Below are 288,358 nucleotides of genomic sequence, written 5' to 3' on the forward strand. Positions count from 1 at the left end.
ACATTTGACTGACACTTAACAAGTTATGCTTTAAACCATCTACATACATGACATTTCCAGCTTTAACCTTTTCTTTCAAGAAAACAGAGCCCTTACCTTTAATGACAGCTGGTGTGTCATTTCCAAATGAGACATTCTTTTCTTTTTCTAAAGCATTATATGAGTGAAGTTTCTCTTTATCACCTATCATGTGTTTGGAGCATCCGTTGTCGATGTACCAGTCCTTCTGCAAACAGAGCTATGCCACATCTTTCTGATTGAGATTCCTTCTATCTCTGTGTCTTGGAATTTGATGATGTTTACTCCTTTTGAAGCGTTGGTCGAAATTTGCTCCTGCATTCAGATTCTTCATGACCAAAATTGTTACAAATCGAGCATTCTATTTCATCTTCAAGAGGAGAAAAGTTATTATAAGAACTTTTCTTGGTTCCTGTTACACTCCTTTGATTTCGTGCTTCTCTAGTCATGATGGTTTTGTAAGAAACACATTGAACAGCCTTATGCCCAAAGTTATGGCATGAAAAACATTGCCCATTAAAGAAGTTTTTGTGATCATAGAATCTTTTGGCATTGTTTACCTGTTGGTTGAAGCTTCTACTGATATTCATCCTTGGAGTAAATTGAGTATGATTTACCTGATGAGTACTTTTAGGCCTTTGCTAACGATTGACATATTGTTCACTGGTCTTTGTTGCATCAAGATAGCTTCTGGTGGAGGCTGATGGCTTCTGTGATTGAGATGATTCTTCAGTATATCCAAGACCTATCTTTATAAGAGGAGAACGTTGAACTTTGATGATTTCATTTAAAGTTTCTGATCCTTTAGCAAATCTAAGATTAAGAGATTTTGTCTTCTCAAGTTCTTTTCTTAGACCCACAATTTCACATTCTAGATTTTCATTGTGTTTTTCTCTTTCAGTGAGTTGATGTGTCAACGTATCTATGATCATATTCTTTTCTTCTAAATAGATTTTGAGTTTTGTGATTTCTTCAAGAAAGTCTTCCTCTTCTAAGGCATCCAAAAAATCATCATTGTCATAGGCCATGAGAAGTCTATAATCTTGTTCAGTTTCATCTTCATCACTATTAAATAAACCATCCAATCTACATGCGTATAGTAACTCCTTCTATTGACAACTTGTTTTCTATTTCCTTTTGCATATTCCTTTCCCTTTTCATATTTATCTTTATGAAGACATTTGGCAGCATAATGGTCGACTCTACCACAAGCAAAGCATTTGAATGGTAGCTTACCTCTAAATCTTCTAGAACCCCATTGAAGCTTCTTGACAAAATTTACCTCATCTTCTTCTTCTGAAATGTATCATGGTTCATTGTGCTCTTCCTCTTCTTTTCCCTTTGTTGAAGCTTTAAAAGTGACTTCTCTCATATCTGATGGACCTCCTTTTCTCATTTCAAAGGCAGTTAGGATTCCATGGAGTTGAACCACAGTAATAGTTTGAAGATCCTGTTTTTCTTCTATGGCAGATACTTTTGACTCAAATTTAGAAGACAAAGATCTCAAAATTTTCTCAAGTAGCTTCCTTTATCTCTTCACCCAGATTCTTCATACAATTAACAATCTCATCTACACGTAAAAAGTAACTAGCAATACTTTCATCACTATGCATCTTAAGAGTTTCATACTGAATTCTAAGAGTTTGGAGCTTAGCATGTTTTACCTGGGAGTCTCCTTCGTAGCTCTGAATGATTTTGTCCCATATCTCTTTGGCTGTCTTGAGTTGCATGACTTTGACGAATTCTGATTTTGACAGACTTCCCAATAAAGTATTTACTGCTTTGGCATTGGTTTCGTATAACTTCTTACCTGCTGAATTTGTAGGTATTGCTGCTAGAAATTGATATCCTCCTTCCACAATTTCCCAAACATCGGCTCCAAGTGATAGGCCATGGTTCTTATTTTCCAATATACCAAGTTGTTCCCATTGAAAGTTGGTGCTCTGATAGATCCCATGCCTTCGTGATTGTTCATCATGAAAGACCTTCCTTCAAGCGATCAAGCTTCTTTTGAAGTACCTGCTCTGATACCAACTGTTGGAAATAATATTGAAAGGGGGTGAATCAGTGTTATAGTTCAATAATTTTTCATTTCCCAAACAGAGTTATATACGCTACTTCTATGAAGTGATCTTGCATGTACACGCTACTGTGATTAGAGAAACCAACGTATACCCAAAGAACTTATGATTTAGTCAATTTATCATGTGTTGATCTTTAATTTGTGCATCAGTAACTTGTTAAACAATCCAGTAAAAACATAATAATCCATCACACATAAGCAACACACATGAAGACCAAGATTTAAGGTGGAAACCCAATGCAGGAGAAAAACCGACTATTGTTGTCATCTTTGCCTTCTTTTAATATTAAGAAAATATGTTTACAATCTTGTACTGGTGTACACTCATACCAATACGCAAGCACCCACCTGCAGAAGGCTATAACCTTCTCTTGCTTTCTAGCTTCTACTGAAAGGGAGCTACAACCCCCTAGCTCTTGTACTAGCCAGTGCGTTTACTAGTACGTAGGCGCCGGCCTACAGAAGGCTACGACCTTCTCTCTTCCTCCAAGGACCATGTTTCATAAATTTTCAAACTAGGTGCTCCTAGTACACAACAATACAAATGAAGGCCTCGTTTCATCAAATTTTCATACTAGACCCATCAAAACTTTCAAACTGCATCAACCAATAATCAATTAATCTAAACAGTCAGATCACTGTCACCAGAACACTGTGCTAAACCCAGAAACCTGCATCATCATTCAGAACTAGTTGCAACCTCAAAAATCATGCATTCGAATGTATACACTACTTTACTAAACCCAACCTGCGTGTATACGCTACTTCCTTTAACCAAACCTGCATATACCTTCAAAACTACTGAAACATAAAACTTTTGAATCAAGTCTGTACCAACCAGCAATATATTGAACATCTACTATCAATTTACAGAGCTTTACACAGGCAGTAGCAGAGATAACCCTTCTCACTTAGACAATCAATCAATCAGACACCAAACTCCTTATGCATTCAGTTTTACATTCAGATCTAAGAAGACTTCATTGACAGACAACAGTAAAACAGTAGAACTGATCAGATAGATCAATCATTTCTGAAGAATAGGCTTTTCCTTTGTATACGCTACTTGGAAGAGTCGAACCTGCGTGTATACGCGCTTTTACCGAGGCGAACCAACGTATAGATATGAAAATATTAACTCACAACTTCGCTGTTATTTCAGACTTCAGACAAACCCAGATCATGACATTTAAAGAATAAAACAGGTGTACGCAATGAGATCTAGCCCAAAAAATATCAAATCATTCAATGACAAGTCATTTCAGGTTTCATGATCTTGATCCAACATTGAATTCAAGGTGCACAAAACATTTTAGATCAAATTACAAACATAGCCCTTGCAACATAAAATATACTTCAGATAAAAGTATTTCTGAGAAACCCTTTCACTCACCTTGGCCTTTTGATCTTCTCCTCCTTATATAGTTTTTGGCCTTTCTTAATACCTCGGACCAAAACCACTTAGGACTCGTGGTGTTCTTGGACGGGATCAAATAGTCATTACTCCGCTCAATATTGTGAGCTAATACCATGGTATTGACCCCTAGTATTCTTTACTCTTGAATTTCCTTGATTTTTCAACATGTACGCTCTTTTCTCTTTGTGAAAGTGTGTGTATACGTATACACTTCTTTTGTTCTGTGAACCAACGTGTATACGTTGTTTTGACTAAGGGGACCGGCGTATACATCTTAAGCTGCTTTACACCATCCTTTTCCTTCGACTTCTTCATTCTGATCAGTAGACCTTAGTTCCATCTTCCTGTTCTTCTATACTAATGCCATGTTTCCTCTGAATAGACCTGTTACACTGTGAGTTGCCTTTTTTCAAAACTGAACTGACTTGTGAGCAAATTGCCATCAAGGACAACACTTCTATCATAATGCCAACAATACTCTCAATCAAGGAAAGGAAGTTGTCGAAGGAAGTCTAAATGACCAAAATGAGAAAAGAGGTATGTACATGTTTAATAGATCAACTCATGTCATCATATAGTTGCAGACAATATAGCTAAATGCTCTACCTCGTGAGCATGATCATGCATGAAGGTAGATTCGCATATTGACAAGATGAAATCAACACAATATGTCTTCATATGGAATATGAGGTAGTTGACAAAGATGAAGGAACTATGAGTTCTTGGGAAGCAATATGTGAGGAAAGAAAGAAGAGATCGTGAAAGATGCAACTATGGTCACATAAGAAAATGGAGGTCAACATCTGATGACTAGAAGAATTGACCATGACATCTCCATAAGAGAAGACCATGATAAGGTCTTTAAAGAAAAGGAGACCCTTGACATATAAAGTCTTGGAGATGTGTTTATGAATGTGCAGGATGTTGCAGGCAAGCAAGATGTCATGATGAAAGGCCATCACAAAAGGTAATTGTGATTTGATATTCATTTTTTTTTTCTTTTTGAACATCTGGATGGGTTGATACAGGGCTACCAAAAGAGGGTTCTAGATATCACCTACAACTAGCACTCATGCGGTTGGATGGAAGATCTTAAAGGAAACATGACTTGGAAGAGGTAGCAGTACGAAGAAATGCCAGATGTGGACTAGAAGATCACTTTCTGATGAAGAAATGGATGACATCACTAATATGGTTCGTGAAGGAAAGTGATGGATGGTGGATGCCCTGCGACTGATGAAGGCTTCATAATGAAAAAGAATGAACTTCACGACATCAAAAGGAGGAGTCCCACAAGCCACTAAGAGTACCATGATCTCCACCTAGAGTTGGTGGAAGCAAGTCCCCGGTTAAGAGGGAGCTTGGGTACATTCCTTTTATAGGAATGGGAACATTCCTTCATAGGAATGGGTATGTCTTCCCTAGTTGAGAGGGAGAGATAGACACATCATTCTTGTCTTCACTGTGTGAAGAAAGAATGGAGGATTGGGTAAACATCTGGCATCCAATACTCTTTGAAGATGAGGTAGGGCATCCAAGATAAGAGTAGTCGTAGAGGACCGATATTCTTTGAGGACTGAGAATCCAAGATAAGAATAGTCATATAAAGACATCCCATGTGAACACCCAGGTGGGGTATGTGCCCTGAGAGACAATGATGATGGTGTTTGTCAGTGATTGGTCTTGTCGGCATTGTGCTCTAGACAGGTCAAAGTTGTAGAAGAATTTGCTGGAGATTGAAAGTGCAGGAGTTGCTGAGAAAAAAAGCTCGTCAAAGGACTTGGTCTTGAAAGGTCTTGGTCAAGGATCATAGATCTTGGAATTGATCAATTGAAGATTCTATAAGAAGAAGAATTATTGTGGGTTTTCCTCTCAAGTGGAGAGGTTTTGGCCTCAACTGATCGCCTACATCTTGTGTCCTAATGCCTCTTTGTTCTTTATGGTTTGGTAGTTGTTTGATGAAAAGAACATTATAATAATCAAGGCAAAGAAGAATCTAATCAATAATTAAAAAGGACTTCACAAGCAATTATCAAAGAGAAATCACCTATCCTAGCTGCATTAGATTTCTCTACAGTATTATGATTATACATAAAGGGCAATTATACAATAAAGGTGATAACTAAAATTGGTGTTGTTCATATGATAGTAAAATCAATTGTTCAACATCTACTACAATTATGACTATTATTCATTACAAGGCACAACAATTGCTCAAGCATAAAAGGAAATTCATGCTAAATCAACCGATTTGATTTTGAGTTTGGTGAAACTTTACATTCAAACATAACTTCAAACCTATTAACTTCTTACTTATTAGCTAACTCTGCTATCACCATGGTCTCATTTCTTTCCCCGGGGATAAAGAGGAATGTTAGTGGTAAAAAATCTCACTTGTTGCAAAGGAAAATTGTATGTTTACATGCCATTACAATGTAAGTTGCATCTGAAGAACGATGCTTTGTAAAGTTGAAAAGGTGATTGTTAACGTGAACATTAATTAACTATACAATTGTGTGTAGAAAATTGAAACAGTAAATTAAAACCTTGCAAAATCTATAATTGTACATAGAAAGTCGAAACAGTAAATTAAACAAGTAACGAAAAATTGCAAAACACAAATGCAGACGAGAATAATGAAATGATGTTGGCAAACAAAATCGAACAATGATCTGTTGATAATGCCATCCCTCAGGTTTCTAATCAATCCTACAAGATTCTTTGCAAATGGATTGCATCTTTGGTCTGCATCGTATACTTCCATGGAGACTTTTTGCATGTTTGAAAAAATAATAGAAATAAAATATGGTTTTCAAAACAAACACAAAGCAATTCTTCGTCTAATATAGCCTATATATTCTTTATTTCTAAGGTATTTACGATTCAGCACTCATCTCAAACAGATTTCTGATTTCATGCCAACAAAATTAACACAAGCCAAAAGCTGATAATAATTGAACTTCAAAGATGAAGATATTTATAGTAACCAAGCATCATTACTTCCTTGATCAATCCGTGTTTTGTATTACAATGGGGAATTATTTTTAGCATCCTCAGATGCCCAAAAACCTACCATGTTGTAAAAGACTACATTGCGAAGGGTACAGAAAATTTTGCACGCAGCATTAAAGTGACCTGTATTAATATTTTCATGGAGGACTTTTCAGTAGTAAATGCACGCTCCTGGCATAAGAGAAGTGGTATTCGTGAATGGGGAGGCACTTCACATCTACAGGTACGACCTACCACTGTTAGGAAACACCGAAACAGTGAACACTGATAACTGGATCACATAGAATGGTTCATGAGGATCTTTCATTGAGAACTCGGTTTGACAGAAATCCCCATCGGAAGTTTTGACAGATAACCATAGACAGTTATTCCAAAGATATCATCCATAAAACTAACTCTATTTCACATAGATTCTCAGAACCATTACGAAGCTTCACTCAATGCTTATATAAGAAGAATAAACAGTGCAATGCAGTACAGCAGATCTCAATCCTGTCGCCACCTGAACTGGCATTGATTATTGCAACACTTGTAGAAAGTCGACATTGGTTCATCAGCTGATCTTATCTGAATTTGCATGAAGAATGCTTTACCAAAACTGCATTTAGGGCATGTTGCTGCATACACAATAAATAAAAAATAAGCTAAAGAATGCAAGCTGCTAGAATAGATAAATCACTGTTGTAAGAAATGGGTACGTCTGAAACAACAAAAACATGGAGATGATGCCCACTTGGGTACACAGCATAATCTAGCAGGAAAGATGTTATTCGAGAAATGCAAATTAAACCTATGACCTATTTTTGTATGACAATGGGCTAAGATATAAAGAATCATAAACATTGAAAGCTGTATCTGACAAGCATTTTAATAGATGTTTGAAATTAACCTGAAATGAAATTCACTTGAATGTTCAGCTTGATTTGAAACAAAAGTGAATGGAGATACATAAGTTGCCGATTCCAGATATTTTCAGTTGGTTGGTCATGTCAAATATCTTGGAAAGGACTGCTCTAAAATAAAGAAGCATTTTCTGAAAAGTTAATAGATAAATGCACTCCGTGTACTCAATAATTCATAAGAGCTACTACATAGGTAACCCCAATGACACTCAGGTCCTTAATAGGAGAGAGTTAGTCAACGTGATTACAAGGCTGAGTTCCCATCACCACATACATAGACCTTTAGCATAAGGGTATTCGTTGTTCATTTATTAGAAATTTCCAAAGAATTGATACTGTGATGTTACTGCGAACTGACCACTTAAGCCTACTCATAATTGACCTAAACCCAGTACATATTTAGAATTCTACACACAAGCATAAATTTAAAACAGTTCTCTTAGGATCAGACAAAACAGGACCTTATTTACCTTGAGAGTAAAATAGAGAATATTTTTAAACAAGAGATGCTCCAAAGAAGACTACTTAACCATGGAAAGTACTTATAAAGACTACTAAAAGAATTAACAATTTCCATCTCAGATGATGCCTCGATACAAGATCCTAAAGCTTTGGAAAATTTCATCAATTTTGATAGCAAAAATCAAGCTTTTCAGCCTCCACAATTAAGCATATATTTAGTGTAAGAACTACTAAATACTATCAAATGGGTTTGACTAGCTACTAGTGTTCGAAGCCCCTTTACCTGCCTCTTGAGTAGAAAACCAAGTTGTACAAATCCCCAGCAGCATCTGCTAGTAGGCTTCAGTTTAAAAGAAACCTCATGCAAGATGTGTAGTGAATCCACTAGGTTAAATGAAATAAATAACCCCAAATTTGAAGACATTGGGCAATAGGGATAAAAAATATATATTCCTGCTTGTACCTTTAGTAGCAGATAACTGATATAATTGATTTCTTTTATTTTGGTCATCCATTCCCCTTTGACTGAAGAGAGTACGTAATGATCATCATTACAACTAGAAGACCTTCAGTTATTAAGGGATATATATTCTGTCAAAGTTACCCAGGATTCACACCTTGCCTCATCTACAAGAACCGTATTAGCATGGGACCCTCCTTAACAACAAACCCACATTATCGCAAAAGCCAATGTCATTGCATTAACATGTCACAATCCACACCCCCAAACGTTGTTGCTTCAATTTGGTCGGCCTGTAGGTGCACACAGAGTGACAATACTTTCAATGACTATTATATAGCTTGTAATGTCCAGAGAAAAGGTCACGCCACTTGAATCTCAGCACAGTTGCATCATGCCAAAATACAATCGCTCAATGCTGAAAAAAAATGTCATTGCTTAACTGCAAACAAGATTCACTGCACAGGAATTACATCACTAAATGGGCCACACATTCTCCTTGAATTCTTTCGGAAGCTCAAGCCCAGTGACAGTCTCAACCAGAGAATCTCAGCGAATAGGCTTAGCCAAACTAAAAGCAATGGAATTCACACAAAACCTTGCATGCTTATTGCTACATACCTATAGATTAGATCAGTTGTAACCTATGCTCTTTGCAGACCCACGTTGATTGTCAAGATTCGACTCACATCATGCTTATTACAGAACCTCCCTTTCAGGATTCCATTTAGGCCGCAGAAGATGGATCATTTAAATGACATCTGTGTGAAAAATCCTCAACCAGAACTCCTACTGCAGCAAACTGATGTTACTTCTCCTACTTGTTAATTCATACAAGTTATTTATTGTGTGCTACGATAAATACTGAAGTAGATACTACTGCAGCCTTCACTTAATTAAATTATATGCGGAAACAAGAGACTGAGCAAGAAAGAAAATACAACACAATTTAAACCGTTATTTTTGAACAAATGTCCCCAGAAAAACCCAATGCGGGAAAACCAGTGTAGCAGCTCCGACGGTTTATTATTATTAAGCAGTAGCAAATTCTGAATACATCTCTGAATACCTCGAGGGTTAATCAGTTACAGAGAGAGAAATATTGGCAGAAAGGTTTGTGAGATTACCTCACACAATCACTAAGAAAAATCCCGGCAGATCCAGACACTAGATGAGGTGCCTTTGATAGGCCCTATGTTGCCTCTGCGCAGTCCTCACACAGTCCCTGCGTCAACCCCTCTAGACATTGCGTCACCCAGCCAACTGATCGATTCGCTGCCGAAGTCACTGCTCTCAACCTCCCGGTCTCACACCCTGGTTCCCGGCTTTGAAACTGACTCTACCCAACAAAATTTCGAACTCTCTCTCACCCTTTGCACTACCTCTGTGTGGCCCTTCGTGGCCCTGCGTCAGCCTCTACGTGAGAGTTGCTGGATCACTCTCTGCCTCTCTTTGTTGATGATTCTCCGGCTAAGAAAATCTCTCTCTCTCTCTTTGGATGCTATCCCTGCTCCTCAACTACAAGAAATCTCCTCGATCAGAACTTCCTCCTGAGAACTTCTCACTTCAGAAATTCAATCTCTTGGTCTCTTGGTGTGTCTTTCAGAATCCAAATGACCCTCAAGCTCCCTTAAATAATCTTCTCGTTGACATTCAACAGCCCAAATTAAAAGCTAATCAATGGCTAAGATCATTTTAGCTTGATCCTCGTCTTCTTCTAGAACTTACACCCACAATTAGATTAATACCCATTAATATTTTTAATTTCCTAAGTTTAGACTTATGGTCCCATTAAAAAATATTAATTACTTTAAGAAAATTTTCTCTGAGTGGAATTTCCCAAAACGCTTTTGGGGTTCTTTGGAATACATGTGCCCAAGCCTCCCTACAAAATTTTAGTCCCTAGAGCACATCCGATGCTACCCCAAATCAACAATCTGAACGCAGCGCTAAGGTAACCAGACCTCAAACGCTTTACATGTGCCCTAGTCACAGTCTTCAAGGAGGACTGAAAGACATTAAAGGATCGCCTACAAGATTGTAAAAAGTGAGTCTATACATCTTTTATCAAGGATAAGACTGGCTGAAAATATTTCCTTCAGAACCTGCAAAAGAGAAGAAATTCCTAGTGAGACGCCATTTTCCCAAAAACAAACTCAACCCAAAGACATTTTCATAATAGAAGTTTTTCTCTTGGCCACGACGTTTGAGTTCGTGCTTCTGAAATTAAATACGAAACCCTAAGGCAAGTGAAACAATGAACCAAAAACTTCCTACCCACAGACATGCACGGAACTAGCAATGAAGACACAGTGATGTGTTATAGTCATCCGTGTCGGCTAAATATAATAGCTTACATACTTCAGATTTGAATTTCCCTTTGGACTGTAACACTTTGTTGCCTATGGATGACTATTTAGCACTGTAAGTGTCGAACTTCTTCTTAACTTTTAGACACCGAAAATCGTTTCAAAATTGCACCTACGTTCTTTTGTTGAAGGATTACAGATAAGATAAGATAATTATATTTATGTCCAACTAATGACCACAAAGTAGGTCAAAGGGACTATTGAGTACAATGATGTCCATACAATGCAGGAGAACCAAACGGTCTCCTACAAAAAATACAATGCATAAAAGGTACAATGTAGGAGAAAGTCGAGACCTTACACCAGATTGGTTTTGTCCATGATTGATGCAGAGTGAATCAAGTTTTCTCTCCTCTTTTCCAGAGAATTGTCTCTCTTTTACTCCATCTTGGGCTTGTCCTCACCTATGCTCTGATACCATGCTCAATTTAGGATGACATGTTCTTTGCTGATGTCAATCACTTCATTAGCCCATTATTAATTCCATTATTTCATTACGAATCATATATGCAAAAGACAAGCCAAGACAAGAGAACAAAGGAATTGGCTCAAGCCAGGGAAAAACCCCAAGATCGGGAAAACGCTTTATCGATTCTTCTTATTATTAATATCAAAAATTCAGCAGAGAGAGAGAGAGAGAGTACAATAGCATTGACTTGCCATTTGACGTTCTAGTAACAATGTCCTTAGACAGGAAGATGGCACAATCAATCCTCAGATTTGACAAAACATGCTTCACGAGCTGTTGTAATACTGATCACTGGTTAGGGTTTATTATTAACCTGCCATACCTTCTTTCCTCATTTCCAGACTTCCACAATCACTGCGGTGGGCCTCTAATCCTCTCTAATCTTATTCACGATCAATATAGATTGGCAATTAGCCCTTTTGCTTAACATTTATCTTCCTAACCAAGAGATATAAGCCTACAGCCTATTCTGCAACACAGAAATGCCTCTCGGCCTTGAGGTTCCAAGACATACAAGCTTGCGGCCTACCTGTGACACCATAGAAGGAAAGCGTTCTGCTGAAGGAGAGATCCAAACCCAGAAGACATGCCCAAACATTATCCAAAATAGCCCTAAACCCTATGGCCAACTACCTTCTATGAACATGGTCCTGAGGGAGATAGATTAAACCCAAACAACTCGTCCTCCTGCTTCTCCAAGCTGCAGCTTCCTCAGAGATATCACTCAAGAGATTTCCAATGTATGAAATGAGATTGGAGAATGCCCTTATATACAAATAGGCATGACGTTTTGTCCTTATGGAGGTGGAACCGACCTTGACATTTAGAGGCAAATTCAAATTTCAAATTTTCAATTTTTCCTGCCTTAATAAAATCATGACTTATAGAATTTCTTTTGAATAAATAAATATTTTTCCTTATCCAAATTTGGTGATTTATAGGTCGATTTTGGTCCTCTCGAAAAGATGAATTCAATGCAATAATCATTTCCAACAGATGAGTTGTCCAATAGAGGAATTTGGCCCTAGTTGCCAATTTTAACATGTTGCTCTTTCTTCCCATGGATAAGTCCCTTCTTTCCTGCATCGTCACATCAGGTGCAAAGTGCAAACCTAAGTTTACGAGCAGTTCTTCCCTTGTCTCAATTTCTACATTTCCACATTCCGCACGCAGAATACAAAATTTAGTCTTGTTTCTCTTTCTCCTCATGGCTAAGTCCCTACCCATCTACATCACCGCATCCAATGCAAAGTACGGAGACAAGTTCCTAAGTTGTTCTTCCCTTGTCTACATTTCTACATTTCCAAATGCAAAATGCAGAATGCGGAGTCTTATTTTTTCTTTCTGTTATATAAAAGTTAATTATTCCTATAACTATTAATTTAATTAAGGGAAAGGGAAAGGCACTTAAGGTTGTATTTAAGCCAAGGCCTCTCACACTGTAAATCATCCATTCAATCAAGTTATTAATAAAATATATACATTTTCTGTCTAATGTTGCATTTGTCGGCACCATTTGGTATCAGAGCGAGTTCGCTCCTCAGTCTCTGTTGATCTGCTGCCATCGGGTTCCTTTCGCTGCAGTTGTTCCCTTACTATCCCTGTATCCTTGTTCACATTCCATACCCTCGAGTTCATCGTCTTCATTTGTTTTGCCACTGCCTATCTGCCCTACCCAGCGTTCCCATTCCGACATACACCGAAATCTTCACCGTCTGTTGTTCTACTCGACTCCCAACATAACCGTTTCATGTCCCTCATTGTCCCTTCCCAACCACCCGACAGTCACTTTCGTATCATCCCTCTGTTGTGCGCTATTCCCTCCGCCTCCGCAGTGCTGCCACTCCCCGCACAATCCCGCCGTTGTTTTCTATTGAAGACCGACCAACCTTTTGTCACGTCTCCCTGCTGTCGGCAAACATTGATTCCCAACAATAATTGAATTATATGAATATAACTTGAATGATATATATATATATATATATATATAGATATTGAATTAATTTTTTGTCTAAAAAAATTATTTAAAAAAAAAAAGTCAATTTAACAAAACAAAACAAAAAAGTTACGCTAGATAAGTATACTCCACCTCACACCCGCTCAATGGCTTCATCAATGTCGATGGCCGATTTCAATAAAAGATTGTTAGACCTTGACACTAAGGTGACCGGACAAGGCGACAAAATTGAGGCACTGCAGGATACAACAAAGAGAATAGAGAGTCAGCTCGAGGAGAACAAGAATGAATTTAAAAAGGATCAGGCAGACCTTTCAGTTAAGGTGGATCAAGCGATGGTGATGTTGACTTGTATTTGTAACAATATGAAGATTACGCCCGATCAAATTCCCCAGAATAATGAGGTCGCTCAACATTTCAATTCTCCAGATTCGTCAAAATCATCAAACTCACACGAGAAACCCGAATCTCCAAAGACATCTTCCACTCTTAATCAAGAAAATAGTAACACGAATGTTCAAAATAGGCAGCTCTGGAATCCATACACCAATATGTCGTTTTCAAATCAACACCCTTTCTTTGCCCCGTCGATAGCTACATATCAACGAAGAGCAAAACTTGAGCTATCCAAATTTGACAGTAACGAAAAATGCAGCGTTGCTTGGTTCAATAAAGCAGAGGAATACTTCGAGATTTATGGTATTGACAATGATGACGAAAAGATCAGGCATGTTTCCATGCAAATGGAAGGCGAAGCATATAATTGGTATATGTGGTGGAAAAAGACGACACTTGCGATCAGTTGGAGGAAATTCAAAAATGTGGTCTTTAAAAGGTTCCAAGGTGTCAAGGAAGAAGAATTCTTCTCAGCACTCACCAGATTACAACAAAAGGGAGATGTGGACGAATACACTCAAGAATGGGAGACTTTAGCAACGCGAGTACCTAGATTATTAGAAACTTGTCTCATTCAATCGTATACTATGACTTAAACCCCATCTACAAGCAAAACTTGAGCTTCATGACATTACGTCGATAGAAGTAGCAAGCCAAAAAGCAAAAGTTACTGAAAAGAAAGTTTAAAAGATGATGTGGTCAAAGGTTGAAAGAGTATATTCGAGACGAAGATTTCCCCAGTTTGTGAACACAAATAGTACAAAAAATGTTCCACCACATCTTCATCAAGGAGACAAAACTAACGTGGAAATGCAAAGAATGAAAGAGGGCAAGTGCAAACATAGGTGTGCTAAAGGAAAAGAGACCAAGAACCTATATATATGTGAAGCAACTAATGATTCAGACAGTAATGAATCAGACGTAGAAGAAATCGAAGATTCCCTAAAATTCTCTCCAGAACTAGATGACAAGAGCATTCTGCGAGTATCATTATCGGTTATGACAGGTATATCACGACCCCAGATATTAAAATTAAAAGGCCATATCAAGAAGAACAATGTACTGGTTCTCATCGATACTAGTAGCACCCACAATTTTTTAGACTCAACCATGGTGAAGAGACTCAACATTTTCACATTTCCCATGCCCAACATGAAGGTTATGGTCGTTGACGGTACGAAAATTGAATAGGTAGGGAAATGCCATAAAGTCAAATTGCAAATTCAAGACTTTCAATTAGAATCGACGTTCTACATTGTACCATTAGGTGGAGTGGATGTAGTCTTAGGTATCCAATGGATACAAACCCTCAGTTCTTACTCTGCCAACCATCAAAAGCAATTTATAAAATTTAAATGGGAAGGGAAGAAATACAAATTATATGGGTTCCATCAACCTGAGAACCAAATTGTATCATCATCCCAGATGATGAAAATGATTTGAAAGGGAGCACCAGCCTATGTAGTACAGTGTCATCAATTAGAAATGTTAACTTCGAATCTGGTCAGCGAAGAAGCACTAGAAGTCCAAGAGTTGATTCAAAAGCACGGAAAAGTATTCCAAGACCTTCTGATGAAGGTGCCTCCTAAAAGTGAAATCGAGCATACAATAGAAGTCAAAGCATGATCAAATCCCATCAACATCAAACCGTATCGATATCCACATCATCAAAACACTGAAATTGGGAGATTAGTCCAAGATCTTCTAAAGTGTGGCATCATCACAAAAAGCAAAAGTCTGTATGCTTCTCCAATTGTATTAGTTTGAAAGAAAGATGGACCATTCAGATTAAATGTCGATTATCGAGGACTAAACAAAATAACAATTAAAAACAAGTTTCCAATTCCTTTTATTGATGAAATGTTGGATGAACTACATGGCACTAAATACTTCTCAAAATTGGACCTAAGGTCAGGATATTACCAAATCAAAATAAGATTGGAAGACGTAGCAAAAACTGCATTCCGAACACATGAAGGTCATTACGAGTTTAAAGTAATGCCTTTCGGTTTAACCAATGCACCAGCAACATTCCAAGCTACTATGAGTGAGCTATTCTGTCCATATCTAACGAAGTTTGTGTTAGTGTTCTTTGATGACATTTTAATTTACAATAAAACTTGGAAGGAACACCTACAACATTTGGAGAAAGTTCTTACTATGTTGGAACGACATCAACTCTATGCCAAGAAGTCAAAATGCACTTTTGGGAAGGAAGAAGTAGAATATCTCGGACATATAATATCCAGAGTAAAAGTAGATCCTAACAAGATCAAGGCTATAAGGGAACAGTCCAAACCAGTTAATATCTCCAAGCTAAGAGGATTCTTAGGGTTGACCAGGTATTATCGAAGATTTATTAAAAACTATGCCCATATAACCGCACCCCTATCAAACCTTCTAAAGAAGAACTCATTTTGATGGAATGATGAAGTAGAAAAATGTTTTGAAAACATGAAGGAAGTTAGGTCTAATTCCCCTGTATTGGCAACTCCAGACTTCTCAAAACCATTTGTAATTGAATGTGATGCCTTAGGTTTTGGCATAGGAGCAATACTAATGCAGGATGGTCACCGAATCACGTTTGAAAGCAGAAAGTTCAATAAGCACGAACGTCTCAGTTCTACACAAGGAAATGTTTGCTACTATGCACGCATTAGCCAAATGGAGACAATATCTCTTGGGATGTAAGCTCTTAATACGAACAGATCATAATAGTCTTCAGCATCTCCTCCAGTGGAAAACACTATCTACAGAACAACAAAAATGGATAGAAAAGATCGCTACCTTCGACATGGATATATTACATAAGAAAGGAAAGATAATGTAGTAGTTGATGCCTTGTCGAAGAAAGACAAAGAACCATCATTACTTGCAGTTTCAGTTGTTGTTCTCGAATGGCTTAATGAGATTCGAAGTGAATATGCAAAAGATCTGGAAACAAGTGTTATAATCAATAACTTGCCTCAGAATTCAAAATTTGAATGGAAGAACGATATTCTTTGGTACAAGGGAAGAATTTATCTAAATTCAAATTCCAAATTTAAAGACAAGATTCTCAAAGAGTCGCATGATTCACTGTCAGCCGAACATGTAGGATTCTTTAAAACCTATTATAATGCACATCAGCCATTTTTTTGGAAGGGAATGAGTAATGATATTCAAAAATATGTAGCAGAATGCGATAAATGCCAAAGGAATAAAAATGAAAATATTATGACACCCGAACTACTTCATCCCTTAAACATCTCGAATAAGAAATGGGAGGAAATATCAATGGATTTTATTGAAGGTCTACATGTGTCTGATGGTAAGGATAAAATTCTTGTAGTAGTCGACAAACTCACCAAGTATGCTCACTTTATTGCAATGAGGAAATCAAATTCAGCAAAAAAAATCGTTGAGGTATTTTGCAAAAATATTTACAAATTACATGGATTTCCCAAGGTCATTGTGAGCGACAGAGATGCCAAATTTAAGGGTAATTTTTGGAAGGAATTATTCAAACATATAGGAATCTACCTCAACATGAGTTCAGCTTACCATCTTCAAACGAATGGCCAAACAAAGGTTAAAAATAAATGTTTAGAAGCCTAATTACATTGTTATGCCTCAGACAAACAAAATAAGTGGGTTCAGTGGTTACATCTCGTTGAATGGTGGTACAATTCTACTTACCACACGTCAGCTAAAATGACTCCATTTTAAGCTCTGTATGGGTACGAACCTCCGAAATGGAAGGACTTTGCTATCGTCTAGACGAAACTACTAGTTGTTAAAAACCAATTAGAAGAAACCCAAAAAGTCGTCCAAACTCTAAAAGAAAATCTAAATAATGCAAGAAACCGTATGAAGTAGCAAGTTGACCGAAACAAAACAAAGAGAGAATTTGAAGTTGGAGAATGGGTATTTGTCAAACTCCAGCCATACAAGCAGTTGTCCTTAAAACAAAAAGGAAAAAAAAAATAGCACCAAGGTTTTATGGACCATACCAGATCAACAAAAAGATCAGCCAAGTCGCATACAGTTTAAGCCTTCCTGATAAAAGTCGTGTTCACAATGTCTTCCATGTATCCTGCCTCAAAAAGGCACTTGGTGAACATCAATCAACACAGACAACACTTCTGACTTTAGATGATGAAGGAAGGGTCTTTCCTTGCTAGATATGATACCTTCTGGCTCTAGAATAACCCTTCCTTCATCATCTAAAGTCGGAAGTTGCGATCACGAGTAATCAAAGAATACTTGATCAAGTGAAAGGACTTACCAAAAGAAGAAGCTTCTTGGGAGACTAAAGCGTTTCGTCAACAACATCTGTCATTATGTATGCTTTGAGGACAAAGCATCTTTTTGGGAGGAAGGCAATGTTATATAAAAAATAATTATTCCTGTAACTATTAGTTTAATTAAGGCAAAGAGCATGATCATGATCAAAGATCATGCCCATTCACCAAGAAGCACTTAAGTCTATATTTAAGTTAGGGCCTCTCAAATTGTAAATCATCCATTAAATCAAGTTATTAATAAAATATACACATTTTCTGTTTAATGTTGCATTTGTCTGCACCACTTTCCATGGTCGAGTCTTGTTGCATTCCACTGATTTTTGAGAGGAATGTGGAGTTTCTCATGCTCTCTTTTTCTTTGCAATCCCCCACCCTTTCGTATTGCCACTCTCCACATCCTGCATTCCAAAGAATCTTGTGCATGATGTGAAGACTCATGTTGCTCCCTTTCCTCCACATCCATCTTTCCACCTTACCACTCTCCACCTCCCGCAATCCAAAGAAGTTCAATGTGGAATGTGGAGATCCTCCTGCGACTCTCATTCCTTTGCATCCTTTAACTTTTGAGGTCTTGCATTCCGCTTATGCTTGTGCTTTCACATCCTCCATTCTCACCTCTCTCACTCCCGCATTCTACTTCAGCATTCTACTTCCACTTTCCATATCTAACTTGCGAATGTAGAGACGATCATCCTTTATGGTAGTTGCTTCCATGATATCCCAACTTACATCCAACTTGTGAGTGGCCAGCAACACTCCCTCATTGGCTAGTATGTCTTCCATTGTTTTGTGCTTTACATGGAGGGGAATGATTGGTGTGTTTTTTGCTTTACATGGTAGGCAATAATTGGTCAGATGAGTGAAATGTAATTGGCCATGACTTCCAGGCCTCAGAATAGTCTTCAGTTGTGAATGAGTTTGTCATCTTGGGTGTCATTCAACAATTGTCTGAATTCATTCACCACTGTGAGGGAGTCCCCTTCCAACATCAACATGTCATAATCATGAACTGAGGCAATGAGAAGTCCCTTTTCCAAATGTTGATGTTTTTGTAGTTTGCAGCATCGGGCAAACATTATCCCACGAGATCATGTTGATTTGACTAGGGGGAATGATACATTCACCTATTGGGCCATGTTGATCTGGCTAGGGGTGAATGGCTCGAGGCAGTCTTTCTCCCATTAGCCCTAGTGTCTGGCTCGAGGTGATTGGCACACGGTACTCACATTACCTGCTCTGAGATGGAGTGATCTATTTTTTATAGAGTGGGTTTGACTTGTTTATTTAATGGGGTCTTTACCCACTAATGGAATAAACAATTCTAGTCTAATGTTGAGTTGTAATGTAGGCTCAATAAGTGAAGGGGTTCCTTGTGATGAGGGACTTCTTAATGGGTCTCCACTCAACATTAGAGCTCTATATAAATAGACATGCATGTGAGGAGACACTCGTCAACATAGCAAGCTCATTCATCTTTTTCTAGTGGAGGATAAAATTGTTTATCATTCATTTTTTCTTCATCAGTCTATCTCTCTTGGAGGCCGCACATGTGAAGGGATTGACCGAGTTTGACTAGCATTCGTACAACCGCAATTTGACTAATTTTTTACCAAAGGCCGAATTGACTGCAAGGTGCATGTGCGAGTTCACCGCAGGTTGAGTTGACCACAATCCGCACGTGCGAGTTTGACTACAGGCCATAGTTTGACCAGCATTGACCAAGTTGACTTTTGACCACTGTTGACCAGCAACAACTTGACCAAGTTTGGCAGTTTATTTGACTTGTAATGTTGGCACCGCTTTCTAAACTAATTTTGATTTGTAAACCTTGCTGAAAAGACAATTTCTCCTCAAGAAAATATTGTTGGGTTTTCTCTCACATTAGGTTTCCCAAGTGAAAAAATATTGTGTTTATTGTGCATGGTTGTCTTTCTATGATCTTTATTGTTTCTGTTGCATTTACAATTGATATTTTCCCTATAATTATTCAATGATATCAATGGCTTAATAAATACTATTTGAAAATCATTAAGAAGTAATTATCAGATCATAAAATTGTATTCTATTGCACATGCTATAGAATTTCAACATGGTATCAAAGCTTTGTTGAAGATTAGCCATTGACTCTAGCCTCAAATTTCAGTATTCAACTTGTACAGATTTCAGATCTCTTGTCAAGATGGTGCCTAGTCTCAAAGTAGAAGACAAGTTGGATGGTACAAATTTCAAATTCTCCTTGTCTTGGATGAAAATGAGATTCAGAATTATGTGAAGGAAAATGTCTCAAAACTAGAAGGTGTTGAGGAGAAAGCCAAGCATAAGAAGAATGAAGCAAAGGCTAAGAGGATCTTGATAGATTCCATAAAGAACCATTTGATTCCACATGTTGTTGAGTTGAAGACTGCCACAGAAATGTATGATGCCTTGGTAGGATTGTTCAAGGGTAAGAACACTAGTAGGAAATTAGCCTTGATGCATCAGCGTCATTATATCATGATGTCTAGATCATATTCAATTGCCACTTATCTCATGAGAATCTCCCAGTTGAGAGATCAACTTAAATCCATTGGAGATACCATTGATGATGCAGAGCTTGTTGCAGTGACTCCTAATGGATTTCCTTCTTCATGGGATCCATTTGTACAGGGTATTTATGCACAAGCTGACCTACCAAAGTTTGATCAACTTTGTATTGATTGTGTCCAAAAGCAAGCCAGATTGTTGTCCAAGAACAACTTGCAGAGACCTCGAGATGAAGAAACCCAAGCCCTTGCAACTCATGCAAGGAAAGGAAAAGGAAGAAGAAACGTTGATAAGAAAAATACAAGTGGAAGATCAGCTCCAGTTCAAGATCAAAAGAAGAAGGATCTTTCAAAGATCAGATGCTTCAAATGTCATACATTTGGTCACTATGCCTCCCAGTGTCCTCAGAAGAAAAGGAAGGGAAAGCAACATGCATCAATAGTCGATGTTGATGATGATGATGAGCATCTACCATAGAAGAAGACAAAGGAATCTAAACTTGATGAGATTGCAGATGGACTTCAGAAAGAATATTTCTTTGTCTCTGCTCTTACAGGCACTATTACAAACAGTAGTGATATTTGTTTGGTAGACAGTGGTGCTTCTAGGCACATGACAGGAGTTGGGATAACATCGTTTCAGCTAGAGTTTGGAGATTCTCTACACATGAGAGATGTATTGTTTGTACCAGGATTGAAGAAGAACCAGCTCTCTATTTCAGTGTTGGAGGATAGATGTTACATAGTTGCATTTGTAGATGGTCAGGTCCTTTGTGTGACCTAAGGGCTCGAGTATTGACTCAACAAGAATGATTGGTGTTCGAGAGGGAGGATTGTACAGATTGTTAGGACATCCAACCCAAGCATTGGTACATGATAGTATCAGTTTATGTGAGTTATGGCATCAAAGATTTGCTCACTTGCATTACAAGGCTTTGCCAGCTTTGAGGAGGACAGTTATAGATCTTCCAGAGCTCCAAGCAGAGCATGAGGGCGTTTGTCGGGGTTATGAACTTGGCAAGAATTCCAAGGGATCTTTTCCGAGCAGTGATAGTAGGTCCTAGGGGATTTTGCATCTAGTACACTCAGATGTATGCAAACCGATGACAGTATCATCTTTGGGTGGTTTCTTGTACTATGTGACATTCATTGATGATTTCTCCCGGAAGACATGGATCTACTTCATGAAGACCAAGGATGAGGTCTTCAACAAGTTCCAAGAGTTCAGGGCTCAGGTAGAGAACTTGATAAGGAAGAAGATCAAGGGGTCAGATAATGTAGGAGATTATACTTCCAAGGACTTCAGTGATTTCTGCAAGGAGGTAGGGATCAAGAGAGATTTGATAGTTCCTTACAACCCTCAGCAGAATGGGGTTTCAAAAAGGAAGAATAGGTCCACTGTGGAGGTTGTTAAGGAGATGATTCATGATCAAGATTTATGCATGTTCTTATGGGCAGAGGCATCCAGCGCGGAAGTATATGTTTAGAACAGGAGTCCTCACCAGATATTGGAGCACAGGACACTTGAGGAGGCATTCGCGAGAGTGAAACCAGAGGTCAATCATTTGAGGATCTTTAGTTCTCCAGTATACATCCATGTGCCGAAGAGAAGAGGAAGAAGTTAGAACCTTCTAGGAAGAAGGGTTATTTTGTGGGGATATAGCAAGACTTCGAAGGCCTACAAGATCTACATTCCAGGACAACATCAGATTGAGGTTATTTGAGATGTTACTTTTGATGAGGAGGTAGCCTTCAAGAGGTCTAGAGAGTCTCATATAGAGACTGATAATGAGGAGCAAGGGGTTCCAAAGGATGTGGGTACAAATCCCTCTAGTTTTGTTGTTCATCCTTTAGACTATCTGGAGGAGTCAATAGAGCCAGTGGACCCGCCTAGAGATGTTGCTGAGAGCAAGAATAGGCCAGCATGGCTTCATGACACTTTGCAAGATGCAAATAGGCATGCAGCTCCCAGTGGTACTTTCAAGTGTTAGAAAATCTGGAGACTTGTAGATTATAACTTATTTTCCTTAACTTGATAATTACTTGTGATGTTAGATAGTATTTCTTTACTTCTTTAATTTTGTTCATCAAGCAATTACCAAAACAAGAAGATCACAAAGAGACAAAGTACACAAGATATAGGCTCCAAGCCAGGGCAAAACCCCTCCAAGGGGAAAACCCAAAAAAATGCTTCTCTTCGTCTTTAGAATATGCTTTACAAAGAGACTTCCAAGTCCCAAAGATCAAAAACCAACCAGCCCTCTAAGACCCAAGTCGGCCCCCAGCAAGATTTGTTTCAAAACAACTTCAAAACTGCAACACAGCGACTACAACTTCGACCCCAGCTACAAAATTTCGACCCTACAACTTCGACCCCCTACAACTGCTTTAGAATTTCGGCTTCTTGTAGTTGGCAACTTCACACACCCTAGCGAGATAGAGAGAAAGATAATCCTTGACCAACTTCGACTTTTGCTCCTCTTCTTCGTCCTCCAGCTACTCTTCTTCACCTTTGCTATTGCAGATCAAACTAACTTGAGATGAGTGTCCAAATGAGGTCAAGCTCCCTTCTATTTATAGCCTTTCTTGAGGGTCGAATGGCCCTCCCTTAGGCCGACTTGTCCTTGCTCTTGAGCCAACTTGAGTCCAAATGGGACTATAACACATGACCAATGTTATTCTTTATCCTAGAAAGACCTAGAAAGACCTAAAAGCATGAAGAACATGCTTTTGACTCAAACTTGAGTATGAAACCCATACTCCAAAATAAAATATTATTTCTCTTTCTTTCATTTTTCTTTCTTTATAAAGAATATACAATGTCATGATTACAATTACATCATAATGAAGACCGAACCTAGTTACAATTTCAACATCAATGAGAGAAGACAACCACAAAGGCACTGATGAGCCACATCATTAATTCTGAACCTTCCAATTATGAGGAGGTGGTAGGTGAGCAGTTTTGGAAGGATGCCATGATGGAGTATCATTCCATCATGAAGAATGATGTGTGCGAGATAGTTCCAAGACCAGAAGGAAATTCAGTAGTGACTTCCAAGTGGATCTATAAGATCAAGCATGTAGCAGATAGCAACATCGAGAAGTACAAAGCGAGGCTTGTGGCGAGTGGGTTCTCCTAGGGAGAGAGAGTGGACTAAGAGGAGACTTTTGCTTCATTCGCCAGGTACACTTCTATAAAAACTATTATTTCTCTTGCTTCAGATGGATGTAAAGACCACGTTCCTCAATGGTATGATTGAGGAGGAAGTGTACATAGAGCAACCTTAGGGCTTTCTGATACATGGGAAGGAGTCCCATGTTTGCAGATTGAAGACTTAGGGACTCAAGTAGAAACCCAGGGCATGGTATTCCAAGATTGATGGATACTTGATGAGTTTGGGCTTTGTTACCCACGATTTTGTGGGTGATATCCCTAGGAGAAAATTTTCTCCAAGATGGTCCTCAGTCGGCAGCCAGCAACCCCTTACAGCGACCAACTAGCTTGTAGTGCCATTTTTTCGCCACCTGAGCCAACCATGTGGTCCCTCACCCATCTGTCATGATCTTATGTTTGAAGGTGAGCCCCCCGAACCTAAAGGTATGCCTTGTCATTTGGTAATTGAGTATTGTAGTTTGATTATCATGGACACTTTTGGGCATGGATTAATGGGGGATTCGGCGGAAAGTGTGGGCTAGGTCTGTGCTTCTATCCCCTAGACCTCTTTTGGAGGTTACCCTTGGATCTTAGTCTCGTGGGATCTCTTTTACTGACCTTTGGTTTTACGGTGGTACTACATGGGAAACCCTGATTTTGGTTGCGTGGACCCACTCCCTCATCCACATACACTACTCTCCTTCCATTCATTACAGCCTCATTCATTATTCTTCCCACCTGGGTTCACATTTCCCCATTGCATCCACATAGGGTTGGCCTCGCCTTCCCCTTTCCCACACCTTAGGTCGGGCTTGAAATGACGCCCTGGAGGTTGATGCAGCTAAAAAGAAAACTAAAAGCATAATTGGCCACATTCAACAGGAAAATGTACCAAAAAATGCAAAACATGGTCAGGACAAACAAATTTAGCACGTGGGCAAAAGCCAAATGCATGAGCTCTACCCCATACCTATGGCCATCACCCTGGTTCCATAGGCCCTAGATGAGCCTCTTTTATCATTCAGGAACCCATGATTGTCCCAACGCTAGTGGGCAATGAACCGCCCTACCTTAAATGAGGTATTCACTGTTATATCTTACACATCATGCTCTTATCCTTTGAGCCCCGAGCAGTTAATCAAAGAAAAATCATAAAAGGCAAAAGGCATATAAAGAAGGGTGGAAAAATCAAGGTCGAGCACCTCAAGTACCATGATTGCTCCCTCCTATACATTATATACCCTTGTACCCTGATATGTGGCCCAGGATTGCCCCTTTCATTCTCCATTCCATTCACCTCTTTATCACATGACACCACCATTCAAAGGATGTACCTTGGACATACTATCCCCTCTAAAGGCAGAAACCACCAAATAAGGTAGTTGGTTAACCCCCTTTGGAGCTTGGAGACGTTAGCACATGCCAAAGCACTCTATGGAAAGGCATGACATTATGAAGTGTCCACTTACTTTCCATGGTTTGTAAGCTCTTTTACCCAATTACTTTAATGACTTGTTGCGTTGGAAGGCTAAGGAACGCATTGGATCTTATGCAAGATTGCAGATGGTTTCCATTTTGAGTTTGGTCTCCCTATACGGGGTCCTAACTCTCAAGAGGGCTACATTGGCACATGTAGGGTGTGTGTAGATAGCCATGGGCCTCCACAACAATAGACAACACTCCATGTATCCCTAGAGATGGTCAGAGATTGCTCGAGATTCACCTATTGGACAAGGAAGATGCACCTGGTTCATCATGCCCAACCGGCCCCATAGTTGTACCATGCACTTGGCAGATGACCCAGGACTTGTATGTTGATGTGGCATCACTTATATTATCATCTAAGCCCTTACAGATGGTCTACAGGCATCTTCGATCTACTTGGAGACCCATGAGGTTATTTGGGTGCCCCCACACCCACTGGGAGCACCACAGGTTTATTGTTTGGAGAACAAGGGCCACCCCCTTGCCCATCACTTTTGAGAGTCATATTCATCAGTGTGGCACTTATGGACTTCATCGGCCTCTTGGAGGGCCCAACGACATGTATTATTCATCATTTGACCTCTTGAGAGGCTTATTATTTTGTTTTTGAGCTAGTTTGGTGGGCTTGTCACCAAAAGTTAGTTGTTTTGCACTATATTTTATTTTAGGGGCTAATGTAGGCCTAATTAGGTAATTTGAACTCCTAAGAAGTGTATAAATAGGAGTGATGTGAGTTCATTTATCATCATCACTTGGATTGGATCATATCTTCTCGTGATATTTTCGCTATCTTTTGAGGATGACTTTTTGGATGAATGGATGAATTTCGATGTTTGGTTATTCCTCTTTGTCTTGGAGCTTCTATGATTGGCATATCTATGTGATTGGATATATTCTTCTTACATGTAACTACTATGTTAATGTTATTTTGATTCTTTATGTTGTTGCATTCATGATATTGGGATTTTCGCTATTCGAGGACTAATTTGTTGCTTTTCTTGGAACGAAATTGTGGAAATTAAATCTCTAAATAGTGTTGTATCATGATTGGGCCATGTTTGAATGAATGAATGTTCCTAGAGACATTCTTGTCTTTACAAGTCACCAAATATTGTTGAACGAAGTATAAATGACCTTGAAGCTACTTCCATTAAGCCCAACAAAGTTGTCTTTTAGGCCTCCTTGACAAGTGGAAATCAATCCAAACTCTAAATCTTCCATGACTCTATCTCTCCCAAAGGAAAAAAGGATTGGTCCTCCTTTGGTGATCACTTTAAATCTTATTTCTTTCACCTTCCTCCTCCTCTTCTAGGCCTAGCCTACATAGGTTACCTGGGGCGTCAATTATCTCACAATCTAGCCATCCAAATACTTTGATTTTTGGTCCACAAATGCGTAGGTGTGTACTAAAGAAGCCCTCCAAATTTCATGAGATTTCGACAGTGGGATCTTGAGATATTGCAAACCCTAGCTCGAAGACCAATTCTTGCCCTTCATTTCCCTTAGGCTAGAAACCTCATTGGGATACTTGCATTGCCTTTCATTGAAAATTCATTCCTTGGTCCCTTTCCCCTCCCTAATTAGGTCAAATATATAAGCAGTAGGTAAATCCTGCCCCCTTGACCTAACCTCAGGTCCACTTGGTCCCGTGTGGTCCCATGCACTATCAAGGTTAATTCTTCAAAAGATCACCTCGAACCCAAGTTTCCACAAGAATTCTAGGGCTTAGAGATCTCCTTTATAAGACACATACTCAAAACCTAACCCTTGAAATTCTCCCCAAGCCCTTCCTAGAGAGCCTTCCATCTTGTCTTCCAAGACAAGCAAGCGACAATCTTGAGCCTCTCTTGTGAATAGGCTTTTTGGATCACCCTTCATCCTATCGTTGATCTATCCATCTTTAAGATCCTTAGCATACCAAGTCTCCTCCCGTCGGTGAAAGTCCATAAAGAGTAGGGAGCTTTAGCTGAGGTGACAGTGGGCTATTGCTCCATCATTGCCCTTGACCTAGCAATTGTCCCTTTAGGGTTCCCTCTTAGGACCCATGCTAGTTTGAGCGGTAACATTTTTGACACTGTTGCCGGGGACAGGAGACGTGTGTTTCGTTCCTTGTACGACATATTGACATATCATTATTGGCAACTCCATTGGAAGAACGAAGCCCTTGTTCTTCATTGAACTTCAAAGTCAATACTTGTAGGGTGAAGCAAGCATTTGTTAAGGCAATTTATTTCACCCTGGCGACTCCCGTGATATCAATATATAAAGATCAATGGCTTCTAAAAATGTTCATAAGTGGTATCCTGCTTTGGATATCACATGGGTTCCAAGATACCCAAATGGCCTGGATTGGAAGCTTAAGCAAAATATGCCACAATTCAAGGGTGATCCATCCACAACAATGGACCACATAGAAAAACTTATGAAGCATGCTTCCGAAGTTAATGTGGTTCATCTAGACAACCTCATGGAGTTATTTATTGCTTCTATTGAATACAAGCATCGAGGTTGGCTCGACTTGTGTGAGCCTGAAAGCATTTCATTGTTTATTAAGTTGCTCAACAAATTCATAGAGTATAAGGGACCCAAATTCCAATCTAATGAAGTTGCTTGTAAAAACCTAGAGGAAGCCCTTCGAAGGGAAGGTCTCATTAGTGAAGATGAAGAAGTTGGAGATAACCTTGAAGATCTTAGTGATGAGCAGGAAGATGAGTCCTCATTAGGTCCACATAATGAACAAGAAAGCACAGGTGCTGGGAAGGATGAGTTTCTGGAAAGTGAAATTGAGACCAACCTTACCATTCTCAAGGATATTACTCTTGATGACTCCTCTTTTGAGAACCTTGACAAAGTTGATCCCATTAAGCCCCTTGGAAGATGACGTTGGAAATTACTTCCACATTTAAAAGGAGAAGTGAGAAATCATTGGTCCTCAATTTGACTGTGCTCCCATTTATGACACCGACAAGGAGGATGAGGCTGAGAGTGGTCCTCCTTTTCTCCCAGACATTATTTATAAGGACACATCCATCAATACCCTTGTGAACGAGAATTATCATTTTCCCTTGCATGAAAAGGAGCGGTTGGAGACGATTAACGCTCCTTTTTGGGAAGACCCTATCTTTGGCACCAACAATGATAGGATTGATAAGGCCCTTGTTCATACCTACCATCCTTATGATTCTGAGAGTATATTCAAATCACTTGAGCCTCTAGAGTTGGATTTTTAGGAAAAGGATCTCCTTAAGAGTTCACCTTCCCCTCTGCTCGTTTCTATTGTTCATCATCTTGTTTCTTCATTAAGTGATTCCCTTGCCCCTTGTCATACAATCTCAAGTGACCATGATCCCTTTCCCCCTTCCGAGTATAGTGTCGAGGAAGAACCCCTCATTGATTATACTTTACCTCCTTAGACACACCCTCAGGGTTTTGATCACTCCATGACCTCCCCTCTCCATTGTAACCATCACCTTGAGCAACCTATTTGTTGCACTCCTTATTTCCCTCACCCTTCGTTCCCCTCTCATCACAACCTTGTGGCATCTACAAAGCATAATATTATAAATAATGATTGTGATAGGGAGTTCTTGAGAGTGATCTTCCATTCCACCATTATGTACTTAGAGGGAAATCCCTGCACTTCTAGATTGACCTATTCTCCTTTGCTTAGGGTTTCCTTTTACCTCGAATGGAGATCACATTTTCCCACCTCCCACCCGCTTCATCCTCCATGTAGTTGTGTCCACATTCGCTTTGGGATTTGCTACATGAGTAATCATATAGGCAAGCATATTTATAGTGATTTGATGATATGTTGGTTGCACTGGCTTTATGATTACAGTTAGTATTAGTTTTGCACCATATGCATGTTAGAGTAGGATGCATTGCATGCTGATTTTTGCATTAGAACTAATGTCATATGATATTTCTCATAGTAGAGTAGTTGCATTTAGATTAAAATTTGCACATCTTATTATTTGTTGATTTTACGGCCTAACATTAAGCATGGGTGATCATAAGACACCGTACAAACATGTTGCCCTGTGGGTTTAGTATTTGATATGTGCAGGTAACAGGTCTACAGTAACCAAGAGATTGTTGGTGTTCTTGTAACCTCCCATTCGAGTAGCTTTGCCCACTTTCCGAGAGATCACGTCCCAGTTGGAGCCAGATGTTACCCACGATTTTGTGGGTGATATCCCTAGGAGAAAATTTTCTCCAAGATGGTCCTCAGTTGGCAATCAACAACCCCTTGCAGCCACCAACTAGCTCATTGTGCCATTTCTCCGCCACCTGAGCCAGCCATTGTGTCCCTCACCCACTTGTCATGATCGTATGTTTGAAGGTGGGCCTCCCGAACCTAAAGGTATGCCTTGTCATTTGGTAATTAAGTATTGTAGTTTGCTTATCATAGGCACTTTTGGGCATGGATTAATGGGGCGATTCCGCAGAAAGTGTGGGCTAGGTTTGTGCTTCTATCCCCTATACCTCTTTTGGATGTTACCCTTGGATCTTAGTCCCGTGGGATCTCTTTTACTGGCCTTTGGGATTTGCGGGGGGTACTACATGGGAAACCCTGATTTTGGTTGTGTGGTCCTACTCCCTCATCCACATACACTATTCCCTTTCCATTCATTATAGCCCCATTCATTATTCTTCCCACCTGGGTCCACGTAGGGTTGACCTCCACTTCCCCTTGCCCACACCTTGGGTCGGGCTTGAAACGATGCCCCAGAGGGTGATGCCGCTGAAAAGAAAAGTAAAAGCATAATTGGCCACATTCAACGGGAAAATGTACCACAAAATGCAAAAGATGGTCGAGACAAACACATTTACCACGTGGACAAAAGTCAAATGCATGAACTCTACCCCACACCCATGGCCATCACCCTGGTCCCATAGGCCCTAGATGAGCCTCCTTTATCATTCAGGAACCCATGATTGTCCCAGCCCCTGGTGGGCAATGAAACGCCCTACCTTAAGGGGGGTATTCACTGCTATATCTTACACATCATGCTCTTATCCTTTGAGCCTCGAGCAATTAATCAAAGAAAAATCAAAAGGCAAAAGGCATATAAAGAAGGGTGGAAAAGTCAAGGCCGAGGCACCTCATGTATCATGACTGCTCCCTCCTATACATTATATAACTAGGTGTCAGCATCCCTTCTTCTAGCTACCCTTGTACCCCGATATGTGGCCCAAGATTGCCCCTTTCATTCCCCATTCCATTCACCTCTTTATCACATGACACCACCATTCGAAGGATGTTCCTTGGACATACTATCCCCTCTAAAGGCATAAACCACCGAATAAGGTACTTGGTTAACCCCCTTTGGAGCTTGGAGACATTAGCACATGCCAAAGCCCACTATGGAAGGGCATGCCATTATGAAGTTTCCACATGTTTTCCATGGTTTGTAAGCTCTTCCTCGGACAAGGAAAGTTCACAATTCAGATCGTGAGGAGATTCGATATGATGGACTGTAAGTCCATGGCTACACCTATGGTGACAAATTTGAAGAAGTTGAGTGATTCCACTTCAGATTTAGATTTGGTGGATCCCATTATGTACAAGCAATTGATTTGATCCTTGATGTACTTGGCTAACACCAGGCCAGATATTTGCTTTGCAATGAGCACCCTGAGATAGTTTATGGTAGAGTTGAGGCATGTACATTGGGTTGCAGCAAAACATATGTTGAGGTACCTACGTTGTACAGTTGGATATGGTTTGAAATATGTCTTAGGTGGTGAAGTGAGGCTGCCGGGATATACTAATTCTAACTGGGTCGGGAGGGCAATCGACAGAAAGAGCACCTTTGGGTGCTACTTCAGCTTGGGATCAACTATGATATCCTGGATTAGTAGGAAGAAGAATTTTGTCAATAGTACAGTAGAAGTAGAGTATATCGCAACCAATGTAGCAAGTCAAGGAGCAGTGTGGCTTCAGAAGCTTCTTGCAGGACTATTTGATCAAGCCCCCAGAGACGACCTTCATATATTGTGATAATCAAAGTTGTGTCAAGCTTTCGTAGAATCCAGTATTTCATGACAGGTTGAAGCACATTGAGATAAATATCACTTCATCTGAAACATGGTTTAGAAGGGAGCAGTGAAGCTCCAGTACATATCCACAAATGAGCAGATTGCAGACATTCTCACCAAGCCTCTGTCTAGGGGGAAGTTTGTATACTTCAAATACAAGCTTAGCGTGATGCAAAATGTATCTCTCATTGAGAGGGAGTGTTGATGTTTCTACAGTTTGCAGCATCAAGCATACATTCTACCACGAGGTCATGCTAATTTGACTAGAGGGGAATGATACATTCACCCATGGGGCCATGCTGATTTGGCTAGGGGTGAATGGCCCAGGGCAATCTTTCTCCCATTAGCCCTGGTGTCTGGCTCGGGGAGATTAGCCCACGATACTCACATTGCCTACTTCAGGATGGAGTGATCTATTTTTTATAGAGCGGGTTTGATTTGTTTATTTAATGGGAATTTTACCCACCAGTGGAATAAACAATTCTAGTCTAATGTTGAGTTGTAATGTAGGCTCAATAAGTGAAGGGGTTCCTTGTGATGAGGGGCTTCTTAATGGGTCTCCACTCAACATTAGAGCTCTATATAAATAGACGTGCATGTGAGGAGACACTCATCAACATAGCAAGCTCATTCATCTTTTTCTAGTGGAGGAGAAATTCAGCTAAGGAGAAATTTGTTCATCTTTCATTTTTTCTTCATCATTCTATCTCTCTCTTGGAGGTTGCACGTGTGAAGGGTTTGACTGAGTTTGACTAACATCCATAGAACCGCACATGTGAGGATTTAACCAAGTTTGAATGCAATCCATAGAGCCACACATGCCACATAGTTTGAACAGCGTTGATCAAAATCTGTACAACCATAGTTTGACTGAGTTTTGACCACAAGCCACATGTGCGATTTGACCACAGGCCACATGTGCAAGTTTGACCATAGTCTGCAATTTTACCAGCGTTGACCAAGTTTACTTTTGACTAGCTTAACTAGCGTTCACTAGCAACATTTTAACCAAGTTTGACTTATAATGTTGGCACAGATTTCTGGACAAATTTTGATTTGTAAACCTTGTTGAAAAGACAATTTCTCCTCGAGAAAAGATTGTTAAGGTTTTGTCCAAGATTGGGTTTCCCCGCAAAAAATATATTGTGTCTATTGTGCATGGTTGTCTTTCTATGATCTTTAATGTTTCTACTACATTTATTTTTGATATTTTTTTGTGTAATTATTCAATGATATCAGTGGCATAAGAAATAATGTTTGAAAAATCAATAAGATATAATTATCAGATCAGAAAATTATATTCTATTGCATATGTATAGAATTTCAACACCAAATATGCCAACTTAACTGCATTATGGGTTTCAACCTGCAGGGTCCCAGTGAACACCTTAACAATATGACTAGAGGAGTCTTTGAAAGGTCGTCCTAATCAAAACCGGGTTTTATAAAGTACGATGTTGGGACAAACCATATGTTCAAGGATTTAGCTTGAAGAGTGAGGCATTAGTTTTCTTTGTAAACTTCCCATATTCAATGCTCGAAAGAGAGAGAATCCTTTACTCCTTGTCTAAGCATTCTTAGTTTCATGTGTCTATGACATGTAGTGTATGGTTTCTTTTGTGTTCTAGGAGATCTCAGTGCAAAGAACCTCCATTCCTCTTCGGTCCTCTTAGAATGTGTCGGTTACTTTCTTTTTTAGATTAGATTTAAGAAATGGGATAAATGCCACTTTTTTTATGATTTGCAAGATTAAATGTCTTCTTCTATGTATTTTCGGCATTTTCTATGACTTGGGCTTGCATTCCCACATTTTTATTTTTATTTTGTGTCAGGAGAAGTAGACCTGTCGCCTGTCACTGCGGAGACTTAGGATCAAGTTGGAGGGACTGCCCCTATACTTATGAGCCTGATGCAACTGCCCACGAGCATGCTAGACAGGTTAACTAAGTATCAAACCTGGGCAAGGCCCCAATATTGGTCAGCAATCTCTTTCCAGTGCGAGGCATTAGCCTAACCCAATGGGCTCTCTTGCACTCCCCCATTATATTCATATTGGTTGTATTCTTCAGTCCCATTAACCTACTTTTGTGGTCATTCCTTGGACATTAATAACATTAATCATATCTTATTTTATCTTATCATCTAGAAGTCACAACACATTTATCTTATATGAAGTTTGCTTGTTTGCAATAGTTGAATAGGTGTTGTATTAATTCTACCTCTTTCCCACATGACTCTATTCAAACCCCTTCATTGCAATTTATCCCAAGTTAGGACTTCTTGTCTAGCAAGAAGCTAGAGGAAGGTGGAGACTTTAGGCCATGTTACTGTGTCCCAAACCTGCTTCCAAATTTTATCCTTTTCCTATAAGATGTGCCCTACTTCCATTATGTAAGTTTCTTTGATTAATATGTTACCTCCTCCTATCTATCCCCATTTGAGCTTATCAAAACTATCCTTAAACCTAATCTTTCCTATCTTAAATTCTACCACTAGTAACTCTACTCCCTCTTGAGTAATTGTTGGGGGCCATGTATCACCTGGTTTCCAAGATATCCATCCAATGTGCTTTGTACCTCGTCTTTCCTCCTTGTATTAACTGACATTATGCTAGTTCAAAGTGTGCAATAGATTTCTAATATCTGAAAGATTTGGTTACTTGCATAGTGGAGGGGGCGGTTACAAAAAATCATCCAAAAGATAGCAGAGTTCCCATCTTTGGTTTCCTAGAAACACAAATTTACACTATAATTTTGTTTTTCCAAACATTGTTCCATATCAAAAAGCCTAGTTAAATCCACATCTATTCTTATCAAGTCATCTTCTTCAACATTCTTGCATATTTTTTGCACCGTATTTTACCTCATAGCTGTTCCCTCCTCTTGATCCACCTCCACCAAATCTTTGTTGCCAAGACCTTGTTAAGAATTTGAAGGTCAAACTCCTAAGCCTCCTATGCCTTTTGAAATACAACCTTTGTCCCAAGCCATGTGGGCCCATTTTCTCTCCTTTTTAAGGCTACCACAAAGAATGGATATTTGAAGACATTTTATGACATTTAGAATCTTGGGAAGAGTTGCTAGCACCAAGAAAAGGTTATAGAGGCATAAACTAAAGAACAAACTTAAGCAGAGCAAATCTACCAGGGAGATCTTGAGATTTAGGAGTTGAGTTTATGGTCAAGCTTGGAAAGGAGATCTTCTTGGGAGATATTTCTCAATGCCTTCTTAATGAAAGGAGTTATGAGGTATTTTGGGGAAGGATTCCTTTTTGAAAACAGAATATTCAAACTATGTTGCATTGGGTAGTTAAGGGAGTTTTGAAGGAGATAAGGGATTTATCCTAATTGAAAAGAGTTTTATGGGCTAATAGAAAGGTATCCAAGAGTGCTTTAAAGGACGTTGCCTATGTCAAAGGATGGCCCATAAGCATTGTGTCAATAAGAAATTAAAGGGGGGAAAGGAGCTCAAGGTCATTATGGAGGTTGAATCCCTTTAAACTTACAAAAGAAATGCCATGAATAATATGTCTACCTAGTCCCTCCATCATGAGAACATACAAAAGGGAGATAGGGGATCTTCTTGTTTAATGCCACAAGATGGGTTGAATTGTTGGGGGGAGGGCGAGGGAGGGGCAGAGGAACCATTAACAAGAACAAAGAAGGTAGCTAAGGAACAAACCTTTTGACTATCGATTAAAGCCAAAAGCCAATAGCATTTGAACCAGTGTTACTTGGGAGCGGGAGCGGGAGCGGGGAGCGGGAGCGGAAGCGGGAGCGGGAGCGACCATTTTCAGAAGCTCCCGGTTTGGGAGCGAATCCCGGAGCGATTTTTTAAAAATATATATATTTTTTATATTTTTTAATTTTTGATACATATATGTCAGCAAAAACATGTAGAATGATGAAATAGACATAAAAAACATAAAAAAACATAAATTGATCATTGAACCATATCACATCAATCATCTAGAAATTATAATCGTCATCAACCTTAGTAAAATAATAAATTAAAATAACATTCAATTCAATAACATTTATCATCATTGATCACCAAAGTAACAAGTTGTACTTGTAAGCCAAGTTTAACCATTACAAGAAGTAATATCGAAGATATTTCTAAGTCCTAACTTCTAACTGTTAACATGATATGAAATGTTAAAAATTTATAAAATGAAACATGAATAATGAGATGAAATGAAACAACTTTAGTCTTTCACAAAGCATCATATTCATAATTCACAATCATTACCAATGAGTTATAATTGCCAAGGCCCAACTTCAAACTTCAAATTTTCATTGTCACAGTGATATAATGTTTACAAAAAATATCATAATGTCATAATGATATGAAAGAGTCAAGAGTCAAGAGTCAAGGACTCAAAACTCAACACTGAACAGTTATGAAAACTAAAGTGACAAGTCTAATAGAAACTAAAAAAGACAAGTAAACTGTAAATCTACAAGTGGCCCTTGCCACGAGAGTCTCCAGGAGTATAAGTAGGTCTTGGCGGTCTTCTAGGAGTCTCCCGCCCAGACCGACGACCAGAACTAGAGCCTCCACGCGAGGGTGTCGATGGAGGTGGTGACAGCAATGGAACAAGACTCGGGCCCCGAGAACTGCTACTGGATGGTGGAGGTGGAGGTGGCATGGCTGCTGCAGCTGCTTCAGCTTCATCCCGTACAAGCTCATCTTCTAGTTCTTCCATATGTACAATGCCATCCTCTAAATTGTCGTCCTCAGGGTGATTGTCCCAAATTTTATATGTGGGATCTTCATTAGCCCGATCACAGTAATGGCTCAACAACCTCAAATTGTAGTGCACATAAACCAAGCTTTCTGCTCGATTTTCGTTGAGCCTGTTTCTTTTCACATTATGTATATAACTGTAGGTGCTCCAACACCTCTCTGCAGAAGAAGAATTTACAACCTGTGCAAGAACTTTCAATGCCAATTTTCGCAAAAGTCCGTCGCCGCCATATGTTTCCCACCATGTGAGAGAATCAAATTTATCTTTGTCGTCCATTGCATGGAAGTTACCATACAAACCACTGCCAGTGAAGTATCTGCCTATTTCAAGGCGCACAGCTGCACATTCCTCCCTGTCAGGCACCAACTTTTCTAATGCATCCAGATATCCTTTAGTTACCTCTCGATCTAAATGGGGTTTGGTCCTAACACCACCCCCTGCTGCAGGTTTGCCCAACCAAGAATCTGAGTAGTATTTTGGCGTAAGGATATACGCCAAGCAATGTAGTGGAAGGTTAAGCCTTTTCCACCGTTCACACACACAATCGTGAATCAGATTGTACAAGTCGGGATCTCTGTTATTAACAATGTCTTTTATTTCCCCCAACATGGTATCCATTTGCTCATACACCTCGCCAATCACTGGTTTGTCTGTATCTGCAAACCGAATCATGTTATAAATTGGCTTGGTGAAATCCAATACCTGTCTCACAGCTGTCCAAAACTGCCCATCAAGAGCGGCCTCCTCCACCGTTTCAAAACCTGCAATGTCAGCTACATTTGTAGCCCTTTCCTTTAACACCTGCCAATTTGGACTTGATACCATGCTAGCTAAACCCTCTCTTACCTTCAAAAGGCGCCTGAAGGTGAGGTAATAGCTACCAAATCTAGTCCTCGCAATCTTCAGCAACTCCAATCTCGAGTGACTGCGGAAAAGGCCATGGGTATTGCTATGATTTGTAATAAATTTTATCATTTTTTTTCCTCTCTTGTACAAATCCCCAATCCATTGGTATTGTTCATTTTTGTTTTTGACAATATCATGCAACAGAAGGTTCAATGTGTGAACCAAACATCCAGACCAAAATATGTTCGGGTATCTATCCTCAATAATTGCTCCCGCTGCCTTACAATTAGGAGCATTATCAGTGATGACTTGGATGACATTGTATGGGCCAATACGCTCAATTGTTTCAAGCAATGCTTCTGCAATGTTGATAGCGGTCTTGAACTTGTCTGAGTAATCATGTGCAGCGAGAAAAATGGGACCACTTCGGGACACAGCAAGAACACTTATCAATGGCTTGCCTTTTACATTTGTCCATCCATCAGATACAATGGACACCCCATTGTCAGTCCAAGAACTTGTCATTTTATTCAAAGAATGTGATATTTTTGCTTTTTCATGATCAAGGCCAACTGTTCTTGCCTTGTCATACCCAGGGCTCTTGTATCCTTTAGGGGCATCATTTATGGCAGAAACCATTTCGTGCCAATAAGGTGAGCGTAGAACATTGAATGGTATCCCATTTGCATAGAGGAACCTGTAAATTTTTGAATCCACATCATTCCTACACCCCTCATCAAGGAAATCTGATATGGTTCTACGGCGTAAAGATGATGACCCTGAGCCTCCATGTCCATATCCACTGCCTTGGGAGGATGCTGAAGGAGTTCTTTGTGAGCTTGGTTCAAAGAAACCCCTTGATCTTTTTGCTTTGTATTGGGCGTCCTCCTCTTCCTTTATGTATTTGGCTCTATCAACTGTTGACACCGCGTCGCAAGTTCTGATTCCTATTTGTTTCTCTCCATCCCATGCCCTTTTCCCGCAAAGGTGTCTTCTCAAACGGGTGTATGAGCCTGTGAAATCAGTGTTGCAATGGGGGCAATGAAATTTAGTGGTTCCACCCCCTCTCCCTGTTTCAGGCCTCTCAACATATTTCCACAATGGAGTTTGGTCTTGTTTAGTTTTTTGACCCTCATGTTCACCCTCCACATCCTCCTCACTGGGGTTTTCACCTATTTGACTTCCTCCGGCTTCTTCATCCACCTCTTCAGTTTCAGGCCCCCTCCGTTTCCTACTCTCCACCACCATAATAACCAGAAAGGGGACCAGGAAGAGGAAAATGCCAATAAAAATGCTCAGGTCCATCGTGTTTGATGTTGGTAGGGTTTGAGTCTTGAATCTGCAAATTAATTTAGTTTATTGGGATTAATTCATTTAATTTATTAATTTAATTTAAATTAATGATCTTTAAACTCAAACAGGTAAATGAAACTAACCAAATTAACTACCTAACCAGCTAAACTAACTAAATGATTAAGTTACTTACCTCTGCAAGCTTGCTCCTCGCTCCTTGGCACTTGCTCCTCGCTCCTCAGCTCTGGCTCCTTGCTCCTCAACTCTTGCTCCTTGCTCCTTTGCTCTCAAACTCAAGCTCAATCTCATTGAAATGATTTTGTTTTGGCCCATTGGGCTTATAAATTCAAAAAAATTAGTTTAATTTTTTGTTTTTTTCGGGTCCGCGGAATTTTTTTCCGCCGAATCGCTCCCGGAATTTTAAAATTCGCTCCCGGAGCGTTTTTTAATGCCCGGGAGCGATCAGGGAGCGATCGCTCCCCGATCGCTCCCGGGCATTAAAAAGCGCTCCGGGAGCGCGGGAGCGATCGCTCCCTGAAGCGCTCCCTCACAGACCAGGGAGCGCAAATTTTTTTACGGGAGCGCGCTCCCGAGCCGCTCCCGCCCGGAGCGCGCTTCGGGAGCGGGTTCGAAGGGGGGGGGGGGCCGCTCCCCCGCATCACTGATTTGAACTAAGAAGTCCCAATTTAAATAATCAAAAGCATTGGACATGTAAAGTTCAATAAGCATACCCGGTTTGTTGTTTGAATTCAAGGAGTGAATGGACTTGTGAGAAATTACAATGTCATCTAAAATATGGCACCCTTCAATATAGCCTTCTTGCCCAAGGCCATGACCAACTTCAACCTATTGGTCAAAGCCTTAGATATGATTTTATATATCACATTGCAAAGCGAGATTGGTCTAAATTTTTCTAGAGAATTAGCATTGCCTTCCTTAGATAGGAAAGTGAGGAAAGATGAGTTAAATGCTTGGAGGATTTATTGTGAAGCTCTTCACTCTTCCACCACTCTCCAAACATTTACTCCTACGACTACCCAATAGTTCTAAAATAAGTTTGTGGTGACCCCATTTAGGCTTGATGACTTTCCATGTACAAATTCCCCAATTGTTCTCTTAAATTCTTCTAAAGTGACTTCTCTCACAAGGCTTGCATTTTGTACTAGAGCTACCAAACATGCGATGTGGTTTAAGATAGAATTTATGGCTTGGTTCCCATTTAAGTCTAGCTCTGAAAGGAGCTATAGGTAACAAGCTTTGAGCTTCATTTCAATGTCCCCATGATTTTCTAATTTTTCTCCATTGCCACTTTGCACGGAAACAATATTATTGTGGCTTCTATGATTTCTCTTGAAATGTGGAAGAATCTGGTCTTTCTATCCCCCTCTTTGAGCCATCTAATTCTTGATTTTGTCCTCCATAGAATTTCTTCAAACCACTACCCATCTAATTCTGACTCCAAAAGGAGTTGGAGGTTATAAGCTCTAAGCTCCTTTTAAATGTTCCCATGATCTTCTAGTTTTTCTCCATTCGTACTTTGCAGGGAAACAATTTTATTGTGGTGTCTACGGTTGATCATTAAGTTGTGGAAGAATCTAGTGTTTTTGTCTCCCTTTCTGAGCCATTTGATTCTTAAATTTTGCCTCCAGAGAATTTCTTCTTGCTTCACCTTTAGTTTTGTTAACTTTTGAGGTTACTTTGAAAGTGTTTACACCATGCTTGAGGTACTTCATGAAATTTGGGTACAAGGTATACATTTAGCCCTTGGATGGTTCGAGATGGACTAGCACATGAGATAGCCCTTGACAGATTTGCACAATTGAGATAGTGTGCTTAAAGGGCGCTTGACCTCAGATGGTTTATTCCATTATACATTAAATTTTTCTTAACAATTTGGTGGTCACTCGTCATTGGGGCCCCGCGAAGGATCCACTTACTTAGAGAGCACCCTACTTAGGATGGGGAGTATTATGCAGTTGGAGAGCATTGAGCCCTAATTAGAAAGTGGCAACTTGGATTCCTATTTGGATAATTGGAGATGGCTTAGGGATGCCTGGTGCTTCAACACCTACTCCACCACCTAATGCTAACAGTTGTGCTCCATTTCCTGCATTGCTTCCCCATCCAATGTATGCCAACCTAAATTACAAGGTAAAATTCAACCTAACAAACTACTAATATCATTAATATTATTTATTATTGACATTAACATATTGTTATGTTTTACCTATTTATAGGGCATAATACAAGCCAACACTATTAAAAAATACTTCTTCCTAAAAGCATAATTGAAATGACAATTTCCTCAAACCAATAATAAGACATCATATGAATTACCTGAACTTTGACATCATTTAGTGATTTGAAATGGATTACGTATGGTTTCAAACGTTATAAAAAAATCAAGTTGGCTATGTAGATGGGCTAGAAAAGGCTAAGTTTGTTGGTTCAAAGGCCAAGAATCCATGCACAATAAATTAGAGCTATTGGTCCCAAATAGATCATTAACAGGCATAAATTATTTCCCTCATTAGAGAAATTTTAACGTAAAAAATACGGCCTTAGTCTTTCTTATTTTATTTTCGACTTATCTGTTGAACTAGGTTGTCATTGATGTCAATATGGCAATATTCTGGATACTAGAGGATGACATGAAGCCAAGGGGATGCAGAGCAGATTCATGAAGAGACAGGAGCAAAGGCCATCAGTATAGCCGAGCCATATATATATAGATCATATATATATATATATATATATATATATATATATACGGAAACAGACTTATATGCAAGGAGGTCTTTGAAAAACACTGCCAAGCCAGAGGAGTAGATGGAGACGAGAAGCCAGAGGAGCCACATTGGACATGACTAAAAGGAGCTGCAGGAGGAGCCACATTGGACATGACTAAAAGGAGCTGCAGGAGGAGCCACATACATATATACATATGCCAAAACAGGCATATCAGAGAGGAGCGGAAGGAACAAGAGGAGCCAAGAGGAGACGGACCGAGAAGAGCAGATGGACCAAGAGGAACCAAGAGGAGCCATATATATGTATATGTCACATATATATGCCAAAGAAGAGGAGCACACAGAGACCGATCAAAAGAGCATAGAGAAAGAGCGGAGGACACAGCCATCGGAGCAACAGAGGAGTAAACAGAGCTATCGGAGCCATAGAGGAAGCAAACAGAGTTATCAGGAGCCTATCGGGAGCAGAACAGCTATCGGAGAGCCATATCAGAGCAAGAGGAACGTTGCTTGTAACATAGCCATATATGCCGCAGATAATAGATATCGGGAGCATACACATATATCGGAGCAAGAGGAGCCATATCGAAGGAGTGTCAGAGCAGAGGAGCCATATCGAAGACAATACTTCATATATATATAGTTGTGTTTAAAGCCAAACTTTCATCAAAGCGGGAGAATACATAGGAGTCGTTTGATCTGCCAGATCAACGGTCCAGAAGAAATCGCAGAGGAGCAGAGAATCCTTATCACATCGGCGAAAGTCCCTTGGAGTCGTCGGAACTGTTTCAAGGTGCAAGCTCCGAAATCCGGAGCCGAAACTCTTATCAAGCAAAATAGAAAGCATATCGGGTCCGCGGAGGACTTGTATCATTTCAGAGGTAGCGATCAGCGAAATCGCCGAAGAACCCGGAGCCGAAATTAAGTTAGGAAGGAGTATAAGGAGGTGTCGGGTCCGCGTTCCTTGTCGGAGAACGGAGCAACAGTGCAGTGGACGCGATATGCAACTTAGCGCTGACCGTCCGATCTGAAGGAATAATAGACGGCAGAGATCTAATCGGCAATCGGCATATCGGAGCGATCGCGTCGGAAGGATCGGGGGAAGCGATATGTGACATCGCCGATAATTGGAGCCGAAATATTATAAAAACAAAGCCTAAAGGTGCGTCGGGTCCGCAAACCCTTTGTATTACAAAACTACTGATGCGAACCTGCCGAAAAGCCGGACCCGAAATCATTAAGAAGCAGAGTATAGAGGGCCGTCGGGTCCGCAGAACTATCGCATCGCAAGAGGCCGCGATAACCCTGACATCCTGGACCCGAAGTCATTTTAGGAAGGGATGTAATCGGCATATCGGGTCCGCAAGGGTGTCAGAGGTCGGAGTTAAGGGATTAATTGGGATCGCTGAAATCCGGACCCGCCGATAATTATAAAGGCGGGCGGATAAGATTTGAAATCCGCGAATGTTCATATTGAGCAGAATTACATGGGTTCTCGTGTATTAAAATATATGTGACCGCGGGGTTTTATAGTGTTGGCCATATATTTGTATATGTGCATTTCCGTGGGGCTTTAAAGCTTAGCCCGATAGTTAACACACGGTTGGGCGGTGGCTTCCGATGGGTGATTAAAAGCGCCGATAAAAAGGTGGCTCTGATTCTAAGTAAGTCCAAGGTTTATAGAAGGCACATAGCCTAAGGAAAGCTTTCAATAGACATAAAAGCGGTGATAAAAGGGTGGCCTCAATTCTTAAGTATGGAGGCAAAAATACTGTAAGGAACAGTCCCGATAGCTTGAGAAACCAAATCATGGTGATTATGATTATGATAAGGACATGGCTGTCCGTTAAAAAATGCCATCCCTGTGTATGCCCACAATCATTGGCAAAGCAGCGCTGTTACAAGTTTTTGAACTTGTGTTCTCTACGGATGACTCGATCCTTGCTCATTGATTCAACGTGTCCTGTGAAAATGAATGGACAGAGGAAGCTACAGCGACAAACAAGCCAACAAGTGAGGAAGCTGAAGCAGGCAAGAAGTAAGCCGAAGAGCCAGCAAGAAAGAGGAAACGAATGGACAAAGACAGGTATGCATAAAACAGTAAACAGAGGACTACATGGTGTGATGGTTGTTGAAAACAAACCAGAATATGAGGTGGCAGAAGCAACAGAGGTGGTGGAGCATTGTTTGAATTTGCTAGTGAACACTGTTGCGGCTGTTGAACACTGTTGGAGCTGTTGTGGGGATGAAGAACCAGAGTGTGAGGTAGTAAAAGCAGCGGAGGTTGTAGAGGCTGCAGAAGCAGCGGAGGTTATAGAGGCAACAGCAGCAGAAAAGGCTATTGGAGACTATGCGTGGGCAGTGTGCAGAGCTGTGAAGACTCATCCATAAGAAGACATGGTTGTCATTGATACTGTAGTTTGGAGACTACAGTGAAGCTATAAATAGACAGAACTCAGCAGAGAAGAGTTCTGAGAGCAGAAGGATTGGAGTCCTTGGGGTTGGAGCCTTAAAAGTGAGAAGGATGGGAGTCCTTGAGGCTGGTGCCTCAGAAGTGAGATTGGATTGGAGTCCTTGGGGTTAGTGCCTCAAAAGCAGGAAGGATTGAAGTCCTTGGGAGTTGGTGCTCTTAAGTCCAAGATTGGTGTCTTGGGAAAATAGAGTTGGTGCTCTGGAGGTTGGAACCTCACCAAAGTCCAAGTTGGAGCTTGGCAACCGATTGTGACCATCTATATATTGTATTTATTTTACTGCACAGTTATATTAATAAAAGCATTTATTCTTGCTGTTCATATTGTGTTATGAATATATATGTTTTAACTGGTAAAACAATAGTGGGAGAAAGAAATACTGATTCACCCCCCCTCTCAGTATTTCCAACAATATCTCCGATAAGTTTTATTCAAAATTCGAGTTTAAGCACTCTTAGAGTGTCAACAAGTAATTGTTACCCACCAAAAGTGGGTAACACCATAGGAGAAAAATTATCTCATGCCTTAGACAACTAGCCAGCCAACAGCCCTACATTTGCCCAGTGTATGATGAGATGCCACATTCCTCTGCCATTTGCACCGGTCAGACACGTTTGACCATCTAGCATTCCTCTTGAAGGAAGGTGGGTCACCACTCAGCAGGTATTTTAACAATTTTTCAATCATGTCATTTTACTTTATGTTTTGGGCATTCTAACATGGATTAAGGGGTGATCTGGATGATTGATTGATCTTGATTGTAAACTTGTGCTTTCATCTTACCAAGGGGGTTAATTTTTGAACCTAGACCAATGGGACCTCCTCTAAGGCCTTAGGGTTATAGGAGGAGCACTACTTGGGAAACTTGGATTGAAGTAGTGTATCCATAACCATTTCATCCTTACCACTCTTCACCATCTCCCTATTTCATGTCCATCCTTCGGGTTTGTTGTCAATGGTTCATTGGGATTGACAGTCCTCATATCCTCATCTTTGAGTCTAGGCTGAAAACTTTGCCCTGGAGGTTGAGGAAGCTAAAAGAAAGATAAAAGCATAAGATGGCCACAATGAAAGAAAAAGAAAAGTTAAAATGCAAAAGATGGTTGGGACATTATGTAATGTCCCTTTTAAATTAATTCCTTAACATGCCAATAACACTTGAAAAATTACCTAGGGACATTTCGTCAAACAGTTTGCAAGCATATGTTGTTACAACTTTTTTGCCGTAATGAGAACAAAGGAAAGACTTCACACAATACACCATAAAACAATTTGCAAAATGGGAACAACAGCCAAGTTTTTATTTAATAGGTGGTGGAATTTATACAATAATGCAATAGAAAACTTGAAAACTTGGCATATCTCAGCTGCAATTCTTTGGCAAATTCAGCCCTTCTTGCTGAGATGCACAGTTTCTGTAACTGGACCCTTCTAATGGACTCTGATCTTCGACACTTCTTCTCTGATGAGTGCCAATGAAGAACCTGAAGTGCTTCTCCCTCTTCACTAGCTAGGGCAGATGTTTCACCACCGAAACTAATTACCACCAGACCACCAAAACTGGAATCTCCACAGGGTTTCCCCTCACGCAATAAGCTACTAGAGCACTTGAAACAATTATCAAAAATTGATAACCGATCCCCTTCCAAAAGTGAGCTCCATTTATCTTTTATAACTTGATCGCAGAATACCATGGGCAGAATTCCATGAGTCATCATAATACCGTGGTTTTTCTCTTTTATAACCCTTTTTAAGCTAATTATTCATTTCACTTTTTAATGTTGTTTTTTTCCTCCAAGTGAAAATGAACAATTAAATTGATCTTCTTGGAAAGGGACATTACAGTCTTCCCTTCCCGAGATTGTTTGCCCTCAAGCAATCCAGAACTTACATATCAATACAAGGATCTCAAATATGTCTGTAGAATGCTCCAGCATATGATTGTTGTACCATCCTAACACAATCAAACCTGACATCATTGTCACACTCTGTCATACCGCAAGACAATCCACTATAATGTACACCATCCCTCATAAAAATTCCTAGATCCCAAGGCCACATTGGGAAATTGACATTCCCATAACCTGAAGACTCCATGTTCCCATATTTAAACTGAACGAGAAATTGTCCCAATGTAAGTGATCCACCTTGACTAGGTTCAATGACCAACTCTTGGAAGTCACTTATAGAAGACCATGCATCAAGTACAAAATATGGCTCTGATATTACAGTCCCCTCCAAAACACATCCAAATTACACCAAATCTTCAACATAAAGAAATATATACTCTACCGTCAAGAAGAGTAACCGTGCAAACTGTGCACTATCTTCCTCAAGTAGCAGCATAGCATACAAGAATATGTTCAACCTAAGACCTCCAAGAACATGCTTCTCAGAAATTTTGATTTGCACTCGTTCCCAACTATGCAAAAATGAATTGGAACCTTGAACAGGTCTGCTCAAAAAGCAATGTTCCAACATGCTAAACAGCTCTCTTGATTTAACAATACTTCGTGAAACAAGATACAGCATGACCAATATGAACCCTTAGAGCCTACAAGCCCAATACAACGAAGATATATTTTATATCTTGGAGTTCATGGCCTCCCAAAACCTTAAAAGCAATGTTCCAACATGCTAAACAGCTCTCTTGATTTAACAATACTTAGTGAAACGAGATACAGCATGACCAATATGCACCCTTAGAGCCTACAAGCCCAATCCAACGAGGATATATTTTATATCTGGGAGTTCGTGACTTCCCAAAACCTTAAAAGCAATGTCTGCCTCACTCGGCCCTGAAGGTGTTAGAATATATATAGCTTGTTATCACTGCTCAACAGCAATGCCACTTCTCTTTCACCAGTTTCTGTGAGATCACCACCTGGCAATGACTGAAGATCATGTTCCAATGCACTGACATGGATTGCTTTTTCATAATGTAATGGATCATAAGGAGACCCAAACAAGATGTTGTCACGAACTGTTGCATTGAAGATCCATGAGACTTGTGGAACATAGGCAACACTTCCCCTGACAACTACCTCCGTGTCTGCAACTGCAGGTATCTCTCCAAGTATTGTTGAGATCAAAGAAGTTTTACCCTGGCCCGTATTACCAACAACAGCAACAAGACTCCCAACCGGGATATCGAGATGAATGTTGGATAGTGTAGTTCTTTCTGCCTTTGTGTCCCAAGAAAAAGTTCCATTTTTAATTGATATAGCAGGTAGGCCTGACTGAATGGGTGGGTTTGGTTGCAATATTCTTTCTTCTGCCAAAAACAGATCCTCTAGTCTTTTCAAAGATACATTAGCATTAACAACCTGAGTTATCAAGTTTGGGAACATAAAGAGTGGAAATCTCAATACTGCAAACAAGGAAAGAGACGAAAAGGCTTTTGCAGGTGTCAATTCACCACCAAGCAAAGTATACAGCCAAAAAGCAAGCACGGTAACATCAATTGGAATACTATTCAGAATGAAGTTGTTGCACGATCCCAATAATTGTGCCTTCCTCAACCAGCTGAGCTCATCATTCCTAATAGTCTGGACCTTTGACCGAAAACTATTTTCCCATGCATAGCATTTGACCGTGTCCATTGCAGCCAGGATTTCATTCATGAGACCAACCCTCTTGTCTGTACGCTGTAATGCTTCCTTAGATAGTTTTTGCCTCCTACTAATGATAAATGTTTGTACTAGGAACATAAGCACCAATACTGATGCACCAAGCAGTGTTGTCATGCCAAGTTATTTATAGAGAAAAATCGCAACAACAATACGAAGAGGTGCTGACCAGAGGCCATGCACCTGTTGGCAAATTTGTTGGAGAGCTTCAGCATGTCGAGTCATCATGTTGGTTATTCTTCCAGAAGCAAATTTCTTGCGGCCTTCATGTATCAACCTCAATGTTTTCTGAAATACAGCAGCAACCAAGGTTGCCCTGATATGGAAACCAACACCCATAACATTCTGGAAGTATTGTGCTTCTGATAGTACACCAAGGAGCACTCCTAGAAAGATTAATGTTGCATACAAGTAGCCAATCCATGCAGGTTATCCACATTGCATTGACTCCAATAGAAGGCTTAAAACAATCGGACCACAAATCGTGAAGCATCATTTCCAATCTTGAATAAATCGCCAAACCAAAATCATCCTCCAAGACTACGATTCAATGCCCTTAAAAACCATGGTTTGGATGTGGTACTTTCTTCTTCCCAACATCGCTGGAAATTATTGTAAAGATTCTCAATCTGATCCCATGTATCAAGCTTCCAAAAATTTGACTCTGTAATAGACCTTTGATAGTCTAGCTTCATGAGGGGTGTCATCCATTCAAAAAAAAATTTGGAAAACAAATTCACATGTTGCTCAGGGAAAATCTTGTCCCCATCTGGAAGAGGTTCACACTCCACTGAAGTTGCAGTACAATCTAGAAATATGACTACATCAGCTTCCAATCCCTGCTCCACCAACACTTCTCTACGTTTGGAACCTTCCTCCTCTTCCCATGAAGCAGACCCAATTGAACCATCAGGCCTAACATAGAGAATGTAATTTCTTAGACCAAAAGATACTAATGACTTCTTCGATTCGCCAGACAAATCGAAAGCATCAAAGGTTCCCATTGAATCATCAATAATATCTCCATGTTTAAGACGAACCACTGCACCACCATCACAAAACCACTTCGAGTGATCATCACCATGAGAATGAGGTTTGGAATACTTACCAGGTTCTTCATTCAAACCCTTTTCAACATTTGCAGCACCTCGAGGATCTAAGGGCGGGGAATTCGACGGTGACGACACTAAATTGATCACAATGGCTCACTCTCAACCAAGTATCGTGAAATGATATGACAGCAGAGGGTCCAGAACGCAAAGGTCCTGGGCTGGGGGCATCCTGTGCCGCATAATTGCATGGTCCAGAATGCAAAGGTCCTGGGCTGGGAGCATCTTGTGCTGCATAATCACAAGTTTCCCGACCTACACCTACCTGATGGCATCTAGCAGCAACCACGCCCTCATGCCCATCCCTTTATTTCTCAGCTGTATGCAAATTCTTGGCCCCTCCTTTGCATAGTCTCCGCCATTATTGGCGGGCTTCGTGACTGTCCTTTGTTAACTTTTTTATGGATACGGTAGTATTGGATAGGTGTTCCAGTCTCAAATGATGCTAAGAGGCTAAGGAACATGAGATCTCCAAAACCCAGAAAAGGTTTCCGGGGATAAGCTTGGGAAACACTTTAATTAAATTAATTTGCCATAATTAAAATATTTCCTAAATCCTAAGTCTAACTTAAGAAAAATGGTGGATGTTCGAGATTGCTCTAGAGACTTCTATTGATGAAGTTTAATTGATCTTAATCATCAATAGAGATTTAATCGTGGTCGTTGAGACTCCAACGAGAGATTATAAGAGCAAGGCGAAGGGCTTTGAGATAGCATCAGTGTGATCATTGTGAGCAAGGCAGATCGAGCTACTTAGTTCCCAGTTTTCAGTGAGAGTGCAGTTCGATCCAGGGAAAGAGCATCAGAGAGAGGAGGCAGCAAAGGTAGCAGGATTCCGGAGAGTTTCCCAATGATTTTCTAGTGTCAAAGTGACATGAAAAGGGAGGCCAAATTATCTGTAGAGAGGGTCGCTATAGCAAGTGCGAGTAGCTAGAAACCCTAGTGCGAGTTGTCAAAAGAGGAACAGTTCAGTAGTCAAATGCCAAATTAGTGTCTGAAAAGCAGAGCGAATTCATTCTAGAGGTAGTGGGAGCCAAGATGACTCATCCAGAGTCAGATTCCAAGTTGTACAAAATTCCTTTCAGCGAGCAGTGCGCATTTCAGGTGGCCAATACAAGAAGTGTGAATAGGCCAAAGGAGGTTGAGTTGAATGCAGAGGTAGATATTTTATCTCCAGATGTTTTACCAGTGTATTGTCAAAGGATAGCCAGTTGGGCATCTAGTTGTAAATCTCTCAAATTGTTGCATAATAAAACAAACCCTCATCTGTTGCACCGTTTTTCCCTTCATGGTTTTTCCTGGGACAATTAGTTCAAATAACAGTGTCAATTTTATTGTGTTTGTGTGCATCTACTTCTTAGTTCCCATTTTATTTCTGCAACATATTTTTTTTTGTGAAGAATTGTAGTGTGGTATATTTGTTATTTTCCATTAATAATTTAACAAAACACAAATAAACTGATAAGTTAGGAGAATAATGCTCAATTGTTATTGTTCAAACTTCAAAGGAATTTTCACATGGTATCAGAGCATTGAAGATCAGATCAATGACTCAAAAGTGAAGGAAGCAGTTTGTGCAGTTTTGAGGGAGATCTGAAGCACCAGTTTCCAAATTTGTGCAGGTCAGCCATGCAGCGCGAATTGTTGGGCAGGAAAATCAATTTCCAATTCGGAGTGAAGGAAAAGTTCGATTTGCCTCAGAGCAATAGCAGCAGGCAATGAATTTGTCGGAGAGAGGGTTTCAGTGAGTAGATAAGTAAATTCGCAGAGTAGATCTGGGAGCAGAAATTTGCAGCAAGGGTTTGTAGTTGTAGAGATGCACAGGGAAGGAAGAGAAAAGAACACAAGATGAATTTCCAGTTTATTTCTTAGAGGGTTTCCATTTTTTCAGTTGCAGGAAAGGAGGTCGTGATTTCTAGCAGCAAAAGGTCGTATTAGACTTGTTAGTCCAGCCAGTACGAGTTTCAGGGCTAGTAGTGCGTGTGCTATATTCCGGAGAAGGACTTCCGAGTGGTAAAGCGAGTTACCTAGTAGAAGCAGCAGGGAGTGCGAATTCCGGGAAGGACATAGGAGACAAGAGCAGAAGTAGATTTGCACATTCTAAGGGGAGTGTGTGTAGCAGAGAGGAGGTCGAATTCTCAGAAGGAGGAGATTTCCAACATATAGTTCTCCAATGGTTTCGCAGAGATGGTCGCAGTAGGACTCAGAGATCAAGACAGACTTGACGGAGCCTCAAAATTTGGCGTCTAGAAGGCCAAGATGCAGTTCCTTTTGGATGAGCATGATCTGAAGGAGTTTGTGAAATCAGTTGCAGCCGAACTGACAAACCCTATCTGGTATCTTAATTACAAGAAAGATACGACCAAAGCAAAGAGGATGGTCCTAGACGAGGTTTAGGATCACATTGTCCCACATATTGCAGGCAAGAATACAACAAAGGAAATGTGGGAGGTCGTTGTGAAGCTATACCAAGATCCATCTAAGAATCGCAAAATGATTCTCAAGAAGAAGCTAAAGACAACAAAGATGCAAAAGAGTGAGAGCATCACTTCCTATCTCACCAGAATTCAAGGAGTCTGAGATGAACTTGTAGTCGTCGGAGACAAACCAACAGATAGTGAACAGGTGCAGACAACTCTAAACGGGTTTACCAAGGAATGGCAAACTTTCGTTCAAAGAATCACTAGACAAGATAAGCTACCAGATTGTGAATGCTTGTGGAGTGACTTCAATCAGGAAGAGATAAGGCTCAGTCTCGTAGATGGTGCTACTAGCATCAGTAGAAAGGGACCAAAGGAGGAGAAGGAAGAAGAAAACGTAGCCCTTGCAGGAAAGGGAAAGGTGAAGAAGGGTCCCAATCAGGGACAAGACTCAAAGGGAGAGAAGAAGGACATATCGAAGGTCAAGTGCTTCGAATGTGGTGAGTTTGGTCACTATGTCACCCAATGTCCAAAGAGGAAGAAGGACAAGAAGGGGCAGTAGACAGCAACTTCGACAGAGATTGATGAGTTGACCTCCAGATTGGAGGAATTCGCATTGATAACAGCAATACCTCCAGATGGAGGAGGAGCATGATACTCTCGTGGGAGGAGCAGCAAGGAGATCTAGATCGTAGTCTAAATGACGTGATTAGTAGATTAGATCCAGTTGTTGAACATTATTCACATGGATCATTACCTTTGCTACAGGAGCCCAGGTAGCAAAGTAGCAGGAGAATCACAATGTTAGCAAGGCGCAGTCAGTACTTGAGAGACAGTGTAGAGTTAGTTGCAATCAAAAGTTCAAGAGATAGTTGCAGTGACATGGTAGATCAGAGAGATCAAGTTTCCAATTGTAGTTCAAGAAAATTTGTGTGCAAGCGACGGTGTGAATTGGCCAGTCGCAAGTAGTAGGTACAGCTCCAACCAAAGAGAAACTCAATGAGAAGGTTTCCAACAAACGGAGGCAGTGCAAACTGGCTAGTTGTTGAGTGTAGGTGTAGTCTAGCCAGGGAGAGACTCCATGAGAGAGTTTCTAGCCCATGATATTTCCTAGTTCATATTCAGAGGGAGATCAAGATCTAGACTCATCATTGCAATGGTTGCAGTGACAGTGCAGTGATAACAGTAGCGCACAGGCATTGCAAATGCATCAACAGTATGAGCTCAGTAGATCGGGAGCGATCAATACACACAGTTGCAGTGGTTTCAGTAGTGCAAAGGCAGCGCAGGGGGCAGCAACAATGTGAGATCATAGTGATTTGGCTACAAATTGTTGCAGGTGAATCAAAGTATGTGTAGTAGCATGGTGGTCAATGTTTTCCAGATTGACTTCTTCACAATGATTTCCAGTGATAGGGAGTCAGATCAGTTGAGATGTGAAGAAAGGAGGTAGAACATATGTCAGACATCAGCAGCGTGAGATAATCCCGCTACAAGTTGTTCATTAGAACAAATGGGTATAGTGAGGAACACCTTCCTTGCTAAGAGGGAGTGTTAGTTTTTTGATGGCTATGGTAGCATCCGACAGGTGTTCTAGTCTCAGATGATGCTAAGAGGCTAAGGAACACGAGATCTCCAAAACCCATAAAAGGTTTCGCGAGATAGACTTGGGAAACACTTTAATTAAATTAATTTTCCATAATTAAAATATTTCTCAAGTCTAACTTAGGAAAAGTGGTAAATTAAAGTTAATTAATTAAGGATGTTTGAGATTGTTCTAGGGACTTCCATTGATGAAGTCTGATCGATCTTAGTCATTGATAGAGATTTAATCATGGTTGTTGAGACTCCAACAAGAGATTATAAGAGCAGGTCGAAGGGCTTGGAGATCGCATCAATGTGATCATTGTGAGCAAGGCAAATTGAGCTACCTACTTCACAGGTTTTAGTGAGGGTGCAATTCAAGCCAGAGAAAGAGCATTAGAGAGAGGCAACAGAGATTTGGGAGTAGCAGGATTCCAAAGAGTCTCCTAGTGATTTTCCAGTGTCAAAGTGACAAGAGAAGGGAGGTCATATTATTTGCAAAGAGGGTTGCTATAGCTAGTGCGAATAGCCAGAAACCCTAGTGCAAGTTGCCGAAAGAGGAACAGTTCCATAGTCAGATGTCGTACATCGGATTAGTGTCCGGAAGGCAAAGCAAATTAATTTCAGAGGCAATGGGAGGCAAGGCGGCTCATCCGGAGTTAGATTGTAGGCTATATGAAATTCCCATGGTAGAGAAGTCTCTTAGTGGTCATCAATACTATGTAACATTCATTGATGATCACTCTAGAAAGACTTAGATATACCTCGTCAAGTCTGAGGATGAAGTATTTGAGAAATTTCAAGAGTTCAAGGCAGAAGTGGAAAATTTGATAGAAAGGAAGATCAAAACTCTAAGATCAGATAATGGTGGAGAATATACTTCCAAAGAACTTGTGCGGGAATTAAGAGGGAGTTGACAGTTCCTTACAAAATGGTGTGGCTAAAAGGAAGATCCGATCAATTGAAGAATGTGTTAGAGCCATGCTACATGACCTAGAACTTCCCAAGTTCTTATGGGGAGAAGCATCTTTAACAACAGTATATATACAAAATCGAAGCTCCATTAGAATTCTTAATGACAAGACCCCGGAAGAAGCATTCACGGGAAAGAAGCCAAGTGTTGATCATCTCTAAATTTTTGGATGTCCCGTATACATTTACATTCCTAAGGACAAAAGGAAGAGGTTGGACCCAACAGGTATAGAAGGCATCTTTGTTGGATATAGCACTTCAACAAAAGTGTATAGAGTCTACATCAAGGAAGATCATCGTATTGAAGTAAGCAAAGATATCATCTTTGATGAAAATATTGTATACAAGAAATCCAAAGACATTCCCATTGCTTCTGATGTGGAAGAAGAACCAATCTTTCCAAATGAAGAAGCTTCAAGGCATGACAATACTCTAGAACCTACAACCAACCATGAAGAAATTGAAGGACCAAGTGAACTCGTGTAGCAAGTCATCATCCCAAAAACTCGAAAAAGACCAGCTTGGTTAAGGACAACTCTACAGGAAGCGAAAGGACATGCAACAACAAAAAGAACTTTCAGAGAAAGCAAGAAGCCTAAGAGGCATTCAAGTTATACAACTTACATGACTAAACTTATTGAAGCATAACCAACCACTTATGAGAAGGCAGTCAAACATCAAGAATGGAAGAATGCAATGCAGGAAGAATACCAGTCTATAATGAAGAATGATGTTTGGGAAATTGTTCCTAGACCTAAAGACAAATCAATTGTAACTTCCAAATGGGTATACAAAATCAAGCATGCAGTTTATGGAAGCATTGACAAGTATACAACCATTAAATCTCTTATCTCTCTTGCTACTACTATGGGATGGAACATTCATCAAATGGACATAAAAACAACGTTTCTGAATGAAACAATTGATGAAGAAGTTTACATTGAGCAACCCCAGGGATTCGAAGTTCATGATAAGGAGATACACGTTTGCAGGTTGAAGAAGGATCTATATGGCTTGAAGCAAGCACCAAGAGCATGGTATGCCAGGATGGATGCATATCTACTAAGACTTGGCTTCATCAAAAGTTTTGCAGACCCTAATATCTACATTAAGGTGGTAAAGTATGAACCTGTGATCATAATACTCTATGTGGATGACTTATTAGTTTCAAGTATGGAACGGCGTATTCAAGAATGCAAGAAGTAGTTGGCAATCGAATTTGATATGAAGGACCTTGAGCTAATGCATTACTACTTGGGGCTAAAAGTATGGCATAAACCTGGTGAGATCTTTCTTGGTCAAGGGAAATATGTGAAAAAGATATTGCAGAAGTTTGGTATGATGGACAGTAAACCGATGACAACTTCGATGATCACTAATTTGAAGAAGTTGAGAAGTTCAAATTCAAGTCTTGTTGATCCCACTTCCTACCTACAATTGATTAGCTCCTTGATGTACCTTGTGAACACATGGCCAGGCATATGTTTTGCAATGAACATTCTTAGTCAATTCTAGATGGAGCCTAGGCATGATTATTCGATAGAAGCTAAACATATTTTGAGATATCTTCATGGGACTATACATCACTGTCTAAGATATGTTGGTAGTGAGATACAGTTATTAGGCTATACAGATTCAGATTGGGAAGACAGTGAGGCAAATGGAAGAAGCACTACTAGTGGATGTTTTAGTTTGGGATCCTTTATAATCTCATGGATGAGCAAGAAACAAGATTCAGTTGCATTGAGTAGTGTTGAAGTTGAATATATAGCAGCAAGTGAAGTTGGTAGAGAAGTTGTTTGGCTCAAAAAGCTACTTTCAGATTTGTTTAAAGGACCATTGGCCCCTACCGTTATACATTGTGACAACCAAAGTTGCATAAGATTGATAGAGGACCCAGTTTTTCATGCTAGGACAAAGCATCTCAAAATTAAGTACCACTATATTCGAAGCTTGTTACAAGATGGGGTCGTGAAGCTACATTACATCTCCACAAACGAACAAGTAGTTGATATATTGATGAAGTCTCTTCCAAATAAGAAGCTTGAGTATTTGAGAGACAAGCTTGGACTTGTAGACATCTCCTCCCTAGTTGAGAGGGGACAATGAGGGACACTGTATTCTCGATGTGTCATGCAACAGGCCAGGACTAACAGTTGTAAGTCTAGTGAGATACAGTTATTAGGTTATACAAATTCAAATTGGGGAGACAGTGAGGCAAATTGAAGAAGCACTGGTGGATGTTTTAGTTTGGGATCCTCTATAATCTCATGAATGAGCAGGAAACAAGATTCAGTTGCATAGAGTAGTGTTGAAGTTGAATATATAGCAGCGAGTGAAGTTGGTAGAGAAGTTGTTTGGCTCAAAAAGCTACTTTCAGATTTGTTTAAAGGACCACTGGACCCTAGCCCATTTCATGCACCTTCATAGCATTTATTGCCCAAACAGGGCATGATGTCATGCTAGAGGAGAGTTTCAACCCATACATGTGGGCTTTTGTGGCATATTTTTGTTATTGTAAGCTATTGGGTTAGCTTGTAACCCACTTTTTTGATGCATACACAAAATTAAACTTGTCATAGGGCTTCTAGGGTAATAATTGTGAGTGGTAAACCTCATATATATTGAGGATCACTCTCTTGTTATTTTTCATCATCACACTTGGATTTCGACCTCTTCTTGAGAGCTTGACTTAGCTTTTTTTTAACTCGCTACTTGTGAAGAAGTAATTTTTATGGTGCTCTTGCTATTGGAGATTGGCTTATTGTTAAATTTAGATAACAATGGTATGTTCTATGCTTAGCACAATTACTTCAATGTACTTTAAGCAGCCTAATGACAATTTTCCAAATTAGTTTCCAATAGCAATCACAATAACCATAAATCACATTGACAGTAACTGTAGATAGAACATAAAATAAAATGCAGAAGACAAACCAAGACAAAAGGACCCCAGATTTGACGGATACCAGGGAAAAACCCCAATGTGGTGAAAACCCTTTGATCAATTCTTCTAATTATTATATCAAATGTTCAGTAGAGAGAGAGTGAGTACAAAAGTCAAAATTGGCTTGCCAAATCAAAGTCAAAACAGCCCTATCAAATCTGCAGTCAAACTCAGCCCTAATCAGGAAGTCAAAGATGGTCAACACTGTTGTCAAACTTGCCTCTTTGAGCTCAGTCAAACTCAGCCTTCCTTGTTGGTCAAAGTAAGCCCAAAAAAGCCCTTCAAAGTCCAGTCAAATTCGATCAAAGGAGAGAGAAAGTATGTTGTTATTTTCTATGGTCAAAGTTACAGTGAACCCTAAAGTCAACGTTGGTCAAAGTGCCAAAATTTTCTCGATTTTTGTTCCAAGTAATGCGGCCTAGAGAAACAAAAATAATCCTCCAAAAATCACAATCAAAACTTGTCCAAGAGTCCCTGGTCAATGCTAGTCAAACTTGGTCAACTCCTGAAATTTTTGGCCCTCTAATTTTGTCCAGAAATTCAACCTCCTTGCCACACATGTGAGAGAGAGAGAATGCCCAATAGTTGTACGAACCAATGAGAAGAGAGAGAAGAATGTGTGAGTGATGATGATGCTAAATGAGGTGAGAGGTCACATGTATTTATATAAGTCGTTGAGGGTGAAGTGACACGTCCATTAGGCTTCATGAGCCTACATGATGATGTGGCTGACCTGAACAATTTGCACATGAGAGGGAATAAATTAAAAAACACGCTTCTGCTTGTCCACATTAGATTACCTTTATATCAATTTTGGTCCTCTCAAAAAGAGGAATTTAATGCAATCATCATCCCCATCAAATGAGTTGTCCCAAGGTGGAATTTGGCCCTAGTTGCCAATTTTAATAGTCCCTCTCAACTAGGGAGAATTCCACCTGCCAATCCATTCATCATTGTCGATCATCATGCCATCCTAATGTCATGAACCATCTCTGAATCTCATCTCATCTCTTCTCTGTTGAACACTAATATGAATAATGAAGAAGAATCGATTGAGAGTGAGTCACAAGACCTTACCACTCTCCACTAACAAAAGTCAGTCCACAAGTAGAACCTCAATCAGACTTGATCCCAAATCAAGTTGTTGAACACCATGCATCCTAGACATAGGGAGTACAATAGTTACGATGCGTTCATCGGTAGTGCTATGGTCCCTATCCACTTTTCCCAATTCATTGGCCAGATGAGAGGTACATCCCATGAGTCCCAAACTACATGGGTAGGATGTATGTTGGGGCATCAGCAAGAGAAGGTGAACCACTCATCCTGCTCATATGCCATAGGAGATGGTGAACCACTCATCCTATTCATATGTCATCAATGGTAGGGGAAGTGAACCACTCACCCTACACACATGTCATCAATCATAGGGGATGGTGAACCACTCACCCTACACACATGTAATCAATCGTAGGGGAAGGTGAACCACTCACCCTATGGTTGCTCATAGCTCCATGAAGTACCCCAAGCCCCAAGGAGCTCCTAGAGCTCAGTGTCCAACTCAAGCGTGACCCTCATGGGAGGCTCTTTCCACGACCCCAAGTCTCTCTCGGAAGGCTAAGAATTTGACCTTCCCTAAGGGCTTAGTGAGGATGTCTGCGACCTAATCATCAGTCCTAATGTGTTGAAGTTGTATTGCTCCCCATTGTACCATATCTCGGATAAAGTGGTACCTCATCTCAATGTGCTTGGAGCGGTCGTGGAACACGGGATTCTCTGAAAGGTGAATCCCACTCTGGTTGTCGCAGAAGATCGCGATGGTATCCAGCACGTGCTCAAATAGCTCACTGAAGAGCTTCTTCAACCAAACAGTTTCACAACGGCCATACTAGCTACAATGTATTCGGCCTCGGCGATGCTTAAAACAACCGATTTCTACTTCCTAGCCATCCATGAAATCGAAGTAGACCCTAATGAGAAGCAACATCCTGATGTGCTCTTTCGATCCACCACACTGCCGGCCCAGTCAGCATCAGAATATCCATGTAGCCTCAAATTCTCGGCAGTGTATCTCAATTAGTGTTTTTAAAACCAGTCGGTCCTAACAGGTAACCAGTCAAACCGGCCAATCAGCAAGGCCACCGGTTGGAACCGGCAGAAAAACCTGGTCAGGAAGGTGCTTTGGCCAATTTTTGGCCCTAACCGGCCGGTTTAGGACGGAACCGACCGGTTTGTAGTCAAACCGATCGGTTTCATCCTAAACTAGTCGGTTACCTGCCATGCCAGCCTCCAACATCTACAAACCGGCCGGTTCCATCCTAAACCGGTCAGTTACCTGCCATGCCGGCCTCCACATTTGGTATTGCTGGTTTGTTTGTGGGGATCCTATCTCTGACATGGATATTGAGAGTTTAATAGAGAAATATGTAATTGGCATACTCAATTACTCCAATTCCAATCAGCGTCGAAGACCATCTCATGAAGCACAGAGAAAGCATTGTAGGGTCTATCTTTGTTGATCTTAGAGAGCCAAACATGGTGGAGGCAGGTGAACCATTTTTCATTATTAATGAACAACCATATCTTAAATTCATCAGGGTGATTTAGTGCAAGATAACGGGGTTTTCTATGGCAATAAAATTGCATAAATTTTCCTGTCCTTAATATCATCAGCTCTTGACCAATTTATGCATAAAAATTCAGCTAGAAGATGTCTTTGGGGCTGCAATTTGTTTGGACAATAGTGTTTTCAATCAATGATTCATTTCAGAAATTGCAACATATTGGAAGAGGGCAGCAAACCCTGAATCATGAGCTGGTCTATTATTTCAGATCTGATTTTTTGTGTAATACTTCATATGCATGTTTGGTAGATGGCAACAAAGAAGGCTATTGTAGATTTTTGTTGGAGTCACCTACTAAACGTGTCTTGCTTGAGGGTGTGATAAATGATGGTAGCGAAGGCATAGGGCAACGTTTGGAGCATGTAGATTAAGTGGTCAGTTCGGAATTTTACATGTCTCAATCAGGTCAGTTCCTATGAAATTTTATGAGATGTTGTGGTCAACTTTGGTTTCTATCTAGTGTTGAGTTTTAGGCTCTGTTCACAAGCTGGCAAGCTATAAAATATCAGTAGGGATATTCTATAGCTATGGATTTTATTCCTTTTCATTTCATACTTTTGAATCTGGTATGCTTGGATATATTAGTAGGGACTTCTGTTTGGAATCTGCATTCTTGCATTTGAGAATAACCCTTCGTTGTGTCTCTTGGTTGGATCAATAAGAAATATGATGCATGTATGCCCTTGGCTAAATATATCAAAGAAAAGTATGGTGTGCTAGATGATTGGAAGCTTGGAAATGAATTGTATGAGGATGGCCAACATTCTCTCTCATCACTTGAACCATATATGCATGAGATTTCAGATCCAAGGAAGAAAAGTGTGACGAAGGCCTTGTTGTAGCACCCCATGTTTCTATTAAATAGTATGCATGTCATCATGTCTCATATGAAGCACATTGTGATGATGAGATACACTTGCATGAAGGCAAGGGTTTGGTAAGTCATATTCCAAGTTTCTGAATTTAGTAATAATTCTTTTGATGATTTGGAGAGGATATATTTTGTAGAAGAACCCTGAAGATGAAAACCTTTGAGGTGTTATCGTTCCCTCATGTAATGAAGAGCATGACGGCCAAGAGGATGAGGATTTTGACACTTTTTTTTACTGTAAGGCATAGATGGCATTTGTATTACTGGTTTGTTTGTGGAGATCCTATCTCTGACATGGATATTGAGAGTTTAATAGAGAAATGTCTAATTGGCATACTCAATTACTCCAATTCCAATCAGCGTCAAAGACCATCTCATGAAGCACAGAGAAAGCATTGTAGGGTCTATCTTTGATGATCTCAGAGAGCCAAACATGGTGGAGGCAAGTGAACCATTTTTCATTATTAATGAACAACCATATCTTTTCATCATGGTGATTCAATGCAAGATAAAGGGTTTTTTTATGGCAATAAAATTGCAAACCAAACAAATTGTTTATTTGAGTCATTGCTTATATATTTTACTATTTTGTAAATGATATGTATTGCACTCAGTGCCATTTTGATATATTCACCTTTACATGGTATATAAATGAGCAAACTTTGCATATTTTGTCTCTATTGGCTTGGAATCATGGTTTTAAATCTTAAAAATAGTTTTGTTTCATTAAAAATTAATTATTTAATGTATTTTTCTAAAACCAGTTCGTTTAGACCTAACCAGTCCCAGTTCGACCGGTTCCGGTCGATAAACCGGTTCATTAGGTGGACTGGTCCGGTCACCGTTCCGGTTTTAAAAACATTGATCTCAATCCATAGTTGATTGTGCCATGGCGATATCTCAAGAGATTCTTAGCAGCAATCCAATGTGTGTGATTAGGCTCGACAATAAATTGACTCAATGTATTCACAGCGAAGCACATGTCCGGGCGAGAGTTTACCAAGAACATCAGGGCCCCCACATCTTGTCTATACTCAGAAGGGTTTGCAAATTCGGGCCTAGCAACACTTCCACCTAGCTTCTTGAAGTTGAATTCCATCGGAATAGACACGGACTTGCAATCCACCATCCCACATCTCTCAAGCAGCTTCACAATGTATTTTCCTTAAGAAAGGAAAATATCACATGGATTTTGCCAAACCTGTGACCATCTTCCTTATCCCAAGCAAGGCTTTGTAATGTAAGTGGGCAAACTTTCGGTGCCATAGCTCAAATTGAAGTGAAGCATTGCAAGTCAAGGCTCCCAAAGGAATTCCTCCAAATTGATAGAGACCATCAACCCTAAATCCAAGTGTGAATGCATCTTTAGGGTTTCTTTTCCAAATACGTACCTTTCCATCAATGAATGCTACCTTGAAACCTTCATCTTCCATCGCAAAAATAGACACCAGGTTCTTCTTCACATTGGGCACATACAAGAATTATTGTAGGCAACCAAATGCTTTTGAATAGAGTCGACTAAAATTTTCTTCGCTTTGACCTCACCTTTTCTATACTTCGACTTAGCAACAGTTGGTGCATTTGAAGGAGGTTCCACCACTTTTCCCTGGACACAGTCCAATACTTCATGCTCCTCCAAAGTTAGGTCCAAATCCATCTTCCTTGCATGATAGTCAGATTTGTCATTGAGCTTGTCCTCAGTCTTGAAGTAAGATGAAGAAGCCATCAAAACTTGATCAATAACTCTTTCTTGGTGATTGCATTTCTCTCTCTTGCTTGGGCTTTCTCTTCACCTAGGCTCTAATACCATGTTAAATTTAGATAACAATGGTATGTTCTATGCTTAGCACAATTACTTCAATGTACTTTAAGCAGCCCAATGACAATTTTCCAAATTAGTTTCCAATAGCAATCACATTGACAGTAATTCTAGATAGAACATAAAATAAAATGCAAATGTTAAGCCAAGACAAGAGGACACCAGATTTGGCATAAGCCAGGGAAAAACCCCAATGTGAGGAAAACCCTTTGACCAATTCTTATTATTATACAAAATGTTCAGCAGAGAGAGAGAGAGTACAAAACTCAAAATTGACTTGCCAAATCAAAGTCAAAACAGCCCTGTCAAATCTGCAGTAAAACTCAACCCTACTCAGAAAGTCAAAGATGGTCAAAGCAATTGTCAAACTTGCCTCCTTGAGCTCGGTCAACCTCAGCCAAACTCGACCTTCCTTGTTGGTCAAAGTCAACCCAAAACAGTCCTTCAAAGTCCAATCAAATTTGGTCAAAGGAGAGAGAAAGTATACTATAATTTTCTATTATCAAAGTTGCAATCAACCTTGAAGTCATTATTAGTCAAAGTGCCCATATTTTCTCGATTTCTGTGCTCAGTAATGCAGCCTAGAGAAACATAATCCTCCAAAAATCACAGTCAAAACTGGTAAAAGAGTCTCTGGTCAACCCCTTAAATTTTTGGCCCTGTAATTTTGTCCAGAAATTCGACCTCCTTGCCACACGTTAGAGAGAGAATGCCCAATAGTTGTATGAACCAATGAGAGGAGAGAGAAGAATGTGTGAGTGAAGATCATGCCAAATGAGGTGAGAGGTCACTTGTATTTTTATGTCGCTGAGGGTGAAGTGACACGTCCATTGGGCTTCATGAGCCTACATGATGATGTGGCCGACCTGAACAATTTGCACATGAGAGGGAATAAATTCAAAAACACATTTATGCTTGTCCAAATTAGATGATCGTTATATCAATTTTGTTCCTCTCGAAAAGAGGAATTTAATGCAATCATCATCCCCATCAAATGAGTTTTCCCAAGGTGGAATTTGGCCTTAGTTTCCAATTTTAACACTTATGTCTTGAAGATGTCTTTTTGGGATTGAAATAAGGTTTTTTCATGGAAGAATTGTAAGTTTGTTGCATATTTTTAATTTTTTTACATGTAATTAATTATTGTTAGGGCTTTTCAATGCTCCATGTCTAAATGCAAATTGTTTATTAAAAATCTTGAATAATTTTTGCATGTTGAATGTTTCTACCCTGAAATCCATATGAGGCCTCCTAGTGAGCTTACCCTATTTTGTTTCTCCCCTCACAAAAAAGATAGTTAGGATTTATATGACTAAAAACAAGAGTATCCCCTCTTACAGCAAGAATTTATCCATTATCTCTTGAAGTAGCAGTAATGATTCCATCATCCAAGTAGGCTTACGCACTAGCAACCTTGATGTTGATCAAAAACTTTGAAAAACCTAATATCTCCCTTCTTTTCTATTTTCTCGGCATTTCAACGCAAGCCACTAGAGCATTTAGGTAGGGTCGAATTCATTTAGGGCTATTGTGGATGGACGTTTGAGGTAATAAAACCTAAGTTTTTTCTTGCTAATCCTTGTATCTCAAAATCTAGCCTTTTCCATGGAGCATTTAGGTAGGGTCGAATTCATTTAGGGCTATTGTGGATGGACGTTTGAGGTAATAAAACCTAAGTTTTTTCTTGCTAATCCTTGTATCTCAAAATCTAGCCTTTTCCATGGTGAAACTTACCGTAGGAGGGTTGATGTCATCCTTCTCTAAGTATTTTTGTGCCTTAGAAATCCTAACCTTAACTAGGGCTTCAACTTGAGGCTTAATTTGAGGGTTTACTTTATTCCTTTGTTGATCCTATCTTTAGTAAACCCTTTCTTTGTCTTATATATGCCTAGGAACTCCTTTGTTGCTACATATCAATAAACCATAGGTCATATGTGTCTTTGCTAGTCTAGGTGTGTGATGTGATATCCCTTGTCTAGAGGTGCATCTACCATAGAACATTTTCAACGAAAATTTCTACATTTATTAACAACAATATTAGGCTCGTTGTAGAATGCAATTTGCATCCGTGTACACCCTAATAACCTAAATCTGTCCCATAAATCTTATATGCCCAATTTGGATTTCAGCACTTGCCTTCCTTTCAACCACCTTCAAAAAATATAAAATCCATCATTTCTTTCCCACTTTGCAAATCTGGAATTTACTGCTGAAATAATAAGAAATCAGACTTGCCCCAAGTCTATGAGAGCTTCCCGATTCATTACCATTTGCTAGACTTAGTTTTCCTTAGGGATTCCTCCTTGTGCCAAATGGTAGTCAGCCCAAGGTGACAATGCATAGTATTTTAATCTTTAGCCCTAAGGTTTCACCTCTAGCTAGGAATTTGCCACCCAAGGTGAGGATATGGGAGGTCACAAAAAGTATTGTATTTTTTTTCAAGCCAGCACATGGTGAGACCAACATTATCTGCATTACAACATCTCTCTCATATTGCGTTGTAGAAGCACTTATCCATACAATAAATCAAATGGCTATAAAGCTTGACACAAATTGCACCAAATTATGCAAAAATAAAATGCATTACAAAAAAATAGCGACACTTAAAAAGGTGTCAAAATAACCAATATATGCCCTTCAAAAAATACAAAAATGAGGAATGTTACCCACCAAAATGGGTAAACCCCATAAAAGAAACTATTCCTCCTATCTTGGGCAGTTAGCTAGCCAGTAGCCCTAGACATTAGCTTACTAATGATGATATGCCAGTTCCTCCACCATTTGCACCAGTCATACACCTTTCACCATCCAACATTCCTCATGGATGAAGGTGGGCTTCCACTCAACACGTACTTGCATCATTTTGCAACCAGGTGCGTTTACATAATGTTTTGGGAATTTAGTATGGATAAAAGGGTGACCTGGATGATTGATTGGTCTTGACTATAAACTTATTCTCTCACCTTTCCAGGGGGGTTAATCTTTGACCCTAGTATGTTGGGACCTCCCCTAATGCCTTAGGGTTATAAGAGGGACACTACTTGGAAGGCCTGGAATGAAGTAGCATGTCCATTCTCCCTTTTTACCATGCTTAACATATTCCATATCACATTTTTATCCTTTGATATTATCTCAATTCTTCGGGTTAACATCCATTGGCTCATGGGATTTGGCACTCTCTTATCCACATCCTTGAGTAGGGTCGAAAAACATTGCCCTGGAGGTTGATGCAGCTAAAAGAATGAAAAATCATAAGATGCCCCAATGAAAGAAAAGGAAAAGTTAAAATACAAAAGATAGTTGGGCCATGAGTTAGCACATGCGCAAAAGTCTAGCATGAGCTCAACCTTCCTCATTATCCATCACCCAATTTCTGAGCACTTGATGCTCCATCCAGCAAAAGGAACCGTTCCATGTCCCAACCTTCATGAATGATAAATTGCCTCATCTTAAGGGGTAAAATAAATGATATATCATAAAGAACAAGCTTTTTATCCCTTAGCTATGCACCTAAATACAAATCATTATCAAAAGTAAGTAAAAGGCACACCAAAGGGGTGGATAAGGCAAGCCAAGGTAACTCGTGCCTCCACGACTTGCTCCCCCCATTACATCTAGACACTCAGGAGGTGGACTCCCATTAGTTGGTCCCCTGACCATGGCACTTGGCCATTAAGTTCTTCCCCTTCATTGCCACTTACTTACACCAACACTTACCGATTGAAGGGTTGACGTTGGAAATGCCACCTCCCCTTGCGGGATGGAAGCACCTAATTGTTAAATTTCTAATACCAGACAGATTTATTTTCTCACATCAATTTAATTTATCCCCAATTTATTATTTATGTACCCAAATAATAAATAAATGACCGAAAAATAAAATCATTGTTATCTTTAACTTTTAGAATTAAAAATGCACAGTGGAAATAAACTAGAGAGATCAATCACACATTGCAAAATTAATTAACCCACACAATTCTTCGTCATTTCATTATCTGGAAAATCTAGGTTTTTCAACCCAAAGAGATACAAAGAAAAATACAATCTAGAATCTGCAACTCTCATAATGAAATCGGCCCTAGTAAATTAACCTCAAGGAAATATGTCTCCAAATGAAATCGCTCTGAAGAAATCAGCCTCCAACAATCAAATCAGCGCCCTTCAACAACTTGATTTGCACCCTTCCACTAATGCGCACTAGAAAAACCCCAACACTCCAGCAACTTGGCATCCTTCAAACAAACATGATCTCCTTCCCGCAACTCAGTCTCGCAATCTCCTTCAACTCGGCCCTCCTGCATTTGCTCAAACCCACTCCCACTTCTTCCTTCTCTGCACACAGCTCACTGAGCCACTCACACTGCAAAGAAAATCATTCTCTCTCGTGATTTTTCACTCACACATTTGTGCTCTTCGTTGTGTCTTCACCTCCATCGCTAGCCTCCATTTTAATCTTCGTTGAGTCCAAATCCCTAACCCCAATCTCCCCTCTAGAAACATCTTGAATCTTCCTTCTAAAAACATTTTGAAGATCTATTTCTGAGTCAACAATAATTACTAGACGATAGTCCACAATAATTAATTGACTTTAATTATTCTACTTTTCCGACGTTAAACCAAGGAAAGAAGACATAAATCATTAGAAGAGGCAAATAATGTCTTCCACATGCTAAGACACCAAGCAATTGTAGAAGACCTTTTGATGCTACTCACATCAACAATACCTCCTAACAAGGAAGGGATTCTCCACCACCCCCAACTTATCTCGGTACTTCACAAACTTTCCCTTCACTATAGGCTTCGTGAGAACATCTACCACCTGCTCCTTTGTACAAATGTACTGCAATCTCACAGCACCCCTTTGGACCCTGACTCTGATGAAGTGACATCTAATCTCCATATTCTTGGACCAATCATGAAACATGGGATCCTCAAGGAGTTTAATGCAACTTTGATTATCACATTGTATAATCGTTGGCCCCATCTGTAAATCAAATAATCCTACAAGCATCTTGTGAAGCCACGCTGCCTCAAAACTTGTCATACTCACCGCCATGTACTCTGCCTCTGCTAAACTAAGAGCCACTAATTGTTGCTTCCTGTTGAACCATGAGATCATTAGTTGATCCCAAGTTGCAACATCTAAATGTAGACTTTCTCTCTACCACACTCCCTGCCCAATCAAAATTTGTATACCTTTGCAACTCCACTCCAACTCTAACATACCTCAATCCAAAGTCTATTACCCCACGTAGGTATCTCAGCATATGCTTCACTGCCACCCAATGAACCTGTCTCGGCTCCACCGTGAACTCGTTCTGTGTGTTCACAGCAAAACATATATCCATCCCAATGTTGACTAGATACATCAAGGAACCTATCAGGTGCCTATACAGTGTGGGATCCACTAGTTCACCTTCAGAAGCGCTCAACTTCTTTAGGTTAGTGATCATAGGTGTAGACATGGGCCTGCACTCCTCCATCCTGAATCTTCTCGAGGTCTCCATTGCATACTTGCCTTGTCGAAGGAAATTCTCTCTTGGCTGCTACCACACCTCCAATCCCAAAAGTAATGCATCAAGTCGATGTCCTTCATGTCGAATTTTGAAGCAAGATCCCCCTTGCACATCCCTATGATCTTCTTTGACCCTATCAAGAGATTGTCCAAATACAATACCAAGATGAGTGGTTCACCCTCAACAAGTACAAAGTACAAGTTAGGATCTGCCTCACTCTTGGTGAAGCCCAAACCAAGAAGATATCCATCGATGCTTGCATACCTTGCACGCGGAGCCTACTTATGCCCGTAAAGGTTCTGCTTCAACCTGCATACATGGGAATCTCTCCCATGCACCTCAAAACCCTGATGCTACTCAATATGCACCTCTTCTTCAATCACTTCGTTGAAGAAAGTTGTCTTCACATCCATCTGATGTATCTTCCAACCCATATTTGAAACAATGGACAAAACTGCTCTAACATATGCATATCTAGCGATGGGTGTGAATGTCTCCTCATAGTCCACTCCCTACTTCTAGGAGAGCCCTCTCGCCACGAACCTCATGTTGTACTTCTCGATACTTCCATCAACTGCATGTTTTATCTTACAGACCCGCCAAGAAGTGACCATAGGCTTCCCCTCCAGTCCCAACACTATATCCAAAACATTATTTGCTCATGATGGAGATATACTCTTTTATCATGGCATCTCTTCTATCTTCTGGGAGAACCCTCTCACCACGAACCTCGCTTTAGACTTCTCGTTACTTCCATTAGTTGCATATTTGATCTTGTAGATCCACTAAGAAGTGACCACAGATTTCCCCTCCAGTCTCGGCACTATATGCCAAACATTATTTGCTCATGATGGAGCTATACTCTTCTATCATAGCATATCTCCAGACCTTCTCACATATAGCCTCCTCAAAAGTAGATGGCTCAGATTCACTAACGTTACTCGATATTGTCAAATAACTGGAATATCTAGTCGATGGTCTGCTCTACCTGAAAGTGTTGCTAGGAGCTTGCACATGCTCGTTAGCATCCCTCAATGTTTGTTCACCCTATCTCGGCCTCCTCATGGTAGGACTCAAAGGAATACCTAACTCATCCTCTGAATTTGTTTGTTGTGTTCTTGTTGTTGTTGTTGGTCCGTGCTCAGCCTTAGGAGCCTCTTGCTCCTTCTCCTCTACCACTACTGGCTCTCGCTCATGAGATCTCCTAAGGGTCTTATCCTCATCAAATCTGACATCCCAACTCAAGATCACCTTTCTTTGTCCTGGAATGTAGACTTGATAGGCCTTTGAGACCTCACTGTAGCCAACAAACACACCCCTCTCAGATAAGGGCTCTAGCTTAGTCCTCTTCTTTGTAGGCACATGGGCATAAACTAGACTACCGAATAAGCACAAGTGAATCACATCCAGTTTCACTTCTGTAAACAGCTCCTCAAGAGTAATGTCCTCCAACACCCTATGAGGATTCCTGTTATGCACATACATAGATGTATTGCAGGCCTTTGCCCACAAAAACATAGGAAACTCCTGATCATAAATCATTGCCTTTGCTGCCTCCATGATGGTCCTATTTTTCCTCTCGACAACCCCATTTTGCTGAGGGTTGCAGGGTACTGTGAGCTCCTTCTTGATTCATGCCTGCTTGCAAAAGTCTCAAAACTTGTTGGAGGTATACTCGTCCTTATTATCTAATCTCAGCACCTTAATCTTCCTTCTTGTCAAGTTCTCCACAAGAGCCTTGAACTCTTGAAACCAATTTAAGACCTCATCCTTAGTCTTCAGGAAGTAGATCCAAGTCTTCCTGTAATAATCATCTATGAATGTCGCAAAATATAAAGACCCTGTGATCGATGTCACAGACATAGGATCAAATATATCAGAATGCACCAAATCTAGCACACCCTTAGACTTGGTATCACTATGAGGATACGCATTCTTGGCCTACTTGCCAAGCACACACCCTTTACACTCCATCCAGTTCTACCTAGATCTCTGGAAAACCAGTAACCATTCTTTACACCCATCGAAAGAGCTTTGTAGTGTAGGTATCCCATCCTCTTATGCCAAATCCCACTCTGACTATCACTCTCATGGATGAGAGCCTTCACCAGTTGTCCTCTCAACATATAGGTATCTCCCTCCCTCCCACTGATCACCTGCTTCTTGCTAAAATCGGTCCCCTTCAGCCCAACAACCACTTCACCTCTCGTATTCCCAGTACCGTCGACTGCGTACTTAGCCTTGTGACCAAGTTCCACATTTACATCTCTAGTCCCCCTGGTCATGCTAATAAAGAAGTCCCGTGATCCCGTCATGTGACGAGATGCTCCACTATCCACGAACTAGCCACCTCTCATGACGATCTAGAAAGGCAAGATACTAGGGCAAAGTTTTTATCGAAATTCTAAGCCATCTTCGTTGTCATTCAGTTAATGAATTTTCTCAAATCTCCTTCTAGGTGAAATCATCCAATAACCAGCTCCAACTAGGAAGTTATTGACGAGGAAGAATCCCGTCCACAAAAGTGGACCACTGCTTCACGCACCCAATCAAAGCAACTTTGATGAGCTCTGAATCATGCACAATTTCCCCCAAAAGCTGCAAGTTCATCACAAGCTTGTTGGACCCTTGTGAGATAGGAAGTCATGGTCTCAGATCTGCCCATTTTAATGTTGTTTAACTTTTCCCATAGCACCATTTTTCTGTTCTCGTTTCTACTCTGATAAAGACTGGTTAGAGCTACCCACATTTGTCTATCGGTGTCCTTCCCTGATATGTGAGGAATTATATGATCCCTCACACCATCCAAAATTATGCAGCTCACTTTCATATCCTTGGTTCTATGTTTTGCTCCTTGTACCGGATTTGAAGGAACCTGCACATCTTTGCTTACTAAATCAGAAAGATCATTCATATTCGGAATCTAGGTAATTCACTCCTCCTAGGGGCTGAAATTTGAAACCCCATCCAACTTGTCTTCATATCTCAAACTAGTTAATGATGCCCTCTTCGCAAATAAGCCACGACCACAAAACCTAACTGCAAAATTTTTAGAAATAATTTTGTTGCTGCAAAGAGAAAAAAAAATTGTTGCAAACCCTCGTGATCTCAAATCTCTCTTTCAAAGTCTTCTAGATTGCTTTGATACCATGTTAAATTTCTAATACCAGACAGATTTATTTTCTCACGGCAATTTAATTTATCCCTAGTTTATTATTTATTTACCCAAATAATAACTGAATCACCGAAAAGAGAGGAAGACAGGTCGTAGACCCCTAGAGGTTTACTACTAGCTACGTGTTAGACAGCCTACTCGGTTCCTCTGGGATACAAAAAAAAGAATCACCGAAAAATAAAATCATTGGTATGTTTAAAAATATGCAATGGAAATAAACCAAAGAGATCAATCACAAATTGCTCACAAACAATTCTTCATCAGTTCATTATTTGCGAAATTTGGGTTTTTCGACCCATAGAGATACAAGGAAAAATACAATGTGGAACCAGCAACTCGGCTCCCTCAGAATGAATTCGGCTTAGGTAAATCGGCCTTAAGGAAATCTTCCTGCAAATGAAAACACTTCGAAGAAATCAGCCTCCAACAATCAAATTTGCACCCTCTAGCAACTCAATTTGCGCCCTACCACTAATGGCGCTCTAGAACCCCAGTGCTCTAGTAACTCAGCCTCCTACAAACAAACACGATCTGCTTTTAGCAACTTAGCCCTGCAATCTCCTCCAACTCAGCCCTCTTGGATTCGCTCAAACCCACCCGCACTCTTCTCTCTCTGCGCACTACTCACTAAGCTACTCGCACTACAAAGAAAATCACTCTCTCGTGATGACTCACTCACACACTTGTGCTCTTCGTTTTGTCTTCACCTCCATCACTAGCCTCCATTTATAATCTTTAGTCAAAATCCCTAACCCCAATCTCCCCTATAAAAACATATTGAATCTTCCTTCTAGAAACATCTTGAAGATCAACGGTAGAAATTATTTCTAAGTTACTTAAATAATTAAATTATTTATCCTTAGAAAATAACCCAATAGTCCACAATAATATATTGACTTTAATTATTATACTTTTCCTAAGTTAAACTTAGGAAAGAAGACATAAATCACTAGAAGAGGCAAACAATGTCTTCCACATGCTAAGAAACCAAGCAATTGTAGAAGACTTGTTAATTTTAGGTATGTTCTATGCTTACAGCAAATTTACATCAATTTTCCATATTAGCTCAATATCAATTCCAGATTAGCAATCACATTTAGCATGATAGTAAAATGCAGATAGAACATAAACATAAATCGCAAAAAACAAGCCAAGACAAGAGGACACAAGATGTGGCGCCAGCCAGGGACAAACCCCAATGTGGGGAAACCCTTGATCAATTCTTCTTATGTTCTTCAATAGTTCAGCAGAGAGAGAGAGATAGTACATATACATTAGAATTCAACATTTTGACTTTCCAAGATAAGAGCAGAGATCTTCTCTATGAAGATGACACATGAGGTAGCAGATATGAACCACGCTACACCCATCATTGTGTTGCACCCATCACTGTGTTGCACCCATCATACCATGTCCATCATCACTGTGTTGCACCATGCTACATCCATCATCACTGTGTTGCACCTCATCACTATGATGCACTCATCATCACCATGTTGCACCCAACAGTGTGTTGCATCAACCATGCTGCATCCAACAGTGTGTTGCATTCATTATCACCATGTTGCACTCAACAGTGTGTTGCATTCATTATCACCATGCTACACTCATCATTACGTTGCACCCAACATACTTATGTTGCACTTCATTACACTATGTTTCACTTATCAGTATGCTACCCTATGTTGCACCTCATTACACTATGTTGCACTTATCATTATGCTGCACCTCATTACACTATGTTGCACTTATCATTATGCTGCACTATGCATACTGCAATACATCCCACAGTCCATCTGGCCTTCATACAGTCCTTCAATGAACGTAGCATTATAGGATTGCTTACTACACTAGCTGTCTGACTTGATAATGCAGCCCTTAGACAACCCTTGAAAACCCTTGCTACTAGTTACGGCCTGTGGCCTAGCTCAGCAGCAAGATAAGCATATGGACAACAAACAACATTATCACTAGCTATCAATACTTATAGATTTACATATGCTATTCAGCTTTTCAACATCTAACAGCGACTTCATTACTTGCCTAAAGCATACAATATAAGACCCCTCTTGCTGCTGCGTCTAAGGTCTCTTGACTGCGGATTAAGGGCTAGATAAACAACAGCTAGGGCAACTCTGTAGCTACGAATTAGGGCCTATATTGGCTGAGTATAAAACTCCTCTTAGCTATGTATTAGGGCCACCTTAGGACAACGAATATGGAGCTCCTTCCTTGACAGCGAAGAGCCCTCATGCTTATCTACGGCTAGGGTATAGGACTGCGTCTAACTGTGTGAGAAGAGGACTAAATCTAGGGCTCTTTTGGAGCATTATATGGCAACGTATAAAGGCTTCCTTAAAGCTTCTCCTTACTGCATAGAAGGTTCTCCTTTAGGACAGCGTAGAGACCTTCCTTGGACTCCTCCATGACCGAGTTAAGTGCTGTCCTCCATGACAGCATTAAGGTTACTTCATTGACTGTGTTAGGACTTTCATATTAGGGAAACGTAGAGCCTATCTTCATAACTATGTTAGGCCTTCATCTCCATGCTAGCATTAGGAGCTAAGGCATCTTCTTCTTAGGGCAGTGTATTCTCTTAAGATCTCTCCTCCCGCCAAAACCTAAAGACAGGTGGAGAGGAAGAGATCACAAGAGGTGTGTGTCTAAATGACTTGAAGGCCACCTCTATTTATACTAAAACATTGAGGATAGATGGGGGTAATTTGGTTGCTGGTTGACCTTGACAAATTGTCAAGTAACATAAATAAATTCATATCTCCATGAATACATGTCGGAATCGGATGATCTTTAGATCAATCCTACACCTCTTGACGAGAGGAATCCAAGAAAAATATCAGCTGCCATAAATAAGAAGACCCACATGGAGTTTGGCCCTAGTTGCCAATTTTAACACTCCCTCTCAACTAGGGAGAACTCCATCTACTAATCCATCTGCCAGATTGTACTATCTCTGCAATCAGTTCCCTGCACTGCTCTGCTCTGCTGAACTATGAAGAAGAACAAGTGATCAAGAATGTATCATACCATCCTCTATTGACCCGAAGTCAGTCCCATATAAAAGAGAGTGTCTTATACCACTCTTACTGACCTGAAGTCAATTCCAATAAAGAGAGTGTCATACCACTCTTAGTTATCCGAAATCAGTTCCAAATAAAGAGAGTGTATCATACCTCTTACTGATCTGAAATCAATTCCAAAAGAGAGTGAGTTATATCACTCTTACTGACCCGAAGTCAGTTCCAATTGATCCCAGATCAATATCATCCTCGCATAGGGAGTACAATAGTAACACGATGCATCCATCGGTACTACTATGGTCCCTATCCTCATTTCCCTACTCATTGGCCAGATGAGAAGTACTTCCTATGAGTCCCAAACTGCATGGGCAGGATGTCTCAGCAGGAGAAGGATGAACCACTCATTCTGCCTAGATGTCGCCAGGGGTATCCCAGGGGAAGGCTGAACCACTCACCCTGTACACAACAAATCACTAGGGGAAGGTTGAACCACTCACCCTATCACTGTGTCTTAGCAGGACAAGGATGTACCACTCATCCTGCCTACATAGCAAACCACTAGGGGAAGGCTGAACCACTCACCCTATGGTTGCTCATCGCTCCAAGATGTACCCCCAAGCCCCCCAGAGCTCCCAAAGCTCAATGTCTATATCATACAGGACCCTTAGGAGAGAGTCTCTCCACGACTCCTAGTCGTTCTCGGAAAGTCAAGAATTTGACCTTTCCCAAGGGCCTCAACAGAATATCGGCGACCTGCACATCAGTCCCAATGCGATGGAGCCTTCTTGCTCCTCGATGTACCATATCCCAAATAAAGTGGTACTTGATGTCTATATGCTTGGAGCAATCATAGAACACGGGATTCCTCAATAATCGAATCCCCCTCTGGTTTTCACAGAAGATCACATGATATCCAACACGTGTTCAAACAGCTCACTGAAGAGCTTCACACGAGGCCATACTTGCAGCTATCTATTCGACCTCAGCAATGCTCAAAGCAATCGATTCCTGCTTCCTGCTCATCTAGGATATCGAAGCAAAATCCAAAGAGAACCAACACCCATAAGTTCTCTTGCGATCCTCCACACTGTCTACCCAATCAACATCGAAATAACCATGCAGCTTCACATTTCCAGCAGTGTATCTCAATCCATGAGAGATTGTGCCCTAAAGATATCTCAAATGATTCTTGGCACCAATCTAGTGAGGCTCAACCATATATGAGCTCAACACGCTAACTGCAAAACATATATGCAGACGAGAGTTCACCAAGAACATCAATGCTAGTATGAGTTTATGAAACTCAGAGGCATTTCCCAAATCAGGTCCGGCATCACTACTGCATAACTTCTTAAAGTTGGGCTTCATCGAGGTAGTCACGAGCTTGCAGTTCACCATTCCAAATCCGGAATCCAACTCCCTCTTACTTTTGTAAATGAGAGGGTCTATACCTGCCAGAAAGAGATCGTCCACATAAGGTACTAGTATGAGAGGTCTATCATCCACAACCTTAAAGCAATGGTTTGGATCGGCTTCACTCCTAGTGAATCTCAGCTTCATCAGATAGTTGTCAATCCTCTCATACCAATATCGGGGTGCTTGCTTTCAATCATAGAGAGCTCTCCTTCACCTGCATACATGAGATTCTCGATCACGAATCTCAAACCCTCGGGTTGTTCCAAATCTGTGGACTTGCTACATGAGGGAAATGGTCCCCTTGTAAGTTTTCCTTTGGTACATCTCGGACATGTACCTCCATGGTCTTCTTGAGTTCAGTGATCCCTGTCACCATCTTACTCACATCGAGTAAGGTCCCATAATGAGCAGACCTCCGGTGCTATAGAAGAGATGTGTCAACTGACATGGTCCCCATTGGACTTATGTCTTCCATTGCCGAAATGGACACCAGGTTCTTCTTGAGATCAAGTACATATACCCTGATCCAATTGAAGTGTAACATTCCCTACACCCTTTACGAGATAGGTGGCATCGTCTCCAAGAATAATCTCCATGATTGTTTCCTTCTCTATCAAATTAGAGAGTGCTTCCTTGTGTCTGGTGAAGTGCCTTGAACCACCATTATCAATATTTATTGAAGAGTCGGCCATTTCCCTGATGACCTACATTCCTTTTTCCTTTGCCATTGTACCTGTCATTCCTTCGATCATTGAAGATGTTGCTGCAATGATTGTTATCATCATCAAGTGATGTGTCCTTTCTATTCGAACACTCCTTCGCATAATGGCCAAACTTAAGCAAGGCATCTGCCTTTCCTTCCACCCTTAGTGTATTTGTTCTTTGTAGCTGGTGCATTTTCTGAAGGCTTCGGGATTTTACCCTTTACGTAATCCAGCACTTCTTTCTCTTCCAATGTCAAATTCAGAGACATCTTCCATCCATGGCCGAAACTTGTCTTTAGTCGGAAAGAGGGATGAGGAACCCATTGAACCTTTGACCTTGTCCAACTGTCTTCGGTGATTGCTCTTTCACTCTTGCTTGGGCTTTGTCTTCACCTCACCTCTGATACCATGTTAATTTTAGGTATGTTCTATGCTTAGAGCAAATTTACTTCAATTTTCCATATTAGCTCAATATCAATTCCAGATTAGCAATCACATTTAGCATGATAGTAAAATGCAAATAGAACATAAACATAAATCGCAGAAAACAAGCCAAGACAAGAGGACACAAGATGTGGCGCCAGCCAGGGACAAACCCCAATGTGGGGAAACCCTTGATCAATTCTTCTTATGTTCTTCAATAGTTCAGCAGAGAGAGAGATAGTACATATACATCAAAAGTCAACATTTTGACTTGTCAAGGTAAGAGCAGAGATCTTCTCTAAGAAGATGACACATGAGGTAGCAAATCTGAACCATGTTATACCCATCACTGTGTTGCACCCATCACTATGCTGCACCCATCATACCATGTCCATCATCACTGTGTTGCACCATGCTGCATTCATCATCTTGTGTTGCACGTCATCACTATGTTGCACTCATCATCACCATGTTGCACCCAACAATGTGCTGCATCAACCATGTTGCATCCAACAGTGTGTTGCATTCATTATCACCATGTTGCACTCAACAGTGTGTTGCATTCATTATCACCATATTGAATCCATCATGTTGCACTTATCATTATGCTGAACCCAGCATACTTATGTTGCACTTCATTACACTATGTTGCACTTATCATTATGTTGCACTTATCATTATGCTGCACTATGCATACTGCAATACATCCCACAGCCCATCTGGCCTTCATACAGTCCTTCTATGAACGCAGCATTATAGGACTGCTTACTACACTAGCTGTCTGACTTGATAATGCAGCCCTTAAACAACCCTTGAAAACCTTTGCTGCTAGCTATGGCCTGTGGCCTAGCTTAGCAGCAAGATAAGCGTATGAACAACGAACAACATTATCACTAGTTGTCAAACTTATAGATTTACATATGCTATTCAGCGTTTCAACATATACCAGCGGCTTCATTACTTGACCAAAGCATACAATATAAGACCCCTTCTTGCTGTTGCGTCTAAGGTCTCTTGACTGCGGATTAAGGGCTAGATAAACAACAGCTAGGGTAGCTCTGTAGCTACAGATTAGGGCCTTCATTTAGGGTCTATATTGGCTGAGTATAAAACTCCTCTTAGCTACGTATTAGGACCACATTAGGACAGCGAATATGGAGCTCCTTCCTTGACAGCGAAAAGCCCTCATTCTTATCTACGGCTAGGGTATAGGACAGCATCTAACTGTGTGAGAAGAGGACTACATCTAGGGCTCTTTTGGAGCATTATATGACAACGTATAAAGGCTTCCTTAAAGCTTCTCCTTGCTGCATAGAAGGTTCTCCTTTAGGACAGCGTAGAGACCTTCCTTAGACTCCTCCATGACCATGTTAAGGGCTGCCTTCCATGACAGCGTTAAGGTTACTTCATTCACTGCATTAGGACTTTCATATTAGGGCAGCGTAGAGCATATCTTCATAACTGTGTTAGGCCTTCATCTCCATGCCAGCGCTAGGAGCTAGGGCATCTTCTTCTTAGGGCAGCGTATTCTCTTAAGATCCCTCCTCCCACCAAAACCCAAAGGCAAGTGGAGAGGAAGAGATCACAAAAGGTGTGTCTAAATGACTTGAAGGCCACCTCTATTTATACTAAAACGTTGAGGATAGATGGGGGTAATTTGGTTGTTGGCCGACATTGACAAATTGTCAAATAACATGAATAAATTCATATCTCCATGAATACAAGTCGGAATCGAATAATCTTTAAACCAATCCTACACCTCTCGACAAGAGGAATCCAAGAAAAATATCAGCTACCATAAATAAGAAGACCCACATGGAGTTTGGCCCTAGTTTCCAATTTTAACAAGACCTTTCAATGCTACTCACATCAACACTAATAGGGTTGACTACTTAACCACCCCTATAAAGGTAAGGAACACTTTGACGAGACTTGGTCTAGATAAATATTTGAAGGTGATCCCAATTTAAAGTATTAATGTGCCCATAAAACTTAGGTATAGTCCACTTAGATGCATTTATGGTCTTAGTCTCTAATGAATGGTTGATTTCACTTGAGTTTGAGTTGGTTTTCCAGGTGATCCAGAGCAGCAGAGGCCTTGAGGGCACCTACTCCACATGATGCCTAGGAAATACATTACATTTCAAAGAGCGGGATCACTTAGCAGATGCAACTTTGCCCACTTTTGATAAAGTGTTGGGCTTTTTGATGACTTGAGCAATTGATATACATCCTTGAGCACCCACAAGAGCTAGAACGTTGAGCTTCTCTTGCTTAGCATGGAGGATTCTTGACAATGAACTAGTGGACCCAGCATGACCCTAGGGTAGCCTTCACACTACGTGATGAGCATGCACTAATCCAAGGCCCAGATGAGGATGGTCATCCTTAGGATAATTGAGGAGGGCTTGCTGCACCTAATGGAGCCCCAATGTTGGAATTTGGACTCTTGGAGCTGGTTTGAGGCTTGATTTGAGGAGTCTCCTCAAACGGAGAATCGTCATGATGCTTGGAGACAATTTCAGCCTTGCCTTTCCCTTGATGGAGCACTCAGACCCCTAAAAGGGCATGACGTCACCACTCTTTTAAGCTTACAGCTCACGTGTATGGGCTCATTTTGGCATATCTTGTTGTTAAGATAATGAGTTGGCTTGTAACCCAATTTTACTTTTTTTCCACTCAAAAATCAAACTTGTGTAGCGATTTTAGTCATAAATTAGTAGAGGTAGACCTAATATAAATAGAGGATCACCTCTCTCATTGTTTCATCATCACTTGTGTGGAATTCGGCCTCTCTTAGAGAACTCAGCCTAGCTTTTGTACTTCGCTACTTTGTCAGGATGTGATCTTATGTGGATTTTGGTTATTGGAGACTAATGCTTGTTGTGGAGACGTCATTTTGGGATTGAAAGAAGGCATGTTCTTGGATACATTGAGAGTACTTTTTGCTGAAAATTATTTATGGTTATTACAAGTAAATGAAATATTGCTAGGGATTTTATATTTCATGTCTAAATACTTATGTTTATATGAAATGCTTGGTAATTTTTGCATGCTTTAATCTTGTATTCATGATCTCCCTAGAAAACCTCTTAGAAAGCATTTTCTTAGTGAATTTCTCCCCTCATAAAGTGATAGTTAGGTTTAGAAATTGAAAACCTAGGGTTTTTCCCCCTTACTCTCATCGAGGGTTTTGTATTTCCATTGTCAAAGTCCCAAAGACTCCCTCACCCAAGTAGATAGAAGGCACTGGCAACCATCTTGGTGATCAAAACTCTAAAATTATACCTTTTTCCTCTCCTCCTAGAATTTTGGTGCTTCAAGGAAAGTTGTTAGGATTAGGGTCTTAAGTCAAATTCAACTAGGGCTTTTGCATTGAGCTGATTTGGGATCCTTTCACCTTGTTTGGCCTTATAATATCAAAATCTATCAATTTGCATGGTAAAAAGTGTCTCTCTAGGGATGAGGTCATCAACCCTAGCCAATTCTGGTACATATAAACCCTAATTTTGTATAAGAGCTTCAACATAGGGTCATTTTAAGGTTTGTTTTCCATTGGTTCATTATATCTTGCAAACAAACCTTTTCTCCTTCACTTGTATGCCTAGGTGTACCATTGTCAAGCTACATCTTGAACCCTATGCTACAAGCCCTATCTCATAGGCTTTTTCATTGGTACGCTACACATTATTGCAAAGAATTGAACCTTGTTCCTAGTCTAAAGTACCTTAGTCTAGTCTCTCAAAGTGTCACCTTGATCCTATTAACCTAGAATACCATTTAAATGACCTATACTGGGAAGCCTCTTGCGTGGTAAAATTCCACCAAGAGCAGGAGGTGGAGTGTTGAGTTGACAGTAGCATCCACCTCAAAGATGTGTCTTAGTCTAGCTTTTGTCTTGTGAGGCCTCTCTCAAGACCTAGATTTTGAGGAAACATTTATGGCGTCGTTGTCGGGGAGGATTTGAGTCAACCTCCTCGTCATTTGAAAAATGACCTTCCATATCCTTTGAAGAGAATATTTAAAACAAAAAATTGCTTCTTTTTTGGCGACCCGTGAAAGAAACCCTATAAAATACCCTGATAGTTCTTTTGACGATACCATACCTCCAAGAAAGAAGAAAAATATTCGCAAAGCAATTGGCGCAACCATATTTCCCTTGCTTCAAAAGATCCCTATGGTTAGAAGCCTCTTCATGGATAACACTACCCCTAACACAATGAACATGTGAAAATTTCGCTACTGAACTTCTATTGCACTTGTTGCACCAAATTTGTCAAAAGTTCCAAGGAAGCGGAAGTACCAATTTTTTCAAAATAATCGGATCGCATATCAGCAGTCCATGTGTCATGGTTATCCCATTCTGCAAGTTATGTAATGTAAATGATCTTAGTAAAACCTTGAGTCTATGTAACAACCTAGGTAAGCCTATAATTTTGATGACGAATTTCATCCTAGGAGGTTTTTTAACCTCCCTGATTACCTATGTTTCTAAACACGGCTAATCAAAAGAGTTTTTTCCCTCCAACTTAAACCCCAAAGCTAGGGTGAAATTTATTGTCAAATTATTAGGTGAGTCCTAATGTTTTTAGTCGAATCTAATGTAAAAGTGGTTTGGGAATAATTTAAGCTAGTTGGCTTAATTATTTTATTACAAATCACTTGGTTTACTAGATCATATTGTGTCGCAGATGGGTTATGTGTCTTGAGGGTCTAAGCCAAATGTGTATTCCCTCTTTGAGTCTTGTAAATGTAAAATCTTATGTATTAGAGGGTCGGAAAAATATTAAATCCCCTCATGTGTAAATTAATTAATTTTTCTGGCAAAATAAAATTAAATCCTAAGCCAGAAAATTAATTAATTAGAGTCAAATTTAAATTGTCTTAGGAAAATAAATTCTCCAAATGGAAAATTTCGTGGGTTCTAAAAGATTCAATTTTTAAAGGTCCTCCACCAAGGGAATATTGCATATTTCAAGAAAATTTAGACCCTTGGACCTCAATGGTTAAGTCAAAGTCAATTTTTTGAGGAAATTAGCTCAAAATAATTAGCTTTGAGCTAATTAAAATGGATTTAAATGATAAATTCGAAAATTCCTCAAAAGTAAAGAATCAAGGGCCAAGATTAAAAGATCTTGAAGTGTTTATCAACAGTCAAGATTATTTTGACAAGGATCGAAGAAACTAGCTGATATTTTTCCATTTGAAGGATCTATCTATAAATTAGAGAGTCATTTGAGTCTCTAGCATCTGGATCTCTGGCTAGAAAATTTCTGTTGAAGCAGCTTTATAACTATTGTCCCACTGGGAACTATTTTTTCAATCATAATAAAGACTTCGGGGTGCAATTCAAGGTGTTATTGCTTATTGATTTGTGGTATGTGCCTACTACGGGCATCTCTATGTTGTGCTAAATATTGGTAAAATTTGCTTTTCATTAGATGGAGATAGAACCATACTATTGATAGTTTTGGGCTAATCTTAGGTGGTTTCATTCTCCATGTGATCTAACAAATTATTTTGAGATAAATTCATAGTGCTTGCAGGTACTTCAGTCATTGGCCTCCAAGTTCACAAACTTGGGCAAGAATCACTATTGCTTGGATTCCAAACATTTATATGGTGGATTAAATCTTTACTAAGGCTATAGTATACATTGGGGTTTCTAAAGTCTTTTTAGCCATTCTTCAAAGGAAAAAACTCCATAAAAATATTTTTCTCAAAAATTTAAAATTTTTTTAAAACCCTTGTATTTTGTAGATCTTGTGAATAATTTTGTAGATCTAATTTGTAAAAAAAAAAATCTAACTCGGGTTTTGGGGATTTAGTATTTTCATATATATTTGGGGCTTTGAATTTTTGTACAGTATTTAGGGTTTTGGGGTTTTGAAATTTAATTTTATATTTTTTATATTGGTTATTTGGGTTTCTATTCTAACTTTGTTTCAAGATTGAGGAAGAAATTGGCATTGGAGACCTAAAAAACCCTAGACGTCTAGGGTTTTCAGGATATTTTTGCAGGTTTCTTATTTTCAAATCGGGGAAAAAACTCATTTTCTGAAGGCCCTAGCTCTTACCCAACCTAAAAGCCTAGTGTTTGGGATCTATTTTGCAAGCATGAAAAAAGCCTCAAAAACCCTAGACATCTAGGGTTTTCAGGATATTTTTGCGAGTTTCTTATTTTCAAATCGGGGAAAAAACTCATTTTCTAAAGGCCCTAGCCCTTACCCAACCTAAAAGCCTAGTGTTTGGGATCTATTTTGCAAGCATGAAGAAAGCCATAAGCCCTACAAGGGCTAAAGGTTTCTTCAAAGGATTGGCATTTTATCTCTAACAATTTGTTTTGCAGCAATTTTGGCTCAAATCTTGTGTTTTCAGGTGCCAAGTACATTGAAGAAATTTTGGCAAATTTGGGCAAGTAATCATCAAGGCCTTGGGCCTAAGGTTTGACCTCTAAAACCTAGTTTTATCTATGATTTATTACAACAATCAAATCAATAACAATTAAGCCCTAAAATTACATTCTACATGGTCAAAATTGTTTAAAATTGCAAAATCTTCATTTTCATAAATTTTGGCCACTTGGGCATCCTAGATCTAGCCTAGATCTAACTTTTATGCTTGCTGGAATTTACTACATAACTGAAGTTTTCAGATCTGAAATTTCTGAAGCATACACTTAATAAGGGTCTAAAACTTGAAATTTTCAGTTTCCGGTAAATTTTTCTATTTCTAGGCAATTTTGGCATTGATTGTAACTACACTAACTTGTTGATCTGCCAATTATTCAATACTGTAGTAAATAGATCAGATCTGGAATTTTCTGAATCACGCTTTTTAAAAACCCTAAAAATTGATTTTTTCAAGTTGGGTGAATTTTACTATTTTTGGGTATATTGTGCATTGTTTCTGACATCTCTAGTTTGCTGATCTGTGGGTCAATTTACTGCTATAATAACTTATTATAGGTCTGAAATCTTACTGAATACATCTTCATAAAGTAAGCTAGACACATAAATTTACTTCTGTTGGTCATTGAAAAGTTTTATACTTCAAATGTTGGGCAAATTTTATAGTTTAGAGTGATTTGTCTATTGTTGTCATAGCATTAATAAGCGCTGAAAATTTCTGAAGTACTATTGTTGATTTAACAGTTGAAATCTAACACTTGTGTGGTTTACTCTAAGTTCGTAAAATTTCCAAAACTTGGCACGTAAAGCACTCCTACATTTAAGCTCTAGATTCGATCTTGTGATAATTGGAATCTAATTGGCATCTGTCTTTGGTAATCACTCTAAATCTTGGCATCTAAGTTTTCATTTGGCTATCTTGAATGGTGATTAGTTTATCTTAAAGTGGTATAGAACATTGTTGAAAAATTGGCAATTTACATATTGTGAGAATTTATTGAAGTTTTGCACTGGTGTCTCTAAAGCAATTTATCTTGTTCAAGATTGACATCTCATCATTGTTAAGTACTCTCACTATAAGCTAATTCACACTAAGTACTTAAGTAACATAAACAATCTTAATTCAAGATAATCTCACTCATAATCTCTTGCATAAGCATCCTAGATCTAGCTTGCATTAAAACTTACCTCCTAGCATAAGCTAGGTTGATAGAAATCTAGGGCAACCCTTCTCACCTAGCTTGAGGGGCTTGACAACTCTTCGGTGGTTAACACGATGACCTTGCAGTTGTCAAAGCCACAGTCTCTGCAGCGCAGAAAGCATCCAGTGATAGAAGCACAACAGAAGGTATTGTTAATCACGCCCTACCCTGCTTCCTATTGGCCTCCTTCCCACAACCTACCTTGGAGCCCAGCTTCAAAATAGTTAAGGGAAGGTCATACTTAGACTAGGCATATAATTAAAATAAGCCAAGACCATTGCATCTCACATAGATCCCAGAGCTTGCACATCATATAGGATAGTTAATCATTCAAGCAGCAGGTATCCATTTGGTCACTTGGTTGCAAATTACCATAAGCAAGAATTGTGACTCCATTAACTAACTGGTCTCATACTTAAAATCTGATCTAATCATTAATCTCGCTAAATTTAACCATGTAACTAGGCCACTCATCCGTGTCTCCCAAACAAGTTGGTTTCCAACTTGTTTTCCTTCACTTCATTCCATAGGGACTACCCCCGATAGCCTGTTGTTGAGAGATAGCTAGAACGGAGTAGGCGCGGATTAGAGTGACAACCCCCGCCCTGAGCAGTTGTCGTGGTGTTTGTACAATCTGAGAGACAACAACACCAACTAGAATTTATTCTTCTAATTGTTAATTAATTTAATAATTTATTTGATGTGGCAAATACTGAATATATCACACTGCAACCTTCACAAATAAACTTGCGGAAAATAATAGCGTTGGAAAATGAGAAATATACTAGCACACACACATCAAAAATGACACAATTATTTTTGGACAAATGTTCCCAGAAAAACCCAACTTGGGAAAACTAGTGCAGCAACTGAGGGTTTCATATTATTCAGCACTAGTGAAATTCTTAGTACAATTTGGATGCTGAGCACTGGCAATGGTGCAGATAAATTATTAATTTTTCTCACCCCCACAAGCAATCCTAGCTCAATCAAACTGGCCCTCCAACTGCCTCTGCGCAAGCCCTACATCAACTGTGCGCAGGCCTAAAATTCACTAGCTTGGAACTGCCTTTGATCCAATTTTGACTGACTGTTGCTGGTCTGCAATCCTCTAGCTTAGCCCTCTGGAAATTCTTCCGGCCACTAGCACCTGAAACAACCCTACCTCTAGCTGAATCGAATTGCCTATAGAGGTTTTTGTGCAGCCCCTACATCAACCTCACTGTGGCCCTTTTTGCCTCTCTGCAATGTACTTCACCGGATCTGGAAAAATTCCTCCAACTCACTGTCTCTGCTTCCTTCTGAAGCTCAAACTCTTCCAACAATTGCTAGCTCTCTAGAAAAATCGAACTCTCCAAGGAAATCGAACTCCACAAGTGTGTTCTCCATCTACCCATCAACTTCTTCTTATAATCCTTTGTTGGACCTCCAACGGCCAAGATTAAAACTTAATCAAGGGCCCATATTAATTCTATGTCGATTCATGTGAGTTTCTAGATGATTCACACCTTATCTCAATTAATTTTGATTAATTGGCCACTTTTCCTAAGTTTAGAGTTAGGAAATAATTAAAAATATGCTAAGTCTTAAGAACAAGAACCGGGTACTGGTATTAGAGGATAAGTTGAAATCCATCAAGATGATAAAGGGTGAAAGCGTGACCTCATATCTGACGAGATTGTCTCAGTCAAAGATGAGCTTGCTGCCATCGGTGTGTCTACCTCAGATGGAGATATGGTAAGGATTGCCTTGAAAGGGTTCACCGAGGATTGGAAGCCCTTCATCAAAGGGATCGTTGCTAGGGAGAAGCTGTCAGACTGGGATAGGCTGTGGGATGAATTCATTTAGGAAGAGTTGTGAGACGAGGATCTTCATCCAAAGAAGAAGGCTTCAGATGATGACATGGCACTTGCATCACGAATGAAGGGTAAGCAAAAGAAGGACTTGAGTAAAGTCAAGTGTTTCAACTATGGTGAGATGGGTCATTATTCGTCGAGATGTCCAATGAAGAAGAAGGGAGATGACGAGAAGAGGAAAGGAAAGCAGGTCGTCAGTGTTGCCACTTCAGCTGAGATAGATGATCTCTCCAGGAGATTGGAAGAGGAGGACTTTGCTATGATTTCTCATTTCTCGTAGGGTACTATCAATGAGGATGGATGGTATATGGACAGTGGTGCGACGAAGCATATGATAGGGTCACAGGAGGTTTTTGAGACTCTAGTTGAATGGGACTCAAAGTTGCACATGGTGTTGGGTGACAAGAGTTAGTTGGAGATCCAAGGATTGGGAGTTGTGCCATTCAAGATGGAGACAGGATGTGTGATGCGGGTCCAGGATGTATTGTTTGTACCAGGACTCAGATATAGCGTGATTTCCATCTCGATGATCGAGAGGAAAGGGTTTGAGGTCTTGTTCCAGGATGGGAAGGCAAGACTCAAGCCCAGAGGCTCTAAGTCTGATGGGATTCTACTTGGAGTTAGAGAGCATGGTCTCTACAGGTTGACGGGCAAGCCTATGGATCATGGCAAGAAGCAAGTGGGGCCGGTACAGGTTCCAGAGAAGCAGGAGCAGGTGCAAGTGCAGATGCAAGCTTCAAAGGAGTAGGTACAAGTTCCTAAGAAGAAGGTACAACTGCCCGAGAAGGTATAGGTTCCAGAGACTCAAAAAGAGTCTAGTTCGAGAGGGAGCTTGCAGATCTAGAGGGAGACTCTGCAATCCAAGAAGAGTGCATGGTCAGTGGGGAGCAAGGGTGCTCCTACAACTACCAAGAAGGAATCATGGAGATAGTGGAAGATGTTATAGGATAAGAAGAAGAAGCAGAGTGCTTCCAGTAGTGACAGCGACACTTCCAAGAAGGGCGTAGTTCACCGTATAGGGATTGCTACGATTGTGAGCGCCAGGAGTTGGGCAAGTGTTGCAAGCAGTGATGATGATGACGAGAGACTTCCTAATCTTGGAAGTACCTCCCTCGCTAAGAGGGAGTGTTGATTTGTGTAGCTTGGGAGGTACTCCAAGCCCTAGGGTTCAGGGTTTTGAGGGAAAAGCACCACAAGGGTCACTTGTGGGCTTGGAACCCAAGTATGGGGTTTTGCACCCAATCGTGTTTGGGGCAATTCCATAGGCACATTTCTATATGTGATGCCATGAGACAATAGAGGGCAGAAAGGAGAATCCAACGCTTTCCGAGTTGTAGAAGTGGAGAAATAAATTTTTGAAGTTGACAAATTAATTATTGGTTTTCAAGTCATGTAAGCTTGATGTAAATTATTCCAATAGAAGGGTCTCTTCACTAATTCGTTCGAGCCCCTCTTTAGGCTATAAATAGAGGGTGAATTGGATTCATTTGAATCATCCAAGTGTGCAACATATCCTCCAAGACAAGAACTCGGTGGAGAGAGAGAGCTCTGGTCTAGACGCGGCAAAGGAGGAGTTTTGGACAGCGTGAGGAGAAGGGTCTGAGGTCTGTACTGGAGACCAAGTAAGCAAAGGTACAGGGGTTTGTCTTTGGGCTAAACATTGTTGTCTCAAGGGTCAAGTAAGCTTGTTGTTGGGCCGAGTAGAGGAGTAGCAATATGTTGTTCTTTTAGTGATTGTTTGGGCACATTTTGGAGGAGGTCGAAAGCTATAGCAAGTTGTTGTGCTAGGCCACAGGCCATAGCACACAGCTGGAGGTTGTGTTAAGGGTGTCAAGGGGTGGACAGTTCCTTAAGGAGGCAGCGTGGGTGTGGAGGAGCCTCCCCAAGGTGAACCACAGCCCTTAAAGGGCTTGTTTGCTGACTGTGTGGTGGGTTAAGCGTTGTTGTACATGCCCTAACCAGAATTGCAAGAGTAACAGTTCAAACAGTGGTGACAACAGTGTTTTTGTGGAGGATTGTTGGGTCAAAGTGTTGACTAGAATTGGATTGTGACATTGCAGCCTGTTGGTGCCATGTGGAGGATCTTCCGAGGAGGTGAAGAGTCTTCCTAGGAGCATAATTGACAGTGACGTGTTTGGGTACAATTGATCTGATTGGAGGGCAGTGTGTTGGCTACCCAAAGTAGCCCTAGAGTAGCATACAAGAAGGATGTTGTTTGGTGCATGATTGGGTGAAGTTTCCAGCCTAAAGAGCAACACTTTGATGGACGAAAGTGACTGCTAGATTGGCAGATTGGAGCTTGGGAATTAGGCCTACCCAGAGAGCAGTTTGATGAGCTCGTGTACTTGCAACAGAAGTGACATGCAGCATTGTTAGGTGGCAGCCCTCCGTGAGTCTCGATGTGTTGTCCTTTGAAGGATTGAGGAGCAGCTAGTGATCAGTACGAGAGCAAAGGACCGGCAGGACAAGATATGACATCAAAGCTGCAACAAAGTTTGTCATTGTATCTTGTATACCATAGACTATTTCATTATTCAGATTTGGTTTAAGATAACGAAAATTGGTGATTGTACATATTGTAAAATTTTGTTAAAACCCGTGTATATTTGTGCATATGTGATTTACTGCTTTATATTTCCAATGTGCAAAGTAGTTTATGGTTGAGATTCTTGGTTTGGTAGCGTCAATGATTTTAAGACTCTAACCTAGACCCAAGGTTGTGGAAATTCAACAGGGCATGCCATGATCCAAGGCCCAGATGAGGATGATCATCCTTAGGATGATTGAGTAGGGTTTATTGCACCTAATGGAGCCCCAATGCTAGAGAGAGAAGACACCATGTTTCCTATTTGGCACCCATGGAGATAAAATGTGGCACCCACAACTGGATTTTGGACCTTTGGAGCTACTTTGAGGCTTGATTTGAAGAGTTCCCTCAAACGGTGGATGATCATAATGCTTAGGTACACTTTTAGCCTTGCCTTTGTCTTGATGGAGCACTTGGAACCCTAAAAGGGCATGATGTCATCACTCTTTTAGGCTTACGGCTCACATATCCGGGCTAATTTTGGCATATCTTGTTGTTAAGCTAATGGGTTGCCTTGTAACCCAATTTTACTTTTTGTCCACTCAAAAATCAAACATGTTTAGGGGCTTTTAATGATAAAGTAGTAGAGGTAGACCTCATATAAACAAAGGATCAGCTCTTTCATTGTTTCATCATCACTTGTTTGAAATTTGGCCTCTCTTAGATAACTCAGTGTAGCTTTTGTACTTCACTACTTTGTGGGGATGTGATCTTATGGAGATTTTGACTATTGGAGATTAATGTTTGTTGTGGGGATGTCATTTTGGGATTGTAAGAAGACATGTTCTTGGACACATTGTGGGTACTTTTCATTGAATATCATTTATCGTTATTGCATGTAATGGAATATTGCTAGGGTTTCTATGTTTCTTGTCTAAATGCCTATGTTTATATGAAATGTTTGGTAATATTTGCATGCTTTAATCTTGTATCCTTGAACTCCCTATAAAACCTCCTAGAGAGCATTATTCTAGTGAGTTTCTTCTCTCATAAAGTGATAGCTAGGATTAGCAAGTGAAAACCTACGGTTTTGCCCCTTACTCCCTCAAGGGTATCATATTTCCAACGCCAAAGTCCCTAAGTATCCATCACCGAAGTAGATAGAAGGCACTTTCAACCATCTTGGTGATCCAAAGCTCTAAAATTATACCTTTTTTCCTCTACTCCTAGAATCACTTCAAGGAAAGTCGTTAGTGTTAGGGTTTCAAACCAAATTCAACTAGGGCTTGAGCATTGAGTTGATTTGGGATCCTTTCACCTTGCTTGGCCTTATAATATCAAAATATAGCAATTTGCATGATTTAAATTGTCTCTCTACCACCGACATCATCGCAATTATAGGGCTTATAAAACCCTAATTTTGCATAAGAGTTTCAACTTAGGGTCATTTGAAGGTTTTCTTCTCCACTAGTTGATTATATCTTGCTTATAAACCTTTTGTCCTTCACTTGTATGCCTAGATGTACCATTGTCAAGCTACACCTTGAAACCCTAGGCTACAAGCCTTATCTCATAGGATTTTTCATTGGTACGCTACTCATTATTGCAAAGAGTTGAGCCTTGTTCCTAGTCTGGAGTACCTTGGCCTAGCCTCTAAAAGTGTCACCTTGATCCTATTAACTTATAATACCCTTTAGGTGACCTACACTAGGAAGCCTCCCGTGTGGTGAAATTCCACTAAAGAGCAGGAGGTGTAGAGTGTTGGAAATAGTGTTGTCATTGATGACAACCAATGTCATTGATGTCAAAGGGGATGTCTAAGGAAGCAACAGTGTCATTCATGAATCCAAGGAAGCAGTGTGTTCGTTCAATCCCTTGCATACCTTCATCACATAAAGCCAAAATGACCTGAAGTTTATTGAGTTTTTCTCAAATTCATGATGCCCAAATGAATCTATGAATGGTATGGTTAGATAGCCCTCTCCAAGGCCATTCCCACAATATATTACACTTCGAAAAACTCCTCCCGGAAGAGAAGTTATGATCATATGATGTTAGCAGTGATAATGGAGACCAAAAACACCAAATTTGTTAAAGATCGCGCATGTTGAGGGCAGATCCAAACATTGGCAACCAATGCATTGAAAATGATCAAGAAAATGACAAAATAGCATTGAAAGAGTACTTACATGTAAGAAAAAGTACATCCAATCATCATTATATGCCAATAGTGAAGCTCCAAGACAAAAATGAAGAGATCCAAACATCAAAATTCATCCATTCATCCAATTTTGTCCCCCAAAAGAATAGCGAAAATCTCACAAGAGAGAATGATCCAATCCAAGTGATGATGATCAAAATGATTCATCACACTTGTATTTATACACTTCCTAATGAATTTGATTTAGCTAATTAGGCCTAATTTAGCCCCTAAAATAAAATAATGCGCATAACAACAAAACTTTTGGTGACAAGCCCACCAAATAGCTCAATAATGTAAAGATATGCCTCTCAAGAGGGTCAAATGATCAACAAAATGAATCGTTGGGCCTATGAGGAGGTCTAATGAAGTCCAAGGGGTGTCATAATGAAGGAATGGACTCCAAACATAGTGGACAATGGGTTGACCCCTTGTTATCCAATCAAAAACCTTTGGTGCTCCCAAGTGGGTGTGGGGCCACAAGGACATCCTCATGGGTCTCCAAATGGATCAAATATGCCTGTAGACCATTTGTAAGGTTTGGAGTAATGACATAAGCCCTCCCTCTGCATCAAGAGATATCCTGGAACATTTGCCAAGTGTATGGTGCAATTGTGGAGTCGGTTGGGCATGGTGGACCAAGTGCATCATCCTCATCCAAAAGGTGGAACACGAGCAATCAATGAACATTTTTGGGGATCTATGAAGTAATATCTACTACGGTGGAGGCTCATGGCTCTCAACACTCACCCTACAAGTGTCAATGTGGCCCTCTGGAGGGCTAGGACCCCGTATAGGGAGACCAAGCCCTAAATGAAGACCCACCTGCAATCTTGCATAAGATCCAATGCGTCCCCTTGCCCTCCAATACAACAAATCATTAGAATAATCAAGTAATAATGCTTACAAATCATGGGATCAATGGGGCACTTCATGGTGGCATGCCCTTCCATAGTGGGCTTTGGCATGTACAAGTGTCTCCAAGCTCAATAAGGGGTTAACCAAGGACCCTATTAGGTGGTTTCAACCTCTAAAGGGGGTGGCATGTCCATAGTACATCCTTTAAGAGGTAGGTGGCAAGTGATATAATAATGGAATGGAGTGGGGGATCAAGGGAATCATCCAGACCACATGTCAAGGTGCATGGGTAGCTATAATAAGGGAAGCCCACACTTGGGTATATGAGTGTAAGAGGGAGCAAATCATGGTACATGAGTTACCCCAGCCTTTGTTTTTCCACCCTTCTTCATATGCCTTTTGTCTTTTATTGATTTTTCTTCATAACTGCTCGAGGCTCCAAGGGATGGAGAGCATGATGTGTAATATATAGCAATAGATACCCCCTTCAGGTGGGGCAGTTCATCGCCCACCAGGGGTTGGAACAATCATGGGTTCCTTACTGATGGATGGGGCTCATCTAGGACCCATAGGAACCAGGGTGATGGCCATGAATAAGGAGTAGAGCTCATGTTTGGCTTTTGCCCACGTGCTAAATTTGTATGTCATAGCCATCTTTTGCATTTTGTGGTACATTTCTTATTGAAATGGCCAAATTATGCTTTTTACTTTCTTTTTAGCTACATCAACCTCCAGGGCATCGTTCCAAGCCCGACCTAAGGTGTGGACAAGGGGAGGGGGAGGCTAACCCTATGTGGACCTAGTGGACACATGTGGACCCAGATGGGAAAAGAGATGAATGGGGCTCAAATAAGTGGAGAGGGAGTAATGTAGGTGGTATCGAGAACCGAGACCACGCAACCAAAATCAGGATTTCCCATGTAGTGCCAACCCTAAAGCTAATGGCTAGTAAAGGCGATCCCACAGGAATAGGATATAAGGGTAACCACAAAATCGAGAAATGGAGACAAAAATACAAACCTAACCCACTCTTTCTGCCGAATTCCCCCAACAATTCATGCCCAAAAGTGCCCATGACAAGCAAGGAAAACTACTCAACTATACCAATGAAAAGACATAACCTTGGGGTCGGGAGGCCCACCTTCAAACATACATTCATAACAGATGGAAGAGGGACCACATGGCTAGCTCAGGTGGCGAAGAAAATGGCACATCGAGCTATCTGGGGGTTGCAAGGGGTTGTTGGATGTCAGCTGAGGACCATACAGGAGAAAAAAATTCTCCCATATACGCTACCCACAAGTGGTGGGTAACAGACCCAAAGGGCCATAGAGTATGAGAAAATGGACAAGGTCAATATGAAGGACAATCATATGGTTTAAATCTCCAAGCTTGTTGGCATGAATGTTGGCCCCAGGGCAACTCGCAAGTGTCTCAAGTCCACGTGAACTAATATATATACACGACCGTGGATTCCAATTGAAACACACCCAACACTCATGACATAAAACATTTGGTTCTATGATTGGCATGGTTAGTTTGTTGTTCTTGTTGGTGAATGATCTCGGTTTCCACCCCTGAGAAAGGTTTCAGTTGTCAAACATGTTTCTCAATGCTTCGTGACTCCTCGTTTGTGGAATTCTCACAAGTCTGCGATTTCGATACACACTGTTGGCAGGTTGGTTCCAGTAACCCCTTTTCTTAGTTGATCCATCCCACATGCAAATATGGAACAGTTGATGTGTTGATCTAAATGAGTAACACGAGTAGCAGAGTGGGCATGTCGTGTGGTTTGTATGCGGTAGGTCAACGAATCTTGGTCTAATATATACACCAAATTTTTTGTTTTACATGGTTATTGGCCTGCTAATTTGTACATTCTATCGAACCCTTACAAGACATTCTATCGGACCTTTAAATAGCCATTTTGTATAATGCACACAGAAATTGTCAATCTGTCGAACATTTAAAATTTATATGGTTTTGTATGGTTTTTTGGAATTATTTTAAAGCCCAATTGAATTCTAAAAAAGGGGAAAATGATCATAATTTTATTGTGATCTTCCTGAGAGGTATGAAAAGCCATGAAGATATATTTTGGGATGCATGGAGGCTATATTTTACATGTTTTGATGTTCCAATGGTTTATAAGCAAGTTTTAGGGTTTATGAGCAGATTGTACATTCCTATCCAAATCGGGATCTGGAAAAGGTGCCATGGTACCAAATTAATGAACAAGTTGTTATGTTAAATGGGTTATGAACAGGTTATGACAGCATTGTGACAACAGCAACATGATCAGTTTTTGAAGACCTGTATTGTTTGTGGTGCATGTGGTGCATGTGGATCCAGTCTAAAATATTGTGAAAAGTGGTCCACACCAGGTTGAAGAAGGAGGTGGGTGTTTCCACCGAGGTTGGTGCCTCAATCAGGTTGAAGCCTACAGCAAGTCAAAGCTTGCACATTTTCGAAGTTAGTGCCTCAATCAGGTTGTAGCTTATTGCAAATGGGCGCTTGCACATTTTGGGGGTTGGTGCCTCCAAATTTGCTTTTGGGGGTTGGTGCCTCCAGTAGGTCGGTGCTTGCAAATCTATGTAATCAAATTGAAGAAGACAAAAAGAATTTATGGTTTTCTCCCGCAAGGGTTTCCACATAAAAGTTGGTGTTCTCATGTGTTGATATGATAATGGTTTCTTGATGCAAAATTTCATTTATTGTTATGATGCACATTATTTTCTAATGCACTGTTACATAGTCAATTATTGATTAAATGTTTTGAAATGATGAATTAGCTACTATATTGATTCCCCCCCCCCTCAGTGTGATCTTTGGTCTAACAGAGTGCTCAGGTGGTAGTGGCATCCACCTCATTGTTGTGTTAGTCTAGCTTTTTTCTTGTGAGGCCTTTCACAACACCGACTAGATTTTAAGTCAACAAGGAGTAGAGGGGGGATTTCAAAAAAAAAGAAACAACCAACACCAAACAACGAAATCTTTGAAAACCAAATAGTCAAGTACATAGAACACAAAAAAGTGAACATTGCAAGACATTGCACTAAAAAACAAACTCAAAATGAGGGATTTATGCCCATTTGAAAACCACCTTTAGAAATTGAAATGCCAACAAAGGGTTATCCTCTAAATGATAACAAACATAGCACACTAATTAAGTAAGTTACATGGCATTGTTGTGATGGGAGGTGACATGGCATAGGAGTCTAAAAGGCAAGCAAATGTGGCACGTTGGTAGTATTACACATGTGAAACGGTGGCATGGCAACCTAGCATGAAAACATATGGTTGAGGTTGATGTGGCAAGAATGTCGACATGCCCGAAGACTATGATGCAACATGGCAGGGGACATTGCAAGGATGTTGATGTGTCACTCTCTAATGATGTGACGTGAATCTATTGTGTCTATATGGTATTTGCATGTCAGTGGACTAAGGTAAGGTCATCCCAAGTGGAGACATGGCAAGGGGATGTAGCAAGAGGTTTGATGCATTTCCCATATGCTAGAAGGCATTGCCACATGGTGGTCAACATGAGGGGTTTGCATGTCTTGGTATGGTCTCCAAAGTGAAAAAGGCAGGAAGCATAGTCACAAGGAGAGCTCGCGAAGAAAGGGGTGCCCACATGTGGAAGGGGACCATTACCTTGATGGGGGCAATGACATAGTCTCCAAGGCTAAAAGCACAAAGGTGGAAGACATAGCTATTGCTGATTAGTTGGTGTGAAAGGCACCATGGATCATGCTAATGTGGTGATAGTGGCAAGCCAGAAGCTTGCAAAAAAAAAAAGAAACATCAAGGCCAAGGAGGAGCCATCCATTAGAAAAAGGAGATGTCACACAAAAATAGGAGTTGCAAGCTAGAAAAATGAGACACCAACCATAAAAGGAGGGCAACCAGCTCACACAACAAGAGAAGCTCACATCCAAATGCATAAGAAAGTCATCTAAAATGGTGCCCAATGTGGAGGCTAAGGAAAAAATGGCTTGAGCCATGATTTGTAGCATCAAGAAAGGAGGCTGAGGCTAGGGTGAGCCACAACGCAAAGAACAAAAGGGAGCATAGCCTCCTACAAGCAATCACAACCACCAAGATCTCAACCACACAGTCTCAATGGCTGGAAGAACAAACATGGCTCCAGCCACATAAAAAGGAAAGTGTAGCACAGATGGCTCCTAGGCCAAGGCACAAACTTGGTCTCCTACAAATCAAAACCATGAACACTTGTCCCACCTAAAAAACACCAGAAAACTATGCAAACCAAGGTAGTGTTGCTAAAAAAACAAGAGGTGTTTCCGGAAAATGAAAGACAGTAGTCATAATTTTCTTACCCTAGCAAACCAACAATTAGTTCCAAGCATATTTATGTCTACTAAATAAAAGCACCAACTAGGGTATTAACCAAAAAAATTCAACAAAAAGCAAATTTACCAATCTCAATTGCAAAAATGACACACAGATTTTGCCCAATCATAGTTCTTCATTAAATTCATTACTTAGGCTCCCTTCCTGGGAAAATGGCCCAAATGAGGAATTACATACAACACCGGATATGATTCAACTGATAAAACCCTCCTTGGTTGATCTAGATCTCCTTGTTGCCCCTTCCTCGAACCCAACACCTCACTGAGATGCCTCTCCCAATCATATGTTGTTGTATGGTGTGCCATCTCCCTCTCCCTGACCTTGCTTTTATAACTTACATTGAGCTAATCTCGAACCCTAATCTCCAAAGTGATTGATAGCCGAGATTAGATCACACCTCATTTGAGATCAAGGGCTGAGATTAAAACATATTCACTAAAGTTACTTTAGCTCAATAAGCCAACATAATACTCGTGTTTTTCCTAGTCTAACTTAGGCTAAGTTACAAAAACAACATGCTCACACTAGAGCAAGTACCTAAGGAGACTGTGGGTGACTTTCTTATGCCTAGACAATTAGGCCTGTGCAAAAGTACTTGCCTAAGCTACAAACTTCAACAAAGGAAAGCGTAGCACAAGCTGGCTCCCAGGCCGAGGCACAAAACTTGGTCCCCCACAAATGAAAACCATGGACAGTTGTCCCACCTAAAAACACTAGAAAACCATGCAAACCAAGGTAGTGTTGCTAAAAAAAAATGTGTTGCCAGAAAAAGCAAGACAATTGTCATAAATTAATAAAAGCTTCATAAACCAAAGTCAATACCCCTTTGACAATGGATGGAAATGGAAAACTAGAAGAAAATCTATATAACTAAGGCAAATGAAGGCCTTTTTCAATGAAGTGAAAGGCAAGTCTAGCTAAAAGGACTACTTTGAATGCAACAAAGGTCAAAATTCCTCCATGACGCACAAATTTTGCCGAAATGAAACAACATTGAATCTTCATGAGTTGATAACAAAAGCTGATTTCAAAACCAAAAGAAAGAATCTGAAGCTGCTCAACTACTCAACATAACCGCCAAGTCTGCTCATATTAAAAACAAATAGGTCTCTGGAATGCACTCAAAAGGTATTCATATTTGTTGCAAGCTATCTCGACCTTCAAACAAAACAGGAGTCAAACTCCCAAGCACTCCAATGCCATTTTGGGAAATCCACAAGTGAACAATCATAAAATGAACATCACAAAGAAGTCATTCACATAGATCAAAGATCAAGACACCAAGATTTATGTCATAAAAAACTAAAAGAGGAAAACATCCATAGAGCAACAAAAAATTGTATTGCTACTCAAGAAGGTTCCAATATTATGAATATCAAGAAATAGGACTGTCAGATGGCCTATGCGCCAGATAGAATGATGACCATTAGATAGCTCAAGGACAAAATCACATTAACAAAGCACACAAAAAAAGAAACACACTAGACACACACATGACTAGTTAACTAGACCTAGTTGGTCTTAAATCATCCCCTTCTGTCTAACATCTTAACAAGGAACAACGTTTACTGTAACCGAAAATAGAACTGCCATGTAGCAGAGAATCAGCTATTTAGAGAAGCGACAAAGCAAATTGAAGGCATCTTTTACCCTTTGGAAGCAAGAAATTAGGGATCTGCAAGTGAAACTAGTGCATGAGGAAAAGCATAGAAGAAGCACCTCATGATGCGGCCCTCTAATTCACATTGTAAATATTTCTATTTTGAAATAGAAGAGAGATTTTGTTCACTTTCATGTCTGCTAGCATAGGAAAGCAGTGTTATTTTATTGCTTCCAACAGGCGTGTAGGTGTTGCATGATTTTTTTCTATTACTCTGAGTTGCATACAGTTTTGTCATGTTCACAGCAACATTATATTTTTTCAAGTATGTTGTTCCTTTTTTCTAAGCCCTACCTATGGCATGATTTAGTGCAGAGTTGGTTACCACAGTATGTTTGACCTTCTACCACATACAAGTTAACATTGGATCATCATATGATATATTATTCATCAACTACTCCATGGACATTCCCATTACTGTAATTTGTCCTGGTCTGTCCCAAGCCATTACATCAAAGGCACCAGTGTCTACCTCTATGAAATGGATAAACTATTCTCAGAGTTTGAAACATCACAATCTAAAAAGTAAAGCTCATGTTGACCAGTAGACTGTCAATGAAAGCACAGAAAATTTTCAGTTGGGTTATTCCTAGCAAATATTGGTCTTTCCATAACATCTTGAGAAAAGGTAATTTCTCCTTTGTAATGGTTTCAAGCAAGTCAGTTGTTCTTATGGTCTCCATGAACAATTTCTCAGTGTATGCCTAGGTCACCATGTTCGACGAACAAAATGCTTGAAATTTGAAGTTCGCCAAACTTTAACGCCTGCCAAACTTACTTGTTTTTGTTCGTTAAACATCAAGGCGAATGTGAACACGAACCCCCAGCCAAACTCGAACATGAATTTGAATACTAACAAAATTAAAAAAAAATAGCGTTAAAATCGATTAAGTTCGGCTTCATGTTCGGGTAAATCTCCGCAGTTGGTAATTTAAAAAAAAAAAGGCAAACCTAAATCTACACTGCAGTCCGCACACTCGCAGCTTCCACTCTCGACCACAGCCATACAATGACAGCAAATGCGCTTAAGCAAGTTGATTTGCAACTGTATTCATGGAAAACACAAACGCAAACAGCCTACAACATTGGCCCTCTGTACAGAAAAAGTAAACATCATACACCATTTATCAATTAGATTGATCGATTGGGCTCTCTTTTCCTAACCACTGTTATGCAATCATGTTTTGTTTTTTACAAAGATCACGCCAAAACAATAATTACACAAAAATCGCAACAACCAACATTACTGACAAGCAGCCAAGCCCAACAAATAAACAAACACAGGAAAAACCAAGTTAGGTGGGAAATATATGAAACCGCTAGCTGTATATAAAAATATATTGGACCAATTGGTGAAGATGTGGATGTGTACAGTCTTCAACGATTCAAAGAATGGTGACGGCTCACAAATAATAAAAAGGCGGGGAGATAGTTTACACCTTTGGGTATAACAAAGTAGTGGCGTGAGCTCAGTGCACTATTTTTATTCAATGCACTGTTTACTCACATATGGCGTTCTTGGTTTTACTACTAGCTGGTCTGCTGAAAATGAATTCTTCATTTTCAAACTTAAATCCGAATTTTATCACCAAAATTTTAAGTGTCAAACTTTATGTGAACTTCAAGGTCGCCGAACAAGAACGCAGTGACTTAGGTGTATGCCAAGTCTCTTTGTTTAATGAAGGCTGCATGTGGCATTTCTGCTTTATTATGCTAAATTTTGTTTTGGCAAACTTCTGGCAATGGAATCATGCAAAAGAAATGTCATCCATGTTTCCTGACTACAAAGCAACCTCCATGACTATTAGAAGAAGACAGTCCCACTGGCTGAACATACTTTCTCAACTCATGCATAGATAGCAAGTTGGTGAGAGCTAGATTGCTGAATAGTCTCTTTGGCACATGTCATGGGTGCAGCACATTTTAGTGCTACACAAACACAAACATATGCAGATATAGATATCAGGGAAGAGTGGAGATATGTGGAGTCGGAATACTCAGCCCCCTCTGATGAAGTGTTCACCATTTTGAGGGCTCATATCTGCCATGTTTTATCCTTCAATAGTTTCATTATTAAATACTGAGCAGTAACAATATCATGCTCCATTGATTGTATCACTAAAGGCGAAAGACTGCAAGTACTTTCTTCATGGACCAAGAATGGCTATAGGTTATGTATCAAAATCCTTCCTACTCGTCATGTACACATAACGATGCTTTATATTTTGAACCAGCCATAGTGAAGTAATGCAATTCTCAAAGGTGATTTAAATGGTGGATGATACGCTCAACTCTGGTGGTTGTTTTTTTGTAAATTCAGAGTCTTGATTGGCTGACAATTCTGTTAGCAGAGGGTGCTATCTTCTATCTTTCAGCGCATAACATTTATTTGAAGTGGCATTTTCTCTCTTTCCTCTAATCTTGTTGGCTCTTTATTCTCATTCTTTTTTACCAAGTTTGACTTGTCTAGGGTGCCTAGACTGTAAGTTAGCCTTTTCTGTGTCAAGGTAGTGGTGCCTTCCCTTCTCACTTCTGGTTTCCAGCATTTACTTCACTCGTGACTTAATTGAGAAACCATGGGCACTGTGAAATCATGGTATTTTCATAAATATGTCCATTGCATTACCAAAATATTTTCAAGGCAGCATTGATCCTTATACATTGTCTTCAATTATCCAGATACTGCAAGCACATATCACATGAGAAAGCATGCCAAGCTTATAACTCACATACCTTCTGTACGGTCAACATTTTTCCACGCCTCCTCTCCACCAAATACATCATCTACCTCCTTTTGTTTCAGCTGAAGTTTCTTGCTAATCTAAAAGCTCAAGTCACATTCACAAAAGAAAATTTGTTTCAATGTCCTAATATAGTTTACATAACAACGGATGTCCAAGATAAGAAAGCTAGACTGATTTAATGATTCATACCTTGCGTTCAATTGGAAATATATACGGGCAAGTTGGACAGAAAAAACGCAAGCTCTGACTCATATACGGATGCTCAATTTGTAGCAAGTTTCCACATGTGGGGCAGAATTCCATGGCTATTCTGCAATAAATAGATTAATGACACTTCAGAGTCCAAATTATGAAATGAAGGAAATGAAAAAATGCAACCAGACATGCAGCAGATTTCAATGGGTTCACAGCATAAACTAGATAAACGACACTTGATGATAATGAATGAAAGTTTAAGTAGATCAAATACACATAAATCATGACTGCAATTCTGTTTGATGGTTACTTTGAGTCAAGTTTAAGATGCATCCTACATATATTTCCCTTGAGTCCTTTAAAAGTACAAACTCGTAAATTATAATAAGTAAACTCAGATTGTTAACAAGTTTGGAGAAAAGATAGAACAAATGACCACAAAACTAGATCAATAAGACTGAAAGAGTACATCCAATACAAATATATAGTGGGAGTGCCTACACAACTCCTATAGCTACGCTATCAGCAACATGAAAAGATCTAAGAACCTAGCTAAAAGAAAGATATGCTGAATGAATACATAAGGGAAGTCACATCCAAAACGTGTCAAGGTGTGTTGAAAGTGGACAAGAAACCAAGGCCAAAAATGGGCGGAGAGAAGAATGCTCCTCATCAATCATCATGAAGGTGCTGAAGCACTATCTGAAAACACCATCTGGAGAGTACCTAGCACTGAGGGGGCCTCCATTGTGCTATCTTGGGAGGGATCCTAGAGGTAGCCTTAGATCAAGAAGGTCCGTCACTCCTAACAATCAACACCAATCGAAAGAACATTCACATGGCTGACTTGTTGCTTGACGAAACCAAGAGAGGATCACTATGTGTGGAGGGAATCTAGTTATGGCTTTGGGCCCTCCTAGAGCTGCTTTGTTTGTTGATCCAGTGAACTATATCCTAAGGTTGGGAGTGAGAGATCCTAAGAAGTATAGTAGAAGTAAGGTTGGGAAGACATTTGGGCTTCACAAATCTAATATCTAAAGAGGCTTGGACCTTTTCATGTCCCTCATTGCCTTGAGTTGACAAGACAATAGGGAAGAAAGAGGTGATATGGATAATGAAAGAACATCTATGATATGGATAATGAAAAAATGTACAGAAGTAACTACTAGAATCTTAGTAAAGCAAGTAAAACTTCCCCCTAATCTCATAAAAAGTAGGACATCTGAAATGATGTGTTCCTTTGACTAGGTCTCATGTAGGCAGCAAAGTTGGCAAATCCTATCCAAACAAGGGAGATGGTGATCAATCTCAACCCAAAGCCATTGAGAGCCAACCCAAAACCAAACCTAGTGGGATCGTGAGGGCATGCATTTGGTATTGTTTCTATGTACTCAAGTTTGGCAATAAGGTTGTCTCTCTACTGCAAAATGTGCTCAAAATAGAAAGACATCTTAAGGCCAATACCCTCAAGAGGTGAAACTCAAGTGCCCTTAATATACTACTTATAGATGTGTCCTTTGAGAACACTATTCAAGACTTGTTTAGACAATAGGAGATGGCCTAGAGCATTTAAAGAGTTACCTAAACTCAAGTGCCCTTAATATACTACTTATAAGTTATAGATGCGTCCATTGAGAACACTATTCAAGACTTGTTTAGAAAATAGGAGATGGCCTAGAGCATTTAAAGAGTTACCTAAAAGGGGGGAGACAATCAAGATAGATGGCCACTTACTGAAGCAAATTGGATGCTTTAGAAAATCAACAACTAACCCACTCATAGGGGACTCTAGTGGTAAGGATCTTTGGAAGAGTATACAGCGAGGTAAGGGTATTGATCCTTACCCAAAGCAAAGCACCAATATTTTGGACGTTGTGAAGGAAAGAGATAAGGATGAACATGGCCACGAGGCACAAAGGGTGTGCCCTGAAGTCCCTTTGGATGATGCACTAAGTGTTAGTTTGTGTAGCTCGGACAGGTGTTTTAGTCTCAAGTGGTGTCAATGAGGCTAAGATCACAAGTGGATTAATTATATCCAAGCTGTAATGTCCCTTCCTAAATTATTTTGGAACAGGATTAATTTCTATATTTTGGGGCCGATTTTGGAGGTGATGGGGCCCATTCGATTTTTATTAGGAGATTAGACTTAGGAGAAGTTATTTTGTTGTGGTTAAATTACACATGGGGGCCACCCACACTAGGGAAAGACGCACTTCCTAGTTCGGTTTGCATGAAGGTGGTTAAGTTTTGCATGTAGGTGGTTAAGTGAGGGCCCACGATGGAGGTAAAATTGGAGGGAAAAGTGCTCCACGAAATCTATATAAGGAAGGTAGCTCTCCTCATTTCATTCATCTTATTGGAGTATATCGATTTCTCTTTGGTTGCTCGAGCTACTTAGCCGAGTCACTGGCTGTTTAGCACGAGTTCTTTAGGCGAAGAGCTCACCCTTTCTTCAGGGGAATTCGAGTGCCACCCTAGGAAGGTTTTTCTTCATTTCTTCAGGGGGAGGATCTCATTGTGATTTCCAGAAATTGCATTCATCTCTGGGTGGTGCGTACTACTGGAGGGCGCAGTGAAGAGGAGGTTGATTTTGCTTGTGGTGTTTTGCAATGGATTTTGGGTGAGAGATTTTCTGGAGAGGAGGCATCGGAGGATTGTTGGCATTTGGGAGAATTTTGGAGGTGGAGGAGTGTGCTACCTTGCAGGGTGACTTTCGCACTTCCTGGGCCAGCGCAAAGGCAGCATTGGGTGCTCACGTGGAGGGTAGAGTATCAATATTTGAGGCTGAACTTCACCATGGAGGTTAAGGGAAATATTTGGAGAGGTGATTGTTGCATTTTTGAAGCTTGGAGGAGGATTTCGTTGGTGTTCCTTGTAGGCCGTATTCCTTGAGCAGTTTGGAGGGCGTAGGGCCTATTGGAGGCCGAATTTGGAAGGTCAAAATCCGGCCAAACCATTTCTGGGTTTTTCTGGGTTTTTGACAAGGATCCCAAATATAAAGTTTCAGAATTTTTTGAGCAACAGAAGTGGGGTTTCCAGCCGTATCTTTGCAGCAGACAGTGTAGAATTGTTGGGGATTGCACAGTGCCTTTGGGGGTCGATTTTGGGAGGTCAAAATCGGGCCAAACCATTTATGGGTTTTTGTGGGTTTTGGTCAAGGAGCTTGGGGTTGAATTTGTAGCATTTTCCAAGCAGCGGAAGTGGATTTTCTTACAGTTCCTTTCCATCCAACAGTGTAGTTTTCTGGGCAGCACAGAGCATTAGAGGAGCATAAATTTTCCAGTACTTGATATCATTGTCTCATCACCTGGATTCTGTCATGCTTTCCATTGAGGCAAGCCCAGGTGCATTCATCCATACTATTTTACTGCTCCATTGATTAATAAAATGGCTCAGTTGGTTCTACTTCTAGAGTTTTTATGAGCATGTGTTGTTTGTTAAAATTTTCTGTGTTGAGAATCGTTTTTTCTTTGCATATCACTATTTTTCCTATTTCAAGACATTACACAAGCCCAGTTTATTTTATAAAGAGAATATCTTAATTAGATTTATTAACCAGTTTTAATTATTTTCCTAAGTATAACTTAGGGAAATGAGTTAATTAATCAGTATTAATTGAGACAAGTCAATTTCTCTCTAGTGACTTCTAGAAAAGTGACTTGATAGGGTCAAGATGATCTTAGCCATTGATTGTGATTAGATCGTGGTCGTTGATTCGTCAACAAGAGATTATAAGAGGAAATTGATGGGGCTCTTGGAGACACAATTCGAGTGAGCAAGGGATGCGCAATGATAGCTTGGGAGGCACCAATAGCAGGGTTTTAGCAGGAGAAATTGAGGATAGATTTACCGATGAAATTCTTCTCAGTGATTCCAATTGTCTGAGAGACAAAAGGAGGTTGAATTCTTCTGCAAAAGGGAGGTTGAATTTACCATTGTGAATTGCCTATTTGCCAGTGTGATTTGTCGAAGGATCAATTTCTGTTGCCAGAGCGATTTATTGGAGGTAGTGCAAATAGGTTGAGCAAATTGTTGGAGGCAAATAAACTTGCAGGATCGATTATCCAAAGGTAGAGCGAATTGCCAAAAAGGCCAGTGGGCAATGCGAGTTCACAGAGGCAATGTGAGTTGCTCAGTAGAGGCCGATTTGATTTGCAAAGGTTTGATTTGGTCAGCGATAGTGAAGAGAAAATTTGTCGGAGCTTTTCTAGTGGCAGGCAAGCAGTTTATGTACATTCTCAATTTGTTGAAGAATTAATAATATAAACCCTCATCTGCAGAATTGGTTTTCCCCATCTTGGGGTTTTTCCAAGGACAATTTGTCAAAAAATATTGGTATCATTTTAAGTGTGATATTTTCTTAGTTCCTATGGTTTATTAATTGGTGAAATTTGCAGTTGTGTTTTTATTTAGTATTTGTAGTAAATTTACTAGGACAAATAATATGTTAAAAGACAAGTGAATAATTACCAGATTAACTACAATAGAATTTTCACACTAAGGGACCACCCACTTCTAATGATTGATACATTGTAGCATAAGTGTCTATATTCTCTCCATTCAAGACTAGTTAGCCTAAAGCAAACTAGGTCCCTAGACCTCATAGCCATAGAGGACCATGGATCTAATGATAGTGTCGAAGATTTTCATTCTTAGACTTGATATCCTCGAAGTGACTCAAGAAACACACTCTCAAGAATATCAAGGAAGCCACATCCCTTTATAATTCGAGGTGGGGAAGCCTGTCTCGAGCTAAACTAAGGCTCTAAGCGTTTAACCCCCAAATATGTGTCTATCATGCTGATCTTGATCTCTTCTCCTTGTCAGTAGATTGGTAGGTGGAGAGAGTGCACTTTGATGCATTGAAGGTCATAACCTTAGTCTTAGGTTAATTGTCCACTTTCAAATATCACAAAAAGCTAAATAGGGCATCAAGTTATCTTTGCAAAACATTTTAAGAGCTTCACCCTTGAGAGACAATAAATTCATATTTGTGGACTAGCTTTTATTGACTAGAGAGATTAATACCTTTGAATTTAAGATAGATAAGATAATAAATTAAGTTGGCCCATGAACAAAACAGGAGGCCTTCGTACACCAAAGTTGGGATATATTGCCTTGAGGTTTGAAGTTCAACAAGTAAAAAAATGGTGGTATTCTAAAATTTGGAAAGTTAGGTCTCCAAAGAAAACAATATTGCACATGTCATGCATTGAACAATAGAATTCTGACTTGGGAATTGTTGTAGAAGAGACAAACTCAGGGCCTTAGATTCTGCATTTTGTGCATGGATAATGAAGAAACTATTACCCATCTTGCAATTTCCTGTCCTTACACTTTAAAAGTTTGGAAGGACATCTCACGTTGGTTAAAACTAGAAGATCCGCAGGTTGGCATTAATATCGAATCATGTTTACATGGGTGGTTTCTTAGATTGGACTTAGAAAAGTTAAAGGGCTATTCCATTTCTTGTCCTTTGGGGACATATGGTTAGCCCATAATGACCAATTATTTAAGGTTGACAGGTTCCAACTTTCCAGGTCTCATCTCGGTTTGTGTCTATAATCCAGATTTTGAAGGTAGACACTAAGGTCAAATTGCCTATTCAAGTAGGTGAGCTTTTTACTGACAAGAAAACTACTTGGGGGTATTTTGATGGTACTTGTCAAGGGACCAAGAATATTTGTGGACTAGGTGGATTTTTACATGTATTTGAAAATCATTACTTTAGATTCAAGGCAAATCTAGGTAGTGGATCATGTTACCCACCAAAGTGGATTTACCCCTAGGAGAAAAAACTTCTCCTCATTTGACAGCCAATAACACAATGATTGTCTTCAATTAGATTTATGTCAAAGCTCTCCACCCATTCCTTTGATCAATGCTCTTGCTTATCTAGCATTCTTCTGGAAGGAAGGTGAGTCATCTACCAACAAGTACTCTAACCATTTTAGCAATCATGTGATTTCATTATGAATCAAGGGGCAAGTTGGATGATTGACCGCTCTTGATTGTATCCTTGTTCCCACACTTCACCTGGGAGGTTAGCCTTTGACCCCAATCCAATGGGGCCTTATGGTTTAAGAGGGGCACTAATTGGGGGGCAGGGCACATTGATATAGTGTGTCCATGGTAATCCATACTTACAACTTTCCATCCTTCCCTATTATTCATCTCCATCAACAGGTTGATTGTAATTACTCATTGTTGTTGAAAAATGTGTAACTAGGTTCAGCCTTCATAAATATGAAATGTACTTTTGATTCTTGTATTTTGTAAAATGAAAGAAAAATTACTATTGTTATTTTTAGAGCATGGGTTTCATGCTCAAGGTCTTTTAATTTAGAGGTCAAGCACCCATTGAGTGCTTCTAGGGTTTTTCCTAGGTCAAGAAGTCAAAAGAGTCATTGTCATAAGTTGAAGACCCCTTCAGGCACATTGTAATTTGTAAAAAAATTATTTTTGTATTTAAAAGTGTCAAAATACCCTTCAAGACCAAGTCGGCCTAGCAGCTAAGAAGTCAGCCTATTTTGAGGAGCCACGTCCACCTTAAGAAGCCTATATAAAGGAAGGAACTCGACCTCCTTGGGACACATTCACTTCTCACTCATACAAGCAAAGGAGAAGCACAAGAAGGCTAGCAAAGAAGGAGGACGACGAAGAAAAGAAGTTTCTAGGCTAATTCTCTCTCACACATGCAAAGAAGGAAGGCTAGGGTTTGCTACTTCAAGGTCGAAATTCTCTATTTGCTGGAAGAGGATCAAAGTTGTTGGAAGAAGGGCCTAATAGGTCACCTACTAGCCCTAGACAAGGAAGCAAGGCAAGCAAAGTTGTTGGGAGGCCTTGGAAGGCTAAATTTCGCTCACATGTGTGGATGCAATAGCAGTTGCAGGGGGCGAAAATTTCAGACCTGCAATAGAGGCCGGAATTTTGAAGCTGGGGGTCAAAGTTGTGTTGCTGGAAGAGATTTGAATGGGTTTGACTCGGACAAAGGAAGCACATCAATTGGAGAGATCAGACTTGGTCTTGGAAGGGTATTAGTCTTGGTCTAGAGGTCTTGGAATTTCTCAATTGAAGAATCTATAAGAAGAGAAGAGATTTACAGGTTTTCCTCTCAAGTGGAGAGGTTTTGACCCTGGCTTGCAGCCTATATCCTGTGTTCTTGTGTACTATTGTTCTTCTTGTTTTGATAATTGTTTGATAATAAGAACAAACATAATAATAAGAAAAGAAGCTAATAACTAAGAAAAAGTAAAAAAGATATCACAAGCAGTTATCATAGATAGAGAAAGCATCCCAACTACTGCCCTATAGATTTCTCAACAATTGTGATTGGCACCCTATATCCTCATCCTTGAGTGAAGGCCCAAAAACTTGGCCTCGAACATTGATGCAGCTAAAAGAACAATAAAAGCATATAAACCCACAATAGAAAGAAACTGTAAAATACAAAAGATGGTTGGGACTTATTTAGCATGCAGGCAAAAGCATGGCATGATCTCTACGTCGCTCATCAACCATCACCCAATTCCTCAAGCATTTAATGCTTCATCAAAAATAAAGGAACTCTTGAATGTCCCAATCCCGATGAGCGAGAAACTGCAACATATTTAAGGGGCGTTGGAAAAGAACAAAGCAAACTTTGTCTTCTAAGCTATGCACCAAAGAATGATAAATCATTAAAGTAAAAAGTGCACTAGAGAGGTGGAAAAAACAAGACATGGAAAGGGGAACTCATGCCTCCATGATTGCTCCTTCCTTGCATCATTACACTCAAGATGTTGGACCTCCATTTGTTGGTCTCATGGTTGTGGCATCTCCCTTGAAGTCTTTCCCACTACATGACTACACTATTACATACACCCATGGATTGATGGGTCTACCTACGACATGTCACTCCCCTTGGGGACTAGAAACACCTAATAGGGTTGTTGACCTAATCATCCCTAACATAAGTGAGGTAACTTGTTTACAGATCTTGAGCTAGTTAGACATTTGAAGGTAAGTCTTGTGTGAAGTATTTTTGTGCTCCTAGCATTAAATATGGTCCACTATAATGCTTTAATGGTTTTATGTCCGTAATGATGTTGATCTCACTTGATCTTGAGAGGCTTGTTCTGGTGGTATCACACATGCAACAGAGATCCCTTGACGGATGGCTTGACTCCTTTCCATCACATTCCAGAGGATGCTTTGCCCTGTTTTGATAGCATATGTGACCTTGTGGCCCCAATGTTGCCCCTCCAAAGATGAGTGTTGGGCCTTGAACAAATCCCACATGGTTCCACACCTCTTTATGTACCTCCAAATGTTGAAATGTTGACCCAAAAAGCACGGGAATTGGCTTGATTGATGATGTGTCAAGATGGACCCAAGATGCCCCTAAGCTAGCCTTGACCCTTTTTTATGAACGTTGCCTTATTCAAGAGCCCAAATGAGGATGGATGTCAACGAGATGACTTGGGAGGGTAGCACACTATGACTTGATGCCAACACTTGTCATAGATGATGCCAACACTTGCCATAGATGATGCCACATCATCTCTACATGCCCTATGAGGGTGGCATAAGCCTCTTTGTGGATGACATCATAGTGGAGGAGGTGCCTTTTGGAGATGTACCCATACACTTTGATGATTTCTTGGTGTGAAGAGCACTCAATGTACCATTTCATCACTTGCTTGAGGAAGATTGATCATTCTTGGAGGATGACATCATGGTCAAGAGTCTTATTTCCCACCCATGTGGGTTATTTTGGCATTTCTACTATATTTTTGAGCTACTACACTATGACTTGATGCCAACCCTTTCCATAGATGATGCCAACACTTGCCATAAACGATGTCATGTCATCTCTATGTGCCCTATGAGGGCGGTGTAAGCCTCTTTGTGGATGACATCATGGTGGAGGAGGTGCCTTTTGGAGATGTACCTACACTTTGATGATTTCTTGGTGTGAGGAGCACTCAATGTACCATTTCATCACTTGCTTGAGGAAGATTGACCATTCTTGGAGGATGACATCATGGTCAACAGTCTTATTTCCTACCCGTGTGGGTTATTTTGGCATTTTTACTATATTTTTGAGCTATCTCAAGGCCAGCTTGTAACTTTTGACCTAGTTGAAAGCTTAAAGGAAACTTTTAAGTGATTTTCTTGTAAAATTATGGAAAAGTGACCTGGTTACCCTCATATAAATAGAAAGGAGTCACTCTCCATTATTCACCATCATCTTTCATCACACTTCTCTTCCCTAAGAAGTGCGCACTAGCTATTTGTCTTCTTCTACTTAAATGCAATGTGATTTTTATGGAGCAAATTGTCTTGTGAGGGAGATTTTTTCACAAGGAGACTTCTTTGGGATTCATTGAAGTGATTCTTGTGAAATGGTGCAAGTTTCATGCTAATTTTCTTTCATTTTACATGCTATATTATGTGAATTAGGGTTTTACTTGTATGCCATATCAAAAGTTGCAAAATCTTCGTTGGAATTTTATTTTTTCATGGCATGTAAAACTTGCCTGCTAGATTCCTTCAAGAGAACTTTATTATATGCATCTCTTGAACTTAAAATCTCCCACAATAAGTAGTTGTTAGGGTTTCAAAGTAGATATTTTCATTCACTCACCATCTTCATCAAGGCCCTCTTCATAGATCGTGTCCTAAATGACTCCATTCGCAATTAGATCAAGGCACTAGTCTAGTAGGTTGTCATCAAAATCTTAATTTCTCTATTTTTCTCTCTTTCTTGGTAACTAGGGTGAGGGCCTATGTTGCACGAAACTTCTAGGAACCCGACATTTCGGGTTGTACCTATACCCAAAACTCTGAAACTTGGCCGAAACTCGACCATCATGTAATCATCTATGAGAGTTAATATATACTTGTTTTTCCTTCTAAATTGTCATCTATGGGTATTATTCCCTTTTTTCTTGCAAGATAATGTGTTATTCACTTATATATCTATATATATATATATAGACCTATATGACGTGTCAGCTAACGTTTCCATTTTTGGGAGGTGACGTTTCTAAACGTACCCGTTTTGGAAACTCTGAAACGTTTCAACGTTTCGTGCAACTTAGGTGAGGGTTAAGTTAAATTTGCATTTTCAGCAATTTTATATTTATGTGTTATTGCCCTAGTAAAGTGATTGCGTTTACTTGAAAAAGGTAAAATCTAGCATTAATTGCATGTTAAAACCCTAAAGTCCTCGAGGAATTAGCCCCCATATCTTGCTCAGACTGTGACCAGCGATCCTAGAACCTCAGCCCATCACATTATTACTCAGTCAAAGAAGGGTATGACTTCCTCATCAAATAGTTCCAGCATCCAACTCAAAATAAGCTACTCAAAATAAGCTAAGGAAGGCGATTTAGCATGGCAATGGGATGCCAAAAGTCAATATCTTTTGTTGAACTCTAGTTCAGCAAAAGACCCTCACTGTTGACAACCTTAAAAAACGAAACATACATGGCCCTTCCTGGTGCCCTCTGTGTATATCCTCAGAAGAAAATATCATGCACATGTTCAAGTTTTGCTCCTTCTCTCTAGCAATGTGGCAGGCAACCTATGTGAATGCCTCTCACATAGAATCTATACCTGAAGATTGGAATGAAATGTTTGCAAATTGGAAAAGTAGATCTCCATGGTCAAGAAAATCATCCAGTCGTAATTAGATGCTAAACAACTTTACCCAAATACATTTGTTGGGGAATTTGGCTTGCTAGAAATGCCATAATCTTCATAAAATTTGTAACTTTGTTAGGCAAAATCCTGAGAACTTTCAAAGATGACGAGCAAATCAATATCAATACTCTTTGTTTTTTGACAGGGCCTCTAAAGGAAATCTGGGGTTAGCAGGAGCAGGACGGGTGATTTACTGCCCCAAGCAAAAAATTGAGGTTAATTATGCATGGGAATTGGGAGTGTACACTAATAATCAAGCAGAATTTCTAGAAATAGCCATCGAAAAAGGAATCAAAAACATTTTGATTTTTGGAGACTCTCTAATCGTGATTCGACAAATGTTGGTGGCAAAGGAGCAGCAAACTAGCAGTTCTTTGACCATCAAGCATTTAGTACTAGTGGTTTCTTTATTCGTTGTCTAACAGCAATACCGATTTGATAACCCTGACCTAACCCAATGATTGTGAATCTTTCAACAAGCTACTAAGGAGAATTAACAATGAGGTGACGAACAGTAGGTATTGCTAGCCGACATTTATGCTATAATCTCAACTCTCGAGCTCCTTCTCCCTCACACTCTCAGTGGATTGGCTCTTCCAGGTGGCTCGTGGATCTCGTCCTAGAGCGCTTGGAGTTCACGATCTTGAGGATAACAACTAGGCCCTTGGCCAAGCAAAGAAAGGGACATTTAATAAGCAACATTCCATCAATCTTTGGTAACATTCACTCATAGTGACAAGATCTCTCAAAGCGGACAGATCCAGTTGAATTGGAAGTGCATTTAAGAAGTGAAAGGATGGTGCACACAAGCATAGATGGACATGACAGGGTAGGTTGTATTTGCGCTTGAACCTTGGAGAATTAGTTTAAATTGCCAATCTGGGGCCACAATTAAAGCAAAACAACAAGACAAGGTTAAGTTGGCCCATAGAATTGGAGATTGTGCCCAGGCAATAGTCTCGCTTAATCTTGCAATGTAGAACTCAGGTTTGTCATTGGAATTTGAAAGTGACAGAACCTGTGAACATCAATCATGTTCTAGATAGGGTGAATGTGGCAATTGAAGGACTGCTCAGTGCTTTCCACCAGCAGAATGAATCAGTGGAAAGGGATCACAACGCTCTTCAGTTGGCAACCAACACAAAGTTGGAACTTATGCAGCTCAAGCTAGAACATTTCCAGCATGAAATTCGATCCCAAGTGGCAGTGATTCACTGTAAGCTCACAGAATTGGAGGAAAATATTTCTGCAAAGATCAAGTTAGCTTCAGAAGAAGGCCAAGCTAGCGAAGTAGCTAAGAAGAAAAAAGAAAAGCGAGTCAAGAATCATAGCAATCAAGCTGAATTAAGTTTCAAGGTTAGAAATTTCAGCATGTTGCCTCTCTATCATATGTTTTGAATGCTATGTAAATTTTCTCTGTTCTTAGGGATATTTTTCAGAATCTATAGTAGACGTCTCTTTAGAATAGTAGGCAAAAGGTGTCATAATCAAAGAATCCAATTTTTTTGGATTTTGAATGTGAACCTATTAAGAAGATAGATGAATTATGTATGTGTACTGGCCCGAAATCCAGACCTCTCTTTTAATAGAAAATCACTACCCGTTATTTAAAAAAAAAACCTTTAAGTAGGGATGACATCATCTTATTTACTACTATTTTATGCCTATTTCAACGATAACAACATTGTTTGCCCTAAACCTCATCTACCTCCTTGATAGCCTTGCTCCTTTGTTGATCCATGCTTGATAGGCTATCTTCTAGAGGTACTATATGCCATTGTCTGCAATAAATATGCATAACATACAACGGCTCTCCTTTAAAATATAGAAGTCTTAAGGAAGCATACTTGAACTTTAGGCAACTCTTATCTTAGCCTTTCAAGGCTCTGTCGGTACCCTTCCTTCAATCATTGAGCCTTGTATCACCATTGAGCCCTCCTTAGTCGAATACCTTTTTAGTGATCTTTATAGGGAAGCCTCCCATGTGGGCTTAATTTCATCCATTAAAAAGTTGGGCAGAAGCCACTAACAGTGGTGGTTGATCTCTTGTTGCAATAAGACCTAGGTTGCCCAATGGGGCTTTGCACTAGGCCTACCAGATTTTGTGGTAACAAGTCCAACAACTATGATGAATTAATGGCCATCAGGTCATCATTAATTTGGTTTTAGCCAATGGTATACAAAGACTATAGGTATCTAGGGACTCTTTCCAAGTAATTAAGTGGAAGAATCAAGAATAATTAATACACAATGTGAACCTTCAAAGTATGGCTTTACAGTTATAGGATAATTTTCACATTTTGAAATGGTTATTTATACTCATGTATACAGGGAACTAAACATTGTAGCAGACACTTTGGCCAAGCAAGAGATACAACAAGATCCTTGAGTTGTGTAGTTGGAAGAATCAATTGATGGGTCTCCTCTAAGGACCAAACAGGCCGCCTTATTTATATTTGCTACATGATTATATGCATCTGATTCAGGACTTATCTGATTTTGATGTTGTATTTTATGGATGATTATAATTTGTTAGTTTAATGTTGAACTTTCTATGTGGAATAAGCAGAATACGAGTATTTTTTGAAAATTTATGATCCTTTGGGACAACTAATCTTATGAGCATTTTGTATTATAAGCAAAGGTGATGTACTATGTGCTTCAGCACATGAAGAATGTGTTTTGTATTCTCCTTTTGACTAAACAGTACAAGCAGTGGCCAATAAACAATGGGAGTGTCTAGAACACTACTATATAATATTAGAAAAATTCAAAAATATATTAATGTCCAATGGATGACCAAAAAGGTAGGTCAAGGGAACTAGAGAAAAGAGTACAATCAGCAATAAGCACCACAAGCAATGTTATCAAGACCAGAACCGGCCAAGACTCTAACTTGGATAGTACTAGAACCAACCGTAAAACAAGTCAGCTAAAAAATACAAAGAATATGTGAATTTCAATTAAACACGCGCACTCTCACATACACACACACACATGAATGCACCTAAATGTAAATCCAAACCACTGGACAATAATAATGCAAATTTTGAACATAGATAGCATATATGATATAAGGGTGAAAATAACAAAATGGCAACGAGTACAATACATATCTAAGACAAAATACAATAAAAATTAGGACTTTAAATGGCCTCCAAATTTCAAAAAATATCACACTACAACAAATCATTACATGTTGATGTCATCAAGATCATCCCCTATGCTCTAGTCCTAATCATCACCCTCAACATCATTCTTTGGACTTGACCCTCTTGGGATATCAATACTAAGATCACACTCCACAATCGATTCTTGGGCTTTTTTTGTTGGGGGGGTGTTGTGTTCATTATATAAGCTTTGGTTAAGGTTTGAGAGGGGGTCCATTTTTAGTTTTTTGTTTTCAAAATTTTTGAACAAAATGGGACTCATTTAGGTAGACAGCTCAAGCCAATTTTGACAGATTCACTTTTCTTTTTGGTGAATCACTTCAAACCAATTAATCTTGGTCTGGTTCAACACTTTTAATAACAGTGCCTACAGGAGTGTCTAAAGCTACTCTAAAGGCATAAATAGGCTAAAGTAATTGATACAAAAAAATGCATGAAAGAATATGATCAAGTAACGTTGGAAAAAATAAAGAAAAGGAGGAGGGATGAGAACAAGGACCCCTGAGAAGCAACGATTACAAAGTCAATGACATCATCTGAAAAATTTGGAGAGGATATAAGGGGGTTGTTGAGAAATCACTAAGGTAGCAAATTAGGGTTGATTTCTCTTATTTGATAATTGCTTGTGAATATGTGTTGGCTTCTTATTACTTTTATTATGTTCTCTTCATCAAACAATTACCAAAACATAAACCATGAAGATCATAAAATACAATGAACACAAGATATAGGCTCCAAGTCAGGGCAAAACCCCATAAGGGGGAAAACCCAACCAACTTCTCTTCTTATAGAATCAGATCAAAGTGAGAAATCCAAGACCCAAAAACCAAGACCAAGACTTCCCACAAGACCCAAGTCAACCCTCCTTCAAACCTTCCTCAACCAAGTCAAATCCAACCAATTCAACGATAGTCAAAGCTCTTTAAATATGGTCAAAATGTAATTTTTAGCCCCTGCAATTTTCAGCCCTTGCAACTCTCTAAAATTTTGCACGTGTGACAGAAATTAGGGCAGAAAATTCGCACATGTGGCAGAATTCTCTCTCCTTTGACCTTAGCTCTCTCTCTTTTGACTTTAGCTCTTCTTCTCTTGTCTTTCGCTGGTTTTCTCGCTTCTTGGCACAGAAAATGAAGTTGTTGATGATAATCCAAATGAGGTCAAGTTGCATTGTATTTATACACATCCAGGAGATCGAATAGGTCCCTTCCAGGGCTGACTTGGTCTTGTGGGGACAAAATTGACTATTTTGACTCATAAAATTCTTTTCCCCCTTTCAAAAGTCCAAATAGGACTAGACTCGAGTACAATAGATTTACTCATGACAAATTTTTCTTTTGACTCAATAAACCCTAGAAGCATGAAGAACATGCTTGACTAATAATAATAATAATTTCTCTTTCTTCTTTTGCTTTTACATAAAATATACAATGACACAAGTACAATGATAATTATGAAGACTCAACCTAGTTACATTTTCCAACAGGGGTCAAGTTGTAAGAACTCGGGTGGAGGTTGTTTATCCACTGAAATGTTGGACATTGGATAAACTAGCGCTCCCCGTGTGCTTCACGACATGTGTTGAACCGCCTCTCGTGGATCCATTAACTCTGGCAATGCATTCGTTTACTAACACCTACAGATTTTGGTGTGATGGCATTCGTGATTCCAACAAGTGGTATCAGAGCCAAAGGTCTCGAGTTTGAATCACACTCAGCTCGCGTTGGGGGGGGATTGTTGGACATTGGATAAACCAGTGCTCCCCATGTGTTTTGTGGCATGTGCTTAACCGCCTCTCGTGGATTCGTTAACTCTAGAGATGCGTCCGTTTACTAACACCTGCGGGTTTTGGTGTAACAGCAATCATGATTCCAACATGAAACTCCCCTAACACTCAATCATCCAAAAGAATCCAGAAATGGGACATTGACGGGCAACGCTCTATCTGGGACGAGTCTAGCTTTGAGCTAGGATGTATATTGGCTTGGTGAGATTTTAATTGAGAGATGTTATGTGTGTGAAGCCTTAGAGAAGCCATCATTGGAAACAATTGTTCGTTGTCGATTCGATTTATAGGAAATGTGGGGTCTCACTAATCTAAGCGTTGATGCCATTGGGATTTTGCACATAGTTTATGGTGATCTTCCATCAATATTAGGGTGGGAAGATGGCAGGAATCAATCTGACAAGGTTTGTCTTAGATGAAACCTATAGAATCTACCTTGGAGATCTAGTACCTCCTTTGGGAACAAAACTAAATACCTCTTGTTTCAGGTATCTAAAAGAGAGTAGTAAGAAATCCCCTTGACTCACTAGACCAATGTTATCAAAACCAACCGTTCACTGAATCAGTAGACCCCCCGAACCAGGAACTAATCAAAACCAAACTGAACTGACAAAAAAACAAACCAAAAAATCGGTCGACCACATAAAATATTCAAATTTTAAAGAAAAACATATATATTTATGTCCATCCATATTAAAACAAACCATGTATACACAAAAATGCAAAAGTTATTGTTTATATAGCATGTAATTGTGCCTATAACCAAAATAGCACTAAGTGCAATCCATCTCTAAACCAAAAATCCATCAACAAACAAGCTTTGGATGGCCTCTAGCATCCAAAAAAAATCATGCCACAACAAATGCCTACATATCATCAAAATCATCGCCCATATTGGGATCTCCATGATCAATATCGCCCTCAAAGCATAAAATAAGTTTAAAAAAAGCTTAAACATGTCAAGTCAAGATTTTGTTTGAGTGATGGGTACATTTTTACCATGATCATGACACAGGAGTTCAATGATTGATGCCACTAACATCAAATTACATGGAGGGCTTGGTGCTCTTGATCAAATGTTAGTTCCATACCCTTGTACATGATAAAATCCAACAAAAATGTTGCAGTCCAATGGAAACATTATTAGATTTTGAGTGGGATCTAAAATTCTACTTTCTCTATATGAAATCCAATGAACTTGGAACCACTCTCAAACATCCTAAAATAATTAATGGTGAGGTTAACAATTTAATTACATAGCAATTATAGGGCCCCAGGCTTGAATATTTGGCTACCTACTCAAAAAGTTTTTTTTTTTTTTGAGTTTGGAACGTCCTTGGTTGCATTATATGGAACCAGTTGGTACGGTACCCAACCATCCTTTTCCAATTCCAAGCCTTGAACCAAAACCGGTTTGGGGGTCAAACCAGTCGAACCGACCGGTTCCGATCCAGTTCCAATAACAGTGGACTGGACAGAGTCTAAACAATAGAACATCCACCTTATCTCATAACATATCAAGCACCAAAAGACACTAACTCGATGTCCTATAGATGACAAACCTGACAGATACTCTCAAACCTCAAAATGTGGTGGTCAGTCTCAACTCAAAGATGATGCAAACAAACTCTGACTTGGCTTACAGCAACGTTGAGGTTGTGCATTCAATGTTTTCAAGTATATGACAAGTACATCCCTCAATTGCATGAAGTCCTCCAAACAGAAAGCCATCGTAGGACCAAGGACCTTGGAAGGGGCTATTCAAATGACTACCTATAATGTCCTCTCTCATCACCATGTTCAAATCTTATTGGAGGACAAGAGGTGTACAGGAGAAACAAGAGAATACCAAAAGGGGAAGATGCTCCATAGAAACATTGACAAACTAAAGGAGCAAATAAATTTCAAAGAACCAACATTGTTACCATCAAACGGAATCATCTGCAAAAGCAGACATGATCTCCTCTGAGTAGCAAAGCACTAGGAAGGAATAATGATCTCACTCTAGAACTAAAATGTTATCAAAATACATGAGATATAAATGACCATAAAATAAAAATAATTGACCATTACCAAGATTTGTGAATGTGTTATCAAATGGATGAACTCTTTGTGAGTTATTATATTGCTCGTCACACAAATTTTTATTTGGGGTAGCATCGGATGTGCTCTAGCCACGAAAATTGGTGGAGAGGCTAAAGCACATGAGATCTCCAAGAGCCAGAAATGGTTTCGACAGATTCTAAATAGTTTGGGAGATATTAAAATAATTAATATTTTTAATGGAGTTCCTAAGTCTAAACTTAGGAAAATAAAATATTAATGGGTATTAATATAAAACTGTGTTAGAAGGGTCCAAAAGTCATGGATCAAGCCAAATCTAATCTTAGTCATTGATTAGAGATATAATCTCGACCATTGATGGACCAACGAGAAAAGTATAAGAGAAGGCTTGAGGGTCAGTTGCAGAACACACCGAGAGAGATCAAGAACTCGATTTTCTAGGGCAGGGTTTGCTGAGGAAATTGAGTGAAGTGATCTAAGTTGCAGCTGAGGGGCAATGAATACATAGCAAAGAGGCAGAGTTGGTACCGGGAGAATCAGTGTAGAAGCCGGGAGAGGTTGACGCAGAAACAGCTAGAGGCCACGCAGAGGCAGCCAGAGGCCGACGCTGGACCAAAGAGGCTGACGCTGGACCAGAGAGGCTGACGCTGGGCCAAAGAGGCTGACGCAGAGCCTAGAGGCAGCGCTGGGAGATTTTTCATGGGACAAACTGGGAGCTAGAGAGTCGGATAGGGTGACGCAGTCCCCTATCAGAGTGACACAGAGCAACACTAGTTGCATTGTTGTTGTGGGATTGTTCATCTAGTAATTTAGCCGGAATATCTATCTCCAACTGAGAGGTACTACTTCCGAGGGCATTCTCTGTTGGGTGAGCCATTTCTAGCACCCAGGTTGTATTCTGAAACTACATAATAATAAAACCCTCTTAATAGTTGCACCGGTTTTCCCACATTGGGTTTTTCTGGGGACAGTAGTCCAAAAACAACGGTGTCACTTGTGTGCTTGTTAACTTTCATTTGATGATTTGTATGTGTTGATATTGTACTTGTATTTATTTTCAGTATTTACATGGTAAATAACTTGTTAAGTAATTGAACAAGTAGGAAGAAATAAATCAGATAACATAGGAAGAATTTATAATGGGTTAAACATAGAAATTCCAACATGGTATCAAAGCACAGTTGCAGATCACAGGATAATTGAAGGCATCAACTGAGCAGAGCAGCAGCAGCAGAAACAATTGTCCCGAGTGACAGAAGTTGTTCCTAGCAGAAAGCAACAAGGAAGGGGTGACGCAGAGAGCCTGCGTCATCAGTTCGAGCCAGGAGGAGGATCAGTGCTAAGGCAGAGAGGAGCAAACCTGACCTACGCAGTGCCCGATCATCTTTCTCAGTCAGGAAGGATCAACACTGTGGCCAAGAGGTGCAAATTGTGCCGGTGTCGGGATTGCGCAGAGCCTAGAGGCTCTAACCTTCAGATTGCTAAGGCATAGGAGGCTATGGGTAAGTTGCGGAGCGAAGCTGGTGGGGTACTGTGGTCAAAACAGTACCTAACAGGGCAAGACCAAGGAGGAGGGAGTTGCTGCCGAGGATTTCTAGCCAAGAAATCCAGATCAGTGGTGCAGCTGCACAAACGATCGAAGTGGGGCATCTCGACATTGGCAAAGGGATTTCCAGAAGGGAAATCGAGGCTCAAAGGGAGTCAAACCGAGAACTTCCAGACAGGAATTTGAGAGACTCAGCAGGAGTCAATCAGAGGACTTCCAGGAGGGAAGTAGAGAGACTCGAAAGAGTCGAAAGAGGAGCAGCGAAATGGCAGTGAATGGGCTAAGAGATCAGGATAGACTGGACGAAGCTTCGAACTTCGTAGTCTGGAAGGCTAGGATCTTGTCCATTCTAGACAGGTATCGCATCAAACACTTCGCCTTGAAAACGATAGCTATCCCAATTGACCCCGCTAAAAATGAGAAGTACAAGGAGGCAATGGCCAGGGCTCAGTGCATCATTCTTGACGGGGTCAAGGATCATGTGGTACCACATATTGCAAATGAGATGTCGGATGCCCTGAAGACGTTGTATCAGCATATTTTCATGCATAGGAAAATCAGCTGCGGTCATACCAGATGCAGAGGGGAGAGCAGATAGATATCTTCCTCGGGCGATTGACAGAGATCCGAGACCAGCGGACTTCCATAGGGGCCACGCCGGATGAGGAGATGTTGGTGAGGACTGCACTGAACGCAGTCTCAGAGGATTGGGAGGTATTTGTCCAGAGCTTATTGGGCAGGGAAAGCCTTCCGGATTGGGAGGAACTGTGGGCGGCTCTTCGTCAAGAAGCTAAGTTGCACGAAACGGGGAAACGCGGAAGCGAAACGAAACGGGGAAGCGAAACGAAACGCGACCTCCCCAAATTTTGGAAACGGCGAAACGCGAATATATATAATAATATATATATATATAGAGACAAGTCACAGCTTAGAAACCCTAAAACAGCTTCTAGAACAGCTTAGAAACCCTAAAAAAATTTCTAGAAACAGCTTCTAGAACAGCTTAGAAACCCTAAAAAAATTTAAAAACTAATTAGAAAAAAAAAAAATTAAAAAACAAGTCATTTTTTTGGGGAAACGGGGCCCGTACGGCCTGGAAACGCGTTTCCGGCCGTACGGGCACATTTCCATTTCGGGAAACGTGCCTGTACGGCTGGAAACGCGTTTCCGGCCGTACGGGCACGTTTCCATTTCGGGAAACGTGCCTGTACGGCCGGAAACGCGTTTCCAGGCCATACGGTACGCGGAAACGCGTTTCCGTTTCGTTTCCGGCCGGAAACGGACCCCTAGGGCACGTTTCCTGCAACTTAGTCAAGAAGAGATCAGACGGTTGACCAAGGCGAGAAGCAGCGGCAAGGGTGTCAAAATCAAAAAGGAGGAAGAGGAGGATGGTGCCCTAGCATCTGCGGGAAAGCAAGAGAAACGGAAGAAGAAGGACCTCTCCAAGGTCAAATGCCTCCACTATGGGGAACTGGGTCACTATGTGAACCAGTGTCCAAGGAAGAAGAGCAAGGGGGAGGCCTCTGGGACCAAGGCAACGCTAGCGAGGGCGGAGAAAGAACTGGAGACAGATGACGACTGTGCCATGAATGCTCATGTGCCACTTGAGAGGAACTGGGAAGACATTGAGTTGTAGTCAGACGGACTATAGACGATGAGGGGCAAGACCCTTGAGGTACCCAACCTCTTGGATTATACCTTGCTACGGGAGCCACAAAGAGGAGTAGCAGGATTGGCAGATGTCGGTAGAGACGGATGCGGATGGAGCGACAGAGGGTGCTACAGTGCAAGAGTCCCGGGACAGCGTGAGGCAACAGTGCGAGATGCATGGAGTTGTTGCAGCAACGCAGAGGTCAGTAGAGGGAGCACTTGTCAGCGACAGAGGGAGCTTCAGCATCGGGAGTGTTTCTAGCCTGACAGAGATGTCAGAGTTGGGAGGATCAGTTACTTACTTCTCAGTAACTGAGTTGCAGTGCAGTGGTTAGCAGTGGCAGTGCTATGGGAAGCACAATGCAGCATGATGAGAGGGGATGCAATGCAGATGCAACAGTAGCAGTGGCAGGGCCATGGGCAGCAGCACGAATGCAGAGGGAGCTGTTGTACGGATGCAGCAGTGGCAGTGGCAGGGCCATGGGCAGCAGTACATGATGCAGCAATGCAGAGGATGTTGGGCGGGGAGGCCTAGCATCAGCACAAGGACCGATGTTGGATGATCAGGGTGATACTCAGTGAGGAGTATTACTAGAGCACAATCCTCGCTAAGAGGGAGTGTTGATTTGGGGTAGCATCGAATGTGCTCTAGCCACGAAAATTGGTGGAGAGGCTAAAGCACATGAGATCTCCAAGACTCAAAAATGGTTTAGGCAAATTCTAAAAAGTTTGGGAGATATTAAACTTAGGAAAATAAAATATTAATGGGTATTAATATAAAACTGTGTTAGAAGGGTCCAAAAGTCATGGATCAAGCCAAATCTAATCTTAGCCGTTGATTAGAGATTTAATCTCGGTCGTTGATGGACCAACGAGAAAAGTATAAGAGGAGGCTTGAGGGTCAGTTGGAGAACACACCGAGAGAGATCAAGAACTCGATTTTTTGGGGCAAGGTTTGCTGAGGAAATTGAGTGAAGTGATCTGAGTTGCAGCTGAGGGGCAGTGAATACATAGCAGAGAGGCAGAGTTAGTACCGGGAGGATCAACGCAGAAGCCGGGAGAGGTTGACACAGAGCCAGCTAGAGGCCATGCAGAGGCAGCCAGAGGCCACGCAGAGGCAGCCAGAGGCCACGCAGAGGCAGCCAGAGGCTACGCAGAGCCAGAGAAGGGCCAGCGTGTGAGACGCAGAGGCTCCAGAGGCTAACGCAGAGCCCAGAGAGGCTGACACTGGACCAGAGAGGTTGACGTTGGGCCAGAGAGGTTGACGCAGAGCCTAGAGGCAGCGCTGGGAGATTTTTCGTGGGACAGACTGGGAGTTGGAGAGCCGGATAAGGTGACGCAGTCCCTATCAGAGTGACGCAGAGCAGCAAAAGTTGCATTGTTGTTGTGGGATCGTTCATCCGGTAATTTAGTCAGAATATCTATCTTCGACTAAGAGGTACTACTTCCGAGGGAATTCTCTGTTGGGTGAGCCATCTATGGCACCCAGGTTGTATTTTGAAACTGCATAATAATAAAACCCTCTGAATAGTTGCACCAGTTTTCCCGCATTGGGTTTTTCCCGGGACATTAGTCCAAAAACAACAATGTCACTTGTGTACTTGTGTACTTTCAGTTGATGATCTGTATGTGTTGATACCGTACTTGTATTTAGTTTCAGTATTTACATGGTAAATAACTTGTTAAGTAATTGAACAAGTAGGAAGAAATAAATCAGATAGCATAGGAAGAATTTCTAACGGGTTAAACTTAGAAATTCCAACAACAAACAGTAGAGTTCAAAAACCAACAATCTCCATCTATTCCAAGGTTAAATGAATACATCACAAAACCACCGAAAATAGTGTGCTTTGTAGCCTAGAATCTTATCAAGATGCATAAATGGAACTTGTAAAGTATTTGACCCATGGTTTCATGTTTTGACTACTATTGTAAAAGTTTAGCCTGTGGCCTACATTATGGATTCTCATTTTTATGACTTCAACATAAGTACAACAGCACAAATATAATTTTGATACCGACAAGGTTGAACAAACATCTTTAAATAGAGACACAAGTATTTGTTAATACAATCTCATCTTGCATTTGTCAATTGGGTCTATCCCATGCAATTAAGAGGAGTGTTATGCTCCCCACCAAGGTTTGAGACTTGCAAGTGACATGTTTAAGCTTTCAAGGAGTACCATCCTCAATGTTATAGCATCTTTTGCCACCCCTATTCATCAAATGCTCTTGATTGGCCTAGGCAAATCCCTTTTCCCTCGCAGACCTATCCTCGTCTTAAAAAAGCAAATTTCAAAACTATATGCGACCTTGTTTACTGTAAAAATGCATATGTACGCAGTTCCTCTGAATGCTTCCTTCGTACAACATTTTAAAATTGAAAAAATATAAAAAATACCTATTTTTTGGGCGGGGTTTACGAGTTAGACTGGAAACATACCTACAGGAGCCTATGACCTAATCGAATTAACTAGTTTTTAGTGGTATAAATACACACTATGGGTTGGCCTAAAAAGCATCCAAATGATTGGCATCCTTACTCTATCAAACTATCCCCAGATCAGGTCTATGTTATCTCGTGCTCTTTACACTTCCCTGTCTCCAAGAAACCCTTGTTTACATGCATAGATGCTACGCCCCCTTTATCTTGCATAATACTACTTTTGTTGGAGAGGAGGTCTTTGTTGGCCCGGGTAGGAAGGATGCGGAGGAAGGTTCCATCAATGCCAACAGCCAAGATCAGATTGTAGCTTAACCACCTCTTGCTGCTATCATTTCAATAAAGAAAATCAGGTTTCATTCCAGTTTGCTTTGTTTATCTTCATGAATGTGGATTTGTAATAGATAATCTTATGATATGATTTATTTATATGCATATGTAATTTGAATTTTGTGATCCGCTGGTGTTTTATTGTCTATCTTGCAGCTCTGCAACTTCATGAGGAGGAGTTAGGGTTTGGACCATGCGGTATCCTCAACAAACGTAGGACCTACGAGTATGCCTTCTTTGCCTACCTTTGTCAATTCAAGTATTGTGCATGTCTGATTGAGTTTTTTTAATTGAATTTTGTGTCTGCTCTGTTGGGGTTTTCAACCCTAGCCCTAGGGAACTTTTCCCTCAAACACTCAAAATGACAGGAAGTGCACAATGGTCTTCCTCAAGATAAGTATTTCACAAATTATTTAAAAGAAAAAAAAAACCATCTTGCATAAGCAAAGAGTCATTTCGATTTACTTTCATTACACTCTGCAGTGTGATTTCCATAATAATGTTCTTGTATCCCAACAATATTATTCAAAACAAATTCCAAGTAAATATTACTGTCATAAGGCAAATTATGAAAAGAATAGGATGACTAAGGAAAATTGGATAACAAACAGATTTCACTAGACATAATATTAAGGACTAGTCCAAATTGAGAGCATTATTGAAGTCGCAATTCTTGCAGCTTTTATAGTAAAAGATGACATGTCTTCACAGATTTACCATCCTCAATTTGGGTAGCCTTACTATTTCCATCACAAGCCACTCCTACTAGTCATAATGGAGACTTGCAATAAAGGCACTTATCAACTCTTAAATGGGACAGAACAATGTGTGTGCATTACAACTTACAGCCATGCGTGTCTTAGTAAGTATCAATTGTGAATATATTATTGGAATTCCATAGAAGGTTCCTTGACAAAGGGAAAGCTAGATGTTTCCAAGTGCTATAATCGATAAGAATATCCTCAAGATATCAGTACAAATTTATCAACCATATATTCTAGTAATTTAAATTTTATCAGTCTACAAATTTATCAACCATACCTTCAAGTACCTTAGTAATGCCAATGGAGTCTAACCCGGGTGATTAAAGTGAGGGGCTGTTATCCTACCCACCCAAATTCAATTCCCCACTTGTAACATGCTTGCTCCCTGTGGACTGATTTACCTATGTAAGGAACCATTTCATATGGATGGGCCCATATGCAATCCCTAAGTAACTTTGACAGAGTTAGATTGCCCTAGAGTCACAGCCACTTAGCCAAGAATTGCCTTCATAAGTATGCCTGTGAAATTCATGTGGTTGACCAGAAGCATTCAAACAAAACTTAAAGGTACCTTAGTAATGCATTTGTGGTGCCACTGCAAGGATTTCATGAAGAGTGCCCATGAAAAACAACTTGATGTCATCAATGTGGGAAGAGTTTATTTGGGGTAGAAGGTCCCTAATCAGAAATATCATGCAACATATCAGGCTAGACAATCTTCCTGCAAGAGCTAAATTTGTGCAATTCCGTTCACTCGCTTATGATGAGGTTTGGCAAGGAGAATATTGGGTTACCAGTCTTCATGTTAACCATGATAACTTAGTTAAACTTTGGGAGCCTGCTCAGTAGGTCAGTGAGTACCCCCTTTTCTAATGCTTCGGCCAGAGTTAGTATGAATAAGAACCTCTCCGGGGTAATCCTTCTGCAGAAGTCTACGCGACAAAGTTGTCCATTTATGCCCTTACGCATGCATTATTATTGCAGATGTGCTCGAATAATTATTGGAGGTAGCATGTGTGCAGGGTCAGACTCATATCAATGTTATTTCGCTCCCTGGTGATACAGTAGTTGCTTAAAGTGCACTTCAAAAATAATAGCCCTTACCCCAAAGCCTTAAAGAGAATGAGTACTAATACTTCTGCAGAAGTCTACACGACAAAGTTGTCCATTTATGCCCTTACTCATGCATTATTATTGCAGATGTGCTGGAATAATTATTGGAGGTAGCACGTGTGCAGGGTCAGACTCAGATCAATGTTATTTCGCTCCCTGGTGATACAGTAGTTACTTAAAGTGCACTTCGAAAATAATGGCCCTTAGCCCAAAGCTTTAAAGAGAATGAGTACAAGGTACTTTAAAGTTTATACAGCCTAAATACATTTGGTGAGGCACCAGAGGTGGCAATGAGTGAAGAAAAAACAAATGATCATCATTGGACAAGGGAGTTATCCATGCTGGCTACTGAGGAGATTAAAGTTGATTAAAAGATTATCAAGATAAACCTGCTTATTTTCAAATTTCAAGAGTTATTTATTTTATCAAAACAAACCTGATAATTTTAATATTTCCAGAGTCACTTTAGTTTCAAGATTGGATACTGATAGAGAGACATCTCTATTATTTGTCTATGCAAGTGAAGTTGGATAACATGGAGAAAAACATAAGCAATGTGACATTCCACAAAAAAATAAACACAGAAAAGCCAGTAAAAAACGGTAATGAACGTAGGCAATCAAAATTTAGAACAAAGAAATAGTAAACTGAAATACAAGTAGGTGACGTGGAAGAGGAACTGAAATCGTTAGCTATACAGTGTGTTAATGATGATGGTTTAATAGCTACATCAATACGTATTCAACAAATAAAAAGGTAGTCTATAAAAGGACCTTGTAAGCATAATAAACATTCTAGAACAATCAACTATAATGGAAAACTCTAATACATTATCATCTATATCTCTCAACTTTTCCATTTAAAGTCCAAAAACTTATAAATAACACGAGAGAAGCACCCAATACACAATGTGGCATCCCTGTCCACGTACTCTCAGGCATGGGACAGGTAGCCACCAAATAGGACATCAAAATTTTGGCCCTCAAGAGACCGTTTCACCATAATAAGAAGGATGGTCTTCCATCATAGTCTAGTTTTATTTAAATACATGCGCAATGCAAAATCATAAAATGCAGCAGAATAAATAAGCATCAATTAACAGATTTCAAGGCAACTAAATGTCCATGATCAGAGTAAAGCATAATCACACACACAGCATGCAAGATACATATAATTCCATGGCAATATACAACATTCAATTACAAACTCAAAGAACAAGACAAAATACATACTTTTAACAAAACCAAGTCCAAGGAATTGGTTACGTATGAACAATTTTCCACCCAGCCATAGGCATCTAATGGAAATACCACCCACAAGCCAAGCTATGAGGCCACTAAGATGAAGAAACCAAGCTACATGTTTCCAGCTCACTCACCCCACCTAGTGTTATTGACACCGACAAAACCGACCAGTCCAATCAGTTGTGGCACTATACCAGTCCAATTCAATGTAAATAAAAGTTGATATTCTCCTCATCTTTCTTTTTCTATCATTTTACTTAAAATTAAACATTACTATTAATTGTTTCAGGATGTCTGGGAGTAGTTCCAACCTCATTAGGCTTCATATGAAAAAAGTAGAATTTTAGATCCCATTCAAAATTCAGCAAACTTAGATTTTCAAGATTCCAAGATTGGTAGGAATGCAAGGTTTCCACTAGATTCTATCATGTATGAGTTTATGGAACTAGCATTTAATCGAGAGCACCAAGCCCTCTATGGAGCTTGATGTTGGTTGCATTGATTGTTGAACTCTTCTGTCATGACCCTAATGTTTCCATGGCTTAAGCGAAGGGTACATGTTCACTAGGGCCATGACAGAGGAGTTCAACAATCAATGCAACCACAACCAGACACTAGTACCACATGACTAGATTATAGAATCTAGACTCCAGACTATGTCAGTATAGCTACTCATTAGTACCAAGTTTATTTTTGGACTCTTCGGGCCATTTAAAGCCTCTTTGTTGATGTACTTTAGTTCAAACATGTATTGCACCCAATGCTATTTTGGTTATATGCACTCTTACTTTATTTCGATGAGAATCTTTGCATATTTGTGTATAATTCGTTTGGATTCACATAGATGTACATGAATATATATGTTTTCCTCCAAAATTTGAATAGTTTATGTATTTTTTGGTCAACTAGTTTTTTTAGTCCAATTTTTTTTCGTTTTTTCAGTTTTGATCCAGTTCACACTTTCAGGATTCAATGATCTGTCCAGTTCTGATAACAATGAACCCAACCCATTTGCTCTCATGGCTCAACCAATCTGCTCAGTAGAGAGCACTACAGGGATCTCATCCAACTATAAAACAACCACGGCACTCTCTTCCATTGCCCTACACAACACAAGAGATTCCCTTTCTCTACTCAACAGTCCCTCGAGGATATTCTTCCCTTCCAATGCTCTTTAGTGTAGGAAAAAAGAGTCCAATCTGCTGAAAGCCTTCTAAGAATACCTTGACAAATGCACATTTTGCTCTTAAACATACAATAAGCAGCAATTACACAGTGGAGGAAGGCTTCCTAACTTGCCTAGCCTCTATGCTCACCTGCAGCCATATATCTCTCATACAAGCTTCATAATCTCTCCTTCAACATGTTGATTATCATCATTTTTCATAATGGTTCCTGTTTAGCCATGGAGAATACCGCATAGATCATGAATCTGAGATTGATAGAATGATTGATAATAAGAGAGCTGAGGAGACGTGGCTGATTTTCCTTGACAAGAGAATGAAGTACTATTACATTTTCCCATAATGATTTTACTTGGCCCATGCTCCAATTAATAAGCATGGAATTATGTTTGAGCCGTGTGATCCGCCAGCTCGAAATGAACACCTAAAAATACTTGTTTGTCTAATACCAAATGCCATTTATTCCCAAGTATCTGAAACCAGAAATGGGAAAAGGTTTCCAAAAACGGGTATCACACAGATCCAAAGTTACCAGAAACAGTAGAATAATCTGCATAGGAAACTGCAGGAAATGAGAAAACACTAGGAAAAAGTTTCCAAAAAAAGGGGCAAAATGTTTCAAGAAAAATCCACCTAAAAACCAGGCTATAGTGATCTTCCTTTTACTGGTATGCTATTCTCTTTAGAAAAATCAAAAGTTAAAAAGGGAGTAGCTTCAAAGGGCTTTTAATTTACATGTTAGGGTTATCCTGCAACCTTTGTTGCTCATATCGAAACATGAGTTTTTTCATTTTAGAACTTACAAAAAGGGTGTAAATTAGCCCGAAACTCTCGATCATTCCTGAAAACACTCAGGAAACTGCCTCATATGTTTCTGGAAACCGCCCTACCACTAAGCGGTTTTCGGCAACTAGATATATTTTGGAAATCAGTTTCGGGGATTCACTGAAGTGTGGACCTATCAAATGCCAGCTATATCGGCTACTAGGAAGGCAACTTGTATTTATGAACCAATACTAATCTCACAGAGCAACAGTATGGGAAGGCAAAAATGAAGATCACTTTGGCGATTGGCATTAACTTGTTCATCCACATAAACTTGAAATAGAGCATTCGGCATGCCAACTAATTGTAAAGAATTTTATAGAATAAACTGAGATCAACTATTCTAATGAGGCAGCCAGGTAAGGCAAATTAAAAAGACTACTGTGCATCCTTGGCCCTATTGTATTGTTCAGCTCTGATTTCGATTGAATTCAGAAACTTACGTAGAAGAGAGATGAACACAACAATGCACTAATTTGATGCGTATTGATGCTAAATATTTTACTTCAGATGTAAATGCGAATTGGCCTTATATAACTCTATGTCGAATCCCAAGGCACCAACCAAATTTCAACCCTCCATTATGGCACGGATTTGGAATAACAAGGAGCTCTTTCTGAATTCTCATGCATTCAAACCATAGACTAAATTGCATGCTAGGCAAAACACTGACCAGAAACAGGTAGGCAAATTTAGAAACCCTCCAAGCTCGTTTTGGTTTTGCAAGCTCTGTAATCGCGATCAATCTGTTGTGCTTTTGAAAAAACATAAATTTACTTCAAACGCCAAATGTGGTGAACTCGATTTATAAATGTCTATGAGGTATTTTACCGGATTATATCTCATAATCAATATGGGAATATGGGGTTACAAGAGGGAATGAATGAATGAATGAAATTTTAACGTCCACGAGACTAGCTATAGTCTATGGGACCACTAGCTTCCCTGCTTTTGCCTTTTGCAATTCAATCCTCTTATTATTCAAATTAATGATGAGTTGACCCAACCTTCTAACAATGTCCTCACTAAAAAGACAATGCCAAGAAACCAATGTTAACATACTGTTGTAATTGTCTCTGATGTCTTTGAAAGCATCACATTCCAAAATGAAATGTTTTTCCAATTCCACTACCCCAGAAGTGCAAAAAGTACACACCCGCTCTTCCCAAGCTTCTTTAGGTCTTTTCCACCGACCTATTTCGCATCGTAATTGATGCAAGTTAGTTCTTAATTGAGTAATAAGAATCTTTGCTCTCTATGGAATGCTAGCTCCAATGTACTCTTTTTGTTAGAGATCACACGTGGGGTTGAATTCTTGAACATAGTACTTCTTCTTTCTACATACTCTTTTCCCCATATATGCTTACGAAACTTTTCCATAACATAATTCTTCAAATCCTTGCTATTTGTGCAACATGCATTGTTGATATAAATATTCCATTTTTGCATCCATTTGTTGTTTTGTCTCATCCGTGATTTATTTCTTTCACTCATTCCTTCATTGAAGATAACTTTAGGCCATCTACCTTCTCCCATTTGCTCAATTCTCTGAAGATACCTTTGTTGAAAAAAGTGTAACTAGCTTCGGTCTTCATGATATTATAATTATGATTTAAGAAAATGAATTTATTATGCCTTGTTGCATGGGTTTCATGAGCAAGAGGTTTATTTATTAGCAGCTCCCATTGAGAGCCTTAGGATAAGTCAAAAAGTCAATGTCATGTATTAAAAAGCTCTTCTTCAGGCTTCAGCATGAGAAAAATATGAGTCTATAGAAATGACAAGTAGCCCTCCAAGACAAACACAAGAAGAAGTTTGCAAGCTAAATGATGAAAAAGAACAATCATGTCGGCCTCAATACATATATAACTATCAAGTCGGCTCATAAAAGGACACACCGGTTTAGTGTACATGTCGACTTATTTATGGAGACATAACAACTATAAATAGGCAGGTAAAGTTCAGAATTACAGTCATACTTTTTCGGATAGCTCTGAAACTTCGATCAAGTATAGTACCTCTGAAATCTCAGTCATAATTACAGTGACATACTCGGACACCTCTCTGAAGTCTCGATCAAGTTCAGGGTTACAGGAATATCGGATGAAGGAGTTGTACAGTACCTCGGTTAGGAGAAGGACTCTATGGTTTTCGGATGAGTATGACAGGGGTATACAGTCCCACACAGTCTCGGCATAATCATGATAAGAAGTCAGTAATCCTACAGTGATATATTCTCGGCATAGCCATGACAAGTAAGATCTCGGTGAATACAAGACTTCAATGCAATCATGATAAACACAGTCACATTCTCAGTCAAGGTGCAAACATGATACTATCATGGTTATGATCTCGGTGAAGGCTATGATGAGACAATCATGATCTCGATGGATCAAAAGGCAGCTCTCCAACACATATCTCAACATGGAGATCTAGTTGATGAAGACCTCAGTGAAGGGACAACAAAGATGTTACAGCAGTAATGAAGTGGTGCAGTAATGGTGCAGCAATGATGAGGAGCTCAGCATTGACAAAGAAAGAGGATTGGTGTCTTGGTCTTGGAGTGGCCTAATAGGTCAAGGGTCATGGTCTTGGTATTCGTCAATTAGAATCTCTATAAGAAGAATTTTCTATGGGTTTTCCTCTCTAAGAGGGAGAGGTTTTGGCCCTGGCAGAATACCAACACCTTGTGTTCTTGTCTCTTTGTTTTGGTAGCTATTTGATGAACTAAAGAAGACACACTCTAATAATAATAAGTGAAGATTGGTATAAGAAGAAAAATTGAAAACACCTCACAAATAGTTATCATGCTAAAAAGAATCACATTAACTACATTTGCCCTAGATTCTTCAACAACCTTATGAGACGCACCATAGCAATTGTTTTGACAGAAGTTGCTCCTGTTTCACTCAGCATTATCTCATAAGAAACTGAACTTTTTATTTTAAACTTGCTCATGATCAAGCATTTTTGGATTTTCTCAATTTGTTTCCATTTTGAGACAGGGATGCTGCTAGCCCACAATTCACACCCATATAATATTACTAGACAAACTAGGAGCCCAAAAAGCACTTTAATTGTTTTCCAGTCCATAACTTTGCCTCTCTACATCTGTTTTGAAGAGCATATAATGCTTTCCACCCTCCTAAAATTCTCTTCTTTCTGCAGTGCTCCCAATTAAGCTTGTTGTTGAAATCAATCTTGAGGTACTTGTATTCATTTACTTCTTCAAGAATGTTGCCTTCAAAGAAGAACGTATGCTGGCTCTACTTCTTTTTATTTGAGAAAATCATTATTTTGGTCTTGCTGGTATTGACTTGCATCCCCACTGCTTTACAAAAATGCTCAAGGGCATATAGGTGCATCTATAATCCCTGGGCCAATTTAGCAATCAATACAAGGTCATCAGCATATAAAAGAAGCTTTATCACAAACTCCCCCAACCGAACACCATCCCCACCTTGCAGATTTAGCCACTCTTCCAATTTATCAATATATAAACCAAAAAGAGTAGGGGATAAAGGGCAGCCTTGCTTGACTCTGATGTCACTTCTAAAGCTTTCTGAAATGCTTGTTGAAGTTCTAATTTTGACTTTCACCTCTTCATAAAGCCTATGGACAACAACTCTATAATGCAAAGGAATTTCAAGTTCTTCCATTCTACTCCACAACTTATCTCTAGGGACTATGTCAAATGCCTTTTTGAAGTCAACAAAGCAACAAAATACTTCTTTTTTGCCCCCAACCCTTTTCAATAATGTGTCTCAACGTGATACCATTATCTACTATAGAATGTTTTGGCCTAAAACCTGCTTACCCTTTTGCCCTCTTTTCTTTGACTTTCGCCCACTTACTGATTCTATTTTCCACCATGTTGTTGAAGAGCTTTGCAAACAAACGATTGATCATAATGCTTCTATAGTTGGAAGGATTATTAATGTCTCCACTTTTAAAAAGGGGTATTGCTAAACTAGTTGTCCAATCTTTTGGGAATCTTTGCCGAATGACGTTGTTGAATATTTCCATGATGTGCTGTGCAAAAATGTTCATTCCCCACTTTATATATTCTATTTGAAGTTCAACCAAGTCCTTTGTCTTTCCTATTTTCAACTTCTTAATTCTTGTCTCTACTTCATGTAATGTGAAAAGCTTTGTGGTTGTGTTGATCCTAGGAAGAGGCTCCTCCTCTGATTCTTTCTCATAGAGTTGCCTTGCATAGTCAAACCATTGATTGGCTGTAATATTATTTTCAATTTGCTTCTTCCTTGGTTGAAGTTCCTGCCAAAAACGCTTTGGGTGATTCTTGCCTAGATATATTAACTCTTCTCACCTTGTTTGCATGAACTCATCTTTTTTCTTTTTTAAAATCTGCTTATATAACTTTACATTCATTTTCTCCTCGCCTGCCTTTTTCAAGGTTTTCCTTGCCATTTTGCATTCCTCATCAAACCAAGCATTTACAGGAAAACAGTTTGATTCAGATTTCCTATTTTTTGCTCTTTTGCACTTCTCAAGTGCACTCTGAATTATACTTGTTAACTCATGACTATTGAGGCTTTGGGAGCCACTCTTCCCTTTCTGAATTGATCTCTCCAACATTGTTTTGAAGATAGTGCAATTTTCTTGTGTTAGAAGAATTTTGCCCCTTGATATCGATTGTCGAGAACATTGGGTTTTCCTCCTATGTTGACTTTCTTCTAACCAAGATAGCTTTATATAAATTGGGTTATTGTCTGATTTTAAGTCCCACATATGCTCTCCAATCGTAACTTCATCTATACTTTCTATCAAGCTTTGTGAACAAATAGCGTAGTCAACAACACTTGCCCCATTGTATGTGTTGCAAATGAACTTCCCAGACCTTTTCCAATTATCTAGACCATTGCAAATAATTAAGTTGAAAGCACCACACAACGTGAGCAACTCTTCTCCAAAATGATTGCTAACTTTGTCATCTTCTGAACATCTCAACCATTGGGGATTTTCCTCTTCAATGAGCCAGATAGGATTGTGATCCTCTTTGCAACAAAAAATACTAGTTTGTTGATTTGTTGTTCTAGAATTTAAATCTCCCACTAAAATAACTTCTCCCTGCTGAGAATATACAGCAATATCTTGCTTTAAAACTGCATATGGGTCTTTGCTATCTAGCCCCTTATTTTGTAAGTTTTTTAGACTTGAGGTGCAAAATAGCATGTTGCAATTCTTATGTGGTTCTCATTCTTTGTTATTTTGAACCATAAATATTGTTTATTTGTATCTTCTTTCATAAATTGTATGTGACGGCCTTCTTTTTCTTTCACTAAAACTAGTATTCCTCTATACCCTTTGCCATTTTCTGTTGCCTCGTTCCAAACTATTAATTTCAAATAACCATCAAACATAGGAGTTTTACAACCATCATGTTCATGAGTTTCTGTGAGACAAATTATGTCTCTACCTTCTGCAATAGGCCCTATCCCAGGTCCCCTCCTCCAAGGGTAACCTCTACAGTTCCAACAAATTAGACTTAGGTAGACCTGGATAGGATTTGATTGCTATGCGACTTGGCACACAAGACTCAAATTTGAGTCTTCACCCCTTTTCATCCATGTTGATCATGTTGCTTTCCTCCCTATTATAGAATTAGTTGTTTTTTCTTTACTAACAAATTTCTGCCCTACTTTTTCATGAGGCCCAAACATTGCAATAACCATTTTACCATGGTACAACCATGCTCTTTTCCCTTTGTTTCTTGCTGCTCTAATTTCCTCCAATTCTTCTCTTCTCTCCTCTTTTTGTTTGCTAATTAGATCTTCATCTAAGAAGAAGTGTGAGCCTTTCAAGAGTTTCTTTTTGCTTAAGAGATAGTGTTTGTCTTGCACACTTGCCATGATGACTTTTATGGATCGAGGCCTCTCTTCACATATTTTTCCCACCCTTTTCGCTTGACAAATTTGCCCTCTCCAATGTAATTTCTCTTTTAAAAAGCCTCTTGTCAAATTGAGAGTGCTTTCATCCTTTCCATAGTCACTTATTCCTCTTATAATAAAGTTTGTTTCCCTATCTTTTCTGTCTTTGTGTTCTCTTTCATGTGCTCTACGAGCACTTACATCTTCTTTTTCCTCTATCCTTATGTAACCATTAGTGTCCTTAGCTCTCGTTTTGATTTCTTTTGGAATGTTTGTCATCTTGATCTCTTTTGCCTTTTTTCCGAAATGACTACCAGTTGCTGAGATATTTGTGTATCCACCTGAATTGCTTTAGAAATTATCAATTCCTTGTTTGCTGCCATTGATTCTTTCATGGTTTGCCATGTTGTCTTCATGTTTTCCCATTCTTGTTTTCCTGTCTCTAAAGCCTCTTGTACCATTGTTACATGCTCTTTTAGAATCCTATTACCTTCCATTAAAGATCGATTTGCAAGTGTTATCGCTGAAATTTTGTGGTCCCTTTCCTGTTCTTTGGATTCCAAAATTTCCAACCTTGCCCTGGCCTTCATCAATTCCTGGACATAGAGATCTCACGACCAAGTAAGAGATGTAGATGTGGAACTGTAAATGGTTGACTCTTCTTTATTTTTGTTGTGCTTATTTGTTTTCTTTTTCTGGGACTGTTTTCTTCTTCTTTTATGTTCCCATTTAAAACAAGCAAGTCTACGCTTTGAAATGCCCTGATATTGTTTTGCATTTACCCAAATCCACTTCCCTGTTTTGCTTGCTAAAGCAATTTTGACTTGGTCTAAGTGATTTGTTTCCACAAAATCTGAGATTTCCTTGCCATTGTTTTCCATTTTGGGATGAGGCTACTTGTAAAACCCTAAACCCGAATTCCACTGCCACTCTCCAAACCTGAAAATCTGAACCCAGAATTGAAAGGGCCAAACGCAAACCCAGAATCGAACCGACTCAAAACTGAAGCAGAAATTAGCAGTTACAGCATGAAGTGGAAGGATGAAATGAAATGAAATGGAAGGATGAGTTAGAGATGAAAAAAGTGACTGTAAATATTAAATATATACAAAAATAGCATTCGGATGCCACCAGTTACTTACCTCTTACCCAGCAGAGCAGAACACAAAGGGGGGAACAGGCAGCGGCAATTAGCACCTGCTCCCTCTTATCCCGCTCCTCGTCCGTAGAATAGTCGACTGACTGACTGTGAATAGTGGAGACAAGGCAGCAAATGCAGAGGTCAAAAGTCTTGTGCCTTTTGTCAATGTTCGAGATTAAACACAGTAGGTCTAATGCTCGAAACAGAATAGAGTTCCAAGTTGCCACTCACCCCCGCCCGGCTTAAGCCTGCAACTTCTCCCTGTCGAGCCTGCAGAGTTCGAGTTCACTATTGATTGAGCCTGTTCAAGTTCACTGTGAAGATAGTGCTGCCAGCGGGTGACGCTGAGATAATAAAGCTTTGGTGAAGAAAAGAAGCACAAAGTCCGCAGGCGTCTTGTAAGAAGCGCTCAATGTGGACAAGGGCAGCTCGCAGGTTGAAAAAATTGTCGCCGCCCTCTACGACTCTTTTCTTTTTTCTCCTCTCAGATCCCAGATCGCTCATGTGAATTAAACCCAAACAAAGCCAAAGACTGTGAAGCTCCGGTTCGTGTAAAACTTGCTTCTATTAAATTTATTATCTATAGAACGATGTCAACGAAGGTAGAAATGGATATAGTTGATCAAAAGATTATTTGTATCTATTATCTGCCTCCTTTCACTCTGTTCAGTAATCCATTCCGGGCGCCTCTGAACCATGAAGCATGACTTGAAAACCCCAGCCCTGACGTTTCATTATAAATTACGGAGCTTTTACCAGTTCGAGGATTCACATCGGAGCCGACTCGATTTCTCAAAATCTAACTCGAACCCCGCAAAAAATCCGCCGTTTTCACCAATAAATCGCCCGCTTTCGAATGTTTGGAAGGAAATTTTATATTTTTAAAATGTATTTCAAGATGGCCCAATAAGAGAAATGGAAATATTAAAATTTGAAAGAAAAAAAGTTATTTTATTTTTTTTAATTTAAGCACAAAAAAAAAATTATTAAAAAAAATACGTGGAGATATGTAAGTTTAGGCGAAAAATAAATTGTATATCATCATTTTTTAAACTTAAATTGTTTATATAATTTTTAATTAAAAATTATTGTTTTACTATAAAGTGAAATTTTTAAATTTTTACATTAATGTTTTTATACGGAGATGTGTAGGATTAAGGGTAAGAAAGATCGATATTTTTTAATATTTAATATTAATTTAATTTTATAGTATTTTTTAAAATTAAATTTAACAAAAAAATAAATATAATGGAGTGGTGTAAAATAATGATTCTATAATTATATTTAAATATAATTAATAAACATATAAAATTTAGTACTTACAATATAACAAGATTCTTAATCATGGATATTATTAATTTGTAAATAGGTTTTATTCCAATTGCACCCAAGTGCACGATGTATTGGTTGGGGCGGTCGGTTTACACGCCCCCCGGCCAGGTTCAAATCCTGCTGAGCTGCGCCCCAGTGCTGCAGCGTATTCCCTGCTCGATATGACGGCTGTTTACAGCTAATGTATGTGTTGATTTGACGGTTTGTCAGCTCAGTCTGACAGTATAATGTAATTAAAAGAGGGCCCATTCTGCTTCTCCTGGGAACTAACCCCTCCCATTTAAAAAAATAAATAAATAAATAAATAGGCTTTGTTCCAATACCATGGCTTATTAAATACCAAATGCCAAAAAACCATAACTCATTTCAAAATCAAAATATTTTATTTTATAAAAAAAATTGGTGGAGAGGCACCCTCCACTAGAATAACTTGCAATATTATAGGTTTTTGCATTAGCCTCTACCTGCACAGAGCATGCAAATCTTTTTGTTAAATAATATTCTTTTGGTTTGAATTTGCTTCAAATCCATTTCTTCTTGCATCTTCCAGATCCACCTTACAATGGCGAATTTTGTCACTGGCAACTGGTCTATCAAAGTGAATCTGAATTGGTTTGTTCATGTTCTAGCCATTCAAGTATATTAGACCATGACCATTTGGCCATAGCCATGGGCATGGGAATGTTCGCTCTCTCAAGCTATGGCCACAGGGAATGTTTGCTCTCTCTAGGCTGAGAGAGTGTAAGTTGGAAAAAACCACAACAAATCTCAAAACCTTTAGATCTTGAAAAAGGACGCTAAGAATTCCTTCAACAAAAAATATAGCAGAAACCCTAAGTTCAGGACAACCATTTGGTTTAGTGATCGAAACCAAAAAAAAAATATTTATTTTTTCCCCTAAAATGAAATAATAGGTATTAAGAAGCATACCATTGTGAGGAAGCATTCACAATGAACTGACCTATGTGATTGAAGGAAGTTTGATCGTCTCACATTTTTCTCATAAACAATTATTACAGAGTTGAACCACCATAAATCTACGACTCCGTTGGGGATCGAACCCATAATCCCTAGAATCTTTGGTTCCATAGAGCAGCGTCTTCTCTATAATATGGTAGAGATGTTGTAACATAATGTCATGTTTAATATTTTGACTAAGTCAAATTATATATATATATCTTGTTTAACATTTTGACTAAGTCAAATTACATATAAATTAATTAAATAAATAAAAAGATTAATATAATGTAAATATTTTGACTCAATCAAAATAAAATAAAAATAATTATGTAGAAATAGAATCATAATAATAAAAAAATGGCACATGGTATTCATGTGGGATATAACCTATTTAAAGGAGGGAATTAAATCATCCTAGATCCATCTTAATTCAGGTTCTATCAAGCATCGAGAGGAATCAAATCTCTTGAGATGCAAACCTCTTTTAGAGCGAAAAGAGTTTGATCCCTCTCAATGCTTGGTAGTTCCAGAATTAAGATGGTTATAGGCTAGTTTAAATTCAATCTAAAAGCAAAAAGGTACGAGGGAGATGTTGTAATGTCCCTTAAACATTTTGACCCGGTCAAAATAAAATAAAATAAAATTATAATTATAATTATGAATAGAACATTTTGACTTCATCAAATTACATTAAACTAAAAATAAAATAAATAAAAAAACATAAAAGTTTAATAATTAGAACTATAATTAACAATAAAACTAGTCAAAATTCATCTTAATTATTAATCTACCAAGTGTCGAGAGGGATCAAATATCTTGAGATGCAAACCTCTTTTAGAGTGAAGAGAGATTTGATCCCTCTCAACGCATGGTAGATCCGGGGTTAAGATGGATCTAGGCTGGTAAATAGGGAAGCTTTTCATGCGTTAAAGTTTTTGAAAATATCTAAAAATAACTAAACATCATGTTTGATTGGGAACATTTTCAATTTTAGGAATACCATTCTCTTAAAAGTTTATTATTTTTTCTTATTTACATGTATTTATACAAGCTTAGATCCATTTTAACTCTAGATTTATCAAGTACCGAGAAGGATCAAACCTTTCAAGGTGAAAACCTCTTTTTTGAGTGCAAAACTTGAGGAAAGGTTTGCACCTCGAGAGATTTCATTCCTCTTGGTGTTTGATAGATCTGGAGTTATGGTGGATCTGGGCTATTTCTGATTGTGCGAGGTCACACAATATTTGTTGAATATCTAAGTAATATGGTCATTTTATTTAAAATTTGCTTAGTTAACTTATTTTGTTAAGAACGTAGAGAGTATTAATAAGTACAATGATGAAATTAAAATTTTGAATGGAAAGGAACAATATAAAAATTTTGATTTAAAGAAATCATGAATAATAAGAATGTAATCAATTGCAAATAGTTTACAATTGTGATCAATCTTGATCTATCTTCTTCTACTTTTCTTATTGACATGTCTACTACTTTTTCCATCTTTTCATATTAGTCATATGAAATGGGAGATTGAAATTGTGGACTATTCAAATCTTTAACTTGAGATATTGCAGTAAACATCATACCTTATCTCTCTTGTTTCCCAATATTAATAGTAACTTTCTCCATTGCCAATCCATGTGACTTATGGATTGTTAAGCCACAAACAAGTTTCAAATTAAACTATTTTCTATTACATTTTTCAATAGGTGTAATAGGAACTGCTTCAGGGAATGAATCAACCCATGGAACTCCCACATAATTATCAAATTGGACTAAACATATGTGGATGGTTCTGGAGGTAAAATTCCAAGGCTATACACAATTTTTTCTACAACTCCAAGAGCACCATTGGTTAGTCATGCATCAATCCATATATTTGATGTAAGCATAACCTGAGCTCCAACTACAATAAGTAACTCAAGTTCCATGTCTTCCTCGTCTACTTCCATGGAGTAGTTGTTTTGTCCTCTTGTCACAACATTGGTTGCAATGGGGCAGTTCAAGTTTCATAAAAAATGCTTATTATGATTTTTTACAACATCATTTGTTACCAAAAAATGTATTTCCTTATCAAAATACTCTTTTGTGTAATCATCCAAGGAACTATTTGTACAACTCATGAGTAACTTCCAATCTTCCACAACTGGCATTGCATCCCTAACATTCAACAAATGACGAAAACAATTTTGCTCATTGTTTTGTCCATCTTGTCGAAACATAATGTCAAGGGTTACAACCATTGTGAATGAGTTCCATAATTCTTTTGCAAGACCTTCAGGTGCATATATAGGTTTACTCAAAATAAGTGGTAATTGTCCCAAATCACTGACCAATATAACTAACCTCCCACCAAAAGGAATGTGTCCTCTGTATTCGTATTGTCTATTGAGTGCATAACTTGCAAAATTGGACTTGCACGTGCTATTAACACATCTTCAACTTTTATGAGAACTTGAAGGAATCAAGGTTGTTTTCCTCGATCTATATGATTCTTAAATTAAAAATTTGGATGACTTCTCTCTCTTCTACATCTCATGAACATTGGACTTGTATTTGTATTGAACACCTGAATTCCAATATCTGACTCTTCACACACATGAAACTTTTGAACATCGGTCAATTGATCAATCCTATCACAAAATTTTCGATGTGCAATATTTATATCTTGAAATGTATCATATATATCATGCTCAGTTTGAATTTATTCATGTGGCTCTATGTTGATATTTATTGCATGGTTTTTCTCACTTAGAGCTACTTTTTTTCATAGGATTTTCTTTCTTTGCATCAATTTTCTTCATGAGAGATAGACTTATTTTTCTCATAGAAATTTATTTTTCCTCAAGTTCAAATTTTTGTTTTCCTTATTTTTTATGTTCCTCAATAATTTATTTGTTGTTCCTTTCTTTGTCGATATGCCCTTTGCGTGCAAAATTTTGATTTTTTATTCTTGATGTTGTTCATTTGTCATATGTTGTGCATTTCTTTATCAATACATTGGTTGTTTAAGATTTTTTTGTCTTTGTATTTGTTGTTGTTCAATTGTCATTTGTTGTGACATCCTTTGTCGATATGTTCTTTGGCGTTCAACATTTGTTTATCCATATTCCTTTAGTTGGTCAAGTGGCACTTGCACCAATTGTATTTATGGTCGTGCTCTTTGTTCTTCTATATTTCATTGCACCCTTGTATAAAAGAAGTAAATGCAATCCATTAATATATATTGAAATCAATGCAATCCAACAATATTCGTTGAAATCAATTAATTCAATCACACCTGAAGTAATGCATTAGTCCAAAATTAAGACGGCTATTTTATGTACATTTTTAATGGTATAACACTTGCTATATGATACATATGTAATTCCTTCCATGTTCAATATGATATTGACATGTAGCACATTAAGACACGATATCAAAAAAAAAAATTATTAACCTCTAAATTTAATTAGTTTAAAATATAACAAACTCAAAAATTAAAACTTTACAAATTATAATACTTTCTAATTTTATTTTATTTTAAATTTATAATGTGATACTAAAAATAATAATTCTAAAGATTAAAAACTTATTTCACAATCCCTTCGGCCATTTAATTCATTCATTCATTCTTTTCATTTATTTAATTATAATAATATATATTAAAGCAAGTGTTCAAGATCTAAAGCAAAATATCTAGATTAACACTAAATAAAGATCTAAATTACAACTAATATTAATCTAGCACTTCAAGGACTCGAACTTGATGTTCTTTGGTTTTTAATCTAGATCTAAAACAATAAATCTAAATTAACAGTTATTTATGAAATTTTTATCCCTCGAGCCAGTTAATGATAGTTTTTGAATTCATTTTGTGGAAGAATTTTAAAGCATTTATTTTAAAAAAACCTTTTAAGTTTTATAGTCCTCATAAGCACTTTGTGTTTATTTTAAAGCATAGTCTAATAAAATTGTAATATAGTTCAACTCTAGACACAGATGCTAAGAAGAAGGTTTTTTTTGCAAGTGCGTATAACAAAATGAAAACACGTCTCTGAAACGCAATTGTATGGACATTGTACATGTGTTTCTCAATGCTAGAATTACATTGATTGGAATGGAATTGTACATTTATATCAATCTCTATAAAAGAATTCCCTCACAAAAATTTCAAAATAATGAACTCCGTATCAATTTTTGTAGTCATCATAACAACTTTGTGTTCATTTTAAAGCATAGTCTAAGGGAAATTGAAATGTAGTTCCACCCTTGACGCAGAGGCTAAGAAGAAGGTTTTCCCTACAAATGTGGATTGAGCTCAAATAAAATTTAATCTCTATTAATATTCATCACATTGGATTGAGCTCATGGGTTAAATATAAATTAAAAGTACATAGAAAGGGTGAGAAACATATAAAGCCAAACAATGCTAAACTTAATAGAACTATTATTAACCTAAAACCTAAAATGTAAAAATGGCTTACCTCAGTATCAACAAAATCCGCGTACTTGATAGAATTAGAATACACTTTGTTATTTGCGCACTTTGAGAACTAAATTGAATATCTAATTAGAAAGAAGCGTTGTTATTAGATATATACTTTGCCACTAAACTGAATCAAATAGGTGATTGTATAGATGTGTTTTTTTGGTTATTAAAAATTAATTAAGCTGACATATTCAATATTTTTTTTTTGTAAATTAAAGCTTTGTATCAATCAAAAATCATATTTACATGGTTTTTCCATATTTCTTTCTGAGGAGCTTGACTTCCTCAAGACCCTACTCAAGACAAAAACAAAGTTGGATATCCCATTCAACACCAAACACCAAGAGACCATACACAGTTACACGCCAATTAGACAATTAGTCGGCACGTAACATCGTCAAGCATCAAAACCAAAACAAAAACCAGCTATACTAGTTACATAATTAATTCCATGGCTAATACAAAAGCAACCACAATACTACATCCAGATTCGTCTCTTACTCGAGCATAAAATACAACCACCAAAAAACAAAGACCTCTTTGATCGGGCCAATGAAAAACAAAGGAACCCACAATATGTGCAAACAACCAACTAAACTCTAATCATTCTTTGAAGAGGATATTGTAGCTAAAGCCCTCACACTTGACCCCGAAGGATCCATCAAATCTATGGTGTTAGACAAACAAGTTATATGACCCTCCACATGCGCCAAGTGGGAGTCAATCTTGTCCAAACATAATCTTTGATCTATGATTGTCCTTTTGATGTCTTCCAAGGTGGCAAAGACATTATACCACTTCAAATGCATGTCCTTCACGACCAGGCCCAACAAGTTTTTCATTTGCCGATGTAAAGCTATTGAATTCAAGTATTGTATCTTCTTGCCCTCGGTGTGCCCAATTTTGAGAAATTTGTATGGAAGCACTTAGGGTGATTTCTCTTACTTGATAATTGCTTGTGATATTATATTAACTTCTTCTTGTTGTTCTTATTATGATATATTTCATCAAACAATGAACACAAGATGTAGGCTCTCAACCAGGGAAAAACCCCTCTCTTAGTGGAAAACCCAGTCAAAATTATTCTCTTCTTATAGAAACAACTTCAAATGAGAAATCCAATGCCAAAAAACCTATACCAAGACCTCCTGTAAGCACCAAGTCAACCTGTCCAACTAGTCAAAGTCAAACCAAGTCAACAAGGGTCAAACCCTTCCAGAACTGCTGCAAACTCAAATTTCGGCCCCCAACATCTAAATTTTAGACCTACTATAGGTATGCAACTTCAACCCCTGCAACATCTCATATTTCACACATGTGAGAGAAAATAGTCCAGAAACTAGGTCAAAACTTCAATTTTCCTTCCTCCTTGCTTGAGCTTCTCTCTCCTTTGACTTTCTTAGCTTCTACCTTGAATTTCAAACTCTTTTATTGAAGGGCGAATTGCGAGTTACCTGGGGAATCTGCGTCACTTGGTGGGCTCAGCTTGGCTTGGAGTTGGACCAAACCCTTTCTGGGTATTTCTTGGGTTTTGGAGAGGAGTCTATGGATACAATTTCAAGGTGATCTAAGCATTCTTGAGCACAAAATATTCAGTCCCTTACTGCTGTACGAATTGTTGAAGCTTGCTACTACGTCATCTCTCATAGGCCTACCTAGTTCTCTTGGGTGATTGTTGTGTGGAGTGTCATTTGGAGGATTTAGGGGTGAGTTGTTAGGATTTCATTTGGAGGGAGATTGCTCGCATTTTTGAGCAACAATTCATCATTTTCGAGTACAGGTAAAGAATTCTGGTATTTGAGGAGGGCTAAGTTATTTGGGGTCGAATTTGGAGGGTCAAAACCAGAGAAAACCCTTTATGGGTTTTTGACAAGGATCACATCGCCAAATTTACAGAATTTTCTGGGCAGTTTTGAGGGGCCAAATCAGGGTGCCAAGTCATCCAGCAGTGAAGAAAAATTGGGCCAGCGCAGATTCCTGGAGGAACAAACTATTGTAACACTTGGACATTGGGAGATTGATCGCTTGGGGATTGTAGCTTTCCTTGAGAAAACCTAGACACACTCCTTCCAATTTCATTGTACTCCAACAGTTTACTTATAATAAAAAATGGCCATTTTGGAGAAAACCCTTTATGGCTTTTTGACAAGGATCACATCGCCAAATTTACAGAATTTTCTGGGCAGTTTTGAGGGGCCAAATCAGGGTGCCAAGTCATCCAGCAGTGAAGAAAAATTGGGCCAGCGCAGATTCTTGGAGGGACAAACTATTTCAACACTTGGACATTAGGAGATTGATCACTTGGGGATTGTAGCTTTCCTTGAGAAAACCTAGACACACTCCTTCCAATTTCATTGTACTCCAACAATTTACTTATAATAAAAATTGGCCATTTTGGGTGTTCCAGAGCATTTTTCTGTTCATGGGTGTTTGCTAAAATTTATTGTGTTGTTACTTTTGTGCATGTCTTTGATTATCTCTGTAAAATGTATATTTGGAATATTACAAAGAACGTGATAAGAAGCTTAAGAAATAAGATGTCAAAGATCTTTACTATTGAAGGAGGCATCCTCCCTGTCAGGTTCTTTAGGAAGTTGGTATTTCCTTTAGAATAACATGCATTGTTGTTTGCTCTAAGAAAATATTGGTTTTGTAAATGCATATCATCATAGATAGAAACATGTGATAGTAACATATTTAGAGTCTACTTGATTAAGTTGCTTTGTAGGAATCATCTAGTCTTTCAAGAATGAGAAACTTGGGACCATTTTGCATAGTGTTCATCCATACATTATCTAACATTATGTTAGAGGTAGTCATTTTGCTAAGATGGATCATCAAGATCCTATAAGAGCCATCATTTTGGAAGGCTCTTGGAAGAAGCATTATGACAAGGTTAGTATATATTCCATATAGTATGGAAACAATACTCTTGAAGGATGAAGGAATGCAGTAGGTCAAGTTGCAATATTTTAAAGAAAAGAAAATCTATTTCTTTTTAAGTATTAGATGTAGACTCATTTAAGGGCTAATGGCTAAATGATTGTATGGAAGCATAAAAATTCATATTTTGAGGTAACTTGTATCTTGGGTAGGGTTCATGTGAACATAATCCTATAAAATAAGTTTGTCATAAAATATGCTTAATATGGTTATATGATGCTTAAAAGAAGAAGTTGACTTACTCTAGAATGAATAAAGGATCAAGACTTTCTCACTAGATTGTATAGAATCATGATCAATATCTAATATAGTCTCCAGAATAAAATTGCAAATTGGTAATCATGTTCGATCCTTGGTCAGTGTAATGCATGAAGGAATATTTGTGTGGAGATGGACCACGAAGATGTTGATGCCTTGATGAGAAATCCATCATGATGAGGTAGGTCTAATATTTTTGTTGTTGGTTATATGGTTAGCATATTGTTTTGATACCTAGAAGGATATTATAGGAATATATGATGAAATTTGAGGTAAGATCAACATATGATTTTGGAAATTATGAAGTCAAGATGTGTTCATCTTGGGATTAAAAGGTAGTAGACGAGAAGGTAACTTGAAGGTCAAGTTCGTACAACAACAAGATCACTTTCATGAGGAAGCTATGAGCAAGCTTGAAGTTTAGAAGTCTCCATATAATTCCTTCATTGATGATGATAAGATGAAAGTGATCTGCGATATTGATGACCTGGATCCTATCACAAGATTAAAGATAGAATATGGCTCTGTGATAACCCGAAAGGAAGCAAGCTTAGAATATGGCTTTGCGATAACCCAAAAGGAAGCAAGTTCGTTGTAATGAGATGTGAAGGAAAGAGGGAGCCATGAAGCTATCTCCAGAAAGAACACGTGATTGATTTTTTTTTATGGAAACAAGCTAGAAAGATTGTGGCTATAACTTCCCAAATAGAAAAGAAATCTGGAATCTCCTCTAGATTTGAGGAGGAGAAAAGGAGTCTCCTTGAATAAGAAAGGATCTATTCACTGATCAAGAGGGAATGGGGATATCCTCTTTGATTGAGAGGGAGTGATGACGGACATCACATGTGCATTCTTTCTTCACGTGTCATCCGATTGACTAGGACTAACAACTGTAGTTCTAAGTGAAGGCCATGGAGAAAGAATGGTGGAGGATTGGATAAGCATCTTTGTTTTCCTTGAGGATAGAGCATCTAAGAAAGGAAAGGTACTAACACTCTTTGATGATAGGACAAGTATCCAAGATAAGAGTGGTCGAAGAGGATCAATATTATTTGAGAATCAGAGGTTAAAAATCCAAGATAAGCATTGTTGGGCATGGAATCCCCCCAAGGCATGTTTTGGGGCTTAAAGCCCAAGTTTTGACCAAGTCCTTTGTAAAAGCTCCACAAATTGGGGGCGCAGAGCGCGAAGTCATAATAGAGTCACAGGGTTGTCCGCCCTTATTTTTGTAATGTAATGTCAACTTAATAGACCTACCCATGGTCCGCAGACCATGGGATTGTATAAATAGAGCGAGACTATAAGTATAGAAGATAGCATATAGCTAAGGAAAAGAATGGAAGCATGATGAGTCTAAGAGACTAAGTCGAAGTGTAAAGTGTGTCGTTGGGTCGTAGAGTAGGAGAAGGCTTTGCAGCTGAGTGCACAGAGGCCTAGTAGTCCGCAGCTGAGTGCACAGACCCCTGCAGTTGAGTGCGCAGGGCAGGTCGAGTCTATAACCGTTGGAAGAATTAATAAAGAGAAGTCTACCATATTTCTGTGTATCTTTTCCTGTTTAATTTATTATTGGGTGTAAATTGCAAGTATATTGTTTATTTGTTGTGCGAACTTATATGTGTATGTTATATAATTAAATATAACACAAGGCTTCTGTTTACGTGAAGGTAACTAACTGGTGAAGGAAGATAGGAAATATCTTAGGTGCAACTTAGGGAAATAGTGCAGAGCACTGCTCCAGCAGTGCGGAAGCCCCACAACCGCTAGTTAGTGCTGCGCAAAGGCACGCATATCAAGGCATGAGGGCCAGGGAAGTGCGTGAAGCTACCTGCATGCAGGGACAAGTAGTTGGACAAGACCAAGCCCTCAAACATCTCAAGGGTGCAGAAACCTGGTTCCAACACCCCCCCATACTACTTCAGGTGATACCTCAGTCCGCGGAGTTGCCGAAAGGGCTAGTAGTAAAGGGATTTGCTTGGCTAATTAACTCCGAACCTGGGTCAGGCCCCAACAAGCTAACAAATGGTTCCGTTGCCGGGACCGGGATCTGCATAGAGATGTCTGATGTTGTATCACTGGAATCTGAAAAAGAAAGGAATTTAAGATTGGTTAGATAGGAAGATTCATGAGTTCACGGTGTAGGAAAACAAGAATCCGCGACTATCAAAGGAAGAATGGTTAGACTGCTACTTATACACAGAGATCCACAAATTTTTCTTCACATCTTTCCCTACTGAGCTATACGAGTGGATCACGAAGCTAGTAGATAGCCAAGAAAGGTGTAAGCTCGACAGACCTATTGTGTGGACTCCAGAATTGGTGCGCAGACTGAAAGCATTAGAGGATAAGATCGCATGCACTGTTGACCACTAGCTCGATCGAATTATAGGAGGATTCATCATCGAGTTCGCAGTAGATACTTTAGTCAGCTATAGCAAGGCAGAATGACGCTTCCTCAAAGGGTCGCAAGGTAAGTACGTTAAATCTTTGTACACTTGGATTACAATGCCACTGTATGAAAAATGGGTTATGCGAATAAATTGATGTTTGGGGCTACGTGAAGTGGGAGAATGTACAGAAACAAAGGTAGTACAGAACTAGAAATTAGCCCCTTGATTTCACCTCTGCGAGGGGGCGAAGAAGAGCTCACAAAGGTCTCACCAAGAAGTGTGATCAATTTGATAAGGTAGAGAATTCCGTGCATACCACCCACACCCACACCGTTGCCAGTTTCACCGTCTTCACCCCCATCCTCGCCCATACCACCTCCGCCACCACCGCGAAGCAATATGGCAAGTGCGATAAAGTTGCAAGTGTTCAAGGGAGTAGGGAGTGAAGATCCAGACCAATTTTGGTTCGTGATAAAAGTTGTATGCGAAGAGCAGGGAGTCATAGATGACAATATAAAGAAAACGACATTGGTCAACGCTCTGCAAGATCGTACGCTAACCTGGTACATTAAGCATTCCAATGACAATTCGAATGTGGGGATCGTAGATATTCAAACTGCGCTAAACAAAGAATTTAGCAGGCCGAAGTCAGAGGCGTAGTCGATCATTGGGTTCAAGGAAATCACAATGCTACCAGGCAAAACCCCTTGGGAGTTGGATCAGATATTAAAGTGCACAATTCGCGAAGCTAACATGACATTGACGAATGGACAACACCGCGAATGGTTTGTAGCATCGTTAACGCCGCATCTAAGGAACACACTGTCACAACAAAGGCTAACAACTCAGGCCGAGGCCTTGGAGGTCGCGATGAGATTGCATGAGACTCCGATATAGGATCCCAACTTGGGAGTTCAACAGATTCACGCGCAGTTGAAAAACTTGTGCCTTGAGATGCAGAGTTTGAAACAAGACAGGACAGCTCGCCCAGAAGTGCGCGATGAGGTATGGTGCATAAAGTGCAAGGGTCAGGGACATGACAAGGACCACTGCCTGGTGTTCGCAAATTACCTCGCAGGAGGAGGACTAATGCCATTGAGACCAGAGGCACAAGCAGGATCGAGTGCGCTGCCTGCATTATGGTGCGCGATTTGTCAGAGAGGAGGGAAGCATGCTACATATAACTGCCACTTATTATATAAGTACACGCAGAATTCGCAACAGTTGTTCTGTAATTTCTGTAGATCAATAGGAGTTACGAACTAATGATGGATCAGACTCCTACCTATAAAGTTTAGGCCAAAATGCGACCCCTTGACTAGAACGCAGGGATGGTGTGAACCAGATTTCAGGGGTGCGGACGAGGCCAAGGTGGAGGAGGACCAGGAAGAGGTTGTGGACAACTGATATGTTACAATTGCAAAGGGCCAGGGCATTATGCCCGTGATTGTACAAATCCAACGCGACCATCATGCTTGTATTATACATTGTTTGATCATGAGACGGAGGATTGTCCCACATTGATAGCGAGGTTGCGCAATAAAGGAGCACTCCAACCTCCCCTAACTCAGAACCTGCAAATGATGAGGTCTGAGCCACGCGAGGAAGACCCTAATGTAAATATTGTGCTCCGAAGTGGAATTACAATAGGGGATGACAAAGGCAAGCAACCTGAAGAAAGTACTTGGGTTCACAAGGCTCTAACGAAGGAACCAGAGTTTGATTTGGAGCGCGCTAAGGAAACCTTCATGGAAGCCAAGAAGAGCTTCGTTGATGCCTCCACTTCAAGAAGTAAAGACAGACCGAAGCCGGAAATGGACCCATCAATGCTCACAACATTCCTAAAAATATGCATGAAGTTGTTGCGCGACAATAAGGATGTAAAGGGGCTGTAGGAACTCATAAATAGATGTGCTAGGACCACGCCAGGAGAACCGCACGTAGTCTAGAAGCTCGGAAAGCACACGACGCGAACGAGAAGAGAGATGAGATTGACTGCACAGATTGGAGAATATGAGATGGACCAAGTGATTCTGGATCTAGGATCAAACACAAATGACCTGTTGAAGCAAACATGGGAACGCATGGGAAGGCCTACGCTGCAATGGTCTCCTATCCAAATGCGAATGGCGAACCAGCAAAAGATCCTACCTATGGGGAGATTGCAGTGAATCACAATAGATATCGAAGGAGAAAGCGCGCTAGCAGATTTTGAAGTGATAGAGATTGTTGATGACAGCAATCCATACCCCGCGCTATTAGGATAGATTGGGCCACCAAAATGAATGAGGTGATAAATATGAAGAAACGCAAGATGATTTTTGAGAAAAAGTCTCTGCGCGTAGTTGTACCTTTGGACCCTGCAGAAGGATCGCGCTACACAGAGCCAGTACGCGACTACGACAACGACGATGATTTGGATTACATCTACAAGATAACCATGTGAGAACAAGATTGGGTGAATCCAACCGCGGATGGACAAATATCATGGGAGCGCGAAAGCTCCTTCACATCAGATTTAGACGAGGAAATAGAACGATGGCAAAACCAGTTACACTAGGTAACCGCACTGAACTATAACATGATGACGAGATAGTTGTGTTGTGTATCAAAGGAGGTAATGGATTTGCCTATGTATGATGGGTTAAGTGAGGTGGATGACTTCCTGAACATATTTGAAAGAGAAGTGTCGAAACAACAACGTTTCGAAGCTTTGAAATGGGTACTACGCTACACCCGTGAGGTGGTGGGGTATGCACCAAGGAAGCTTTGAGGACTGACGTGAATGCAAGAGGATGATGCCCATGCGGTTTGGGAAGCCTCAGATGCACTTAACAGACATGATTGTTGGACAAAACAGTCTGTGCGCCCACCTGTCTAGGTGGATACAGGCATATAGTACGAAACCTTTGCGGATACACACAATCTTCGCGTTAAGACACACGATCAGTAAGTAGGTGCGGGCAAGGAAATGGCGCGAACAACCCCTCCGGTTGGAACCACAGAGTATGGAAAGACCAAGTGCGCATAAGGTTATCCATGCAGAAGCCTTTAACGAAGTATGCGAAGTGGACCGACTGGGACCTACACGTACGAGCAGTTCTATGGGCTTAGAGGACCATGTGTAAGAAACTGACGGTGCAGGCACCTACGAGGCTAGAGTATTGCGCAAACACTGTAATCCCCATGGAACATACAATACATAGTTTGCGCATGACAGCACCGATAGATACAACGGTTCGCGGAACCTTGGAAGAAGGGATCGCACAACCGAATGAAGCAGAATGCTTGGGACCTAAGGAAGAAATCCAACAGGGCAATTTTAGGCTCAAAGAACTTGAGAAAGAAAGGGCGCGACTAAGGAAGAAAAGCATGTTGATAGAAGTGGAAGTCAAAAATATAGAGGATGAAATAAAAGAAGATTTTCTTGATAAGAAGACCAGGGTGATAAAATAGGGTGCGCACGATCATGCTGACAGGTTTAAGGATTATCGCCGCGAATTGATTAGTCTGATGCCTTGGCTTGGACCACATATTACTAAGCGAATCAACCAAGGTCGCGTGTTGCAGATAATAAAGTGCGCAACGCCGCCAGTAATGATAAAAGGTCGGTATTTTCCAGGAAGAGTGATGGGTGACCAGAGGAAATCATATACAGGTGGCACGACCACCTGACTGGCTGAGGAAAGTACTATCTTAGCGCTCCAGGAAGTTGAAAGGAGGCACGAAACTATAAACTATTCTACTCGGGAGTTGCGCGATGTTGGAGCTGCGCGCAAAAGCAAAGAGTCACAAGGTCGACGGCCGTGCAAGGGAGGTTGCGCTGCCGTGCGGGTTGGCCAAAAAGTGACCGTTGGAGTCACTATTCACAATGTGATGCTCGACTTGAGACCAAATGGAGTGGCCGACACACATTTAAGACGCGATTTATGGGCAAGATTTGGGAAAATCTGTTGCCGAGAGAGCATTAATGAACCAGATTTGGGGCGAACGGTTGAATTCAAATTCAAAATGCGCTATAAATTACAAGGGGTTGTCCGCAAACAACACTTGGTCATTTGCGAATTGAGTTGTTGTATACTCCGCGTAGCCTAAGAAGAGCCTTGTTCGACCTGTGCAGAACATTGATTGAGCCCCCTGAGTACGCGAGTGATATATTTATGGTCGAACACGATGGAATCATCTGAGGAAGTTATGAAAATTACAGTAATAACCGCCGAAGAGGCCACGCAGGCCCTTACAATAGGGAATGCCCCTGAAGGTGCCGAGATTGTGGAAGAAATCCCTAAATCATCGCGCACGCCAAGACCAAAGAAAGACAAACAGGCGATGGTTCCCGTACGTGTGTCCCCATGAAACCCGCTGCGCACCAGGCTGACGATGGAGGAGAAGGGGAAAGCCGTTAACATAGAAATCGACGAGGAGGAGGAAGACCTGGAGGACCTTATCATTGAAGAAGATGAGGACGAAGGCATGGAGGAGGAACTGAGCCTATGCACCCTCCAACAAAGCTGCCCGCCTATATCCCCCCGCAGAAGGGGAAGGCTAAAGTACCCAAGGATCTTGATGAGAGCAAGAGCTCTCTCCAGACCCCGCTCCTCCCAGACGACATCATTTTTGAGGGCACGCACCTGGGACAGGTGCCTAGCTTGAAATTTGAAGATTGGGATCTCGCTGACCACGAGAAGTTCCCTCACCTAGAGACTATGCAACTCATGAAGCCTAAGCAGAACACCGCAGTGGGGGTTACCAATTAGAGCCGCGAAAGTGGTTGCGTGGAGTGGAAAAGGTAGGGCTACTTAACCTACTCTGGGTGCCGCATTTCCACCGCGCCCCAATAACAATTTTTGTCATCAGGCAGCTGCTCTGCCTGGTGCATGGTGGGTGTTTGTGGCTGGAGGAGCCCATCCCCATCACGGACCACTTGATTCACTGCATTACCCAACTTCCAAGTAAAGGAGATGACCCCCTAGCTATCTCGAAGGGGAAAAGCAGTGACCTAGCCATCGCGGAGGGCATGTAGAAGAAGTATAAATTGGAAAAGAAGAAGAGGGGCTATGCCATATCCAACGTCAACGACAAAGCAGTAAGAGTGGCGACCCAAATATTGGCAGGTAAGGTCATGCGCAAGTGCCACGCAGATGAGGTACCTGCGCCGGTGGTAGCACTTTTTGAGCAGTGCGCGGAGGGGGTCTAGTTTAACTGGTTCGAGTTCCTCAGCAAGAAGTTCTTGGAGAATTGCCATGAGGCTCGGGAACAAGGCAAAACGTTCCACTATGCATGGCTTCTGCTGTCCATAGTGCTCGTGGTAGGGGAATTGCCGAAGGACAGTCAGTTCCCCACAATTGACAGGGATCTGTTGGAGGCCGCGAAGTACGCTTCGCTCTGGGCCATGAAGGATGCAAACCGGATCTGCGACAACAAGATATTATGGGTGTTCATGGAAATGAACCTTAGGATGGGGATTAACCGCAAGTTGCGGTTATCACCCACTGTCTACAACAACCTGCAAAGTTTTGTAGAGTTTAAAGCGAACCTCCACAACATATACATCAGAGCGCGCAAGGACCCGACCAAGCAATGGAGAGAGCTACCCTTTGTAGCCACGGACGATGTAATCTTTGATGTACTGGAGACATGGCTACCGGAGTGGCGCACTCCAGACATCGCGGCAATGGAGAAGTCTACGGTGCAGAGGAAGAAAGAGGAGGCCAAACTACGCATGGCGCAGTTGGCAGAGAAGAGAAGGAAGGAGGCAACGATAGCAAAAGCGTAGGAGGCACGGGACGCTACACAGACAACAATGGAACAGAAAAAGGCCGCAGCAACAACAACAACACAGGAGGCAGCTGAGAAGGCACGCGAGGGCCAAAAGTCGCCTTCGCATGGGCAGGAAGCAGAGGAAGAGGAGGGAGGTGCAGACCCACAAACCGCGTCAACATAGTTGAAGTGCCAGCACCTGAGCGAGCGGACGGGGCCGCGCAAGAAGGTTAAGGCATCGAAGTTGTCTATTGACCTGATCACCCTTACCGAGGGTGATCTGCACGACATCGGCGAGACAATGCGCGATGTCACCTCCAAGGCCCTCCAGAATTTTGTACAGGAGAACCAGATTGTGTTGGGGGCCCTCAGAGTGCAGCTGCAGGAGTTACAGGTGTGCACTCCTCAGGCTGGTACCCTTTCAACCAGCCTCGCAGTAGGGACAACTATAGTAGAGTAGATGCTGCGCGCTCAGACAACAAGTACCATAGTGCTGCCGGAAGGGGCACTAGTGACAACAAATGAGGCCGACCAGCCTACGATTAGCACAGTAAAGGGTATCAGGATCAACATGGCTGCACTCCCGCAGGAGACATTATACGTTATGCAGGATGGGATTATTTAGAACTGTGGGATAGGGAGAGCTGTGCGCTGCAAGTACTAAGCGAGCAAAAGATCAACATGGAACAGTTGATCTTGCAGCACGACGAAGTGGTGTCATAGAATCGACAATTGGTACAGGTACTGGAAGAACCCTGTCAAAGTGTCCCTAAGCTGGCCATCCCAGCAGATACACCAATAGAGGCGCGCATCCACAAGCCAACAACCGGGGTGTGCAAGGCGTGGAAGGAAATGACTAAGGTTCAGCTAGAACTGAACCTTTAGATCGCAGAGCTGCAGTTGAAGGTGTAGCTGTCTACCGCTCTGGAAGTAAGAGACCAACGTGCCAATGCTATTACAGTGGGACTGGACGAGATCAACTGTGTAGTGAGGGACTGCACCAGAATGTTGGAGGAGTCATTTGAGGTCCTCACGAACCTGTAGGAGGACCCCAACATCTAACACTTAGAGACAGAGGCATGTGAACTCCAGCAGTAGTATGATAGCGTCAAAGGAACTGCGCAGATGGTGGCCCTCACTCAGAGGCTTGCGTGGATGCAACAGGCCAAAGCGCTGAAAGAACAGGTGGATGCAACATGACACAAAGAAGTAGTCCTGAAAGTGCGCGTTCAACCTTGGATCGACGAGGTCTTCACTGTCATGGAAACAATTGAAGGAAAGCTCGCCCAAATGTAGGGGACGCAGGAACAGATGCAGGGAAGCAGTTCCGACACCGCGGTCTCGGAACAACGCATACAGGAAATCTAATAGGCAGTCGCTTAGTGCATTGCCGACCTTGCAGCGATTCAGATAGAGTTGGAGGGACTCTGTGCGAAGATCTCCACCCCGATAGAGTGACTCAAGGGCAAGTCACGATGTTTGTGTTGGGGGCCTGTTGGGCATGAAATCCCCCCAAGGCATGTTTTAGGGCTTAAAGCCCAAGTTTTGATCAAGTCCTTTGTAAAAGCTCCATGAATTGGGGGTGCGTAGCGTGAAGTCATAATAGAGTCACAGGGCTATCCACCCTTGTTTCTGTAATGTAATGTCGGCTTGATAGACCTACCCATGGTCCACGGACCATGGGATTGTATAAATAGAGTGAGGCTCTAAGTATAGAAGATAACATATAGGTAAGGAAAATAATGGAAGCATGATGAGTCTAAGAGATTGAGTCGAAGTGTAAAGTGTGTCGTTGGGTCATAAAGTAGGAGAAGGCTCTGCAGCTGAGTGCGCAAGGGCAGGTCGAGTCTATAACCGTTGGAAGAATTAATAAAGAGAAGTTTACCATATTTTTGTGTTTCTTTTCCTGTTTAATGTATTATTGGGTGTAAATTGCAAGTATACTATTTATTTGTTGCGCGGACTTATATATGTGTGCTGTATAATTAAATATAACACAAGGCTTCTATTTACGCGAAGGTAACTAACTAGTGAAGGAAGATAGGAAAGATCTCAGGTGGAACTTAGGGAAATAGTGCAGAGCACTGCTCCAGCAGCGCGGAAGCCCCACAACCCCTGGATAGGGCTGTGCGAAGGCACGTATATCAGAGCGCGAAGGCCAGGGAAGTGCGCAAAGCTACCTACGCGCAGGGACGAGTAGTTGGACCAAACCAAACCCTCAAACATCTCAAGGGTGCGGAAACCTAGTTCCAACATCCCCCATACTACTTCGGGTGAGACGTCAGTCCGCGCTCCGCATGCTATTGCTGAAAGGGCCAGTAGTATAGGGATTTTCTTGGCTAATTAACACTGAACCTGAGTCAGTGCCCAACAAGCCAACACACATAATCCTAAAAGGGCATGCCTTGTGAACACCCAGATGGGGTATGTGCCTTGCAGAGGTAGTGCGGATCACACATAAAGCCTCCCAACAGTGTTGGTTACATTGTTGATGCTTACATTTGGCTTATCAATCCGCTTCTTCTTATGAGAACTCTTTAGTTTGAGAATGATGTTGTACTAGTTTTACAATTATGAATACCTCCCTAGTTAAGAGGGAGTGTTGGAAATGTAATTAGTTTCAATCTTCATAATTGTTATTTTACTCATTTCAATATGTATCTTATGTAACAAAGAAAATAAAAAGTTATTATCTTAAGCATGGGTTTCATGCTCTTTATTGATGGTCTTCTAGGTAAAAGCACGTTCTTCGTGCTTCTAGGGTTCATTAGGTCATAGGATATATTGTCACGAGTCAAGAGAGGTTTATAAGACCTTTCCGTGAAAGATGTAACTTGTAAAAGAATTTATTTTTGAGTCTAGAAAGTCCTAGAAGCCTCCTAGCACAAGTCGGTCCTCACAGAGACAACTCGGACTAGAAAGGGGTATTCGACCCACACAAAAGAGTATAAATAGAAGAAATTCAACCTCATTTTATTACCAATTTGATCTACAATCAAGGAACTCGATTTGAAATCACAATTGGGTCCAACAAGAGGTCGATGTGGATTGAAATCATCGGCAAAATTAAATAAAAATCACATCCTGGGGAGGACACTGGCTCACAAAAGGAGGCAAAGTAATTCTGATTAAATCTGTGTTATCGGCTCTCCCAATTTATCAAGCAGCTTTCCTTCTCGCTCCAAAAAGAGTGACGGAACAAATCTCTAGAATTCTTCGCGACTTCCTCTGGCAAGGAGGGAAGGGAAACCAACACAAAATCCACCTAGTCAAATGGGATCTGGTTAAACGATCAATTCTGGAGGGAGGTCTGCAAATCCGCAACCCAGCTCTTGTCAATTTGGCGATGGGAGGTAAAATTTTGTGGAAACTTTTTAAGGATCCAAAGAACCCTGTCAGCGAAATGCTGAGATCGAAATACGCTCATAATGTGCCGCTCAGGAATCTGCAGGTAATCCAAAGACCCAACAACACTCAGGTCTGGAAACTCTGTAACAGAAGTTTAAATCTCTTCAAAGGAAAGGCGTATAAGATACCAGGTAACGACAAACACACAAACTTGTGGTTCGACCGAATAATGGACCGAAATCCTCTCTCGAAAGTAGAAGAAATCGCAGAGATAAAAAATTGGCTGGAACGCGCAGGGATCAACAGTGTGTATGACTTATCCAAATGGGACAGTCATGGAGATTGGCATGGATGGGATTTTTTCGGAGTCCCTGACCGTTTACAACAGCAAAAGAATATCCTTGAAGAAATGTTGGAAGAAGCAGCCCCAGTCAATAGAAAAACGAAAGACAGTTGGGGATGGGGGCATTCTGGAAGCTACACTACAGCAACAGCTTACAACGCCCTTCAGCCAAATAGGAACAACAGCAAAACCCCGTAGTTCTGGAAGAAAGTATGGGAATCGCTCGCCCTGCCTAAGGTAAATTTCTTCTTCTGGACGCTGGCCCACGATAAGCTTCTAATCAGAGACAATTTGATGAAAAAAAACATAATAGGCCTGCATAGATGTGAGCTGTGCAGAAGCAGCTTAGAAACTGCCAAGCACCTCTTCATGGAATGTAAGTTTGCAAAAAAAGTGTGGGGACTCACTCTCCATGAGCTACAAATCACAGTTCCTCCTCACAACTCAGTAGTTGATCTATTTGATTCATGGAATCAATTTTATCCCTATAAAATTCCCTTCAAATCCTTTTGGAGGAAAGTCTGGAACGCCATCCCCAAATTTGTGTGCTGGCAGATTTGGCTGTCCCGGAATGATCTGATATTCAATGAAAAGGTGCACACTCCCTTCTCCGTATCGGCAAAGGCTAAATCTTTCCTCCTAGAAGCAGCCCAACAACAATACTTTACAGATGATCCACTGCTTGTCCCTGAAGAAGAGAGGTGGTTGGGCCCCCTCTACTCCCACCCACGGAAGCAGCTATCAGCCCCTCATGCAGTAAATCTAGTTTGGTGCAAAAGAGACTCCGAAGAAACCTTTCAAGTATGGTGGAGAAATCAAAAAATTACAACGATATTCTTTGACGAAGCCTCGAAAGGCAATCCTGGGGCAGCAGGAGCTGGAGGGGTCATCTATGCCCCGAATGGAACAAGAAGGGATAGCTTTTGTTGGGGCATCGGGCAAAAAACCAACAATCAAGCAGAGATTCTAGGCCTCCTCAAAGCTTGTCAAATTGTGAGGGACAGAGGAGACAAAGAATTCCAAGCTTTTGGAGACTCGGAGATCATAATAAAAAAATTAAACACGGAAAAATGATTCACCAATGCAAGCCTCAACAAAACTCTAAATAGACTGAAGAGAGTTCTGCTTGATTTCGACTTCTACAAATTTCTCCACATTCTCAGAAGTTTGAACAGTGAAGCAGATCTGATGGCAAACAAAGGGTGCACTCTTGGGAAAGGACAACTTCTCACAAATGACGAAAGCTCATTCCATTCCTACAATCCATGAGGAAGTGGCATTTTGTAACAGCTCAAAAGACAACACTAGAAACAGAAACAGAAGTAATGTACTGTTGGCTTCCATGGCGTAAGTCCAAACTTTTCTTCAATTAAATAAAATCATAACCGTTTGAGTTAAAAAAAAAGGAACTCGATTTGAAATGCGAAGTTGAGGAAGAAGGACAAGAAAGACAAGGAAGAAGGAAGCAGTAGCTTAAAGGAAGGAAAATAAAAGTTTTTTCCTAGTTCTCTCTCACACGTGTGAGTTTATGGAGCATTTGCAGGGCCTAAATTTTTTGAAGTAACTACAGGTCTGAAATTTTATTGCAAGGGGGCCAAAATTATGAGATTGGTGCAGTTTTGGAAGGGTTTGTCTCTAGTTGACTTGGTTTGAATTTGACCTAATTGGAAGGTCTCTTTGGAGGGCTGACTTGGTGCTGGGAGGAGGACTTGGTCCAAGGTTTGGGTCATGATTGTCTCATTGAAACAAATTCTATAAGAAGAGAAGGTATTTTCTAGGTTTTCCCCTTGGATGGGCTTTTACCTGGCTTGGAGAATATATGTGTCCATTGTGTTTACTGTTTTAATATTGATATGTGTTTGGTGAAAATATCTGATAAAGAAACACAAGAAGAAAAATAAGATTCACAAACAAGTATTAAGGAATAAGGAAAATTTGAATTGATAGCTGCCATATTGCATTTTCCAACATATATATCTATAAAGTATTCCATTGTATTTTTATGGTTTAAACTGCTTCATAATGGATCTTTCTACGAGAATTGGTGAAAAATACCCTGTTTTGAGCTCTTGCAAAAAATATGCCATGGGAATTGATGGAAATTCCCCTACCTTGCATTGTTATGGGAAATAAAGGTCTACTGTGGGAATTGATGAAAATTCCCTACTTTGTACATGTTGCTATAGGAAAATAAAAATTTCCTCCTTTCAAACTACCATAGATGTTTATAATATTGTAAGCTGTTATTAATTTAAATAATACTTGTTCAACCATACACACCCTTGAATGGTTGTCCCTGGCATAATGTTGAGGTCAATCAAGATCATTCGATGCAATTTATCAAACCAAAGAAATTTGGAGAACTATTTAACAAAATCTAGAAAATAAAATTGGTGCTTAATCATGCAAGATGGAATAATTGAATTTATTCCTCATTTATTCTTCTTCTAACCTACTTTTTGGAAGAGAAAAATATCCTTCAAGTGTAGGAGTTTTTGCGGTGCATCCACTTATGAAACAATATATTTTTCAAACCCGTATCCAAATTTGAAAAGTGTACCTTCATGACTATAAGGATAGGAGAATCTAGCTACTGATATGGATCAAATATAAAAAAAAAAATATTGAAGAGTGGAATGGTCTTGTGGCCTAATGGTTGTTTGAAACCATATCTCAATGAATTATTTCTCCCTACCTAACTTCACTTACCACACTTTAGAATTATTTTGAAGGTTTTTCATCATCTTCTTTTATGCAGGGGGTTTGGCTCCAATGATTCCTTGTCATTTACTATGGTGCATGGGTTCTTGATATCCTTCAAATGATAGTTAGAATAATTTTCTACCTTTTGCAGGTTTTATTTAGAGGTTCCTTACTCTTCTTGAAAGGAAATCCCATCCCTGGATTATCGACAAGGATTTGAGAAGATCATGATGGGAGGGTGTCTTCCTCTGCTTAGGAAACTCCTAAACATCTTAAAGTTCTCCCTGTTGGTATAAAACTCCTACTCATAAATGGATTAACATCTAGAGTTATTATAGCACTTTAAGGACTCAATCTTTAATTATTCTTTGGAAATGATATTAATTGCAAAATGAAATCACACCACACCTCATGTACTTCGACTCTTATTACTAAGACCCTACTATCACTAGGTTATCTATTCTTTAGGTGAGTATTTTCTCACATGAGATACTCTTGCAAAAAAGAAAAACCATAATATCAAAGCTCACATCCCTTTGACTTCTCCTCAACAATGGTGCCCAAAATGTGTTGGGAAATTTAATTGTTTAAATTAAAAACATTAAATTATCAATCGAAGGGTTCATAGGCTTCTGAGATGTAGCCAATGTTTGTGTAGAAATGGAGGAAAGTACCTAAAAATGAAGCAACTTGAAAGAGAATCCTCCACATTAGAACTACACTTTAGGTTTGTTAAGTTCAATGGATGAATTGAAAATTATATGAACAATTTGATTACTTCAAGAAGGAAATTACACAAAATTGTAAACTAAACCAAAGACCTAAGTGAATTACATAATTAACTAGAAAATAAAGAATTCCTATCTAGCCTAGTTAAATAGTTTGGTTGCAAAGCAGACCAAGTTGAGGGGCCCTCCCAATTGGCTTGTGTTATAAAGAATTACATTATTATAAACAAACTATGCACACATACATGAAATTGATTCTAAAATATCAACATTGCATTAAGTCATAGGTTCACAAATGTGGTATACCTAGGGGGGATATTATGGAGTATAGAGGTACCCAAGGGAATAATGTAATAATGAGATGGGTCATAGTTAATAAATAAAGTGGTTAACCTGCATCATATAAGGGACCACAAGTAGTTAGCAATAATGTGATAAAACCATTGTATTATATATATGGTATTGAGAGACGCATGGTATTGACCCATGGTATTGTATGTATGAGGCCTATATAGAGGCTAGAGACTCCCCATGGAGAGACGTCAAGGATTATTGTATTGGCAAGCATATGGCTTGTGGAGTGTTCTCCTTCCTTAAGGAGTGAATGTATGGTGTTACCCTACCCCAAGAGTTTGATATTAATGAAGATATGAAGTTTATATATTTCTATCTTGTTATTTATGGGTATATTTTTATTCTCATATATTTCTGGGTCAGATCTATTACAAGTGGTATCAAAGCACTTTCTTGGGCAAAGCGGAAATATTTTTATTTTTATTCTTGCAAGAAAACTTTTGGGGCGGTGAGTTTGCAAATCAGATATGGAACTTCTGTAATTACAGATCTAGATTCTTTGCAAAAAAATACCCAAATTCAAAAAAAAAATGGCCAAATCAGAGTCCAGATGAGAGAGATATCGCTGATTTAAAAATAAGTTGTGTTGCAGAAACTTTTCTAACGAGAATTCGTGGACGATGGATCTCCAGTAAATTTTTGCAATTTTTATGTGGAATTTTAGGAAAATAATTGCATATCTGGGATCCTATTGAAAAATGACCCAAATTGAAAAAAAAAATTGGTTGAATCAGAGTCTGGATGAGGGAGATATCGTTGATTTAAAATCAACGCCTTTTTTTTTTTTTTTTTTAGAATTTTTTTTGTAACGACGAGACAATTCAGCGCAAATATGAAATTCTAAAGTGCCTAGATCAGGATTTCTAATACATCGGAAGGTGCATAATGACTGTTCCATTTCCGAAAACAGGTCATAATAAAGATTCTGAGCAATATTGACCGAACTGTGGCCATTTTAAAATTTAGCCAAGTAAGTGATTTTTTTTCAAAACCCTCTTCATGGCTTATAGCAAGGATTTTTTTACAGGGAAATATGATGGTCCTACTATTGAAGAATTCATAAAATATCTAAAGAGAATCTTTCCAAAACATTGGAGAGGTTTATTATGCGTTGGGCTGAAAGATGAGGTTGCCATATGGTGGTGCTCACTTGACAACAAGCAGTTGTCCAAACTTTCAGATGAAGAATTTGAAAAACTCCTTTTGGACAAATGGTCTCATGCTAGGAAATAGGGGAATGAGACATGTAAGGGGTTATTTTCTACTAGTATCTCCTTATTACAGGTTCATGGATTTATTCAGAAGGAGAAGATCATTGTGTCTATAAATCCTAGTTGCAAGAAATTTTTTATAAATATTAATTTGGCAAAAAGATTGCAAGTACCAGCCAAACAAAGGGAGCACACACACGTTAATAATGAGTAGGTGCAAGTTTATAAAGATTTGAAGATTTCTATGAATAAATATGTATTGCATTCTGATTTTTATGTTTCAGATATGGATAATGTGGATGTTGTTTTGGGATACCCTTGGATGGAATCTGTTGGTAATATCAATATTAATGTGCAGAAAAAATTCCTGAAGCTCTGGTATGAAAATAAGAAAATTACATTATTCCCTTGGGTACCTCCCTCTATACCCCATAATATCTCCTAGGTATACTACAGGGTGCCACATGGCAAGTTAGGGCCATGCATATATAAAAAGAAGTGTAGTTTGGGATGAAAGGCAGTTAATCCTGCATGAGGTAAGGGGGATTAGTCAGTGAGTCTGGGGGAGGGCTTTGAGACTAACTGATGGCCAGTGAGTCCTAGGGTTGGAATCTGGACTAAGCAGGGTATGAATATTAAGTTAATCATGCCTTATGGATGCGTCTTGTTTATGATGTGAGGCCCAATGTTGGTTCCGAGAGATTGGTGCTCCGAGGGTTTGTTGACCCTGTTTATGGCTTGACGACCATGGAGTTCTAATGGGAACTTGGTGTCGGTTTGTGGCCTGGAGCCCTGAAGCAACATAGTTGATGTGTTGGCCCCTTGGCAATTAGACTGGAGGGTGCGTAGAGTCCCAGTGTAGTGCAATTGTTGGTTTTGGTGCCTTAGTCATGGAGCTTTGGATATTGTTTCAGTTATCGTTTCCTTTGGAGTTGTCGTCCCAGCTCGGGGGTGACCTGATGGTTGAGATTATGAACCATTAGGTTTATGGCTGGTAGAACACGGAGGGCCCGCAACTACTCAACTTTCAATGGAAGATAAGTTCCTAAATGCTTATGGCAGACTGTATATATATTTGACACTTTCTTTAATGTGTTTATGTTAAACCCCTAGTTTCAGGGGTTCCGATTAATGGCTATTAATGTACATTTATTTCCCTTGTTTATTGTACTTCTATGATTTATATGTGAAAAATATTACATTCTGGCTTGTAGCGTTGCATTCATATTAATTATACCAGCGTCGTTCAGGTTAGAAATTATGCTCCAATAAAGTATGAGGGCTTCTGAATTTTATTTAATTTTAATTATGCAACATTGGATATAGCCGTGTTGCCTAATTGGGAGCCAGAGACACTACAAATTGGTGTTAGAGGTAGTTTTCAACGCTGGACCTGATTGGGCGAGAGTAAAGGTAAATTGAGAAATTTACAAGTTACCCACCAACTTTTCAATGAAAGTCATAGTGGTGGAAATGGAGAAATTTCCCTAAAAATTTGGGACTAGTACCAAGAAAGGGGACTTAGTGGAATATGGGGGTTGTTACAGAACATAAACTGAAGGTTTCTGGGCCAAATCTTGCCACAAAGTGCTAAATTCGCATAAATACAAGCTACGAGGCTTACAAAGAAATTCCATGTTAATATAGTAAAAATTCATCCTCAACAGTGGGGTCCCAAGTGGTGGCACCCTTGGTGAAGTTCCCGCCCAGTGACAAAATACTATCAAGGCTGACTATGTTTGTAAATTGTTTGCTAAAATGCATGAGCAAAACCAAAACCGCCTTCTCTAACACCCCTTGCAATAGTTTCAAAAGAGGTGATGCAGAGTGTCAGAATAAATATTAGTCGTCAATTAAGCGATCTATGGGTTCATCTTTTCACCCATTCTAAGGGGTCACCCCCTCATAAAATCTGTGCATTATACGCTGTCATAGTCGCTTGTGACAACTCCACTATTCTAGCGGGTGGGGATCCACCAGGAAACTACACACCTTTTATGCAACGGTGGGGACTACTAGGTTGTAGCTGGGCGACATGGTGAGTTTGTATAAGTCCTAGGGATTAATATGTGTATGGGTGGGACCCTTCCAATTTGGGGCAAGTGGCATATATATATATATATATATATATATATATATATATATATATATATATATATATATATATATATATATATATATATATATATATAAGAGTGGTTGAACTATTTATAAATAAGTAAAATGAAGTTATTGAGTTCACGTTATATAGTATCATGGGGTGGGTCCAATAAGTTTAATCGATTTTATTTATAATTTTTATGTTTGTAAAGGTGGTAAAACTATTAGGAATACAATTTTTTGTTTTTTTGTTTTAAATATTGTTTTGTATGATTTTATTATATTGTTAATTTTTTAATATATTGTTTTATAATTTTAGTCATATTGTTATTTTATTTTTTTGTTTGTCAAGTTGTTATTGAACCTCCAGGGTTGACCTGTGGCTTGAGAAACCGCAACCTAGAGGTATCTAATCCATCAAAGTCACCTGGGGATCGTAGCTGACATGGGCCACACCACCCCTTAGTTGAATGGATTTTTAGCATATCTCCCCCACCAGCACATGCTCAACAACTTCCGTGAGGTTTTATCTTGGGTTTCCTTGCTAGCGATGCCCATCCTCAACTGGTTGTGCTAGTGGGACTTATCTTTTTAATTAAATAATTATATTGCATTATAATTAATTAATTATATATTAAATTGCTATTAGATCTAACTACTAATATGATAATAACAACAACAATAATAATTTAAAATTATATAAAGTTGTATATAGTTAAAAAAATATTATTATTAGTATATGACAATGGACACTTGGGAGATTTTAGACAAAAGAGGATATCATGTGGGACACGTGTAAGAATGAGCTAGAGAAGCCAGTTTGCTTCCAATAAGAAACTGGAGAAAGCCTAAGGAGGGAAGTTAATGATAGAGAATCACATGACGCAGGAAAAAGGGTCTGTATGTTGCAAAGTATAGTTAGTTACCAAGTAGTACAAGCTTGTTGAGTGCCAAAAAAATTGAATTTTCAAGGAATTGAGAAAAATTAGTTAATTTTCCAAAGGCCATAGATTACAACTCGTAAATTGGATTAGGGTATATTACTAGTGGTTGGAAAGCTAGTCCCGAGAAGAAGATAACCATGCACCTAGAAAATTTAGTTTGTGGCCAAAAATTCTGAAATTTTTTAAAGGAAAGCTAGAGGAAATTTTCATGGGACAAAACAATTAATCAGGCTGCAAACTTTCTGAGGGCATAATTTTCAGCTTGGGTATCAGAATAGCACAAGTAGATAGTTTATAGAAAGATATTGATGAGGGAAATGACCCAGTAAACCCATATTTTAAAATTGAATAAGAATTTTGGGTGAAATTTGTAGGGAAAGATACATGTGGAATTTCAAGAAAAAATGGCTAATGGAAGACATGTGTTCAGAAGATGCCCAAGGACCTTACAGTGATGAGGAAGCATTTAGGGCTGTAAATATAAGCTTGAGTAATAATGAAACTGAATCTAATGGTCATAGAATAGACCAACTAGAGGATGAAGGTTTGGAAGAAACCATCAAGAGTCTCAAACTAGAAGTGCTCAACTACAAAGTTGACAATGAAAAGTTGATGAAAGAACAACCATAGATTAATAACCAAATTCTACAAAATATAAAAAAAATTCAGAGAGAATTGGTCCAACCGACTGAATCTAGGTTAGCAAACGTGTATAATGGAAAAAAATAGATAAAGGGGCACTGAGAGTTCGATCCATTCCAAAAGTGATGCCCATCAACACCACCACACAGTAAGGAGGAACAGTAAAGGCCATATTCCACATCAGATTACAACAACAACCCTTGTATGTCGCGAGTAAGGAAGTCAAGAAAAAAACTAGACAGAGAAAATTTGCAAGGGGAGCTGAGGAAAATTAAGCCACCTACTTTTAGTGGAGAAAATAAGAAAGGGGAAGAAGCAAAAACTTGGTTTTTAGAGATGAGAAAATATCTTTAGCTCTTCAATTATTCCTTGAATTTAGAGGCTAGAGTGGCCATATATCATCTGAAGGGTAAGGCTAACCTCTGGTAGGAGCAAATCAAGGCAGTGAAACACTTGGATGAAAGGCATATCACTTGGAGAAAATTTAAGGAGTATTTTCAAAGGAAATATTTATTAGAATGATACTATGAGTGAAAAATGTAGGAGTTTTTCGGGCTACAACTGAGAAACATGACCATGGAAGAGTATGGCCGAATGTTTGTTGAATTGTTGATGTACATCCATTTTATTAAATATTAAAAGGTTGAAATACAAAGGTACACCAATGGGCGGCCATATTTTTATATCGATAGGTTGAAATACATTGAACCCAAAACCTTAGAGGCAACCATGAGGAAAGCAGAACAACTGTATGAACAAAGTAAAAATAGATCCGTGTTACACAAGGATTTGGAAAATAAAAATAAGAATTTTATGGAGCAAAGAAAGAAGGGTTACAAACCCTTTCCATTTAAAAATAATTTTCAAATGAACCAGCAGATGACCCAAGCTTATAACTAGCCAGAAGGGGGAAATTCTTCAAGAAAAAGGATCCAACCTCCACCTATTAAATGTTGGGGTTGTAAAGGAGATCACTGGTTCAAAGGTTGTCCTCATAAGGAAAAGAAGGTGAGGACTATGCACAACATGCAAGTGGAAACTATTGTGGATGAGGTGGGCAAAATCATGTCCAAAATTTATGCAGCCTTGGATAATCGACAAGTGGAGCATCAAGCTCACATGATAGAGGTTGAAGGTAAGCTAAACAATCAGTCCATCTCTATCTTAATTGATTTTGGAGCCAACCATAGTTACATTAATATGAATCTGGTTGAAAAATTTAGTTTGAAGAAAGTTAAATATTCCAAACCTTGGTTAGTACAACTAGCTACAAGTATGAAGAGAAAGGTTACATAATTAATTAGAGATTTCCCAATTGAAATGAATGAGATGAAAACAAAAACTGACTTGAATGTAATTCCACTAAGTGCCTACGATTTCTTGATTGACATGGATTGGTTAGAAAAGAACCATGCAATACTTGATTGCTACAATAAGTATTTTAATTGTATTGATGATGAGGGACAACAAAAATAGGTCCAAGGAATTCCTAGGCCGATATCCATTAGAGAGATATCAACCATGCAATTGAAAAAGAATTTTAAGAAAGGATGTTAGATCCTTGCAACTCATTTGGAGGAGACAAATATGGACCAACAAATTAATATAGAAAATTACCCAGTGCTTCAATATTTCGCTGATGTATTTGCATAAATACCTGGATTACCTTCAAGGAGAGAAATAGTTTTCTCTATCGACTTAGTTCCAGGAGAAGTCTTGATATATAAAGCACCATACAAGGTGAGTACTCCAGCGCTTAAATAATTACAGATGTAGCTAGAGGAATTACTAATGAAGAGATATATAGGTCCCCGTTTATCACCGTGGGGTGTGCTGGTTCTCTTAATTATAAAGAAAGACAACAGATTGAAATTGTGTATTTGACTTCTGACAATTAAATAAAGTTACCATTAAAAATAAATACCCACTGCTGAGGATCAGTGATCTCCTTGATTAACTGCGCAGAGAAAAAGTATTTTCCAAAATTTATTTAAGATCTGGGTATCACCAATTGCAGATTAAGAAAGGAGATATCCGTAAAACAACATTCCAAACTCATTATGGGCATTATGAATTTGTTGTAGTACCTTTTGGTTTATCTAATGCACCAAGAGTTTTTATGTGTTTAATGAACGAAGTATTCAGGGAATACTTAGATAAATTCGTCATTGTATTCTTGGATGACATTCTAATATATTCAAAAACTGAAGAGGAACATCAACAACACTTGAGATTGGTTTTATAGGTACTCAGAGAGCACCAAATTTATGTTAAACTGAGAAAATGTTCATTTTATTAGGGACAAATCCACTATTTGGGTCACATTATTTCAGAAGACAGGACAAATGTGGACCCAAAAAAAATTGAGGCTATTAGAGATTGGCCAGCTTTGAAAAACATTACCGAAATTAGGTCTTTTATGGGTCTAGCTGGGTATTACAGGAGGTTTATTGAAGGGTTTTCCATAATTGCATATCCAATTACTTCTTTGTAGAAAAAGGGTAAAAAGTTTGATTGGACACTTGAATGTGAAGCAACCTTTCAACATTTGAAAGTTTTATTAACTAGGGCTTCGATATTAAAAATTTTCGATCCAAATGAGAATTTTCTGGTGTGCACAAATGCGTGTAAAGAAGGATTGGGTGGTGTGCTCATGCAAAATGGGCAGGTAATTTGCTACGAGTCCAGAAAGTTAAAAGATCACGAGAATAATTATGTTTCCCACGACCTGGAGCTTTTAGCTATCATTCACGCACTAAAAATGTGGAGGCATTACCTCATGGGAAGAAGATTTGAATTGCAGATTGATCATTGCGCACTACGACATTTATTTGAATAACAAAATTTAAATGCACGACAAATCCAATGGTTGGAATTGTTGGCAAAATATGATTTTGAAATTAAATATATCAAGGGAAAAGAAAATCGAGTGGTTGAAGAGTACATGTTATCCATGCTACAACAATTCGTAGCTATGAAACTGATTTGAGCGAAATAATTCTACAACTTGGTAATTTAGACTAGCAATATATGAAGATAAAAAATAATTTACAACATGGAATAGAAAAACAAGACATCCTGGGTTACGAATTAGGTCCAAAGAATATTTTCTTATACAAAAGAATAAGTTATGTGTCGGATGTACCAATAATTAAAGAAATAATTCTATAGGAAATGCACAGGGTACCGTATTCTGGTCACCCCGGGTACCATAAAACAGTAATCGGAACTGAGAAATTATTTTACTGGCCAGGTTTAAAGAAGGAAGTTGTTAATTATATAGCCGGGTGTATGGAATTCCAATAGGTCAAAGATGAGCATAAACACCGAGCTAGTTTGCTTCAACCAATTCCCATTCCAAAGTGGAAATGGGAAATGGTATCAGTTAATTTTATTATTGGCTTGCCTAGAACAACAAGGGGACATGACTCCATAATGGTTGTAGTGGATAAGCTTATGAAGTCTGCTCATTTCATTATGATAAAGTCAACGCATAAGGCAACAAATATTGCAGACATTTATATGCGAGAAATTGCTAGGCTTCACGAGTTTCCTAAGGCAATAATTTTTGATAGAGATCCAAAATTCACATCTAATTTCTGGACCAAATTATTTAAAGGATTGGGTACCAATTTAAACTTCAGTATAACATATCATCCTGAGTCTGATGGATAGACTGAGTGGGTACATCAAATAATTGAGGACATGTTGCGGATTTACGTTGTAACAACCCTCGTTAAAAATCAATGTAAAAATATATAATACCATGGTGATGGGACACATATTCCAAGCTGAATGGTGGGCAAGACATCCTAGTGTTGGTGCTCATTTGGTTTATTAATGGCTAAGGAAATTGGAAAAGGAAATTGCTAAGGCTTTGGAAAGGCAAAATGGCATTTTTGGCACATTTATTTATGACATAATGGAAATTTGGAGAAAAGGGAGGTGAAAGGTCACAAGTTGCACGTGAGGAGGAAAATGAAGGAAAGTAATGGAAAATGAAGAAAATAGAGTCCTCATTCATAAAAAGGCTTATGAGGATTAGTACACAAACTTTTGTCAGTTCAATTTTGGAGCTCTGTCATTATTCTCTCCCTGTCATTCCTGGATACTTAGAGTTTTCTTGGAGCACTCTTGGAGAGAGTGGCATACTTGGATTTTTGAAGCAAGAAGGAAAAGAAAGAGCAGGAAAGTGCAAGAGGACATCAGGATCAACATCTACAACAGGTTTTGCTTGCAGGTAACGAGTTGCATGTATGTTTTCCTCACTAGTTTTGGCATGCATGGCATGCGCATGTGGTTTATTGGTCATGATATGTAAGTGACATGGAGGATGACTAGGATTGACAGTGGATTTGCCTAGCCTTGCCATTTTCTGGATAGCCATGGTGATTGTGGATTTATTTCCTTATTTTTTTTTGGTTGGTTCTCATGTTCCTTAGCTTGGGTTGAGTTACTAGTCCTGGAAGCCTTGGTTGGACAAATGCTTTGGAATCCCTGTAAGAGCTTGGGTTGAGTTACTAGTCTTGGAAGCATTGGTTGGACAAACGCTCTAGAAGCCCTTAGTGGCTTGAGTTACTAGTCCTGAAAGCTCTGGTTGGACAAACACTCTGGAAGCACAGAATAAACTGTGGGTTAAGTTATTAGTCTTGGAAGCCTTGGTTAGACAAACGCTCTAGAGCCATGGAAGGCTTGGATAAAGACCAGTCTGATGATGATTTTGTGATGTCTGACTGTGAGGTGGAATCATTGTTTCATGGGTTGAGGTGGATGGCCTCTGGAAGCCCTAGATGGTTTTGGATTAATGTGTTCTATGAGATCCCACATTCATGCTTGGAATATGACATGAGGGTGAATCACTGAAGAGAGATTTGGCTTAACCATTCTATGGTTGGTTGGAACGTGGTAATCCCATACCAGGTTGGATTTTGCATCATTAATATGAAGTTATTTCTCCTTGTTATCTCATGAGTATTATACTGGTTTATATGTGAATTATATGGATGTTGTTTCCTTGGTATTTATGTTGTTATTATGCTAGTTATGAATATGTATTATGATAATGGCTATGTATGGCTCCCATCAAGTTTTTAATTGTATATGAATAAACAATGTATCTATGGCCTAATGGATGAAACTACAACTAAAGTGATAAGGAAACAGTGCCTCATATCGAATCTTGCATAAGTACGAGACCCCTATGCTTAAATATGTTGTTTACACCTGTAGATTGCATTGATGCCAAGTGTTTGACAGAATGTTAGTCCTGGTTGGGGATGGTCAGGCCTAGTACTGGAGTTAGTTTTTGGTTAATTAGTCTCGTCATCACGTGTTTAATGTATTTTGGAAGTTACAACAAGTTCTGGGCAATGGCCATAATTCTAGGCTTAAAAGTTGCCTTAAATTCCCCAAACTCTGGCACAGGTCTACTGGAAATAGTCCCTAGACGTAGGAATGCAGGCTCATGGGAGCATCCAGAGCTCCTTGGATGCTGGCATGCCCATAGCATGGGAGCGTCCAGGGGTCAAGTAGTCTAAAAAATCAGTAGGAATCAGGGGTTGGTTAGCAGAAAGGTTGGGATGGTTCCTAGGGGTCCTATTGCTAATGTTGAAGGTCTGTATGGCGTCTTTCCATTGGTTCCACTTGCTTAACGTGACTTAGGAGGTCGAATCATATCATAGTAAATGCTCATCACATGTTTACCCCGATTGGCGAGTTACTTGGAAAGATGTGGGAGGAGGGAGTTACAGAGTGGTATCAGAGCATGGTTGACCCCTAAGACTAGATGGGCGGTATGTTGGTCATGCATTCATGTCGGTTGCATATGCGTTGCTTATGCTTGTAGTCCATGTGCTTGTTGCATTTGCATGGTGTTGATCATGTTTGTAGTGATGTCGCCATGTGAAGTTTGATGGTGTTATTGTGGGATGTGTCATCATGAGTGTATGGTTGTATATCCATTTTTTATGCATGTCGATGTTTATATGTTGTTATGCATGGTGAAGGTTGTTGTGCATGAGGTCATTGTATGTAATTAGGTGATCATGATGATATTGGTATGTTATTATGCTAATGTGTTGGTTGAGATAGAGCAGGAGATGCAAATCATTAAAGTGAAGTTGCAAAAATGGACTTCGGGGTAAGAGAAAATCATCATACATGTATTGTATGTTTGGCATCCAAGTATGTTAGTTAATGGATTGTTATATGTATTAGGGTTATATACATTAGGCTTATGGTTACATACATAATAGATACTAGTTGATTAGTATAGCCACATGCACATGTGTCGGATGGTCATGAATGATAGTAACCTATGGTTGTATGCATTACTATTGTTGTTTATGTTAGATAACTTGATGATTATGTTATATGTTGTTGATGAGTATGTTATAGGTTAACTTGTTATGATTATGTTATATGTTATATGTTGTTGTTGAGTATGTTATAGGTTAACTTGTTGTTGTTATATGATAGTTAGCTTGATAATTAGGTTATATGTTGGTGATTAACATGTTATATAACTTGTTGTTTTATGCTAGTAACTTGATGATTAAGGTTATTAAATTAATATCTCGAGGTTACATGTATCATACTTATGTGGATTGGTCTATGCAAATGGTTAGGGTTATGACATTCAAGTATGAGTTGATATGTTGTGATATTATGTCACACTAATCTAGAATGACTGTGCAGATGTGATTAGCATGTATGAATGATAATTGTTTATGAGTTTATGATGTCAACATGTTAGCTAGTTACTGTTATGGATATCATGATCTTATTTATGTTTGAGTTGATATGTTTTGAAGTTATATTGTGCTAACTAGATTGATTGTGCAGATAAGATAGCCTCCCCTGAGATACATTAAGGTATGAGTTTTCTTATGTTGTATATTTGGTGTTTGACTGTTTGATTATGTCATCTATTTGGTGTTTGAGTGTTTGGTGTCCGTTATGTCATCTATTTGGTGTTTGAGTTTTTGGTGTATGTTATGTCGTCTATTTGATTTATATAACATGGTACGTTTATAAGAATGTTTGATGAATTTCATAATATGAGTATGTGTTCAAATGATCTTGTTTTCAGATGATTGTACTAACACATATGTGTTGAGACAGTTGATATGTACTTGAGTGTAGTAGGTGACAGTTGTAGCATTATGTCTAATGACTATGAGTTGACAATGGATTATAACATGATTTTTAGTCTTGGTAAAGGTTGATTTCAAATGGATAGATATGATAGTCTTCATATTTGGAACATGTGGTTGACACGTGTGAGCAGTTGCAGGAAACATGCTTGGTATTAGCATTGTTAGGATATTCCGACACATAGGATATAGTTAAGTTCAACTTGGTCTAGTATAGAGTTAGGTTAGAGTTAGGTAAAGTGTGTTTCTTTACCGTTGTACATTTTGTAACTTACAATCCGACGGTCACGATATGTAGTGATCCGACGGTTCACTCTCACCTCGGTATTACCGACACTTGATCCGTGGCTTGACACCCGATTGGTCCATGAGTTCTATTTAAAGCGCATGGAGGGTCATTGTTCGGGTAATCCGTGCATGAGAGAAGCTTATGTAAATTTTCATTCTTTGATTAATAAATTGCCTGTAGTACCCACGTTGGGACAGGCCGTGGACTGTTTCCCTCCTTGCACTTTGAGGGTTTTAACCACGTCAAAAATACTGGTGTATTGATTTGAGATCTGGTTGTGAGCGGTGTCCTTTTGGTATTCTTTCTGAGGAACTTACCCTGTAAATTCCTACATGGTATCAGAGCTATTTGAGGGCCGCGTCCGTTGGTGATCCAAATCTGAAGCCGGTAGAACTGCATGCGGCTGTCGTTTCCTAGATCTGCTGTTTCTGACTGCTTTCGGGCCGAGAGGACTGCTCTGTTGCATTCGGAGCATCTGTTCCAGTGAGGAACCCCTTTCGTTTCACGCGAAAAGGTTTCCGGTAGCCCTAGCTGCGTCATTTTTCAGATCGGGAGGTATACAGTGTTTTTTTTTGCAGTTTACTGTTATTTTCTCTCTGCTTATTTCGGTTTCGGTTTATTTAGCTTTTTTTTTAACCGGATCTATACCTTTCATTTCTGCGTATGCTCTTTGCCCTGCGACTCTGTGCGATCTGGGCAAATCAGAAACAGAAAGGAAGGATTTTTCTCATGCGTATGCTCTTTTCCCTGCACCTTAGTGTGATCTCGGAAAATCAGAAACATTGAGAAAAATATTTAGTTTTTCGGCTAAAGCTAACTTTGAGATTTTTTTTTTAAAATTTCTAGTTTTTTGGCTAAAGCTAACTTCGAGCCGCAAGGTTCGTTTTTCTTTGCATATTCGTGTTGGGTTTTGTGTTTTGTGTTTTGTAGGGAAAAAGAGCTTTCTCAAGGCAAGCACGCAAACCAAGGCCCCCCCCCCCCCCCCCCCTCTCTCTCTCTCTCTCTCAAATTTTTTGTATAGATCAATTGGTTCAAAGCTATTTTAAGAGAGTAGAGGTCTTGGGTTCAAGTCTCCATTTTGTGGGGGCGGATTTTTTCATTCCCGCACATTCGCGCACTTTGCCGGCAACTTCAACAATTTTTTTTCAAAAAGCCATAACTTCTTCATCCGGAAGCCTTTTTCAGAGCCGTTTTTTTTAAAACCGCCTATTTTTTCGAGATCTATCCATTGGAACACTTACTTTCAGCATCTTCAGCTTCAGTTTTTTAAAAAATGGAAAGTCCATGCCAAGTCATTCTTGACAGCACTAACTACTTCCAATGGGTAGCCTACATGGAAGATTTACTTAGAAGTAAAGGTCTCTTCAGAATAGCCACAGACCAAGAGAAGAAACCAAAAGATGAAGACAAGGCGGCAAAATGGGAAAATAGACAAGATCAAGCACGTGGTTTGATAGGGATGTCTATTTCTCCTGATCTTAGATTCCACATTGCAGAACTTGAGACTCCTCATGAAGCATTAGAAAAACTTGCTAAAGTTTTTGGGATTAAAAATGAAATTAGAGCCCATCAACTTGAAAATGAGCTGCTTACTTTGGATCCTAATAATTTTTCTTGCATTGAAGATTTCTTGTCCAAATTCAAGACCCTTAGATATCTCTTGGAAGGTGTTAAAGTTAAGAAAGAAGATGGTAACCTTATTTATTCCATCCTTACTAAGTTGGGACCAGCCTACTCTGTATTTGTTTCCACTTTCCATTCTACAAGGGAAGCTTTCATTTGTCAAGGACAAGACTACAAGGCCCCTTCCTTTGACTCCTTTTGTGATTCCTTAATAAGAGAACAAGAAAAACTCTTACACCTTGGTCTTCTTAATCTTGGAAACTCTTCCACGAAAGCGTTAGCCGCCCAGCAGCAACCAAATTCAAAGAATCCTAAGAAGTCATATCCTCAAAAGAATGGTCCTAAACCATCTCAGCCTCAAAATGAAAGATCATTTCAGCAAAATGATAAGACCAATAAAAACAAATGGAAGAAGACTGATAGACATTGTAACTTTTGTAATCGAGATGGCCACTTAGAATCTAAATGCTTTAAGAAGATGGAAGCCTTGGAAGCCGCAATGAAGAAACATAACATCCATGTGGAGCCTACTTCAACTTCAACTTCCGGAATGGCACTTTCTGCATGTCATTGTCAATCATCTCAGTCTGGTTATGCATTAAATGTATCTTCTTCTTCTTCTCATTCTCATGAGTGGCTCATTGATTCTGGAGCCTCTTGTCACATGGCCAAAAACCAAGCCATGTTTTCTTCTTTAAATGATTGTAACACCAAAAATATATATATTGGTGATGATAGATCTCTTAATGTTGTAGGGACTGGAACTGTTCATCTAGACAATGGTCAGTTTAATGATGTATTATGTGTTCCAACCTTATCCTGCAACCTTCTATCTGTCTATCAGATAACTCATTCAGGTGAAGGTAAAATTGTTGAATTTTCACCTCATGATGTTGTAATCAAGGATCTAAAAGATCCTAAACAGATTCTAGCTACTGGTCTTGCTGATGATTCCAAAAGGTTGTATAAGTTTCACAACTTTGGGTCATCAAATCTTCCCTCAGTATTTGTTGCTCATAATGATGAAGTGAGCAAACTTTGGCATGAGCGATTTGGTCACTTAAACTATCGCTCCCTTCAGCATCTATGTAAAGAAAATATGGTGACAGGTCTTCCTATGGTATCTTGCAGAGATGGTGTTTGTTCCGGATGTGTACTCGGAAAACATCATCGGGACAGTTTTGACAAACGTGCCTCTTGGCACGCCTCAGCCCCTTTACAGCTTGTGCACAGTGATTTATGTGGTCCTCTTCCTGTTGCTTCATTCTCTGGCTGCAAGTACTTCTTAACTTTCATTGATGATTTCTCCAGACGCACTTGGGTATACTTCTTAAAACTCAAGAGCGAAGTATTTAACACTTTTTTGGCCTTCAAAGCCTTTGTTGAAAAACAATCTGGACATCAAATTCTTAAGCTAAGAACTGATAATGGTGGAGAATATGTTAAAAACACATTCATCAACTTTTGCACCGAAAATGGAATTCAAATGCAACATACTGTTCCATACACTCCACAACAAAATGGTGTAGCTGAAAGGAAAAATCGCACCTTAAAGGAAATGGCTAATTGTATGCTGCAATCTAAAGGACTCAGTCTTAGTTTTTGGGCCGAAGCAATTAATTGTGCAAATTATATAATCAATCGCACTCCTACTAAGGTTCTAGAGAATATCACTCCAGAAGAAGCTTGGAGTTCCATTAAACCAGATGTAAGTCACTTTCGTGTGTTTGGAAGTGAAGCATGGGCCCATATTCCAGATGAAAAGCATAAAGCTTTAGAACCTAAGAGTGAGAAATGTACTTTTGTTGGATATTCTGAAGATGTAAAAGGTTATAGACTTATTCCATTTAAGTCCAAAAATGTTATCATTAGAAGAGATGTAAAATTTGATGAAAATAAATCGGCCTGCGAGCCTAGTCCGGCGGATGTGCCACCTCTTCCTATCTCTTCTACTTTTGAAAACATTTCTTCTTCAGATGATGAAAGCGAGGATGATAATCCTCCCCCACCTTCTCAGGATCCTCAACTTCCAAGATGGGTCCGTGCTACTCGGGATGCAGCAGGTGATCTTGCCGGTGATCCTACAGATCAGCGACGTACACGTTCTCAGTTTGAAAGAGCCTCTTCTTTACTGGCTCAAGCTCCAGTAAATCATGATCCTGACACTTTTGCAGAAGCTTCAGGCCATCCACATTGGGAAGCAGCTATGAATGAAGAATATCATTCATTGATGACAAATGATACATGGGATCTTGTTCCTCTACCAAAGGGACGCAAACTTGTTAGATGTAAATGGGTTTACAGAACCAAGTATGGACCAGATGGGAAAGTTGATAAACATAAAGCTCGTCTCGTTGCTAAGGGCTTTTCACAGGTTGAAGGCATTGACTACACTGAAACCTTCTCCCCTGTTGCCAAAATGAACTCTATCCGCCTTGTTCTTTCCCTTGCTGCCTCTTTAAAATGGGAAGTCCATCAGATGGATGTTAAATCTGCCTTCTTGCATGGGGACTTGCAGGAAGAAATCTATATGGAACAACCCATTGGCTTCATACAAACAGACTCCAGCCTTGTTTGTCGACTTAAGAAATCCCTTTATGGCCTCAAGCAAGCTCCTCGGGCTTGGTATGCCAAAATGGATAGCTTTCTTTTAGAATCTGGCTTTTCTAGGTGTCATTCTGACAATACTGTCTACACCAAGAAAGTGGGCAACTCTCTTATCATCCTTGTTCTTTATGTTGATGATCTTATTCTTACTGGTAGTGATCCCAACCTTATAAACCATGTGAAGTCCAGCCTTAAAAAGAAATTTGAAATGACAGACTTAGGACACTTACACTATTTTCTCGGTCTTCAAGTCTTGCAATCCCAGGAGGGTATTTTCCTTTCCCAGTCCAAGTATGCTTGTGATATTCTTCGTCATTTTCACATGGAAGACTGTAAGCCAGCCCCTTCTCCCTTTCAGTCTGGAGTCAAACTTTCAGTCTCTTGTACTTCTCCTGAAGTTGATGCTACCTTATACCGTCAACTTGTCGGAAAACTCTTGTATTTAACCCATACTCGTCCTGATCTTTCCTTTGTTGTTGGCCTTGTTGCTCGTTTTATGCAAAACCCCCGTGAAAGTCATTGGAAAGCAGCTAAAAGAATACTTCGTTATGTTCGAGGTACAGTACAGTTTGGGATTCATTACAGTGCCAAAGCAGCTCCTCTGTTAGTTGGTTTCACTGATTCTGATTGGGCTGGTGACCCTGATGATCGGAAGTCTACTGCCGGTTATGTCTTCACTCTTGGTTCAGGACCTATTACATGGGCTTGTAAGAAACAGGCTGCCATTTCTCTTTCGTCAGCAGAAGCAGAGTATCGTGGTGCCGTGGAAGCTAGTAAGGAAGCCTTGTGGCTTCGTCAGATCCTATCAGAGTTTGGCTTTGAGCAGCAGCATCCAACCACACTTTGGTGTGATAATCAAAGTGCCATTCAGCTATGCAAAGATCCAGTCCAGCATCAGCGCAGCAAACACATTGAACTACACATGCACTTCATCAGAAAGCTCATTCATGACCATGTTCTTGAAGTGCAATATTGTCCAACAGATGATCAGGTTGCAGACATCTTCACAAAGGCTCTCACAGAGGCGAAGTTCACTAAACTTCGATATATGCTTGGAGTTCAGGAAGTTGTCACTAAGGGGGGATAGGCTCTAGTGCCTCCTTCCTTCTCCTATTGTGTCATATTTGTAAATCCTTCAATCCTATCCCAAGTTGTTCTTAAGGGGGGATGTTAGGATATTCCGACACATAGGATATAGTTAAGTTCAACTTGGTCTAGTATAGAGTTAGGTTAGAGTTAGGTAAAGTGTGTTTCTTTACCGTTGTACATTTTGTAACTTACAATCCGACGGTCACGATATGTAGTGATCCGACGGTTCACTCTCACCTCGGTATTACCGACACTTGATCCGTGGCTTGACACCCGATTGGTCCATGAGTTCTATTTAAAGCGCATGGAGGGTCATTGTTCGGGTAATCCGTGCATGAGAGAAGCTTATGTAAATTTTCATTCTTTGATTAATAAATTGCCTGTAGTACCCACGTTGGGACAGGCCGTGGACTGTTTCCCTCCTTGCACTTTGAGGGTTTTAACCACGTCAAAAATACTGGTGTATTGATTTGAGATCTGGTTGTGAGCGGTGTCCTTTTGGTATTCTTTCTGAGGAACTTACCCTGTAAATTCCTACACGCATGACAAGGTAATAGTTGATGTGTTATATAACTAACATTTGGGTGATGTGACAATGCATAGTAATAATCTATTGGAACATGGTAAAAAGGTAAAAGAAAGGAATTGAGCAAGAATTATTTTGGCTATGTCTGAAAACCCTAATTCCAAATGAATGAGTGCTTTGCATACAATAAATATTCTTAACCTTAATATTGTTTGACATTATGTGGATATGTGTTAGATTCATGAGCATGTACTTGACAGGTATATTAGCTAGTCTCCAGTTCCATGTGGATCTGTCAAGGGAGTTGGAGTCCCTTGAGAGATGGCGTGGACGTGTTCAGTTACAAGGAAATGTGCTTGGCACAACAAGGTGAGGTAATTGTTTGGTCAATTTAGTGTCCTAAATTTCTCTACATAAATTATCAAACCGGGTATCGTAAACTGATGAAGTGTAGTGCACTATATGTGCTAGATGACCCTTCTTACTTCATTGTTTTTGAGTTTTATGTTGTTTTGGGGTTTTTTGATCTTTTAATCCCTAATGATTTACAATCTAAAAAATCTTAAATCTAACTTCAGTAAAGACTATTAAGGAATTTAGACTTCTGTGATCCATAACATTGTCTAGTAATCTTCGGCAAAATCACATAATCAATCTTTTGTCGACGCGTTTCGAACCAACCAGTGTGGTTCATCGTCAGGACAAGTTGAAGAACTAATCTGGCTTAGCTTAATTAAATAGGGTGTGCAGAGACTCCAACGGCTATATTGCAACGGCTAATTTTGACCAGAGGATCAAAGTCAAATTACTAATTTTATTATTAATAGAAGCATATAATTCGTTATTATTAGTTAATATAATAAATTTATTGTTTCAGTATGATGGTCATTATATCTTCATATTTATTAAATAACCTATATTTCTTATTATCCCCAAATTATTTAAATACAAATAAATAGTATTAAATTACTATTATTCTTAGAATTTAGTTATAATAGGTAACTGTGTATTTATTTAATAATAATTGTTTAAATCAAAGGGTCCAATGGTAAACTAGATATAATGGTCATTAATAAATTATGGTAAACTAAATAATGGTAACCTAAATATAATGGTCAATAATAAATTATATCATCATATAACCTATATTTATTGTTATTCCCAAATTATTTAAATGCAATAAATAGTATTAAATCACTATTATTCTTATAATATAGTTACAATAGGTAACTGTGTATCTATTTAATAATAATTATTTAAATTTAAGGGTCCAATGGTAAACTAGATCTTCTCTAAAATAAATCATTTTTAATAATTCTTTAAATGTAATGGCCCATTCGAAATTAAAATAATAAGTTCAAACAATAATTTATGTTTATTAAATAATCTATATTTACTTAATAATTTATAATTCTAATATTATACATAGTATTCTAGTTAAATCATTATTATGTAAATACCATAGTACATGTTTATTAATAATAGTATATCCATTAAATTAATTTAGTAATTTATATCCATTAAACAATCAATATTTATTACTAAATTTTTTATTAAAATTAACTATGTTATTACTAATAAGGTTTAAAAAGGGGGTCTTTATTAATTCAATAAATAGGAGATCAGTCAAGGGGTAGAAGAATTAAAAATCAATGCAAAGAATCTAATCTAATATTTTAAATTACCCCCTGGGATAAGGTTAATACCATAATTAGCCCGAAATTACTTAATAACAAATTACTAACTCCTGCACTCCATGACAGACCCGCCAAAAACAGAACTTGAGGAGAGGGAAGACAGAAACCCTAAGACCTAACAAAAGGGGAATGAGGAGGTTAGGAAGACAAGGCTGGGACCCAGGAACTGCTAATCTTCTGTAAAGACTGTTAAGAACCTAAAGAAATGAGAATTAAAAGAGCTTAAGTAAGATATAGAAGCAACGTTTAATCAAGAATTGGAAACAGAGTTTCTTTTCTTCATCATATCATCATTTCCAAATCATGAGCTACAAACTAAAAAGTAAAATTGCAACTACTGTTTATGTGATTACAAAAACAAGACTAAATGAAATACTGAAAACTGAAAGTGAAATTGCAACTATTGTCTAATCTGTTACAAGAACAAAACTAAATTAAATACTAAAACTGAAAATGAGATTGCAACTATCTATTATGGAAACAAAACTAAACGAAGTACTACGACTGAAAATGAAATTGCAACTATCTATTATGGAAACAAAACTAAATGAAGTACTAAGACTGAAAATGAAATTGCAACTATCTATTATGGAAACAAAACTAATTGAAATACCAAGACTGAAAAGAAAATTGCAACTATCTATTATGGAATCAAAACTAAATGAAGTGCTTAGTTACTCTGCCTCTCAATTTTGGGAGAACAACCTCATTGTGATGACATTTTGAGGAATTCTGTACTTCATTATTCTAAGAGAAGATAAATACAAAAACGTAGAAAAGACTCATTGCATGAATGAAGTATTCAACCACTTAGTTTAAGATGAGCTATCAACTAGAAGGGCTCTTTAGAAACGTTCATCTACACCACGAGTCAATAAACTAGCAAGGAAATGGAAAAAACTGTAATGGCAATGATCAGTCTAATTGAAAACTTTAAAGACTAATGAAACATCAAATGAAATAAACTACTCTACACTACTGAATTCAACTTCGAACTACTGATAAAAACTAGAAAGAAATTAAACAAAGAGAAAGCTATTCTGCACTGAAAGAAGCTATTTTGCATTAGTAAGAAAATGATAAAGACTGCATTATAAACAAGGTTAGTAAATGGTTATGAACACTATGGAAGAAATGATGAATTTACAGTTTAATTATAAAAGACAAAACAAAATGAAATGAAACCTTAGTCAGCGCAAGGGCCCTCTGCAACTGATCAGGTTATGAGTGCTCAATCAATCTCCAAGAAACGCTTTCAGATATCCATAAAACACATGGTCTTCATATTAAAAACAGAGAATGAGTTTTTCAAAATTACAAAACAGTAGTCTGAGCTTAATACATCAGGAAAATTCGAACTTTCAAAACTGGTTCTGAGTTCTTTACACAGGTATTTATAAGGAAATTATACAACTGTTTATGGAGAAAAATAAGCTACAGCCAAAAACACGTAGCAGACAGGCACATGGAATTCTCTTCCTCAGCTGCTGGAGACATAAATCTAAGATGATGGCTGTTGGATTCGGTTGCACAGATGACTGTTGGATTTCATGGGTTCAGGAAGTTGTTTCGGATCCCATCACTATGAAACGTGTACAAAACAGAGTCCTGTTTGCCTTTGGTCTCTACATTTGACTTTTCCTTTGACCGGAGTCTTGTACCATCTTCCTTGTCGACCTGGGCTAGGTGAATAGGACACGATCCATGTCATGAAGATTTCCAAGCTGCCCATGTAGTTATTTCCTCCTTCTGACACCTGGAACCTGTTAAAGCATGGAAGTAGTTGCGGAACAACTGATTAACTATAGAACATGATGCATTCCGTAGCTAAAAGACAAAAACTTATTCAAACAACAAAACATAAAAGCATAACATGTAAATCACTAAAATGTTCTCCTTAAGGCAATATATACTGGTTATTGATGATAGGGATGCATTTTCTTCATGGAAAAACAAAGAAAATGGATGAGAAGAGTAGCTAAGGAAATGGCAGTTTTGAGGCTCAACATACCCCCACTGCAAAATCATTGCATGTCCCCATGCAATAAAAAATTGTGAACTTCCTCCTTCTATTGCATTTGTTATGATACCTCAGCCAACACATCCAACTTCCTCTTCTTGCTTTTCTTTGCACTGACTGCCATCCTTGGCTTCCTCATAAGAAATCTGTACTTGAGATTAATAAGTGTCCTATTCAGCTTCTGATTTTTCCTTTTCAGCTTCTTGTTCTTCTTGTGCCATAATCCCAAGTGTAGCATAGTGTTGTCATGGATAGCTCTATCCAACTTATTCTGCTCCCTTAAGGTTTCATTTTCTTTTTGGATGTGCCTGTTCAGAATTTCTAGCTCATAGATCTCTTGTTTGAGGGAGCTAATTAGAGTTTCTTGTGAGGTGACAGGCTGCTCTGGATTAGTTGAAGTTCCTGGGTTTGTTGAGGTACTCTTTTTCTCTAATGACTCCATATAGTCATAGATTTGTTGTTGTATTGGATCAATGCCAGGAGAAGCTCTCCTTGGACTGCCTTCAAAATTTTGTGGAGGAGAGTTTTGTGGACTTTTTTCATATGGAATACTGTCAAGGGACTGATCTGGGGTTTCTTCCTCTAAATTTATAAACTGGGCCTCTTTTGATTTCACCTTCTTCACCTTGCCTCGGAGTCTAGAACTCCTTCTCACATTTTGGAAACTTATGGTTTCTTCTTTGGTGTCCTTTTTCCTCTTTCCTTTCTCCTTATCTTTCTTGATTTGTTCCTTGATCTTGGTTAGTCTTTCAGAAAGCAGTTGTTCATCCTCTTTAGGTGATGAAGGTTCAGGAATATCCCTGTTGATTTCTTCAACCCTTTCTTTCATTTTTCTCCTCTGCTTAGTCTGCTTTCTGATCTCTGTTTTAGGAGCTATTTCTGCATCATCTTTTTGTGAGGAGCTTCCAATGCTGACATTTCTCTTTCTACTCCTTTTAGCATGACTTCCCTCAGATAAATCTGGAGCATCTTGGAAGAAATTCCTTACCAAGAAGTCCTCCCATGTATCCCCTACACTTCTCAAATGAAATTAAACTAAAATCTTCACAAGTCCATGGTGATATAGAGTGGTTTCTATTGATTCAACTTTCTTTTGAACATTAGTTGCCACTCTTCTCAAACTATTCAAAAGGAAAAAGGGAAAATTGACGGTTCCATTCTCTAGAAAATTCATTAACAATCTTATATGATAAAAATACATTGACCCAAACCTCCCTTCATAGGTAATGAATTTTTGTAGTATCAACAACATGCTACTCCATTTGTTTTTTAGTGTAGAAATTGGAATCCCTTTTCTAAAGACTGAAATGTCCATACCTGAGTTTTTAAGAATCACCTTATAGGATTCATCATGAAACTCTTTGTTTTTTAACCACCTTTCTCCTAGCCTTGGGAGTTTTGTTGCTTCATTTATGAAGGACTGGGTAACTGCAAATGATGTCACCTATTTCCACTTCCGTTCCATCAAATGACCCGGCAAAGGATTTAGTGATTTCCTTATGGTAACCGTTGAATTTTTCAATAAAACACAACCAACCATCCTTCTGTAACATTCCTTTTAGCTGCGGAAACCCCTCCATGTATTTTACCCCTACGAGTTCAGTTCTAACAATAAGCCCCATATCCTCTGTTCTCGGTTACTCTTCAAAACTACTCTCACTGTCTATAAAATGAGTGCTGTGTATAGAAACGGAATGACTGTGTATATGGTAATAATAAGATTGTGTATACAGAAATAGGAAGACTGTGTATATGGAAATGGAGTGACTAGGTATATGAAAATAGAATGATTATGGATATGGAAACAGGATGACAGGGTATATGGAAGCAGAATGACTAGGAACAGAATGACTGTGAATATGAAACAAAACAAATGTATATACGGAATATATGGAAACAGAGTAACTGTATACACAAAATGTATGGAAACAGAGTGACTGTATACACAAAATGGCTGCGTAAATATGAGAGAAAAACTTAAGAGTTAGCAGTGATAAATAAACAGTCAGGGGTTGAAGAGTTGTATATAGGTAGGTCACGTCATTAACCTAACTGTTAACAAATGTAGTTGTGGAGGACTGTTTAAGTACGAGTTATGGAGTTTAAAGCAGAGATCAGTTATGAAGGAATCATTGGACCGTTTGTCATTTAAGACGGAAGATATGGCAGAGAAATTGTGGTGGTCAAATCACATGATGATTAATCAAGGAAACATGTGATCATACATGTTATATAAGCTTATGTTTTTGAATTGATTTTTGAAATAAATTTTTGTATTTTACCTTTGGAACCTTACCTTCCGCTTGCTAATATTTTGATGTTTGCTCCACAAGTGCTTTAGGCATGATTGGTCTTCAAAGTTGATTTTTCTTCAATTACCTGCATATAAGATTTTATTATGAACTGGACTCTTGTGCTTGGACTGATAATCAAACTATTGTTGCAGAATCAGATTAGCTGCAGAACAGGATCAGCTACGGAACGGAATCAGCTGCAGAACGTGGAAACAGCTGCAGAATGTGAAACAGAGAGTAAAATATGGCTTATGAATGAATGAAATGGAAATGGCTGTGTAAGTGAAAATAAGACATGATGATAAATGAAAAATGGAGATGAAAGAAATGCTGGGAAAGGAAAAATTTATTGGTGAAATATGGCAATGGAAAGAAGTGAAACTGTAAAAGTAAAACAGAGTGAAATGAGATGAGACAATGAATTTTGCAGAATGCAGAGTGACTGTGGCTTTTTGTCACCACTTTTTTTCAGAAAAGAAATGGAAAATATAGGGTGTCAGAAACTTCTGATTTTCACCCTGTATTTTCTGTATAAGCATGCCAATCAGTGATTAGTTTTCAACCTTATGCAATATATATATATATATAATTTTATTTTTTTTAGATAGGAAAAATAAAGACTAAGTTGGTGGAGAAGAAGGATTCTTCTTCACTAACTTCATTTCAGAATTGTTCTGGAAGATCTTGATGAACTCCTCCTTTGAGATTGGTTTTTGATATATTTTCAATCTATGACCATTCACAAGAAAAGGAGTTTGACTTTCATCTATTGTTCTGATCCTCACTGCTCCATTACTGAAAACTTTTTCAATCTCATATGGCCCAAGCCAATGAGTTTGAAACTTCCCTTGAAAATCTTTAAACTTTGAATCAAATAACAATGTCCAATATCCCTCTTGAAACCTCTTGTCCTTGATGTATTTGTCATGCCATTTAGCCCTCTGTTGTTGGACTAGTCTAGTTCTTTGAACTGCCTCTTGTTTGATTTCATCAAGTTCATTTAATTGCTCCAGTCTACGCTTTTGAGCCTCTGATAAATCCATCCTCAGCTGGACTGCCATCTTAAAAGTTCTGATTTGAAACTCTATAGGGAACATGACTTGTTTCCCATAAACAAGTTCATAGGGCGTATGTCCCGTTGTGTTCCTCCATGTAGTTCTATAGGCCCATAAGGCTTCAGGAAGCCTTTCTGCCCAATCTCTTCTGTGTAGATGCACAGTCTTGGTGATGATTCCTTCAATCACTTTATTTGTAGACTCCACTTGACCATTTGCTTGTGGATGATAGGGAGTTGATTTCCTATGCTTGATCTTGTACTTCTCCATAATCCTTTCCATCATGTTGGATGTGAATTGAGATCCCTGATTTGTCACAATTTCTCTTGGCACACCAAAACAAGTAAAGATGTCCTCAAAAAGAAAATTAACTACAGATTTTTCATTAGCAAAAGGTAATGCTTTGGCTTCTACCCATTTGGTGACATAATCAGTGCATACCAATATATACTTTTTCTGCTTAGATGGAGGATTAATTGGTCCAATAAAGTCTAAAGCCCACTTTTCAAAGGGTTCGATAAGTACCTGAGTTTGTAATGGCATTTCATTTGAGGGAGCAGGTTTCCCTACCCTTTGGCAGCTGTCACACCTCTTGACATATTCTTTAGCATATTTGAAGATGGATGGCCAATAATATCCTAAAGAAAGGATTTTATAGGCTGTCCTCTTGTCAGCAAAGTGTCCACCACACGGCTCATCATGACATTCTTTGAGAATATCAGGCATTTCATCTTTCCTAACACACCTTCTAATCATAAGATCTGGCCCTGTTTTATACAATTCGTTAGTGATCCATGAATATCTTGCACTTTCTTGAATAATCTTTCTTTTCTCTCTAGGAAACAAATGTGAAGGTAACTTCCCTGTAACCAAGTAATTAGCAACATCTGCAAACCAAGGAGTTTGAGTAGTTACTGTAAAAAGATATTCATCAGGAAACTTATCTTCAACTAAAGAGTCTTCTTTTATATTCTGAATCATGGACAAGAAATCAGCAACTGTGTTTTGTTTTCCAGGTCTATCTAGCACAATAATGTTGAATTTTTGCAAAAGTAAAAGCCATCTTGTAACTCTGCCATTAGTAATAGGTTTATTCATCAAATATCTAATTGCAGAGTGATCTGTATGAACAAAGGTTTCATAGCCTGTTATATAATGTCTAAACTTATTAATTGCATGAACAACAGCTAAAAATTCCTTTTCAGTTATAGTATAATTCAACTCAGTGGGAGTCAAATTCTTAATTGTATAGTAAATGGCATAAGGAATCAAATCTTTTTGTCCCAGTACAACTCCTAGAGCTATATATGAAGCATCTGTGGAAATGTGGAAAGGAAGTTTCCAATTTGGACCTCTTAAAATAGGTGCTTCAGAAATTTTTGCTTTCAAGGTTTCAAATGCTAGTTGGCAATCAGGATTCCAACTGAATTCACAATCTTTTGTAAGCAATTTGAAGAGTGGAGATGCTATTTTAGTGAAGTTTTCTATAAACCTTCTATAGTATCCTGTAAATCCTAGAAAACTTCTAACATCCTTTTGGAAATTTGGAATTGATAACTTAGAGATGACTTCAACTTTAGATTTGTCAACTTTAATCCCATCTCCCGAAATGTGATGTCCTAAAACAATACCTTCTGTAAACATCATAAAACATTTTTCATGGCTTAGTGAAAGGTTTGTTTCTTTACATCTTTTAAGAACTTTTTCCAAATTTTCCAAAGCTTCTTCAAATGTGTTTCCATAGACTGTAAAATCATCCATATATACCTCTACACAATCATGTATTAGATCAGAAAAAATTCCTAGTACTGCTCTTTGGAATGTTGCAGGTGCATTACACAACCCAAAAGGAAGTACTCGGTAGGCAAAAGTTCCCCATGGACAAGTAAATGTGGTTTTATCCTGATCCTCAGGTGCTACCTGAATTTGATTATAACCACTAAAACCATCCAAGAATGAGAAATACTTCTTACCTACTAATGTATCTAACACTTGATCTATAAAGGGCAAAGGAAAGTGATCTTTAAGGGTTGCTTTATTCAATTCTCGGTAATCAATGCACACCCTCCATTTACCATTCTTTTTAGGCACAATTACCAAAGGAGAAACCCATTGGCTATCTAAAATTGGGTAAATGAAGTTTACGCTGAGTAATTTTTGGAGCTCTTCTTTTACAATTTCCCTAATATTTGGATTCATTCTTCTCTGAGGTTGTCTGATTGGTCTACTGTTTTCCTCAGTATAGATATGATGGATACAAGTCTTAGGATCAATGCCTTTCATGTCGGTGTACTCCCATGCAAATGCAGCAGAATGTTTTTGTAATGTTTTGGTTAGCTCTTCTTGTTGTAGTTTCTTGAAGTTTTTGTTTATGTTCAATGTCCTACCTAGAAAAATTTCAATTGTAGAGCTACCAAACTCTTCCACAAAATAAAGAGACATCTGCCTAAATTACAAGTATTCAACATTAGATTTTTCTTGAAATTGTGCATGATCATATTCTGAAGATGTTTTAAAATTTTCCAATGTATTCAAAATTTTTCTATCTTCACTAATTTCTGACATAGTGAAGAGAGGCTGAATGTCATCTTCATCATCAATCCATTCCTTGTCATCTATTTTTGTGATTGCTTTTGCTGGAGGATACAAAGTAAATTTCTTTGTTGAATTACCATCAGAAATATACATGTCACCAGATCTACAACTAATAAAAGCATCAGTTGTGGCCAGCCAAGGTCTTCCTAATATGAGTGGGTGTCCTCCTAAATTATTCTTGGGAGTTAAGATCATGAAATCAACAGGATATTCCCAAGAATCTAAGGATACTAAAATGTCTTCTAGCACACCATCTGGTTTGATTACTGATCTATCTGCAAGTTGCAGTAAGGTAGGTGTGTAAAGAAGATTAGGAAGTTTAAGTTGCTCCATAGTTTGTCTACTCATGATGTTTATTGCTGCCCCTAAGTCAATCAATGTATTTGGAATTTCAATTCCATTTATATGTGTCTTGACAATTGGACTTCCTAGATCTACATATTTCTGTATGGCAATTTTTTCCATCATTATGTCGGCTATATTTCCTACCAGGTGAATTCTTTTTGTTTCTTTTGATTTTCTTCCTGGTCTTTTGATGCTCATCTCCTTTATTGTTTTGGCTAGAATGGGAATTTCTCTAACAGCTTGTAGCAAAAGAAATTTGATACAGACATTCTTCAATTCATCTAGAAAATCATAATTGGGCAACAAGATTTGTTTTTCTACCCCTCTATCAATTTGTAGTCTTTCAGGAAAAGGAGGTGAGGAAGTAGATGCTGGTTGCTCAATGATAAGAGTTGTATTCACTGATTTTTTTTGGTTTTCTCTTTCAATGTTTTGGTTTTGGAGGGATGTTCTCTCAAAACTTTTATTGACTTTTAGAGAATCCTCCTCAGAAGTGTCTTGTCCTTGAATAACTATAGAAGGTCTTTCCTTTTATAATATCCTACAAGATCTTAGTTGAACATCATTAAGATCTAGAAGAGTAATCATGTAAGTTGGAAATTGTTGTCGTTCTACCATGTAAGCGTTCTGAGGGTTTTTATTGTTGGGGTTTGGTAATGGTTGGGTAGGTAGCTGATTTGGTTTCTGCTGAAATGGTAGTAAGAGTTGAGGATTTTGACTTTGTTGTGGAAATGGCAATGAAAGTTGAGGGTTTTGATTTTGAAGTTGTGGCTGTTGATTTTGTGGGGGAGGATAATTTTAATAGGATGGAGGATATTGATAATATTGAGCAAATCTCCCATAAGGATTTTGTACCCCTTGTGCCCACGGTTGAGATTGATACTGAGATTGAGGTTGAGGCCAAGGTTGCTGCCAAGAATTCCAGTTTGGTGGGGGCTGAAGATACATTGGATTGTTAAATCCCTGATTTTGTGGCCCCTGCCAAGGTCTTCTTACAACAAAACAAAGAGGTTCTGCAGAATTTGGGACTGTTTCCTCTTGAAAGACAACCTTAAGACCTGGGATTGAGGGACAACCCTTGGTCTCATGACTTTTTGAACAAATCATACAAGTTTCTACAATTTTTGCATCTAAAGGGCATTCCCTTAGAGCATGTTTCTTTTTGCATTTTGGACAAAAAATGGCTAAAGCATCAGCCTCTGTTTTCTGCTTGTTTTGAATTTTAAGGGTGTCTAGTTGCTCACTAAGGCTCCCTAAAATATCAGTTTTAAACTCATCAAGCATATTGCCAATTTCTGCCCTACTTACAGATCCAGTTGCAGATTTGTTTTCTCTAACAAGAGAAGGATCTCTCGGCCCTTTCCCTGTTTTAGATTTCCCTCTTGAGAGATGAACACACAGTTCTCCTATGTCACTCAATGGAAGTTGAGAGATATCTCCCTTCCCCATCATGTTAAGGATATCTATCCACTCATCTCTAATGGCCTTTAACAAAAGAGCTTTCAAAGTTTCTTCATCTAAATTGTTCATCTTTGCTCTTTTCAAATTATAGTTAAATCTCTCAATCAAATCTTCTAAGTTTTCATCCTCTCTTTGCATCATTTTGAACACCTCGTCTTTATGATTGGTAGGCATACAATAATCCAAGTATCTATCCAAAAATGCCTGTTTCATGTCATTCCATGTTCTAATGGATTGAGTGACTAACCCCATGAACCATTTCAAAGCAGCCCCTTTTAGTGTTGAAGGAAACAATTTGAGTTTTTGAGAGTCTTCTAAATAGTCATAAGTTCTGCACAAGACTTCAAACTCAAACAAAAATGTTTCAGGGTCCTCACTTCTCAACCCATAGAAGTTTGGGAGGACAGATGGTGAGATGTTTTTCATTGTGGTATGTGTTTCCCCATCTACTATAGGGAATCCAAAAGAGTTAAACTTCCCTATTTCCTCCGCCTCCTCTATTATTACCTCTACCTCTTCCATTATTTCCTATACCTCTCCCTCTACCCCCTCCTCCAAACAGTGAGAATTCTCCATCTTGTTCTTCTTTTGCCGTTATAGTTTCTTCAGAGTCAGTATAGGGTTCAACCTGCAAGGTTATTCCCTCCTTCTTTGGTTCTTTTATTAATGGATTATGGGAGAGAGTTTCTACTTCTTCTTCCTCACCAGGTATTCCTAATTCTTCAACTACAATAGGCTCTCCTATGGAGGTGAAAAAGGTTATCCCTGTTGTTGGAGATTCAAAATTTTTCTCTCCTAAGACTGTTTTGGTAGATGAAGTAGGAGAATCTTCTGATTGAGTTTCTGCCCCTTGAATTCCAGGAATCCTATGGCTGGGAGTATGAGTCTGGGATGGAGGTGTGTCTTTTCTAACTCTTGGTGGAGTAGGTGGAGTTGTGGGAATCGAACTTCCCCTAGCTATAAATCTACCCCTAGAGTCTTTTTCTCTATGCATGTCATTGTTTTGTTTTGTGTTTTTTTTTTGAATGTAAGAGATAAGGCTACCTAGTTACACTTCCCCGGCAACGGCGCCAAAATGTTTGGTCAATTTAGCGTCCTAAATTGCTCAACATAAATTATCAATTCGGGTATCATAAACTGATGAAGTGTAGTGCATTATATGTGTTGGATGGCCCTTCTTACTTCATTGTTTTTGAGTTTTATGTTGTTTTGGGGTTTTTTGATCTTTTAATCCCTAATGATTAACAATCTAACAAAAATCTTAAATCTAACTTCTGTAAAGACTGCTAAGAACCTAAAGAAATGAGAATTAAAAGAGCTTAAGTAAGATCTGGAAGCAAAGTTTAATCAAGAAATGAAAACAGAGTTTCTATTTCTCATCATATCATCATTTCCAAATCATGAGCTACAAACTAAAAAGTAAAATTGCAACTACTGTCTATGTAATTACAAAAACAAGACTAAATGAAATACTGAAAACTGAAAGTGAAATTGCAACTATTGTCTAATCTGTTACAAGAACAAAACTAAATGAAATACTAAAACTGAAAGTGAAATTGCAACTATCTATTATGGAAACAAAACTAAATGAAGTACTAAGACTGAAAATGAAATTGCAACTATCTATTATGGAAACAAAACTAAATGAAGTACTAAGATTGAAAATGAAATTGCAACTATCTATTATGGAAACAAAACTAAATGAAATACCAAGGCTGAAAATGAAATTGCAACTATCTATTATGGAATCAAAACTAAATGAAGTTCTTAGTTACTCTGCCTCTCAATTTTGGGAGAACAACCTCCTTGTGATGACATTTTGAGGAATTCTGTACTTCATTATTCTAAGAGAAGATAAATACAAAAATGTAAAAAAGACTCATTGCATGAATGAAGTATTCAACCACTTAGTTTAATATGAGTTATCAACTATAAGGGCTCTTTAGAAATATTCATCTACACCATGAATCAATAAATCAGCAAGGAAATGGCAAAAACTGTAATGGCATTGATCAGTCTAATTGAAAAATTTAAAGACTAATGAAACAACAAATGTAATAAACTACTCTACACTACTGAATTCAACTTCAAACTACTGATAAAAACTAGAAAGAAATTAAGCAAAGAGAAAGCTACTCTGCACTGAAAGAAGCTATTCTGCATTAGTAAGAAAATGATAAAGACTGCATTATAAACAAGGTTAGTAAATGGTTATGAACACTATGAAAGAAATGATGAATTTACAATTTAACTATAAAATACAAAACAAAATGAAATGAAACCTTAGTCAGCGCAGGGGCCCTCTGCAACTGATCAGGTTATGAGTGCTCAATCAATCTCCAAGAAACGCTTTCAGATATCCATAAAACACACGGTCTTCATATTAAAAACAGAGAATGAGTTTTTCAAAATTACAAAATAGTAGTCTAAGCTTAATACATTAGGAAAATTCAAACTTTCAAAACTGGTTCTCAGTTCTTTACACAGGTATTTATAAGGAAATTATACAACTATTTATGGAGAAAAGTAAGCTACAGCCAAAAACACGTAGCAGACAGGCACACAAAATTCTCTTCCTCGACTGTTGGAGACATAAATCTAATATGATGGTTGTTGGATTCGGTTGCACAAATGGCTGTTGAATTCTGTGGGTTTAGGAAATTGTTTCGGATCCCATCACTGTGAAACGTGTACAAAATAGAGTCCTATTTGCCTTTGGTCTCTGTAGTTGACTTTTCCTTTGACCGTAGTCTTGTACCATCTTCCTTGTTGACCTAGGCTAGGTGAATAGGACACGATCCATGTCATGAAAATTTCCAAGTTGCCCATGTAGTTATTTCCTTCTTCTGACACCTGGAACCTGTTAAAGCATGGAAGTAGCTGCGGAACAACCGATTAGCTGCAGAACAGGCTGCATTCCATAGCTAAAAGAAAAAAACTTATTCAAATAGCAAAACATAAAAGCATAACATGTAAATCACTAAAATGATCTCCTTAAGGCAATATATACTAGTTATTGATGATAAGGATGCATTTTCTTCATGGAAAAGCAAAGAAAATCTATGAGAAGAGTAGCTAAGGAAAGGGCAGTTTTGAGGCTCAACAGTAACTAGTATGTTGTTATGTTTATTTATGCACTAACATTTATGTGTTCCTGGAAATATGATATAGGGGATTGCATGGAAAAGAGACTTCCATGAAATCTTGAAGATGGCTAAGGTTTAGATCTCCTTTGGAAGCACTGGAAACCATGGGGATTTAGTCATGACGTCTGTTGTTAGTCTTATGCTTTTGGTCTTTTGTGATTTTCTTGTGCTTGATTTGCAACTTTGTTATGTCTGGTGCATGATCATGCCACTTTGTTTGTGGTGTCGTATTGTTATTGGCTTTCATGGTTTTCTTCTTGTTTGTTTCTTGTGATTGCCTTTTGAGTTTATAGTCTTGGGAATTGGTTGGGAAAGAGGAAAGTTAGTGGAGCTCAAAGAGAGCTGAATGAAATCCAGTAGGCAATGTAAGACTCAGATGAAGTCAGTGCATGTACAAAGGAAATTGAAGGCAAGATTATGACAACCAGTTGGACTAGTTGGGTCCATTGGTGTAAATAGACGATGACGAGAAAATCATGGGAAAGGTAATCAAGAAAGATAAGGTGATTGGATTTGAGGCATCATGTGCCTTGGCTATGTTGGGAACTGTTGTTCTCGATGTTGCACATGTGTTGCACACATAAAGGGAGTTCTCTTAACCTTGAAATTGTGATATCTATGTCTATATGTGCATACATGTACGTATGTCATGTCTGATAGGGTCATCATGGATCATGATTATTTTATGCTAATGTTTATATGTACATATGTATGTATGTATGTTGTTGACTGATTAGATCATTATTATTTTATGTTGATGTTTATATGTATGTATGTGTATGTATGCATATCGTTGTATGATAGGATCATGATTGTTTATGTTAACGTTAATGTATATGTATCTATGTAACTATGTCACTGTCCGACAAGGTTGTCAAGGATCATTCTTGTGGAGGAATGATTTTTTATGTAGGCGAATGGCATGACGAGGTTCCTAGTCTTATGTGAATCAATTGGGTAGAGTAGCCTTGATAATATATATGAGGTCAGTATCATGTGGATATGAATGGATATTAATTTATTATAATATGTTTATGTTATGGACATGCTATACCGAGGGACACATTAGCAAAATGAAAGTAGTGTGCTCTACAACATGTTAGGACGAGCATGGATAAGACACTGAAAGCAAGGTTTCTTGGTAGAGATAGTATGGTTTTGGATGTGTGGTACTACTGTTGTGCATATGTTGTATATGTTGTACATGTTGCATCTGTGATGTTGTGCGCATGCGGTGTGGTGTATATATAGTGTGTGTACATGTTGGATATGTGGTGATGTGTACATGTTGTACTGTGCACATGCTAGATATGTGGTGTTGTGAGCATATGGTGCTGTGCGCATGTTGGATGTGCATTGTTGTGTACATAGGGTGCTATGTACATGTCTTATATGCAATACTATGTACATATGGTGTTCTGTGCATGTTGTACATATGGTGCTATGTACATATGGCGTTGTGTGAATGATTGTACAAGTGGTTATGTGAACATGTGGTGCCATGTACATGTAGTACATGTGGCGTTGTGTACATGTCGTGCATGTGATGTTGCGTACATGTGGTGTCGTGTACATGTCATGCATGTGGTACTATTTACATGTGCTATTATGTACACGTTGTACAAGTGGTATGATGTACATGTGACGTTCTGAACACGTTGTGCAGGTGGTGCTGTATACATGTGATGCTGTGCACACGTTGTGCAGGTGATGCTTTATACATGTGATACTGTGTACATGTTGTACATATGGTACTGGTGTACATGTGGTATTGTGTGTGTGTCGTACATGCTGTGTTGGCGGCGTGTGGTACTATGTATGTGCATTGTGTAGTCATGGTATTGCGACATGTGTATTTGTTATGTTGTACTCTATGTACGTATATGTATTGTCTGGTGTTGTACATCGGGTATAGATTTATTGTGTTGTGCTGTACATCGGATGTAGGTGTATGTATGTGTTGTGTTGTACATTGGGTGTAGGTGTAGTATATGTTGTGTTGTACATCAGACATAGGTGTATGTATGTGTTGTGTTGTACATTGGGTGTAGGTGTACATGTGTTGTGTTGTACCCAGGGTGTAGGTGTGTGTATGTGTTGTGTTGTACCCTAGGTGTAGGTGTATGTGTTTTATGTCAGGTGTAGGTACATGTATTGCATGGTGTTGTATGCCGTATGTGGTTGTATGTGTGTAATGTACATTATGTGTATGTGCACATGTTTGAGGAGAAGGAACTGGGTGTTTGTTGGGTGTGTAAACCGATCTGGTGTGCATATGGAATAAAGAAAAAAGTTAGAAGCTAAGGAATGATTAAAGGATACATATCAATATTTTATTTCAGTTTTATTATGCATGTGATTTATGATTCTGGTCTATCATGGTTACATGTGATTTATGATTATGGTTTATGATGGTTACATATGATTTATGATTTTGATCTATGATGGCTGTGTTTTGAGCTAACATGATGTGATATGTTTATACATGATGATTTGGTCAAAGATACTAGTTTGACTTCTTGTGACAGGAAGCAAACAAGATTGCAAGTGTACCTTACTGACGAGCTACCAATGAGGTATGATGCAAATTTATTTCAGTTTATTTTAAATCTAATGGAAATTTTGTGCTTGGTATAGGAAGCACAGGAATGCCCGGTTGGGTGATTGAAATTGACTGCAATAATTTGCAACAACGAAAGGAATTGGAAAATGCAATAGTATGCTGGTAAAGTATTCAGGAGCAAGGCCATTGTGGGACATTGGTACCCAATAGTGTCCATTGATTTTCATGAGCATGCTATGACCAATATGAGGGTTTTGAGGCAGGGATATGCCTTGGTTTTTGGACTTTCCGATGAGAGGAAACATTGGCAAGGGATGGACTGAAAGGGATGGGGGTGCTAGTGGAACTTGGAAGGCGTGTGACTGCATCGAAAGGGGTCACCGGATTGCCCGAGGGACTGTGTAACAGAGAAGGGAAGGTCAGGGATATATTTTTTTTGGTCATTAACATCGCCAGATGGAATCAAATGCACATTGGGAGTGTGCCCTGGAACAATGAGCTGATAATTGTTCACTAAGAGGAAAAGTAGCGTAGGATTGTAGCACTGGACATTGGATGCAGCTTTGACTTTGGCAGTGGATTATGGACTTCCTGGGAAGGAGGTGAATCCTGGTACTACTTTTGAGGGTGGAGGTGTGAGCCTCTGGATTCCCTTGTTGCAGATGCATGCATCATATCCTTTTATTTGTTGGTTGAGAAAATGTGCATATGTGTATATTATTGTAAATATTGTATCGAGCTAGATTTATAAAGCTCCATAGACAATATGATTATTTTATGGGTGAAGCAAATGTGTATGTGTGTATATGTGGTTATTATTTTAAATACCGTAATGAGCTGTGTTATAAAGCTCCAATAAACGATATGTATGTCATGTTTAGCAGATGGTCATTGTAAATACTACAACGAGCTATGTTATAAAGCTCCATGGGAAGTATGTTTTGTTTTTAGTAGTCTTGTTGGTTATAGGTGTCATTGAACATCGATGACAATGTTCTCCCAAGGGGGAGGGTTCTGTAACAACCCTGGTTAAAAATCCATGTAAAAATATATAATACCACGGTGATGGGACACATATTCCAAGTTGAATGGTGGGCAAGACATCCTAGTGTGGGTGTTCATTTGGTTTAGCTAAGGAAATTGGCAAAGACAATGGCTAAGGCTTTAGAAAGGAAAAATGACATTTTTTGCACATTTATTTATGAAAATAATCGAAATTTGGAGAAAAGGGAGATGAAAGGTCACAGGTTGCATGTGAGGAAGAAAATGAAGGAAAATAATGGAAAATGAAGAAAATAAAGGCCTCATTCATAAAAAGGATTTTGAGGATTAGTGCACAAACTTTTGTTAGTTTAGTTTTGGAGCTCTGTCATTATTCTCTCTCTCATTCTTGGATACTTAGAGTTTTCTTGGAGCACTCTTGGAGAGTGTGGAATGCTTGGATTTTTGGAGCAAGAAGGCAAAGGAAGAGTAGGAAAGTGGAAGAGGACACCAGGATCAACAACTAAAACATGTTTTGCTTGCAGGTACCGAGTTGCATGGATGTTTTCCTCACTAGTTTTGGCATGCATGGCATATGCATGTGGTTTATTGGTCCTGATCTGTCATTGGCATGAAGGATGGTCAGGATTGACAATGAATTTTCCTACCCTTTCCATTTCCTGAATAGCCATGGTGATTATGGATTTATTTCCTTGTTTTGTTTTGGTTGGTTCTCATGTTTTCGTAGCTTGGGTTGAGTTACTAGTCTTGAAAGGCCTGGTTGGAGAAATGCTCTAGAAGTCCTGTAATAGTTTGGGTTGACTCTACTAGTCGTGGAAGCCTTGGTCAGACAAACACTCTGGAAGCCCTTGGTGGGTTGAGTTACTAGTCCTGGAAGCCCTAGTTGGACAAATGCTCTAGGATCCCAGAATAAGATGTGGGTTGAGTTACTTGTACAAGAAGCCTTGGTTGGACTAACGCTGTGGAGCCCTAGAAGGCTTGGATAGAGACCAGTCTGATGATGGTTTTGTGATGTTCGACCATGAGGTGGAATCACTGTTTGACGGGTTGAGGTGGATGGTCTTTGGATGATCCGAACTTAATCAGGAATGCTACAACTTACAGATATAATCATAAACACAAAGATGCAGTAGAAAAACACTTCATTTCATTAATAGAAAATTACTGAACTATGCTTACAAACAGAATGGAAATAAGATAGCTTGGGCGATGGTAGCTTATCTCTAAGAAGAGATGTGGTGGCTACATGCCTCTGAAGTAAGTTACAATGAGGCTCAAGGACCTTTTTATTATTGAACAATAAGATAAAACCCTAAACAACCAGAACCCTGACCTGAGGAGATGTAACACCAAGAGTTTATGGGCCCCGTTGGGGTTAGTTGGGCAGCCAACTTCCCGAGGTCGTAACTTGGTCATATTATCTCTGTTTGACGCATATGATACCTCGTTGGAAAGATTTCTTTGAGGAATACAACTATTGATGTGATTTCCACAACAATCGCTAGAGGAATTTTGCCAAAAGAACATCATTTAGGGCCTCAAAACGTCTCCAGAAGTTCAGGAACTGGAAAACTGCCAAAAATAGTAAATTGTGCTACAATTAAGGAAACTGAAAAACTGAAAGAAACAATGGTGAGGGTCCAAGTGGAACAGGTGGGTAACCACCAATATCCACCTTGATCAGTCCTCCCCCAATAGGAAGCAATGGTCCCCATTGCATTCAGTTCCTCCATGAGATAAGGAAACTTTTGTTGAACTTGGTCCCTAGTAAGCCATTTGCCTTGGTGAAAGAGTTGGCCTACATTAACAACTTGATATAGTTGTATCCTCTATTGCCGAGTGTTATTGATCTGTGTGTCCATGATCTGATCAGTTGTGGCCTGTTCCATGCAGTCCGGGTTGAGCTCTGTTGGTGTGAGTTGTTCTACAATGTCAGATGTGTCCAACAATGGTGGAAAGTATGGCTGAAGGCGATCTACATTGAACACTAGGTGCAGACCAAGGAACGGTGGGATGTTGAGCTCAAAGGCATTGTCACCGACGACCTTGGTGATGGTGTATGACCCATATCGAAGTGGGTGAAGCTTGCGGTGGGGTCCAACAAGGCGCTCCTTCTGCAAATGTAGCCAAACTTTGTCACCCACTTGGAACTTGTGCGACACTCGATGTTGATCATGGCGTTGCTTGTACTTAGCATTAGCTCTGTCCAATATATCATGGACCTGTTGGCGGATGTGTTGAATGCGCTCAATGAAGCTGTTAGCCCTTTCAACTTTGAACTACACGTGAGCTAAATCTACCTGAGTGGCTGCAAATGGTATGGCCACATCAATGGGGCATAATGGCTGAAATCCCAGCCCTACCTGAAAGGGGCTGTGGCCTGTTGAGCTGTGGAGAGCTCTGTTGTAGCTGTGTTGGACATAGGGGAGACTTTCATCCCATGTGCGTGGATGATTTGAGTTGTACATGCGCAAAATGTGTACAATCATCTTGTTGACAACCTCTGTTTGGCCATCATTTTGAGTATGGAAAGCTATGGACTTAGTAAGTTTTATATCCAGCATCGACCAGAGACTTGACCAAAATTCACTCAGGAATCTGTTGTCTCGATCTGAGATAATGGACTGTGGGATCCCAAAGTGTACCCACACTCGCTCAAAGAAGAGCTTAGCAGTGGCCTCTACTGTGATACTCTTCTTGCAGGCTACCATGATGGCCATCTTAGAGAATTTGTCGATGACCACGAAAACACAATCGTTGCCGTGCTTAGTAGAATGAAGGCCCAACATATAATCCATGGAGACAAATTCCCAAGGCTGACTAGGAGTAGGTAGAGGAGTATACATGGCTTGCTTCTTGATGGTTGGTTTGGAAATGGCGCAAGATCTAATGTACTTCCCAACATCCTAATGAAGTTTCGGCCAATAAAAATACTTCTGCAATACCGCCACTATTTTATCGACTCCGAAATGTCTAGCGACCCAACTGTAGTGCGCCTCTCAAATCATTTGGGCACGCTCACTTGAAGGAACAAAGATGTGTCCCAAGTGGCACAACAGTGCATCATGAAGATGAAAATTTGGAACTTGCTTCTCTTCCAGGAGTGTCTGGTATATGCTATCGAATTCTGGATTGCTCTTGTAAAGATGCGGCCACCCCGATGTCTCGTGCCCATAGGAGTCGAGCACAGTGATTAGCGCCATGATTGGTGGTCAAATGAGGCAATCAATGACATTATTGGTGTTTCCCTTCTTATACTTAATGTTCAAATGGAACTGTTGCAGATAGGTGGACCATTTCTGATGGTGATCGTTCTGCAACTTCCCTTGTGTCTGTATGAACTGTAGAGGTTGGTGGTCTGTGTGGATGACCGTTTCCTTCCCTAGAATGTAATGCTTCCATTGACGGTAGGCCTGCACAATGGAATACATTTCTTTGTCGTAAGTGGGGTACTTTTGGACTGTGTCTGAAAGTGTCTCACTATGGTAAGCCACTGGATGCCCATGTTGAGTAAGAACCGCACCAATAACATAGTCAGAGGCATCTGTCTCAATCTCAAATGGTTGTTGCAGGTCTGGTAATGTGAGCACTGGTGCAGAATAAAGGTGACTCTTCAACTCGGAGAACAATCGCTATTGGGTTTCCAACCAAAATAAATTTTCTTTTGCTCCACCCTTGGTGACTTGACTTAAAGGCCAAGAGATATGAGAGAACCCCAACATGAACCTATGGTAGAAATTTGCAAGACCCAAAAAGATGTGGAGCTCTGTTAGAGTGGTTGGGGCTGGCCAATCCCGAATGACCTGTATCTTGGATGGGTCCACATGTACACCCTCCTCATCAATGATGTATCCCATATATTGAACCTGGGTTAGGCCAAAGGTGCATTTCTCCAAGTTATCACACATAATGTGTTGTTGAAGGGTTTGAAGGACCCGTAGAATATGGTGGAGGTGCTCTTCCCAACTCTGGCTGAAGATCAAGATGTCATCTAAATACACCACCACAAATGCATTGGTGAAGGGTTGTAAGATGTCAATTTTTCGAGGCTGATCCTGCAATGGTTCAACCAGATCGAGCCCTAACTCCTTATACCCTGACCTCGTTGGGGACATGCAAAGAAAAATAAAGAACGAGTAGATCGCTCTGATACCACTGATCTGAACTTAAACATGAACGTTACAACTTACATATATAATCATAAACACAAAGATGCAGCAAAAAAACAATTCATTTCATTAATAGAAAAATACTGAACTATGCTTACAAACAGAATGGAAATAAGATAGCTCGGGCAATGGTAGCTTATCTATGAGAAGAGATGAAGCGGCTACATGCCTCTGAACTGAGTTACAATGAGGCTCAAGGGCCTTTTTATTATTGAAAAATAAGAGAAAACCCTAAACAACCAAACAATAACCCGAGGAGATGTAACACCAAGAGTTTATGGGCCCCCTTGGGGTTAGTTGGGCAGCCAACTTCCCAGTGTCGTAACTTGGTCACATTATCTCCATTTGACGCGTATGATACCTTGTTGGAAAGATCTCTCCGAGGACTACAACTATCGAAGTGATTTCAATAGCAATCACTAGATGAATTTTTCCAGAAAAACGTCGTTTAGGGCCTCAAAACGACTTTGGAAGTTCAGGACCCGAAAAACTGCCAAAAATAGTAAACTGCGCTACAATTAAAGAAACTGAAAAACTGAAAGAAACAAAGGTGAGGATCCAAGTGGAATAGGCGGGTGGCCACCAATATCCACTTGGATCACTGGAAGCCTTGGATGGTTTTGGATTGATGTGTTCTTTGAGATCCCACATTCATGCTTGGAATATGGGATGAGGGTGAATGACTTAAGAGATATTTGGCTCAACCATTCTACTGTTGGGTGGAACATGGTAGTCCCATACCAGGTTGAATTTTGCATCATTAATATGAGGTTATTTCTCCTTGTTATCTCATGAGTATTATACTATGTGGATTACATGACTGTTGTTTCCTTGGTATTTTAGTTGTTATTATGCTGGTTATGAATATGTATTATGACAATGGCTATGTATGGATCCCATCAAGTTTTTACTTGTATATGAATGAACAATGTATCTGTGGCCTAATGGATGAAACTAAACTTGAAGTGATAAGGAAACAATGCCTCATAGTGAATCTCAGATAAGTACGAGACCCCTATGCTTAAATTTGTTGTTTACACCTGTAGATTGCATTGATGCCAAGTGTTTGACATAATTTCAGTCCTAGTTGGGGATGGTTAGGCCTAGTCCTATAGTTAGTTTTTGGTTTATTAGTTTTTTCATCATGTGATTAATGGATTCCAGAAGTTACAACAAGTTCTGGGTAGTGACCAAAATTATAGGATTAAAAAGTGCCTTAAATTCCCTGGACTCTGGCACAGGTCTGCTGGAAATAGTTCTTGGACGCAGGCATGTAGGTTTGTGGGAGCATCCAGAGCTCTCTGGATGCTGGTATGCCCATAGCATGGGAGCGTCCAGAGGTCAAGTAGTCTAAAAACTCAGTAGGACTCAGGGGCTGGTTAGCAAAAAGGTTGGGATGGTTCCTAGGGGTCCTATTTCTGATGTTGAAGGTATGTATGGTGTGTTTCCATTGGTTCCACTTCCTTAACGTGACTTAGGAGGTCGAATCATATCATAATAACTTCTCGTCACATGTTTAGCCTGGTTGGCCAACTACTTGGGTAGATGTGGGAGGAAGGCATATATACGTGATAGATAAACCATCCAAATGGGAAGACAACCTCCATCTGGTGGAATTTACATATAATAATGGGTATGAGGCATCATTTAAAATGAGCCTATTTGAGGCTCTATATCGCAGGAAATGTAATACTTCGATGAGTTGGAGTAACTTAGTGGATAGAATTAATGGTTAAAATCAAACAAGATTTAAGAGCTTCCTAGGATAGGCAGAAAATTTATGTTGATAGGCACAAGACAAGTAGGGAATTTAAAGTCAGGGATAATGTGTTTTTGAAAGTAAAAGTGAAAAAAGCTCATTAAAATTAGAAAATTGTACCAAGTTAGCAACTAGATATTGTGGGCCATTTGAGATATTGGAGAGGATTGGCCCCATTGCATATAGGTTTACATTGCCGACATCTCTGCATATTCATGATGCATTTCATGTTTCATTGGTTAAGAAATATCTACCGGGCACTAATCATGTTTTTCATTGGAAAATGATTCAGGTAGAACACGAGGGAGATTTCTAGGATCGATCAGGTGCAAATTTTAGACACCAAAGTCAAGGTGCTTTGGAATCAAGCCATAGGCATGGTAAAGGTACAATGCTTGGTCTTGAGGATGCGACCTGGGAGCAAGTAGAGGTCATGAGGGAAGAATACCCTCATCTGCTTTACTGATACATTGTATATGTTATATATTTGTATATACGATGCAATGAGGAAAGTGTATATAATAAGGGGGAAGGAATGTAATACCCCCACCTGTTTTGATGATGTAAATACATGTAAATTTTATATTAGGATGGTGAGCTTAAATACTTTATTGGCCTGCGTGCCCATGTAGTTGCAAAGATACTGATATGCCGAGATTTAGCTAAGTGGCTAGAGGAGCCATGATGTGAATATTGTAAATATTATAAATGTACATATCCTTAAATATTAATAAAATGAGGCTAGCTACGGAACCCACTCCATGGAAAGAGTATGGGGGACACAACTCTAAGGAAAAAGGCAACAATTGGATATTTTGGGTGAAAAATGCACCTAGGGCCCATGAAGCTTCTAGAGGGTGCCACATGGAAAGTTAAGGTCATGCATATATAAAAAGAAGTGTAGTTTTGGATGAGAGGCAGTTAATCCCACAAGAGGTAAGGGGGATTAGTTAGTGAGTCTGGGGGGGGACTTTGAGACTGAATGATGGCCAGTGAGTCATGGAGTTGGACTATGGACTAGATAGGGTACGATTATCGAGTTAACGATTCCGCATGTATGCATCCTATTTATGATGTGAGCCCCAATGCTAGCTCAGGGAGCTTGGTGCTCTAAGGGTTTGGTAACCCTGTTTATGGCTTGACAACCATTGAATTATGGTGGGAACTTAGTGTTATTTTTTTGCCTGGAGGTTTCCTGGAGCCTTGGAGCAACACAAGTGTTGGCTTGGCACCTTGGAAATTAGCTTGGTAGGTGCTTGGAGCCCTGGAGCAATGTGACTATTGGGTTGGCGCCTTGGCCATGGAGCTTTGGATATTGTTTCAGTTACCGTTTCCTTTAATGGAGTTGCCGTCCCATCCCATGTGTGACTCGATGATTGAGCTTATGAACCATCAGATCTATGGCTAGGTGGAACATGGAGAGCTCACAACTAGTCGACTTTCATTTGCAGATAAGTTCCTAAATGCTTATGGAAGATTGTATATATTTTTGACATTCTATTTAATGTGTTTATGTTAAAGCCCTAGTTTCAAGGGTTCTAGTTAATGGCTATTATTTCCCTTATTTATTGTACTTCTTTGATTTATATGTGAAAATATTTTATTCTTACATGTACCGTTGCATTCATAGTAATTATACCAACCTGGTTCAAGTTAGAAATTATGCTTGAGTCGAGTATGAACGCTTCTGCATTTTATTTAATTTTAATTATGCAATATTGGATATAATGGTGTTGCCTAGTTGGGGGTTGGGAACACTACACTAGACCTTATTTATTATCATTATATTAATTATAATTAGCTATACTTCTTATTATAAGATGCTTTCTAACACTCTTCATCTCCTATACATGCATTAAAGAGACTCAAATTTTAAATATTATGTTATGATTTTAAATATATTGAAATATAATGTTCCCTCCTCAAAGAGGTTTCTTATTCATTCCCTCATTGGCCTCATTTATGTGTGGCATCATTGAATTGATATTTAGGCTTATGACTAGGTTATTTTGATCATGTACCACTTCAAGACTTGGAACTTCTTAGTATATTCCTCAGCGATCAATATTTTCTAAGAATAAGTGCATAAGTTAAGCATCATTAGCTTAGAGGAAAGATGAATTAAATTGAGCTTAGTGTTGAGTAGAGTTATCATAGCACTAGTGTTTAATTTAATAATTTTGATCCAAAAATATATCTCTTATTACCCTTATATACTGGTGATAAAATGAGTGATGTTTTCCTTGTCTTTTAATATTCTTTAACTTTTGTGGCCATAGCTAGCTATCTTTGCCTCTACTACCTTCCATTGTAGCTTTTGATGTGTTGTGATAGTCAACATTGACAAATGAGTAAATAAAAAAATATTATAAACAAAAATCAAAACTTATTCAAAATGAACATTCTAACCTACTATTGTCGTTGTTCTATAGAGGAATCAACATTGAATTATGTTTTTCTATTCTACAAATTAAGCATAGATGCCTACACAAGGAGAGTGAAGAGCCTGTAGTCACCAACATACATGCATGCATAAGGAGAGCTTGTCTAGTAGATATGATGTTTGTGCCAAAACATTAAATTTTGGAGAGCGTGTGGAGAGCCCATAACCATTGACAAACATGGTTGCACAAGGAAAACCCATCAAGAATACATGATGTCTAAATTTTGCATGTGATTATTTAATTTTTGTTGGGAAATTTTTTTGCTTTGAACTTAGTGTAATACATTAAATGATTGCCATAAATATGCCATAAAATATAGGATAAGCACAATATTACAAGTTGAGAATAAAACATTTGATGTTAGCCTTAATGCTAGATTAATAATAACTTTGTTTCTAGCATTACTTGATTTCAAAAAAAAGTTTCAAATCCATTTCTAATTTAACCTAATATTTTAGTGGAGAATGTGGAGCTTGAAATAGTTATTATAATATGCATATACACATACATACACATATATAGGTAACTAGGATGGATTCATATTTACATGATATGGGGTCAATTTTGTATATTACTATTATGATCTCTAGACATACCTAAATTTCCCCCACACAACACACATAGTGAGTTGGGGATATTGCACTTCAATGAGTTGGAAATAGTGCACTTTATAGCCAAATGAACTACACCATGGGACAAAGGTTAATATATTTTAATAACATTAGGGTTATATGCTCCACTCAAAACATTAGACATTTCACATATTTGCCACAACCTATACTTACAAAAACATTATGTTTCTTAAAAATATATATATGAGGAATCCAAAAAAATTAAGTAGATCTTTTATTTATCATTATTAAAATAATTAAAAAATATTATTTTATGAAACATAAATATATACTTCATCATAGTATATATTTTTAATAATGAAACATTGTAATTAGGGTGGTAGGAGTGGGGGGTGATTTTTTCATCGTGAGAATCATGAAGAACTGAGGTATGCCTAGGGTTTGTGACACACCTATAATAATGTGGCAAAAGTATATGTCCTCTTTCAAGGGTTAAATTTGTTTGTTGGCATTGGAGTGAGCGATGCAATTGTGATGGGAGACTCTCCCAATATAATTCACCATATTTCCCGGATGCGGGTGCCACGTCTGGAGAAGGCAGTACGCCACATGGTGTACATGGGCGGGCTCGAGTTTAAGCCGCTCCTTAAATGCTCCATGCCGCCCTGGCCAGCGAGCGTGAGAGCTATAGAGCGAAGGGACGACCATTTATGGTCTGCGATGAGCCTTAATCGCAGAGGCAGAGGGAAGTTATGGGGCACCAGCTTCAAGGAAAACCACCGCTGCATAAATCTGAAGAACATGGGGAATGTTGGTCAGTTCGATCTGAGGAGGTGGAGGTTTGGGTTTCAGGGCTCAGAGAGGGATCACGGAGCCACCTGCGGATTCTCTGGAGCAGTGAAAAAGCCGCGACAGGAAGTGTTGGTAAGTGGGAAGTTATGGCGCCAAGGCAAAGGCCCTTTAGTCGACGCGGCACAGGAAGAAGAGGTGCCTCACGCCCCCCTGTCAATCCTTCGTCGAGTTGCTGCCGATGCCTTTGTCACAGGGTGGAGGAAGCCAACCCCATCCAAGCTCAGCAATTCATGGAAGCCAGGCCACAGAACCCAGAAGCTGCTCCACTTCCGGCGTTTGGCTCAACGATTTTCTCTGTCAGCAATGTACAAGGTAATTCAAGCATTCAAGCTCATGTTTCAGTTTTATTTGTGGAAGAGGCGAAAGAAAACGAGGGGGAACAACCCCAGGCTCCAATTCAACCAATGGAGATACCCCATGCCCCAATTCAGCTTGCAGAGAGCTCCAAAGCTACTGAGGACAAAGCTGGGGTACAATCTAAGCCAGGAGCTGCTCTGCTAGCTTCTCAACCAGCACCAGCAAAGGGCAAAGCCAAATATGACTGGGGACACCCACCAGAAGGGGAATACTGGATCTATCCAGAAGACTCGGAGGAAGACTCCGATGACTAGTCACAAGCTCAACCCAGCTCCAGCTCTCTGCTTGAACTCAGGTTTTTTCGTTTGCTGTTTACCTTGCCACCAATACTTAATGTATGGCGTTAATCTTTTTGCTTGGTCAGATAATTACGATGTTCAGTGTGTGTCCCGTCCCCTGCGTGGGACTCTGATGATTTTTCTACAAGTTTCTTTTCTGCGCCTGCGTGGGAATGGAAGTTTTGTTTGGTTTCGTCTTCACAGCTCCTCTGCTATGGCATGGGCTTTCAGTTTCAATAGAATGCACAATGATACTGGTCTCTTTTTGGCCCCTGCGTGGGCGCTTAATCACTGGAAGAAGGCCCCTGCGCGGGTAATTGACTCAATGAAGCTCGATGAGCAAGAGCGCCAACCCAGGCCTCTCGCAATGTGTAAACTTGAATGTAATCGTTCTCAGTTTTTAATGTAAATAATAGAAGTAGCGTAGCCTTTAACGATAAAAAATATAATTCACCATATTTATTCTGGAACACTCCCTATGAATATGAAACCTCACCAATTTTTCAAGAGAATTTACCATTGGTACCATTCTATCCTAAGGAGAAAATACTCCTAGGTTTTGAGAGGAAACAATTCAAAGGCTGATTTTATGGCCAATCAAGGTGTAAAATAAAAAATTGGAGAATTATTTTGGAGGGGGTAAGGGGGTATGACCCCCTCCCATAATAAAATTATATATATTAATTATGATGACCTTCAAATTGTTTGAGTTGTGGGAGCGCATAGGTTAAGAGGAAAACTCTGCCTTTCATTAGCCATGGCAGTGTCAATGAATGGAAATGATGTGGTGATGAGGTTGAATGCTCTTCAGGACAATGTGGCTATGGTGGAAGCATGTTTCTCATCAAGTGAAGGCATGGGCATGAATTGACAAGCGTGGAAGATGTCAAAGAGAATGAGGTTCGACTCTCAAGAAGGATGGGTGTTCTAGCCAAAGGATTGGGGGAATGCATAGGAAATTTTCTTTCTTGCTCAGTATCTTGTTTCCGCTTATAATTTAATTAAGTGAAGGTTGCAGTAGTGTTTACTTCGATATTTGCTATGGCACACAATAAATAACTTGTATCGATTAACAAGTAGGAGAAGTAATATCAGTTTGCTGCAGTAGTGGTTCCTGTTGAGGAATTTTCACACGGTGCTCCTTAGTGGTATGCACTAGGTCATTGTTCTATATGAAGGGCACCGGTGCTATCTACTGTTAAAGTACTAGTGTGTTGTGTTATTTAGTGCTCCATGTTGTATGAAGCACCGATTCTTGTATGTTTAGTAAAGCACTGATGCGTTTGTAGATTTTATATACACCATTGAAAAAACATTCGATAAAACATCCCCCTGCCCACCTCTGCTACAAACATATTTTTGGGCTATTTTTGTAGGGGCTTTTGCAAAAACCTCCGCTAGTAGGTCTTTTCCTTATAGTGTTTTGTGACCATAGCTAGCTATATTTGCCTCTACTACCTTCGATTGTAGATTTTTATGTGTTGTGATAGTCAAAGGTGACGAATGAGTAACTAGAAAAATATTATAAAAAAATCAAAACTTATTCAAAATGAAAATTCTAACCTACTATTATCGTTGTTCTATAGAGGAATCAACATTGAATTCTGTTGTTCCTATTCTACGAATTAAGCATAGATTCCTACATAAGGAGAGTAGAGAGCCCGTGACCACCAACATACATGCATGCACATGGAGAGCTTGTCTAGAAAATATGAAGTTTGTGCTAGAGCATTGAATTCTGGAGAGCTATGGAGAGCCCATAACCACTGACAAACATGGTTTCACAAGGACAACCCATCAATAATACATGATGTCTAGCTTTTTCATATGATTAGGTTATTTATGTTGGACACAAATTTTGCATCGAACTTAGCCTCTATCATGGAAAATAATACATTAGATGGTTGTCATAAATATGCCATAAACTATAAAATAAGAACAATGTTACAATTTAAGAATAAAAAATTTAATGTTAGCCTTAATTCTAGATTAATACTATCTTTTTTTCTAGCATTACTTCATTTCGAAAAAAGTTTCAAAGCAATGTCTACATTAACCTAAGATTTTAGTGGAGAATTTGGAGTTTGAAATAGTTATTATAATATGCATATACACATACACACACATGTATAGGTAACTAGAATGGATTCATATTTACATGATATGGGGTCAATTTTGTCTACTACTATTATGATCTCTAGACATACCTACATTGACCCCATACAACACACATAGTGAGTTGGGGATAGTGCACTTTATAAATGAACTACACAATGGGACAAAGGTTAATATATTTTTAATAACATTAGGGTTATATGCTCCACTCAAAACATCATACATTTCACATATTTGGCACAACCTATACTTACAAAAACTTTATGGTTGTTAAAAAAAATACAAGGACTCCAAAAATCAAGTAGATTTTTTTATTATTAAAATGATAAAAAATAAAAAAAATATATTTTATGAAACATAAACATATATTTTTAATAATGAAACATTGTAATTAGGGTGGTAGGAGCGGGGGTGATTTTTTCATCTTGAGAATCATGAAGAAATGAGGTATGCACAGGGCTTGTGACACACCTACAATAATGTGGCAGATGCATATGCCCTCTTTCAAGGGTTAAAGTTGTTTGTTGGCATTGGAGTGAGCGAGGCAATTGTGATAAGAGACTCTCCCAATATAAGTCACCATATTTACTCTGGAGCACTCCCTACAAATATGAAACCTCATCAATTTTTCAAGAGAATTTACCATTGGTACCATTTTATCCCGAGGAGGAATTGTTCTTAGGTTTTGAGAGGAAACAATTCCAAGGATGATTTTATGGCCAATCAAGGTGTGAAATAAAAAACTGGAGAATTATTTTGGAGGGGGGAAAGGGGGTATGACCCCCTCCCATAATAAAATTATATATATTAATTATGACGACCTTAAAATTGTTTGAGGTGTGGGAGTGCACAGGTTAAGAGGACAACTCCACCTTTGATTAGACATGGCAGTGTCAATGGCATGGCGATTAAATATTCCAAGGCACTTGGAAATCATGTGGCAATGAGGTTGAATTCTCTTCAGGACAATGTGGCTATGGTGGAAGCAGGTTTCTCATCAAGTGAAGGCATGGGCATGAATTGGAAAGCATGGGAGATGTCAAAGAGAATGCATGTTGAAAATTTTCAATATTGCAGTGTTATGGCTATAATTGGATATGGCCTTCTCATAGGGGATCTAGAGTATCTGACCATGATCAATCTTATTTATAGGGTTTACTATAACAATCCCCCTTCTTGGAGCACTTGGATACATAAGGCCATGGTGGGCAAAGGACAGGGTATTGAATTGCTTGCAACTAGATTAGGGGTGATGTTGGGCTCTCAGGAAGGATGGGTGTTCTACCCAAAGGATAGGGGGAAGGTGTAGGAAATTAGGCAGGTAGCTAAGGTAATGGATTTTATGGGTTAATTTCATTTCTTCTTGATGTTAAAGAGTCCAAGTTTGAGTCCCTGTTTTTATTTGTAATTGGTATTTCTATCCCTGTTCTCTTTGCGTGATTGGATTTGGATTGGAGGTTTTAGGACATAAATCAATATTAAGTTGCCATGGGTTTCACTAACTTTTGAGGTGGAGATTTGGATAGGATGATCTGAAAGCCCTATTTCCAATCTATTGTTATAGTTCTCATTGATATTTAGTGTGCCTAGGGTCATTATTGGGTCTAGCCATTATGTAGCACTCTCTTTGCTTGAGGGTGGCAGAGGATTTTAGTTACCTCTAAGCTCAGGTTAGCGTTCATCTTGATAGTGGTGGTGCAAACTCTCATGGCTCATGGTGGGAACAATAGTTAAGAATGAACATGATTTGACAACCATGCATAAAAAACAATATGATATATTGAAGAACATGCAACAACTTTAGACCAAAACTCAATGAATGGATGATGAACTAGATTATATCAGATCATAACTCAAGGAGATTCTATTAAAAAGGACCAATAATAATGAGGCAATAGATGGTGAAAATGGAATTATGGGGTTGATAGTCTTGTATGGTTAATTTAGTATCTTGACATGTGCAACAAGTTTTGATTTTGGTGGATTAGCATTTGCATATGTATAAATGAAACAATATAGAATGTTGTATATCCCAACTCAAAAAACTATGTTAACTTTTGGAAATGCCTGAAGATATACTCTCTCACTAGCTCTCACTAGATTATGGAGCTACCACTACTAATATGTTTTTGTATCATATACTCAACTAATTCAGAATTTCCCAATCTAAAATGTTGTCATTAAAATCATGAAGAGATCATACCAAAATATAGTTCCCCATAACACTTAAACATAAAAAATAATAAGACTAATAAGACTAAATCACAAAAAAACAAACTAATATTCTAGACTAACCGGTTTTGCCAATTGTATTCTAGTATAAATTTGGTAACAAATATCTATTACCTTTTCAGATTTAAAATATGCCATCCGTAATCCATTAACTCTATAAAATACAAACAAGACTAGGCATCACCATTACTAAAGGGTTTAGTCCTATACATTATAAAAGCTTGTGTTAAAGTCAAAAGATCTTTCATGTTCATGGTTTCGCTAAAAAGTACTCTAAGGTTTTATGTGCAATGCTCATGCTCATATGTTTAGGAGTTGTCTACGGAGGCAGAGGAATTGCCTCGACGACCAAAAGCGCTGGAATCCGGGCAAATTTTTTTCAAAAAATCTTGTACATGCGGTGTTTAAATCATGTTTTTGATGGTGGAAATGAAATCAACACCATCAAAAACGTCTAGGGCACCTAAAATTATGAATTTTAACAGCTTATATTTGGATTTACAAAAATCCCTGCTGGATTTTTTCAAAATATGATTGGAATTTCCAAAACTTTCAAGACAAAAAGGCATAATTTTTAGACTACGACATATGTTTATATATTCATAGTTTGGTAAAGGCAGTCCAAAGTTTTAAAGTTTTATATGTAACACTTGTGCTCATATAACATTAACTTTCTCCAATGCTCATACTCATGGAACATTAACTTATCGAGAAACTATGAGCTGACGAGGCGAGTCTATTAAATCTGATGAAACTGCTCTTATACATCATTTCACTGAATTTGTATGACGTTACTGCTCTTACTGATGGAAATTGATGCCCTACAAAGTTTACAGAGCAACTATTTTATTTCCCATCATCTTCTTATATTTTATAGGTTGAATATGAATTAAGTGAAAGACATTTTGCTACAGAGATTACATTACTTCGCTGGTTATTCCATGAAGTTCAATGTGTTCAAACTTAAAGCTTGAAAAGCATGCCCTTTACTGCAAAGGGATCATACCAAAATAAGTCATCTGTTAACGTGTGTCTGAAATTCCAAAAAAAAAATTGCTCGCACTATATAATAAGTTCACCTGTGAGAATTAAACAAATTTTATTATGACACTTGTTAATTTCAATTTTTTCTGAAAGTCTTCGCTGAATGCAGTGACTAAGGTTGTTTAACGTTGCAATCGGCCTTAAAAAAACATTTTGAATCGGATATTGTTTTGGTTACCATTTCCTTTGTTGGAGTTGCCATCCCAACGAAAGGATTACTTAATGAATTTTGGAGAGCCCTGGAGAGCCCATAACTACGGACAAAAATGGTTTCACAAGGAAAACCCATCAAGAATACATGATGTCTAAATTTTTCATGTGATTAGGTTATTTATGTTGGGCACAAATTTTGTATCGAACTTAGTGTAATACATTAAATGGTTGTCATAAATATGCTATAAACGATAGGATAATCATAATATTACAAGCTGAGAATAAAACATTTAATGTTCGCCTTAATGTTAGATTAATACTAGCTTTGTTTCCAACATTAATTGATTTCCAAAAAGTTTCAAAGCAATGTCTACTTTAACCTAAGATTTTAGTGGAAAATGTGGAGCTTGAAATAATTATTATAATACGCATATACACATACATACACATATATAAGTAACTAGGATGGATTCATATTTACATGATATGGGGTCAATTTTGTATACTACTATTAAGATATCTAGACATACCTAAATTGTCCTCACACAACACACAGACTGAGTTGGGGATAATGCACTTTGTAGCCAAATGAACTACACCTTGGGACAAAGGTTAATATATTTTTAATAACATTAAAGTTATATGCTCCACTCAAAACCTTAAACATTTCACATATTTGCCAGAACCTATACTTAAAAAAACATTATGGTTGTTAAAAATTTATATGAGGACTCCACAAAAATTAAGTAGATTCTTTTTATTATTATTAAAATAATTAAAAAAAGCTTATTTTATGAACGTAAATATATATTTCATCATAGTATATATTTTTAATAATGAAACATTGTAATTAGGGTGGTAGGAGCGGGGGTGATTTTTTCATCGTGAGAATCATGAAGAATTGAGGTATTCTTAGGGTTTGTTGGCATTGGAGTGAGCGATGAAATTGTGATAGGAGACTCTCCCAATATAATTCACCATATTTACTCTGGAACACTCCCTATGAATATGAAACCTCACCAAATTTTCAAGAGAATTTACCATTGGTACCATTCTATCCTAAGGAGAAAATATTCCTACGTTTTGAGAGGAAACAATTCCAAGGCTGATTTTATGGCCAATCAAGGTGTAAAATAAAAAACTGGAGTATTATTTTGGAGGGGGGAAGGGGGTATGACCCCCTCCCATAATAAAATTATATATATATTAATTATGACGACCTTCAAATCGTTTGAGGTGTGGGAGTGCACAGGTTAAGAGGAAAACTCTGCCTTTCATTAGCCATGATAGTGTCAATGGCATGGTGATTAAAGATTCCAAGGCACTTGGAAATGATGTGGCGATGAGGTTGAATGCTCTTCAGGACAATGTGGCTATGGTGGAAGCATGTTTCTCATCAAGTGAAGGCATGGGCATGAATTGGCAAGCGTGGAAGATGTCAAAGAAAATGAGGTTGAGCTCTCAAGAAGGATGGGAGTTCTAGCCAAAAGATAGGGGGAAAGCATAGGAAATTAGATAGGTGACTAAGGTAATGACTTTTATGGCTTCATCTCATTTTTCCTTGACGATCAATAGTCCAAGTTCGAGTCCCTATTTTCATTTGTAATTGTATTTCTATCCATGTTGTCTCTGTGTAGTTGGATTTTTTTAGAACTATGGATGCTCTAGTCTGGGGATAAGCTCAATAGATTTATATTATCATCTCTCTTATTCACTTGATCCTTACATGCACTAGTATTCTCCTACTCTTTTAGAGGCGAATTTTGTGCTCCTTCTGGCTTTGGATTGGAGGTTTTAGGACATAAATCAATCTTAAGTTACCATGGGTTGCACTAACTTTCAAGGTGGAGATTTGGATAAGATACTCTAAAGTCTCTATTTCCAATCTATTGTTATGGTTCTCTTTGTTATTTAGTGTGCCTAGGGTCGTTATTGGGCCTAGTCATTGTGTAGCATTGTCTTTGCTTGTGGGTGTAGAGGATTTTAGCTACGTTTAATATCAAGTCAACTTCTCATCTTGACAGTGGTAGTGCAAAATCTCATGGCTCATAGTGGGAACAATAGTTAAGTATGAACATGATTTGAGAAGCATGCATAAAAAACTATCTCATATATTAAATAACATGCAACACCTTTGGACCAAAATTCAACAAATAGATGATGAACTAGATTATATCAGATCACAACTAGAAGAGATTCTATTAAAAATGAACAATAATAATGAGGCAATGGATGGTGAACATGTTTATCATAAGACAATGTTATGAAATTACTGAACTGATAAGACTAGGAGTTATGGAGGATTAGGATGGTCATCAATTTATGGATTTTTTTTTTTTTTGAAAGACATTTATGAGATGATTGTAATGTAACTGGTGATATGTACATAGTTTTCTCTAATACAAATATTGGTTTTGGTTTTTTCTTCTAGAAAAAAAACTATACGACTTCGATTGTAATGTAGCTGGTGATATGCAAATAGTTTTCTCAAATACAAATATTGGTTTTGGTTTTTTTTCTTCTAGAAAAAATAAACTATACGACTTCATTCTCCCATCATCTTTCTTATATTTTATAAGTTGAATTTGAATTTGAATTTGTGAATACATTCCATTTTCGTGAATTAAGTGAAAGACATTTTGCTATAGAGATTACATTACTTGGATTGTTATTACATGAACTTAAAACTTAAAACCTTAAAAGGCATGCCCTTTGCTGCAATGGAGAACTGATTAAGATTGAATGCTTGGGTGTAAACTAAGTCACCTATTAACGTGTGTCTGAAATTCCAAAAAAAAAATCAGGATGGAGAATTGCAAACCTGTCCCTACACCAGTTGCAACAGTTACAAAGTTAAGCAAGGATGATGTAGGATCAGATGTCAATCCAACTCTATTCAAAAGATTGGTCAGCAACCTCATGCATCTCACAGCTACACGACCAAATATTATGCAAGAAGTGAGTTTTATTTCCAGATTTATGGAGACTCCAAGAGACACACATTAGAGTGCAGGAAAAAGAATTTTGAGATACATAGGAGGAACTAGAGATTGTGGCATAATTTATGGAAGCACAAAGAAGAGATTTGATTGGCTACACAGAAAATGATTTTTCAGGAAGTTTGGATGATAGGAAGAGCACTTCTGATTATGTGTTCCATATTGGTTCAGGTGTGATTTCACGTGCATCTAAGAAGCAGTCTGTTGTGATACTTTCATCAGCAGAAGTAGAATATGTAGTAGCAACATGTCAAGCAGTATGGTTAAGAAGAGTATTTGATGGACACAAGAAGAAACAACAAGGATCGAAAACAATATATTGTGAAAACACCTTAACGATTACACTATCCAAGAATAGTGCATTTTATCAAAAGAGAAATCATATTGATACTAGATATCATTTTATTAGAGAACTTGTGAGAAATGGAGAAGTTCACTTGAAGCCTTGTAAATCTAGTGATCAATTAGCTGATATATTTAATAAGTCATTAAAAAAATATGTGTTTGAGTTTCATAGAAGAAACTTGGATGTTGTAAGTCTAGCTGGGACATAGACCAGCAGGCATGTTTGAGTTGTTATGAGTCATGCCTTAGTTTAGCGGTCGTAATTAGGGGGGGGGGTGTTAAAATAGCTAATCAACTCTTGCATGGAGATTTATCTAAAATTAGAGAGTCATTTAACTGAGCATTGAGTCAAGTCGAGTTAATTCGTAGTCAAATTTAGTGTGTGGTTGCATGTCAAGTTATTTTAGGCGGGTCGCTAGTTGGAAAAGGTTAAATACCCCTCACCGGGTTCATTGTAATCATCAAGTTTTCTGTAATCAATAGAAGAGCCTCAACTCATGTGTTTTGTGTGTGAAATTTGTGTTTTGACTCCTCTGCCTTTCCAACAATTATGCCGATGCGCAAAAAAAATATCGTATCTATTTGAATTTTATCGAAATGATACATCTCTTTTCATTATTGAAATTCATACCACTATCGGTCATGAGCACCATGCTCTTGATAATTACAATTAAATGAAAATATATAAAAAATGGGGAACAAAAGTTAACCTTCCTGTTTTCACACCTATAATTCGGGATGATGCTACGTCAGCCCCCATTATTCATGGAAAATGGGATAGCCACATTTTTGTGATGTAAAAGACTCTAGAAGAGTCCATATTGCAACTCTAGTTAAGAGTTGATGTAGTCAAACTTAACCACTAGTAGGCTACAGGGTTATGTTATAACATGGCCACTAGGAGGAAGAGGCATTCCATTCTTTCGAGAGAATTTTATTCCATAGCTGAGAAAAGATAGCAGGAGAGATAAGAGGTAGAGAACACAGAGAGGATCTATGCTTTGTAGCAACCCACATACCACAAACATTACTTCTTTACACTTGCAACCTTATTTTCTAGACAAAGAATGAGAGAAAAGCGACCTCACCTTCCAGCTGGGTTTTCTCCCGAAAGGGTTTCCCAGAGCATATCTTGTGTCATGTGTGTGTGTGTGTGATATTATTTTTCCGTTCTCTACTTTTCTGCATAATTTCCATTCACATGCATGCACTAATTACAATTAAATTTACAAATATAGAGGTTTAATAAAACTATAATAGGGTAGAAATTAAGAATTTTTAATATAATATTATCAACTTATAATATAATATATTATATAATTTTATAATATAATATAATACAATTTTTAATATATTATTTTTGACTTTTACTTTTGAAAGTAAGAGTGAAAAAGAGCTCATTAAAATTAGAAAATTATGCCAAGTTAGCAGCTAGATATTGTGGGCCATTTGAGATCTTGGAAAGGATTAGCCTCGTTGCATATGGGCTTGCATTTCCTACGTCTCTACATATTCATGATGTATTTCATGTTTCATTGCTTAATAAATATCTATCGGACACTAATCATGTTGTTGATTGGAAAATGATTCAGGTAGAACCCGAGGGAGATTTCTAGGTTCAACTAGGTGCAAATTTTAGACATCAAAGTTAAGCTGCTCTGGAATCGAGCCATAGGCATGGTAATGGTATAATGGACCGTGCTTGGTCTCGAGGATGTGACCTGGGAGAAAGAAGAGGTTGTGAGGGCAGAATACCCTCACCTTTTTTACTTATAGATTGTATATTTTAGATATTTGTATATACGATGTACTGAGGACAATGCATATAATAAGGGGTTGAGGAATGTAATACCCCCACCTATTTTGACAATGTAAATTAATGTACCTTTTATATTAGGCAGGTGAGCCGAAATAATTTATATTTCTGTGTGCCCATGTAGTTGCAAAATACTGATATGTCAATTTTTAGTTAAGTGGCTAGAGGAGCCACGATGTGAATATTATAAATATTTAAATGTACATATCCTTAAATATTAATAAAATGAAGCTCGCTGTGGAGCCCACTCCATGGAAAGAGTATGGGAGATGCAACTCCAAGTAAAAAGGAAACAATTGGATATTTTGTGTGAAAAGTGCACCTGGGCCCCATGAAGGTTCTAGAGGGTGCCACATGGTAAGTTAGGGCCATGCATATATAAATAGAAGTGTAGTTTGGGATGAGAGGCAATTAATCCTACATGAGGTAAGGGGGATTAGTCAGTGAGTTCGAGGGAGGACTTTGAGATTGACTCATGGCTAGTGAGTCATGGGGTTGGACTATGGACTGGTTAGGGTACAATTATTAAGTTAACGTGCCATATGGATGCATCCTGTTTATGATGCGAGCCCCAATGGTGGCTCTAGGAGGTTGGTGATATGAGGGTTTGTTGACCCTATTTATGACTTGACGACCATGGAGTTCTAGTGGGAACTTGGTGTTAGTTTATGGCATGGAGGTTGCCTAGAGCCCTGGAGCAACACGATTGTGGGGTTCGAACCTTGGAAATTAGCTTGCATGGTGCTTAGAGCCCTCGAGTAATGTGACTACTGGGTTGGCGCCTTGGTCATGGAGTTTTGGATATTATTTCGGTACCCATTTCCTTTGGAGTTTCCATCCCAACCTGAGGTTGACCCGATGGTTGAGCTTATAAAGCATCAAGTCTATGGCTAGGTGGAACATGGAGGGCCCACAACTAGTCAACTTTCATTTGTAGGTAAGTTTCTAAATGCGTATGGAAGATTGTGTATATATTTGACATGCTATTTACTGTGTGTATGTTAAAGCCCTAGTTTTAAGGGTTCCAGTTAATGACTATTAATGTATATTTATTTCCCTTATTTATTGTACTTATGTGATTTATATATGAAAAGTATTTCATTCTCACATGTAGCATTGCATTCATAGTAATTATATCGGCCTAGTTTAGGTTAGACATTATGCTCTAAGCAAGTATGATCTCTTTTGCATTTGATTTAATTTTAATTATGCAGTATTAGATATAGTGGTGTTGCCTAGTTGGGGGTTGGGGACAGTACACTAACCATTATTTATTATCATTATACTAATTATAATTAGCTAGACTTATTATTATAAGATGCCTTCTAACCCTCTTCATCTCCTATACATGTATTAAAGAGACTCAAATTTTAAATATTATGTTATGATTTTAAATATCTTGAAATATAAGGTTCCCTGCTCAAAGAGGCTTCTTACTCATTCCCTCATTGGCCTCATTTATGTGTGGCATCATTGAATTGAGTGTCAGGCTTATGATTAGGTTATTTTTATCATGTACCACTTAAAGACTTGGAACTTCTTAGTATATTCCTTAGCTATCAATATTTTCTAAGAATAACTATATAAGGTAGGCATCATTAGCTTAGAGGAAAGATTTGGCTTAGTGTTGAGTAGAGTTATCATAACACTTGTGTTTAATTGAAAAAAATTGATCGAAAAATATATACCTGTATTACCCCTATATACTGGTGATAGTGTCATTATATCCGTTTGGGATAACATATGTTTTAGCGAAGATTTTAACGAAAATTCATCTCAACTAAAAAAATCTGGGCAACTAGAGGTTCTAGTAGATCTTTTTTTTTTGCGATGCACTTAATGGAACAAGTAGCACTAGTGTGCTACATAAATAAAAGCACCAGGCAACATACATAACTTAAAGCACTAAGGCATTGAATGCAAAGAATATCAGTGTGTAATATATATCGCACCAGTGTTAAGAGAAAAAAATCCTTATTGCATTCTTCTAAGGAACGACAACAAGGCACGTAAAAAATAATTGTTGTACTGCTGCATTTTTTAAACTTGCAACGCCAATGCACATCATTTGTACAAACACCCAGGTGCATTAGTTATACAAAAGGATTGGTGACGTTATTTTTCATAATGCAACAGGCTAGAAATAATATTTTGTAGGATCGGGGAGTTAGTTTTATGAAAGCATTGGTGTGTTAAGAATTACAATGCACCGAAGCGTTAATCTCAAACAACATTGGTGCTTGATGAGATAAACACACTAGTGCTCTTGTTTTCTTAAAAGGTACCATACATGTAAAAAGATGCCTTTATGATGCTTTTATATAACATAACACACCAATGCGTTTTTATATTATAGATGCACCAATTATTTGATTGAGATTTTCTCTTTTTTTGGAAACTGTCAGGCCCCTATACTACTAATGTAACCCCTTATTGTTATTAGTACAACCCCCTTATTATATTGCTGTACCCATGTAGTCCCCATATTGTTAATATTGTGCCCCATAGAAGCCCACTGTTGTTATTATTGTGCCCTTACATTATTATTGTTATGTCGGCTCTGATTATATTATGACCCCTTAAACTCCTATATATTGAAAGGAGGTCTTGTCATTTGTATGATCTAAGAATTGTTCATTTGTGTATGTACAGGAGGTTGCCCCCTTGAAAAGGCTTATTTCTAAGGTGTTGATTTATATTTTATACCTTTTTGTGAGCTGGTTCCATAACATTTGGTATCAAAACTTTGGATTCTAGGGTTTTCGCTGCTCCAAACAGGTCATCGTGGAATTTTCATTGTAACTTTATTTTTGCGATGTTTAAGAAGATAAAAATAAAACCCATTTGAGAAGACATCTCATTGAACCTCAGGTCCAAATTTAAGAACTTCTATCACTATATTTTTGAAGATATGATCTGAGGAAGTTATAGTTTTTGCAAGCTCTAGAATTTCATCTAAAACAGGTCATCGTGGAATTTTATCTATAACATTTTCGCTATGAAGTTTCAAAAGCTAAAAAAAAACCCATTTTAGAAGAAATCAGTCTGAACCTCGAGTCCGAATTTCAGATCTTGTCTCACTATATTTTCGGATATATGATCTGAGGAATTTAGGGTTTTTGCAGACTCCCAAATTACATCTTAAACAGGTGACCTTGGGAAAATCGTCATAACTTTGTCTCTGAGCATCAGATTGAAATTTCGTAAGAATTTACAGAAAGAGGACGGACTATAGACTGTTATGTGTATTTTTTAGATCTGAAGGTCAAAACAGTGACACATGGCACATCATACAAGTTATCTATTCTAAAAAGGTGTATAATCAGGTCATCTTGGGAGATTGTGCATAACACTTTCTTGGAGAATCCAATTTCGATTAGACTGTTGGTATTGGAAATAGGACGCAGAGGACCACTACAGGTCGAAATTTCAGAACTGGAAGATCTGAAATTACAGAGTTAGACTCGTTTCAATATCGAGCGCCTAAAATCAAGAAAAAGCGAGATGAGGAAGTTTGATGGCAAGGATCTGGTAAATTGGATACTACAGAGGGAGAAATATTTTGATCTACATGGCGTATCACTGTTACAAAAGGTATGTATTGCATCTAATTATTTAGTACCGAATCAATTTTTATGTTATAAAGGGCTTTGTTCTCGTAAACCACTTGTCACGTGGTCAATTTTCACTGAGGAAATGATAGCACATTATGAGGATACAAAGAGAGACACCTTCTTTAGCCAATTCATAAATCTCAAACAAAAGTGTTCAATGGTAGAGCACATTGAGGACTTTCAAAAATTGAATATAAGGTAAAATGATATTCCAGAGAAGTAGAGGATTGATGTCTCCATCGGGACTTTAAAGGATAACACTCAACATGAGGTTCGTCTTTGGGAACCTGATTCATTGGAGAAGGAATTCAGGTTGGCAAGAAAAGTGGAAAGAAAAATTATGGAAACAAGGAATTCCACTCCTCACAACTATAAACATGAAAGTGTTGTTTCTCTTAGCCTTCCACAACCTACAAGGGTGACACCACAACAATTGGAAGAAAAAAGAGAAAAAGGGCTTTGTTGCAATTGTGATAGCAAATGCACTAAAGGTCATAAGTGTGCTGAGAAGAAATTATTTTACATAGATTATGAAGAGGAGGAAGAAAATGATCAAGAAACATCAAAAGAAGAGGATATACACCAGGAACCAACCCTAGAGAAAGAAGAAATGAATCCGACCATATCTTGTAAAGCATTGGCAAGAATTACCACTCCTCAAACTCTCAAGATAGAAGGACATATCAGAATAAAAAGGTTCATGAAGTGAAAAATCACATTGAGAAAGAAGAAATGAATCCAACCATATCTTGTAATGCATTGGCCAGAATTTCCACTCCTCAAACTATAGAGATAGAAGGACATATGAAGAAGAAAAATGTTCGAGAAGTGAAAGATAACATCGAGTATCAAGAAATGAATCCGACCATATCTTGTAAAGCATTGGAAGAAATTACGACTCCTCAAACTCTAAATATAGAAGGACATATCAAGAAGAAAAAGTTCAAGCAGTGAAAGATCACATCGAGCATCAATAACAAGTTCTCCAACTTTTAAAGGATAACGCCACTTTGGTGTAGAATCGAATGAAACAACAGGTAGATCAACATCGCAGTGAAAAATATTTTGATGTAGGTGATTGGGTATTTTTACGGCTACATCTCAACCAAGCTATTTATGAGAAGGAAATGTTGGCAATACTATATGCACTTAAGAAATGGCGGCCTTACCCAATGGGAAGATACTTCAAGGTAAAAATGGATCATGATAGTCTTAAATACTCTTTAGAACAAATATTATCTTTAGAAGAACAGAAAAAATGGGTCACAAATATGTTGGGTTATGACTTTGACATCATCTATAGAAAAGGGAAGCAAAATTTTGTTGCAGATGCACTCTCAAGAAAGGATGAGGATGTGGAAGCATTGTTTTGTGCTATTTCTGTTATCCAACCAGATTGGATAAATGAAGCAAGGGATGAATGGAAGAAGGACGAAGAAGTGTGGCCACTCATTCAAAAGTTGCAGAAGATCCCAATTCAAACAATATTGCCAGAACTTGAAGAGGAAGGAAAAATCATATTGGAACCTGGAGCAGTCACAGAAACAAGAACCCGACAGCTATGAAATCGATCAATTTCAGAGTATCTCATCAAGTGGAAGAACTTACCCGCTAAAGATTCCACATGGGAGGACAAGAATTTTATACAGAAGCATCAAGAACTACTCAAGCGTTGAGGACACCACTTTTTGAAGGAGAGGGGCATGTTAGGCCCCTATACTACTAGTGTAACCCCTTATTGTTATTAGTACAACCCCATTATTATATTGATGTACCCATGTAGTCCCCATATTGTTACTATTGTGCCCCACAGAAGCCCATTATTGTTATTATTATGCCCTTACATTATTATTGTTATGTCGGCTTTGATTATATTATGACCCCTTAGACTCCTATATATAGAAAGGAGGTCTTGTCATTTGTATGATCTAAGAATTGTTCATTTGTGTATGTAAAGGAGGTTGCCCCCTCGAAGAGGCTTATTTCTAAGGCGTTGATCTATTTTTTCTATCTTTTTGTGAGCTGGTTCCAAACAACGACTTGTGACAATGTAATTATTGTAATTTTTAAAATCTGTTTTTCACCAAAAAATCAAGATATATATTATAACAATATTCATATAAATTAAAATTTGATTAGTGCATATGTATATGATGTTTGGATTAATTTGTTATAATATCAGAATTCACATCTCTTCATTATAATATTTAATCATCCATATATTTAATCATTGGTGTAACATGTCACAACGACATTGGATAACACAATAGAATAAATTGAAATGTATTTTATTATATACTAATAAGAGACTCTTTGTCATACAAAATGGGATTGTTATTGGTAACCTCTTATCTTTCAATTGGGACATTATGTCCATTACATTAACAAAATATTTAATTTTCATAGACAATTATTTCAAAAAATACAATAGGTTGCTTTAATATCGAAATCGATCATCATTCTTCACTGGAACTGCTGCCAGTGCTCGAGCTACTTCCATGAATTGGGTTCTTGGGAGGAATGTTTTATTGATTGCATTGATTTTTTTCATCTTTTGGGTCTTGCAGTTCCATCTACAAATATAAAAATAAAGTGTAATGAGTGTATCTACATTGGTGAGAATAATTAAAATTGAAATAAAAAATATGCATCAATGTAAATTGATTAGCAATGTACTATAGCAAGAAGTGACTCATAAACTAACCACATGGTTTCAAAACCAAGTCTCATGCCTTGTTGCAACAAGTCTTTTGCTGGCATAGTTCCATACTTTGTTTCCTGCATGTTTAATATAAATGATTTTTTTGTTCTATTAATTATAAAGTCAGAGAAGTAAAACAACATAGATAGTTACAAATTCCACAATTAATTTTTTATATGCCAACATCTACTCACAACCCTTATTTACCCCAATGTCAATCAATTCTTCTGATGACTCTTCTTTGTATGTTTGCACATATTTGAAAACACTCAAGGATGGTTGTTATAAAACAACTTAAAATATACAAAAATGAAACCTTAAGTTTTCATAAGGAAATATTAACAACTTATACTCACAAACTTCAAAATCAACCTTTTTCTTGTTTTCTTTCTGCAAGAAAATAGTTGAAAAATAATATTTAATGCTAAATTAGTATTTTATATGTACAAATTCAATCATGATTACATACATTTGAAGCACGTTGTTGTTGAGATGGATCCTCCTATAATGCAATTATGTCCATTTCTTTGACCATCTCTTTATACACTCTTTTGGACATTCATATTGGCATGTTTCACATATCAACACGTTGATCATTTGAGATTTTCATAATCTTCCTGGAAAAAGGTAATAAACTATTTTTATAATAATATGTGAAAACTAAAGATAACAAAATCAATATTAATAAACGAATGGTCTATAGTAATATATACATATAATTCTAAAAAATCATTTTATACAATTAGGAATATTACCTTTTGAATGATTCTTTTTTGTTGTTGTATGTTTTTTCTATTGCGAGTATGACATGTCTCATTAACCATTGCTCTATAAATGCTTCGTGTAATTTAGATATAATTTGGTTCTTAGAATCATTAGATTGATTTTTGTATTGTAAGTGGAAAGTACGTCTATATGTTCATTCCACTAGATCCCTTATAGTTCTGTAAAACCCCTCCCCCCCTTTCATTAACCTCCAACACCACTCGAGATGAGGTAAGGACCAATTCATCGCCATTTACATGTTCTATACTTTTTCTTTTCTTAGAATGACATTGATTTTTTCCTTCGTTGTTGCTCCATGTAGAAAATTAAACATATACGAATTAATAGATTGTTTGAAACATGTTATTTAATATTCTTAAGTATATTATTAATGAAAATTAAAAAAAAAACTCATATTGAATAGTATTTTTTCATTCACCCAATTCATCATTCTGCAATTTTTCTATCAGGATTTTACGCTCTTCTGCACTTAGATTAGAAATAATCTTATCGACCTTATTCATTTTGTGGCTCTGCATGACACACACCAACCAATACATATTAGTTAAACTTACATATAGTTCGAACATATAAATTTTGTAAAGAATTTACAGAGAACTTTCATTCTCTGAATTTTTTGATGTGTTATCATTATGTCGATCAATATTTTTGTTACTTGTGAAATTCCGAGACATTTTATTATCAATATACAACCTGTAGCATTCAATATAGAAGCCATTAAATATAGTTTACAAATAAATCAAATAATTTTCAGTAAAGAAAGCTCTGGTAACTGGTGTGTTTATCTAAATAAACACATCGATGCATTTAGAACATTAAATGCAACAGTGCAATTTCTATTTAAAAGCATCGATTCTCTAATTGTTATAAGAGCATCGAGTTGGTTGAATTCGTTTTTATTTTTTAAAATCGGGAAAAAAGTGCGTAACAATACTAATTTTTTTTAAATGCATCGGTGCGTTTTTGTAGAAGAGCACCAATATGATAACATATGTTTTTTGGAATGCTGGAAACCAATGCGGGCATTATTTTAACGCCCCAGTGTTGTTAATTTTTTAAATACGTTGGTGCACTTTGTTATGATAAGTGTACTGGTTGGGTTTAAAATCTATCTGAAATTTTAATTTCACATAAAATGACATATTAATCTCAAATTATCCTTTAGGATGCATCCACATGAATTACAATAGTTCATAATATACATTTTCCACTTAAAGTCACCTTATTCTTGAAAAATGGTTTGAAAACTATATTGAAATTCATATTTTGGTTATATGGTTGTCGAGATTAATTTTGGATATGCACACAAATTTTTATTTCTGATTTTTCTTAAATGCAGAGACAAAATCTCAATAATATCAAATGACCAATTATTCAAATTCTAGCTCGTTCCATATTGCTGATCAAATCCCTTCACGGAGTTCTCCCTTTCCATCTCGAGTAAGTTCGAATTTTATTTATATTTCAATTATCTAATTATTATTATTATTATTATTTTAATCCGTGTCAATTTGAATAAAAATGTATCTAAATTTGCAAGAACTTGATTAAGAGTTGAATTCATATGCATAAAATATTACTCCATATTTTAAAAAATGTCGAAAGCTCTTATAAGGAGCAACATATCACAAGCAATTGGTAGATGAGAATGGATAACCTCTTCACCCTTCCAATTGAAACATGGCATCTTCCAACCATAATCCCGGATCGACGATGGTAATAACTGTTTGGTATAATGTAATTTCAAAAAACCAATTGCATTGACATGCTTACTAATATAATAGATATTGTACTAAATGGCGTTTACTATTTTTTTGAAATTAGGATTCTAGTGATGATGAGTGACCCACTTACCATCTTTCGGAGCACCCCACTACAATGTCAACTTGAGAGAAGACTGCATTAAGAGTAAGAATCAGAGAGGATGCATAAAAATAATGGTTGAATCAACCACCTATTCAATTCCCAGTACGTTCAAATTCACCCATTTGGAATGAATACAAAAATAGTAGTTCTTCATCACGAGTTGGAAATAGAGGCAATCAAATGGAGGTTGGTATGGATGATTACTTACGCGATACGACTGCCATGGAGGTAATGTTTCTAGATGCATTCCAGAATGATGAGCTAGGGGATGATGCCCATATCAACGATACCTTATTCGAAATCCTGAAATTTGCTTCCACCACCCCTCTCTTTGGACCTGGCGGCAAGTTAAAGTCTACTCAGCTGGGAGAATGATTTTGTTGTACAACATGAAAGAAAAATTTGGCATGTTGAATGAATGTTTATTAAAAATATTAAGGTAATGAACCTGCTATTGTAGTGGCTACAACCACCCTCCAAATTTTTTCCTATTATTTGATTTTGGAGCATTCCTTCCTATGCACGGTAGTTTATCTTGTAATATTTTCAGGTATTCATGCTTCGATTGAGACTTATATTTTTAATTTGTGCTTATGATTGATTTTTTCCACACCTAGTTGATCTTTCTAGCTCATAAGCTAATCCCCCGAATTGGTCTTATAACAGTTCTGGCCTTACCTCCAGAAATTATGCAATCCTTGAGGGCAAGCAACATTAATGATTGGAATTGCACAGTTCAGACTAGATGTTAACCTTAAGCTCATAAACTACATAGTCATGGAAGGAAACCCAACACTTAGCCCAAAAACTGTGCAATCACTCACTGATCTCCAAAACTGCGCATTGCATTGAGCCAGAAAGTTGCCTAGTTCCCTAGAATTGCGTAGTCTTTCCCGACAGTGTGCATGAGAAATTTCCAAGGAAAAGAAAAAAAAGAAAAAAAAAAGCTAAAAAGAAAAAACATCCCTAAAAAATAGGGATCCATTATTAGTATCCTGAAGGAGGAACACACTATTTTTAGAAACTCCCGCCAAGTGTCTTTTTTTCCTTGATTTTAGGCATGCACATCATAAACCATAATTCACAATTTTTTTTAATTGACGCCTCTAGCACTCATTTTCACATTCGATCTTCGAGCTATAGTATTCCCGAGGAGATTAAGGAACCTTTGGCATGATCATCGTCGCTTTTCCAGGTGAGTTTCACTTTTCTCATCTTTTGTCGCTTTTTGTGTCATGTTTTGTCATTTCACTTGTGTGAGTGTTGTTTTACTTATTTCTCTTCATAGCTGCTGGTGTTTCAACTTATTTTAGCTTGTAGAAGTGTTTTTCTAAGCTGTCATTTTCATTTCACAAGTGTCGCATCGATTTTCTTGTTTTTGAATCGATGGTTGTCATTGCGGCGACTCTCCTCACATACTTGATTTTCCTTTTGTTTGTTCAATTTCTGCACTTGATATACATTGATTTGTTCATACTTAGTCAGATCTGCACCCAAGCTCACATCATCACTTATTTCTGCTCATTTTCCACACTTTCATTAGGAAGATCAGCTCTTTCATTCACTAAATTTTTCCTTACCCAATTGGGAATTGCGCAATCCTAAGGCTCAAGTTGAGAAATTAGCCTTTGGAACTACATAGTGTGTAGTACAGGTTGGCTCAATTACACATTTTGCAGTTCCAGGGCTCAACCTGTCACCTTGGCCAATGAGACTGTGCAATGCGAATATCTTCTAGTCTCTGCCCATGCTGAACTGCACATTCTGTAGTCCCAAGCCTTAGGTTGCACCCTTTGATGTTGGGACAACATAGTGGACCACACCAAGTGCCCCTCACCTTTTCATGGAAACTGTGCAATCACTCTCATTAGTTGCCCGATTTGTTGCTTGATCATGCTTTGAAGTTAGATTTGCAAAAGCTAATGTTTGCTTGCCATGATCGTCTTTTTGTCGCACAGGTACCACACTTGTGAAGCACTTCTCTCTAGCAGTCATTGTTACCATGGTAACAAAGAGAGCTGCTTTAAAAGATACCACTGAAAGTAGTACTGGGGAAGCATTTGAGCAAACACCAGTAGACTTTCCAGTGTATGCGGACACTCAAATGTTTATAGAAAATGGTCAACACTAACATGGCAACAAGTTAATGAAGCTCTTTAAGAAAATAGCCTTGATGCAGATCTAGAGGTTCGACATGTTTATCTCAGTATCTGATAGTCAGGACTATAGATGGTTGCATGTAGATATCCAACCTTCCCATGTGTAGATGTCATTAGTTGGATTGTTTCACACAATGATGAGAAGACCATGACATTAATAAGTGCCAACAGATAGAAGCTTGGTATCTTTCTGGCAGAAGATTATCAGTGCATGTATCACTTTCCCAAGCCAATGAGGCTCATGGACTCATTTTTCTATATCACCAACAACTATGTGAATACAAGAGATATTTTTAAATGATAGGTGAAAGAGCCATCGAAGTTTTGACAAACACCCACCCATTCATATAAGATAAAGTCCCTCAAGAAGGCCTACCAGCTCTTGGTTATCTTAGCTTGCAGGATCCATGGTGAGTAGAGCACGGAGACCTTTCTTGAAGGGTGGGAAATCTTATTGAGTCAGGTTGTGAGCAAAGGGAAGCCATTCAACGGGCCAGATCCGTTGGATCAACAGTTGAGAGCCCATGTAGCGCAGGCCTGAAGTCCTCCCAAGGGTGAAAAGTAAGGTTTTTATGTCTGCATATTTACTTGATGCAATCTGTGTGCAACATCATTTTCCTGGCATGAAATGGAAGAGCCTTAAGCACTCGGTCGCGTTGGGAGCCGGAGAACCGTAGATGGAGAAACAAAAAGCGCTAAAGGACAAAAGCGGGACCCGCGCTCTGGAAAACTGACGGTATTGATCGGGGCGCCCTTGAAAGGTAAGAGGTTTTGGAGGAGAGCGGAGCGATCCCACTCAGCGACCGACGCGTGGCAGCGAAGGTGAGAGAAAAACTGTCGTTGATTGCGCGCTATCGGTCGAGCAAGTCAACTGCGCTCGACGTGTGTATGACGTTGGATCTGGAAGAGCCCAGATCGGACGACTGAGATTGTGCCCGATGGAGGAAGTGGAATTGACAGGGGATCAAGCAGAGTTCTAAAGAGAATTGGAGTCCGTTTGACCGCCACGGTGGAGAAAGAATGCATACACGATGTAACGAAAGAAACAAACTGATGAAGCATGCTGGCACCAGTTAGATGGAGACACGTGGCCACTTCCTGAGCGATTGTGCTGACGCCGAATAGGGAATTCCAAGCGCATCTGCAGAAGGTGAATCGACGCAGGCGGGAAAGGAACCGAATAGGCATAGGGATTGAATGACTAAAGCCATGGACAGAGATAGTCAGGAAAAGAGAGAAGGGAGAGAGGAGAAGAGTTAATTGGAAACTCGAATTGAGAGGAGTCCAAGCAACTAAGGGAGACAATGAACACAGAGAGCAGTAAAGCCAAGCAGAGGAGACAGAGGGCCGAGTTGACCACAGACAACATCGAGCACCAGAGAGCTTGAAGATTCAAGCCTTCCTATAGAGGAATCTGTCCAGATTGAGCATCACATTTGGCTCTTTCCATTGTAGACCAAGGGTCACAAAGCTGGTAGAAAGAAAAAGAGTCTGTGAACTCTGAGTGGCTTGGGGAATCCAAGAACCACCCTGCCAAGCAAAATCTGCTTTGGGAGAACCCATATTGAGTCCCTGTATTGTAATTTATCTGTTGGAAGACACAATAAAACAAGGCCACCACTAAAGCTGGACCGGAGACGTAGCCCTGGAGAATAGAGTGAACTCCTTATTAATTTTTTTTTTTGTGTCTTTGTGTTTCTTACTGTATTTCTCTGCTGTCTTTCCACTTATTTTTCGTGTATTGGCAATCTGATCAATCCGTTGTTTCAATAACACAGAACACACACACCAACACATGGATCTGTAATACCTTTTTGTTTAATAAATCTTCAACTGAGATCACTCATAGGGTGATTATCAGATCAAGTGGTATCAAAGCTCTAGGCTGTAAGGTTAGACAAGCTTGTTTTGGGTTAGCTGTGAATGCTCACTAGATCAAAACTCAAATTAGGAGAAGGAGAGTTGGTGGAAACTAATCCTGAAATTGGGAGAGTCTATTCTCGGAAGACAATGTCAGAAGAAGGTTCTATAGGGCCAAACCCTCAATTCATAGAAAGTTTCCTAGCTATAAAGTCTATGGTAGAAGAAATGTATAGGGACTTTAGAAAGCATAAGGATGAAGATTCATCAGGCTCTAAGCAAGATAAAGAAGAAGATGAATCTCATTTCCATGACCACTCAAAAGGAAAGGGAAATGAAGAAAGCTTCCCTACACCTCCTAATAGCCCTGTGCATAATAAGAAAGCATCTTTGATTAAGTTAGATGTTAAATTTGATTTGCCTATATATGATGGAGAGCTAAATGTTGAAAAGTTGGAAAATTGGATTAGACAAATTGATGTGTATTGCAGAGTACAAAATATAGACTCATACAAGAGTAAGATTCAGCTGGCAAGCCTATGCCTAGGAGGCACTGCCTTAGTTTGGTGGGAAGGCAGAACCCAAGATGATGTGAAGAAGCATGGTAAGACCATCTCTATCTGGAGTGAATTTGTTGCTGCAATCAAAAAGCAGTTCTATCCATTGGCCTACATGCAACAAGCCATGATGAGTTGGCAAACTCTTCGGCAGTTGAAAGGGAAAAGTGTGCAAGGGTATACTTAAGAGTTCAGAAACAGAGCATTGATGTTGGGTATCTCATTAGACTCACCAGAAACTCTTTTGAAGTATATTGGTGGTCTACACAGCTACATGAGGCATACCATCCTCATGTTTAATCCCACTAGTATAGATGAGGTGTCTGTACAAGCTACTCATCTAGAAGCTAGAGGAAAGAATGGAAATCTAGAAGTTGGGGGACCATCCCAACCCACTGTAAGCAAGAGCAAGGAGAAAAGAAAGCAGAAGTGGAAAGCAAGGAAGGCTAACAACGCACAAAAAGGCAAAGCTTCATGCAATCACTGCAAAAAGGAGGGGCATGATGATGAGCACTGTTGGATTTTGCATCCAGAACTGAGACCTAAGAAGTTCGAGGGCAAGAAGAAGAAGACTGCTGCAGATATTCAGAAAGATTTGGGGTCAGAATCGGGAGATGAAACAATCATTGCAGCCACAAGTATAAAAGGTAAGAATTCTGAAGCATCTAGTAATTCTGTTCAATCTGTTATTGATGAAGAACATGAGAGAAGAAGACATGAGCTTTTCCATATTCGAGTTGTTTCCAAAAATCAAAAGATTGATACTTTGTTTGATAGTGGCTCACAAGTAAATCTGATTTCTGAAGCAATTGTAAAGAAAATGGGATTAGCAACTACACCTCATAATAAGCCATACCCATTAGGATGGTTGAATGACAAAGCACAACTACAAGTGACTAGACAGTGAAAAATCAAGTTTTCTTTTGGGTCAGCATTTGTAGATGAGGTTGAGTTAGATGTAATTCCTTTGGATATATGTGGAATTGTTTTAGAAAGTCCTTACTTGTATGATAGAAAGGCTATTTTCTATAGAGCTGAGAACAAGTATCTACTTGTTAAAGAGGGAATCGAATACTTTGTAAGAGCTCATAAGCTCAAGATTAATTATACTCTCATAAACTCAGGATAGATGAAAATAATGATAAATTCATGCAAACAGTTCTTACTGATGGTTGTAAAGGAAAATACACCTGAAAAAACCAATGTATTTGAGGGCTGTAATGCTGATCAGCAAGCTGATATAGAAAAGATTGTTTCAGAGTATGATGTCTTATTTCAAGAACCTAAAGGTCTGCCACGAAAAATGGAATAGTACATGATATTGTTTTGCGGCAAGATGTTCCTTTGCCTAACATTGGGATGTACAGGTTATTTGCTTTAGAGAATGCTGAAATCAAGAAGCAGGTGCAGGAGTTGCTCGAGAAAGGGTTCATCAGGCCTAGCACATCACCATGTGGGTCACCAATCGTTTTGGTGAGAAAGAAAGATGGCTCGTGGAGAACGTGCATTGACTTCCGAGCACTAAATAAGATAACAATAAAAAATCGTTATCCTCTTCCTCGCATAGATGATCTTTTAGATCAATTGAAGGAGGCTGTTTATTTCACCAAGATGGATTTGCACAATGGATACCATGAGGTCAGAGTTGCAGAGCAAGACGCATGGAAGACTGCTTTCAAAACAAAGCAGGGATTGTATGAATCACTGGTTATGCCTTTTGGTCTAACTAATGCTCCTGCTACATTCATGAGATTAATGAATGATGTACTCAGACCTTTTCTTGATGATTTTGTTATTGTGTACCTGGATGACATTCTGATTTTTAGTAAAACATGGGAAGAACATTTAAAGCATTTTAAGCAGACGTTAGATGTTTTGAAAAGAGAAAAACTTTATGTTAAACTCTCAAAATGTGAATTTGGCAAAACCTCTCTAAATTATTTAGGTCACATAGTAGGGGGAGGCGAACTGAAAATAGATCCCTCCAAAGTGGCAATCATTGTAAACTGGCCTAAACCCAAGTCTACTGCAGAAGTACGAAGCTTCTTAGGAGCAACACAATATTGGAGGAAGTTCATTTCCAATTTTTCCTAAATTGCAGCTCCCTTACATGCTTTGACAGGATTGAACAAGGTGTTTCAGTGGGGAGGCAAACAACAGAAAGCCTTTGACACCTTGAAAGAAAAAAATTAGTACAACACATATACTAGCACTGCCAGATCTACAAAGACCATTTGAGATCCAAACTGATGCCAGTGACTATGCCATGGGAGCAGTGTTGACACAGCACGATAAACCCATATGTTATCATTTTGAGACTTTTAATCCTGTAGTAGTTAACTATCCTACATATGATAAAGAATTGTATGCATTAGTTCAGAGTGTGAAAAAGTGGAAACATTACTTAATGGGCAAAGAAACAGTAATACATACTGATCATCAGCCACTTCAATATCTAAACTCCCAAACTAAGTTGCAACAATCAAGACATTACAGATGGATGGGTTTTCTACAACAGTTTCATTTAGTCATCAGATATAAAACGGGCATACATAACAAGGTTGTAGATATGTTATCTAGACCCATTATAAATGAATCTACCATACTTAAGCATAATTTTGTGCTGCATGAAAGCTACATAGAACAGTATGCTCAGGATATGGACTTTAAAGATGTATATGCAACTTTGAGTCAAGGAAAAAGAGTAGAAGAATTGGACTATCATGTGAAGGATCGACTCTTATATCATTGTGGGAAACTCTGCATTCCACAAACTGAGAGAGTAAAGATAATTAGGGAAGCACACACTTCTCTGATATCAGGTCACTTTGGGGTAAGTAAAACAGTTGCACAGTTGCAAAGGTTCTGCTATTGGCCGAAAATGAATGAAACAGTTTCTAGATATGTGAAGGGATGTGCTATGTGTGCTAAAAGCAAGCCCAACAATAGAAAAATAGGCTTGTACACTCCATTTCCAGTTCCTTCTCACCCTTGGGAAAGCATTTCCATGGATTTTGTTGGAGGACTGCCCAAACTTAGGAAAGGTCATGATTGTCTGTATGTTGTTGTGGATAGGTTAAGCAAAATGTGTATTTTGATACCTTGTAGTAAACATATTACAGCTGAACAAACTGAAAAATTATTCTTTGAACATGTATGGCTTCATTTTGGATTACCCACTTCTATTGTATCTGATCGAGACACCCGATTTGTGGGGAAGTTTTGGTCAAGTCTGTGGGAACTAATGGACACCAAGTTAAAGAAAAGCACAACTTTTCATCCACAAACAGATGGCCAGACATAAGTAGTTAACAGGATGGTGATCCAGTTACTGAGAGGATATTGCAGCAAACACCCTAAGCTTTGGGATGAACACTTGTGTTATGTGCAGCATGCTTACAATAGAGCCAAACACTTTTCTACCCAGAGATCTCCTTTTGAGACCTGCTTTGGTTTCATACCAAGGTCTCCCTTGGATTTTGTCTTTGGTAAAGATACCATGGTTGATAGACACAGTGATGTGGACAAGGCAACTAGGTTCATTGAACAGATCCAAGAGATCCACCAGGCAGTATAGGAACAGCTAGAAAAGAGCCAGGCCAAGTACAAGGCTAGGCATGATAAGCATCGGATGGAGCATCGTTTTCAAGTTGGAGACCAAGTTTGGCTGTATATCAGCAAGGACAGGATGCAAGGTGAAGGTAAAAATCTAAAACCTATCAGGTATGGACCCTTCAGGATACTTGAGAAGATTGGTGAAAATGCTTTTCGCCTTGATCTGCCAGCTTACATGCACATCTACTTAGTCGTGAATGCAGATTGCTTGAGGTTGTTTGAACCTTCAATGATTAAGGACCCTGAAGAGCAGAGTCAATTACCTTCTGTTGATGACCTGCTACCTGAATATCTTAATGAGTTACGGGAAGACACAGTGCTGGACAGGAAGGTAAGGACGACGCACAGTGGAAAGGTGGAATACTTCAGGATTGGGCTTAAAGGTTCGAAGCTGAGCAGTGCGAAGTCGATTGAGATTGGGCAAGTGAGAAAACAATTTCCTCACTTAGCCAATGCTTGAAGAAAGCCAACTTTTGGTGGTCCAAAAACTTGTTCAGTAGGGAGGCCGTGATCTGAATCGGATCCACAAAAGACTGTCAAGAACCTTGACTGTATCGAGTTGAACAAATCCTTGAAAATTCCAAAACAACAATAAAAAACGTCTTGAACCAGTGGAAATGGCCGCCAACGTATAACGACGAGGACCTCGGTCAAAGCGCGCTGACCAAGTCCCATTGAGACTGCGCAGGAGGTCAAAGTAGCCCCTAGGAGCCCCAGATCAGGAAAAGGAGGCGATTTTGATAATCGCGCATCAAAATCGCCTCCTTTTCCCGTTCCAGAGCTCCCAGGGGCTACTCTGACCTCCTGTGCAGTCTCCATGGGCCTCGGTCAGTGTGCTTTGACCGAGGTCCTTGTCTTTCTACATTGGCGGCCATTGCCACTGGTTCAAGGCGTTTTTGATCGCTGTTTTGGAATTTTCAAGGATTTGTTCAACTCGATACAGTCAAGGTTCTTGATAGTCTTTTGTGGATCTGATTCAGATCAATTCTCTTGGTGTCTCTCTCCGTGAGTCAGTCTCTCCCTTATATATATATATATAAAATGTCAAGTTCATTATCAGTTCTCTAACATCTTTCTCTAGTTATTCATACGAGGAAAAACAACTCTAATGTTTAAGCATTGACTGCCATATACAATATGCACACACATTGTCAGTTCTCTGACATGTTTCTCTAGTTATTCTTATGAGAAAAAATAACTTTAATGTTTAAGCATTAACTGCCACATACAATATGCACACACTCATTATCAATTCTCTGACATGTTTCTCTAGTTATTCTTATGAGAAAAAACAACTCTAATGTTTAAGCATTGACTGCCACATACAATATGCACACACAATCTTCTGTGATATATATACATAAACAACAAAAGAAATACTCATCAACTTGACATTCCAGATATCGCCCTTACGTCAAGGTGCCACACACTTCCTTAACCCATCAAGAGATTGCTCTAGTTTCTCAATTAAGGATATCAGTGTTAAAGATGTCTTTGGTTTTTCTTCCTGTGAAGGTTTCAACATAGGCTCATGTTTTGTGGGTAGTTCAGTATATTTCTCTATAGGATTTGTATTCCCCAACCCTAGGGAACACCGAAACTCCAAAAAAAACAGTCTTCAAAGCTCCTGAAACTTTCCCAAGCTCCCATTGAAGCTCCCGCTGAAAAGGTAATGTTCCCATACAGTTCCAAAGCTCCCGGGAGCGTGGGAACCATTGGAACGGGTTTCCCACCTCTCGGGAACGGTTCCCATGTACAAAGATTAAAATTGAACACTTGGGTGTAAACTAAGTCACTTGCTAACCTCTGTCTAAAATTCCAAAAAAAATGCTCACACTAAGGTTGTTTAACGCTCCCCTCTGTCCCTTATAACTGCAATCGGCCACATATATTGTTTCAGTTACCATTTCCTTTGATGGAGCTGCCATCACAACTCAAGGATGACTCAATGATTGAGCTTATGAACTATCATATTTATGGCTAGGTGGAACATGGAGAGCCCAAAAATAGTAGACTTTCATTTGCAAATAAATTATTAAATGCTTTTAGAAAATTGTATAAATATTTGACATGTTATTTAATGTGTTTATGTTAAAGCTCTAGTTTGGAGGGTTCCAGTTAATGATTATTAATGTAATTTCATTTCCCTTATTTATTGTATTTCTTTGATTTATATGTGAAAAACATTGTATTCTGGCATGTAGTGTTGTATTCATAGTAATTATACCAGCCTGGTTCAAATTAGAATTTATGCTCGAACCAAGTATGAGCGATTCTGCAGTTTATTTAATTTTCATTATGCAGTATTTGATATGTTGGTGTTGCCTGGTTGGGGTGGGGGACACTACACTATCCCTTATTGATTATCATTATATTAATTATAATTATCTAGACTTATTATTATAGGATGCCTTCTAACCCTCTTCATCTCCTATACATGCATTAAAGAGACTCAAATTTTAAATATTATGTATGATTTTATGCATTCACTCATTCACCTCATTTATGTGTGGCATCATTGAATTGAGCATTAGGCATATGACTATGTTTTTTTTATCATGTACCATTTCAAGACTTGGAACTTGTTAGTATATTCCTCAACTATCAATATCTTCTAAGAATTAGTACACAAGTTAAGCATAATTAGCTTAGAGGAAAGATGAATTAAATTGGGCTTAGTGTTGAGTAGAGTTGTCATAGCACTAGTGTTTAATTGAACAATTTTGATCCAAAAAATTAATTATCCTTGTTACCCCTTGATACTGGTGATAAAACAAGTGACGTTTCCCTTTCCTTTTAATATGCTTCAAATTTTGTGGCCATAGCTAGCTATCTTTGCCTCTACTACCTTCCATTGTAGCTTATGATGTGTTGTGATAGTCAAAGGTGACAAATGAGTAAATAAAAAAAATATTATAAACAAAAATAAAAACTTATTCAAAATGAAAATTCTAACCTACTATTGTCGTTGTTCTATAGAGGAATCAACATTAATTATGTTGTTCCTATTCTACGAATTAAGCATAGGTGCCTACATAAGGAGAGCGAACAGCCTGTAACCACCAACATACATGCATGCAAAAGGAGAGATTATCTAGCAGATATGATGTTTGCACCAAAGCATTGAACTTTGGAGAGCTGTGGAGAGCCCATAATCACACCCATAATCACTGAAAAAAACAGTTTCACAAGGAAAACCCATCAAGAATACATGATGTCTAAATTTTGCATGTGATTAGGTTATTTCTATTGGGTACAAACTTTGCATCGAACTTAGTGTAATACATTAAATGGTTGTCATAAATATGCTACCATAAACTATACAATAAGCACAATATTACAAGTTGAGAATAAAACATTTAATACTAGCCTTAATGCTAAATTAATACTAGCTTTGTTTCTAGCATTAATTGATTTCAAAAAAAGTTTAAAAGCAATGTCTACTTTAACATAAGATTTTAGTGGAGAATGTGGAGCTTGAAATAGTTATTATAATATGCATATACACATACATACACATATATAGGTAACTAGGATGGATTCATATTTACATGATATGGGGTCAATTTTGTATACTACTATTATGATCTCTAGACATACCTAAATTGCCCTCACACAACACAGAGAGTGAGTTGGGGATAGTGCACTTTATAGCCAAATGAACTACACCATGGGACAAAGGTTACTATATTTTTAATAACATTATGGTTATATGCTCCACTCAAAACATTAGAGATTTCACATATTTTCCACAAACTATACTTACAAAAACATTATGGTTGTTAAAAAATTATATGAGGACTCCAAAAAAATTAAGTAGATTCTTTATTTATTATTATTAAAATAATTTAAAAAACTTATTTTATGAAACATAAATATATATTTCATTATAGTATATATTTTTAGTAATTAAACATTATAATTAGGGTGGTAGGAGTTGGGGGTGATTTTTTCATTGTGAGAATCATGAAGCACCAAGGCATGCCTAGGGTTTGTGACACACCTATAATAATATGGCAAAAGTATATGTCCTCTTTCAAGGGTTAAATTTGTTTGTTGGCATTGGAGTGAGTGATGCAATTGTGATGGGAGACTCTCCCAATATAATTCACCATATTTACTCTCGAACACTCCCTATGAATATGAAACCTCACCAAATTTTCTAGAGAATTTCCCATTAGTACCATTCTATCCTAAGGAGAAAATACTCCTAGGTTTTGAGAGGAAACAATTCCAAGGCCGATTTTATGGCCAATCAAGGTGTAAAATAAAAAAGCTGGAGAATTATTTTGGAGGGGGTAAGGGGGTATGACCCCCTCCCATAATAAAATTATAGATATTAATTATGACGACCTTCAAATCGTTTGAGGTGTGGGAGCACACAGGTTAAGAGGAAAAATCTGCCTTTCAGTAGCCATGGCCATGTCAATGTCATGGTGATTAAAGATTCCAAGGCACTTGGAAATGATGTGGCGATGAGGTTGAATGCACTTCAAGAAAATGTGGCTATGGTGGAAGCATGTTTCTCATCAAGTGAATGCATGGGCATGAATTGGCAAGCATGGAAGATGTCAAAGAGAATGAGGTTGGGCTCTCAGGAAAGGTGGGTGTTCTAGCCAAAGGATTGGGGGAAAGCATAGGAAATTAGGTAGGTGACTAAGGTAATGAATTTTATGGCTTCATTTAATTTCTCCTTGATATTCAATAGTCCAAGTTTGAGTCCCTATTTTCATTTGTAATTGGTATTTATATCCTTTGTCTCTGTGTGGTTGGATTTTTTTAGAACTATGGATGCTCTAGTCTGGGGATAGGCCCACTAGATTTATATTATCATCTCTCTTATTGACTTGATCCTTAGATGCACTAATATTCTCCTACTCTTTCAGAGGCAAATTTTGTGCTCCTTCTAGATTTGGATTAGAGGTTTTAGGACATAAATCAATCTTAAGTTACCATGGGTTTCACTAACTTTCAAGGTGGAGATTTGGATAGGATACTCTGAAGTCCCTATTTCCAATCTATTGTTATGGTTCTCTTTGATATTTAGTGTGCCTAGGGTCATTATTGGGCCTAGTCATTGTGTAGCATTCTCTTTGCTTGTGGGTGTAGAGGATTTTAGTTACCTTTAAGATCAAGTCAACGTTTCATCTTAACACTGGCAGTGCAAACTCTCATGGCTCAGGGTGGGAACAATAGTTAAGTATGAACATGATTTGACAAGCATGCATAAAAAACTATCTCATATATCAAATAACATGCAACAACTTTAGACCAAAGCTCAATGAATAGACAATGAACTAGATTATATCAGATCACAACTCGAGGAGATTCTATTAAAAAGAAACAATAATAATGAGGCAATAGATGGTGAAAATGTTTATCATAGGACAATGTTATGAAATTATTGAACTGATGAGACTAGGAGTTATGGAAGATTAGGATGGTCATCTATTTATGAATTTTTTTATTGAAAGACATTTCTGAGATGATTCCAATGTAGCTGTTGATATGTAAATAGTTTTCTCTAATAACACTGGCAGTGCAAACTCTCATGGCTCAAGGTGGGAACAATAGTTAAGTATGAACATGATTTGACAAGCATGCATAAAAAACTATCTCATATATCAAATAACATGCAACAACTTTAGACCAAAACTCAATGAATAGACGATGAACTAGATTATATCAAATCACAACTCGAGGAGATTCTATTAAAAAGAAACAATAATAATGAGGCAATAGATGGTGAAAATGTTTATCATAGGACAATGTTATGAAATTATTGAACTGATGAGACTAAGAGTTATGGAAGATTAGGATGGTCATCTATTTATGAATTTTTTTATTGAAAGACATTTCTGAGATGATTCTAATGTAGTTGTTGATATGTAAATAGTTTTCTCTAATACAAATATTGGTTTTGGTTTTTCTGTTCTGCAAAAAAAACCTATACGACTTCAATCTCCCATCATCTATCTTATATTTTATATCTTGAATTGAATTTGTGAATACATTCCATTTCTGTGCATTAAGTGAAAGACATTTTGAAGATTTGCATGTTGAAGATTTCCATGCATTAAGTGAAAGACATTTTGAAGAGAATGCATTGGGAAGATTTGCAATATTGCGATGTTATGACTATAATTGGACTGGGCCTTCTCGTAGGGGATCTAGAGTAGGTTACCATGATCAATCTTATTTTTAGGGTGTAACGTAGGAAGCCCCCTTATTGGAGAGCTTAGATACTTAAGGCCATGGTGGGAAAAGGATAAGGTACTCAATTGCTTGCAAAAACTAGATCGCTGGTGACTTTGGGCTCTCAAGAAGGATGGGTGTTCTAGCCAAAGGATCGGGGGAAAGCATAGGAAATTAGGTAGGTGACCAAGGTAATGAATTTTATGGCTTCATTTAATTTCTTGTTGATGTTCAATAGTCCAAGTTGAGTCCATATTTTTATTTGCAATTGGTATTTCTATCCCTGTTGTCTCTGTGTGGTTGGTGGTTGGATTTTTTTAGAACTATTGAATGCTCTAGTCTGGGGATAGGCTCACTAGATTTATATTTTCATCTCTCTTATTCACTTGATCCTTACATGCACTAGTATTCTAGTACTCTTTCAGAGGCGAATTTTGTGCTCCTTCTGGCCTTGGATTGGAGGTTTTAGGACATAAATCAATCTTAAGTTACCATGGGTTTCACTAACTTTCAAGGTGGAGATTTGGATAAGATACTCTGAAGTCCCTATTTCCAATCTATTGCTATGGTTCTCTTTGAAATCTAGTGTGCCTAGGGTGGTTATTGGGCCTAGTAATTGTGTAACATTCTCTTTGCTTGTGGGTGTAGAGGATTTTAGTTACCTTTAAGATCAAGTCAATGTTTCATATTAACAGTGGCAGTGCAAACTCTCATGGCTCATGGTGGGAACAACATTTAAGTATGAACATGATTTGACAAGCATGCATAAAAAAATATTTCATATATTAAATAACATGCAACACCTTTAGACCAAAATTCAACCAATAGATGATGAACTAGATTATATCAGATCACACTTGAATAGATGATGAACTAGATTATATCAGATCACAGTTGAATAGATGATGAACTAGATTATATCAGATCACAACTTGAGGAGATTTTATTAAAAAGGAACAATAATAATGAGGCAAATGTTTATCATAAGACAATGTTATGAAATTATTGAACTCATAAGACTAGGAGTTATGGAGGATCATGATGGTCATCTATTTATGGATTTTTTTTTTTATATTGAAAGACATTTATGAGATTATTGTAATGTATCTAGTGATATGTAAATAGTTTTCTCTAATACAAATATTGATTTTGGTTTTTTCCTTCTGGAAAAAAAAAACTATACGAGTTCGATTGAAATGTAGCAGGTGACATGTAAATTGTTTTCTCTAATACAAATATTGGTTTTGGTTTTTTTCTTCTGGAAAAAAAACTATACGACTTCATTCTCCCATCATCTTTCTAGTATTTTATAGATTGAAAACCTTAAAACCTTGAAAACATGCCCTTTACTGAAAAGGAAACCGGATTAAGATTGAACGCTTGGGTGTAAACTAAGTTAACGTGTGTCTGAAATCCCAAAAAAAAATTTGCTCGCACTATATAATAAGTTCAGCCGTGAGAATTAAATAAATTATATTATGACAGATAACGTTAGATATTGTTTATTCAGGTGTGTTTGAATTTGACAAAACTAAATATTAATAACATCAGATATTGTTTATTCATCTGTGTTTGAATTTGAAGAAACTAAATAACATAAAATTACCCACAAAATAACATGTTCAGCAATGAGACTTAAACAAAATATATTATGACAGATATCGTGTTACAACATTTATGTAATGTTTCAAAGATGCGTGTATTGCTATTTGAAGTTAAAAAAAGTGATTTCTGATACGTTTTCCACGATTTTTTTGGGAAGGATGATGCTAGGGATCTCGGCAAATTTCACTTTTTTCTGAAACTCTTCGCTCTTTCACTTTTTCTGAAACTCTTCGCTCTTTCACTTTTTTCTACTGTTCGCTCAATGGATTGACACCGTTTAAGATTGTTTTCTAAGTCATCCCTCTGTTTCTCGTAACTGCAATCGGCCCCCAAAAAGAAAACACTTTGAATCAGGATCAATAACTGCACAATTGTCCAATAATATCATAGAACTATAGGAAATATGTTATTTTTGATGAAAATAAAACTATATATCAGAAGCAGTGCGATTAGGCAAACATATAAATATCAATGACACAGGACTAGGGATTTGAAGAGGTTACCGCTTCTTTGTCTCCAGTGTTTTCTTATACGTAGCTTTGATAGCCTCTTGGGCACGGCCAGGCCTGGTTTTATTTAATTCTTCTGTGAGTTCAGCGAGTTCAACCTCATGTTTCCTAATCCTCTCATTAGTTTTCTCAAGCGTCTTCTTTATCTGCATGGATACCAAACACAAATGAAATAATTAGACTTACATGCAAATTATCAGCTAGTTTGTTTTTATTTTTATTTTACGATAAATCATATTAGAATGCATTTGTCTATTTGTTTTGAATCAATAAATATAAATCACATTAAAATGTATTTATCTAATCGTTTGGAACCAACAAATGTGATTCATCCTCAAAACAAATTAAAAACAATATCCATTAATTCAAAATCATGTAAATTCTTAACCATAATGACGAACAGCTAACTGATTGAGCTGAACTATTTGAACTATTTGGCCAACCAATTTGGAGAAAAAAGGGTGAACAGTTTACATTTTCGACAGCAGTTGGCGCCGTTGGAGGAGGGGGGCACTTATGGTCTGTATTTTTCTTAAAGCCCAACGCAGTCAACAGCGTGTTTCCCATGGTTGAATGGGTAATGAGATTTTATTCAAATTCCGAAAACTGAGGACCACAACGACCGTTTTTCTTTCGTTTATTGTCGTTGCCTGATGGGATGTGATGTGAAGTGAATCAGAGCAACTATGAATCAACAATGGCAATGCATTCATAAAGACGGCAAACACTTGGTTTTAAATTACCCATTACGACGTGATGCTTCAAAAAAACCACGCCCATTCGAATATCACCCACATTATTGTTACTCATGTTTTCTTATTTGTTATAAAAAAATATTTATTTAAGTAAAAATGGAAATATCAATAAATAATGGAGGAGTAAAAATTCATTTTGGGCTTGGAGTATGCCTTGGCTAACGGTTCATTTAGTGGTGAAAGCCTTTCTCTTATAGATCACTAATGGGTTATTCGGGTGGCGTGGTTTTCCTTGAATAACAATGATGAGTAGTGCATTCGCGGATAACAAGTAGAGATGGTTGTCCTCATGGCTGGTTTGACAACTGAGTTATGATAGGTTCTCTGACAACTAAGTTTTTTGTTTTTGTTTTTGTAATTAGGTGGAGTTAGGCTAGGCTAGCCTACTTATTGTTTGGAAGAAGATCAATCTACCCACAATGGGATGCTTATCACCAAGATTGTGCCATGCTTTGGTCAAACCTAAACACCCCTTGGGAAGTTCAATTCCCCACAATGCCTTCCCTTCCTCAACCCCTCCCTAAAAAAAATTAATTATCTTACACAAACTGAAAAAAATAAAAATCATTTCCCCAAAACTAAAAGAGGTAAAAGTTATTTTACTATCTAACCTTTTGCAAAAAGTAAAATAAGCAAAACTTATTTCGTTATTAAATGTAAATAAATACTAATGATAACTTGCAAAAAGTAAAATTGGCATTAAACATAACAAAGAAGAATGTAACACTTTATATTCTACTCTCATGATAGGTAAACTAATCTATATTTTAAATATTTATTTTTTTCTCAATATTATTTTGAAATATATATAAAAATATTATAAAATATTATCCAGAAACACACAAATAGAGATGGTTGTCCTCATCGCTGATTTGACAACTGAGTTATGATAGATTTTCCAAAAACTAAGAGAGACAAAAAATTTTTGTTTTTATTTTTATAATTAGGTGGAGTTAGGCTAAGCTAGCCTGCTTATTGTTTGGAAGAAGATCATTCTAACCACAATGGGATGCTTATCACCAAGATTGTGCCATGCTTTGGTAAAGCCTAAACACGGTCTTCCATTCCTCAATCCCTCCCTAAAGAAAAATAAATTATCTTACACAAACTTAAAAAAATAAAAATCATTTCCCCAAAACTAAAAAGGGTAAAAGTTATTTTACTATCTAACCTTTTGCAAAAACTAAAATAAGCAAAAATTATTTCGTTATAAATGTAAATAAATACTAAAAATGACCTGGTTCAATTGCAAAAAGTAAAATTGACATTAAACATAGTAATATTTTATATTCTACTCTCATGGTAAGTAAACTAATCTATATATCTCAAATATTTTTTAAATACTTATTATTTTCTTAACATTATTTTGAAATATATATATATATATATATATATATATTATTCAAAATCACACTAGGTTTAGGTTTAGATATATGTTTTATTGGTTCCATCACATTGATGAGTTGAATGATTTTTGCAATGGATTCTCTCTTTTAATGAGTTGGATGATTTTTTTTTAAATGGGAAGGAAATGATCAAATTACAACCATATGGGACAGAATAAGCTGCAGCATTTTTGCACAGCTCACAAATCGAACTCGACTGGGGAGCGTGCAAACCGACCACCCCGACCGTTACATCATGCACTCGCGTGCAATGAGTTAAATAATTATTCTAGTCATTTTCCCATTTTTCCCTTCTTTTTTTGGGTCTAGGTTGCTAGGTACAATTTCGAATTTTTAACGCAGCGACTTTTCAAACTATTTCCTTTCATCAGTGTTAACACTGCATTCTCTGTTTTACTCCAATAGGTTAAAAAATCATGAGGAATAAATAAAATTAACCAGAATATTTGTGATTGATCTGATTTTATTCTCACACGGGTTACGTGCGCACTTCAAGTCTAAGCCCTCAAGGACTCCCTTCGGGCACAAAGGACGGGACACTTCCAAAAACTGCATTAGTTAGGATCGAACTATCATGGGTACCTTAAAGATAAGGTAATCTCGGGCAAAAAAACCATGTGATTATTGCTAAAATAGTTAATTAACTTCTCTATGGAGATTTATCTAAAATTACTCAACTCCAATTAAGTTATAGTTAAATTTATTTTGTTATTAGGTTTTTAATTTTTCAAAAGATTTAATTAATTTATTTTTATCATGGTGATCAAAATCTTAAAATCTCAACTATATTTACGGATACTTTAAAGATAAAGTAATTTTGGACAAAAAACCATGTGATTATTGTTAAATTAACTTTTACATGGAGATTTATCTAAAATTACTCAAATTCAATTAAGTTATAGTTAAATTTAGTGTGTAGTTGCATGTCAAATTATTTTAGACAAATTATTAATTAAAAAAATAAAATATACGCATTTTCAACAAAATTATCGAAATTAAATAAAAATTACAATATCCGTAGAACCACAAAAACCAAGTGAAAAAAATTAACAATTTTTTCAGTTCAGTGTGCAGCAAAATCATTGAATAAAAAGATACGAGTGAAAAAGATCAGTAATTTTTTCAGTTTACAAAATTATCAAGCAGCGAAATCATTGAATAATTAAATTATTTTTGGATCAACGCTCCTCCTTCTCTCATAACCTACATTGAATTGGGCAAACTTCGTAAGCAAATACGACTCGGTTTTTTTAACGGTCGAAAATTTGTATGTCACGTGGGTGGTGACAATAAGGAGTTTAACATTAAAGGTTTTGTTAATGCATGTCACGTGGGTGGCTCAAGTTTGTAAATTTTTTTTTTTTTTATAAAACCAAAATTTTGGGCTTATTGAAAAAGGAGTTATAAAGTTGTTTTTAAGTCTAAAGAATGGGAAAAGATTTTAATATAGTTTTGTTTTGTTTTGTTTTGTTGGGTTTTTAAGTCTAAAGAATGGGAAAAGATTTTAATATTGTTTTGTTCCGTTGGTTTGTTTTTTTAATAAAAAATTTAGGTTTATTAAAAAGAAGATATAAAATTGTTTTTAAGCTTAAAGCATGGAAAAGATTTTAATATAGTTTGTTTCTCTGTTTTTGTTTTGTTTTTAATTTGAAAAACCTATAATAAAGTAATTTTAAGAGAAATTGATTGAAAAAAGCTTACAAAGTTTTTTAGCAAATTAATTTAGGGTTTTATAAAGGTTATTTTTTAAGAAAAATGGCTTTCTCAAATTTTCAGCCTCAGTTTCCATTAAGATGATGACTATGTTGCAGGTTCATGATGTTTGAGATTATGTCGAGTTGAGTTTTGAGAACCTAAGGATGAAGCAGAAGAACAAGCTCTCACTAATGCAGAGAGGGATCTATGGAGATATTTTGAAAATTTGCAGATGAAGGAGAAAGAGGACATCGATTCTTTCATGAATCAGGTCATGACTGTCATAAATTAGTTAAAAATTTATGGTGAGGAAATTAAAAATTAAATAGTGGTTGAGAAGGTCCTTAGATCTTTGTCTACCAAATTTGATGTTGTGATAGCAACCATAGAAGAAGCCAAGAATTTGACATCACTGACATTTGATGAGTTGATGTGATCACTTCTATCACATGAGGCAAGGATAGACAGAAATAAGGATTCCACTTTAGAAACTGCTTTCAAAAGTCAAGTTTCTATTTCAAGAGACAAAGGTTGAGGTAGAAGTAGACCAAGAGGTAGAGGATGAGGCATAAGACATGGTGGTCAGAGAGATGGCGGAGAAGAGCATGAACATGAAACTAGAGCAACTGCAAAAGCTTCAACAACAATCAAAGAGTTGACAAATCAAAGGTGAGATGTTATTGTTGATGGATTTAACTTGAGAGTTTTCCTAATTACTTTAAAACCCCAACCAAGATCTACTCCTTTGTAAGAAATTAAAACTAATGCACAGCGGAACTTACTTTCCATCTTCAAAAGCACCTGGTCTTGACTTGAGTTATTGGCTCTTGAATCCTTCCAAGAACTTGCAATCCTTTTCTCTGGCTATCCTAAATGACAGAGTATCCAGTCTTCAATGGAGCAGACAATCTTTCTGAGATGATTGCAAGCCTTGGAGACTCAGCCCTTTTATAGCAGTGCAAAACCCCAATCCTAGGGCAGCTAAAATTTAGCTGAAACAAGTCTGTCAAGAAATCTGAAATTTCAGATTTTGAAATCAATCAATCAATCAATCAATCAGATTCTGATTTCCTTATTCAGCTCAAATTTATTATTGCTATTTATTTTAATCAACTATAATCGGTCCATTAACAATTATAATTGATTAACATTATTCTACATGTATTTGTATCCAAATCCTTATTTTAAATACGTTTAATGCCATGACTTAATTAATCACATTATTTGGCATATAAATGTAATCTTGCTGACAGTATTTGACATTATAATCACAATGCACGTATGTCCAACTCAATATTTGTAATTAGACGTCTCTAAATCCAACAATTGTTGCAATAATTTGGTCACTATGCTCGTGATTGCAGGAAGAGGATAGTTGATCAAGGGAACCAGAGAATTAATGTCATTACATAGAGTACTAACTCCATGTTCCTAGCTTGCCATACCATGCATGAACCTTTTAATAATGTGGGGCTATTAGATAGTGGTTGCAGTAACCACATGACATGTAACAAGAATTTGGTTGCAAATTTGGATCAATCTGTGAAGACAGAGGTAAATTTGGGGTTGAGAAGACTGTGGATGTAGATGGAAAAGGAGTGATCAACATTCTGACCAAGCAGGGGGAGTCGAAGAAAATCACAGAGGTATATTATGTCCCTGGTCTCAAATATAATTTGATAAGTTTTAGTAAATTGACACAAAAGGGATACAAAGTTATCTTTCAAGGACAAGAGTGTGTTATATATGACAAGACCCCAAGCCAGTAGCTGATAAAAAAGGTGCAAATGACGAGGAATAAAATCTTTCCTCTAATTATGAATTACTGTGATCAGGTCAGTTCTTTTACAGTTTCATGTTCTAATAATTATTGGTTATCACACTTTTGGTTTAGACACTTGCACTTTTCTGGTTTAAGATTGTTGCAGTAGAAACATATGGTTAGAGGATTACCTCCCATCAAAGAACCCACTAATACTTGTGAGTGTTGCATCTTGGGAAATCAACACCGTGAAAATTTTCCAAAGGGAGTTGCATACAGAGCAAAGAAACCTCTTGAGCTAGTGCATGTAGACTTGGGTGGACCTATGAGGAGGTCGACTGGTGGAAGTTGTTACTTCCTTACTTTCATTGATGACTATAGCAAAAAGACTTGGGTTTACTTCTTGAAGCAAAAGTCTAAAAATTGTGCAAAGTTCAAAAAATTCAAAGCCTTAATAGAGAACCAAAGTGATCGACAGATCAAGGTATTGTGGTCCGATCGTGGTGGAGAATATGATTCGAAGGCATTCCATGATTACAACAAACACGATGGAATCATAAGACAATTTACAACAAGGTACACACCGTAGCATAATGGTGTAGCAAAGAGAAAAAAAAAGAACCATTATGAACATGGCAAGGAGCATGTTGAAAGGAAGAAACTTGTCTAATGAGTATTGGGCAAAAGCAGTTGCATGTGTTGTCTATGTGATAAACATATCTCCTACAAAGAGTGTCATGAATAGAGTACTAGAAGAAGCATGGTCAAGTATGTCTTACAATGTATCTCATATCAGAGTGTTTAAATGGGTAGCCTATGCACATGTGCTTAAACAGCTAAGAGGAAAAGTGGATGATAAAAACGAAAAATGCATATTTACTAGTTATAGTGAGAAATCAAAAGCTTACAAATTGTATAGCCCTATCACCAAGAAGACCATAATTAGTAGAGATGTTGTGTTCAAATAACAAGAGTCGTGGAATGGTAGTATAAACAAAACAATTGATGCACAAGTGCTACTGATGGATGAAGATGATGTAGCATAAAAGGAGCAACAAGACTCACAGGCGAAGACACCAAACAAAGACACACCAACAAGGACTCCAAGATTTTCTGAGCAACATGGATTTTCAAGAAGATCAAAAGATCGAGATTCTCCCAATAATCAATGAAGAGATGAATCAAGCAATGGTAAGAGAAAGATGAGAAGTCTGAAAGATATTTATGATGATTTGGATGTTAGTTCAAAGTTTTGATTATTGTCATTCCAACCTTATTCGTTCGAAGAAGCAATCAGAAATGAAAATTGGGTGCAAGCCATGGATGAAGAAATTGAAGCTATTGAAAAGGATTATACACGGGATTTGGTTGATTTGCCAAAGGAAAAAAAGCTCATTGGCATGAAATGGGTGCACGAGACAAAGTTGAATGAGAAAGGTGAAATCGATAGATTTAAATTTAGACTTGTAGCAAAAGGATTCTTAAAGCAATCGGTAGCCAGATAGGATATTGTAAGAGAAATTCTAGCCACAACAAATTAGAACAAGTGGAAAGTATATCAGATGGATGTGAAATCAACCTTCTTGAATGGAATTTTAGAAGAAGAAATTTATGTGCAGTAACCTCCAGTGTATGAAGTTGAAGGTAAATAAGATAAAGTTTACAAGTTTAAGAAAGCACTCTATGGACTCAAGCAAGTGCCTAGAGCTTGGTACTGCAGAATTGACAACTACATGATCGAGAATGGATTTTGTAGAGGCAACATTGAGCCTACCTTGTACACAAAGGTAAATGAGCATGGACAGATTTTGATTGTTTGCTTATATGTTGATGACATGATTTATACATATAACTTTGAATTGGATGAATTTAAAGCAGCCATGATGAAATAATTTAAGATGGCAGATCTTCGTCTCATGAAATATTTTCTTTCCATAGAAGTTGAGCAATATGAAAAAGGTATTTTTATTTGCCAAAATAAATATGCTAGAGATTTGTTGAAAAGATTCAAGATGGAGAATTTCAAACATGTCCCTACACCAGTTGCAACAGTTACAAATTTAAGCAAGGATGATGTAGGATCATATGTCAATCCAACTCTATTCAAAAGATTGGGTGGAAACCTCATGCATATCATAGCTACAAGACCAAATATTATGCAAGAAGTGAGTTTGATTTCCAGATTTATGGAGACTCCAAGATACACACATTGGAGTGCAGGAAAAAGAATTTTGAGATACATAGCAGGAACTAGAGACTGTGGCGTAATTTATGGAAGTATAAAGAAGAGGGATTTGATTGGGTACACAGACAATGATTTTTCAGGAAGTTAGGATGATAGGAAGAGCACTTCCGATTATGTGTTCCATATTGGTTCAAGTGTGATTTCATGGGCAGAGAAGGAGTCTGTTGTGACACTTTCACCAGCAGAAGTAGAATATGTAGCAGCAACATGTCAATCATTGTGGTTAAGAAGAGTATTTTATGGACTCAAGCAGCAACAACAAGGATCAACAACAATATATTGTGACAACACCTCAACGATTACACTATCCAAGAATAACGTGTTTCATCAAGAGAGCAAGAATATTGATACTAGATATCATTTTATTAGAGAACTTGTGAGCAATGGAGAAGTTCACTTGAAGCCTTGTAAATCTAGTGATCAATTGGCTGATATATTTAATAAGTCATTAGAAAAAGATGTGTTTGACTTTCATAGAAGAAACTTGGATGTTGTAAGTCTAGCTGAGACATAAACTAGCAGGCATGTTTGAGTTGTCATGAGTCATGTCTTAGTTTAGCAGTCGTAATTAAGGGTGAGTGTTAAAATAGCTAATTGACTCCCACATGGAGATTTATCTAAAATTAGAGACTCATTTAACTGAGTGTTGAGTCAATTCATAGTCAAATTTTGTTATGAAACCGGCTTAAGAAAAGATAGAAAAGATAGATCAACGCCTTAGAATTCAGCCTCTTCGAGGGGGCAACCTCCTTTACATTACATAAATGAACAATTCTTGGATGATTCAAATGACAAAACCTCCTTTCTATATATAGGAGTCTAAGGAGTCACAATATAACCCAGCCGACCTAACAATAATAATGTAAAGCCACAAAAATAACAATAGAGGGATTCTATGGGGCATAGTAATAAAAATATGGGGACAATAGGGGCACAACAATATTAATAAGGGGTACAACTACAATAGTAATGAGGTAATCACTAGTATTATAGGGACCCAACATGCCCCTCTCCTTCAAAAAAGTGTTGTCCTCAACGCTTGAGTAGTTATGGATGCTTCTATATAATTCTCATCCTCCCATGTGAAATCTTCAGCAGATAAGTTCTTCCACTTGATAAGATACTATGAAATTGATCGATTTCGTAGCTGTCGAGTTCTTGTTTCTGTGACTTCTTCTGGTTCCAATAGAATTTTTCCTTCCTTGTCAAGTTCTGGCAATATTGTTTGAACTGGGAGCTTATCGCCTATAATCTTCTTTAAACATGAAACATGGAAAACTGGGTGCAATCGAGAAGCTACAGGAAGCTCCAATTTGTATGCCATAGTACCAATATTTTGCAACACCTTGTAGGGACCATAATACTTTGGTGATAATTTATTATCCTTCTTAGCTTGCTTGAGGGACATTTGCTTATATGGTTGTAGCCATAGGAATACCCAATCACCTATATAAAAACTTCTTTCGCTGTGATGTTGATATCCCTGTTGTTTCATTCTATTCTGTGCCAACACGAGGTTCTCCTTTAAGAGTTGGAGGACTTGTTGTTGATGTTCGATGTGATGTTCCATTGCTTGAAACTTAGAATTTTCTCTTAAATATGATGTGATGGATGGTGGCTGATACCCATAAAGTGCCATAAATGGGGTCATTTTTGTTGTTGTATGGAAGGAAGTGTTATACTACCATTCAGCCAGAGGCAACCTGTAGAAATTTTGAATAATTTAACACATATTCATAGAGATTATCCTGATCATACAATTATAAGCGGAACATGTATAATACATAATCTCCTCTACGTTGATCATCAATTTACAGAAGCAGAAACATTCACAGGCACACATAGAAGCATCAATCAAACTCACTAACACAGTATGTATTCAGGGGAAAGCATCTCGCTAAAAACCCCACACTATCTGTATATTATATTGATTGAATCATGTAACAATACAAAGCATAATACTTCTCACAAGTATCTCCACCTGTTACACACAATACAGCTCAGATTTGATCTCCAAATCTCCCCTGCTGCTTGCCTGCCTCCACTACTCAATACCTGCTCAAGAACTGATGAGAATGGCTTCCCAAACTCGTTTTTCACCTGCAAAATAGTCACTCACTCTTTGTGGACGTGAGCAAAGGCTAAAATGTGGGCCAAATACGTGAGCAAACTCATTGGCATACTCAATCCTTTGATTGTGCAAGATCTGATGCACAACTATAGTCACAACTGATAGCAATCTGATTCTCTACCACTTGTCCCTGTTGAACTGAACATGCACTGACATGCAACTGAGTTAACTGATGTATTCATTAGTTGTATTATGAGTTAATAACTTGTGAATTAATTAATAACTAATTCACCCAACTCATCTCTAGTCTATTGATCAGTTAGACTAAATACAACCAGTTTAACAAAGCTAAACTGAACACAACTCCATCAACTGCACCTCCAGTCCACTAAACTCAACTCACTTGAGTTCTAACTGAAGTCCTGCATGCAAATATTAGTCATCCCATAGGTAACCACGTATTTCCTTGTGGGATCTGCATGTACCACATCCGTAGCTCATTCTGAAGTGCTCCAAGAGAATAAGATCAAGTTTATAGTCCAAATATTATTGTGAGATAATAATATTTGACTTTTCTATTTTTGACAGCCAGTCTAAAAATAGACTTTGATCACTCACACTGTGATCACTCACACTTTCATCAAAAATAGAAGTCCATCTATTTTTCCCAACTTGATCAATCATCCATAAACATAGACATGATCCATATGTCTAAAAATAGACATAGTCTAAAAATAGACTTGCGCCAAAAATAGCCTGCGGGCCCACTTAGTGAAGGCGACTCTTTTCACTAAGCTCCATCATCTTGTTGCAATCTCAACAAGCATTTCTTGTTGCACACTTTTCAACACAACCATTTGACCCATTGTGTCTGTTTATCAAATACAAAGCAACGAAGATATCCTTCCAAACATTTGTTTACTATCTCAGTTTTCCCATCAGATTGAGGATGATAAGCTGAGCTATGAGCTAACTGAGTACCAAGACAAGAAAATAATTCTGTCCAAAAATTTTCAGTGAAAATGGGATCTCTATCACTTACAATAATCTTTGGGTTTCCATGTAGCTTTTGAATTGTTTCCATAAATGCAGTAGAAACTGTACTGGATTTAAATGGATGTGATAATGCACAAAAGTGTGCATACTTGGTAAGTTTGTCAACTACCACCATGATGACACTCTTTCCCTCAGACTTGGGTAAACCTGTGATAAAATCCATTGAAACCTCCTCCCAACGTTGGCTTGGAATGGATAAAGGTTGTAATAGACCCGGTGTCTTAATTGTTTCAACTTTATTTTGTTGGAAAACCAAACATTCCACCACAAACTTTTGAATATCTGATTCAAGGCCATCCCAAAAAAATTCCTTCTTAACCCTGTGGTAAGTTTTTAAAAATCCCGAGTGCCCTCCTAAGGGAGAAGTGTGCAATTCTATAAGAATCTTTTGTTTTAGATGGGAATTCTTACAGAGGTATAAGCGATCTTTGTACCATAACGAATCATTTTTCCAGCTAAATGTATCTGACGCACTGGAATCTTGTTGTAACTTTCGAATAAGTGCCCACACTTCTTTGTCATTCTTTCATTCCTCCCTTGCTTCGTTTATCCAATCTGGTTGGATAATAGAAATGGCGCACAACAATGATTCCACATCCTCATCTTTTCTTGAGAGTGCATCTGCCACCACATTTTGCTTCCCTTTTTTGTAGATGATTTCAAAGTCATATCACAACATCTTTGTGACCCACTTTTGTTGCTCTTCAGAGGATAATCTTTGTTCAAAAAAGTATTTAAGGCTATCATGATCCGTTTTCACCTTGAAGTGTCTTCCAATTAGGTAGGTTCGCCATTTCTTACGTGCATGGAGTATTGCCAACATTTCCTTCTCATAAATAGCTTTGTGTAAAAACTTTCCCTTGATTGGACGACTTTCAAAAGCAATGGGTATTTCATCTTTCCTTTTCTTCTTCCTCTTCACAATATATGTAGAATAATTTCTTCTCAACACACTTATGACCTTTAGTGTATTTGCTATCACAACTGTAACAAAGCCCTTTTTCTCTTTTTTCTTCCAATTGTTGTGGTGTCAACCTTATAGGTTGTGGAAGACTAGCGGCAACAACACTTCCATCTTTATAGTTGTGGGTGGTATGCTTCCTGGTTGCCATAATTTTGCTTTCCATTTTTCTTGCTAACCTGAATGCCTTCTCTAATGAATCAGGTTCCCAAAGGCGAACATCATGTTGGATATTATCCTTTAAAGACCCTATGAACACATTAATCCTATGCTCCTATAGAATATTTTTTACCCTTATGTTCAATTTTTGGAACTCCTCAATGTGCTCCATTATTGAACCATTTTGTTTGAGACTTATCAATTGGCTAAAAAAAGTGTTACTTTTTGTATCTTCATAATGTGCTATCAATTCTTCCGTAAAAATTGCCCAAGTGATAATTTGTTTATGAGAGCAAAGCCATTGATACCATACAAACTGATTTGGTTCCAAATATAAAGTTGCAATACGTACCTTTTGTGTGTTTTGCACATTATCGAGATCGAAAAATTGCTCCATCTGTAATATCCATGTTGTGGGATCCTTGCCATCAAACTTCCTCATATCGATTTTTGGAATATGGTGCGTCTTCGATCCAACATTAGAGTCTATGGAATCATGATTAACATTTCCTTTGTTCACATCATGAGTTTCCTTTACTCCCCTTCACCATTAGTAAGTATTTCTTGTAGAAAATTTGTCAAATCTTCCTTCAAATCTATCTTCAAATCATCAATCTTGGCTTCCACGCCCTTTATCTTAGATTCCATGCCATTTATCTTAGCTTCTATTAGCTTTTGTGAGAGTGAAATTTGTTGCACTTGGTCTTGTAATTTTGATATATCATGTAGCATTTCTTCCTCTTCTTCATGAGTCATGCTAGAGCTTTCAGATAGCTTACTAGGTGTTTGCATTTTCTTTCCTCGGGGCATCAGTTACCGATACTAATGCTCTACTATGCCCTTTGAATTCCTTCAAAATAAATTTTCAAACCAAGCTTAAGCAAAAATTTAAAAAATCTACACACCTTTTTTCACTTTGTAGGAGCTCGATATTGCCTCTGATGTATCTCTGTAATTTCGAATCATCCAGTTCTGAAATTGCGACCTGTGGTAGCCCTCTGTGTCCTCTTTCCAATGCCGCTGTCTAACCCCAATTGGATTCTCCAATGAAGAGTTATGCCAAATCTCCCACAATGACCTGATTATAGACTAATTCAGTAGAGCGAACTTGTACGACATGCCACGTGTCCCTGTTCGACTTTTGGCTCTAAAAAATATATACAAGAAACTGCAGTCCGTCCTCTTTTTGTACCTTCTTACAAAATTTCAATCCGATGCTCAGAGAGAAAGTTATGATGATTTTTCCCCAGGTCACCTATTTGGAATGTAATTCAGGAGTTTGCAAAAAGACCAACTTCCTCATATCATATCTCTGCAAATATAGCGCGAAAAGCTATGAATTTCGGACCCAAGGTTCAGTGCGATTTCGTCTCAAATGGTTGTTGTTGTTTTTTTTTTCTTTTCTTTTCGCTTCTGAAATGTCGCAGAAAAAAAGTTATAGTGAAAATGCCACGATGACCTGTTTGGAGCAGTGAAACCCTAGAATCCAAAGCTCTGATACCAAATGTTATGAAACCAGCTCAAGAAAAGATAGAAAAGATAGATCAACGCCTTAGAATTCAGCCTCTTCGAGGGGGAAACCTCCTTTACATTACATAAATGAACAATTCTTGGATGATTCAAATGACAAAACCTCCTTTCTATATATAGGAGTCTAAGGAGTCACAATATAACCCAGCCAACCTAACAATAATAATGTAAAGCCACAAAAATAACAATAGAGGGATTCTATGGGGCACAGTAATGACAATATGGGGATAATAGGGGCACAACAATATGAATAAGGGTTACAAATACAATAGTAATGGGGTAATCACTTGTATTATAGGGACCCAACAAATTTAGTGTGTGGTTGCATGTCAAGTTATTTAGGTGAGTCGCTAGTTGGAAAGAGTTAAATACCCTTCACCAGATTCATTGTAATCATCAAATTTTGTGTGATCAACAGAAGAGTCGCAGCTCGTGTGTTTTGTGTGTGAGATTTGTGTTTTGGCTCCTCTTACTTTCCAACAATTATGTCGATGTGCAAAAAAAATATTGTGTCTATTTAAATTCTATCAAAATGATACATCTCTTTTCATTATTGTAATTCATACCACTATCGGTCGTCAACACCATGCTCTTGATAATTACAATTAAATGAAAATATATAAAAAATGAGAACAAAGGTCGTTCTCCCATAATAATTTCGACCTCCCTTTCAAAGTATTCATTCTTTGTCTATAAAATAAAAGGTTGGTGATTGTTTCCAGATTTTCCAATCTTTGTTTGTAAAATGGAAAGTGTCTTTCCTTAAAAATAATTAGTGCACTACTTTCTTAATAATTCGTTAAAGGGATAAGTTGCCAAACTTGCATTCTCTTTCAAACGAGCATGAAGGTCTTTTTGCATTACAATTTGCATATCAATTCCTCTTTGCTTTGTGCCCTCCATCACACACTAGGCACTGAAAAAATGGGCTCTTTTTGTGTAATTCAAATTCTTGTTCCATTTCTGTGTTTTTATTAGAATGAAAAAGAGGATATATATATATATATATATATATATATAGGAATTTAGACTCTTGCATTTTATTTTTAAGAGAATTCCTAACTTCTTCACATATTTGTTAATTATGTTGACTTGCCAAGCAACGATACCCTCTTTATTTAATTCCTTTATATGTTTATTGATCTCATACAATTTATTAATTCATGAATTTTAGATGTATTATATTTTATCACCTATGATATTAACTATTATGGTTATTTCCAACATTATTTTCTTTAACAAAAATAGAGGGAGAGGGAGAGGGAACAAAGATGGAAATTTGGAAATAAGGACGAACAGGAGGCCTAGAGTGTCAATTCATTTTAATGCAGACTCAAAAGAACTGAGGCAGTTTCTTCAGACTAGAATAGTTAACCTTCTAGGCCAGCCTATGGCCCAACCTCAGCAACCCCATGTTCATCATATACCAAGTATTGACATACCTGTGCCACCACATGTGTCTGCTCCTCACGTTGTTCCTAACAATGATGGTTGAAAAGATGCAATTCCATCACATCCTCTACACTTTTTTCAAGGTTGGCCTACCACTTCATTCTCCCCTCCTCTTGTATCAAATGTCCCTCATCACTTACAGTCAACCACTTCACATGTTGCGCATTCTCCACGGGTAGCACCACAACCTTCTACACCTGCAAGTCAACATCCTCCATATGTTGCCTAGATTTCTAAGAAAGCCAATGCTCTTTCTAACCCAATTGGTCGATCCACTAGGAATGTAACCTTTCCTCAACCTCCCACAAGTCATAAAAGGAAAAAATCCTAAGTCACTCTCTCCAATACTTCACTTGGTTCTTCCCATTTTGTCACATCCCACCCTTGCTAGGAAGACCCACAACAGGAAGAAAATGCTCCATCCCATAGGTCGGCACTGATCCGAATTGGATTATTATATTGTTTATAATCCATCTCGATGCATTTAGAGTGGAAAAAGTGGAGGAATCATCTCATGGGACCATTTTTATCGGTGGGACCCAATTTGGTAAAACAGGGTCTGAAACCTTCCGGGAACGTTTTGAGGCATCAAACGAGGTTTTTTGGGGGTAAAATTTTGCCACCATGGCGCACTTTTTCATGATATTCTACACACATATATCTTTCAAACAACATAAAAAGTGTGTAAACCGGAGTGTGTATGCAACAATTATGTCAATCAAAAGTTAACCTTCCTGTTTTCACATCTATAATTTTGGATGATGCCACGTCAACCCCCATTATTCATGGAAAATTGGCTAGCCACAATTTTGTGATGTAAAAGACTCTATAAGAGTCTATATTGTAACTCTATTTAAGAGTTGATGTAGTCAAAATTAACCACTAGTAGGCTATCAGGTTGTGTTATAACAGGGCCACTAGGAGGAAGAGACATTCCATTCTTTCGAGAGAATTTTATTACATAGTTGAGAAAATATAGCAGGAGAGATAGGAGGTAGAGCACACATAGAGGATCTATGCACTATAGCAACCCACAGACCACAAACATTACTTATTTACACATGCAACCTTATTTTCCAGAAAGAGAAAGAGAGCGAAGCGACCTCACCTTCCAGCTGGGTTTTCTCCCGAAAGGGTTTCCCAGAGCATATCTTGTGTCTTATGTGCATGTGAGAGCTTATTTTTTTGTTCTCTACTTTTCTACATAATTTCCATTCACATGCATGCACTAATTACTATTAAATTTACATATCTAGAGGTTTAATAACATTGTAATAGGATATAAATTTAGAATTACTAATATAATATTATCAACTTATAATATAATATATTATATAATTTTATAATATAATATAATATAATTTCTAATATAATATTTTTGACTTTTACTTTTTTTAAAGTAAAAGTGAAATAGAGCTCATTAAAATTAGAAAATTATGCCAAGTTGACAGCTAGATATTGTGGGCCATTTTAGATCTTGGAAATGATTAGCCTCGTTGTATATAGGCTTTCATTTCCTGCATCTCTACATATTCATGATGTATTTCACGTTTCATTGCTTAATAAATATCTATTGGACACTAATCATGTTGTTGATTGGAAAATGATTTAAATAGAACCTGAGGGAGATTTCCAGGTTCAACTAGGTGCAAATTTTAGACACCAAAGTCAAGGTGCTCTAGAACCGAGCCATAGGGATGGTAAAGGTATGATGATGTGCTTGGTCTAGAGGATGTGATTTGGGAGAAAGAAGAGGTCGTGAGGGTAGAATACCCTCACCTTTTTTACTGATACATTGTATATGTTATATATTTGTATATACGATGCACTGAGGACAATGCATATAATAAGGGGGGAGGAATGTAATACCCCCACCTATTTTGACGATGTAAATACATGTACCTTTTATATTAGGTTGGTGAGCCGAAATAATTTATTGGCCTGCGTTCCCATGTAGTTGCAAAGATACTGATATGTCAATTTTTAGCTAAGTGGCTAGAGGAGCCACGATGTGAATATTATAAATATTGTAAATGTACATATCCTTAAATATTAATAAAATGAGGCTAGCTGCGGAGCCCACTCCATGGAAAGAGTATGGGGGATCCAACTCCAAGGAAAAAGGTAACAATTGGATATTTTGGGTGAAAAGTGAACCTGGGGCCCATGAAGGTTCTAAAGGGTGCCACATGGCAAATTAGGGCCATGCATATATAAATAGAAGTGTTGTTTGGGATGAGAGGCAGTTAATCCTACATGAGATAAGGGGAATTAGTCAGTGAGTTCGAGGGAGGACTTTGAGATTGACTCATTGCTAGTGAGTCATGGGGTTGGACTCTCGATTGGCTAGGGTATGATTATTAAGTTAACCGCGCCATATGGATGCAGCCTGTTTATGATGTGAGCCTTAATGGTGGCTCCAGGAGGTTGGTGATATGAGGGTTTTGTTGACCCTATTTATGGCTTGACGACCATGGAGTTTTGGTGGGAAATTGGTGTTAGTTTGTGGCATGGAGGTTGTCTGGAGCCCTGGAGCAACACGACTGTTGGGTTCGTACCTTGGCAATTAGCTTGCAGGGTGCTTAGAGCCCTGGAGTAATGTGACTATTAGGTTGGCGCCTTGGTCATGGAGCTTTTGATATTATTTCAGTTACCATTTCCTTTGGAGTTTCCATCCCAACCTGAGGTCGACCCGATGGTTGAGCTTATGAACCATGAGGTCTATGGCTAGGTGGAACATGGAGGGCCCACAACTAGTCGACTTTCATTTGCAGGTAAGTTTCTAAATGCTTATGGAAGATTGTGTATACATTTGACATGTTATTTAATGTGTGTATGTTAAAGCGCTAGTTTTAAGGGTTCCAGTTAATGGCTATTAATGTACATTTATTTCCATGATTTATTGTACTTATGTGATTTATATGTGAAAAATGTTGCATTCTGGCATGTAGCATTGCATTCATAGTAATTATACCAGCCTAGTTTAAGTTAGACATTATGCTCAAATCAAGTATGTTCTCTTTTGCATTTTATTTAATTTTAATTATGCAATATTGGATATAGTGGTGTTGCCTAGCTGGGGGTCATGGACACTACACTAGCCCTTATTTATTATCATTATATTAATTATAATTAGATAGAATTATTATTATAAGATGCCTTCTAACCCTCTTCATCTCCGATACATGTATTAAAGAGACTCAAATTTTAAATATTATGTTATGATTTTAAATATCTTGAAATATAAGGTTCCTTGCTCAAAGAGGCTTCTTACTCATTCCCTCATTGGCCTCATTTATGTGTGGCATCATTGAATTGAGTGTTAGGCTTATGATTAGGTTATTTTTATCGTGTACCACTTAAAGACTTGGAACTTCTTAGTATATTCCTTAGCTATCAATATTTTCTAAGAATAAGTACATAATTTAGGCATCATTATCTTAGAGGAAAGATTGGGCTTAACATTGAGTAGAGTTATCATAGCACTAGTGTTTAATTGAAAAAATTTGATCCAAAAAAATTTACCTGTATTACCCCTATATATTGGTGATAATGTTGTTACATCCATTTTGGATAACTGATGATTTAGCGGAAGTTTTAACGAAACTTCATCTCAACTAAAAAAATCGGGGCAACCAGAGGTTCTAGTAGATGTTTTTTTTGTAGTGCACTTAATGGAACAAGTAGCACTGGTGTGCTACATAAATAAAGCACCATGCAACATACATAAATCAAAGCACTAAGGTGTTGAATGCAAAGAATATCAGTGTGTAATATATACTGCACCAATATTAAAAGAAAAAAATCCTCGTTGCGTTCTTCTAAGGAACGACAACAAGACACGTAAAAATAATTGTTGTACTGGTGCTTTTTTTAAACTTGCAGCGCTAATGCATATCGTTTGTACAAACGCCCAAGTGCATTAGTTATACAGATGGATTAGTTTTGTTGTTTTTCATAATGCATCGGTCTAGAAATAATATTTTGTAGGACTGGAGAGTTAGTTATATGAAAGCATTGGTGCGTTAAGAATTACAATGCACTGAGGTGTTAATCTCAAACACGGCTGGTGCTTGATGAGATAAAAACACTAGTGCTCTTATTTTCTTAAAAGGAACCATACATGAAAAAAGATACCGTCATGATGCTTTTATATAACATATCACACCAATGTGTTTTTATATTATAAATGCACTGATTTTTTGAATGAGATTTTCTCTTTTTTGGAAACATCGACCCATGACAATGCAATTATTGTAATTTTTAAAATTCGTTATTCATCGAAAAATCAACATATATATTATAACCATATTCATATAAATTAAAATTTGATTAGTGCATATGTATATGATGTTTCAATTAATTTGTTATATCATTAGATTTCACATCTCTTCATTATAATATTTAATCATCCATATATTTGATCAGTGGTGTAACATTTCATAGCGACATTAGATAACATAATAGAATAAATTGAAATGTATTTGATTATATATCAATAAGAGACTCTTTTTCATACAAAATGGGATTGTTATTGGTAACCCTTTGTCTTTCAATTTGGATGCTATGTCCATTATATTAAACAAAATGTATGATTTTCAGAGATAATTATTTCAAAAAATACAATAGGTTACCTTAGATATCCAAATTGATCATCATTCTTCATTGGGACTACTGTCAGTGCTCGAGCTACTTCCATGAATTGGGTTATTTGGAGGAATGTTTTGTTGATTGCACCGGTTTTTTCATCTTCTTGATCTTGGAGTTCCATCTGCAAACATAAAAATAAAGTGTAATGAGTGTATCTAAATTGGTGAGAATAATTAAAATTGAAATAAAAAATATGCATCAATGTAAATCGATTAGAAATGTACTATAGCAAGAAGTGACTCATAAACTATCCACATGGTTTCAAAACCAAGTCTCATGCCTTGTTGCAACAAGTATTTTGCTGGCATAGTTCCATACTTTGTTTGCTGCATGTCTAATATAAATTATTTTTCTGTTCTATTAATTATAAAGTCACAGAATTAAAACAACATAGATAGTTACAAATTCCACAATTAATTTTTTATATGCCAACATATACTCACAACCCTTATTTAACCCAATGTCAATCAATTCTTCTGATGACTCTTCTTTGTATGTTAGCACCTATTTGAAAACATTCAAGGATGGTTGTTATAAAACAACTTAAAATATACAAAAATGAAACCTTGAGTTGTCATAAGGAAAAAATAACAATTTATACTCACAAACTTTGAATTCAACCGTTTTCTTCATTTTCATCCTGCTTTATGTGATGGATGAATTCCATCTTGTTTTCTTTTCTGCAAGAAAATACTTGAAAATTAATATTTAATGCTAAATTGTTTTTTTATATGTACAATTCAATCGTGATTACATACATATGAAGCACGTTTTTGTTGCGATGGATCCTCCTGTGATGCAATTATTTTCATTCTTTGACCATCTCGTTGTACACTTTTTTGGACATTCGTACTGGCATGTTTCACATAATCAACACGTTGATCATTTGATATTTTCATAATCTTCCTGAAAAAAGTAATAAATTATTTTTATAATGATATGTGAAAACTAAATATAACAAAATCAATATTAATAAATGAATGCTTTGTAGTAATATATACATATAATTCTAGAAAACCGTTTTATACAATAAGGAATATTACCTTTTGAATGATTCTTTTTTGTTGTTGTATGTTTTTTCTATTGTATGACATGTCTCATTGACCATTACTCTGAAAATGCTTCGTGTAGTTTAGATATAATTTGGTTCTTAGAATCATTGGATTGATTTTTGTATTGTAAGTCGAAAGTACATCTATATGTTCATTCCACTAGATCCCTTATAGTTCTGTACGTTTTCCCCCCTTTCATTAACCTCCAACACCAGTCTAGATGAACTAAGGACCAATTCATCGCCATTTACATGTTCTATTCTTTTTCTTTTCTTAGAATGACATTGATTTTTTCTTCCATTGTTACTCCATGTAGAAAATTAAACATATATGAATTAATAGATTGTTTGAAACATGTTATCTAATATTCTTAAGCATATTATTACAAAAAAAAAAAAAAAAAAAAAAAAAAAAAAAAAAACAAACAAACAAACAAACTCATATTGAATAGTATTTTTTCATTCACCCAATTCTATCAGACTTTTACGCTCTTCTGCACTTAGATTAGAAATAATCTTATTGACCTTGTTCATTTTGTGGCTCTACATGACACACACCAACCAATACATATTAGTTAAAATTACATATAGTTCAAACATATTATTTTTGCAAAGAATTTACAAAAAACTTTCCTTATCTGCTTTTTTTGATGTACTATCATTATATCAATCAATATTTTTGTTACTTGAAACCTTTTGAGACATTGTTTATCAATATACAACCTGTAGAATTCAATATAGAAGCCATTAAATATAGTTTACAAATAAATCAAATAATTTTCAGTAAACAAAGCTCTGGTAACAATTGCGTTTATCTAAATAAACACATCGGTGCATTTAGAACATTAAACGTACCAAACATTTAATTGTTCAACACCGTCATGGAAAAGTATTTTTTTAAATGATTTTAAATTATTATGGTGCGATTTGTAAGGATAAATGTACCGAAATGATTTAACAATGCTATTTGGAAGAACTGCGTCGGTGCATTATATTACATTGGGAGTAATGATTAACTTGTTAAACAAAATAGAGAGTGTTATAACATCCCAGTGTGTTGTATTATACAGTGAGCACCGATGCGTTATATTACAGAGGGTACACCACGAAACATATAACTGTTTTAAAAAACTGGAGAGGGATGACAAGGCTTGGATCTAATTCAACTATTGATTCCCCTACTTTACATGTCAAACACTTTATATATAGTAAGTACACAAACCCATTAAATCTAAAATGCCTAAACTAAAAAACGCTAATTATGAAGTGGGAGAGGAAGTTAAACCCTAAAGTGAAATTTTGCAGGAAAAAGCAAGGATTTAAGGTAAGTATTTATTTTCCTTTTTTTTGTCTGAATTTTAATTAAATTTAAATATGAAAGTAGATCGTAAAAAAAATTACTAGTAAAATTTTATACTATACAATTTTTTGTTTTTGTTTTTTGAATTGTGAATAAATCTAACAGAAATTGCAAAATAATTTAATAGTAAACTTTAAGACTTTTGCTATCCAGTGTTTTGAGTGAATCACCATATCTTTCAACTTTTGATGTTTTGGAAGATATAAAATATTTTGCAGCTCCATAGTGCTTTTAGTATCTCTCTCTTTTAATTAAATCCTAAGAAAAATCGTAAGAAAATTATTAGTAAAATAAACAACAAAAATAAAAAAAATTTACTATGCAGGTTTTTGAGTGAATCACCATACCTTTCAACTCCTGATCTTTTGAATAGTTATGTTCTTCCAAAGTATTATGCTACTGCACAAGTGCTCCTTGTATGTCTCTTTTGTAAATCATTCACTTGAAAATTTGGGTAAAATAATGAAATGGTGAATAACTTTTTACTATTTAAAAGACTATGAAATTAGATTTCCAAAAATAAATTTCTGCTCATTTTTGAATTTTAAAAAAGAAAAAGAAAAATCGTTTTTTTTTTCAATTTCTTCGCACATCAGTGTGTTTTATAAACAAGCACACTAGTGTGTTTATATAAAAAGTGCATCAACATTTCTAGGGTGAAATTTTTTTTGAACGAACTAACATACAATTTTTTTGTTTTATTTTTGTCTTCAAAATCTCGAAACGGAGATATTAATTTTTTTAATGCAACAGTGCAGTTTCTATTTAAAAGCATCGGTGTTCTAATTGTTATAAGAGCATCGAGTTGGTTGAATTCATTTTTATTTTTTAAAATGGGGAAACACGTGCATAACAATGTTATTTTTTTTAATGCATCGATGCGCTTTTGCAGAAGAGCACCAATATGATAACATATTTTTTTTGGAATGCCAGAAACTGGTGCGAGCATTATTTGAATGCCCAAGTGCTGTTAATTTTTTAAATACGTCAGTGCACTTTGTTCTGAAAAGTGCACTGGCTGGGTTTAAAATCTATCTGAAATTTCAATTTTACGTAGAATGACATATTAATCTCAAATTATCCTTTATGATGCATCCACATGAATTACAGTAGTTCATAACATACATTTTCCACTTAAAGTCACCTTATTATTGAAAAATGGTTTGAAAACTATATTGAAATTCATATTGTGGTTATATGGTTGTCGAGATTAATTTTGGATATGCACACAAATTTTTATTTCTGATTTTTCTCAAATGTAGGGACAAAATCTCAATAATATCAAATGGTCAATTCTTCAAATTCTAGCTTGTTCCATATTGCTAATCAAAGTCCTTCATGGAGTTCTCCCTTTCCATCTCTAGTAAGTTCAAATTTTATTTATATTTCAATTATCTAATTGAATTTTTTTTAATCCATGTCAATTTGAATAAAAATGTATCTAAATTTGCAAGAACCTGATTCAGAGTTGAGTTCATATGCAGAAAATATTACTCCATATTTTCAAAAACGTCAAAATCTCTTATAAAGAGCAACATATCGCAACTAATTGGTAGATGAAAATGGACAACCTCTTCACCCTGCCAATTGGAACATGGCATCTTCCAACCACAATCCTGGATCAACGATGGTAATAATTGTTTGGTATAATGTAATTTCAACAAACCAATTGCATTGACGTGCTTACTAATATCATTGATATTGTACTAATGGCGTTCAATATTTTTTGAAATTAGGATTCTAGTGATGATGAGTGACCCACTTGCCATCTTTTGGAGCACCCCACTACAATGTCAACTTGAGAGAAGGCTACATTAAGAGGAAGAATCAGAGAGGATGCATACAAATAATGGTTGAATCAACCACCTATTCAATTGCCACTATGTCCAAATGCACCAATTAGGAATGACTACAACAATAGTAGTTCTTCATCACAAGTTGGAAATGGAGGCAATCAAATGGAGGGTGGTATGGATGATTACTTACGGGATACGACTGCCATGGAGGTAATTTTTTTAGATGCATTCCAGAATGATGAGCTAGGCGATGATGCTCATATCAATGATGTCTTATTCAAAAGCCTAGAATTTGCTTTCACCACCCCTCTCTTTGGATCTGGCGGCAAGTCAAACTCTCCTCAACTGGGAGAATGATTTTGTTGTACAATGTGAAAGAAAAATTTGGCATGCCGAATGCATGTTTATCAGAAATATTAAGGTAATTGACCTGCTATTGTAGCGGCTAGAACCACCCTCCAAAAATTTCCTATGCTTTGATTTTGGAGCATTCCTTCCTATCCACGGGAGCTTATCTTGTACTATTTTTCAGGTATTCATGCTTCGATTGAGACTTATATTTTTCATTTGTGCTTGTGTTTGCGTGTTTCCACACCTAATTGATCTTTCTAGCTCACAAGCTAATCCCCTGACTTGGTCTTATAACAGTTTTGGCCTTACCTCCAGAAACTATGCAATCCTTGAGGGCAAGCAACGTTAATGATTGGAATTGCATAGTTCAGATTGGATGCTAATCTTGAGCTCAGAAAATGTGCAGTCATGGAAGGAAACCCAATGCTAAGCCCAGAAATTGTGTAATCCCTCACTGAGCTCAGAAATTGCGCATTGCACTGAGCCAGAAAGTTGCATAGTTCTGTAGAATTGTGCAGTCTTTCCCGACAATGTGCATGGGAAATTTCCAAGGAAAAGCAAAAAAAGAAAAGAAAAACTAAAAAGAAAAAATAATCCCTAAAAAATAGGGATCAATTATTAGTATCCCGAAGGAGGAACACACTATTTTTAGAAACTCCCGCCAAGTGTCGCTTTTTCCTTGATTTTAGTCATGCACGTTATAAACCCTAATTCACTCAAATCTATTTAGTTAATGCCTCTAGCACTCATTTTCACATTCGATCTTTGATCCCTAGCATTCCCGAGGAGATCAAGGAACCTTCGTACAATCACCGTCGTTTTCCAGGTGAGTTTCATTTTTGTCATCTTTTGCTGCATTTTCTGTCGCGTTTTATCGTTTCGCTTTTGTGAGTGTTGTTTTGCTTATTTCTCTTCATAGCTGTTGCGTTTCAACTTGTTTTAGCTTGTAGAAGTGTTTTTCTAAGTTGTCATTTCCATTTCCCAAGTGTCGCATCGATTTTCTTTTTTTGCGCCGATGGTCATCGTTACGGCGACTCTCCTCACATACTTGATTTTCCTTATGTTTGTTCAGTTTCTGCACTTGATCTACATTGATTTGTTCATACTTAGTTAGATCTGCACCCAAGCTCACATCATCAGTTATTTCTGCTCATTTTCCTCAATTCAATCGGGTAGATCTGAACTTTTATTGGCTAGATTTGTCCTTTCCCAACTGGGTACTGCGCAATCCTAAGGCTCAAGTTGAGAAATTGGCCTCTGGAACTCCACAGTGCATAGTACAGGCTGTCTCAACTGCGCATCGCGCAATTCCAAGGCTCAACCTGTCACCTTTGCCACATTTCACTGTCTCTTCCAATCTCTGCTCATGTTGAACTGCGCATTGTGTAGTCCCAAGCCTCAGGCTGTACCCTCGGATGTTGGGACTGCCTAATGGACCACATAAATTCCCCCTCACATGTTTATGGAAACTGCACAATCACTCTCACTAGATGTCCAGTTTGTTGCTTGATCATGCTTTGAAGTTAGATGTTAGGTCTCTATACTACTAGTGTAACCCCTTATTGTTATTAGTGCAACGCCCTTATTATATTTTTGTGCCCATGTAGTACCCATATTTTTATTATTGTGCCTTTACATTATTATTGTTATGTCGGTTTTGATTATATTATGACCCCTTAGAATCCTATATATAGAAAGGAGGTCTTGTAATTTGTATCATCCAAGAATTGTTCATTTATGTAATGTAAAGGAGGTTTCCCCCTCAAAGAGGCAGATTTCTAAGTCATTGATCTATCTTTTCTATCTTTTTGTGAGGCAGATTTCTAAGTGATTGATCTATCTTTTCTATCTTTTTGTGAGCTAGTTTCATAACATTTGGTATCAGAGCTTTGGATTCTAGGGTTCCGCTGATCCAAATAGGTCATCATGGAATTTTCGCTATGAATTTTTCTCTATGAAGTTTCAGAAGCTAAAACAAAAACCCATTTGATCCGAAATCGTTCTAAACCTCGGGTCTGAATTTAAGATATTGTCTCGCTATAGTTTCAGATATATGATCTGAGGAAGTTAGGGTTTTTGCAAGCTCCAGAATTCCATCTCAAATAGGTCATTGTGGAATTTTCACTATAATTTTGTTTCTACAAAGGTTCAGACTCGAAAATTAAAAGCAATTTGAGAAGAAATCTTGGTGAATCTCGGGTCCAAATTTCAGATCTTGTTTCACTATAGTTTCGGAGATACGGTCCAAGACATTTAGGGTGTTTTCAGACTCCCGAATTACATTCAAAACAGGTGACCTTGGGAAAACCGTCATAACTTTCTCTCTGCGCATTAGATCGAAATTTCGTACGAAGTTATAGAAAGAGGATGAAATTTATTTTTCTGTGTATTGTTTTTAGGTCCGAAGGTCGAAACAATGACACATGGCAGGTCGTACAATTTCACTCTATTGAACCAATCTATAATCAGGTCATCGTAGGAGATTTGACATAACTCTTTATTGAAGAATAAAATATTGATGAGACGGGTGGGGTTAGAAAGAGGACTCAAAGGGATACCACAAGCCAAAATTGTAGAACTTGAAGATCTAAAATTACAGAATTATAGTCATTTAAATATTGAGATCTTAAAAGCAAGAAAAAATGACTCGAATCAAGAAAATAGAAACACCTAGTAAGAAAAATTGGATGGATGATTTGAAGAATACGATTGAAGCTAATATAAATAGTTTTATATGTGCCATGGAAGAAGATTTGAAGAAAGGAATGGAACATTTGAAGAAAGACATGGAAGGTTTGAAGGAAGGTGGGACAAAGCTGCTAGAAGAAAGGACTCCTAATGACGAAAAGGTAGTATATGAAACTCATGATGAGAAAGAAATTGTTAATCATGATTTCATAGAATCTAACATTGGATTGAAGACCCACCAGATTCCAAAGATCGATATGAGGAAGTTTGATGGCATGGATCCCATAACATGGATACTACAGATGGACAAATATTTTGATCTACATGATGTGCAATTGTTACAAAAGGTACGTATTGAATCTTTGTATTTAGAACCAAATAAATTTTTATGGTATAAAGGGATTTTCTCTCGTAAATCACTTGTCACTTAGTCAATTTTAATAAAGGAAATGATAGCACATTATGAGGATACAAAGAGAAACACCTTCATTAGCCAACTGATAAATCTCAAACAAAAGGGTTCAATGGCAGAGCATATTGAGGACTTCCAAAAATTGAATATAAGGGTAAATGATATTCGAGAGAAGCAAAGGATTGATGTCTTCATAGGGACTTTAAAGGATAACATTCAACATGAGGTTCGTCTTTGGGAACATGATTCATTGGAGCAAGCATTCAGGATGGAAAGAAAAATTGAAAACAAAATTATGACAACAAGAAATTCTACCACTCACAATTATAAAGATGGAAGTGTTGTTGCTCCTAACCTTCCACAACCTACAAGGTTAACACCACAACAATTGGAAGAAAAAGGAGAAAATAGCATTTGTTACAGTTGTGATAATAAATACACTAATGGTCATAAGTGTGCTGAGAAGAACTTATTTTACATTGATTGTGAAGAGGAGGAAGAAAAGGATCAAGAACGTCAAAAGAAGAGAATATACACCAGGAACCAGGCCCAAAGAAAGAAGAAATGAACCCGACCATATATTGTAATTCATTGGCATGAATTACTACTCCTCAAACTCTCAAGATAGAAGGACATATCAAGAAGAAAAAGGATACCTCATTTTTGCGTAGAATCGAATGAAACAATAGGTAGATCAACATCGCAGTGAAAGAAGTTTTGATACAAGCGACTGGGTATTTTTACAAATACAACCATACAGAAAAATGTCCCTCAAGCAAGCTAAGAAGGATAATAAATTATCACCAAAGTACCATGGTCCTTACAAGGTGTTGCAAAAGATTGGTACTATGGCATACAAATTGGAGCTTCGTACATCTTCCCGAGTGCCCCTAGTTTTCCATGTTTTATGCTTAAAGAAGGTTATAGGTGACAAGATCCTAGTTCAAATAATATTTTCGGAACTTGACGAGGAATGAAAAATCATATTGGAACCTGAAGCAGTCATGGAAACAAGAACCTGATAGCTACTAAATCAATCAATTTCAGAGTATATCATCAAGTGGAAGAACTTACCCACTTAAGATTCCACATGGGATGACGAGAATTTTATACAGAAGCATCCATAACTACTCAAGCATTGAAGACAACACTTTTTGAAGGAGAGGGGCATGTTAGGTCCCTATACTACTAGTGTAACCCCTTATTATTATTAGTCAAACCCCCTTATTATGTTGTTGTGCCCATGTAGTCCCCATATTGTTATTATTGTGCCCCATAGAAGCCCACTATTGTTATTGTTGTGCCCTAACATTATTATTGTTATACCGGCTCTGATTATATTATGACCCCTTAGACTCCTATATATAGAAAGGATGTATTGTCATTTGTATCATCCAAGAATTGTTCATTTGTGTAATGTAAAGGAGGTTACCCCCTCAAAGAGGTTGATTTCTAAGTTGGTGATCTATCTTTTTGTGAGCTGGCTTCATAACATTAGATTTTAAAAAGCTAATGTTTTCTTGCCATTATTGTCTTTTTGTCCTACATGTACCACACTTGTGAAGCACTTCTCTCCAACAGTCATTGTTACTATGGCACCAATGAGAGCTTCTTTAAAAGATACCATTGAAAGCAGTACCAGGGAAGTATTTGAGCAAACATCAATAGAATTTCCTGTATATGTAGACACTCAATATTTATAGAAAAGGGGTCAACACTAACATGGACACAAGTTAATGAAGCTATTGAAGAAAATATCCTTGAGGAAAATATAGAGGTTCAACATGTTTATCTCAGTATCTAATAGTCAATACTATAGAGGGTTGCATGCAGATATCCAACCTTCCCATGTGCAGATGTCATCAGTTGGATTGTTTCACACGTTGATGAGAAGACCATGACACTGATAAGTGCTAGCGGATAGAAGCTTGCTACCTTTCTAGCAGAAGATTATTAACGCATGTATCACTTGCCCGAGCTAATGAGGCTCATGGACTCATTTTTCTATACCACCAAGAGCTAGGTGAATACAAGAGATATTGTTAAACATTAGGTGAAATAGCCATCGAAGTTTCGACAGACACCCACCAATTCATATAAGATAAATTCCCTTAGGAAGGCCTACCAACTCTTGGTTATATTAGCTTGCAGGATCCATAGTTAGAATAGCACAAAGACCTTTCCTGAAGGGTGGGAAGTATTATTGAGCCAGGTTGTGAAAAAAGGGAAGTCATTCAACTGTTAGATCTATTGTGTCGACAATTGAGAGCCCATGTAGCGCAGGCCCAAAGTCCTCCTAAGGGTGAGAAAGAAAGGTTTTATATGTCTCCATATTTACTGGATGCAATTTGTGTGCAACATCGGTTTCCTAGCATGAAATGGACATGGACACCATGAGAAACTACCATGCATATATATTGTAAGTTTCTTTGGTATTGCAGTCATCAAGGAGTAATGAAACAACTAATTGACCATTTCATCATCCCACTTTACAAGCTTATATTTGAAGAAGAACCATGTTGCATGTCACAAGGAGCAATGGAGGCAATAGCATAGATCACATAATGGTTTTCCTCAAAGGGTGGCACCTTCCTTAGAGTGTTCGGTAGAGAGAAGTTGCCGCATGTTTTTCCAAGGTATGCCACCGACAGGGTTTTCATGCAAGAAATGTTATATCACCTTTCCAAAGGGTTATTAGTAGCTTTGCACAGGAAGAACATGGCACCTTGGTCAACTCTTCCTATGCAAATTGGATCATACGAGATTAAGAACTTGAAAGTTGTGGATACCAAGGGAAAGGAGATAGTGAATTTTTCATTTGGTACTCGATACTTTAATCAGTATGATCCCCGTAGTATTTTCAAATACCACTGTGCGAGAATTCACTTTTAGTGGCTCAACGAGGCTTTTGATTGGCCAGAGGTGGACCTATGGAGTAATTGTTACAACGCCTCCAAACTCCGTGAGCTTATTAGCTTAACAAGGACTTCACAGGCTACTCTGCAGAGGGAAACAACTTCGATAGAAAAAACAACAGAAGGCAGTAATCCCATGTATGACAAGGGAAAGAGAAATATTGTCGACAATATAGGGGGAGAACAAATATTCAAGATCGAAGTGGATCTGATTCTTATGAAAGAAGCTTTAGTAGTAGATTCGAAGAGGAAGCAGAGGATACAGAGAGCAGAGCATAAAAAGAGAGAAAACAAATCTTATAGGAATCAAAACTTATATTGAAGCAAGCAACAAAATAATTGAAGGAAGAACAGGAGTTGAGGAGGAAAGAACAAGAAGAGAAGAAAGGAAAAGTGCAATAGTAGGAGAAACAATGTCGATACAGGTTGAAGATTAGGAAAAAAACCAACCAACAACTGAGGAGGAGGGTGAACAGATGCAAGATCAAGAGCTTGCTCAACAGATTGAGCACTTGATTGAAGTTACAGATATGGAGACGGAATAGGAGACACAAAATGAATATGTCGACCTGATGCCGAGCGCACCACAGGTCATTGTTTAACCTCCACCACCTCCAACAGCAGAGCCAACTCCGAGCAAGGAAGGGGATGTTGTTCCTCTTGATGCTGATTTAGTAATCGACGTGTACAATCTGTCATTTTATGAGTTCCAAAATAAGATTGTACAAGCACGAAGAAAGCATTTTCTAGTTGATAAAGCATCACATGCATTCATTAGAGAAAGGGTGATAGTGGCAGATACTAGGAAGAATCCAAATTCCATTACCGAAGCCAACTTAGTCTTTGTAGTTGCAACAATGTCAAACATTCAGTATTTGAAACATGAGAATGAGAAATTGGCACAAAATTTGTAGCCTACTAGGAAAGAGGTAGAACAACTCCATGTAACAGAACAAAACATAGTTTACGCATAGGTCTACCTGGAGGAGATGAGAGAAATGATACTTGCTGAAGTATCAACACTTGGAGAAACCATGAGAAACCTCTATGACGAGTTTGTGATCATACATAGTAGTTGTCCATTTGCATGGCCTACAACAAAAAAGAGAAGATTTTGTTAAAACTCTCAAGAACGTACAAGCCACCATTACCTATGTGTAATAATGGAAAATCCAATAAAAAAGGGCACCGCTTGACTTGGGGAATAAAATGAAGCCACAAGCAAAGCTTGAGAGAGCGAGAGTTTGGATGTTGATTCAGAACAACAAGCAACTCACCTCATTTATTGGTAACATTCAGGCCTCATATGTACTGTTATTCAATAGTTTGGATGTCTTGGTGAAAAAACACCAGATCCCATCAGTTGGCTCACTCACTAAAGCCAAACCCAGGAACTAGGTCTGGTAGGAGATCGAAGAGTACTTGGAGTAGGTGAGATAGATCGCCACCAAAGAAGATTTGGTGCTGAACAAATAGAACATGCATAACTACATTGGTGGTCCTTTCCAAATTAGAACAATGTTTCTCATGCTTCAGAAGGAAGTTGAAACTTCTTCCAAGTCTTTGTACCCAGATGCCATGGAGGCTAGAGTCCGCTTCCAACCTGACACCATCACGCAGTTCAGGGATGTCATCGCAGAATACCAAGCTTGACACCAATATGTGACCGAGAAGCATCAAGTGGAAGTTGTTGAACTAGAGTTTCCCCAAACTCAAGCATCATAGTATTTTGTCTTATTAGGCTGTCAAGTTGTCTCTACCCTATTTTGTCTTATATGGGTATGAGTGTAAAATGTAATATTATTTCTAATTATTTTGTAAAGTGAAATTCCAAGTCTCAATATTGGAATGTGAAGAGTCATGATGTAATATAATGAGTCATTTGAAATAAGTTGAAGAGTCATAAGGGTAGTCCAAAGGTCCAAAGGGGTGTTGAAGGGTCATCCACCCCATTCTTATAGATAGAACCTCATAACTCATGTAACATGATTTTTGGAGCCAAGATTTTCTCTATGCTTAGGCTTAGAAGGAGATTGGGAGTTTTGTGAGAGTGTTGGCTTCTCTGTAGCATAGAGCGAGTATACTTTTTTAGAGGAGTAGGCATTCTTGACTTTAATGTTCCACTATTGGGGCTAGTGGTCTGTTAATGGTGTATGTATGATTCGAACTTTCACTTATAGTATAAAACTAAGAGCCAACACACTTTCATGCATATGTTTTGAATATAGTAGGACTATTCTTGTTGTATTTGAAATGTATGTTATTTAACTTATGGTTATGCTTATGAACTATTTTGTTTGCATTTATATGAACCTTGTTGAATGTGTGTTGATGTATTAACTTGTCGTTGTTAACTTGTGGACTATTCCACATATTATCTTGTGATGTCATTATGCTCGTGTGTTTCTTTCAAGTTGTGTACTATTATAGGCTTCCAAGGGGCGCACTTCTTTTTCCCTTTGTGTGTTGGAATCGTTCATGCATCACACTTGACTATTCATAGGGTCACACACTTGTTCTCACCAAAGACACCACACACCACTCTATGTGTATTTGCAACCAAGGCAGATCATTAACACCCCACTATTGGGACTCCTACTCCAAACAATGTGAGGTCTAGTTGGGACTTCATATCGGGGAGATCCCTTAAATGTTGGCAGGTCCAACACTGTCAACACCTGCATGAACAATGAAGTTCCTTATATTTTGTCACACAATCAAATTTAAAAATGGTCGATTTTGTGAATGTTAAGTATTAACATTGTACAATTATATTCCCCACCAACTGTAGAATATTCAAAGATAATGTTCTTTTAAGTGATAATGTCTTGTCCGGTAACAGCGAAGAGGCAAAGCAGTTGTTGAAAATGTTGGGTGTTGAGTACATATCATATCATGCATGTCCGAATGATTGTATTCTATATAGAGGAGAATATGCAGAAAAAGAGGTATGTCTGAAAAGTGGGCATGATGGGTACCATAACTAAAAAAAGGGTAAATCACATGGTCCTCCTCATAAGATACTGATGCACATGCCTATAATCCCAAGGATTCAAAGAATATTTCGTTACAAAGAATTAGCTATGTTGCAGGGATGGCATGCCTCACACAAAAGTGAGTTGGGAGTTATGCGAATCCCGACATATTCAATATCCATGAAGCATATGGAGGATACATGGCCTCAAAAATTCAAGGATGAAGTAAAAAGTCTTCGACTCAGCATGGACATGGATGGCATCAACCTATATTCCCCCTGAAACACTAACTATTATGTTTGGCTTGTAGTAGTGATCAATAACAATATCCCCTCATGGTTGTGCGTGAGGAATGAACATCTTATGTTGGCTCTCATAGTCCCTCGTAGAATACAAGTGAAGAATATGGATGTCTACTTACAACTATTGGTAGATAAATTGAAGGAATTATGGGTAGGGATACATGTGTACAATGTATCAAGACCCATCACAACAAAAAGGAGTTTTACGTTGTATGCCTTATGTGGTTACACCATACATGATTATCCAAGCTTAGGAGTTTTTTATGGTAAATTACATTCTTATTTATTTGTTAGTAATAATATTGTTTCACATATTAATTTAATTCATTGCAATTGTTTAGATCTTCATGGTCACTAAAATGCCAACCTTTATACAATAATTTCATAGGTCTTGCAACAAAAGGGTATCATGGATGTAAATTTTGTGGACCTACTATGAAGGCTAGGTGGTCCGACCACCTACAAAATATAGTGTATGACTGCTCCAGGGTATTCCTCCCAGAAGAAATCCCTTACAGAAGAGCAACATCTGCTTTCAATGGTAAACCAAAGAGAACCTAAAGGTCTTCAATAATGACACCGACCGAATGACTTAGAGCATATGAGTGAGAGAAGGAGAAGGAGTTTGTAGAAATGTTTGATTCAAATGGGGAGCTTATGTTCGATGATCTAGAATTCTTCGACACCTATGTTGATAAATTGCACATTGGGATGAAAAGGAAATCTGTCTTTTATAAGCTCCCATATTGGGAGCATCTTAACATTGCCCACTTACTAGATCCCATGTATATATTTAAAAATGTTTCATCTTATTTATGGGGGCACATCTCATCGAAATAAAGTGACACTTTGGTTATTAGGAGAGATCTTATTTCTTCAAAAACTAAAAAGAAACATTGACCAGGAAAAGAAACTAGAGGAGAGGATAGTCCCTCTTGGTCTTTCAAAGAAGGTGATGTCCCATGGATTTTAAAGAAAAATGATCTTTCTTTGGCAAAGGAAGTTATAATGAGTGTGAGGGTGCCTTCTTTATATGGGTCTTCACTACGACACTACTTCATTGTGGAAGGTCGTTTTTCAGGGTTGAAATCACATGACCATTTGAACCTTCTAAGAGTACATATGTAAAAACATGATTTGATTATTTATATTTTATTTTTATGTAATGGGATATTTTATAATTAATTTTTATATAATGTACTATTTACTATGTAGTGTCATTATCCTCTGCTCATGCGTGGGTGTGTGAACCATGACTTCCCCCAAGACCTACATCGTGCTATATCTAAATTATCTGCATTTGTACGTTGGATCATATCAAAGGAAATTCATATGGCTAGCATTCCACGATGGCATCAAGAAATAATTGAGATTGTTTGTATGTTTGAGAAGGAGCTATCAATGAGTTTCATGGACTTGCAGGTTCATCTTCTAATTCACCTAGTAGATGAGGTTGCATTATTTGGGGTCATTTCTTGTCATTGGATGTTCTTCTAAGAGAGGTACATGAAGAAATTGAAGGTTTTATTCGAAAAAGAGAAAAACGTGAGGGGTTTATGGCAGAGGGGTGCATATCATATGAGTCTTTATATTATGCTAGCGAGTACATCAAGCATATCGACAACACACCAGGAGGAAGAAAAACAAGAAGGAGTGCTTCTTGAAATGAATTGAAAGAGGCACATGATAAAGAGTAAGTGCAAGCTTATCATTTGTCAAATTACTACACAATAACTATTCACATTGAACTTCATATTAATGCATATCAACAAATTCAGAAATTGAAGTCATAAACAAATTCATTCTTTACAATATGGAAGCGACACAACCGTGGGTCACATTGTACAAAGAGAAGAGGAGGAAATGGGAGAGTGACATGAAATAATTCAAATGGTTGAATGGTAGAAGCATGCATGATACTGATCATTTAAAAGAAAATATGCTAATGAATGCCCTAATAGTTGGGTTGTTGATCAAGTCAGGGAGAAACATGGTGCATCTGGTCATTACCTGGGTGCTGAAGAGGTTGCGCTAAACATAGGGATTGGGTGCTGCAACTCGGTACTTATATTCTCTTTCTATACATATTTAACCTCATACTGAACCTTTGAATTGTAACATATATATATATATTATTTTTAATTATGTTTAGCTTATTAGACAGATGACATTGTGATTTTTTTCACTTTATATAGGTGCATTTGTTCCCATCTATGTGGGCACATGGACATCATTTTCGCACGGAGGATGCCGATGATGGATGCATGACACAATATTGTAGAGTGGAAGTTCAGTTCAACCAACCTAGTCGTGCTAGCCACCGTGATCAAAACCTAATGCAGGGGGCATTAGGTTACGTTGGAAAGATAAAAGAGATAATTCAAGTGGACTTCTCTTCATTCCAGTATGTTATTCTTAGGTGCAAGTGGTAGGACACCTTTGATCAGAATAATGTAAAGGAATATCATGATAGTGTGTTGAAATCTATCAACTCTATAAAGATGTCACATGAAGCTAGGGAGCCTTACGTTTTCCCAAAACACTGCAACTAGGTGTTTTTTTACCCAGATGTATTGGATAGGGATATGTGGTTTGAATTAAGACACGATCCTAGATCAAAACATAGTTTTTAGAACAACAATGTTATCATGCCAACCGAGGAACATAATCAAGGTGATGACAATGGAGAGTGATATGTACTTGTGTTATTTCACCATTTATGCTATTGTTGTATGTTTTTGTTATTATTTCACTAATTATATTGTTTTTTTATTCGTCTTGTTGGCATTTTATAATATAATTGGTAAGATTCACAATTTTTTTATTATTAAATGTTTATTTATTTTTTTTTTTTTTAAAAAGTCGGTTGCTATATATTGATTGAAAAGAGTGATAGGGCATAAAGCCGTACATAGTTTGCTTCAAAAGCATTACAAATCCAAGGATAGTGCTTGAGGTTCCTATCCCTGAGCTGCTTCCTGAAAATTCTGACTACTAAAGGACTAGAACTACTATAGACCCGGACGAACTGATGATTCAAAAGTTTGCATTTGCAATACATAATTATTCAATGGAAATATGACTGATATTTCTCGCAGTAGAGTCTTCTGGGTGCTGATCTGCTTCCATTGGCTTTGCGCTTGAAGAAGTTGATTTCTCTTTCTGTTTGGTTTCCAAAATTTCCCTTAAAATTGCCAAGGATTCCTCTGCATGAATGCATCTATTGTTGAGCCCGTTGAACTGCTCCTGAAGCGAATGAACCCTGTGGAGAAATAAACCCATTTCTGTGCGGTATTTAGCATGGATGTTTCTGAACTGCTCCTCAAATTTTCCTTCCAGACATCGCATCTGCTCAGCATGCCTAGCTTCCATGTTTCGCACTTGATCTTCCAGAATTCGCTGTTGAGCTCTGACTTCGTCGAATTCTGCTTGAAGGTCTCGGCAATGGAAACATTGCTCCGCACGAGCCATCACAGAAAAGGGATGGATTCTAAAAGAGGCGGGATCACAAGAATAGTCCAATGACTTCTTCAGGCTACAAGAGGGAGGGGGCCGAGAAATAAATCTGAGATTAATGGCGGGTCTGAAGGGGATTAAGAAAGAGCAGTGAGGGGGTAAGAGCAGGCAGAGGAGGTTCGAGATCCCAGATCTCAACTTCAAAGGATAAAAGAGAGAGAAGGCGCACAGGACAAGGGAATAAGAGATTGAAAGGAGGGGGAATGAGTCAGAAAGATGCAAGGAGAGGGAGCCGGATGGCGGACAGCAGGACGACGGCCAGCACAGAAGCTGTGGGGGAAGAAGAAGATTATGAGAGAGGGCAACTGAAGCTCTGAGCTTCCCTTTAGGTTTTATCCTGAAAGAGATCAACAGATTTATTAGAGAAATGTTAAACAGAAAAAAGAGACCCGATACCAGAGCGAGAGTTCTCTGTCGAGGCTGATCCTGGGCGCTTCCTTGGCTTTCACAGAGCTGCTCTTGGTCACAATGCTGAGAGATATGAGTTCCTATGCTCAAATATATAGGATAAGTTCGACTGCAGCGCCCTGGATTCGTATCCGCAACCCGATCCTCTGCAGCAATTAAATATTTTTCGAGATTTCTAGGACGATTGACTGTGGCGGTGAAGTCCTTCCTCAGTCCTTCCCTGTAGATATGAGATTTGCTTGGGATATCCACTGGTCTGCCGGGCATTTTCTGAGGTTGATTGATGGAGCTTTTCGAGCTGTTTCCAGAGACGGGATTCACCATACCCCTCACACGCTTGCTAGGATTGCGCGCTTGGGCATTGTCAGAGTTGGCCTGGTTCATGGCAGGGGCTGGAAGGTAGTACGTTGACTGTGCCTTAGAGTTCCTTCCTGGTTCCCAACTGCTTTATTAGCATGAGTATCCGCTTTTCCATTGTGTATTCGAAGAATATGGTAGAATCGAATTGTTTCAAAATAATCGATGAGGAGGGTGATGCGATGGAGGTGCTGTTGGAGACTACAGTTTGAGGAGGTCCTGTGATGGTTCATATAGCCGATGATTATGGAGGAGTCTCCTAAAACAGTTGCAATTTTGATTCCCCTATTTTTTAACTGCAGCAGTCCTTGAAACAGAGCAAGAGCCTCGGCATTATTATTTGTTTTTACTCCTAAACTCCATTCATAGCTGCATATCTCTTCTCCTTTTTCATCTAAAATAACTCCTCCTGCTCCTGCTGGTCCTGGGTTGGACTTGGAGGCTCCATCAAAGAATAAAGTTGGACAGTTTTTGCTCAGAATCCATCTCTTGAAATCCTGAGAAGAAAGCCTTATTTCCCATTCTTTGGTCCTGTGCTGAGGTTTCATTCCACTTCTCAGAGTACTCTGATGTTGGCCTGTGCTACCTAAGATGTGCCTGATCATGATTCTCTCTTCAGTTGTATAGTCAGTAGCTTTAATGATGCCTGAATATTTAACAGCCATCGTCTCCTGTGCCAGAAGATGAGCACTGTTACAAGTTTTTCTAACATTGCCTTCTTGATTTTGAAAATTTTTTTTGTTTCTAGTAAGCCAGATTTTCCAAAGAAGGTTGTGGGGGATGATGTCCCAGGTTCTTTTGACCATCTTGCTCCGCTTATCTTTCCAGGGGCAGGTTCTTTTCCAATCTTGGATTGTCTCAGCAATGTTTTGCTGAGGATGCCATGTTATATTGCCAAGGTTGGCCATAAAGATCCAGCAATTCTTCGCAAAGGCACAGTCAAGAAAAAGATGATGGATGGTTTCCTCCTCGGAGCAGCAGTTAGGACAGATTGATGGACCATATATCCCTCTCTTTCGCAAATTTTCCGAAGTGAGAATTTTCCCTTTAAGCAGCAGCCAAATGAAAAATTTGACCTTTGGGATGGCCTCTGACTTCCAGATTATTCGCCACTGGTTCCAAACCGGTGCTTGATAATTGTTGTTGCAGATGAATTGGTAGCCAGATTTGATGGTGTACCCTGAGCCCGAGGGGTCCCATCTGAGTCCATCTAGAGTTCCTTTTTTAATAGGAGCTCTATTTTGAAGATTCTTAAGGAGGACTTGATAGCTAGAGTCCAAGTGTGGGGGAATAACCGGGAATTCCCAGCTAAGCCAAGCACCGCTCTCTGCGTCCCATTTTGAGATTTGATCCAACTTCTGAATGCCTTTACTGTGCAGGTAAAGAATGATGGGAATGGCTTCTTCAACAGAAATTAAGGGTTGAAGGCCCATAATTCTGTCAGTGGCATAGTTTATGCTGCTCCCATCCCCCGGAATCTTTGAAGTGTTTTGAATAAGAGTGGGGATTGCTTTTTTGCAGAGTTGCCAGATTTTAGTGGAGTCTCTTGTTGGGATATCAGATTCAAGAAGTCTTTGTCTGTGATCTGATAGGTATTTGCATTCAAGGACCTGTTTCCACCAGGCTTTTGGTTCACTGATAAGTCTCCAAGCCATTTTAATCCCAAAGGCGAGATTTAGCAGTTTGGGCATTCTGATTCCCAATCCACCTCTATCTGGAGATTGAATTACACTTTTCCAGTTGACCAAATTGTATCTATTTCTTTCTTTTTTCCCTCCTTGCCATAAAAAATTACGAAGAGCAATTTCTAACTTGTTGTGGAACGAAACTGGAGCTTGGTAAAGAGTGAAACGGTACAAAGGTAAGGAGGAAATACCTGATTTAAGCAAGATTAGTCTGCCCGCTGGATTGAGCCATTGAGTCCCCCATTGCTGCATCTTTCTTTTGACTTTGTCGATTATTTCATTCCAGGTGGAGGCTTTGAGGGCGCCCAAGGTAACCGGCATCCCCAGATATGTGAAGTGGTCCCAATTTTCTTTGTAGGCAACTCCAAAAATGTTGGCAATATTGTGAGTTGTTTGATTAGAGATGTTCCAGCCATAGATGCAACTTTTCTGAAAGTTGACTTCTCCCCCAGAGCACTCCATGAATTGATCAAGGAGAGATTTGAAGCGCCTTGCTATTGTGGTGGAAGCCCCGCCAATTAGCAAGGTATCATCAGCGAATTGTGAATGATTGATATTTTTAACTCCATTCCCATACTTGATGCCAGAGATGAGGCCGACTCTTCGGTTGTGGTCAAGATTGCTGCTGAAGGATTCCGCCATCAAGATGAAAAGATAGGGTGATAGTGGACATCCTTGCCTTAGTCCTCTTGAAGATTGAAAAGCTTCACAGGGGCGGCCATTAATGAGAGGCGAGATCCATGGACCAGAGATGCATGCAGCAATGGTGCTTATGAAGTCAGAGTTAAAGCCCATTTTTCTCATGACAGCGTACAAGAAGGAATGTCTTACTCGATCGAATGCGTTGGCTAAATCGAGCTTGAGGACGAAGCCTTTCTCTTGTCTAGAGGTACTAGAATGGATAGCTTCTTGAACCAAGGAGATGGAGTCGTGAATTTGTCGGTTGGTCATGAAGCCGCCCTGATTTTCAGATATGATAGAAGGAAGCAAGGGTTGGAGTCTAGCAGCTATGATTTTAGCAAAGATCTTATAAGAAGTGTTGCACAAGGAGATTGGTCTAAACCTGGAGAAGGAAGTAGGCCTGGATTCCTTGGGAATGAGAGCAAGATATGTTGAATTTGTGAACCCCCCCATTTTCTTTTTTCTTTGGATTCCTTTTATCATCTTTACAAGATCTTTTTTAATCAAATGCCAATGGTCTCTGTAAAAATTTATAGAGAACCCATCTGGACCTGGAGATTTATCTGGTTGAAGAGTCCAGATAGCATTTCTTATCTCTTCCTCAGTTATTTCTCTGTTCATCCTCTCATTCTCCTCAGCAGAGATTTTTCCTGGAAGGTGTTGGAGAAAGGCCGTATAGTCCCTGTCGCCTTGGTGTTCAGTGAGAAGACTTTTGTAATGTTGGAATGCTGCCCTTTTAATAGATTCCTGATCTTCATGCCTGCTGCCTTGACTATCTGTGATAGTAGTTACAATGTTTCTTGATTTTTTGACAGTGGCCTGCTTATGGAAATATGCCGTATTTTTATCACCTTCCTTTAACCATATTTCTCGCGACTTGAGCCTCCATTTGGTTTCTTCCGCCCTTTTAATTTGAGTTAGCTGTCCCTGCAGTTCCCATTCCTTGCTTTTGAGTTGATTAGTGAATCCATGCTCTTCTATTTGCTTATGAATGTCTTCCAATCTCTGCTGTAATTTTTCCTTTATTTTTTCTGGTTCCTTGTAGCTAGCTTTTGCCCAATCCTTGAGAGCTTTCCTTGTGTTTCGAATTTTAGTTTCCCAAATGTAGTTTGGGGAGCCTTCAACGTGCTTCTTCCAAGTTTCTTCTATAATAGACTCAGCTTCAGGGCTGTTCCTCCACAGTGGATTGTATCTGAAAGGGATTGGTCCCAAATTGGCGTGGGAGTCCATCGATAGAAGGATGGGGAAATGATCTGAAGCTGTAGCGCTTAGAATTTTGGTGTGTCCTGCAGCAAAATAGGAAAGGAGAGAAACATTAACCAAGATTCTGTCCAGCCTTTCCATAATGTTACCTGGCCCCATACGCCTATTGTTCCAGGTGTATTTTCTATTCTTTGGGATGATGTCCAGCAATTCGCATTCAGCCATGATGGTTTCTAACTGTCTTCTGAAAGGGTCGGGGGTGAAGACTCCCCCCCTTTTCTCATTCGCGTGGAGAATTAGATTGAGGTCTCCCGCCATGATAAGATTTGTATTCTGCTCCTTGTCTATTTCCTGCTTCAATTCCTTCCAGCATTGATCCTTTTCCCTAAAATGATTGGGGATATATACATTGTAAATGATAATATCACAGCTTTCTTCCTTATTGACTAGATTGGTCCTGATCCAATTTGAGTTGATGACGGAGGAAACACAATTCCACTGCTGCTTATTCCACATAGTAGTGATTCCTCCAGAGGCTCCTCTGGAACTGCTACTTATCCCTATGAAGGATTTTTGTGTATCTATGATTAACTGCATATCATTCTGGTTTTGCTTGGTTTCCTGAATTAGAACAATTTCAGGCCTTTCTGAATGAAGAAGGTCTCTTAGGGCCGCTGTTTTGGAGGGGTGCCCCATACCCCTACTATTCCAAGATAAAAGCTTCATCATAAGGCGTTCGGTCGATGAGGTGCTCGCCTCTCGAATTCTTTGGCTACTATATCTTTCTCTTGAGAACCTGTTATGAATGAATCCATAGGGGTCTGTATCCCTAGAGCTATGTCCTTTTGCGAGCTTTCTTCCCGATGTTGCTTGGCTGATTTTCTGCCTGGTCCAGGTTTCTTGTGGTTGTCACCGGGTGCACCAAGGTCTTTGGAGGAACTTCTGGTGGTTCTTATGGGCTGAGAACCGAGAACTGGCTGAGCTGGGGTCGAAGAGATCAAAGGGGGCTCAATGCGGGTCAGAACTGGTTGATCAGATTGGGGGCCATCATCGGATACTTTCGATTTATTTTTGAATAAGCTCCTATCCACTGAGTGAGGAGGGGAAGTTCGGAGGGGGGAAGAGGGAGAGATTCTGGGATCTTTGGGGGAAGGAGGGGGAGAAGGGGGATCCTCTGAAGCAAGAGATCCAAAGGGATTGGAGGACGAGGGGAAAACAGGGGAAGAGAGAGGGGATCCGGCATGAGGTGCCTCAGGCTCAGGAGGAGGGTTTGACTTCTTCTTTTTTCTTACTAATTCCCACTCTTCCTCATGAGATTCAGACAGATTGTTATTGACTTCTGGTTTGGACTTAGGGCACCTATTTGCAAAATGACCATACTCATGACATACCTTACATTTGAAGGGGAGCTGTTCATAGTCCACCTGTTGAATATGCGTCCACTGGTCCACTCTGAGTTTTACTGCCTCTGGAAGGCCTTTGCCCAAGTCTACCTCCACACAGATCCTTGCGCATGCATACATGTTTTCCTTTGGTTCTGATCTGTCCACGTATTTACCTATAGCATTTCCAATTGCTCGAACAGTTTCATCAGCCCAGCAGTGAAGCGGCAAATGCGGAAGGCGTACCCAAACGGGAACTGCATTGGGTACATCCATTTCAGGATCGAAGTCCGGGGTCCAGCGATTGAGATAAAGGCCTCTTGAGTCCATAAAGTATGGTCCGTTTCTGAAAATTAGGTTGCGATCATCCACTGTTTCAAAAAGGAATGCATAATATCCTCTTCCACAGAACCTTATGGCAATTTTTCCTTGGACCATGGCATTCCAATTTCTTTCTACCCAACGTTGGACAGTTCGAGGGGAGGGCCATAGCCCCGTGAACTGGCCAACCAATCCTCGCTCAGCTAATGCTACAGCCGATCTCCTTGGAAGAGAAAGGGGAAGAGGAATTTCTGGAATTTCATCAAGTTTTTTGATAAATTTGGAGGCAGAAGGTCGGATCCTCTCCGAGTTATTTCCAGGGACGAGAGAGGCAAAGGCTTTCTCAAGGTCGGGCTGAATGGGAGCGTGAGAATCCATCGAAGGCAAGAGGGGGAGGGCAGGAGGCCCAGGAGGGCGAGCAGCGACAGAGGGCCGCCCCTAGATCAAGGAAGGGGGGCAAAGAGCGCAGCAGGGAGGGCCCGAAAGGGCCTGCAAGCCCGGCAGCAGGGCTGCCAAGGCACAAGCGGGAACGATCAGGGTTTCAGAGGCGGGGGCGGAGCTCCATCTCTGGCGCGCGCGGTCCAAAAAACCTGGGTCAGGTTCTATTATTAAATGTTTATTAATATGGACACATAACTTTTAATTAAAAAAAAAATCATCAGTGCACCCAAAATACAGTCATGCACTGTAGTCAGTGCACTTTAAAACACAACCACACCAGAATCGATGCACAAATACCTTTGGCACACCACTATTAGTTCACAAATTTAAATTTTCGTAGCGGTACGTCACACTTATGCACTGGTGCGCATGTATAACATTTTAGCACTGGTACATAAATTTCACGTTATCGAACACACTGAGCTATAACTATATGGTTAAATATTATTTGTGCTATGTGTTTGATAAATATTATCGCACCGGTATGAGAGGAACATATCAAGCGCACATAATTTGTGATGGTGATTAAGAGGCATTTGTGTAGCTTTCAAATAGACTTGGTGATGTATTTTTGTTTCCTATTTAGATTATGTGAAATAAATATCTATTTTTTAATGTATTTATAACTAAATTATTTAAAGTAGACATGTCTTTCTCATTGTGAACATGATGTAGTATTAGCTAGGAGAAATGTGAAAAAACATGAATTTTAGTGACTATCTCATGATAAGAATGTGGAAAAAATAATATTTTTTGAGTTGTTCATTAATAAACAATCAAATATATTATTTCTCAAAAGTTTAAATCTAATAGATTATCACTTTTGTATTATTTAACTCATATTTATTATTAAAAAGAGTTAAATTTAAACTAGTACAATAGCGAAACCTAGAAGCCTTGCGCCATTGAAATTCTGAAACCCTAAGGTCGGAACCTGCATTTCCTAACACCTTTAGTA

The 288,358-nt window shown here is 38.4% G+C and overlaps 1 protein-coding gene and 1 pseudogene across 4 annotated transcripts; both read right to left on the bottom strand.

The window, feature by feature from the left end:
• Window positions 1-6,740: 6,740 nt before the first annotated feature.
• On the bottom strand, window positions 6,741-136,124 carry LOC149219938 (uncharacterized). 4 transcript variants are annotated; one of them, XM_089384568.1, is made up of 5 exons: window positions 135,494-136,124; window positions 135,264-135,367; window positions 99,420-99,535; window positions 99,220-99,307; window positions 6,741-7,147 (listed from the first exon to the last, which is right to left on the bottom strand). In XM_089384568.1, exons 3-5 carry the CDS (start codon window positions 99,531-99,533, stop codon window positions 7,017-7,019), a joined length of 333 nt encoding a protein of 110 aa, XP_089240694.1. In that variant the 5' UTR covers window positions 99,534-99,535; window positions 135,264-135,367; window positions 135,494-136,124; the 3' UTR covers window positions 6,741-7,016. The 4 variants fall into 4 exon arrangements, with proteins under 4 accessions (XP_089240694.1, XP_089240692.1, XP_089240693.1 ...); XM_089384566.1 differs by having other exon boundaries at window positions 99,420-99,540; window positions 135,494-136,122; XM_089384567.1 differs by having other exon boundaries at window positions 135,264-136,124.
• Window positions 45,957-66,631, bottom strand: LOC149219939 (ABC transporter C family member 2 pseudogene; annotated as a pseudogene).
• Window positions 136,125-288,358: the final 152,234 nt, after the last annotated feature.

This window comes from Pinus tabuliformis, chromosome Q, assembly GCF_031772625.1.
Source record: "Pinus tabuliformis cultivar Carrire ecotype Pingquan chromosome Q, CPIR1, whole genome shotgun sequence".
In the NCBI taxonomy this organism is placed as follows: Eukaryota; Viridiplantae; Streptophyta; class Pinopsida; order Pinales; family Pinaceae; genus Pinus; species Pinus tabuliformis.

Excerpts from the sequence above, each read along its gene's own strand:
- LOC149219938 (XM_089384568.1), bottom strand. The coding sequence starts at position 99,533 with ATGGAATTCTGCCCCACATGTGGAAACTTGCTACAAATTGAGCATCCG. Across the intron at positions 99,308-99,419 it reads TATTTCCAATTGAACGCAAG|ATTAGCAAGAAACTTCAGCT; the intron begins GTATGAATCATT and ends TTGAGCTTTTAG. Across the intron at positions 7,148-99,219 it reads AAATGTTGACCGTACAGAAG|CAACATGCCCTAAATGCAGT; the intron begins GTATGTGAGTTA and ends TTGTGTATGCAG.